This window comes from Kogia breviceps, chromosome 9 (assembly GCF_026419965.1).
Source record: "Kogia breviceps isolate mKogBre1 chromosome 9, mKogBre1 haplotype 1, whole genome shotgun sequence".
Lineage (NCBI taxonomy): Eukaryota > Metazoa > Chordata > Mammalia > Artiodactyla > Physeteridae > Kogia > Kogia breviceps.
In genome coordinates, this window is record NC_081318.1 from 15,404,918 (window position 1) to 15,661,556 (window position 256,639).

At 41.6% G+C, this 256,639-nt stretch overlaps 2 protein-coding genes across 4 annotated transcripts; one reads left to right on the forward strand and one right to left on the reverse strand.

Moving 5' to 3' along the window:
- Nucleotides 1-16,552: 16,552 nt before the first annotated feature.
- Nucleotides 16,553-54,590, reverse strand: AKR1D1 (aldo-keto reductase family 1 member D1). 3 transcript variants are annotated; one of them, XM_059074936.2, is made up of 9 exons: nucleotides 54,498-54,590; nucleotides 46,368-46,535; nucleotides 42,689-42,805; nucleotides 39,245-39,322; nucleotides 35,190-35,312; nucleotides 29,743-29,852; nucleotides 28,879-29,044; nucleotides 25,851-25,933; nucleotides 16,553-16,574 (listed from the first exon to the last, which is right to left on the reverse strand). In XM_059074936.2, the coding sequence occupies exons 1-9, from the start codon at nucleotides 54,588-54,590 to the stop codon at nucleotides 16,553-16,555; spliced, it is 960 nt and encodes a 319-aa protein (XP_058930919.1). The 3 variants fall into 3 exon arrangements, with proteins under 3 accessions (XP_058930919.1, XP_058930918.1, XP_058930920.1); XM_059074935.2 differs by lacking the exon at nucleotides 16,553-16,574 and adding an exon at nucleotides 23,487-23,529; XM_059074937.1 differs by lacking the exons at nucleotides 16,553-16,574; nucleotides 35,190-35,312 and adding an exon at nucleotides 23,487-23,529.
- A 55,656-nt stretch (nucleotides 54,591-110,246) lies between these two features.
- On the forward strand, nucleotides 110,247-236,910 carry CREB3L2 (cAMP responsive element binding protein 3 like 2). The gene is made up of 12 exons (XM_059074904.2): nucleotides 110,247-110,742; nucleotides 186,913-187,129; nucleotides 201,863-202,038; nucleotides 203,682-203,769; nucleotides 208,261-208,445; nucleotides 211,234-211,380; nucleotides 212,335-212,393; nucleotides 213,940-214,008; nucleotides 226,795-226,894; nucleotides 227,168-227,294; nucleotides 229,368-229,584; nucleotides 231,346-236,910. The coding sequence occupies exons 1-12, from the start codon at nucleotides 110,641-110,643 to the stop codon at nucleotides 231,419-231,421; spliced, it is 1,563 nt and encodes a 520-aa protein (XP_058930887.1). The 5' UTR covers nucleotides 110,247-110,640; the 3' UTR covers nucleotides 231,422-236,910.
- The last annotated feature ends 19,729 nt before the right edge of the window (nucleotides 236,911-256,639 follow it).

The following is a 256,639-nucleotide window of genomic DNA, read 5'->3' on the forward strand; positions in this document are numbered from 1 at the left end:
CTGATTCAGGGGATCTGGCAGATCTAGGAGAGAAAGAACAAATCTAGAGAAGGTATAATAAAATATAGTGTAGAGGAGGAAAAAAAATTTCCCTTCTAGCTTCTGTGACTGGTATAAGAATTAAATTGACATAAAACAGCTTAACAGGATGGAAAAAAAAAAAAGTAACTGCATATGTACGCACAGAAGCCCCACAAAAATATGAGATTTCAAATGTTGCCAGAGGATTGAGACTTATATAGCATCCTGAGCTAAGGAAAGGGACTGGGATGTGGTGCTTCTAAGTGGGGGAGGCAATTCATAGGATGGTGACAGGAGGAAATGTGTGGTGAATAAAGCTTGCCCTTTTATGCAAATAAGAATCTCAGGTGAAAAAAAGTTATCTCTGATAGTAGCTCTCTTCCTGGTACAGATATTCTTTCTAATGGAAGTTTCTTTTATTAATGTAGATTTTTTCCACAAATGGGGAAATTTATACTTTCTTTTAGGCAGTTATGAGTTTTTCCCGAATCTGCTGGTTCTTGATTGCCTAGCTCAAAGTAATCTACATGCCAAAGTGGCATAATTTGGGGTGGAAAATTCTGAACCCCTTCAAGAATAATAATAGTTTTTTCCTTATTGCAAAATTAACTCTACCTCTCAGTACATAAAAAAATACATTCTATATAAAAGAAATAGACATAGACACTTTTAAAAATCATAGAAGAAACTGATAATATTTTAATTCTCGGAAGCCTACCCAGAATCAAAAAAAGATGAGATTGAGAGACTTCATTAGATAAAAGCAAAACACTGAGGTAAGACAAAATATATCAGAAAAAATGTTAAAAGGCAACAATCCAGCAGAAAATACTTGCAATGTGTAAAAAAATCAGAAAATAATTACTTGCAATTGCACTAATTAAGTGATGACAGAGATGATGGTTCTTAATCACTTGGAGGGTGTGTCTATCTGTCATCGATCTGAATATCATAATTTTTCCTCACTTAATAACATAATTTGAATATATTTCCATATTATTAAGTGTGCTTCTAGACAAAATTGTTAACAGCCCCACAGAATTCCACTGTGCTGAGTATGGTGTACAAGTTGCAGTTACTGCAATGGCACTGTTGTGGAGGAAAGTGAGGTGGTCACTTGCCCAGAGACCTTCCGCCATCCTTCCCCCAGTCAGTGACACAGGCTCCTGCAAATAAACACTGGAGAAATATTTATGAAGTGGCGCCAAATTATTAGCCTGCATGGATGGTGAACCCCTGCTGCTTTTGGTTCAGTTTTATCAGTCTTTTTTCTTCTCATTAAGTAGAAGATGGAAAAACATGCAATAGTATGAAACCAGTAAATGCGTGAAAATCCCTATGACTGATTTCTCAAATTACAAGCAACTTTCTCAATAAATACATATATCATCTTTCTTATCAATATTTTCATAAAATAACAGGAAACAGAGTTTGACATATAATACATGTGTTAACTCCCCTCTTCTGATACCCTTAAATAATACTTTAATTCATAGAGAATACTAGATAAAAATTGTTTTAAGTATTTTTTATTTATAAATTTTGAAAAATTTTGTCTATTAGTGCAAATATATTAAAATTTATTTAACAATTAAAATGAATTAAAATGATTTTTTGGGGACGTTCATGATTTCAAATAATTTTTCAAATAAAATGTTAAAAGTTTTACATTTGTAACATGTTAAGTGAAAAACAATGAGATCGCTTTAATGAAATTAAAATGTGTTCTAAAGTTCATTTTAATGTTCTTATGTTTATGACATAGTAGTGAATTCTCTTGGTTAAAAAGTAGAAAATGCATGTGTGGAAAAAAAAATCCAGTCTCAAAACTGTTAATATTTATTGTATTTCTTTTCAGTCATTTTCTTAGCAGAGGTTCCTCTCTTCCACCCTTCATGATTATTTTTACATTACATATACAGTGTAAATTCTTCATTTTTCATGTGACATAAAATAATGTATTTTTAACAGGATTTTAATTCTATAAGAAGGATCTTTCATCCAAAGAATGCATACTTAAGATATGGCCCCTCTATCTAACAGCCAGAAACAACACCAGGCTGCAATAGATGTGTTTATAAATGAGTCCCTATTCAGTACAGAACCTTTTAGGAATTTAGAGAAGACATTTGGATAACATAACTCCTTTCGGCTCTGTTCCCAATGGCAAAGAGAATGGCTTTTGGCAGCCTGGCTTGTGATATACTGCCAATCACCAGAGGCAACGCCTGATGATTAACCTAGAAAATCTCATTACTTTTGACTGATAGAAAAGGAAAGGGATAGTCTCCAATTTATAAATATTTGGTTCATTATTGCATGACAGACACAAAACACATTTTGTGGGAAGATACTATTTATGTAAAATACATCCTTCCAGTAGGTTGGCAAACAGACATCTTCAGTCTATAGATCAGTGATAGTTACAGCAGACATCTTTTGTCCAGGCAGCTCTCAGGGTCATTGTACCTACAACGGATTCAAGCATTGAGCTGGGCATTTTTGTTTTAACCTCGGTCCAGAGAGGAGTCACTTACTCCATCATGCATTTCCCTTCAGTGAAGTCTAGCCTCCCTAGAGAAAGCCTGCTGTGAAAGGCGTGGCCTTCTCAAATATCAGTGCATAGTCTGGTTTATGCAGACACAATGAATAATGCACAGAAAATAAAATTAATGCAACTGACCCGAGGTATTTATCTATCTCTGGCACTGGAACTCCCTTCCCAGAAGTAGAAACCCTGACTCTGTGAAGAATGAAAAGCACATAGTACAACAATTTCAAAGCAAAACCCCCAGTGTGCACAAAACACTGCTTTGGATAAAAGATGGCAGCTGCCCAGAGCTGGAATGGTAGCTGGTTGCCATGGTTACCAAGGCTCTGATTCAGCCACCATATGCCACCTGGTGTTCTCAGCCTGAAAAAGCAGGTCTGTGGTGTCCTAGATTGGAGATGGAGCTATGGCCACAGTTCTTCAGAGAAATAGTACTAGCTTTGGATGTGAAGCAATATTTGCACTATTTTATCTATTGATAGATTTGGAGTCTACAGCCTTATCACTTAAGGCAGGGGTTCAGCTGGGGAGAGGAAACAAAAACGGCCCCTCCTCCTTTTAAAATAATTCTTTTACTGTCATGGAAACACTGCTATATGGACATTCATTCTCAAAGATCTTTGTCCTCTCTTCAGGGCAAATTTGCTCCCCAAATATGCTAGGTCATACAATATTGCAATAGCAACAAACTCAAACAATAATTGCAGAACACTAGATTATACCAATTCTAAGGCATCCAGAATCTTTAGTACCTTATTTCCTTCTAAAAGCGCTAATGGCAAATAATAGCCGTGTGACTTTATTTTAATGTTGAGTTGTGTCCAAATTTTATTTATATATATAAATTATTAATATATATTACAAATTATAATAATTTTTATCCTGTTCCACAATAGAATATAGAGGTTCTTAGTACTTGTCTTGGACTTCCTTGAGAATGTTCATAGTCACTGGGTAGTTGTCCTTATGCAGTAATAAATAAATATACAATATACTATATAATGATAATAGCATATAAAATTTTCAGCCTTTAAATTTTAGGGACTTCATGTTTGATTTTTGTATATTTATGACAAAGACACCAACTAGATTTAGCAATTGCCAGTGATTTAACTTTGAAATCAACATTTCATGTTGTATTACTTTCTAATTTCAAGAGCTATTAATGATTTGAGCATTGAAAATTGTATATATTATTTTGCTGTCATTTTTACCAGAGCTGAGGAAACAATTATCAATATAATAAATAAGGTGGGTAAAAAAAATAAGAAAAAAATAGTAATTGTTACTCTTTTCAACTATTACTATATTGTGTCAGGATTTTTAATACTATGCAATTAAAAAAAGGAAATTTGATCTAGAGATTGCTATAACATTTAATATCTTAAAATTTGGGGTTTTATCAAAACATCCTCATTATTCTAATTAATTGACTTTATAATAATAAATATTAAAAATTTGAATTTATAAATTGCATTATGTCAATTAAAAATAGCTTTTATTTCTCTTATATATTGGGGTCCCAAATTCAATTTTTTTTTTCCCCAAATGTGTTCTGCTGCTAAAAACAAATCTGAAAATCACTACACTTGATAATGTCAGGGCCCTAGTTAAATACCCTTTGGGAGAGGATTGACCCAATCTCACTAGACAAATCAGTTGAGGGAATTTCAGGGAATTTGGCTTCCCTTCTGGTCCAGGTAGAAGTGCCAGTAGTTTTAATCATCCCCCAAAGAAACTCCATTAACAGCCGTTCCCCATTTCCCCAAATCTCCCAAACCTAGGTAACCACTAATCTGCTTTCTGTCTTTATGGATTTGCCTATTCTGGACATTTTATATAAATGGAATCATATAATATATGACATTGAAAACAGAACGGATAAAATGTTGGTATCTGATCCAAAGTTAGAAAAGAAATATTACAATTCTCAAAAATACAGAAAAGAGGGCTTCCCTGGTGGCGCAGTGGTTGGGAGTCTGCCTGCCGATGCAGGGGACACGGGTTCGTGCCCCGGTCCGGGAGGATCCCACATGCCGCCGAGCGGCTGGGCCCGTGGGCCATGGCCGCTGGGCCTGCGCCTCCGGAGCCTGTGCTCCGCAGAGGGAGAGGCCACAATGGTGAGAAGCCCGCGTACCGCAAAAAAAAAAAAAAAAAAAAAAAAAAAAGAAGAAAAGATATTTGCTCTGTATCATAAATTAGGTGAGAAAAGGCAAAAGCTGTTCAAGCTACTCTTCGAGTTATTTTTACAAAGAAATAAAACACTTGAATTCTCAATGTTTCTTAAAATTTTAAATTATGGCATAGTGAATAAATATTAGTTCCAATTTTTTTCAATTTTACTCTACATTTATAATTAAGGATAAGAGAATTTTCAATGTTTTGACAAAAATTTTAAACATCACAGGCAATTTTAATTTTTCCTGTTGATTATTAAGATTGCTTTGCATAGCTTTAGCTTGCATGGGCCTTTTTTTTTTTTTTTTTTTTTTTTTTTTTGCTGTACGCGGGCCTCTCACTGCTGTGGCCTCTCCCGTTGCGGAGCACAGGCTCCGGACGCGCAGGCCCAGCGGCCATGGCTCACGGGCCCAGCCGCTCCGTGGCATGTGGGATCTTCCCGGACTGGGGCATGAACTCGCGTCCCCTGCATCGGCAGGCGGACTCCCAACCACTGCACCACCAGGGAAGCCCTGCATGGGCTTTTTAAATAGTCCTACATGCAAAGGGAGGATTGCCTGTAGTTGATATACTGTTGCTTATTGGTATAAATTTATGTACATTTATTATTTAAAATAATTTAATATTATTAATGCTTTTCTACATTAAACTTCAAGCTTCTGCGTTGTGCCTGGCCCACAGACGTTGCTTAATTTTATACATAAATAAATATTTTCTTTTTCTTGAATACCTCATTTCATTATGTTTATATTTGTTTATATTTACTTCTGGATACAGCCTTTACCTTATATATCGGTAAAGTAAATGCTTTAAAATTTTCTAATTTTTAAACAGTATTGTAAACGTTCTGCTCACCAGTATGTGTGTGTGTGTGTGTGTGTGTGTGTGTGTGTGTAAAATAAAAGAGAAATGGTTTTAATCTGAAATTTCTTTCCCCCCCCTGCTTACTCTGAACGGAAAGCAATTACCAATCACCTACTTTCTAAAAATTGAAACTTCAACATATTAAAAACTACTATGATATATAAGAAGATAATTTAGAACTATCTCTAGGTACAAAGTAAATAGTCAAAAATCAACAGCTTTTCTTTATAATAGCATTCCAGTTAGAAATGGAAATTTAAAAAAATTTATAGTAACAACAAATTATAAATTACCAAGTATAAGTTAAACAAGAAAGGTGGAACACTTATCTCAGGAAAACTATACAATTTTACTGAAGGACATAAAACAAAAGCTGGAATACAAAGACATACCATGTTCCTGGGTGGGAAGATATAATATAAAGCTGTCAGTATTTCTTAGAATAACATGTAAATTGTATGTGATTCCAAACAAAATCCCAATGGAGCATTTGGGGGGGATCTATTTTTGATCTGAAGGGAAAAAAATGTGATAATTACCAAGAAATTATTGAAAAAGAATAATAGGGAACACCTAACATATACTAAATATACTAAAATATAAAGCAACAGTAGTTAGTAGTTTGAGTAGAATAAACAAATAGATCAGAGGAATAAAAAAGAACCCAGAAATAGACTTGTGTACATATGGGAGTTAAGCGTATAATACATGGAGCATTTAAAATCAGTGAGGAAAGGACGGCTCCTTGAATATATATTGCATTGGGACAACTAGATTTCCATTAAAAATATGGTTATGACTATTCTGCATAGCAAATGCAAAAGTATTTTCAGATGAGTTAAAGATCTAAATGCAAACACAAAAAGCAACTAGAAATGATTAGAAAAATAGAGGTGATTTATATAATTTTAGGGTAGGGTAAAAATGTCAGAATGTCTAAAGGAAAATACTGACAGATTCAACTGTGACATTTTATGTTATATATGTTTTTCTTAGTCAGACTTTATGTACAGGGGGTTGAGTTAATCACAAGCCTCATTTTATGGCACATTAATATTATTAGGGAGTGTGAGGTGCCTCTTTTGTTTTTATATATGTACATATGTATTTGTGTATTGTTATTTATCCCTTTTCATTTTCTCCTCTCTCTACATAAGTAACCATTCTAATATTTGAAATGCATATTCTGTGTTTGCATTGCTCTAACACGGATAACATTGCTTAGAATACATGCCTCTAATTATGTAAATTGTATAATTACAGATCTCATCTTGTTTCTTATTCTTTTATATTTTTCTCTCTCAGCACTATGTTTTAAAGGATCCATATTGCTATGTTTACAGTTAGCCTGTTGCTTCTTCTGGCTGCATTAGTACTCTGTGCATTTACCGTATTTTTCTCATTCTCTTCCCTGCCATGGACATCCAGATTGCTTCTGACATCCAACTACAACAAACAATGCTTCCGTGAATATCCTTGTGTATGAAACCTTAGGGACATGGGTGGGGATTTCTTTGGGATAAATATTCAGGTGTGGAATAGCTGAACCACAGGGTATTACAGACTTAATCTGGCCAAGTGCCAGATTGCTCTCCAAAATGGCTGTACTGGTAGAATACACTTCCATCAGCAGTTCATTGAGGGCAATCTCCCCCAATTCTCCTAACAAGTATAAAATGATCTCATTAATTTGTTTACAAAGATATATTTAAAATGAGTGTCCTGTAGACAGCATATATAGTTGGGTCTTACACTTTTATCTACTCTGACAATATCTGCCTTTTATTTTGAATTCTCAAATTACATTAGATATAATTATGAATTTGATTGGGTTTGCATCTACCATCTTGCTATATGCTTTCTATTTGCTCCATCTGTTCTTTGATCCCTTTTTCTTTTTCTGCCTTTTGAATTTACTGAATATTTTTATTACATTTATCTCTACTGTTGACTTATTAGCTCTACACCTTTTTTTTTTAAACGGTTGCCTAGAGTTTTCCTCATGCATGTTTAACATAAAACAGACTATTGTCGGGCTTCCCTGGTGGCGCAGTGGTTGAGGGTCCGCCTGCCGATGCAGGGGACACGGGTTCGCGCCCCGGTGTGGGAAGATCCCACATGCCGCGGAGCGGCTGGGCCCGTGAGCCATGGCCGCTGAGCCTGTGCGTCCGGAGCCTGTGCTCCACAACGGGAGAGGCCACAGCAGTGAGAGGCCCTGGTACCGCAAAAACAAAAAAACCAGACTACTGTCAAATAACTTCATATTCAATATAAAAGCCTGTGTTGGAAGCCAACCTGGAACCTCTGTGCCATGACAGGGTCATGGAACAACACCAAGACAGAGCTGCAGGGCAGTGCTGCGCCCAGGAAGCTGACTACATGTCTTCTGATCTGTTTTGTAATTTTGTGCTTCTGCCTTAAAAAAGTACATGGGGGATTTGACACCCCCCCCCCCCCACCGTCCCAAGCTTAACCGTGTAAAACATCCTCTTCCCCCTCCCAAACCAAAACCTACGAATTGGGACTTTTTAACAACAGCCCCTGGCTGGTGGGAGAAAAAACAAACAACCTGGAAATGTAGGGTTGTTTCTATGGAAAACACCAATAATAAAAAACAATGGCCCCACTTGGGAGTAATAGATGGTTATGGGTATTGTTGGTTCTGATATAAGGACAAATTAATCATACAGAGTCGACTGCCAACATTGGAATTGTTGACTCGTCCATTCAGACAAAGCTCCTTGCCCAGAAAAACACAGTGATAGATTAAATTGTGAAAAATATTGTCGATGATTTAGGGGATACATTGTTAAAACCTGTCCATGCGGACCTCTGGGACACATAGGAAAGTTTAGGAAACTTTCTCCTTCATAGTTTCTTTTAATGGCTTGTTACATATTAGCTTAGCTTTGTTATTAGTATCGATTGAATCTACTCTAAGAAAAACCAATGATGTTTTGAGAACCTTTAGAATTATTTTAAGTACATATAGAAATATTAGGTACAATCTATTATAGATATCTTCTGAGGTTTTAGTTAAACACCTGATGATGTAATCACTTAGGGTATATAAACCTGAATGAGAAAATAAAGAGAGAGAGACCATGCTTGTACATACACAGTGTTATTGTTTTATTTAACCTCCCCTCGCCGACGCTGTCCATCCCTCGGGTATTCCTGGACCTGCAGGAGCTGGACTCCCGCAAGCCTGATTATAATATAGTTTGATTTCCCCACCAGGTAGCTAGTTGGCAGCTAGTATGGGGTCGGTCTGGATATTCTGTCCTTAAGAAGGCCAACTGTGGGTATCTAAGAACTTCATTGGTTTACGGATTCTCCAGAAGAATTTGAGAGTTTAGTCATGGAGTACACACAATAGCTGTCTCTGTGTAATGTCTGCCTGGGTCCTTTGCTTAGCACCACCCTTCGGCTGCACCACTTTCCTCACAGGAATTTCTCAGCTTCCCCCTTTTGGTCAAATGAGCTCCAAGAGAAACAGGTTTGTCCATACGGGGTTAGGCTCTTGACACAGTCTTATCAGTTGAGTGTCAGCTTGGGATAATGGGATGGCTGCACAGCAACATTTTCATACCTGGCTGTTTTCACACCTGGTGGATGAGGACACAAAGGGATGAGGACAGCCACAGATATTAACAGAAAATTGGGAACATAAAGCCTAGCAAGAAGAGTAGCTTCACTAGATTTAAATAAGCTGTTTTTGGTGTGCCTGTCTTGATGGAGTATTTTAACTGTTATTTGGTTTATCATCAAAACTAAATTATGGATCACACATTGTAGTTTTTGAGACTTCTTGCCAGAGTAGAATCCTCATAGAAATCAGTGAAATCAGGACTTCCCTCGTGGCGCAATGGTTAAAAATCCTCCTGCCAATGCAGGAGACATGGGTTCGAGCGCTAGTCTGGGAATATCCCACATGCCGCAGAGCAGCTAAGCCCGTGCGCCACAACTCCTGAGCCTGCGCTCTAGAGCCCGCGAGCCACAACTACTGAAGCCCACGCAGCTAGAGCCTATGCTCTGCAACAAGAGAAGCCACCACGACGCGAAGACCGTGCACCACAACAAAGAGTAGCCCCTGCTTGTCACAACTACAGAAAGCCCCAGTGCAGCAACAAAGACCCAACACAGCCAAACAAATAAATAAATAAAAATTTTTAAAAAAAGAAAAAAGAAATCAGTGATATCTAGTGTCTTAGATCCTTTTTGATAAGTTTTGATATCAGGCTTTGTTTTAAATACTTTGGAAGGTTGGACAACAAATTTAACAGCTGGAAATTGATAGTGTTGGCCACAGAAAAGATTAACGTGAAAGGAGTAAGGGAATGGAGGTGAGATGATTATTAAACCTAAGCTCAAATGTAAATCCTATATCCTGATTACGAGTCTTGATTTGAAGGCCTTGGCGGGACACTGTCTGCACCCAATGTCATCTTGAGTCAGAGAATCTTAATTACAGAATTCACAGGAAGCTGTCTGCTTTGGTTGTGGTCTGTTTCTGGAGCCTTTTAGTGGGTTTCAGGGTCAGGTCTCTAGCAGGTTTGTATGGCCAGGTTGTAGAATCTTAAGTTCTTCCCTCTCCTTCTCCTTTTCCTTCCTGTGGTATAGTAGATATAAAATGAATTTTATCATTTTAACCACTTTTTTTTTTTTTTTTTTTTTTTTGCGGTATGCGGGCCTCTCACTGTTGTGGCCTCTCCCGTTGTGGAGCACAGGCTCCGGAGGCGCAGGCCTAGCGGCCATGGCTCACGGGCCCAGCTGCTCCGCGGCATGTGGGATCCTCCCGGACCGGGGCACGAACCTGTGTCTCCTGCATCGGCAGGCGGATTCTCAACCACTGCGCCACCAGGGAAGCCCATTTTAACCACTTTTAAGTGTATAGTTCAGGGGCATTACTCACATTGTTGTGCAACCATCACCACTATCCATCTCCAGAGCTTTCATCTTCCCAAACTGAAACTCCATATCCATTAAACACTAACTCCTCATTCCGCCATCTCCCTCCCCGCCCCCCTGCCCCATCATCCCCTGGCAACCACCATTTTACTTTCTGTTTCTGTGAGTTGACTATTCTAGGTACCTCTTCTAAGTGGAGTCATTCAATGTTTGTCTTTGGTGACTGGCTTATTTTACTTAGCATAATGTCCTCAAGGTTCATCCATGTGGTAGTACTTCTAAACTAGTTAGTCTGTAGAGGTGTATTATTGGTTTCCCTTTTGGATGTGTGGCTGGCAGCTGCTGGGTATACAACTAAGCACATAAACGAGCTAAATAATAATAGTCAATGAGATCAGGATGCATTAAGGTAGAATCTGTCAGTAGAGAACTCAAGCCAAGTCTAAAGGTAATTTTAGTAACAATATAATATATTGAGAGTTCATGGAAATTTTTAAAATTATTTATTTATTTATTTTTGGCTGCCTTGGGTCTCTGTTGCTGCGTGTGGGCTTTCTCTAGTCGTGGCGAGTGGGGGCTACTCTTTGTTGCGGTGTGTGGGCTTGTCACTGCAGTGTCTTCTCTTGTTGCAGAGCATAGGCTCTAGGCATGCAGGCTTCAGTAGTTGTGGCACGTGGGCTCAGTAGTTGTGGCATGCAGGCTCTAGAGCGCAGGCTCAGGAGTTGTGGCGCACGGGTTTAGTTGCTCTGTGGCGTGTGGGATCTTCCCAGATGAGGTATAGAACCTGTGTCTCCTGTTTTGGCAGGCCGATTCTTAACCAGTGCACCACCAGGGAAGTCACCATGGAGATTTTGAGATAAGATCCCATTATCATTCGAGGGAGAGTAGGCTTCTTTGGAAGCTGGGCAGTATTGACTTTAAAATGTCATTAGCTTGCCTTTTTCTTCTTAGAGCTTTGAAAATGATGTGGACTTTTCAGTTAAATGTGAATACTTTGCATACATTTAAAAAATATTTTACCTGTAAAATGAGCTTTCACTGTTATTGATTATTGAAGATATTTCCAGGTGGGAAAATGAAATCTGTTTTTATATCAGCATGTTAGTCTTTTGGCAAAAGACTGCTTAAATTCAACCAAAATATTTATTTATAAGTAATAATTTAAAAATATATATCAAAGCTTGAAACAAAAAAATGAGATTCATTTGTAAATGTTCAAATGATTCACTAGGTAGGGGTTTCAGTTCTTGCCCTACAGCTTCAGTTTATTAGGGGTTTATAAAAATTACAAATAATGGAAGATTTTATCAATAAGTTTTTTTCCTTCTAGAAACTAGATTACATAACTATCTTTCTATTGACTGTAAATGTTTAGTCTCTTTTGGATGCAAACCAGTAAGAGTCACTAGTTTGCATAATAATAGAAAATGCATTTTCTTCATTGGTTTTAAGCTTAATAATGAGATTTATTTTATTTATTTTTTTTTTTTGCGGTATGCGGGCCTCTCACTGTTGTGGCCTCTCCCGTTGCGGAGCACAGGCTCCGGACGCACAGGCCTAGTGGCCATGGCTCACGGGCTTAGTTGCTCCACGGCATGTGGGATCTTCCCGGACCAGGGCACGAACCCGTGTCTCCTGCATCGGCAGGCGGATTCTCAACCACTGCGCCACCAGGGAAGCCCGAGATTTATTTTTGATGTTGGATAATCTCCAAAAATTTTCTTGGGCTTCACAAAGAAGTTAGAAAACTCCTTTATTTTTGTAGCATGGCAAATTCATAAGCAACTTTAAAGGCATAATATCTACTATTAAGTATATAGATGTTAATTCTTAAGCCTCTGGTAGTGTGGCATGCTTGGCTCAGTTATCTGAATGGGATGATTTGTTAGGAACATAATATTTTAAATAAAATATCTAGAAATTACCTAAGTATTCCTAATACCAAATAAAATCATATTAAGATTGTCATCAGGGCTTCCCTGGTGGCGCAGTGGTTGAGAATCCGCCTGCCGATGCAGGAGACACGGGTTCGTGCCCTGGTCCGGGAGGATCCCACGTGCCGCGGAGCAACTAAGCCCGTGAGCTATGGCCGCTGAGCCTGTGCGTCCGGAGCCTGTGCTCCGCAACGGGAGAGGCCACAACAGTGAGAGGCCCGCATACCGCAAAAAAAAAAAAAAAAAAAAAAAAAAAAAAAAAAAAAAAGATTGTCATCAGAGTTTAGTATCAAATTAGAATGAGAAAAGTTTAGGGTTTTAAATTGGAGTTACTACCCTAAAACATAAGCTTGACTTTTATAAATTAATAGTGAAAAGAGGCTTAGCATAGTTTGAAATGCCCAGAGATTGGGGGCTGTTGCTATAATACCCGTTAAGAAAGGAAGGTCTATTTAGGATCTGGCTTCCAAGAGAGGGCTTTTGAGATCTTTAACTATAGCAACCAAATTTTGTACCTAGTTAACAGAAAAATTAAAATGAGAAGAAACAAGGTCTACAGCTATGTTTGTCCATAAGTACTAATTATCTACTGTCAACTGAAAAAAAAAAAAAAAGCACAACGTGAGAGTTGTGAGTTAAGTTTTACTTGGGATAAAATGAGAACTATAGCCAGGGAGACAGCCTCTCAGTGCTGAGGAACTGTTCTTTCTTTCTTTTTTTTTTTTTTAACGTCTTTATTGGAGTATAATTGCTTTACAATGTTGTGTTAGTTTCTGCTGTATAACAAAGTGAATCAGCTCTACATATACATATAGCCCCATATCTCCTCCCTCTTGAGTCTCCCTCCCACCCCTCTAGGTGGTCACAGAGCACCGAGCTGATCTCCCTGTGCTATGCGGCTGCTTCCCACTAGCTATCTATTTTACGTTTGGTAGTGTATATATTGTCAGTGCCACTCTCTCCCTTCGTCCCATTCCCCCCCCCCCCCCCCGCCAACTCCGTGTCCTCTAGTCCATTCTCTAAGTCTGCATCTTTATTTGAGGAACTGTTCTGAAGAGGTAAAGAAGGAGGTCAATATATATAAGATTTTAGCGAAGGGGGAGACGTGCAATCGGGCACACATTTTGCTAGAAGTTTACTGCTATTCATGAGGAGCAGATGTCTCCGTTGATGATTTCAGTGCTTTTCTGGATATGAGAAGATGTAAGAAATTAGGCTCTTCAAACCTTCTCCTGAAAACATCTAACTATCTGAAGGCCTGTTCTGCCAGTTTTTCCCTGATCTCCGTCCTGAACCCCTTTCAGGGTGTGCTGAAGGACTGCAGTGGCTAGTGACCTAATCCCTGTAGAGGCAGATGGTGAGCAACAATTTTTCACCCACACTATCATCTTATCAAATTTTAAGTTGGCAAAAATATTCATGTATATTTTCATTTAAAGGCAAGTTCATCCTTTAATCTGCTGATTGCCGTTCTATAGTTTTTGTAAAAATAAGAGAGAGGGTAAATTAATATGTTTAGTGATCAACGTTTTGTGTCTTTATCTTACCTAGAAATTTTTCAGGTACCCAAATATAACTCAGTGATTAACACAATTTAATATTAGTTTAAGTACTTAAAAGTAAGGATTTGGATATTATAATTTATGCTGACACATTAGTCTGTATGATTTATAGCATTGTAAGAATCCCTCATAAAGAATTATCTATTATAATTCAATTTATTTTGACACATAATTTAAATATTTTATAATCTATTATGAATTGGCTTATTTGACCATTAAAATCAGTAGAGGAAATCTAGAAAACTCAAATTAATTAGCTTTTTTTATTAGAAAATAACCCCAAGAAAATATGCTAAATAGTATTATACTGGTAAAATCAGAGAAAAGAAAGCTATTTCTAAACCAAAAGATTAAACCAGTCTAATTTATCCAGGGTATCATCTTATTATATAAAACTTTTCCCTATATAACTATGTACCAGGTATTAAATTTTTAAAGTTTTTTAAAAACAATTTTTGCTCTTGACATATTTCCAAGTAACCAATTATCATAAGCTTCTCTTAAAACATTTTCTTCTGTTACTACCTTAGCAGGACATTTTTCCCCCTTAGAGACAGTACATATAAATCATAAAAAAGCAAAAAAACCCTAGCAATCTTTGCATTTTTCTTCAGATTTATATTAATATTTGATATATTAATGTTGTTTCACTGGATAATTGGAATAAAAACTTGCTCCATTAAATTTTAATAACTCTTATAATCTGAATGGTGACAAAGTAGGAGACTCTAACGTGGAAATGGTGTCACTACTGGGAATACTGATCAGTTAAAGAAACAAAGACATAATTATGTACCAGCAGGACCCTTGAGGGAGAATCATTACTGGAATCCAAGTAGTTTTATAATTTTTTTCCATAGTAGCATAATCTCGCTCTTTTTTTTTTTTTTTTTTTTTTTTCCCAGCTTCTATGTCCCTGTGATAATGGCAATCTCCTCCCTTTAGTCTCTGGAGTAGGGCAACCCCAAAACGAAAGGGTCCAGATGATTGCAACATGAATGATGGTCCATCCTGTTGCTGAAGGGCCACTGCTATGTTGCTGCTAAGGTACTTTATCGTCTGCAGCTGGACCCCAAGGGCCGAGTCAGAGGACTCAGGCCTCATCAAAACCTGGCAGAAGATGAGAAAGTGCCTCACTGTGGCCTCCTACTTGGCAGATAGGGAACCGAGTGAGAAACGGCCCGGTAGCAGCTCCTCACACGCCTCCAGCACACTCTTGTTTTCAGAGGATCCAGGATGTTCGGCCAAGACTCAGACCAGCTGCAGATCAAGCTTTGCCTAAGTGCCTCTGTGGATACGTGCAAGATCCTTAGGTATTAGCACAGAGCTGTTCTTTAACATTGCTCAGTTAAAAACCTGTGTTTAGGGGCTTACCCCAAAGGAAATATATGTGAGGCATTCCTGGCAGGGTCTACCACCTGGTCTAAATGCCGTTTCCAGTTTACAAAGCCTGGGAATTGAGGTGGAAATTGATGGTGCTAATAGTCAGGAGCAGCTGTGACTGATGACACCTGTGTATATGGGCCGTCCTTTACATGCCACACACCTTTGAAGAATGCTCCTGGAATTCTGAACATCAGCAGTGCATCTGGAGCCTCGTAGCTGTATGGTTCTGCCTCCTAAGACTACCAATTGCTCAAGGCCGTTTTAGGCAAAGCCCTGTTGCTGTCTTCTTTGGAGTTGGCTGGTGTACTGTGTTCTGCTCTTGTTCCTCAGTTTTCCATAGTTCACCTTAGAGTTTAACTTTTCTTGCAGAGGCTTCTTGCCCAGAAGGCAGGTGGAGTTGGCAAGAGGAGGCAACTGGTCTTATGGTTTCCATGATGATTGCTCATGTCATTGGCTTCTTTGCCTCCCTTGTTAAAAGGAAACTACGAGCTTCTACCTGACATAGTCTTATAGGTGAGGACGAATCTCTTCCTCTACCCATCTTATGTTCTCCAGCTGGATCCCTGTAGACTGGACTGACAAAAGACAGATTAAAAATAGAAGTTTACAAACATGTGTACTCATGCATGTTACACATGGGAGTTCCCAGAGATGAGTCACCCAAAGGCTTGGTTAGAACTAGGTCTTACATAACTTCTTAACAAAGGAGCAGTACATTTTTTGAGAAGTGACAAGACAAAAGAAAAGGACTTTGAGTCCAGGGGCAGCAAATTGTGGGAGGACAAATATATGGGAGACTAACAGAAGATAAGGTCTAGTTAGCAAAGTTTGTTATGTAAATTCCTGTGGTGCCATCTCCAGACTGATAAGGATCTAAAGTTGTCTCTAGCAGTTGAACTTTTGTCCTTCCTGGTAGAGAGGGAGGAGGGACACTTTGTAAGTTTATTTCCTCCTTTTAGGCAAATGGGGGAGGACAGAGATTTCTTATATCTGTTTCTTCTCAATTGTCTTCAGCACAAAATACTTCTTATGCCGATGTGGAGTATTTTGAGGTGGTAAAATCTGTTCTGCTTCAGTCGTAATACACTGGTTCACATACGGCCAAGGGTAGCCTTTAATCCTCCCGCTGTTGTCACTTCTCCGCCTCACCCACTCCATAGCTTTATCCTGGAAGTAAATGCCAAAATCAGCTTTGCTCTTTTCTTTTTTTAATCCTACCTTTTGTGTGTTTTTTTGAAGTTTCCCAGGTTGTGATCTGTTTCTCCAGTCTCAATATTGTGTTACCTGCTCTCTTCTGGAACAGTATTCACTTTGATTAGAAAGAAATAGGTTTCAGCCTGAAGAACAAACATGGTGGGCTTCGCTGGTGGCGCAGTGGTTAAGAATCTGCCTGCCAATGCAGGGGACACGGGTTCAAGCCCTGGTCCGGGAAGATCCCACATGCCACGGAGCAACTAAGCTGGTGTGCCACAACTACTGAGCCTGCGCTCTATAGCCCACAAGCCACAGCTACTGAGCCCACGTGCCACAACTACTGAAGCCTGCGCACCTAGAGCCCATGCTCCGCAACTAGAGAAGCCACGATAATGACAAGCCTGTGCACCGCAACGAAGACTAGCCCCTGCTCATGGCAACTAGAGAAAGCCCGCGCACAGCAACGAGGACCCAACATAGCCAAAAATAAATAAATAAATAAAACAAACAAACATGGCTTTTGGGAGCCCCTCAGAACTGTTTGTATGGAGGGGATAGTCCTGTCAGATGTGAGGTCATGGGAACTTCTACTCTTATTGTCTTATTCTAAACTTGAAGCATGTCTAAAATTGCTATTACCTTTGCAGCAGTTGTTTCCTGAAAGTACGTTAGGCTACTGTTGTCTACTCTTACTTCTTTGTCAATACAGTTACCTCGGCTTTCTTATCTTAAGGATTTGGGGTTCAGTGATGGTACCCTTTCTTTATTTTAGAGAGGTGCTATAGACTTAGTCTATTTAATTGGCTCTCTGCTTAGTTATTTCCAGAAATTTGGGGGGACTTCCCTGGTGGCACAGTGGTTAAGAATCTGCCTGCCAGTGCAGGGGACACAGGTTTGAGCCCTGGTCCGGGAAGATCCCACATGCCGCAGAGCAGCTAAGCCTGTGCGCCACAACTACTGAGCCTGCGCTCTAGAGCCCGTGAGCCACAACTATGGAGCCCATGTGCCACACCTACTGAAGCCCACGTGCCTGGAGCCTGTGCTGTGCAACAAGAGAAGCCACTGCAATGAGAAGCCCACGCACCGCAATGAAGAGTAGCTCCCGCTCGCTGCAACTAGAGAAAGCCCGCATGTAGCAACGAAGACCCAAGGCAGCCATAAATAAATAAATAAATAAATAAATAAATAAATTAAAAAAAAAGAAATTTGGGACAAGAAGGAAAGTAGATTACCAGCTTAATCTAATCTTTCAGATTACTTCTGTTTTTCAATGGCGGTCTGTTATTAGAGCAATTTTTCTCTTGACTCATACTGAAGAAATTATTTTTTTAAAATTTTATTTATTTATTTTTGGCTGCGTTGGGTCTTCTTTGCTGCACATGGGCTTTCTTTATTTGCGGCGAGCAGGGGCTACTCTTTCCTGCGGTGCGTGGGCTTCTCAATGCGGTGGCTTCTCTTGTTGCAGAATGCAGGCTCTAGGCATGCAGGCTTTAGTAGTTGTGGCTCACAGGCTTTAGAGTGTAGGCTCAGTAGTTGTGGTGCACAGGCTTAGTTGCTCTGCAGTATGTGGGATCTTCCTGGACCAGGGCTCGAACCTGTGTCCCCTTCATTGGCAGTGGATTCTTAACCACTGAGCCACCACGGAAGCCTGGTCTCCTGCATTAACTTATTTTCATTGGGGCTCGCTTGCCCATGTATTTTAAACTCAAATACTAAAAGCGTGGCATCCATTAGCAGTTTAATAATCTGAGAAAAGATAAAATACACAAGAAAAAACATAGCTGAATTATAAAAGATGGACAGTTTACTTCAATTACTATAAACATGAGGCTAAATGGATTAGTTTTCTGTTATATGCAGTAAATTGAAATTATGGCATTAGGAATCAGCACATTTTAACATCTATCAAAAAAGACTCTTCTGATAGCAGGGTTTCTCAATCTCAGCAAAAATTACATTTTGGCCCAGATAATTCTTTGTTGTGGGAGCTGTTCTGTGCATTGTAGGATGTTTAGCAGCATCCCTGGCCTCTTCCTACTAAATGCCAATATCACCTCTCCCCACCCCCACCAGTTGTAACAATCAAAAATGTCTCCAGACATTGCCAAATGTCTTAATGCCCAGTTTAGAATCACTGTTTAAAAGAAAGAACCACTCACTCAGATAGCTCTTCTAATACTAGATGATAAAAATGTATAACACAGGATTATATGTCCGTTATATCCAACTCAATACTTTAAAATAGAATGCATCTTGTCACAATTCCATGAAATGTTGAAAACATTGACTGATGATATCTGAGCTCAGCATGATTAAAAGTAGAATATAAAAGCTAGAAAAAAAAGCTCTAACACTAGAAATTAAAGTAAGACAGGAATTCTTGTAAACAACTATTGAAGAAGAAAGCAAATCCCAAACTCAGAATATCTGGAAAATTACAAAATCGACTTAAGAAATCTTAACTAAAACAGTACTCAATGGACAATTCATTATATTCAATGTTTATATTACTATACAAGAAAAACCAACAAAAATCAATGAAATAAATATTCAACCTAAGAAGTTAGAAGTCTATGGATGAGTTATAAAAAACAGACAAGAGATAAGTAAAAGAAAATGAGATATGAATGAATTAAGAAACAGAAAGACAGCAGAGGTAGTCAATGAATTTTCTTTCCTTTGGGAAATTTGGTCTAAATGAAATCCAGGAAAAATAAAAAATAGCTTGATAAACCATTAATTAATTACAAAACAAAACCATAGACATACAAAAGAAGAATTGGAAGAGGGAGGTGACCACATGTTTAGGAAAATTAAAGGAATTGGAAGAGTACAGGCGTGTATGAGAGCTCAGGGACTTCTGTTTACTGAAATATCCCAACTGCCGAGGAGAGAGCCTACCATAGTGGCACACAAAAAACTTGTTGACTAAATGAACAAATATATCTCCATATGCTAAGTACATGAATTGATAAATTATAGAAGAAGATAAATTTGCAAAATTGATTTGAGTTGAAATAGAAAATGCACAGGCTCTCTATTGACAGAGAGGCAGTTCTCAGGTGAATTCCACCAATACTTTAAGAAATAAATCATTTAAATTTAATTTGTTCTAGAGTGGAGAGTGTGAAAGAAAATCTCACTCCTTTTAACAATGAAAGGGGCACAATTTGATAACAGAAACTAAAGAGTACACACAAAACTACACTATAGTCTTATATACGAATGTCAATAAAAATGCTCAATAGTACATATCACATAGCAACACAGTTTAAAAACATATGTTCAGTCATTTCCACTAGCTGCTCCTCTCTGACCAACATGTGACCAACTTCAGCAGGACATAAAGTGAGGGCTACCCAGCTCCAAATTGTCCTTTGGCAATTTTATCTCTTCCCGACAACCCCCAAGACAGGATTAAAGGGGCCCTCATGCTCCTAAGGATGCCACATAGTCTTTGTAGGAAGATTTACCAATGGCCAGATTTAAGGGGGGGACCTGCAAAGTCCATGCACTTTTGTCAAGACCATATTCTGCATGTCAGCTCTCCATGTAGCTAAAATACCAGTGCCCAGAGGAGATTAAAAGTGATTATCTAGCCCTCCTCACCCCTTGCCCCCATCCAGAGAAGTGAGAACTTGGGGATTTGGTATCTGGAGGCAGAAACATGGTGGGTACAGTTCAGATCCCGGGAGGGTTCACATTCAAGGACCAGGGCTCCACAAGATATCATGATTTAGTTACTAGTTTGGAATGGTCAGAAATTGAAGTCACCAGTGAAAGCTTGAAATTTTAAGGGAGTTCCAGAGAAATACCAAGCCTGGGGAATATAATTTACCTCAACCTTTTAAATTTTCATAACTGTGGTCATGAAGTGTGCAGCACGTCGCAGTGTTGAAGCCTGCAGACTTGGGATTGGTGCCTATGTGTCTCTTGTGGCCTCTTCCAATAACCTCTGTGTCACTATCTATGGAAGACAGTGCCTGAGGGAGGTCTTCCAAGGAGAATAGACAGTGATGGGCAAACAAAAAACATTCTGCGGACTGGGGCAGAAAGTCCTTGCTGTTCTGGTCCATGTGTTTTTATGGATCAGTGGGTACGCTGTTGGCCTCCTCTCCTTTTCCAGGCAGGTTATGTAACTATTGATGTATCTTACTCCATATTCCATTAGAGGCCTCTGATTAGGAAAGAGATTGATTTGGGTTAACAAACATCTTTGGGGTTGCAAAAGTCCCCAAGAAGGTCAAAAATATTGGTCATCAATACCTGAGCTCAGCAAAGCATTGACTAAGTAAGGCCATTTTTACTGCTGGTGTCAGCTTGAGAGACTGGAAGTCTTGACTGAGAGATGGTATATTTGCTTGCTAGGGCTGCTTGAACAAAGTGCCACAAACTGGCCACGTACATAACAGAAATGTATTGTCTCACAGTTCTAGAGACCACAAGTCCGAGATAAAGGTGTTGGCAGGGTTGGTTCCTTCTGAGGGCTGTGAGGGAGAATCTGGTCCATGCCTCTCACCTAGCTTCTGGTGGTTTGCTGGACATCTTTGTAAAAGCATCACCCTGATCTCTGCCTCTATCTGCACATGGTGCTCTCCCTGTGTGTTGCCTGTGTCCAAGTTTCCCCTTTTTATAAGGATACCAATCATACTGGATTAGTGTCTACCATACTCCAGTATGACTTCATCTTAACCTAATCGCATATTCAATGACCCTATTTCCAAATAAGGTCATGTTCTGAGGTACTACGGGCTAGTACTTTCAACATATGAATTTTTGGGGCATACAGTTTATCCCAAAATAGTTGGGAAGCTTGAGAGGAATGAGAGTGAAGGGAGAAGTGACATGCAGAAACTCATGCAGACCATCACTCTTTCCTGACCTTCTGTTTTCTGTCTCCAATGCTTTTCCCTCCATCTCTGTTAAGACTAAGAGAGAATTCCCCTCTTCCAATCTTTAGAAATACATGTATACATTTCCCCTGACAAATAGTGGGACTGTTTTCCAATGCCTGTCTTTAAAAAATGGTTTGATAGGTGTGGTCCTTCTTCCCCACCAGCTCCCTGAAATATTTTGAAGAGTTTTGACAGTAGAGGTCAGGACTTGAGTTTCTGTTCTTTCATTATGGTACTCCCTTTTCTTCCTATCTTCCCTGTCTTCCCAGTGCTAAATGTACAGTAGGAATTCAACCAAAGTTCTCTAATTTAAATGAATTCAGATGATTCCCTCCACCCCAAGCAACAAAATGGAGATTCATGTGGTAGAATAAATCATCATTTTTATTATTGTGAATGAGATATTTTCCAGAGAATAGCATTATAAGTATTCATATCAGAATTATTGGAAACAATAAGTAGAGATCAATTTTTTAAAATGATAATTTCTCAGAAATGTATGTTTTCAGATCATGGAAGATTATAAGCAATTGATCTTGGACAAACATAAGTTTGTTTTGATGTTTTGAAGTTTTGAAGTGCTCTCTTGCCCTGTGAGAGTGACTTAACATAAATGAATAAAATATATTGCCCTGGGGGCTTCCCTGGTGGCGCAGTGGTTGAGAGTCTGCCTGCTGATGCAGGGGACATGAGTTCGTGCCCTGGTCCGGGAAGATCCCACATGCCGCGGAGCGGCTGGGCCCGTGAGCCATGGCCGCTGAGCCTGCGCGTCCGGAGCCTATGCTCCGCAACGGGAAAGGCCACAACAGTGAGACGCCCACGTACAGCAAAAAAAAAAAAAAAAAAAAAAAAAAAAAAAAAAAATATATATATATATATATATATATATATATATATATATATATATATATATATATATATATATATATATATTGCCCTGGCTGGATTGAAAATAGGTACATCTCTACTATGGAATTCTAATAATCTTTTTATTTGCTTTAAAAAATCTACATATAGTAAAATTATCAGTGTTCTTTTGAACTTGCTACTTTCTCAAAATTCAGTTATCCCAATAACTTTCAAAGTCTTAAGTCTAATGATTCTATAAAACCTCTTCTTTCAATATGTTTCCTAAAGCTTCCCTTTTATATGTCTGCTTTTGAAATAATGTTCTGTGGACTATTTTACAATACAGGGTATGCAGGTTGTCTCAAGCCACTTTGCATAACAGTGGTCGTATAATGAACGGGGTCAAGAGTGGCAGGCAGTGTTAGCATGGATCACTAGCTTACTGAAGCTCAGGCCATTTAAAGCATGCAAGAGAGAACAAGCAATTATCCATCTCTCAAGCTGGATAAAAGCTACACGAACACATTGGATGGAAACAAACAACAACCAAATCAGTATGGCTTTGTTGACCGCTGTGGTGTTTAATTAGCTCTATAGTAAGACTTTTCTATACTTAGCCCTCTCTCTCTACTCAAGGTGAAGCAAATCACTTTCCTGTTAATCATGCATGTGTGGATCTTACCTTGGCTGTGTCTGTATTACAGTCAATGGGCCAAACCATCAAGACCACTGCCAGCACACTGGCATGCTCCAGCTCTCCATCCTTGCTGTTGCCCTGTTAACTGCTAAAGAACTCAGACTACCCATGGCAGCAGTATCCGAATTCATGTGTGATTTATCTTCATATGTTGCCTTTGAAGTCTTTTCTAAAGCCTAATATTTTTCTTTCTGAAACCCAGAAGACATTGATTTAATAAAATATTCGCTGATAATTTTCAAGTTATTTCAACAGATTTAAACCTATTCCCCCCCACCCCCCATAGCTAAGTCAAAGTCACACTACACAAAAGTTAAGTGTGTCTCCATCACCATTTCATCTGAGAATAGTAAACTCCTTTGATTTCCATAGCTGGAGGAACCACCCAGCCCAAAGTCCTGGCACATATAGGAGGGAAAATATCTGTTGCGGAGCTCTCTGAAGTCAGTATTCATCATGAAATGGGTATTCAGGATGGTCACACCACCTGCCAAAACAATTCCCCCAAAGGGAAAAGGTTCACTTCAAATGCTGCACGGCTGTATGTGTTACTAGCATCCTTTGGTAACTTCACCGACCATACTCCCTCTTTTCTCTTACTCATTCCATTTGTTTCGTGCCCATTCTCCTCCCGTTTCCCCTCAAGCCAGCACCTCTTACTGAAGCCCCAGATAGCACCCTGGGTGTAAGTGTGGGGTGGGGAGACTGGGGGGGGAAGGCTAGTTGTCTCCACGTTAATGTTTTCGTAGAACAAAAGCACAGGAGGTGAGCAATACCTGCCTACTTACACTTTGTCCCAACTTCTTCCTTCTTCTGCTCTCTTGATATAAACTGCCTCCCATCTCAATAAACCACATAAGCATTTCTCTTCAAAACTCCGTTATGAATCAGTGTCAGTCTCTTCTCAGAGTTTTTACTTGGCCCTATCACTAGGCCTCCTGAGAGTTGAAAGTTTTAGATTTAGAAAGTTGACGACCAGCAAAGTAAGTTTCCACGATGATGATGATGGTGATGATAATGATGAATCTATCTCTTAAATTAAAATGGTGAAACAGTCTATAAAAGGACTGGAGTGTGTGCGTGCCTGTACTGAAGCACACCTAAGATTTAGTTCTCTGCAAGTACTATGAGCTTTAAATTAAAATATAAAACAAAACCAAAGAAGGCTCTCAAATAGAAAGGATCAGCCAGATGAAAAGCAGCAGAAAGTTGGCCCAGCAACCCTAAATGATAGATTTTTTTGATCAATGGGGCCTAATCTTTGTTTCTCCTTGCTGATTTTTCTAGTTATTTCTTGATGCGATGAGTTATTTTCCCAGTGTTGCTAGAATTAGGTATTAAAAATGTCAAATGTCAGCCTTCCCTGGTGGTGCAGTGGTTAAGAATCCGCCTGCTGATGCAGGGGACATGGGTTGGAGCCCTGGTCCAGGAAGATCTCACATGCCATGGAGCAACTAAGCCTGTGTGCCACAACTACTGAGCCTGTGCTCTAGAGCCTGTGAGCCACAATTTCTGAGCCTGCGTGCCACAACTACTGAAGCCCGTGCGCCTAGAGCCCGTGCTCCACAACAAGAAAAGCCACTGCAATGAGAAGCCTGCGCACTGCAACGAAGAGTAGCCTCTGCTCACCGCAACTAGAGAAAGCGCACGTGCAGCAGCGAGAACCCAACACAGCCATAAATAAATAAATAAATAAATAAAATGTCAAACCAAATAATGTCACCAACCTACTGTAAGAAGAAAACAAACAGCACATTGGGGGATTGGCTATCTCTTACTATTTCTTTTTAATTTAATGATATGTATTCAATAGAAATAGTTTATCTTCAAGAGCTGTTAATTAACGTTTAAGTGTTAGTTCTATGTTTGTGTTTACTTTTATGTTCTTGAGGCTAGGAGGTGCTTCTTGATTTCAAATAGTTTTCCCCTGGAAAATTCACATTAGAAAGCTGTTTATTAATTCAGAAATTGATTCAGAAATTCAGTGTTAGCATAGTCTGTGCTCTCTGACTCATGAAAAATAGTGGGACCAATAAGATAAGCGCCCAAACTATATGAACCATCTTAACGAGCATTTAAATGCTCACTTAAAGAGAAGATTGTAAAAAGAAGAATACTATCCAGGTGATTTCAAGAACTGGAAATACTAATAAAGAATGATTAAGAAGAAAAAATGTGGGTATGTATGTATACAAATATATACGTGTGTATATATACATGAACTATATTCTTTTTTTTAATTTTTAAGGCTATGTAATATTCAGAGAATAAAGGGTTACTTCAGTTGATAGTTAAATTCGGCAACATTTCGAAGGAATTTTGCTTGTGGGAAGTCAGACAATAGGTGAAGCCAGAAGCTCCAAATCTTATAGGCAAACATTTGTCTAAAACTCAACCTGGTGTTCTTTCTACTACACTCTAATGCCTCTCTCCCAGGAATTGTTCTTGTTGACAGCTTTGCTCTCATTTGTGCCCACTTTGATTTCTAAGGAAGACATAAGTATGTTGTTTGCATATCTGTGCTGCTGTTGCATTAACATATGAAAACTGTGATTTAATTCTCCTCAATGTTTTTATTAGCCTGTGATGCCTTAACCTAACCAATGGGAATGTCATAAATGTCAGAAATATTCTTTTAAACAAAAATGTAGGTTTGTAGGAAGTTTCCTAATTCAGAATATGCTGCCCACCGGCCTTTACCCTTGTGCCTTCCATGGACACGGTCCCGGTTCATGAGAGCCTGTTGGTTGACGCTTGACAATCCAACATCACCGCGCAGAACCTGATTAATGATCCCCCAGAACTCACGTGAGCATTTCCACGAAGCGGACATTTTTATTCAGGTCTTCAATGTCCTTCATTTCTTCTTCAGTGAGAGAAAAGTCAAAGATCTGAAATAACAGAAACAAAAGACAGACATTTATAATAGTAGAAGATGGGGAAAGCGTGAGATCAGGGATTGAGGCCAGCAGTGGGAGCCCTTCAAAGATTTATGAACATCTCTGCAAATGTCGTAGAGGAGCTGGGCTAGTGCAGGGGGGCCTCCCCACCCATGCGGAGGTGGAATTCTTTCTGCGCTTTGTCTTTAAGACAATCCTGCTGGGGACATCTTGCAAGAAATTTCAAATGTTCTGAAACAATACGCATTCAGAACATCTCCTAAAAATCTAAAAGTGAAGAATTCTTATTATTTTGGTATAAGATGCTGAACTTTTGATTCTGGACTATGGCCTTCGTGTACTTTTTTTTTTTTTTAACAAAAATATTCCCTAGTCTCTAAATTTGCTTATGTATTTTTTTTAACTTTTAATTTGCTTTGGTTCATCATCTTAATCCTTTCTCTTGTCATTTTTAATGTCTCTTTATCTACCTTTTAATTCTAGTTACTTTTTCATTGTTTTGTTTTCTTCTTAGCTTGTAGTTTGTACCTTGGTTTTATAATTGTCCTTTATGAACATTTTAATTGTTTATTTTAGCTTGTTTGTATTTTTAACAGTTGATTTGTTTATAATTTCTCTTATTATTTTATCTTTCTATCCCTTAACTTTTAATTTAATAATTTACATGAATAAATTTTAATTGTAAAAGTAATACATGAATATATGCTTTTTGTAAAGAAACACTACAGAAATACATGGACATTTATGGAGTAAAAAAAACCAAAAGTGCCTCTTGATACACACCACCCCAGTCCTATTCCCCTTCCCACAGATTCCTTCCAAACATTTAACACAGCAAGAGCAAAATGCAATAATTGTATCATATTTCTATTATTCTGCAACTTTATCTCATTCACATAATATGTCTTGGTGATCTTTTCTGTCAAAATATATAGACTGACTTTATTTATTTAACCACTATATCTGTAGTACAGATGTAATAAGATTTACTTAGTCATTCCCCCGAGGATTGTTTCCAAGTGGTCTTTGCAGAGCATTCTTTCCTTTGATTATTTAGTATCCAAGAATTGGAGTTATGAGATTGTAGAAGGAAATTTATTATAACATAAAAACACTCATGAATGAACCTGTCACTTATAAAAGAAATCCTTACAAGCTTCCTTTTTCTTTAACACCTTCCCGCACCTAGTAGGGCTATTTGTCACATGACCTCACCTCCTTAAGCATAAGAATAGGGAGGTAGCCCAGGGGACCAGTCAAGGTATCTTGTTCACTAGACACTGATTATTATGGGCGTGGCCAATGACCCATAAAGGGACAAGCAGGGATTGACAGAGACAGAAGCTTTTATCTGTGATCATCTTTACTAAATGTGGGTAACAGATTAACCCATATTAATCTGTGTGTGCCACCATGTGGAGAAAGGGGGTGGGGAGAACTCAATCCTTTTATAAATCATTTGAATACCAGTGTCCAGTCATGTCTGACCTACCCATGGACTTTCCAGTTACGAGAGCCAATAAATTATGTCTCTTTTTCTTTGGTAAGTTTGAATTCCATTCCTTCATGTGGTAGCAAAAAAGCTCTCAAGGTAATTGTCTAATATCATGGATGTCTTCCCATGTCAGTACTTATATTTTCACTTTATTATTTTAAAATGGATATAAAAGCACATATACTGTGTGAATTCATTTATATGCAATCCTAGGAAATGCAAACTAGCCTATAGGGATAGAAAGCAAATCAGTACTTGCTTGGGATTGGGGACCGGGAGGGATAGATTATAAAAGGGCATGAAGAGGCTATTGGAGGTGCTGGATATGTTCATTATCTTGATTGTGGTGATGGTTTCATGGGTGTGTACATATGTCAAAACTTTTCCAATTTTATACTTATGTTCAGTTCATTGCATTTCAATTACATCTCAGTAGAGTTCTGTTAAAAAAGAAAAATAAATAAAAATGCCTGTATACTATTTCATTGTACAAATATATCATAATTTGTTTTACAATATCCTATTGAAAATTGTTTCCAGTTGTTTTTAGCTGATAAAGTATCCTGTAATAAACATCTGTATATGTGTGCATGAATATGCAAATACATCTATGGGAAAAGATTGTTGGGTCAATGGACATGTATGTTTGAATTTTGATGGATCTGGAAAAATGACATCCTTCTTCAAATCTTACATCAATTTATGTTTCTAATAGTATTATATGAAACTGCCTGTTTCCCCACACACTGTTAACATTCTGATTATTTTCCTATCTGAGGGGATAAATACTATCTCATTTTTATCTTTAATTATGAGTAAGAAAAAACCAACTTACTTTTGAAATTTAAATTATTAATTGATGGGTAACTGATTAACTTTACGTGGTACTTTTCTATGGCTGCACTTACCTAGCAGTTTATTCTTTGGAAGTAGCACAGTAAACTAATCACTCCATTGTCTAATGGCCTCTTTTCTCACCTATAATTTATAATGTTGATTACAGATTACTTATAGAGGAAATAAAGGGGGTTGGCATTTATGAAGTCTAAATGATCCTTTTCAATAATTTCCAAAAGTTGTCCCCAACTTTTTCCAGAGCCATTAAGAAGGTGGAAAGTTGACTGTTATGAATTTCAAATTTTATACCTTCTATTCCTGCTGTGCTGGTGGGGAAGGGAGTAGGTAGTGTCCAGAGTCAATAGGTAAGGAAACAGAAGAAATAAGGGAGCTAGATAGCCTACAAGCAGCAAAGCAATCCCTGAATTACTAGGAATTGTCTCAAATTCAGCTAAAATTAAATCCAGGTATGGGCAGAGGGGGTTGGGAGCTGGTATAAAATAACATATGAAGGCATTGCAACTTTCTTATTAATGTGAACACAAAATTCTCTAAAAAAAAAAAAATACCCTACTTTTTACATTTCCAGAAGCAGTTCTCTTACTTGAAAGTTTTCTTTGATCCTTTCAGGGTTAAAGCTTTTAGGAATGACAACCACTCCTCGCTGGATGTTGAAACGCAAAACAACTTGAGCTGCTGTCTTATTGTATTTTTTCCCCAGTGAGTTTAGAAGTGTATCCTTTAACAAAGGTGGGGAAGACACATTCACCCTTTAAAAAAAAAAAAAAAATCAAAACATGCATCATATTTAGTCCGAGTGATGAGAACCAGTGGTTTACCAATCACCCTTCTCCTCTGACCCCCATTCACCTGGTAACCTATCCAGAACACTTCAGGTCACCTGTAACCAACTTCTCTGAGTGCAGAGTATCCAGAAGACTTGTTCTTAGTATGGGAAGATCAAGACAGGCAGATTCACAGAGCTGCCTCTTCCAGAGGGTAAATAATATTGCTTTGATGGATCTTATCGAGAGAATGGGGTTGGAAGTAGGCATACAGGGGAAGGCAAGAAGACTGAAGTAGAAGAAACAAAGGCACAACTCTTGGAATCATCTTACAGTAGAAACATTTCTACTTAAGTCTGTGGAATGCATCACAGTAGAAGTGTTGCCACTGAATACAGAGATTTAAAAAATTCAAAAATTTCAGAATATGGCCATAGAGATTCTTTGTCAAATAATAAGGTACTGGTAGGCACTTCCACAGGTAGAGTCTAATCAATGATTACAACACCTCAGTGAGGAAGGTTTTGTTAGCTCTAATTTGCATATGTGGAGAATGACTTGAAGAAATTACTTCCTTAAGATCACACACCTGAATAGAGTCATTTCAGTCAAGCAATTTACATTAGTCTCATACTCTACACCAATGAAATATATGTCCTGAGGAGACAGACAGCATTACTTACCAGGATGGATTCCTAGAGGTCCCCAAAGGGCTGTATGCAATAATGACAATGTCATGTTGTTGGCAAAATTTCAAGAGTTTTGGCTGGGTGAAATATGGATGGCATTCAACCTATGTGGTTGCATTGGAGAGCAGAGCACAAAATTAAAGGGCTTTTGGATGAATGCAATTTTATATAGTTTGTAAAAAGTTCTTCAATAAAATTGATCGCAAAGTATTCTGGATAGCAAGGCAAATCTTAAATATTTTTCCCAATAAGGAAGTTTACATTGTTTATATATGGGTGAGATGAATTAAAACAAGGTTAGTGAGGTCACCATCTGTGGGTTAATCCTAAAATAATTGGGGGACAGATTCAATTTTTACAGCTATCAGTTTAAAACTTTAAGTGAACAGACTCAATTATTTGTAGTAAATATTCTAGCAAATACAATTTTCCATAACCAACACACAGTCTCAAGGTTCACATTACAGTCTTGGTAAATAGAAGTGACATGTTGCAGAAGCTCTCTGTCCCTCACTGTCAAACATCTAAGAATATTTTCACAAGAGATAGAGTGTGTATAAAACTAAATTTACAGATGAATTTTGTCTTCTTGGTGGAGAGTTCTTTACACCGCCAAGTGTAGGCCTAGTTTCATTTTCTGTATCTTATTGACAGGATTCCTGCACTAAAAATACATGTGTCAACAAAAGTTCTTCTCAAAGTTTCTTCTTAAACACTATGGTAGTTTTTGACCTACGTGTTTGCTTTCTTTTTAATTAAAATCAACCAAATCTTAATTAAAATATTTTAAGTATATAATTATTATTTTCACTATCTAAAGTATTAAATACTTGACAAGTTACATTTCTAGAAGGTACAAGAAAATGCTATTGATGAAGCGGAAAGGTAAACTGGAGCTCGTAGAGGTGGGTCTTCTTTCCTTTTTCTAATTTGATAAACTTTTTTTTTCCCCCTTGTCAGTTTCTCCCATTTCTTCTTTTTCCCCTGCCCCCTCATAATCTTGATCCCTCCTTTTCCCTAAGACACTTTTGTTTTCTCCCCCACTTGGGAACGCTTCTTAATTCTAAAAAGTGACATACAGTGTCCATAGTACAGTAGTCCCTAAGTATTCACGTAGGATTGGTTCCAGGACACACACACCCCACCCCAGCAAACACCAAAATCTGCAGATGCTCAAGTCCATTCTATGAAATGGTGTAGTACAGTGGGCCCTCTGTAACTGCAGGTTCTGCATCCATGGATATGGAGGGTGGACTGTATTTCTTTCCCTTACCCTCTCCCACTCCTAGCATCACTCTCCCCCTTTGGTCTCTTTCTCATTTACCATCTTATTGGTACACTAATCTTTTCAAACACATTTTTTTATCATGTCACGTCATTGCTTAAAGACTAAGTGTGAATTCCTTACTTTCATGCCTGCCTGCTTGCTCCAAACACATTTAATTTTCCCCACAGGGACTCCTTTCTAATCAGTTGGGGTGCTGTTATGGTCTCTGGCCTAAATATGTATATGCACATGTGTATATAGCATGTGTATTTACCTATATACATATATATGTGTGTGTATTTGTGTGTGTGTGTGTGTATATATAACACAAAATGTATACATAATAAGGCTAATACAATTAAAAAATAAAACAAACAGGTATGTGAATATCCATTCTGTGAACAAATTCAGGAGTTTACAGAAAGTTGCATTGGGCAACATACTAGAAACCCGTACTCTATAAAAAATTTGAGTTAATGTAATATAAACTCAAATATATAATATAATATGTAATATAACAAAGATCTTTGCATAGATAGTTTTTTGTTAAAAAACTTGAGGGCATATCGCTAAAGGACCACTCAGTGAAGGAAATTCTAGGGATGGAGGTGAGGGTGTGGGTGGGAGTGGGTAGGCTGACATGACCCAAGTGCGTATGACCTCAGAGAGTCACATTCCTTCTCTTCAGAGCATCTGTCTCAGTTTCCAATTACATATAACTTTCCTGACTTCATTAATGTCTGATCCACGAGAGCAAGGACTATATCTGTCTTTGGTCACTTCTGCATGCCTAGAACCTAGCACAGTGCCTGGCATAAGGCAGGTGCGTGATGACCATTTGTTGAATGAGTGAAAACAAGAGTTATACAGAGAGGACAAAGCCAGAACCTTAGGAAACATCACTCTTGATGCTGCAGACTGTTGTAGGCTGGGCTTCATATGGGGTACAGCTGGTCATTTCTGGCTGGGGCCGGATGCTCAGTTTAAGGTAGAGGGTGGTGATGGTTCCTGATGTTGCAGGGCCTTGATGTCATCCTTATTTCTAAGGAGAAGGGTACCTAAGCACACTTGCCTTCCTTCTTTGCTAGGGACTGCTTAGAGCCCTTTGTGAATGAGCCAGTGGCGATGCAGTAGTTCCTTTTCCTTGTTTGCTATGTAAAACTGATGTAAGTTGTCAGCGTCTTGGTGTGTCCGGGGTTTTACAGCACCCTTTGGTATTGCTGTAGTTTTAGATGTCAAAAATCTCACAGGGTGAAGTTAAGAAGCTGGACAGAATCCATGAAGGAAAATAGCAAAAGTCGTTTTATGAATTAACCCAACCTCTTCTGTCTTTCCATGAAAAACTGCATTGAATTTTCATTTCATTAATGAAGTCACTCAACAAATATTTACTAATTTTTGTGTCAGGACGCCTGTGAGTTAGGCATGGTGAACAGGATCAGGAAAAACTGAAGAATGTGGGAAGTTTCCTTACTCCTTCCCTTCTTTCCTTCCTTCCGTCCCTTCTTTCCTTCGTTCCTAGAGTTAGGTGTTGGAACTTTGTATGAGATTAAATGGCTTGAGATAGATCCACAGTCCCCTTTCAACTGGGCTGGGAGAGCACTGTATGACGCTAGGAAGGCTTTCAGACAGTCTAAGCCAGGGGCGGAGGCTGGAGGGACATTGCTTCAGATGGACATCATAGGGAGTACTAAGGAATCTTGGATTGCTCAGGCTCTGAGAATGAGTATAGAGTGAGGTTATATTCTATGTCAATTTGTTCATGAAGTCAATGAAAAATACAAAAATTTGCAAATTTTATGTTAGATTTAGTCTACTGGGAAAATTAGTTTTGAAATACGTGAATTTTTGAATCAGGCAAGGCCTTCAGGTATGTATCCCTTGCACATGAAATGTGTCCACTCTAATGCCCCAAATATGCTCACCATATTCCTGGGTTGAAAGCTGCTCATTTGTATCTCTGGAGTAGAGATGGTCCTACCAGGGCATAGGGTCATGGCTGGTGGCTGGGAGACCTACACTTCGATCTGTGCCAGCTCTAGAATTTTGACATATTCTGCTTTCAGACACCACAGGACACCAACAAGCCTTGCTTCTCTTTCAGGGTATATTTGTGAAGCTGATCGACATTCTTGTGCCAACAGATCAGGGTATTTCCTCTTTGGCATGAGGGAACAGTCAAATTTTCACTTTTTCATTCTCAGGTCAAAAATCACCATCTGTCTCTGTGCATTTGTAAGAAGAAAGCTGCTTGTCACTTCAACATTTTTAGAACAAAATATTGTTCTTAGGGGTGCAGGAAGGAGACGTGAAGGATATGCTGGGTTTGGTTAGGAATAAAGGGATGGATTGAGATCATTGAGGAAGGCAAAGGTTGTTGCTCTCTGTTCCTGAGAGCATATGATATTAGCGCCAGCTGAGGTATCAGTTCGGAAGTGGTACTTCTAAATACGGCAACACTTCTATTTAGCTGTGGGCTACTGTCATGATGTAGGTAATTCATTTTTTCTGTTATGAATCCTTTTGAGTTTCTAATAACAATGAATGCAACAAGCAAGTCCACCATAATACAAGTTTGTGAATATTTACCAGTTCCAAGAGAATTTTTTAGTGCAGCTTCTTAATGTTTTATGAAGTAGGGGGAAGAGGATGTCATAGCCTCATTTAACAATAGTATTTTGTTGTGATTATAAGAGTAATAACTGCTCACTGCAGAAGACTTGAAATACAGAAAAGCATAAAGAAGAAAACAGAATTTACTTGTAAAATTCACAGCCAGAGATAGCCACGGTTAGCATTTTGATATATTTCTTTCCAATATTTGAACTTTTTAAATAATATAATCGCCTTCATACTGTATTACATTTTGTATCCTGGTCTTTCCACTTAATATCGTGGCCATTTCTCTTTTCCTCAAGAGTGATTCAAGAACATTTTTTGTTAAGATTTCACATATTATAAAAGTTTTAAAGTTTATGTAAACATTCCCTGAATTTTTCATATTTATGTTGTTTCCTTTTTGGTGTGTGTTTTGTTTTTTGTTTTTTGCCATGATAAACAGTGCTGCGACAAACACACACATAAAGTGCTGTGACAAACACACATATGGCTGTTCTGATTTTTTTCACAAGGAAGGATTCCTAGAAATCGAAAACTAAACACTTTTTAAGGCTCTTGCTACTTATTGCAAAATTGCTTTTCAGGAAGGTTGAACCAATTTGCATTTGCCAGCACTCCATCACTTGCTTACATGGAACACTATATTAAAAAGTAAAACAGAAACTTTGCTAATTTGATACACAATATAAAATTACACTTAAATTTCCGTAATTACTAGAGCAGCTAAATATTTTTCATATGTTTACCAGTCTTGCAATCTGTCTTCTGTGAATTTCTGTTCATTTCTTTTGAGCCTTAGTATTTTTCTCATTGATTTTTATTAGGCTTTTAATTCGTAAGGACATGATCCCCCTTTTCTGTTATATTTTTAAATATAATCATCTAACTTTGTTTGCTCTTTGTTTCTAATATTTTTAGGGTTTAACATTTTTATACTGTTACATGTATTGGTCTTCTTTATAATTTTCCCGTGGCTTCCCTTTCTTTCCATAGCTCCAGAAAACTAAAATTCTTTTGTAGTATTCGCAAAGAATTTCTTGTTTCTTCTTTAACTCCTGATCAAAGGGACACTTTGGAGTATAACATGAGGCAAAGATCTATATTTGTTACTATATAACTATCAATTTTCCCCACACTATTTACTGAAAAATCAATTCCTTTGTCATTAGTTTGTGCTATTTTATTTTACATTAAGTTTTTATTTTATTTGAGACTATTTCTAAGGTATTTCTTATTTTCTATTTGTATGTTGGTTCTTGTGCTAATCTTACATTATTTTAAATACTCTGTGTGTCAATATCTGGTAGGTTTTGTTCCCCTACATTATTATTTTTCTTCAGAAAAAGTTTGGGTTACTTTTTGGATTTGAACTTTCAAATCTTTTTTCTTAAGAGACATAAATTGACTTGCCCACGGTCTGATGATGAGATATACGTAAAGTGACCACAAGACTTCCTGACTCCTAGTCCAGGATTCTCTCTGTTAAGTAATGGATTCTCCCACATTCCCCAATCCCCACACTCCCCCTCACCTCCCTCCCCTTGTCAAGCTGTACCTGGTTGCTGACTGGCTTATGCTTAAGTCCTGGTTTGTTCAGAATGAGCTCCAGCTGCCTACGGTTAAAATTGGATACACCGAGGGATTTCACCAAGCCAGCATCTTTGCAAGCTTCTAAAGCCTGTAGGGTAAAAGCCAATGGGTCAAGAAAGAAACCTCAACACAAGCAAGAATAAATATTTATAAGGGTGACTGTGAATTCTTTAAAAAGTAAAGTCCCTGGGTATATTAGTAGGCATTCTGTGAACTAAAGAAAAGTGGAGGAGATAGGCAGGAATTCTATAATTGAATGATTTGGGGGAAATGTATATCATATCTTCCCCTTGTATTTTCATAATGTATACCAGCATGATAATAATGATTTTATTTCTTAAAATTTGTTGAGGTTTTCTTTATGGTATAGTACCTGAAAATTTTTATGTGTCTGGTATGTGTGGAAAATGTATATTCTCCTATTTTTGGATACAGATCTTCTTGTTTCTCTCTCTCACATACACATGCGATATATAGAAGATTAGGTCTAGCTTTTCCTGGCTTTTCAATATTTAGAGAAATATATCAGAAATCTCCCACTGTAACAGTGGATTTACCAGTGTCTTTCTGTATTCTATCAATTTTTGCTTTATATAGTTTGAAGATATTTTATTTGGTACATATGTATTTAAGATATAACTTCTCAGTAAATTAAATCTTTATCATTATGGTTTTTGTACTTCCCTATACATTTTAGAATCAGCTTTTCAATTTCCTTTGGGATAGTCATTGGGATTGCACTGAATCTATCCATGAATTAGGGGAGAATCAACAACTTATCTGTATTCAATCTTTCCATCAAAGAACATGATACAGCTCTCCATTTATTTAAATTAAAAAAAATCCTCTCAGTAAAATATTGTAGTTTTAACTATATAAGTCTTGCATAGATTTTGTTAAATTTATCTCTAAATATTTAACATTGTTTTTAAAAAATTCCATTTCCAATTGTGTGTTGCTAGCATATAGAGTACATATAGATTCAGATTTTGTTATTTTTTCTTTATCTTATGGGTTATTTACACGTATCTTCTTAGTTTCCAAATATATGTTGATTTTTCAGATATATTTTGTTATTGACTCAAATTTAATTCCAATGTCATCAGACAGCCTACTTTGCATGAAGAATATTTTTAAATGTATTGAGATCCATTTTATGTCTCAGAAAATGAACTATTTGTGAAATATTCCATGTGCACTTGAAAAATAGCATTCTGTTGTATTTTGGAAAAGTATTCTATAAATGTCAATTAGGTCAAGTTGTTTGATAATGTTTAAGTCTTCTATATTCTATAGACTTTCTGTCTACTTATTATCTCTATCGAGAGAGAGGTTTTGAAATCTCTGACTAGAATTGTGGATTATTCTTTTTCTCTTTTCAGTTCTCTTAGTTTTGCTTCATGTATTTTGGAGTTCTGTTATTAGGTACACAGATGTTTAGGATTGAACCCTTTATTATTATAAAACAAAATTCCTTATCCCTGGTAACACTCTTTGCTCTGAAATTTTTGTTGATATTAAAATGCTTACTCCAGTTCTCTTTTGATTACTGTCAGCCTAGTACATCTTATTCTAGCTTTTTACTTTTTTTTTTAACCTTGTACTTTCAACCTATTTGTGTCTTATTGTTTGTTTATTATTTTTTTAATTTTTGGCTGTGTTGAGTCTTTGTTGCTATGTGCAAGCTTTCTTTAGTTGTGGTGAGCAAGGGCTACTCTTCGTTGCAGTGTGCAGGCTTCTCATTGCGGTGGCTTTCTCTTGTTGCTGAGCACGGGCTCTAGGTATGCGGGCTTCAGTAGTTGCAGCACGCAGGCTCAGTAGTTGTGGCATGTGCGCTCTAGACTGCAGGCTCAGTAGTTGTGGCGCATGGGCTTAGTTGCATGTCTTATTATTTAAAATGAGTTTCTTGTATTTAATATATAATGGGGTTTTGCTTTTTATCCATTCTGACAACCTCTGAATTTTAACTGGGTTGTTTAGGCTCTTTACATACACTGTGATTATTGACACCACTGAATTTAAATCCCCCATCTTGCTATTTATTTTCTTTTTCCCATCTATTCATTTCCCCTTTTTTCTTATTTTCCTGCCTTCTCTTAGACTGATTATTTTTTATTATTTCATTTTGTCTCCTTTACTGGCTTGTTTGCTATACTCTGGAAGTTTTAACATTGTCTCTTTATGTTTGACATCCTGAAATTTCACTATAAAGCATCCAGGTATGGGTTTCTTTCTCTTTCCTCTTTGGTAATTCATGCCTTTTCAATATCTCTGGTTTTTTTCTTCGATTATTACTTCCTTTTCTTTTTTCTTCTTTCTTTTTTTCTAAGACTTCTATTGTGTGGATACTGGAAATTCTAATTTTATGATTTACATCTCTTAGCTTTTCATATTTCACATTTAAAAGTTTTTCTTGTCCTTTCCTTCTTCAATTGGGAGATTTCCTCATTCTGATTTTAAGCTGATCATCTTTTCCTTATCTGTATCCATTCTATTTTTATCCCATCTATTGCACTGTTTTTATTTTTCCTAATTATTATTTTTGCTTGTTTTTAAAAAATGTTTTCTTGTTCTTATTTCATATTGCTGATATCTTTTATGTCCTTGAATATATTAATTGGCTCATTAAAAACTTCTTGGTCCTCTGTTCTGTTTTTGTTGCAATATGTAATTGAGATATGTTGTTTCCTTGTGAAATAAATGCCTTGTTATTTTGGGCTCTGAGCTCATTTTCTCCTGAGGATATTAGGTACACTGTGAGGCAGTCCCTTAGAGGAGAATGCCAGACTCCAATCCTAGTCAGCTCCAATGAGGTCAGGAGTGAGTGTATGGTCCTTCGGGAGAGCCCCAGACGGCAGAAAACACAGTCAGTGCCTCCTCACCCCTCAAAACAAGCCACAGTTCAGATCCTCAGCTGTAACCTAAACAGGGGGAAGTCTATTAGAATGAGATGATCATTAGAGTATCATTTCCAGCCTTTGGAGTTTGAATTGGGAGAGGCAGGAAACTGCCAGAGGTCAGGCAGAGACTTATGTTTTTATCAGCTTGTCACAAGTGCAAGATTTCAGTACTGCTCTGACTTGATTCCTGAAGACATCTGAACACAAGTCCTAAGTGTCTACATGTGTGGAGTGTGTCCCAAGGCTATAGCAAGAGAGAAATAAGAGCAAAAATAACTCCGATAGTTCCTCTCCTATATTATCTTACTGGTTGCTGAGTTGCCTTTCACTCTAGGTAAAAGCTTCCGTTATTACCTCAAAAACAAACCAGTTCAAAATATCTGTACCTGACTCCCACCTAAATCCATAAGGGTTTTCTTATTATTTTCCCCTAGTTTCTCATTCTTATAATCTTGGGGAAAGAGCCAGACAGCAGCCTGCTCAGAAATGGAACCAGAATTATTTTTCAGTTTTTCATATATTATTTTACGTTTCTTTTAGACATCGTATTACTGATTTTTAAAAATTCAATTTGAGAAACAAAAAATTTATGATTTTATCTCATTTATATATTTTTATTTACTGTCACAGTAGAACTTATTTCCTTTACTTTCTTTGTCCTCCCACACGTCTCTCTTCCTTATCTTTGGCATTCTTCTCTTCCATCAAAGCAAAATCAAACATTTTTCAGCACCCAGAAGTGGAGATTTTATACATCTTTGCTCGTGGTTAGAAATAGCTGACTACCACTTTTCATTGGGAGTAAAAGTTGCAACTCTCCGTAAATCGAATAGGAATAATCAGATCACAATTTAAAAATGTAGTCTTTTAACATAAGAGGGCCACTTGAGGGCTTCCCTGGTGGCACAGTGGTTGAGAGTCCGCCTGCCGATGCAGGGAACACGGGTTTGTGCCCCGGTCTGGGAGGATCCCATGTGCCGCGGAACGCCTGGGCCCGTGAGCCATGGCCGCTGAGTCTGCGTGTCTGGAGCCTGTGCATCGCAACGGGAGAGGCCACGGCGGTGAGAGTCCCGCGTACGGCAAAAAAAAAAAAAAAAAAAAGAGGCCCACTTGAACTTACCTCCCAAGTGGCACACAGATTTGACTTGTGATATAACCATTTGCCATTTTCATCCTTAGGATAGAATTCATCTCCAGGCTGTTAAAAAAGAAAAAGAAAAAGAAAAAGTGTAGTTAACTTTATTTATATCTGTGGATTGAAATGATGGAATTTAAATTGTCAGTATTCCAATATACTCAGGCCCTGGGAAACCAATTCAAGATATATATATATATATATATATTTTTTTTTTTCCCCTCCCCCTGTGGAACTGTCCAGAAATTCATTTGTCCAAGATATATGATACATTAGTCTCATTCTCTCACTCCAGCATTCATTATTCTTTATTTATTGACAGATTATTGTTGTTCTTAAGCCATGAAGTTCTCTCTTAATGATAAAATTTCTCATTAAAGAAAAGTAAAAGTTGAGAATTAGGACTTTTAGACTCAGTGTTTGGATAGTCTATCCTGGCCAAAGTTGAGGACAGAAAATTTCTTACTCTTATAAGAAACCAGAGATCATCACTAAGGTTGAGAGGAGGAAATTCTTCAGCTAAGTACAGTTGATGAATGCAGTGTTCCTTAAGTATAAGGGAAATGCATAGCACATTACTTCTCAGGTCTGGCTAATCGCCCCGTGGTTCTTTTCTTTCCCTTTTTGGGCCCTTCAGGAGTTCAGCATCTTTTTTTCTACCTCATACACTATGTAAGTGTCAAACCTCCTCCTCTAACTTTTGGATGATACTTTCCAAGTGAAGATTGACTATGGTGTGGAAATTGTCTTTCAGATGTCTCCCTTTTTGCTATATTTAAAATGGGACCCATCTCTTATGGGCTTGGAAATGGGATAGAAATAAAAGATGATTTCTAGATTCCTTGAGTGGATGGTGATAATCATCTCCTGAGGCTGGACGAGGAATTGAGAGTTTTGTTTTGGATAGTTTGAGTTTGAAATGACTGTTAGACAGTCAAGTGGATATTTGAAGAGAACAGAGAAGTCTCAGAGAGTGGCTCAGATAGAGGTCATGGGTACAGATAAAATCTGGGAGTCCTCAGCATATAAAATGGTATTCAATCCATGCAACTGGATGAAATCACCTATAGAGAGAGTATGGCTCAGTAAGACAAGAATATTGAGGATTAAACACTGGGCAAAACATTTGGAGTTTAGCAGAGAAGAAGCTGTCAAAGAATCACCAGATGGTGATATCATAGAAGCCATGAGATGAAAATGTTTAAAGAAGGAGGCAGTAGTCAACTGTGCTGAAAGAGATCAAATAAAATATGAGGACAAAGTGTCTACTGGATTTGGTTTGTGGCATAGAAGTCTTTGTAGACCTTGATAATAGGAATTTTTGTTGAAAATCAAGCAATTGGATAAAATCCATTATATTCTTAAAATTTTTCCCTAATTTTTCACTCTGCCATCTCACCTGAATGAAACTTTCACCTGGTGATAACAATTTCTCCATGCCCTCTTTAGCAAAGATAAATTCACCTCAACTTTTTTTTCTATTTCACTGAGAGCAGGAAAAGGACTCCTTTCTCCTCAAAGCCATGTAATCATTCATATTAACTACCCTGGTTATCTCTGATTTCGAAGCCCTTTGACCTTCTCAACACTTATGAGGCTTATTTCCACTCCAGACTCCCTCTATATTTCTTGCTTTTTGCATTTCCTAATTTTACTTCTGACCTGAAATGGCTTTATATCTCCATTATGAACTCTGTCACTATTAATAATTTTAACTAAGTCCTCTCCAAGTCTGAACCCATGTTAGATATTTCTATGATGTTCCACTGTGCTTACTTTACTAATCCCTTCATTTGGATAAGCTCATTGTCTTTTTACTCCTTTCCTGCTCCTCCTGACTGTAAGGCATTATTAGAAGAATAACTCAACCCTCTAAAAATCCATGCTATTGACCCTCACTCCTGTTTAGCAAGAACTTCATCTTTTTAAAATGTCTTATCATGATTTTTCGTACTTTGTTGTTCTGAAATTGTGTCTGCTTATTAACTTTACATTTAAAAAATAACAAAGTGGTAAAATATTTTAGCGAGAAAGGTTTTTCTTTAAAAAGAATCATGAGATTCAAAAAGCAAGTGATATTTTGGCTTCAAAGACTGATTTCTCAATTACAGGAAGTACAGGTTCAGTTGGGAGGTAATGTCACTATACTGTGTAATTTCTCACTGTTAAAAGTTTACCTTCTCTGTGTCCTTGAGCCTTGATCCTATTTAAGAATAGAAATAGAATTTCTTTATTTACCTTCTCCAGAAAGATTTTACAAGTCATTAGTCAGCCACAGAGAAGTAAATTTCATTTTCTCACTTTTAAATACAGGTTCTTTCCAAATCTGTAAGACTCAGCTTAGAACTCTGCCATTTGAATAAGAATCCAAGTTAGTTGAGTGAGGAGAAGGGCTAAGGTCAAAATCCCAAGAGCCTGAAATTAAAAAAATCACTGTAGTCCACAGGACATTATTAGGCTTGTGAGGATAAGGCAGAGGGTAGTGTAGTATAAGGGAACACGTATGAGATTGGCATCAGGGGACCCAGGATCTGGTCCCAATTCTGATGGACTTTAATCCTAAGTAGTTCATTGCTTTTCTCTTCTGTGAAATGAGGTTTTGGGGATATATAATTGCTAAGGTCACATCTTGGATGTGACCACAGAGGAGAGTTAATAAGGAAGGTGCTTACAGAGGACAGAACGGGGCAGCCAGGTTGGCTGTGTAAGGAAATTCTGGCCACTGCAATGGCAGGGAGTCCTTGTCTTTCCTGTCCAGCAGGATCTGGTTTACCTCAGGGACAAGCGGTCAGTTTTGTTTTTCAATCTCTCCTTCCCTCAGAAAAATTTTAAAGCAGCTTCTGCTCTTCAGCAGTGTATACTGGGTGTGTTGGTGGTGGTTAAACTGAGTCCATATATTGAGAAAGTTCAAGGAAGGAGTGCATTTGAATGAGAGGAATAGATATCACCTAGAAGTCCTGATCTTGGAGATGGCTGCAAAAATCTGACTACTCTTTGGGTTATTTTCCTTTGGAGAGGGTGGAGTGTGAGTAGGTTTTCAGTTGTATTTATTAGTTTACATTATGTTGTGCAGGGATGTTTTCGTGACTGTGTGAATGGGAAGAAGGGTGTGTCTGGATGCTGGACATCTGCAATGGGTACTAAAGTTAGGAGACTACTTGTTGGTTTGATGGAGAGCGTTTATAGCTGCAAAGACATGATATAACAGACAGTGCCTTGGATTATGAATCTAGAAACTTGGGACCCAGGCCTGAGTTGGCTACACATCATCTTCCTTGGCATTTGTTGTGTTAGGTCAATACTATCTGATCTACGGTAACAAAACATGTTACATCTATGGTGCTAAGTAATGAATGAGCTTCCTGTACATAGATGTTGGCCCATGGTTGCCAAAGAGCAGAGGCCTTACCTTTGGGCATATGAACTTACCTTAAAAGCCATAGGTATTTCAATGATGTAAAGATCCACATAATCTAGCTGGAGGTCCTTGAGCGTCCTCTCCAGAGTTGGGCGGACCATCTGTGGGTCATGATGTGTAGCCCACAGCTGAAAGAAAAAAAGGCAGATAGTTAACTAATATCCTCCTCATTATTATTATTTTTAACAATAATGCAGCCCTTAAAAATTTTTTTTTACTGTTTCTTTTTTTTTGGCCGCACAGCACAGCATTCCAGGATCTTAGTTCCCCAGCACCCATGCCCCCTGCAGTGGAAGAGCAGAGTCCTACCCACTAGACCGCCAGGGAATTCCCCAGCCCTTTATTCTTTACAAACACTCATACACATTGTATTCACCCAATCCATTTCACAAAAATATGTTTACGTTGCAGTGTCATCTGAGTATAGGTTGAGCTTGACATCCAGAGTATAACTTTACCCAACTTTATCCGAATATAGTACCAGAGATTTAAAGATCCACCTGAACCACAGAGTACCTAATTCAGCAATAAAGTCTTCCTCTGCTCTGTGCTAATTGCCTAATCGACTCTTAGCACTTTCACTTTTCCTCATTGCGTAATTAGGGAACATGTATCTGACTAGTGGTTCTGACCTGGCTTGGCACTTTATTTTCTTTTCATTGATAAAAGGTGTGCTTCATCTGAGTAGAAATATGGTTGTGTACGTGTCTTCACCAGATCCTTCACATTGTGACGGGTGGTGCAGAAGCTGGTGAAATTTTAAATTATTGCACAAGTTTAGATCCCTTTTCACTGCTCCTTTGTTCTCATTTGGTTCACTTCCTCATTTCCCCAGGAAAATTCTGCCAATCCCTACTAAGATCTGAACCAATAATATCACCAAAATGGCGGCACGGGAGACCCCAGCCTCCAGTCCTCCAACAAAGATCAACAATTAAATAGCTATTCATGGGGCATCCCTGGTGGCGCAGTAGTTAAGAATCCGCCTGCCAATGCAGGAGACACGGGTTCGAGCCCTTGTCCAGGAAGATAACACATGCCGCGGAACAACTAAGCCCGTACGCCACAACTACTGAGCCTGCGCTCTAGAGCCCGCGAGGTACAACTACTGTGCCCATGTCCAACAACTACTGAAGCCCGCATGCCTAGAGCCTGTGCTCCCGAGAAGCCACCATAATGAGAAGCCTGCACACCACAACGAAGGGTAGCCCCTGCTCACCGCAACCAGAGAAAAGCCCGCATGTAGCAACGAAGACCCAACGCAGCTAAAAATAAATAAATTTATATTAAAAAACAATTAAATAGATATTCATGAAAAAACAAAACAAAACAGCTATTCATGAATACAAGTGGGGAGATGTTGGTCAAAGGGTACAAACTCCCTGTTATAAGATGAATAAGTTCTGGGGATCTAATGAACAGCATGGTGATTATAGTTAACAGTACTGTATTATATACTTGAAAGTTGCTAAAAGAATAAATCTTAAATGTTCTCATCACAGAAAATAAATGGTAATTACGTAATGTGGTGGAGGTGTTAGCTAACACTATGGTGGTAACCATTTTGCAATATATAATTGTATCAAATCAATGCATTGTACACTTTATACAAGGCCATATGTCAATTATATCTCAATAAAGCTGAAAAAGTAAATAAAAGGAATGTAGACAGCTTAAGATAAATAAGAAAAAAAGAAAAAGAAATTACTCGTTCTCGAAAGTGTTAGGTAATGAAAGATTAAGCCTTGGGTTGTCAAACTGGAGCATGTGTACCCTTGAGGTCTGTAAAACATGGGATACTGAAGGGTACCCAGAGCTTCAGGATAAATGAATACATCTTCTTGGAGCATCAAATTTGCTTACATATTTTTTGGAAAAAATTGTTTGGAATTTATGTACTTTTTTTGCCACAAGAGCAAGCAAAATTAGCAAAATTAGATTTTTTTCCTATGTTGGACAATAATTTCTTTTCTTGCCTTCAGAGCATAGAGAAGAGAAAACAATGTGAGAGTAGAGAAAAATGTGTGTTTGTTGTTACTGTGGGTCCTTTTGGTGTATTGTTGAAATCTCATCTAACTGAAAATTCTGATTTATGTTTTAATCTATTTTTATTCAACAAACACATGCAGTACTAGTTCTAGGTACTCTTTTAAGTGCTTTGTAAATGTTAACTCATATCAATCTTGAAATGAAATGAAATGGGTGATTTAATTCAGTTCAGTTTTTTCATCATGATAGGTATTCCAACAGCTTTAACAGTTTACAAGGAGATAAGAATGAAAGTTTGTTTTTAATAAATTCAAAAATATTTCCAGCTTTGGGCAGGCTTCTTTGGCTCAGGTCCTCAGGATATGAGTTCAAGTTTATTTTTCCCCGGAAACACTTGGTGAGTTGTAATGAGAGACTCTGTAATAACAAAATCTTTAGGAATCAGGTTGTAAAGTTATAATAAAGTGAAAAGCTTCAGGCTGATATTTTGGGACAGTGGCTCTACATGGACCCTTGACATCATAGCCCATAAGTGGCTGGTGACTTGGGGAACTGCAAACTCCTGGAGAGGCTGGAAAAGAGTCAGGAGGATGGGGTTCTGGGGAGTGAGTGAAGTCAGAAGCACCATTTTGTTCTCTTTAGAAAACTTAGGAGAATTGTATTACAAGTTCTCTAAAGTTATACAGTTTTATTCCTGCAAGGCTGCCTGTAAATATGTATCCTATATTTCCACTGGCTTTCATTTTATCATGATGCTTTATCTTTCTTTTGTTTTTTTTTTTTTTTTTTTTTTTTTTTTTTTTTTGATGCTTTATCTTTCTGATTGCTCTTCAATGGATAGTGATTTCTAACACTGGAGATTTCAATTTCTCAAAAGATAGTGATCGAAACAAAATGTGGTATATCCATACAATGGAATATTATTTGGCCACAAAAGGAAATGAAATTCTGATATGTGCTACAACATGGTTGAAAGTAGAATACATTATACTAAGTGAAAGAAGCCAGACAGAAAAGAACACATATTGTATGATTCCTTCTGTATGAAATGTCCAGAATAGGAAAACTAAAGAGACAGAAAGTAGATCAGTGTTTACCAGTGACTGGGGGAGAGGGATAAATGGGAAGTGATTACTAGTGGGTAAGAGGTTTCTTTCTGGAGTGATAAAAGTATTCTGGAAAAGGTAGTGGTCATGGTTGTACAACTTTGTGAATATACTAAAAATGGTGTTTATGATACATGAATTATATCTCAAAATATTAGTGATCTATGGACAAATAGGCATATACAGAAGAAAAAGCTGCCTCCTTTTAAAAGAAGTTTTGACAAATGCTTATTATAATATGAACCACCTCCTTACTTCCCTTCACTCCTCAAGTCGACTTTCTTTGTAGATTTGGCTCTTCCATATTGTCTTAAATCAATGCCCAAGTGTGAAGAAAGAACTTTTCCCTAACCTTCAAGGGGCTAATTAGTCCCTAACTTCTTGGCAAGATTGAGGAATTTGGCAGTTAAGAACTCCCTCCTCAGGACTTCCCTGGCAGTCCAGCGGTTAGGACTCTGCACTCCCACTGCAGGGGACACGGGGAACTAAGATCCTGCAAGCCTGCAGGGTTTGGTGAGTTCAACATTCTTCAGCAGAGAAAAGACGTCAGACCCACCATGAACATAAGTCGTGTAGGGTGAAGGGAAGACCTCACCTTTCCGCAGTAGAAGATATCCTGCCTCTGCACCTTTCCTTCTGCTATCTTCTCCCTGATGGCCTCCCCCACTTCGGGCTCGTTCTGGTAGAGGTAGGCGCCATCAATGTGCCGGTACCCCGTGTCAATGGCAATTTTCACTGATCTTGCACAGGTCCCCTTAGGGGTCTAAAATGATAGTGGGGGTTGGGTTGGGGGAGAAGAGAAATGTGTCTTTTCTTTAATCATTCTCAATCAGGACACTTGGCACATACACCGTTTTATAGCGAAAACGACAAATTCGGACACCTAAAAGGGCAAGAAAGACCCCTGCGTAACTGGGTAGGATGAAAGAAAGAAGGGAATAGGAAGAGGAGAGGAAGTTGGATGGGACCTGCACCCCTTGGGGGAGCTGAAGGTGAGGAGAGGTTCCTGCACCCGGGGAAGCCCCCTCACCAGCGAGGAGGTCAGTTGGGACAGAAGGGGAACTTTGGGGGCTATGGGAGGAGAGCCCAGCAACCTGTCTGGGGCAGGCAGGACAGAGTGAGAGCTACACAGATGGTCCTCGCCACAGCCCTGTGTGCCCCAGCCTGAGAGGTGTGTCGCCAGTGTGTATGGGGGCTGGGTGCTAAAATGTGGGGTTTGGAGAGCAGACCCGGGGAGAAGACTTCTGTTGACTGTGCGGAGACAGCCTGAGGGGGTGGAAGTGAGGAAATCCGCAGCTAGGAATGCTTGTAGAGGAAACCCCGACCGCCATAGAAGCGAAGCACCATTGTTAAGTGACTTGCAAGGGGCAGGACTGCCATTGCAGCCTCTCTCCCCACATGAGGCCCCTGCCTTCCTGGGCACGAGGAAGGGCTCCTGCTGGGGCAGGAGCTCTTGTGACCCCCGCCGCTGCTGCACCCACATCCCCCTCCTCCCTGGGGCGGACTTGAGTGCTCCAGGGCAGCCTCGGGCGCAGACCCCTGTGGGTGGCCCACATGCAGAGGTGGGGCTGAAACCACAGCTGAGCCCCAGGGGCTGTGCAACTAAGGAAGAAAAGCTGAAGTCTCTCCTCACAGCTGCACAAACTGCGAATTCACAACCCTGCGACCAGCTTTGTAAACCGAGTGCCTGCAGAACATCTAAATGGACAGCAAGTGCTTCTGCAGCCAAGATGGGCCTAGCTTTAGCAGCTGTAGACTTTGTGAGCACTTACACAGGGGGCTCGGGCCAGGCCAGAGTCTGAGCTGCCCCATAGTGCACACAGTGGGTCCAGATCCATGCTTACTGCAATCCTGGGACCTGACTTCAGTGGATCTGCGCTGGTGGCCTGGTGAAGACAACGTCTGAGCGACACTGTGGCCAACTGCAGGCATTCCCATGGTTAAGATGGGGACGAGAGCAGTACCAACAACAGTGCAATCTAAGAGCTTGTACAACAGGTGAAGGTGACACAACAGAGCATACCCATAGGTGAACAGCTCCAGAGGAGGAATGCTCCAGTCCCGCCTACCTCACACCGCAGATCAGAAACACAGCTCAGAAACAGATCTGGGGGACTCTACTCCGACAACTAGGGAGCAGACCCCACCCCTGACAGGGCAGTGACAACCAGAGAGCAAAGGGGAGGCCCTGCTCAATATCCAGTGCAGGTTCTGGTCACCACAACATCAGTCACACCTCCTATCAAGGGGATAACAGCTAGCATACACTGAGGAAAGAGGTGGCAGACATCTATACTAAAAAGAGCCCTCACACCAAAAAATATTAAACCCATGTAGGCTACACAGGGACGTGCCCACATAAAAATAGCCCTCCATGACAGTCTGAGGGTCTGGCATTGGGAGGAAGAACCCCCAGAGCATTTAGCCTTGAAGGCCAGTGGGGCTTGAGTGCAGGAGCTCCACAGGGCAGGGGAAACAGAGACTCTACTCTTGGAGGGTGCACACAAGGTCTCATGTGCACTGGGATCCAGCACACAGGAGTACTTCCATAGGAACCTGGGCCAGACCTACCTAGGGGTCTTGGTGGGTCTCCTGGGGAGGTGAAGGTAGACTATAGCTCACTGTGGGGGCAAGGACACTGGTAGCGGAAGCCCCAGGGAATATTGATTGGAGTGAGCTCTCCCAGAGGTCCACATTTCAGCACTAAGACCTGGCCCCACCCAATAACCTGTACACTCTAGTGCTGGAAAGCCTCACACCAAACAACCAACAAGATAGGAACACAGCCTCACCCATCAGAAGACAGGCTGCCTTAAGTTGTACTGAGCTCACAGCCACCTCAAAACACACCCCTTGACATGGACATGGCCCCGCCCATCAGAGAGACATGACCCAGCTCCACCCACCAGAGGGCAGGCACCAGTCTCTCCCAACAGGAAGCCTGCACAAGCCCCTGGACCAACCTCACCCACCAGGGGGCAGACACCAGAAGCAAGAGGAACTATGGTCCTGCAGACTGTGGACAGGAGACCATGAACACAGAAAGTCAGACAAAATGAGATGACGGAGAAATATGTTGCAAATGAAGGAACAACATAAAAACCCACAAGAACAACTAAATGAAGAGGAGGTAGGCAATCTACCTGAAAAAAGTTATATGACCTTTAGAAAAAAGCAAGAAAATAATTTCCATAAAAGTTAGAAGATAAATTACCTCTTGAGGGAGAGATGGTTTTGAATTGGGAAGGGCACACAGAGGGTTTCTGGGGGTTGGTATATTCTAATTTTGGATCTGTGTGGTGGTTACTCAGATGTTAGCTTTAAAAGTATTCACCCTTCTATATATTTCAAAATTTTAAATGTTAAAAAAATAAGGTAGTAGATCAAAAATAAAAGGTAAGTGACTCAAATAAATTCAAAACTTTAGATCCAAAGAATGTAGTAACCTGGGCATGAAACATCCATTTTTGGCCTTGGACCTACTATTTGTTCTCCTTTGGATCCAATTGATTGCCAAGCTTTGTAGAGTCTACCCCATGATGTGTATCCTTCAGCCAAGTTACTTCTTTTTTAGGCCCCAGCCAAATTATTTTCCTCACAGCCACCAACCAAGTTTAAGTCCTTATTATTTTTTGCCTGATTCATTAGAGAAGCCATCTCACTTGATCTCTGTGTATTTCGCCTCTTCTCATTTTAGTTCGTTTTAACGTTGGCAGGTTAATAGCTTTGAAATATGAATCTACTTTTTTCTCCCTGGTATTTTTTGGTTACCATCTACCCCCCGACACTCCGGCAAACCATTTTTTGCAGCTTGATGTGCAGCATTCATTGCCTCTGGAGAGGAATGACATAAAATGCAGAAGTCAGTTCTTGGTATTTGCTTTCTAAGAGCCAAGGCTTCTGTGGCAGGAGTGTGAGTGTGAAGGGGTCACAGGTACTGCAAAGAACTCAGGATACACACTGTACTAAAAGTAAAACCAAACACCAGCTGAATTATTTTCTTTGACTCTTAAAATACTAGCTCATATAGTGATTTACAAAAATATAAATGAGTTGCCATTACTTAAAAATTATTAATTACTTTACAATATTCTTCGAAAAATGTGAGAAGATCAGGCCACACTGGACTTTTGTTTATGCATGACAATTAGCTGTAGTGGAGAAATTACCATCTTCATTTAGAATGGTGAGTGGAATCCCTGGTACTCTATTTATTGTGTCTTGTACCATCAATCGTCTCCTAAGTGTTACTTGCACATGTTTTTTGTGTTTTTGTTTTTGTTTTGTAGCAAAGAAGAAGAAATCATTTCTTTCTTTTTTTTTTTTTAATCTCTTCCCTCTTGCATCACCCTCCCTCCCAAGAAATCATTTCTTGCACTTATATCTACTATCAAACTGGGAAAGCAGAACAAAACTGAGAAATAGACTTGGCTCTCTAGGACCACTTATTTATGGTTCCTGCCTTGGCCCTGGTCCCTTTAGGTAGAGGTTGTGGGAACATCCTCAACCCTGACAAAGATTCTTTCATGGACCAAACTCTCATCAGGTTCATACTCATCTCTGCTCTGTCCAAGCTTAGCAAGAATCCTGCTAAGTCAGTTTAACCACAACCTCTCACCCTCATATCTGATCACGCTTGATATCAAATCAGGTTCCTCCTTCTCCACCATGCCCCAGGAGATGTCTAGTCACCCCACTCTGTCTTCAGCAAGAATCCTGTTAGGTCAGATTAGCCAGAATGTCCCCTTATTCCTGACGTTTCCTCTTAGTAATTTTCTACCCACAGATCCCAACCCTGCACCTTGGTTATAACTTCTCAGTTGCCCATGTATTCAGAGTTGACACCAATCTCTCTTGCCTACTACAGCATTCCATCACAGTGGCCCCTTGATGTTTCAGGCTCCTCCCTGGTACTCAAGAGATTGGAATTCACCTCTCCTTTGCCCCATATACAAAGCCTTTGGCTCACTCTTCAGAGTGTGAAAACTGTTTACAGCTATAGAAATCTTAACCAGAGCCACCCAAGAAGGGATATTGGATCATTTACAACCCCAATCTAGGCTACTCCTTCCCTATAGCTTGGTGTTTCCTGATCTACCCCATAACTAGATTTGTTCACTGTTACTTTCATCTTTGAACAAGCATTTCAGCTTTTCTTTATATTTTATTTATAAGTGTATTTATTTTTCTGCCTTCAGTCACTCACGGATTTTAAATCCCTTGTTTCTAGTCCATTGTTTCGATCCCTGTGTTACCTAGAAAAATGCCTCATACATGGTAGGCACATGATAAATATTTATTGAACTGAATTATTGCCCATTTTCCAAAATATTTACCATTGGTCCTAGATTTGTGTCATTTGCACACTTGGTAACATTCTTGAGTTTTACTTGAAGTTTTTGATAAATATTGGTTATTAACTCATGGGTTGATACACATAAAAACCAAATTAATTTCTATCAAAGCAGAAAAAGGAACAAGATTCAAAACTCTTGCCTATCGGACTTTCTCAGACAGAGATATAGGGAGAGAGACAGGAAGAAGGGAGACTCGCTGGGAGGCTGTTATAGACTATTTCATCCCTGTATGAAAACATTCTGGGAATCTGTCCTAGGGAAATGGCGCATAGATAATTTGTACCGTTCAGTTTTCAATAGTTAGTGATCGTCAAGTGAGGAAATGCACAGAGTGCTTGGTGCTACTAAATGTGGTTCCATCTCAAATTCCCTGACTCCACAGGCATGAAACACCTTTATATGAAAGTTGGGCATATTAAGAGAAAAAAAAACTTTGTAAGTCAGGAGAAGCTAGGCTGGTTGGCCTCACACAGCGGCACAATAATGTTCCTCCGGGCTGCTGTTCTACAGTTCCTATCGCCACGTGTGTGACAATGGAGTCTCAAATGGGCAGATGTTGGAGGAGAGGGTGTTGTTAGTCTTCCTTATCTCAGCCTTTCATCTCTGCTCCTACCCCGACTCCCCCTGAAGACCAGCCTAAATCTTCCCCTGGCGCCTGCTAACTTCTGTATCAAAATGGAACAGGATCCCTGAACAAATATTGACTGACTTGATGATATACACGAAATGTGAAGCATTTCAGTTAATGAGTTACCTCAGCCTGTCATTCTCCTTCCATCTCTTGTGGAATGAAAGGTTTTGAAAAGCACCTCAGGCACACTGAGGGGAGAAGACTGAATTTCGGCATCAGATTTCATCTCTAGGACTAAGATTCTGACGTTAAATCTAATTCGGTACTTTTATCTCCTGGTGACCGACTTGGGCATGGGTGCTCCTAGTGTCTGTCTCATCAGCCCTGGGTAGATGGTGAGGGAGTTGTCAGTTGTATGGCTTTGAACAGAAACTGCTGAGTGTTCCAGCTCGGAGATACTCCACCCTCCCCACTCCCCGTCTCCGCCTCAACCTAGCTCTGCCTATCCCCCTCCCCCAAATCTTCCATGGTGGGCATTTTTCTTCACATTAGAGTCTCCAATTTTGTGAGACATACCTTTAGTTCTGTATTTCTCATCACAAATGTGGTTTGTGCATGCACAATCTTCATTTCTAATAATATTCCTTGAATGCCATATTCTCTAACTGCAGTATGTCTTATCTTCTGAAGTGAGTTACAGCTCTTTTTGGGAAATGACACATGAACGCTTTCGAATGTCTCCATCCTGTAGCACTTAATATTACTAGACACATAGCAGGCACTTAATAATATTTATTGGTAGATGCAGCACTTTGAGCCCTACTGAGTTTCAGGAGATAGACAGAGAGATAGAGGGATAGATAGAATGATAGATGTTCAAGCAAGGAGCCATATAATTGATAGTCATTGAAACGAGTAGAGGCATGACATAATTAGATTCATATCCTAGATGTATCATTCTATCTATCTATGTATCTATCTATCTATCTATCCATCCTAGGTACTTTCTGGATATATATTCCTAGATACTTTCATATATAGAAATACATATAGAAAGTCATAGAAATATGCAGCTGCATTGACATAACATACATTTATAACAGGTAATATAGTATAGGGACTCAGACGATAGGATCTGGGCCAAAACTACATTGGTTCAAATTCCAGTTCTCTTCCTCAGCATTATAAGTTTGGGACATTTTACTTTATCTTGCCATGCTTCAGTTTTCTCATCTGTAAAATGGGGTAAAATGGTATCTCTTTCATAACGTTGTAAGGATTAAATTAGAAAATGTATGTACTGTAAAGTACTACAAAGAGTTCCTGGCACATGGTTAAGTGTTAAAACAATTTTAGCTATTATTATTGTATGCATTTACATCTCCATATCCTCTGATGCACATATATATATACACACACATACATATATATACATATCTCCTTTCATTCACTTGACAAGGATGCCCTGAACACCCAGCATGCATACTATACTGGGAATATAGAGCTGAACAAGACATGGTCTCTTTCCTGATGGATTTTATATCTTACAGGGCAGATTGCACAGAAACAATGGTTACAATATAGTGTGATAAGTGCTACAACAGAGTTGAGTATGAGGGGCTATGTGAACACGCAGGAGGGGCAAGTTGTGGTGGCTGGGAGATGGGTTTCTATGGAGAGGTATCCTCCAGCTGAGTCTTGCAGGTTTAGTAAAAATTAGTCAGCTCAGGAGAAAGCGTGTTCCAGGTGGAGGGCAGCATGTTCAAGGTCATGGACATGGAAGAGTTGTTCAAGGAACTCAGGTAGCTATGTTTTACATGAGGGGGAGGTGGAAGAGTGGTGGTAGATGCTCCTGGACTGACAGGTCTTGACTAAACCATAAGGCACAATGTGCAAGTAAGGAGTATGGCCTCTACCCTATAATTGATAGGGAGCCATTGAAAAATTAGGCAGAGGCATGACATAATCAGATTCATATCCTTGCGCCTCTGTGCTTCTCTTTCTGCCTATAATGTCCTGCCTCAGCTCTGCTTCTCTGCCTAGCTAACTTATACTTAGTTTAACAGAGTTCATTCACACATGATCATTCAAATTTCAGTAGCATTTCTAGATATAACCACTGTTTATTCTGGTAATCAGCATTAAATGTGGAATTGCAATGTGGAAAGCAGAAAGATATTTTTCTTACAAGTAGAAGCTTTTCTGTGTTTTAATGGAAACCCACTTCAGTCCTCATGGTCAAATCTAACTATTTCCTTTCCTGTGTTTTCAGAGAGATACTGTTTACAATTCTCAGAGAGCATTTACTCTTCATTGTTCTATGATTAATTAGTTATTAGAGTCTGTCTCCTCTATTAGATTTTTTAATCCCTAGACAGCAGAGACACTATTCTCTTCATATCTGAAGCTTCTATAGCCTAGTGCTTCATACATGGTAGGTTTTCACTAAATGTTTTGTTGGACTGAACTAAAAATTCTCAAATATGAACTTAAAAAAATAATAAACCATAAACTCAGAAATTTTTTGTACTTCAGCTCAACCTCATAACCAGCATTCAGGCTGAATTCTAGTAAAGGAAGCACAAAGTTTCCATTCTTTAAGCCAAGATACTTTAAAATCATAAACTGATTTAGTTTAACCATTGGCTCAGTACTTATTCAGCCAAACAGGAGTCCTTAAAGGTTGCATTCATTATTACAAAAATTAAATCAATGAAACCCATTCAAAATGAATTACAGATTATCCTTTAGGAAAGTGTTAATTAAAAAAAAAAAAAACAGAGAGAGATAAGCTTACCAATCTAGGTTCTGAGTAGGTACCAAGTCCAATGATAGGAATGCTGTTTCCATCACTTAGAGGTATGCGGTGATACGCAGCACTGAGGTACATCGTAGAAAGTCTGAGGTTTCAATTTCTAGAAATGATTCTGAACACCACAGAAGAGCCTTTTTGAGAAGGTGTCCTAATGCCTGTTTAATCAAAGAAAGAGCCAGAGGGAGGAGCAGTGGGAGGGAAGAGAGATTTCTCAACCTGCTTTTTTTTTTCAGGTTGTTCTGGAAATCCTAACTGAGGTTGTCCTTTGAACTTATCAGAGGCATGTAAATAATAACCCATTTTGACTTTATGCTTACTTCCCTGCAAAGAAATGATTTTAAAAATAAAATGAAACAAATCTAACTGGCTTCTGTCAGGTAGGATGCTTTGGTTGGCAAGTAACAGACCTATCACAAATTCTCTGAAATAATAAAAGAAATTTATTGGTCTATATTCCTGAAAACTCCAACCTTAGGGCTAGCTCCAGGTGTGACTGAGTTTTCCTAGACTTCCCTAGAGATTTGGGCTAGCAGGACTGGGAAGGCGTCTGGAATTTTTATCACCTAGTTAAGTGGGAAACTGGACTGGAGGGGAAAATGATATGGCCAGGAACCTGTTTTTCACTCTCAGTTCATTTCTCTGCCTCCTTGCTCTCTCTGTGGATTTTCTCTTTATCACTGAAAGATGGTAACCAGTCCTTAGAGTGACATGGTTCCAGGCTCAAACCCAACAAAAAAAGGGGTTTTACGTCATAGCTCACACAGTAATCCAGAAATAGGGTCCAGTTGGCCTCAGTTGCCTTTCTTAGTTCCTGGAGCCAACCACTAAGTCAATCACAGGGGTCAAAGAAAATAAAAGACTGATAGCTTTAATGTAATTAGAAGCCATTTCTAAATTTGGAGTTGGGCTTAATCCCACCTGGGGAGATTCTGGAGATGTTAAAAGGAAAGGAGCAGCAGTTAGTGAAACAATTAACACATGTTTATTATAGTCTTCCTCCAAAGGATTGTGTTGTATATGAGAGTTTTGGACCTGGTGACCTTAAAGATAACTGTGTCCATGATGGTGAAAGTATCCTGAAGTTTGTCTCTAACTGACTTGTCTTCTCTCCAGGACAACCTCATTCTTGCTTACACACACATGATCAGCCAGTGGACAGAATAATTTCAACTATGTTGGGGCAGAGTGAAATATGGGCAGTAGTGATCTTCAACATTGTTTGTAATTGAATCCAACAAACATTTATTGTGCACCTTTGTGTGCTAAGATGTTGGCTATATATGCTTCTTTATTCTTCTTATTTTTCACTTTTTTGGCATTTAGCTCTATGAATTTTAGCACATGTACAGATTTGTGTAACTGCCATCACAATTGGGATACTGCAAAATTCTATAACCCAAATAACTCCTTCATGCTATTTGTTTGTAATCAAAAGCTCCCCCACCAGCAACTCATAAAAATCATTATCTGTTTTCCGTTGCTATAGTTTTATCTTTTAGGAATAGCATGTGAATTGAATCATATAGTATGTGACCTTTTGAGATTGGCTTCTTTCACTCAGCATAACACCTTTGAGATTCATCCAGGTTGTTGTTTGTATCAATAGCTTATTTGTTTTTAATTGCTGAGTAGTAATGTATATACACATTATGTGTGCCAGTTTGTTTCTCTATTCGAAGGGCATTGTTTTGTTTCCAGTTTTTGATGATTGTGAATACTGCCGCTATAAATATTTGTGTACAGATTTTTACATGAATATTAGTTTTCATTTCTCTTGGCTAAATACCCAGGAGTGGGATTGCTGAGTCATGTGATGTGTTTCACTTTGTAGGAAGCTGCCAAACTGCTTTTCAGAATGATTATATCATTTTGCATCCCCATTAGCAATGCACGCGAATTGCTTTTTTTCCGCATCTTTGACAGCACTTAGCATTGTCGGTATTTTATAATTTTAGTCATTCTGATAGGTTTGTCATGGTATCTCATTGTTAATTTTAATTTGCATTGTGGATAATGATGTTGAACACTTTTTCACATACTTATTTGCCATCTATATCTCCTCGTGGTGAAGTGCCTATTCAAACATGGGGGTTCAGTGCCCATTTTTTAGTGGAGTTGTCTTTGTAGTGTTGAGTTTTGAGATTTCTTAGTAAATCCTTGATACATGTTCTCTACTGAATACATGGTTTACAAATATTTTTTTTCTCAGTATGGAATTTGTCTTTTCATTCTCTTGACTGTGTCTTTCATGCAGCAAAAGATTTTAATTTTGATAACGTTCAATTTTTTTGTATTATTTTAGTTTCATGTGAAAGAAATTTTTTTGTCTAACCCTAGGTCACAGAAGTTTTATTCTATTTTTTTCTAAAAGTTTTATATAGTTTCATGTTTTCCATTTAGATCAATAATCCATTCTGAGTAAATTTTTGTATAATTTAGCATATTTAGGTAGAGGTGTTTTGTTTTGTTTTACGTAAGGGTATCCTATTGTTCCAGTTCCATTAGTTGGAAGAAATTATGCTTTCTTCACTGAATTTCTTTTGCACTACTGTTAAAAATCAAAGGTCATATTTGGGTAAATCTACTTTTGGACTTTCTACTTGGTTTCATTGATTTATGTGTCTCTTCCTTTACTGATACCACATTGTTTAAATTATTCTAACTTTATAAAAGGACTTAAAATCAAATGGTATAATTTCTCCAACTTTATTCTTCTTTTCCAAAAGTGTCTTAGCTATTCTTATTTATTAACTTTCTATATAAATGTTAGAATCAGCTTGTCTGTGTCTTCAAAAGTCCTGCTAGAATTATTTGAATTGAGATAAATCTGTAGATCAATTTCTTATCTTTACTCCTTTGAGTCTTTGAATCCATGAACACAGTATTTCTCTCCATTTATTTAGGTCTTCAGCATTTTGAAGTTTTCAGCCATACATATCCTATATTTGTTTTGTTAGATTTATACCTAAGTATAGGTATAAATATTTATTTTTTTAGAGCCATTGTAAATGGCATTTTAGAAATCCTGTTTCCAACTGTACATTGGTAATACATAGAAATGGGATTGATTTTTATGGCTTCCATCATTTAGTATTTATTGAGACTTGATTTGTTTTTGTTGCCTGACATACTGTCTATCATGGAGAATATTCCAGATGTGCTTGAGAAAAATATGCAATCTGCTGTTTTGGGTAGGGTCTTCTCTAGATGTCTTTTAGATATAGTTGGTTCATAGCATCATTCAAGTCCTCTATTTTTAAACTGATCTTCTGTCTTGTTGTTTTCTCTATTCTTTAGAGTGGGGTATTGAAGTTTCTAACTGTTACTGTAAAACTGTCTATTTCTCCTTTCAGTTATGTCAGCTTTTTTTTTTTTTTTTTTTTTTTTTTTTCCAGTATGCGGGCCTCTCACTGCTGTGGCCTCTCCCGTTGCGGAGCAAGGCTCCGGACGCGCAGGCTCAGCGGTCATGGCTCACGGGCCCAGCTGCTCCGCGGCATGTGGGATCTTCCCGGACCAGGGCATGAACCCGTATCCCCTGCATCGGCAGGCGGACTCTCAACCACTGCGCCACCAGGGAAGCCCTATGTCAGTTTTTTGCTTCGCATATTTTGTGGCTCTTTTGTTAGAGGCATATATGTTTATAATTGGTATATCTTGATATATTGACCCTTTTGTCAACATGTAATGTCCTTTTTGTCTCATCACGATTACTGACTTCAAGCCCATGTCGTCTGATATTAGTATATCCACCCCAGGTCTCTTTTGGAATTTTTTAATTGCATGGAATTTATTTTTTATCCTTTTACTTTTAATCTATTTATGACCTTGGATTTAAAGTTAGTCTCTTTTAGACAACATGTATTTGGATCATTTAAAAAAATCTATTCTTCCAATCTCTTCTTTTTAATTGGAGGGTTCAATCCATTTACAGTTCAAGTAATTCTCGATAAGAAAGGATTTACTTCTGCAATTTTGCTATTTGCTTTCTCTATGTCTTATTTTCTTTTTACTCCTCAATTTTCTTTTTATCCCTCCACTACTGCCTTGTTCTGTGAGTGATTTTTTTTTTTTCTAGTTTACTGTTCTGACTCCCATCTTGTTTCCTTTTCTGTATACTTAAAAAAAGGTTATTTCCTGGATGTTTTAGTCAGCTTGGCTGCTATAACAAAATATCATAGACTCTGTGGCTTCAGCAACAACCATTTATTTTTCACAGTTATGGAGACTGAAAAGTCCAAGGTCAAGGTCAAGATACTGGCAATGAGTTCCTGATGAGAGCTCTCTTCCTGGCTTGCAGATGGCCTACTTCTATTTATGTCTTCACATGGTGGGGAAAAGAGAGAGAGAGAGAGAGAGAGAGAGAGAGAGAGAACAAGCACACTCTGGTCTCTTCTTATAAGGGTATAAATCTCATCATGAAGACCTCACCCTCATGACCTCATCTAATTACCTCCCAAAGGCCCCATCTTCAAATACCATCCACATTCGGAGTTAGGGCTCCAACATATGAATTTTGGGGAGACACAATACAGTCCATAATACTAGGGTTACCCTGGGGTTACAGTTAGCATTTTAACTTTGTAAGAATCAAGTGTGAATTAGTACCAAGCTACTTTCAGTAGTATTGGGTTGGCCAAAAAGATCTTTCGGGTTTTTCCATAACATCTTACAGAAATCCCCAAATTAACTTTTTGGCCAACCCAATACATAAAAACTCTGATTCTTTAAAACTCCATCTCCCCCCTTTATGTGGTTATTTTTACCAATTACATGTTTATACATTGTGGGTCAATTAACATAAATATATAATTATTGCTTTATTTATCTTTTAATCACATAGGGAAAAAAAGGAGTTATAAACCAGACATACAATACTACTGGTTTTTATATTTATCTATGTAGCTACATTTACTGTTGTGGTTCTTTATCTCTTCATATGGCTTCAGTTACCCTTTTATTTCAGCCTGGAGGACTCTCTTTAGCATTTCTTGTAGCACAGGTCTACTAGTAATGAGCTCTTTCTGTTTTTGTTCATCTGGGAATGTGCTAATTTCTTGTTTTTTTAAAGGATAGTTTTGCCGGATATGCAACTATTGGTGGACAGTTCTTTTTTTTCAGCCCTTTAAATATGTCACCCCACTGTCTTCTGGCTTCCAGTTTCCAAAGAAAAATGGGCTATTAATTACACACAGTATCTCTTGTATGTGATGAATCACTTCTCTCTTGCTGCTTTCTAGATTCTCCCTTTGTCTTTGGGATTTGACAATTTGACTATAATGTGTTTTCCTGTGAATCTCTCTTGGTTTATGCTTCTTGGAGTTCATTGAGATTCTTGGATATTTAGATTTATGATTTTCATCTAATCTGGGGCATTTTTGGCCCTTATCTCTTCAAATAGTCTTTTTGTTTCTTTCTCTCTTCTCCTTCTGGGACTCCTGGTATGTATATGTCAGTATACTTGATGGTGTCTCATAGGTCTGTTAGGTTCGGATCATTTCTTTCCTTATTTTCTCTTTTCACTTCTTAAACTGGATGTCAATTGATCGATCTGTACTTTTCATCTCCAGAATTTCTATTTGTTTAATTTCTATAATTTCTACTAATATTCTGTATCTGGTGAGACATATTCTCCTGGTTCCTTTGTTCCTTCTCCATGATTTCCTTTAGCTCTTTGAGCATATTTAAGGGAGTTGATTTAATGTTTCTATCTAGTAAGTCTGAATGTCTAGGTGTCCTCATGGACAGTGTCTATTAATTTCTTTTCTTCCCCCCGTGAAGGAGTCATACTTCCCGGTTTATTTGCATGTGTTGTAATTTTTTTGTTTGTTTAAACGTGGAGATTTTTAATATTAAAATGTGACAACTCTGCAAATCAGATTTCCCCCCTCTTCAGGGTTTGGTTTTGCTGTTTGTTGTAGGCCGTTGCTGTTTGCTTGTTTTGTGATTTTGGTTAAGTCTGTATTGTTTGTTATGTGACGTCTGTGTTCCATTAACTTAGGGGTCACCTGGTGTTTTGACAGAGTTTCTTTCAATGGAAGAAGAAAAGGAAAGAAAAGAAGAAAATACTCTCCCAGTCTTTGCCGATTGGTTCTACGTTGGAGCACTCCTTCAATGCTTAGCCAGGCTGCTTACAATTCTGCCTTAGCCTTCACTCACAGCTTGCACAGAGCCTGAAGGCCAGTCAGAGGTTAAAAGCTTGGAGTCTTCTCAGGCCTTTTTTGAGCATGTACTCACCCCTGACACTATGTATACCTGATTCCCTGGTATGCATGGGAGCCTTTAAAGGCCCCTTTACCCCCACGTATCTCTCTCTGGGCCTGTTGTATCCCAGGATTTTCAGTCTGTTTGCTGCTTGTCCCAATTGTTATCCCTAGCCCGAGGCTGCCACAGCCAATATTTCTGCCTTTAAATGCATATAGCAAAAGCCTCCTAGGCTGTCACCTTAGCCCTAGAAATGCTTGAGTCAGGCAAAATAAAGGCAAGCCCTTCAGCGAGCCACCAGATGGGCTGGAACTTACAACCACAATTCTTCGAGAAATTCTGCATTGCTCCCTCTGGCACTAGCCTCCTGCACCAGGAATGTGGGTGCAGTCCTGGTGGCTGGCACCAAATAGGGCTATAGCACGTGGGACGTGGGCAATTTAAATCACCACAGCTGTGTCTTACTGCAAAGCAACTGCTTCTTCTTCATCAAGCTTTCCCCTGGTTGTAAGTTTTTTTTTGTTTTTTTTTTTTTGCGGTACGTGGGCCTCTCACTGTTGTGGCCTCTCCCGTTGCGGAGCACAGGCTCCGGACGCGCAGGCTCAGCAGGCATGGCTCACGGGCCCAGCCGCTCCGCGGCACGTGGGATCTTCCCGGACCTGGGCACGGGCCTGTGTCCCCTGCATCGGCAGGCGGACTCTCAATCACTGCGTCAACAGGGAAGCCCTGGTTGTAAGTTTTTGACTAGGCTCCAGAGTTCTGCAAAAAAATGATGCTGACAGCTTTTGCCAGCTCATCAGTTTTTTTGTAAAGGGACAGAGCCCTGGAGTTCCCTACTCTCCTATTTTCCTCTATTCATTAAAAAAAAAAATCTTTTAAAATTTCTCTGTTTTGAGATTGGATTATTTCTCTTGACTTATATTCAAGTTCACTTCATCTTTCCTCTGTCTTCTTTCTTCTCTACTCCATTCTGATACTGAACTCATCCACTGAGTTCCTTTTTTTTCTTAAATCGACTTTATTTTTTAGAGAAGTTTTAGGTTCACAGCAAAATCGAGCAGAAGCTACAAGAGTTCGCGTGTACTTTTTGCTCCTCCACGTGCCTCTCCCACCAGAGTGGTACACTTGTTACAACTGATGAACCTATACTGACACATCACTAGCCACCAAAGTCCATGCTTTACAGCAAAGTCCATGGTTTACATCAGGGTTGACTCTTGGTGTTATACATTCTATGGGTTTTGAAAAATGTATAATATCATGTGTCCACCATTACAGTATCATATAGAATAGTTTCCCTGCCCTAAAAATCCACTGTGGTCTGCTTACTCACTGCTCCTTCCTTCCTAATCCCTGGCTTCCACGGATCTTTTTACTGTGTCTGAAGTTTTGTCTTCTTCAGAGTGTCATATAGTTGGAATCATAGCTTTTCAGATTGGCTTCTTTCACTTAGTAATATGCATATAAGGTTGCTCCACGTCTCCCCCACCCTTCATGTCTGTTCATGGCTTGATAGCTCATTTCTTTTTAGCATTGAATTATATTCCTTTGTCTGGATGGACCACAGCTTTTTTTTAAAACTAAATTTATTTATATTTATTTTTGGCTGTGTTGGGTCTTTGTTACTGCCCGGGGGCTTTCTCTAGTTGCGGCGAGCGGGGGCTACTCGTTGTTGTGGTGTGCGGGCTTCTCATTGCGGTGGCTTCTCTTGTTGCGGAGCACGGGCCCTAGGTGCGCGGGCTTCAGTAGTTGTGGCATGTGGGCTTCAGTAGTTGTGGCCCACAGTCTTAGTTGCTCTGTGGCATGTGGGATCTTCCCGGACCAGGGCTCGAACCCATGTCCCCTGCATTGGCAGGCGGATTCTTAACCACTGCGCCACCAGGGAAGTCCCCACAGTTTCTTTTTCCATTCACCTACTGAGGACATCTTGGTTGAGCCCAAGTTTTGGCAATTAAGAATAAAGTTGCTATATACATTTGTGTGCAGGTTATTGTGTGGACATAAAATTTCAACTCCTTTGGTTAAACTCCAAGGAGCACGATTGCTGGATCATGCTGTAAGAACAATTGTTTAGTTTTGTTAGAATATTTGTTTAGTTTTGTAAGAAACTGCCAAACTGTCTTCCAAAGTGGCTATACCAAAGTGGCGTTCCCACCAATGATGAATGAAAGTTCTTGTTGCTCCACTTCAATAAGTTTTTTATTTAAGTTATGTTTTTCATTTCTAAAATTACTATTTGATCATTCTTTTTTTAAAAAAATTTCTTTGTTGAGACTTTCTATTTTTTCACTGGCTTCAAGACTGTTCTTGATTGTCGGTAAGGCACTTTTGTAATAGCTGCTTTAACATCTTTGCCAAATAATTACAATCTCTATGACATCTTGGCATTGACATCTTTGGTTTTATCCTACATAAATTTATATTTTCCTTGTTATTCACTTGCAATGTAAATTTAGATTATATTGAAGAGTTTTTGAATATTAGGTTTTAAGACATTGGGTCCTATTTATATCCTGTAAAATGCTGATATTTTTGTTTTAGAAGGCAGTCGACCTGGTTAGGTTTAAGCTACAAGGTTCCCCTGCCTCTGTGAACTATGGTTCATTTATCAGATTTTGCAGTGATCTTTGGATTTATCTTGCATGTATACTACCTGATGGCAAATCTGGGACTTAGGCAGTGGTGTATCTATATAGTTCATTTCTCAAAATATTTGATATAACGAATAGTATGTGATCCAAGCATACACAGTTTAGGGGTGAGCCTAGGGTAGTTCATAAATAACTTTATGGGGTCACTTTCCCAAATTCTTCCCTCAATCTCTTGGTTACATTCTAGTTCCTTAATGTTCTCTTCTTGGTCTTCTATCTAGAAAGCTTTGGTTACCCCGCTGCTCTGTTGTGTGCTTCCACAACTGCACCTGAATCTAGGGCCATGTGACAAGAGACTATAGAGACAGCATAAAGGCAAGAGAGGTTGGATCCACTCTCTTGGAACTGCAGCTCCACTGAAGAAAGAGGAAGCTTTCCCTTCTGCATAGTTTTGGAGCCTGCTGGCCTGTATTATCTGAGAATGCTACAACACCTACCATGGAATTTCTTGGGAACTAGGTCACAAGTTAATAGAGGGGAAAGAAAAATTTTCAAATTCTCTAAATATTATGAGTTTCTCTCTCAAGCCAGAACTAGAGGTCTTCTCCTGAAGTTCTATCTGCACTCTGGTGCCCACTATCTGGTTGGCAGGGTGATACTGAGAGAGCCCAGTGACACTTGAGTTTTGTTTTTCTTTCCTAATCCACCTGCTACTATTTACTTTTCAGAGTCCTGAAATAACTTCCTCACATACTATTTCATGTTTTATAGCTGTATTCAGTGGGAGAGTCAGGGTAGAATATGCTTACTTCATCTTACTGGAGCTAGAACCCTCCCTTATTCCTAAAATTAATTTTTAATTTATCACACATGCTGACTAAATTGATGTGAATTTACATATTGGATTGCTTTTCTTTTGAGAAATGGCTGGAGTTTCTCTTTATATATTGATACTCTCAAAATAAATTGACCTAACTTAAAATAACTCATTTTCATTCGGTAAAAGAATTGCTTATGAATTATTTCTTTGCTGATATAAATTCACTAATAATTTTATTGATTACAATAATGTGATTATTTTCGAGTATTTGCTATGCCCTTTACATGGATTTTCTCATTTAATTTTCACAATTTTATGTGATGGGTGTCCTGAGTTGTATGGAATCCCCCAAAAGCTCATGTTCACCCAAATCCTCAGTATGTGACCTTATTTGGAAACAGAATCTTTGCAGATATCATTAGTTAAGTCATAGTGATATAAAAATGATATAAATGAACTTATTTATAAAATATAAATAGACTCACAGGCATAGAAAACAAACTTATGGTTACCAGAGGGGCAGCGGGGGAGATAAATTAGGAGTTTGGAATTAATATATACACACTACTATGTATAAAATAGATAACCAACAAGGACTTGCTGTATAGCACTGAGAACTATATTCAATGTCTTGTAATAATCTATAATAGAACATATATATATATATTTAACTGAGTCACTTTGCTGTACACCTTAAGCTAACATTGTAACATTGTAAATTAACTATACTTCAATTTAAAAAATGGTAAAAAAAATAAGGTCATAATGGATTAGGTTGAACCCTAATCCAGTGATTGGTGTTATAAGAAAACAGATACAGACACTTGAGGAAGAATGTCCTTTGTTGATAGAGGCAGAGATTGGAGTATGCATCTACAAGTCAAAGAATACCAGAAATCATTGGCAAAAACCAGAAGCTAGGAAGAAAAAGAATAGGATTTCTATCTAAAGTCTTCAGAGGGAGTGTAGGCCTGCTGATACCTTGATTTTGGACTTTTAGATTCTAGAACTGTGAAAGAATACATTTCTTTTGTTTTAAGCTACCCAGTTTGTGGTAATCTGTTATGGCAGCCCACAGAAACTAATATAGTTGGTAATATTATTATGAAAGGGTCTTGAGGTCAAGAGAATTTGCTTGTCAAAAACTGCTCAGTAACAGGAAGAATTGTCAGTCTGTCTCAGTCCAGAGCTCATGTTTTTATCTAATGCCCTCTAGTAACCCTAATGGAACCGTATTGTTTACAAATCAGCCACAGAAAGTATTTTAAAGAGAGCGTGCAAATGACTATCTCAAACAAGTCTTAATTAGATGAAAATAGAGACCTCCATTTATATAATGTGCTTATAATGCCAACTAGAAAGTATTCTCTCTGTAGTCTGTTAATAGAAAAATCCTTACATTTGATCATATCAGAGATAGAAGTTGATCTCTTTACTGGATCGCTAATATCAATAATCACTGTAACAACAAAAATGGTAATAAAAAATTTCTTGAGGATATTCTATGTCAGGTGCTTTACATGGTCCCATTTAGTCAATCATTTAGTAGTGCTATTAGTCAAGGACCACTAGCAACATATCTATAAACAAATGAAGTTAGTTTTATAAGCTTCCTGCAGCAAGACTTGCAGTCTTCAGGGAAGCATGGGATGTCTTAGTAAGAAAGGGCTCATTGTAGAAATTGGGCATGTGTTAGGTGATCTGGGGGGCAGGCTTGAGGATGCAGGTATTTGTGTGTGTGTGTGTGTGTGTGTGTGTGTGTGTGTGCCCGCGCGCACTTTCATAAAGCAGGGGCAATACAGAGTGATTGGATACTTTAACAATTTTTATCTAGGAAGCAGAAGGAACAGAACATGGCTAGAGTTGCCCCTGGAGAGAAAGTAGCAGTCACTCATTAGATGAAGATGGGATATTTGGTAATTTTTGTGGTTGCCTAGTGTCTCCACTCAGGCATAATTATGGAATGGACTTAGTTTTTTCTTATTCCATTCTGGTCATGAAGAGTCCTCATTTGATTCTGATAATCTGTGAAATTATTTAGGTTTAGTAGGAGAATACTATTGCCTAGAGGTAGAAACTAGGCTGGCTGCCAACTGATAGGCATAGGGCTGCTTTTTTTTTTTTTTTTTCAGTCGCCACTTTTGGCCAAGGACAGACGAAGTCTGGCCATGGGATATTAATCTTTGATGTTCAGATCTTTCCCATTGTCAGGATTCTTCTGGTTAGACTGTCTGGGGAATGTCACTTCTAAGTTGGGCAAGAGTTAGTCCCTTCTGATTCTTCTATTGTAGAATGAACAGGATGCATTGACCAACTGCAATTCAGGCAATTATCAGAAAATTTTTTTATTAGCTTGTAAAAGACTATTCAATAAGGTGCCTAGATGACTAAACCCAGGTCTCAAAATGTGCTTTAAAATCTAGTTGGGTCTTTGCAGCATTTATGTATTTGCATCATGGTATGTTCATTCTGGCAAAAACTCCCTCTTGGTTAGTCAAGAAGAAATCAAGGGCTATGTGACTGTCTGAATACCTTGGCCAATGAATTTAAATGGGTGTGATGGGCCTCTAGTGGTAGTATCCACTGAGGAATTTGTACTGTTGGGGGGCACAGATTCTATGGAGAGTATAAATATTGCTTATTTTAACAGGAATGAACCAATCGCTGGGCCCTATAGGCAAACATAGGCTGAGCGAAGTAAAACAATTCCTGCAAAGCAGGATACAGGGACTCTGAAGAGAGCAAACTGACTATTGCAGTGAGGGTGGTTCCTGCTTCTCAGTAAACTAGGTTTGGTTGGCAGGGTTTAATGATCTTACAAGAAGCATTCTGTTGATGTGTATAGTCCAATTTTTACAAGGTTGAAGGTTGGGATTTATAATATGAGAGAACTTTTAGGACCAGAAGAAATCTGCATAAGGAAGTCTATTTTGAAAATGTTTTTAAAAACATCTATTAACTTTTTTCAGCAGGGTCAAGTGGGTATTGATCCACCAATTAGACTTATAGCAGTGACTATGGTCTGAGGAAAATGCATGAGAATATTTTGTCTCTCTTTAAATGGCACAAAAAGACCATAAGGGTTTAGAAGGAAGAAAATGAAATTGTAGAAAAGCATACTGAGAGCTCTTTCATCATTTACCAAGGAGTGTCAATGTAGAAGACAAACCCAAAGAAAAAGGGTGTTGAGTTCTCTGAAAAATGAATAGTGTTCCAGAGATTTGAGCAGAAACTGTCTACTTTGTGTAATTAGTTTCAGCTGAGGGTTTTGAGGCAACTGTTATTTGGGGGGACTGTCTACTTCTGGGAGATTTCAAAGAACTCTCAGCTTGAGGTCTACCAATGAAATGGAAGTCCGATGATTTAGAGAAAATGATGTATTGCTTTTAATTGAAAATATGAATCCAAGGATCACTACCCTAGAGTTTTATTACTGTGTTAATTATTAGCAGTACCTGATAAGGTCCTATTTGTTGGAGCCAAGGCAAATCTCCCTTTATTTTCTTTTCCAGAAGACTCAATCTTCAGATTTCAGGTCATTCAGAGATTGCTTCTGTGATTAATTTGGAAAAGCCACTCATACCTGTTTAATGATAAGATTACTAATATCAGCTTGCAGTAAGGCAAAGACTAGGATTAGAGTGAAACTTCTAAATGCACAGAGTGGGCTGTTATTTACTCATAAAGGGAGTTATAGCCCATGTCATTAAGACTAATGGGAGTACCTTGAGATGTGGAAATTCCAGTCTCTGAGACCTTTGACAATTTTCAGTTTTAGAATTCCTTGGCTTTCTCTACACATTTTTGTAAAGATTAAGGATAAGGATAATGAAGTTTTTGAGTAAAAGGTAAAATTCTTCAAAGTTCTTTAATAATAGTCTGGCAGAAAAAGTCTTAATCTACCTTAAAAATAAGCAAAGAATGATCAAAGCATAGTAGAAAATAGTGATTGGATCAATATTTGCTCTTTCATTTCATGTTAACTGGCAGGCTGGCCCAGGTAATTGTTATCTGAAGTGAATTTTCTTTTGGAAGAGGCCCATATGCTAAGAGTGAATTTGAATCCGGGTGCATAACTTGCTTGACGACCTCTAGTTTTTGTGTTTAAGTATGAACTATAAGTGAACAAAATTAAATTAGGGTTACCAAAAGGTGCACTATTACGTTTGACTGTTTAATTACTGAAAGGATTCACAGGACTCAATTTATGCTCATGTTACAGGCAACAAACATAATATAGCAATATTATAGCTATATATATTATATATTATAGCAATAATAGCAGGAGAAGAATATGCAGTGGGAGGGGCCTAGCGATCTCAGGTGCAGGTCTCCTTACCCCTCCACCACTGGGTTTTCCAGGATATACTTTGTCTTCAGGTTTTGAACCTCCACTGCCATGTGTGTGAAGCACCTTGGTGCCAAGAAACCCAAAGCCTGCTCCAGGTAAGCTGGTTGGTGGGCCAGGCACATTCCAGCCGTATGACCAGTCTGAACTGGCAACTCTGCCCGTCAGGTGCAAGTTAAATCCAATTATTACTACTGAACGTTGGGACAGACTGGTACCTCTGTCTCAAAATAACTCACAGATCTATGGTTACAGAACCTTTACTTCATATATCTCATAGAGTTTCCAAGGGTCACTATCATGCTCCAGGCAGTTCTGGAGATAAGCATTTGGCCAATTCAGATCAGCTGAGATTAGCCCAAAGGTCCAGATAAGGCACAAGCAATTTCCTAACCCATGTTAAACAATCAAGGGATTTTTCCTGGGAATTCCCTGGTGGTCCAGAGGTTAGGACTCTGCTCTTCCTGCTGAGGGCCTGGGTTCAATCCGTGGTTGGGGAACTAAGACCCCACAAGCCGTGTGGCATGGCCAGCAAAACAAACCAAAAAATAACAGTCAAGGGATTTTTCTCGCACATGTGTGGAAGGAGAATTGTTGGGTTCAAGGTGCTACAGCTATGGGTAGTGTGATATGTGAAGGAGAAGCAATGATGACAATAATTTGTCTCCAGGGCCTTTAATTTATCCCATAAATGTATTATAATTATTTCCAATTGACAAGGCATTTAAGTCTAAAGCCCAGGGGGAAAAATCTTTTAAAACAGACTTACTTTACCAGTCCTTTATTTAATAACAGATATGTTTCTTTTAACCTGAAAAGTATACAATTATTGATATGTACTTATATTAATACATTTTATTTAGACATAATTAACCTGGGAAGGTAAATTTTCATTTTGATTTATCAGGTCTGCTCCCCCTTTCAAGTTTTGTAAACAAAAGAGTTTGTACAGTTTTTCTAAATTAATGAAAATTTGGAGAATGCCAAGTAAACCTGATTATTTTTACCTTTTTTTTTTTTTTTTTTTTTTTTTTTGTGGTACGCGGGCCTCTCACTGCTGTGGTCTCTCCCGTTGCGGAGCACAGGCTCCGGACGCGCAGGTTCAGCGGCCACGGCTCACGGGCCCAGCCGCTCCGCGGCATGTGGGATCCTCCCGGACCGGGGCACGAACCCGCGTCCCCTGCATCGGCAGGCGGACTCTCAACCACTGCGCCACCAAGGAAGCCCTTTACCTATTTTTAAAATAAAATTTTGTGGTACCTAGTGGTCTTTCCAGTAAATTCAATGATAGGTTAGTCATCAAAAGACATCTTAACGGAAAAAATTTCCCAAGTTGGGACATTTGAAAGGACTCACGAGACCCCACAGAGTCAAGTCAGGTGATGCTTTGATTTACAGGTGAAGGAGAGAGCACAGCGAGAAGTACAGGCAAGAATGAGAGGTCGGAGAAGTGGCCTACCAGGCTCAAGCTTCCCAGGGGACACGTTCACACACACAGCACGTCCAGTGTCCTGGATGAACCACCACGATCTACGAGGCGTATCTTAGCCTCGGCTGGAACTCAAAACCGAAGCTCCCAGAATAGATGTTTATGACTCTGCCAGCTAACTTAACTGGTTGGGCCAGTTGCACACCATCAGTAAAAAAGTTGATCTTGGGGGTAGAACTGATTTCTAAGGGAGTTTCATTCTTTAACTCACAGACCATAAAACTGACCCTTTTTTGGCCAAGAGTCAAAAATGTCATCCAGGAGATCCAGAGATAGAGTTTTTCCATTCCATCTGTAAATCAACTCTATCGTCCATATAGTTTTATTTTTCTGAATTTGGGAAAGGCAAAATCAAGAATGTCTAGAGGATAAAAGTTATAAACATAAGACACAATTTTGTAGAGGCAGGCACAAGTTATAGGGAATGTTTTATTTTGTCCAGGCATTATTCTTAAAGCAAATCACAGCCAGAAACAATAATTAGTAGAAACTTTTAACTCTTTGAAGCAATAAGGACTTTTTGTTAAAATGATTTAAGAACATGTCAGAATTAATGAGGGCTAACAGAATACTGAGACAATAGAAAAGACATCTGATATTGAAAAAAAATTTATTTTGTACTATGGCACAAAATAATCGAGTCATTTTACAGAAAGACAACCTAAATTGTAATTTTCACCTTTGGGTCAATATTCATGTAATAACTTGTAATAATGGATTTATTAATATGTAAGTATTTATATGTAAGTATTAAGACATTCAAAGATATATAAATATACAAATAGATGATAAATGTAAAGGTTTTAATTTTAGTCTTAATGTATAATTAATTTATAAGCATGTTAAATAAATTATGTTTATCATATTGAGTTTATAATCTTAATCATGTGCAACAATTTCTTTGATAAATAGACAAATTATATTTACAATCCTGTCTTGATATTTGTATTTTTCTGTATATACTGCTAAGCCTGTAAGGATCTCCTCTACATCAAAGCCTAAGAAACAATAATAAGAACACTTGTCTGGGACTTCCCTGGTGGTCCAGTGGGTAAGGCTCCACACTCCCAATGTAGGATCAGGGAACTAGATCCTGCATGCATGCTGCAGCGAAGATCCCATGTGCTGCAACTAAGACCCAGCGCAGCCAAAATAAATAAGTAAAAATAAATAAATAATTATATTAAAAAACCTCTTGTCAATATTATGTGACTAATAAGGTTTGGTGGGCATCTACTGTCTGCCTAGCGCTCTTGCCATCTTTGGGAGGCAATCTTCCCTCCATCTTTTTGAAAATTGCTCCTTTACTTAGTCTAGTCACGTGGTTATTATAGAAGCTGCTAATCACTGTATCTTTCACACTTCCTGGCCAGTGTCATTTGGTCCAGAGGTAAGCACATAAAGTAGATGGGGTCAGTCAGAATCCCTGCCATGAAGAGGAGGATGATCTGAGAGAACGTAACTGACAAGAAAAGGAAAGCAGGGACAAGTGATGGGAGAATGTCCTGGTTGTGTTTGTATCCACCATTCAGGCCTTCCCAAGGTCCAGCCCTTCTCGCTACTACATGAACTAGAAGGAAGTGTGTAAGAGGACTGATAAGGAGAGAGATGTAAAATATAGGAAATGTATTTGGTAAAAAACAAATCAGGAGGGCTTCCCTGGTGGCGCAGTGGTTGAGAATCCGCCTGCCAATGCAGGGGACATGGGTTCGAGCCCTGGTCTGGGAAGATCCCACATGCCACGGAGCAACTGGGCCCGTGAGCCACAATTACTGAGCCTGCACGTCTGGAGCCCGTGCTCTGCAACAAGAGAGGCCGCGATAGTGAGAGGCCCCGCGCACAGCGATGAAGAGTGGCCCCCGCTTGCCACAACTAGAGAAAAAGCCCTTGCACAGAAACGAAGACCCAACACAGCCATAAATAAATAAATAAATAAAATTTAAAAAAAAACAAATCAGGATTTTTTTTTAGTAGACAGTATAAATGTGAACAAGGTTTGCAAGATTCAGAAAACATTTTTGCGTTATATATGATGTAACCCATTATGTATGATGTTACCCATACGCAAAAATTTCTTCCAGGTTTATTCCCAGGTATAGCAAGGGCAAAAAGTAATTCTACATGATTGTAAGAGCAATGTTTATGCAGCTGCATTCTGATACTGCAGTCTGACAATTTCACCAGGTATTGTTCAGAGAAGTTTCCTAAAACTTGGAAATCTTACAGGGGTATTGTTTAAAAAGTTCCTCCAAGAATTATTCAATTCTCTAGAACTCTTTACTACTTGATAAAAATCTAGGTATTGAATTTATAGGTTAACTTGTAGATTTCTGTTAGAAAAGATAGTCCCAAAAGTTATAGCTGTCTTGCTCTGTGGGACATGAACCAGTTTTGTACCTAACCCAGCATTTTTTTTCTAAATTTTTAAAATGTCTTTCCTGATGGATTACTTAAACTTTTGTTTTAAAAATTCTCTTGGAACCAGTTTTACCGTTTTATTTGTTCTCTTCTTAATAGGTGAAATAAACGTTTGACATTTGTTTATATTACATTTACATGAGTCATATTTTCAACGTTTTGAAAATTATAGTTTGACAGGATACTTGTGGAGAGTACGCCTGTCCTTAAATTGGGTGCCTAAATTTAGGGATAAAGGTAAATTTGTTTTGAGTGATACACTCAACAAGTGGTAACTCATCATGTAGTCCAGGGCTCTGGAAATTAGAAGGGCTTTTTTAGCCACTTTGCTCAAGATTTTATGGGAGACTTCCTGAAAGAGCAAGACTATGACGGCAGTATAGTGTTTGAGTCTCTCCAAATATACAAGAAAATTTTCCTATGTCCAAACTCTAGAGACAATAATAATAAAACTCTGTGTGTGTCACAAATTTAGGACATTAATTAGGGTTGATGTTCCTAACTAATGAACAGCTTCTAAAAAAAATGAAGAAGAGCAGCAACACAATAAGTTACTTAAAACATTGAATATTCTTCAAAAAAAATGATACAAATGAACTTATTTACAAAACAAAAACAGACTCACAGACTTAGAGAACGAACTTACAACTTATGGTTACCAGGGGAAAGGTGGTGGGAGCGACAGTTAGGGAGTTTGGGACTGACATGTACCCACTGCTATATTTAAAATGAATAATCCACAAGGACCTACAGTATAGCACAGGGAACTCTGCTCAGTATTATGTAACAACCTAAATGGGAAAAGAATTAGAAAAAGAATAGATACATTTGTATGTATAACTGAATCACTTTGCTGTACCCCTGAAACTAACACAACATTGTGAATCAACTATATACAATATAAAGTATTAAAAAATTGAATATTCATATTAAAAGAAATTAAAATGGCCCTTAAACATGTTAAAAGTTGTTCAACTTCTCTCACACACAAAATAACAGAAATGCAAATTAAAACTAAACTGAGATATTATTTTTTACATATCAGACCGGAAAAAATCTTCCCCATTGTGGAGGCTGTGTGGAAGCAGGCATGGTCACACTTTGATGAAGGGAATGCAAGATGGTACACCCCTATGTACCCCTATGGAGGGAAATTTGGCAATATCTAGAAAATCACATACACATTTACTCATTGATCTAGCAATCCCTGTCCTAGGAATCTAGCCATAGACACAATGGCTAAAACATAAAATTATGGGTGCACAAGTTTTTGCTACATAAATTATTCATGTTTGCAAGACAGTAGAAAAAAATCAAAAGAACTATGTGACAAGGACTATTTTGCTGGCACCATGGCTGAATCTTCAGTAGTCTATTCTAATTTTATTTAGCTAGCTGCTCTGGTTGATGATTAGACATCAACCAGAAGACCATGACTTGTATGAACATAAATCTATTGACATACTTTCTTTCCCAATAAATGTGATCTTTGGTCAGAGGCACTGTTGTGTGGTAAATAATTACAGTACATGAAGATTCTGTAAATATTTATATTCTGGAAGAAATGCTGTGAGCAAGGAATGCATATCTGAGCCAAAATGTCAAACTTCAGTGAGAACAAACACTGTCCCCTCTTTGATAGAAGGGATCTGGTGTAATCAATCCATCACAGTCTGTCAATGAAACCAACACAGTCCTCCAGGGAATAGGGCAATATCTGCTGTTGTCTTGTTGGGTAGTAACAAGAAGCAACAGGGTCATTCTCTGAGCATCTATCTATACAACTAGCTAGACACTCCCCATGAATTTGTGTTGATCTTTAGACAATTTCTCTTTTCACACAACGTGGGTAGCTAGAAATACCATGTGACATTCCACTCACTGGGAAGATTTTCTTTCACCTATATCTTCAGGGGTACTCTGGAGTAAGACCATAGTGTAGCAGTCATCCTGTTCTGTCGGAGTTGGCTGTAGTGCATGCCATCTAACTGTAAACCAGGCCTTTGGTTTTCTTCCTTTATTAACTAGTCACATGGAACTTCCCAAGAAGATGTATGTATAAGGAAATCACAGAATGTCAGGACTGGTGACAATGGTGACCATTACCCGCCTCAGCCTGAAAAGGCACGAATGGGGAGTAGTTCCTGAAACCAACAAAGTGATTGTGTTTCAAATTTTGTTTCCTTTAAAAATCATGTTTGGTAATCTGGAGAAAACTACAATTTGAAAAGATACAGGCACCCCAATGATCACTGCAGCATTATTTATAATAGCCAAGACATGGAAACAACCTATGTCCATGATAGATGAATAAATAAAGAAGATGTGGTACATATATACAATGGAATACTACTCAGCCACAAAAATCATGAAATAATGCCATTTGCAGCACCATGGATGGACCTAGAGTTTATCATACTAAGTGAAGTTAAGTCAGAAAGAGAATGACAAATGCCATATGCTATCACTTATATGTGGAATCTAAAATATGTCACAAGTGACTGGCATAGTTTCTATAAGATAATAGAGGCTGAAGAAAAGATTTGTTTGAATTCAGTTCACATGGATGGTCTAGCCTCTGGATAACGAAGCCTAGAATTTCAGAGTTGGAATAAACTTTGAAGAGACACTGCAATATTAACAGAGGAACACAGTATTAATGTCCAAATTGTTATTCTTAAAATTATTGGCCTCCTGAATTGTGACAATTTGTTGCCTATGCACAGTCAGTGCCTTTTGATTTTGAAAGAGTAAATCTAGCAAATTCATCTTTGGGTGTATGCTGAGATAGCTTCCCATATTAGGAAGATTCTGCCATAGAAACAGTAACCACCAGATAATATAAAAAGAACAACATACAACATGGATAAGTTCACAGATATGTTAAGTGAAAGACACTAAAACATTTAAGAGTACATACTGTATGACTTCACTTCAATGAAATTAAAAAACAGGCAAAACTAATCTATGGCAATAGAAACTGGACTAATGATTACTTTGGGTAGAGGTTTATTGACTGGGAGGGGTCACAAGGAGCCCTCTGGGTGGCTGAAAATGTTCCATATTTTCTGCCTGGGTTGTGGTTACAGGGATATATACATTTGTAACAATTTGCTTAGCCGTACACTTAAGATTTGTGCACTTGATAGCATGCATGTTAAACCACAATTTAAAAATTTAAGAAAAGAGTAATTAAGTATCTTGCATATAGGCACTTATGTTTGTTTACATATTATATTGTGAAGTGGCAGGTGTTATAATATTAGCTTTCGAAAGAGAGAGAGACTAGTGTAAAAGTCTGGGGTTTCCAGACATTTTCCCATTACAATCACCTATTTTCAGCTAAGATTTGAGGTATATGTGTTTCTTCTTGGCCTTAAATCACACAGATACTGACTACATACTTGTCCAGTGCCAGCACAATTCAGTCTAAGCATTAGGGTACTCTACCATCAAGCAAAGGGGCAGTGGAATGAATGGTACAAACATAGTATGCTTATTTGCTCCTTGCTTCTTTTTTTTTAAACATGATAGATTTATTTCTCATCTATGTGTGGTCTTTGTTTGTTGTTTTTGTTTTTGTTTTTTGATAGCACCATGCAGCTTGTGGGATCTTAGTTCCCCAACCAGGGATCAAACCTGTGCCCCCTGCAGTGAAAGTGTGGAATCCTAACCACTGAACCACCAGGGAATTCCCTGTTCCTTGCTTCTGTGTCTCTCATAAATAACTGGGTTTCTAAATGTAGGGTGACCCATTATTGCTGTGTCTCCTCAATGTTCTAAACAAAAGGTTGTTATATTCAAATATTACCGAACTGTCCAAAGTCTATAAATCTAGCCATGTAAATTGGAAAAGCACTAATGGTTTTCTATTTGTTCTGCAGTGGTGTAAATACAACAAAAATTTCACTTAAAATAACAGATATGGAAAAATCATGAGGTTTTCACTTGTACTATCTGTAAAGGAATCTAATATTACTATGTTTAAGAAATTGGTGCCTCTTTTTTTTCCAAAAAAATATTTTTTGATTGAAGGATAGTTGATTTACAATATTATATTAGTTTCAGGTGTACAGAATAGAGATTCGCTATTTTTGCAGATTCGACGCCATTATAGGTTATTAGAAGATAATGGCTATAGTTTCCTGTGTTGTACAACGTATCCTGTTGCTTATCTATTTTATACACAGTAGTTTGTATCTCTTAATCCCATAACCTTAATTTGTCCCTTCCCCTGCCCTCTCCCCTTTGGTAACCACACGTTTGTCTTCTACATCTGTGAGTCTGTTTCTGTTTTGCATACACATTCATTTGTATTATTTTTTAGATTCCACATATAAGTGATATTAGACAGCATTTGTCTTTGTCTGATTTCTTTCACTAATCATAATATTCTCTAAGTCCATCCACATTGCTGCAAATGGCAGAATTTCACTGTAATATTCCATAATGTGTGTGTGTGTGTGTGTGTGTGTGTATATATATATACATATATATCTCCAATCATCTGTTGATGGGCATTTGGGTTGCTTCCATGTCTTGGCTATTGTAAACAGTGCTGCTATGAACGTTGGGGTGCATGTGTCTTTTTGAATTAGTGTTTTTGTTTTTCTGAATATATACCCAGGAGTGGAATTGCTGGATCATAGGTAGCTCTATTTTTAGTTCTGTTAAAAAATTTTTTTCTTTTTTGGCTGCATTGGTTGTTTGTTGCTGCGTGTTGCAGTGAGCAGGGGCTACTCTTCATTGTGGTGCGTGGGCTTCTCACTTCTGTGGCTTCTCTTGTTGTGGAGCACTGGCTCTAGGCACACGAGCTTCAGTAATTGTGGCACTTGGGCTCAGTAGTTTTGGCTTGTGGGCTCTAGAGTGCAGGCTCAGTAGTTGTGGTACACGAGCTTAGTTGCTCCGCTGCACGTGGGATCTTCCCGGACCAGGGCTTGAACCTGTGTCCCCTGCATTGGCAGGCAGATTCTTAATCACTGCACCACCAGGGAAGCCCTATTTTTAGTTTTTTGAGGAAACCCAATAATGTTTTCCATAGAGACTACACCAATTTACATTCCCACTAACACTGTACAAGGATTTCCTTTTCCCCACATCCTCACTGACATCTATTATTTATAGACTTTTTGATGATGGCCGTTCTGACTGGTGTGAAGTGATATCTTATTCTTGTTTTGATTTGCATTTCTCTAATAATTAGCAATGTTGGGATTCCCTGGTGGCACAGTGGCTGAGAGTCCTCCTGCCGATGCAGGGGACACTGGTTCGTGCCCCAGTCCGGGAAGATCCCACATGCCGCGGAGCGGCTAGGCCTGTGAGCCATGGCTGCTGAGCCTGCGTGTCCGGAGCCTGTGCTCCACAACGGGAGACACCACAACAGTTAGAGGCCTGCATACCGAAAAAAAAAAAATTAGCAATGTTGAGCATCTTGTCATGTGCCTGTTAGCCATCTGTATGTCTCCTTTGGAAAAATGTCTATTCAGGTCTTCTATTTTTTATTGGTATTTTTTTGATATTGAGTACTATGACCTATTTATTTTGAATACTAACCTCTTGTTGGTCATATTATTTGCAAATATTTTCTCCCATTCCAAAGGCTGTCTTCATTTTGTTGATGGTTTCCTTTGCTGTGCAAAAGTATTTTTGCTTTTATTTCTCTTCCCTTAGGAGACAGATCCAAAAAAATATTGCTACGATTTGTCAAAGAGTATTCTGCCTATGTTCTCTTCTAGCATTTTTATGGATTCAAGTCTTACATTTAGGTCTTTAATCCATTTTGAGTTTATTTTTGTATACGGTGTGAGGGAATGTTCTAATCTCATTGTTTTACATATAGCTGTCCAGTTTCCCCAGCACCACTTGTCGAAGAGACTGTCTTTTCTCCATTGTATAGTCTTGCCTCCTCTTTCATGGATTAATTGACCATAGGTGTGTGGGTTTTTTTGTGGGCTCTCTATTCTGTTCCATTGATCTATGTGTCTGTTTTTGTGCCAGTACCATGCTGTTTTGATTATTGTAGAATTGTATTATAGTCTGAAGTCTGGGAGGTGATACTTCCAGCTTTCTTAGTTTTTCTCAAGAATGCTTTGGCAATTTGTTCTAATTCTGTGAAAAATGTCATGGGTATTTTGATAGGAACTGCATTAAATCTGTAGGTTGCTTTTATCAGTATGTCCATTTTAACAATATTAATTCTTCCAATCCGAGAGCACAGGCTATCTTTCCATTTCTTTGTATCATCTTCAATTTCCTTCATCAATGTTTTATAGTTTCAGAGTATAGGCCTTTTACCTCCTCGGTTAAGTTTATTCCCAGGTATTTTATTCTTTTTGATGCATTTTTAAATGAGATTTTTTTACTTTCTGCTTTCAATATTTCATTATTAGTGTAAAGAAACACAACAGATTTTTGTATATTAATCTTGTATCCTTCAACCTTGCTGCATTCATTTATTAGTTCTTATAGTTCTGGGTTGGAGACTTTAGGGGTCTCTATATAATGTATCATGTCATCTGCAAATAGTGCCAGTTTTACCTCTTCCCGTCCAGTTTGCATACGTTTGACTTCCTTTTCTTGTCTGATTGCTGTGGCTAGGACTTCCAATACTATATTAAATAGAAGTGGCAAGAGTGGGCATCTTTTCTTGTTCCTGAATTTAGTGGGAAGTCTTACAGCTTTTCACCATGAGTATGATGTTGGCTGTGGGTTTGTCCTAAATGGCCCTTATTATGTTGAGACATGTTCCCTCTATACCTACTTTGATTTTTATTATGAATGGATGTTGAATTTCGTCAAATGCTTTTTCTGCATCTATTATCAAGTGATTTTTTATCCTTCATTTTATTAATGGGGTGTATCACATTGAATGATTTGCTAATGTTGAACCATCCTTGTGACCCTGGATTGAAAAAACTTGATCATGGTGTATTATCCTTTTAATGTATTGTTGGATGCGGTTTGCTAATATCTTGTTGATGATTTTTGCATCTATGGTCATCAAAGATATTGGTTGTAATTTTTTTTTTTGTAGTGTCTCTGTCTGGCTTTGGTATCAGGGTAGTGGTGGCTTTATAGAATGAATTTGGGAGTGTTGCCTCCTCTTCAATTTTTTTTTTTCTTGAATAGTTTGAGAAGCATAGGTATTAGTTCTTCTTTATATGTTTGGTAGAATTCCCTTGTGAAGCTGTTCAGTCCCGGACTTTTGTTTGCTAGGTTTTTGTGGTTTTGTTTTGTTTTTGTTTGTTTGTTTATTTTACAGTTTCAATTTCATTTCTAGTGATCAGTCTGTTCAGATTGGCTGTTTCTTCTTGACTCAGTCTTGGCAGGTTTTATGTTTCTAGAAATTTGTCCATTTCTCCTAGGTTGTCCAATTTGTTGGCATATAACTGGTCATAGTATTCTCTTAAAAGAATATTGCTTGTTATTTCACCTCTTTCATTTCTTATCTTATTTATTTGGGTCCTCTCTCTTTTCTTCTTGGTGAGCCTGGCTAAATGTTTATCAATTTTATTTATCTTTTCAAAAAACCAGCTGGTTGGTTTGTTGATCTTTTCTATTGTTTTTTTAAATCTCTATTTTATTTATTTCCTCTTTGATCTTTATTATTTCCTTCCTTCTGTTGACTGGGCTTTGTTTGTTCTTCATTTTCTAATTCCTTTAGGTGGTAGATTAGGTCGTTTATGTGAGATTTTTCTTGTTTCTTGAGGAAGGCCTGTATTGCTATGAACTTCCCTCTTTGAACTGCTTTTGCTGTGTCCCACAGATTTTGGAAAGTTGTGTTTCTATATTCATTTGTCTAGAGGTATTTTCTGATTTCTTCTTTGATTTCATGACTGATCCATTGGTTTTTTAGTAGAGTATCGTTCAGTTGGCATGTAGTTGTTCTTTTCTCATTTTTCTTTCTGTAGCTGATTTCCAGTTTCATACTGTTGTGGTGAGAAAAAAATGCTTGATGTAATTTCTATTCTCTCAACTTTGTCAAGGCTTGTTTTGTGGCCTAATTGTGATCTATCCTGGAGAATGTTCCATGTGCACTTGAATGTGTATTCTGTTGTTTGGGGATGTAATGTCCTGTAGCTATCTATTAAGTCCAACTGGTCTATTGTGTCACTGTTGCCTTATTGATTTTTCATCTGGATGATCTGTCCATTGATATCAGTAGGGTGTTAACAACCCCTGCTATTATTGTATTATTGTCAATTTCTCCCTTTATGTCTGTTAGAATTTGCTTTATATATTTAGGTACCCCTATGTTGGGTGAGTATATGTTAATGAGTGTGCAGTATCATTTTCTTGTACTGATCTCTTTATTATTGTATAATTCCCTTTATTTGTCTTTCATTATAGCTTTTGTTTTAAAGTCTATTTTGTCTAATATGAGTATTGCCACCCCCACTTTCTTGTTGTTTCCATTTGCATGAAATATCTTTTCCATTCCCTCGCTTTCAGTCTCTGTATCTTTAGCCCTAAAGTGAGTCTCTTTAGGCAGCATATTGAAGGGTCTTGTTGTTTTAGTCAACCATATGTCTTTTGATCAGAGCATTTAATCCACTGAGTTTTAGAGTAATTATTGATAGCTTTGTACTTATTGCCTCTTTATTACTTGTTTTCCATTTGTTTTTGTATTTCTCTGTTCATTTCTTCTTCTTTTTATTCCTCCTGCTGTGGTTTGATGATTTTCTTTAGTAGTATGCTTGGGTTTCTTTTTGGTTTTTGTGTATCTATTGTAGGTTTTTGATTTGTGGTTACCATAGGGTTCATATATGTTGACCCATAATTATATCTACCTGATTTAAACTGATAGTTATTTAAGTTCAAACACATTTTAAAAGATCAACATTTACTTACTCCCCTCCCTCATGTTTTATGTTTTTGATGTCATATTTTACACATTTACTGCTTATTGTAGTCATAGTTGCTTTTAAAAATTTTTGTCTTTTAATCTACGTACTGGCTTATTCAAGTGATCTTCAATCTATACTATATATTTGCCTTTCTTATTGGGATTTCCCTTTCCTACAGATTCTTACTTCTTTTCCATTTAGAGAAGACCCTTCAACAATTCTTTTAGGGTAAGTTTAGTATTGCTGGATTCTTTTAGTTTTTCCTTGTCTGAGAAGTTCTTTATCTCTCCTATTCTAAATGATAATCTTGCTGGGTAGAGTATCCTAGGTTACAGGTTTTTCCCTTTCAGCACTTTGAATATATCATGCCACTCCCTTCTGGCCTGCAAAATTTCTGCAGAGAAAGCAGCTGATAGCCTTATGAGGATTCCCTTGTATATGACCCTTTGTTTTTCTCTTGCTGCCTTTAGAATTCTCTATTTTTAAAATTTATTTATTTATTTGCAGTACGCGGACCTCTCACTGTTGTGGCCTCTCCCGTTGCGGAGCACAGGCTCCAGATGCACAGGCTCAGCGGCCATGGCTCACAGGCCAAGCCTCTCCGTGGCATGTGGGATCCTCCCAGACCAGGGCACAAACCCGTATCCCCTGCATCGGCAGGCGGACTCTCAACTATTGCACCACCAGGGAAGCCCCTCTCTTTATTTTTAACTTTTGCCATTTTAATATGATATGTCTTGGTGTGGGTCTGTTTGGGTCATCTTGTTTGAGATCCTCTGTGCTTCCTGTACCTGGATATCTGTTTCCTTCTGTAGGTTTGGGAAATTTTCAGTCAACTTCTTCATATACATTTTCAATCCCCCTCTCTCTAACATGCAAATGTTGGCATGTTGGCATGTTTGATCCCAGAGATCTTGTTTGTTACACTTTTTTTCCCCATTTGTCTTCCTGTCTGCTGTTCTGAGTGATTTCATTATTCTATCTTCCAGATCACTTATGCATTCTTCTGTGTCATTTAGTCTGCTATTTATTGCTTCTAGAGTGTTCTTTTATGTGAGATATGGAATTATCTGTTTTTGAATGGGTTTTCAATAAATATTTTCTAGTTCCTTATTAAAACGATCTGTGTTTAGATCAATTCTCTTTCCTAATTCAGTTAACATTTTTATCACAAGTGTTTTGAATTATTTTTCTTGTAAATTGTTTAGTTTTTCAGGGGCTTTCTCTTTCTCAATTGAGAGTGGTTCCTCTGTCTTTTCATTTTACTTAACTTTCTTTGTCTCTATGAATTTAGGTGAAAGTTACCTAGTGTGGTTTTGAAGGGCTGTTCTTATGTGGGAGCATCACTGTGTACACCATGTGTGCTCAGTGCCTCTGGTGAGAGGTCTGGATTTGATGTGGAAACCAGTCACATCCTTCTTCAGGGTATTCTGGCAGCTATCACTTCAATAGGGGGTGTGGCTGCTGATGGAGGAGCTAGAGCCTGTGCAGGGTGTGAGGTGGAACTTCCTCTCCACTCAGTGGCCATTGTCATCCTGTCAGGGGCGGGTCTGCTTGCAAGTTGCTGGAGTAGAAACCTTGAGGGTCAGGCTTAAGCTGGCTCTGTTCCCTTTAAGTCTGTGTTTTTCCTTTTCTCAGCACTGGAACATTTGCCTCAAAGGAGGGGAGTGCTGAAGCAAGTGGGGCTTGTGCGCTTTCAGAGGTCTGATACTCTGCCTGTGTAGGCATCTGTGGGTCTGCTCATATATAGCTTACAGTCACATTGTTTCCCATGATGGGTGCCCCAGATCTAGTGCTACACTGTGGCATGGAGTGAGTGGGGCCAGAGTGTTTTCTTGGCTTGGGCTGGGGTGTGCAGCAAGGTGGTTGTGGGAATTCTGGCAGCCATGTTGCTATCAGAAGTCTGGGCCCCTTCTGCAGTGCCAACTGAGTAAGTGCTTACTCAGTGCCAATTGAGTAAGTGCAGAGCCAATTGAGTAACTAAACAATTTATAAGAAAAGAATTCAAAACACTCGTAATAAAAATGTTAACTGAATTAGGAAAGAGAATTGATCTAAACACAGATCATTTTAATAAGGAACTAGAAAATATTTTTTGAAAACCCATTCAAAAATAGATAATTCCATATCTCATATAAAAGAACACTCTAGAAGCAATGAATAGCAGACTAGAGTAAGTAACTGCTGCTGCCCCACCTAGGCTATGCTCTGGGCCTCTGGGTTGACTCTTTGTCCCTAGGTCGAGTCTTTTCCAAGGTCTTGGCTGCCCTAGATCTGGTGCCAGGCTGTGGTGTGGAGTGAGCATGGCCAAGGCATTCACTTGGCTTGGACTGGGAAGTGTGTCAAGGTGGTACCCACTAGGGCAGATCTCTCTCTGCCCTGCCTGGGGGGAGGCCAGCACCTGCACACTCCTCACGAGTGGAGTCTAGGTTTCTCTAGACTTTCTATCTGTCCCAGTGGTTCTCCAGCAGTCAATGGGGCCTCTCTCCTATGTGTAGGACCCCAGGACTGGGACACCCAATCTGTGGCTTGCCCTGCTCACCCCCCAGTGTGAGTGTCTGCCCATGCAATCTCCCTTTTTTTCTGAGTCCCCTATCAGGGGCACAGGTCCCAACACAATGCTTTTCTTCCTGTCCTACTAGATTACCTGTGTATCTTATTACAGCCTTATTTGTACAGGAGTCCTTCTGCCAGTTTCCAGTTAGTTTTCCATGAAAATTGTTTCATACATAGGTGTATTTTTGATGTATTTGTGGGGAGAGGTGAGCTCCATGTCGTCTTACTCCACCATCTTGATCTCCTAACCTCCCCAAAAATATTTTAGGAAAACCAATTACTCTTTATTTTTAAAAAAACAGCTTTATTGAGACATAATTTACATACCACACAATTATCCCATTTAAAGTGCACAATCCAATGGTTTTATGTGTATTCACAGATGTGTGCAGCAATCACCACATTCAATTTTAAAACATTTTCATCAACACAAAGAGAAACTTTCCCATCCCCCATGCCTCTCAGTCCTAAGCAGCAACTAATCTATTTTCCTTCCCCATCGATTTGCCTACTCAAGATATTTCGTATAAGTAGAATCATATAGTACATGCTCTTTTATGAGTGACTTCTTTCACTTAATGTTTTCAAGGTTCATCTGCATTGTAGCATGTATCAGTAATTCATTCATTTTTATGGCCAAATAATTTTCCATTGTATGGGTATATCACATTTTGTTTATCTATTCGTTTATTGATTGACATTTGAGTTGCTTCCACCTTTTGGCTCTTGTAAGTAGTAGTGTATGAATATTAATGAACGTGTTTGAACCACTGTTTTCAATTCTTTTGGTTATAAACTTAGGAGTGGCATTAAGTCTAATGGTAATTTTATGTTTAACTTGTTGAGGAACCACAAACTATTTTCCACAGTGGCTACACCATTTTACATTTCCAGCAATGTAGGAGGGTTTCAATTTCTCTACATTCTCATATTCCAGTTTCCTTTTTTATTATAGCCATCCTAGCAGTTATAAATTGGTACCTCATTGTGGTTTTGATTTGCATTTCTCTAATGACTAATGATGTTGAGCATCTTTTCCTGTGCTTGGCCATATGTATATATTTTTTGGAGAAATGTCCTTTCAAGGCCTTTGCCTGCTTAAGAATTTTTCTGTTTGTCTTTTGTTCTTGAGTTGTAAGAGTTCTTTGTATATTCTAATACTACACTCATATAAGATATGGTTTGCAAATATTTCCCCCAATTTTTAGTTTATATTTTCTTCTTAATCATGTCCTTTGATGCACAAAAATTTTAAATTTTGATGAAGTCCAATTTACCTATTTTTTTTCCTTTTGTTGCTTGTGCTTTTGGTGTCATATCCAAGAAACAACTGACAAATCTGAGTACACAAAAATTTACCTCATGTATTCTTCTAAGAGTTTTCAAAGTTTTGACTCTTACATTTAGATATTTGATCGATTTTGTGTTAATTTATGTATGTGGTGTGAGGTAATGGTCCAACTTCATTCTTTTGCATGGGGCTATCAAGTTGTCCCAGCACCATTTGTTGAAAAGACTATTTTCTCCCCATTGAATGGTTTTGGCACCCTTGTTGAAAATCAGTTGACCAAAGACATGAGTTTATTTCTGGACTCTTGATTCCATTCCATTGATCTTCAAGTTTATCTTTACGCTAATACCAAACTGTCTTGGTCACTTTGCTTCATAGTAGGTTTTGATATCTGGAACTGTGATTCTTCTTAATTTGTTCTTCTTTTTCAAATTTGTTTTGGTTATTCAGTGTCTCTTGCAATTGCATATGCATGTGGTGTCCAGTTGTTTCAGTATCATTAGTTGAAAGAATTTTCCTTTCTCCATTGAATTGCCTTTGCTCCTTTGTCAAAGATCAGTTGACTATGTTTGTGCAGGTCTATTTCTGGGATCTCTATTCTGTTCTATAGTCTATTTGTTCATTCATCAGTACCATGTTGTCTTAATTATCCATAGAGTTTTGATATGTAGTAATCTCTGCATTTGTGACTTATGAAGTGGTGGAACCAAAGAATTTTTATTGTTATGACATGGCCTTTACTAGCAATAACTCAGGAAAGAATCAATCATCAGAATAAACCTGAATTAACTCTGCCTTTGATTTTTAAATGTACTATTAGTTTATAAGGTCAGACAAAAATAGTTAGAATTAAGATGAATTAGATGTATGTGAATTAGAACAAGTTAATATTTTGAAATATGCATGTTAAGTGGCTACAGTTTTTTCAATTAATAGATTATAATTTTTAGAGCATTTTTATGTTTACAGAAAAATAAGCAGAAAGTACAGTGAGCTCCTTTGTATCCCCTTAATCCCTTCTCCCCAGTTTTCCCAGTACATTTGTTACAACTGATGAGACAATACTGATACATTATTATTAACCAAAGTCCATAGTTTACCTTAGGGTTCAATCTTTGAGTTGTATATTCTATGGGTTCCAACAAATGCCCTATGACATGTATCCACCATTACAGTATTACACACATTAGTTTCACTGTCATAAAAGTCCCCTGTGCTCCAACCACTTATCCCTGCCTCTCCTCCTGTGAACTCCTAGTAACGACTGATCTTTTTACTGGTGGTACAGCTTTGTCATTTCCAAAATTTCATATTGTTGGAATCATACAGATGTAGGTTTTTCAAACTGACTTGTTTCATTCAGCAATACTTATGTCTTTTTGTGGCTTGATAACCCATTTCTTTTTATCATTGAATATTATTTCATTGTATATACCAATTTGTATACCCATTCACTTATTGGAGAACATTCTGGTTGCTTCTAAGTTTTGGTAATTATAAATAAAGCTATTATAAACATTAATGTGCAGGTTTTTGTGTCCCCTTAAGTTTTCAACTCACTGGTTAAATACCAAGAAGCGCAACTTTTGGATTGTATGGTAAGAGTATGTTTAATTTTGTAAGAAATTGCCAAGCTGTCTTCCAAAGTGGCTTTATTTTTTTGAATTCCCACCAGGAGTGAATGAGAGTTCTTGTTGCTCTACATCCTTGCCAGTATTTGGTGGTGTCAGTGTTTTGCATTTTAGCCATTCTAATAGTGCAATGGTGTCTCATTGTTGTTTTAATATTCCTTTATGACATATGATATTGAGCATCTTTTTTAATGCTTATTTGCAATCTGTATACATTCTTCAGTTAAAGTCTATTCAGATATTTTGTCTTTTTAAAACCAGGTTGTTTATTTTATTATTGTTGAGTTCAGAGTTCTTTGTATATTTTGGATACAAGTTCTTTATCAGATATGTGTTTTGCAAATGTTTTCTCCTAGTCTGTGGCTTATCTTTTCTTTCTCTTAACAGTGTCTTTCTTGCAGCAGCAGTTTTAAATTTTAATTAAGTCCTAATTATCAACTTTTAAATTCATGGATTGTGCTTTTGGTGTTGTATGAAAAAACTCATTGACGAACCTAGGTGACCTATGTTATTAATCTAGAATTTTTATAGTTTCACAGTTTACATTTAAGTCCATGACCCATTTCAAGTTAATTTTTGTGAAAGGTGTAAGGTCTGTGTTTAGATTTTTTTTTTTTGCACCTGTAGCTCTCTTCTTGTTCCAGCACCACTTGTTGAGAAAAAAAAAAAAAAAAGTCTATATTGCCTTTGCGCCTTTCTCTATTGAGTTGCCTTTGTCAAACGTCAAAGATCAGTTGACTGAATTTATGTGGGTCTATTTTTGGGTTCTCCATTCTGTTCCATTGAATTATTTGTCTGTTCTTTTGCTGATAACATACTGTCATGATTACCATAGCTTTAGAGTAAGTCTTGAAGTGCCAGTCTTCTGATTTTGTTGTTTTCCTTCAATATTATGTTGGCTATTCTGGGTCTTTCCTCTGACTTTGCTCTTCTCTTTCAATATTTTGTTGGATATTCTTGATCTTTTGTCTTTCCATATAAAATTTAGAATCAGTTTGTTGATACCACAAAATAACTTGCTGGTATTTAGATTGGGATTGTGTTGGATCTACAGTTAACTTGGGAAGAACTGACATCTTGACAATATTGAGTCTTTCTGCTTATTTAGATCTTCTTTGGTTTCAGTAATCATTTTGTAGTTTTCCCTCATATAGATCTTATACATATTTTTAAATATATTTAAGTATTTCATTTTTTCTATGCTAGTGTAAATGTCATTGTGTTTTTAAAATCAAATTTCAATTGTTCACTGTATCTGAGTCTGTTTTGCTATATCCATTCATTTGTTTTCTTTTTTAGATTCCACATGTAAGTGAAATCATGCAGTATTTGTCTTTCTCTATTTGACTTATTTCACTAGGCATAATACTTTTCACTTATTCCTTCTCTAACAATCTTCATTTCTTTACATAGATCTGAGTTCCTGACCTATATAATTTTCCTTCTTTTTGAAGAATTTAAGATTTCTTGCAAAGCAGGTTCATTGGTGACAAATCCCCTCAATTTTTGTTTTTCTGAGAAAGTTTTATTTCACCTTCATTTCTGAAGGATAACTTCACTGGATACAGAATTCTAGGTTGGTGTTTTATTTCTTTCAACACTTTGAATTATTCACTTCACTCTCTTCTCATTTATATGGTTTCTGTAGAGAAGTCCAATTCTTATCCTTGCTTCTCTATAGGTAAGTTTCCTCTTTTCCCCCCGCTGATGGCTTCTTTCAAGATTTTCTATTTGTCTTTGATATTCTGCAGTTAGTATATGATATGACTAAGTATAGTTTCTTGGTATTTACCCTGCTTGAGCCTCCTGGATCTGTGATTTGTTGTCTATCATTAACTTTGAGAAATTCTTAGATATTACTGCTTTAAATATTCCTTCTGTTCCTTTATCCTTTCTCCTTCTGGTATTTTCATTATAGACATCATACTTTTTTTTTTTTTTTTTTGTGGTACGCAGGGCTCTCACTGTTGTGGCCTCTCCTGTTGCTGAGCGCAGGCTCCGGACACGCAGGCTCAGCGGCCATGGCTCACGGGCCTAGCTGCTCTGCGGCACGTGGGATCTTCCCAGACTGGGGCACGAACCCGTGTCCCCTGCATCGGCAGGCGGACTCTCAACCATTGCACCACCAGGGAAGCCTGACATCCCACTTTTTGTAACTGTTCCACAATTTGTGGATATTCAGTTCTTTTCCTCTCTCTTTTTTTCACTTCGCATTTTAGTTTTGAAAGTTTCTATTGACATTTCTCTGATCCCTGGTCAGAGAACTAAGATCCCATATACCCGCTGTGTGGCACGTGTGACCTTAGTTCTCTGACCAGGGATCAAACCCGTGCCCCCTGCAATGGAAGTGCAGAGTCTTAATCACTGGACCGCCAGGGAAGTCCTCTATTGACAGTTCTTGAAGCTCTCTGATTTTCTCTTTCCCTGTGTCTGGTCTACTGATGAACCCATCTAAGGCATTCTTCACTTCTGTTACAGTGTTTTTGAGTTCTAGCATTTCTTTTGATTCTTTTTTAGAGTTTCCACCTGTTGTGACTTTGTTACATTAACATTTGTTAAGTAGCGCCCCAGTGTGTCAGAGAGTGAGCCACAGTTCCACAAAAATAAATGCAAGGAAAAGTGAAACAGAGAAGCCTATTACTCACAAGTCCTGGAGGAGGAACATGGCACACCTCAACAGGGCACATCTCGGGGGGCTCCATGGGGAGCTCAAGGCAGGATGTGGGCCAAGAGGGCAGGTCAGGACCTGGAACACATGTTTTCATTAGGGTCTATGGGTGGAGTGCTTTGGGGTTCCCAGGCTAAAGCCAAATTTGTCAATTCAAACCCAAAAGAGTAAGGTTTTGGAAAGCTTCACAGGGATCTTATCTAAGTGGAGCCCAATGGGAAGGCGCTCGGAGGCAGAGGAAAGTGCTTAGCACAAGGGTAGTTGTGGAAGTCATATCAGGAATTTAATTTACTTTTGATTCTGCAGGTCTTTAAGGCATGCACCCACCGGAGGGGCTAGTGCCAGTTCAAAGCCCCTGCAGGCTGCTCAGCCACACAAAATGGATGCAGCAATATCATGGAGTAGTTTAGCTAAACTCTCAACACCCTCCCTCTGCTTACATTACCCATCTGTTCTTCATCTTTTCCACTTTTTCCTCTAAAGCCGTTGGCATGTTAATATAATTGTTTTAAACTCCTGGTTTGATCATTACAACATCTCTGCCAAGTCTGAGTCTGGTTCTGATGCTTGCTTTGTCTCTACAAAGTTTGGGGGTTTTTTTGTCTTTAGCATGCCTTGTAATTATTTGTTGAAAACTAGACAGGATATGTTGGGCTAAAGGAAAGGAAATAAATAGTTTATCTGGCTAGGAGTTAGACTGTATGTGCTATTTCTTGTACCTGTAGTTCTCAGATGCTAAATTTCCTTGGTGTCCTTGTTTTTATCTCACCTACTGTCTTTTGGGCTCCCTAGATATGTCTTCTTAAGTAAGGCCTGAGGCTTGCATTTGTAATTCGTTATTACACAGGAGCCTTACTGATGTGGAGGTAGGGTGTTGGGGGAGAGAAGCTTTCTATAGTCCTGTGATTAGGTCTCCATGTTTTAGGGAGCCTGTGCCCTTGGGGTGTGACCTTCACAAGTGTTTCTCAGTCTCCCCTCCTCCTTGGGTGAGATAGGAAGGCTAGAGGGGGCTGGAGTGGGGTATTTTCCTTTCCCCATGTCAGTTAGACTCTGGTTAAACCCTAGTCAGTTAGTCTCTGATAAGATAGTTTCTTTTGAGGTAGGCTTTGTTAAGAAGAACAGAATACTTTCCCCCTCACCTTGCCAGAAGCATGAGAGGATTTTTCTCTGATCTTCACTGTAAGAACCTGGTTGAGCTCCTGGAGGTAAAACTCACAAAAGTGTGGGGATTCCCCTAAGACTCCTCTCCTGCTCTGAGTTTTTAATTCTCAAACTTGTCCACACTGAGCCTCCAGCAATTCATTAGTTACAGTGTAGGGTTTCCTACCCCAGTACTGGTTCCTGAGGAAGTTTTTACTCTGATAATTTGTGGTTGTCTATATTTGCCTATCTCTCCAATTTGGAGGACGGCAGTTTGTCCTGTTACATCAATTCTTTGATGGATCTAAGAAGAGTTGTTGATTTTCAGTTTGTTAAGCTTTTTCTTTTTATCTTTTTTTTTAAAAAATTAAAGTACAGTTAATTTACAATGTTGTGTTAGCTTCAGGTGTACAGCAAAGTGATTCAGATATATATGAATATATAAATATATATATTTCAGATTCTTTTCCATTATAGGTTATTACAAGACATTGAATATGTTGAATATAGTTCCCTGTGCTATGTGTTACACTTCTTCTTGTGTGGGTAGGAATGATGACTTCTAAGCTCCTTACAAGCTGGACTAGAAACCATAAGTCTCTCCACAATTTTTACTAGAGTGGAACATTACATACTGTTCTCTTTAGCAATTCCATGTTGTTTAAATAGGTGTAAGTCTCACACATGTACTAGGAAACATGAATAAGAATATTCACAAGAGTATATACATAATAGGAAAACACCAGAAGCAATCAAATGCCAAGGACAGAAGGATAAATGACTTGTGGCATATCCACACAATGGAATAGCACATCTCAATGAAATTGAGTGAATAGCAGCTACACAGAGCAATATGCACAATTGTCAGTAATATAATAGAGTGGGGAAAAAAGAGCCTCAGAAAACAACAAACAGTAAAGATACCCTTTCTATGAAGTTCAAAAGCCTGCAGTACTAAAATGTACATGGCTAGGCACAGATATCCTACATTTCATTGATTGTAAGATGCAAACTGAGGAAAAAGTTTTGAAAGGGAAGCACTGGAACGACATAGTAGAAACAAATAAAAAAAAACAGTTCCCTCTAGTGGAGATAGTGGTAGTTTGGCATATGGTGAAAGGTTTTGGAATAGAAGCAAATCTTCTGTGAGTATCTATATATCTTTACACAATGCAAGCTTCTACACAAGAAGGCTCTTTCGGTACTAGAGCAATTGGATATCTATACGAAAAAAATCAATCTTGATTCCTACCTCACTTCATACATAAAATTTATTTTCAGATGGATTATAGACCTAAATTTGAAGGGTAGCATAATAAAGCTTCTGGAAGAAACAGGAGAATGACTTCATTACATACGGGTAAGCAAAGTGTTCTTAGAACACAAAAAGCACTAATCTTAAATGAAAATCGACAACTTGGACTTAACTTAAATTTTAAACTTCAACTCATCACAAGTCACCATTCAGTAAGTGAAAAGGCAAACCACACACTGGGAGAAAAAAATTATGCTACGTGTGTTGCAAATACATAAATGTAAATTCATACATACACGTTCTTGACAAAGAAGTTACATGTAGAATTTATGCAGAATTCCTATAAATCAGTAATACAAAAGATAAATATCGCAACTAAAAATGGACTAAGGACTCGAAAAAGTTCTTCACAAAGAAATATATCCAAATGGTCAGCAAGTGTATGAAAAGGTATGCAACATCATTAATCATTGGGTAAATGCAAATTAAAACCACCAGTACACGCCCACCTGTCTAAGGCAGGTGTTGGTGAGGATGTGGAGCAAGTGAAACTCCCAGATTGCTGATGAGCGTAGAAAATGGTAAAAACCACTTTGGAAAACTGAAACTTTCTAATAAAGCTGAACATCCACAGTAATTTCACAGTTAGGTATACATCTATCCAAGAGAAATGTGTGTGTATTTCTACAAAAGAGTTTGTACAAGAATGTTCATAAAAGCTTAATTCATACTAGCCTGGAATAGGAAACAATCCCAAATTCCATCTACAGGTGAAAAGATAAACAAATCAATAGTGCTGTATACATACAATAATTCTATGGCTCAGCAGTAGGAAAAAAAAAACAAAGTACAGATATAATCAACCCATGTTATTCATGAATTCTGTATTTGAGAATTTTCCTGTTTGCAAAAATTTATTTGTAAGTCCACAATCAATAGGCATTTTCATGGTCACTCATGCACCTGCAGAGTGGTGAAAAATCTGTGTCACGTGGTGTGCGTGTTTCCGGTGAGGCTGAACAAGGCCATGCTCCGACCTCTTGTTTCAGCTCTCATACTAGAAACGTACGTCACTTGTGTGGTCTATTTAATGTTACATTTTTCACACTTTTGTGCTATTTGATGTTGATTGCACTGTTTAAAATGGCCCCCCGAGTATAGTGCTGAAATGTTGCCTAGTGTTCCTACGTGCAAGAAGGCTGCGATGTGCTTTATAGAGAAAATCAGTGTGTTAGATAAGCTTCTTCCAGGTGTGAGGCGTGAGCTTCAGTGCTGTCAGCAATGAGTTCAATGTTAATGAATCAACAATATATATTAAGTAAGGCATCTTTAAACAGAAACACACATAAAACAAGGTACTTGTTTTGATTTTGCTTGTTTACGTGCATTGATCAGCTAATACACTTTTATATACATTGATATGTTTGTTGACACACATCGATCAGTTGATGAAACTGTCGTGAGTAGACTTGCAGGAGTAATGGTTCAGTATTTGCTAATTCAATGTTTGTGAAGAATTTATAGAATGCAACTACTGCAAATAACAAGAATTGACTGTACATGCAACATCATGGTTGAATCTCATAGACATTGTGAACCAGATACAAAAGAGTATGTTCCTTAGGACTGCGTTTAGATCATGATCAAGAACAGCAAATATTAGAAGTTGGAAAAGTGGTGATAGGAGAGTACTGCTTTGAAAATGGCACAAGGGCACTCTTTGGGTTGATGGTAATGTTCTACATGTTGATCTGTGAGGTGAAAATTAAGATAGAACATAAGAGATTGCTCTTTTTCTCTTTTTAAACATTTTACGTATGTACGTATGTATGTCTGCGTTGGGTCTCCGTTGCTGCGCACGAGCTTCTCTCTAGTTGCGGTAAGTGGGGGCTACTCTTCGTTGCAGTGTGTGGGCTTCTCACTGCAGTGGCTTCTCTTGTTGCAGAGCATGGGCTCTAGGTGCATGGGCTTCCCTAGTTGTGGCACACGGGCTCAGCAGTTGTGGCTCACGGGCTCTAGAGCACAGGCTCAATAGTTGTGGCGCATGGGCTTAGTTGCTCCACAGCACATGGGATCTTCCCGGACCAGGGCACGAACCCGTGTCTTCTGCATCGGCAGGCGGATTCTCAACCACTGCGCCACCAGGGAAGCCCGAAATCGTTCTTTTTAATGACTACTCAGCTCTTCCAACCCACAACTTCAGGTTTGCTAGCTGCAATGTTCCTCTATAGCCACTTGGTGGCAGTGTTGCAGAAATGAACAAAATTCTGGCTGAAACATAAGTTCCTGTCCTTCCTAGTTCAGATGTTTTCTTTCAGTTTGGTTGTGTCTTCCATCCTCCTTCTAGTAATCTCTGGCCTTCACCACCTTCTCTTGTGACATATCACGAACAATATCCTAAAGTGAGGGGCATACACTGGTTTGAGGCAAAAAATATGGCATGGCAAAATCTATCTTTGAGGCCTCTGTCTCTTTCCAGCCCTTCACGCCCTTTAATTTCCCTACTCCTTCCTGTCTTCCACTCCTGGAACCTCATTCTTGCTCTCTGGGCACCAGGTGCTCTGCAGGCTGTCAAATGCAACAATCGGAACCTAATCTACGATTACTAGGATAAGGTCACTTATAGGGAAATTCAAAAGAGAAAGGCGTATTAACCCATTTCATATAATTGATGTTTCTAGAAGTAAAATCCGGAAATGGAATAAATGCTTATCAATTGGGGAATAAAAAGTGCTTTATCCTGTTAAAATAAGACAACAGGCCCCAAATGGAGTCACTTATGCTAAGTGTCACCAAACTGAGACTTAACATAAATAGAGTTTCTGCTCTGCCAGAAATGGAATCTCCTTATCAGCATTAGGTAAACTGCCTGATAGACCCCTGTCATCTCCTAAAGGAAAATAACCTGGCCATAACCAACCTGATTTTTTTGGCCCACTGTTAACTTCCTTGTTCCTCCTCCCTTTTGTCTATAAGTCTTTCGTTTTGTACAGCTCCTTGGAGCTCCTTTCTATCTGCTAGATTCACTGCTGCCCGCTTCAAATCACTTTTTGCTTAGGCAAACTATTAAAATTTTAAGTATGTCTCAGTTATCTTTTAATAGTCCTTTTTTAGTCAGTCATTAACAAAAATGCATTAGATCTATATTGCAGGACTTGGTGGATTTTCAAGATCTACTGTTAAGTAAGAAAAGCAAAATGCAGGGAAGTGTGCATAATGTAACAATGACCAAGCTCCCCTATATGTGTGTGTATTTGTACAGAACTATATGAACATAAAGTTAAGTGTGGAAAGGTACATACCAGGCTGTTAACATTGTTTACATGAGATAGGATAGGAGTAGAGGGAGAAGCAATTAAAAAAAAGACCTTCACTAAAAATGATTCAGGTTAACAACAGCATGTATAACATTTTAATGATATTTATTTAAGTTACATATTCTGTGTGGATATATATATGTGTATATAAATATATATACATATATACATACATACACACATATATCTAGGTATACACAAATCTAGCTTTTCCTATATGTTTTCTGCATTTTATATTATGCCTAGATTGCTCTCAAACTAAAATTATAAGTGTTTTATCTCTATGCCGAACAGCTTCGTTTCCTTTTACACTCATATCCTTAGTCCATCTGAAGTTTATTTCCACATAAGTTGTAAGGTAGGGGTTATAAAATTTTATTTTCAAACAGCCAATGTTATTTTATTTATTTTTTATACAGCAGGTTCTTATTAGTTATCTATTTTATATATATTGGTGTATATATGTCAATCCAATCTCCCAATTCATCTCACCCCTGCTTTGCCCCCTTGGTGTCCATACGTTTGTTCGCTACATCTGCGTCTCTATTTCTGCCTTGCAAACTGGTTCATCTGTACCATTTTTCTAGATTACATATATGCGCTAATATATTTGTTTTTCTTTTTTCTGACTTACTTCACTCTGTATGACAGTCTCCAGGTCCATCCACATCCCTACAAACGACCCAATTTCATTCCTTTTTACGGCTGAGTAATATTCCATTGTATATAAATGTACATCATTTGTGTGGTCTATTTAATGTTACATTTTTCACACTTTTGTGCTGTTTCACACTTTTAATGCTATTTAATAAATTTTTTTAAAAAATAAAAATATTTATGCTGACTGAAATATATTTATGCTATTCTCTCAAAAGAGAGAACATAGTATATGATTCCAATTTATATAAAACTCTAGGAACTACAAGTTAATCTATAGTGACAGAAATCAGATAAATGAATGTCTGGCAGAAGGAGGTGGATAAAGAGCAGGAGGGAGGGATTATAAAGGAGCCATAGGAAATTATTATGGATGATGAATATGTTCATTATCTTCACTGTGGTGGTTTCATGGGTATATGTCAAAAGTTTTCAAATATGTGTCATCTTTAACATGTGTAGTTTATTACATGTAAATTATACCTTAATAAACCCATTGAAATAAAAAGCTAAGGAAAACACACACACACACACACACACACACACACACACCCCAGCCAGTTGGCTGAGAAAATGTTCTCTCACATTTTAAAAGAAGCTGTAGTGTATTAGCCAGCTCAGTCTCACTGGCAAATTAACGTGAGCACAGATTCAGAACGTGATTGGGAAGCTGTCTTGTGGCACTGGGAGGGTGTAGCCAAGATCTTCTGAGGGCAGCAAAGGTGCAGGAGGGCCAGCGACACGTGGCTGCAACTGCCCACACCTGCAGCAATTCCTGTTCCTCACAGCAGCTTCACAGTGGCTCCATGTTGGCTCTGCTATCTTTGATCTTGCCAGGATGGGAAGATTTTTTACAGATTTTTTATTAGATTTTCCAAGCTCTCTAGGCTTTCCTAGCCCCCTCTCAGAAATCAAGAGAGATATATTTCCTAGGCTTCAGGCAGAGTGGGACCACCCAGGACCCGCCTTAGGGGCTATTCTCTGTCAATAAGCAATTGTATCTAAAGCCAAGGCACTTGTGCCCTCCAGCCCTTTCCAGCTCACTGTCTCCTCAGGGCTGACTCCTCAGAGGTTGAGAGCATCTCCCTTCACCTCCTCCTTTTGTTTGATTCTTTATCTTGATGCTCAGCATTCTCGTACCATTTTTTTCAGGGTCCCTCAGGGTTAAAGGACTCCATAGCCAGTCCTGTAATCCCTCATTTTCTAGGGAGGAATTCTCCCAGACATCATCTCTCCTCTGTGTGCTATGTGCAGGAAATAATAATGACTGTGAAATAGAAAGACACCATTTCTAGTTAAGTAATGATAATGTAAAGAAATTCCTCAATGCTGGAAACTGTCTTTGTTAAACTGAATATGGTTAGAATAGGGAGAATTAAAAGAAGGAACATCAAGGAGCAGTAAAATTTTGCTCCCATTCCAAACTAGAGTTAAGGGATAGAATAAAGTAAAATAGAATGAAAACTCTCAAAGTATGCTAGAAAGCCAAGAGCGTTATAGAACAAAATAGATACTTGTGTCTTCAGAACCATTAAAGCAATGTTCAGAGACAAACCATTTATCTATCAAGAATAGACAGGGGATAAGATAATGTGCTAAGAATGCCCCTGCAATATCAGCAAACAAAGGGTATTGTGGACATCAAGCCATCAGCCACTACAGCCCCCTTCGGTGAACCCTGAGGGGAATCAGGATGGGAAAGAATAGGATACTGGCCTTAGATAAGGTCCATATCAAAGGAAGGATTTCAATGAGTGCAGACTCTTGCATCTTCCCATACACAGAAAAGTGCTAAATTCATTAACTTGACGTGTCTGGTTTTCTTTAATTCACAGTAATCTTTTGATGTCCTGACTACATGGTTTTTGTTGCAAAACCCCCTATATAGCTTGGCTCCTGCCTTACCTCTTCAGAGCAGTCCTTCATAACTATTAGAGAGGCTGCCTCTCAGGCTGCAGTCCTCAGAAATTTCACCAAATAAAGCATAATTCTCAACTTTTAGGTTGTGCTTTTTTTTTTAGTCAACAATAACAACATAGGAGAATCCCGAACTCACCTCCTCTCATGTACACACCAAATCTACAGCTATACATGGAACAGTTTCCTCTGAAAGAAACCCCTAAATGAGCTGAGTGACTCTTGCACAGCAAGCAAACAAGAAAAAAAACCACATCAAAGTGGGTAGGAGAGGCTGAGACACAATCTTACCATGAACCCACACCTGGTGCAGTGACCCACAATTGGGGGGGAACTCACAAACCCTGAGCTTCCCCCTGAGGAATGAAGGGTTTGAACCCTACACCTGCCACCCCAACTTTTAAGACCAGCACCTGAGAGATGAGCTCCCAAAACATCTGGCTTTGGAAGCCAAAGGGGCTTGTGTCCACAAGACCCACAAAATTATAGCGAACTGAGAAACAGTTATTAAAGGGCTATTATGGACTCCCCTGGCTGCCCTGCAGGGCCCAATGCTGAAGCACCCCACTGAAATGCATCTGGTCTTTCTGTGAAGTAGCCGTATTTGTTTATCTTAGAGCTTTGGAGTGAGGGCCAGGCATCTTATTTAACACACATATAGGGGCAAATGAAATACTTTCCAAAGACACTGGCCAGCAGGCACCATATATGAGTTTTCCCTCTGCCTCACTCCAGGTTGCCAGTATCTCCTGGAAAGGAGCTTGTGAACTTGTCTGATGCTTGTGGTTGCTGCCCAGAAGACACCTCTTGATCACCTGCCTCTGGTGGCTAGCAAGTCTTACACTAGTGGGTCTCACAAGACTGTGACAAATGGAGAAAGAGTTCTTAACCAGTTACCCTTTCCCCACTAGGGCACCGTGAAGAGACAGCAGACTGGAACGTATCCCCAGTCTTTCTGTGAAAGAGGTCTATTAGTTTACCTTGATAGCTGTGGCCTGAGGAGTAGGTTTCTAATTAAACACAACTAGGAACTGACTACAATCCTCTCCAGAGACTAGGAAGGCCAGTGGATACCACCTTCACACTCTTCCTCTGCCCCACCCCAGGTTGCTGGGTCTCTGAGAAAAGAGCTGTGTACACGTCTGGCTCACTGGCTTTTTGTGGCTGTGACGCAAAAAACACATCCCTTGATAGCCTGCCCGAGTGGCCAGTGGGGCTTGTGTTCTTGGGTTCAGTGAGACAGTACAGCTCTTAACTGGCTATCACCCAGGGCTCAGTGCAGAGGGACCAGACAGAAATGCCCATCTCCAGTCTTTCCCTGAAAGAGGTGTATTTGCATACTTTACAACCTGCTGCCTAAAGGTCTGACTTCCAATCAGCCTAAATCTCAGTGCTGACCGAGAGCCTTCCCTTTGGGATACTAACAGGTCTTGGCATAGTCTCAACCTCTGTGAACCACTAAGAATAAAGTATGTTGCTTGGATGGTCACAATGGTTTGAGAGATATCCAAGAGTTAAGGCAGGGTTGGACAATAACCTTTTACATGAGGCCACTCCTTCAAGACTGGGAGAAATGGCTATTCTAGCTAATGTATAGAAACCAGCAAAGAGAGTCAAAGAAAAAAATGAAGAAACAGAGTGACATGTTCCAAACAAAAGAACAAGAAAAAACCTCAGAAAAAGACCTTAATGAAACAGAGATAAGTGATTTGTCTGATAAAGAGTTCAAAATAATGGTCATAAAGAGTCTCACTGAGCTCAAGAGAAGAATGGATGAACTAAAGTGAGAATTTCAATAAAAAGAAAATATAACAAAGCACCAACTGAAGTCACAGAGCTGAAGAATACAACACCTGAACTGAAAAATACAATAAAGGGCTTCAACAGCAGGCTAGATGAAGTGGAAGAAAGATTAGTGAACTCAAAGACAGGGCAGTGGAACTCATCCAATCAGAGCAGAAAAAAAATAATAATAAAGAAGAGTAGTTTAAGGAACTTATGGGACAACAGCAAGGGGACCAACATTTGCATTATGGGGACCCAGAAAGAGAAGAGAGAGAGAAAGGGGCAGAGACATATGTGAAGAAATAATGGCTGAAAAATTCACTAACCTGGGAAAGAAACAGACACCCATATCCAGGAAGCCCAGAAAGTTCCAAATAAGATGAACTAAAAGAGACCCACATGAAGATACATTAAAATCAAAGTGTCAAAATTTAAAGACAAGGAAAGAATCTTAAAAGCAGTGAGAGAAAAACAATTTGTTATGTACAAGGGTAACTCCCATAAAACTAGCAGCAGAGTTTTCAGCAGCAACTTTGCAGGACAGAAGGGAGTGGCACAATATAGTCAAAATGTTGAAAGAAAAAAACTTCCAATCAAGAATATTCTACCTGGCAAAGGTGTCCTTCAGAATTGAAGGAGCGATAAAGAGTTTTCCAGAGAAGCAAAACAAAAGGGGTTCATCTGGCCTTAAAGTAAATGTTAAAGAGACTTCTTTAAGCTAAAACAAAAGGGCACTACAGGAGGAAAACATATGACAGTAAAAGCTCACTGGTAAATCAAGAAACTAGTATAAAGGTTAAAAGACAAAAGAGTATATAACTATAACTACAATAATATTTTTCTTTAATTTATTTAATGAGGGCTTCCCTGTTGGCGCAGTGGTTGAGGGTCTGCCTGCCAACGCAGGGGACACGGGTTTGTGCCCCGGTCCGGGAGGATCCTACATGCCATGGAGCGGCTGGGCCTGTGAGCCAATGCCGCTGGGCCTGCGGGTCTGGAGCCTGTGCTCCGCAACGGGAGAGGCCACAGCAGTGAGAGGCCCGCGTACCACAAACAAACAAACAAACAAACAAAAATTTATTTAATGAACATTATAAAATCCACAGAAAGTTGTATGTGACATTGTATCAGACATTGGAAAAGTTCTAAATACAAAACTAGATAATTCCTTGATTTATAGAACTTACAAAACTTACAGTTATAATAAGGTAATCAAATATATAATAAAGATCATATTTAATATTAAAATTATAGCTTTTTAATTATCCAGTTTATGGGATATGATTTATTATATATTCTTTATTATAGCACCCTTTTCTCCTTTGAACATTATACTGTATGGACATTTTATATGGACATTATAAGAGTGTAAATAAAATAATACAATTCTAACGTTAACTGGCCTGGGGAAATTGTTTTTTTTTTATTTGGTTTCCTATTTTTATTTTTTGGTATTTAAAAAAATTGTATTTTATATTGGAGTATAGTTGATTTACAATGTTGTGTTAGTTTCAGGTGTACAGCAAAGTTATTTAGTTATACATGTACTTATATCTATTCTTCTTCAGATTCTTTTCCCATATAGGTTATTACAGAGTACTGAGTAGAGTTCCCTGTGCTATACAGTAGGTCCTTGTTGATTACCTATTTTATATATAGTAGTGTGTCTATGTTAATCCCAAACTCCTAATTTATGCCTCCCCCTACCTTTCCCCTTTGGTAACCATAAATTTGTTTTCGATGTCTGACTTTGTTTCTATTTTATACATGAGTTCATTTGTATCATTTTTTTTAGATTCCACATATGAATGATATCATATGATATTTGTCTTTATCTTTCAGACTTACTTCACTTAGTATGATAATCTCTAGATCCATCCATGTTGCTGCAAATGGCATTATTTCATTCTTTTTTTATGGCTGAATGATATTCCATTGTATATATGTACAATATCTGCTTTATCCATTCCTCTGTTGATGGACATTTAACTTGTTTCCATGTCTTGGCTATTGTAAATAGTGTTGCAATAAACATTGGAGTACATGTATCTTTTTAAAGTATGGTTTTCTCCAGATATATGCCCAGGAGTGGGATGGCTGGATCATATGGTAGCTCTATTTTTAGTTTTTTAAGGAAGCGCCATACTATGTTCTCCTTAGTGGCTGTTATCAATTTACATTCCCACCAACATGTAGGAGGGTTCCCTTTTCTCCACACCTTCTCCAGCATTTATTGTTTGTAGTCTTCTTGATGATGGCCATTCTGACTGGTGTGAGGTGACACCTCATTGTAGTTTTGATTTTCATTTCTCTGATAATTAGTGATGTTGAGCATCTTTTTATGTGCTTTTTGGCCAAGTATGTCTTCTTTGGAGAAATGTCTATTTAGATCTTCTGCCCATTTTTTGATTGGGCTGTTTATTTTTTTGATATTGAGCTGCATGTGCTGTTTGTATATTTTGGAGGTTAATCCCTTGTTGGTTGCATCATGTGCAAATATTTTCTCCCATTCTGTAGGTTGTCTTTTCATTTTGTTTATGGTTTCCCTTGCTGTGCAGAAGCTTTTAAGTTTAACTAGGGTCCCATTTGTTTATTTATTTATTTTTTTTATTTATTTTTTTCTCTATGTGGGCCTCTCACTGTTGTGGCCTCTCCCGTTGCAGAGCACAGGCTCCGGACGCGCAGGCCCAGCGGCCATGGCTCACGGGCTTAGCTGCTCCGCGGCATGTGGGATCTTCCCGGACCAGGGCACGAACCCGTGTCTCCTGCATCAGCAGGCGGATTCTCAACCACTGCGCCACCAGGGAAGCCCCCATTTGTTTATTTTTGTTTTTATTTGCATTACTCTAGGAGACAGATCAAAAAATATATTGCTGTGATTTATGTCAAAGAGTGTTCTGCCTATGTTTTCCTCTAATAATTTTAGAGTATATGGTTTTACATTTAGGTCTTTAATCCATTTTGAGTTTATTTTTGTGTATGGTGTTAGATAATGTTCTAATTTCATTATTTTACATGCAGCTGTCCAGCTTTCCCAGTGCCACATATCGAAGAGACTGTCTTTTCTCCATTGTATATTCTTGCTTCCTTTGTCACAGATTATACACTAATTTTTAATGGATACACAAGATAAAAAGATGTAAATTGTGACATCAAAAACAAAATAGGGGGATAAAAGGTAGAGCTTCAGACTGCATTTGAACTTAAGTTATTATCAACTTAAAATAGATTATGATACATACAAGTTGTTTTCTGTAAGCCTCATGGTGACCACACAGCAAAAACCTATAGTAGATACACAAAATATAAAAAGAAAGATATCTAGAATTACCATTATAGCAAATCACTAAATCACAAAGGAAGAGACCAAGAGAAGAAGAAAGGAACAGAGGAATTATAAACCAGCTAGAAAACAATTAACAAAATGGAAACAATTATATACCTATTGATAATTCCTTTAAATGTAAATGGACTACATTTACTTATCAAAAGACAGAGTGGCTGAATGGATAAAAAGACAAGACACATTTATATGTTCCCTATAAGATACTCACTTCAGATATAAGGACACACACAGACTGAAAGTGAACAAATGGAAAAATATTTAATGCAAATGGAGACTAAAAGAAAGCTGGGATAGCTACACTTACATCAGACAAAATAGACTTTAAGAGAAAGACTGTAATAAGAGACAAAGAAGGTCATTATATAGTGATGAAGGGGTCAATCCAACAAGAGAATATAACATTTGTAAATATTTATGCACCCAAAATAGAAGCACCTAAATATATAAAGTAAATATTAACACATCTAAAGGGAGAAATAGACAGCAATACAATAATAGTAGTGACTTTTAATACCCCACTTTCATCAATGGATAGGTCATCCAGAAAGAAAATCAATAAGGCCTTAAATGACAGGTTAGACCACATCACTTTATACACACACACACACACACACACACACACACACACACACACACACACACTATTCCATCCAAAAGCAACAGAATACTCAGTCTTTTCAAGTGTACAGGATGGATCATGTTAGGCCACAAAACAAGTCTTAATACATTTAAGAAGATTGAAATCGTTATCAAGCATCTTTTCTAACCACAGTGGTATGAAACTAGAGATCAGTTACAAGAAGCAAATTAGAAAATCCAAATATATGTGAGGATTAAACAACATGCTACTGAATGACTAATGGGTCAAACAGGAAATCAAAAGAAAAATCAAAAATACCTCGAGACAAACGACAATGGAAATACAACATACTAAAACTTATGGGATGCAGCAAAAACACAGTGATAAATGCCTACATCAAGAAACAAGAAATATATCAACTAAACAACCTCAAGGAATTTAAAAAAGAAGAAAAAATGAAGCCCAAAGTTAGTAGAAGCAAGAAAATAACCAAGATCACAGCATATACAAACAAAATAGAAACTCAAAGACAATAGAAAAGATCAACAAAACTAAGATCTGTTTTTTTTTTTTTTTTTTTTTTTTTTGCGTTACGCAGCCCTCTCACTGTTGTGGCCTCTCTGGTTGCGGAGCACAGGCTCCAGACGCGCAGGCCCAGCGGCCATGGCTCATGGGCCCAGCCGCTCCGCAGCATGTGGGATCCTCCTGGACCAGGGTACGAACCTATGTCCCCTGCATCAGCAGGTGGACTCTCAACCACTGCGCCACCAGGGAAGCCCTAAGATCTGTTTTTTTGACAAGATAAACAAAGTTGACAAATCTTTAGCTAGACTCACCAAGAAGAAAAAGAAGAGAACACTAAAGTAAATGCAGAAATACAAAAGATCTTTTAAAAAAGTTATTTATTTTCGCTGCACGGGGTCTTAGTTGCAGCACATGGGATATTCGTTGTGGCATGCAGGATCTTTTAGTTGCGGCATGTGGGCTTCTTATTTGCAGCATGTGGACTTCTTAGTTGTGGCATGTGCATTAGTTGTGGCATGCAGACTCTTAGTTGCGGCAGGCATGTGGGATCTAGTTCCCCGCCCGATCAGTGATCAAACCCGGGTCCCCTACATTGGGAGTGAGGAGTCTAACCCACTGGACTACCAGGGAAGTCCCAAAATACAAAAGCTCTTAAGAGACTACTATGAACATACACCAACAAATTGGACAACCTAGAAGAAATAGATATATTCCTAGAAACATAAACCTACCAAGACTAAATTAGGAAGAAAGAAAATCTGAAAAGACTGATTACTAATAAGGAGATTGAATCAGTTGATTTTGAGTAAATCCTCCCAACAAACAAAAGTCAAGGACCAGATGGCTGCACTGCTGAATTCTACCAAACATTTAAAGAAGAATTAATACCAATCCTTCTCAAACTTTTCCAAAACATAAAAGAAAAGAGAATACTTCCAAACTCATTTTACCAAGCCAGCACTATTCTGATATGAAACCCAGACAAGGACACCACAAGCAAAGAAAAAGACAGACCAATATCGCTAATGAACACAGATGCAAAAATCCTCAACAAGATACTAGCAAAACAAATTCAACAATACATTAAAAGGATCATATACCATGATCAAGTGGGATTTATTCTAGGGATGCAAGGATGATTCAATATCCTCAAATCAATCAATGTGATATATTACATTAACAAAATGAAGGACAAAAATCACATGATCATCTTAAAAGGTGCAGAAAAGCATTTGACAAAATTCAGCACTCATCTATGATAAAAATCTCAGAAGTGAGTATAGAGGAAATGTACCTCAACATAATGAAGGCCATATATGGGAAGCCAACAGCTAACATCATATTCAATGGTGAAAATCTGAAAGCTTTTCCTCTAAGATTGGGGACAAGACAGGAATTCCCACCCTCACCACTTTTATTCAAAATAATATTGAAAGTCCTAGTCAGAGCAACAGGTACATGAAAAAGAAATAGAAGACATCCAGATAGGAAGAAGGAAACTGTCACTATTTGCAGATGACATGATATTATTATATGTAGTAAACCATAAAGATTCCAGCAAAAAACTCTAAGAACTGAAAAACAAATTCAGTAAAGTGGCAGTATACAAAAATCAGTATGTAAAAATCTGTTCCATTTCCATACACTAATAATGAACTATCAGAAAGATACATTAAGAAAATAATTTCATTTACAATTGCATGAAAAAGAATAAAATACCTTGGAATAAACTTAACCAAGGAGGTGAAAGACCTGCACACGGAAAACTGTAAGACACTTATGAAAGAAACTGAATAAGACACAAATAAATGGAAAGATATTCCATTTATGTATTGGAAGAATTAATGTTGTTAAATGTCCATACTACCCATAGTGATCTACAGTTTCAATGCTGTCACTACCAAAATTCCAAGGGCATTTTTCACAGAAGTAGAGCAAACAAATACTAAAATTTGTATGGAACCAGAAAAGATCCCAAATAGCCAAAGCAATCTTGAGAAAGAAGACCAAAGTTGAAGGCATCATGCTTCCCGATTCCAAACTACATTACAAAGCTATAATAATCAAAACATTGTAGTGGCATAAAAACAGACACACAGATCAATGTAACAGAATAGAAAGCCCAGAAATAAACCCATGCATACATGTTCAATTAATTTATGACAAAGGATCTGAGAATATACAATGAAAAAGGACAGTCTCTTCAACAAACGATGTTGGGAAAACTGAACAGTCACATGCAAAAGAGTGACACTTGGTTTTGTCACCAAGCAAAGGCAACAAAAGCAAAAATTAAAAATTGAGACTACATCAAACCAAAAGGCTTTTGTGCAGCAAAGGAAACCACCTGCAAAATGAAAAGGCAACCTATTAAATGGGAAAAAATATATGCAAGCCACATACCTGATAAGGGTTTAATATCTAAAAAATAAAAGATTTGTATAACTAAATAGCAAAAAACACACAAAAATCTGATTAAAAAGTGGACAGAGGGTCTGAATAGACATTTTTCTAAAGAAGATATACAGGGACTTCCCTGGTGGTGCAGTGGTTAAGAATCTGCCTGCCAATGCAGGGGACATGAGTTTGAGTACTGGTCTGGGAAGATCCCATAGGCCGTGGAGCAACTAAGCCCATGAGTCACAACTACTGAGCCTGCGTGCCACAACTACTGAATACCACACACCAGACCCCATGCTCCGCAACAAGGGAAGCCACCGCAATGAGAAGCCTGCACACCAAGAAGCCCCCGCTCGCCACAACTAGAGAAAGCCTGCGTGCGGCAACGAAGACCCAATGCAGCCAAATAAATAAATAAATAACTTAAAAAAAAGAAGATATACAGATGGCCAACAGGAATATGAAAAGGTGCTCAACATCATTAGTCATCAGGGAAATGCAAATCAAAACCACAATGAGGTATCACCTCACATTTGTTAGGATAGCTGTTAAATGACAAGAAAAAACAAGAGATGGCATGGATGTGGAGAAAAGGGAATCCTTGTACACTGTTGGTGCGAATGTAAATTGGTGCAGCCACTCTGGAAATCAGTATGGAGTTCCTCAAAAACTTAAAAATACAGTTATCCTATGATCTAGCAATTCCACTTCTGGCTATTTAACCAAAGGAAAATAAAACAATAACTCAAAAAGATATCCTGACCCCCACGTTCCTTGAAGCATTATTTACAATAGCCAAGACACAGAAGCAAGTGTCCATCAGTGGATGAATGGATAAAGAAAATGTGGTGTATGGATAAAGAAAATGTGGTGTATGTATAAATTGGAATATTATTCAGCCATTAAAAAGAAGAAAATCCTGGCATTTGCAACAGCATGGATGGACTGTGAGGGCATTATGGTAACTGAAATAAGCCAGACAAAGAAAGACAAATACTGTATAATCTCACTTGGGTGGAGTCTAAACAAACATACAAGCAAACTCATGGATACAAACAGACTGGTGATTCTCAGGCAGGAGTTGGAGGTGGGCAAAATGTGTGAAGGTAGTCAAAAGGCAATCTTCCAGTTATAAAATACATATACATAAGTCCTGGGGCTATAATATACAACATGGTGACTATAACTAGACATTGTGGTGATCATTTCACAATATTTATAAATATTGAATCATTATGTTATATACCTGAAACTAATAAGTGTGATATGTCAATTATATCTCAAAAATAACAAACCAAACCAAACCCAAAACCAGACAGGGGAGCAAGCACTGCTACTTTTTTTTGGTTTTTTGGTGGCACCGTGCAGCTTGCAGGATCTTGGTTCCCCCACCAGGGACTGAACCTGGGCCACCACAGTGGAAGCGTTGAGTATTAACCACTGGACTGCCAGGGAATTCCTGAGTGCTACTACTTTTTAAGGGATGCCAGAGAAGCTGGAAAAAAAGTCAGCTAAACTGTTAAGTCCTAATTATGTTAGGGGAAGGGACAAACTCTAGACTCAAGATGTAGAACAAGAAATGTGCTGGTGAGAAGTCTTCGTACCTTGAATGGGAGAAGCATACATGCAACAAACAAAGGAGGCTGAAAAAACCATTGAGGAATTGTGACATTGGTATATTACTATGGCAATACAGATAAATTTAATCAAGCATTTAGGAAACCAATTATTATATTACTGATTTTATGAAGGAAAAAGTCAGTGGCTTAAAACAATATAAACTTCTTACCTTTAGTTTGTGCGGGTCAGGAATCTGGGTATGACATAGCTGAGTCCTCTGACTCTGGGTCTCTTGCAAGGCTGCAGTCATCTCAAGGCTCAACTCGGGGAGGATCTCCTTCCACAGTCACTCAAGTGGTTATATTAACAGGATCCAGTTGCTCCTGGGTTATCGGATTGAGGGACTCGGTTCCTTGTTGGTTGTTAGTTGGACACCTTCCTCAGTTCCTTGCTATGTGGGCCTCTCCATAGGGCAGCTCACACATCAGAGCAAGCAAACGAGAGGAGGAGAGAACGAGCAAGACAGGAGCCGGAATATTTTTTGACATCCCACCACTTTTGCCACATTCTCTTTGTTAGAAGGAAGGCCCCGGGTCCAGCCCACACTCAAGGTGAGGCAGTTTCTGAGGGTGTGAACACCAGGAAGCAGGATCATCGGAGCCATCTTAGAAACTGCCAACCACATGGGGCAAAACCAGGGACTCACGTTGCCTAAGGCAGAAACGTTTGACAGGTACATGCTTGTATTCCAATTTAAGGAGGGTGTACATGTTTCTGACCTCACTTGCTCATGTTGAGCATTATGCTAAGAAAAATGGAAAAAGTTGCTAAAAATTGAAAAGGTGATCTATGAAAAGGATGTGGTGAAGGAGGTAGCAGACTGGAAAATAAAAACCAAGGACTAAGAGAAAAATGAGAAAACTATTATACAAGGAAGGTACGGGGCCCATAAACTAGAATTTCTACTTATGCATTAAAATATTCTCCAATGACCCAGGAGATAGGACCAGACAAATGGAACAGTTTCTACCATAAACTACCACTTAAAGACACCACAGTTCTAAGACAAAATTGGACTGACCCTATCCACCAAAAAAAAATACTTGGGAAGGGGACAAAGTAACACCTCCATACCGGAATGTGCCATTGTAAGAAACTTCTAGAGACAATTGGCAAAGACTCCCTTACAATTTAAAATGGGCAAACTACATATGCAAGCACTTTGTTTCCTTAAAAGGAGTCTGACGCAATATTGTAAAGCAATAAAAATTAATTTAAAAAAAGGTGTCTGAAAGGAGGAAAAAAAAAATCACAAGTTGAGGGAAAATAACTTAAAAGAGGCTATCTCTTTCCCAATCTACGCAGGCCTGGTGGTCTGTCCCCGGCCCATCTCTCAGGCCACCTCTCCCCTCACTCACTCCCTGGCACCTCAATCCGCAGCCACACTTGTCTCCTTGGCTGTCTGTAAAACACCAGCTTCTCCCCAAACCTCATTTCATTCAGGTCTGTTCCCAAACGTCACCTACCCAGAAAGAACCTCCCTGATTGCTCTCTAAAATAGCATCGATCTGCCCCATCCTCTTACCTTGCTTTGATTTTTCTTTATAGCAGTTACCAGTTTCTGACATTATACGTTTCTTTCTTTACCTGTTTATTGTCTGACTCTTCCACTGAGGTAAAATCTCTATGACCTGGAAAAGGAAGCCGTTGGCTCTTTTCAACAATGTCTGTTGGGTAAATAAAAGAAAAAAATAGAAAGGAGAGGCAATAAAAAACACGTCAGGAGAAGAGCCTGACAGAAAGCGGGAGAAAAACCTGAAGCACAAGCAATTACAATTTGCCAGATATGTGCTAACATGAATTCATGCATAATAGGGAATATTTATATTTGTGTGTAATATGTGACTTATTTTTAAAAAATCCTGAAAGACTCAAATGAGCTAAACTACTTGAAATTATTTAGGACGGTACGTAAATCAGCCCTCCCAGCAGCACTCTCTTCCTCTAGACGCGCGCGCTAATTTCTCTGGATTCTCAGGCGACTGAGCGCACCCTCCCTCTTATAAAATGTATTCTTGTCGCTATTTGATTGGCTGTCCCTCCCAGGCGCTCCTTCCTCATTGGTTGCGTCCCCAGTCCATCACTCTTGGGCTCAAGCGCTCCATTTGTCTGCTGCCTCAGACCTCGGCTGCCGGCGGTACTAAAACCGGAGTAGGTCCCCGGTGACGTCAAAGGCGCTGCCCGCCCACATTCCAAAGCCTGGGCGGAGACTTCTCGCTGCCCCTGCCTCTGGACGGAGAGCAAGACTTATGATTGGGTAGGGCGGGAGAAGTGACCATCCGATTGGTCCTCGCCCTTGAGGGAGGCGGAGTCATAGCTGTGTCCTGGAGCAGAGCTGAGGAGCCCTGTGGAAACTCAAAGTTTGTGTCTGGAGCAGTAGTGGAAAGTGAGCTTATTGAGAAGGGCTTTTCTTGGGATGAGTACTGATCTCCTGCCTTTATTTTGGATACACACCCTGCTCTATTCTCCTCAGCCTTCCGTCTGATCTCTAGACAGTCTGTCTCCTCTGGGGATTCTCAGATCTCCGAGGACGGTGGACCGGAGCCCTTGACAATTCTCTCTCAGGCAGAGGAGCGAACGTTTTCCTTCCTAAGTGCATAAGCTACACGCATACGCACACACACGCACACACACTCACGCAGAGGCGGATCACGCCCTCCGAGGCCGCCCTACCCGCTCCCCTCCTGCCCTCAGCATCCTCGGCCCAGCGCGCCTCGGACCACCATGGAGGTGCTGGAGAGCGGGGAGCAGAGCGTCCTGCAGTGGGACCGCAAGCTGAGCGAGCTGTCAGAGCCCGGGGAAACCGAGGCTCTCATGTATCACACGGTGAGGACTTGGCGGGGCGGCGAAGGGGCGGCTTGAGAGGGGGAAGTGTCATCAAAGGAACAGCTCGGGACAGGGAACTGGGAAGGAAGTATTTGGGAAGAGTATGCCCAGAATGGAGAGATCTGGGGAGAGGTGTGGTTTTTCTAGCCGAACAGTGAAGGTGGGCCGCTCTCTCTTTTAAACTTTTGATAATAGTAACGACGCTTTGTATTTCTTCAGCAACTTATACTCTTTTCCCCGAGGGCTTTTCACATATGCTATATCATTTCCTATTGCGCTGTAAAGCTGGAGAAGGGGTAGATGTTTTGATAATCTGCCTCTGTTTAGTTTGCTACTAATTTTTGTGGGAAGATTTTTTAAAAACTGGGCAAAATAAAGTAGCATTTTCTTTCCTTCGCTGTCATATTCGCTCTTTCTCTTCCTTTACTTTCTTATTTGAATTTTAGGAAGTATACCTGTGTGTGTGTGTGTGTGTGTGTGTGTGTGTGTGTGTGTGTGTGTTTTGAAAAAAGGTCCCTTCATATTAGGAAGAAGACTACTGTATTTGGCTCCTTTAACTGTTCAGCCAAGAAATCTGCTTCCTCCTTCTTCAGAGGAAAGATCAGCCAAGGAGAATGGAAAATCTGAGGCAGTGCATATTTCAGAAAGGCTTTGGAGAAGGTGGGACAGCTCGCCAGTTCCTTGCTCAGTCTTATGCCCCAGAGATCCCTTTGGGCATTAAACTGTCACGGAGCACACACATTTCTTATAAAGTTTTCAATTTCAAGTTTTTGGTATTAAATTTGCAAAATGAAATTTTGTTTCCAACAGCCAGCACTGATAATATGACTTTATTGTGAGATCTCTTTGTTTCTTTTTTACAAATGCGGAGTTTGTATAGAGAGAGACACTAATGAGAAAATGAGAGGCTTGGCTATTTCCCCTTCATGATTCTTTTAATGGAGTCAGTGCCAGGATATTTGAAACTTTTGCAAAATGGCCTGCAGGCTCCACCCCTTTGGCCTTTGCCTCTGGCTGACGTTATTTTGGGAAAAGGGATGAGGGCCTCCCTGTGATTCCCACCAAGGCATTTGTGGTGGCTGAGAATGGCTTGTTGAAAACATGCTGAGTGCAGGGCAGAGAGGTAGTGGAAGTTCATGCAGGGTCAAAAGCCAGATGTGTGGTGTGATCTTCTGAGCTTTGCTCACTGAGTCTGTCCCGAGGACACCACACGTGGGCTGCCTTTGGATTGGGGGCCCAGATGTGCTTCCCGTTGCCAGGACACAACTCAGAGAACGCTGGCCCTCAAATATCTTCTGATAGTATCTCCAGATATTTCTCCTGACATAGGCCACATTTTAACCATTGGCGAGGGGCAGCTCTTCTCTTTTGTTCTCACGAGTACTGTGAAAATGTCTCATCCCGCAGCTGTAATGCTTTGGGGTGTCTTTCAGCCGGTGGGATGAATTATGCACAGCATCCACATTCCCTTTCTCAGGCCTCATGACTTGCATTTGTGAGATCTTATGCCAGGGTTTGAGATGCTACCCGTGACTGTGACATTAACTTCAGGCAGGCCAGCTTGGACTGGCTCTAACTGCCATCTTTAAGCACAGTCTCAGGGGTAGAGACCTTACCTTCCTTTTGGTAGCAAGGACTTAGTTTTTCTATGTCATTGTAATGAAGCAGTGATGGGTGATTATTTTTCTTCTAATTTGATTTTTTAAAAATTACTTTTATGTATGCCACTTAGGGACGTGTTTCTCTTCTGGGCAGCTCACTCATATAAAATGCCACTTGTCACTGCTGCAAGCCATGGCCCGCAAACTGAGTATATGAATTAGTTTTGAAAGACGTATTGGATTTGGTAGCACAGACAACTGGGTTATATTCCTTCTAAACTCAGGGGAGTTTGGCAGAGATTTGAAAATAGATAACTTTCCCATCTGTTTCTTGAACTCTGTTGGGTATCCAGTTGCAGAGCTGGTTATCATTGCCATTTGTCCATAATGAGAAATGGCCTGACCTCCAAGTGGAAAAAGGATGGCCTGATGATGCCTTCACTCACAGATGTATTTGTTCTTTCAATGAATGGTTATTGAAGAGCTTCTATGTGCGAAACACTGTTCTAAGCAGTTGGGATACATCAGTGAACCAAAAAAAAAAACCTCAAAATTCTTGACCTTGAGAAGCTTACCCTCTAGGCCTGAAGTAGGGGAGAAGGTTATCTCAGCAGGATGAAAAGCCAGAGCAAACGCTCTAAGGTGGGAGTGTGTCTGGCATGAGCTTATGGTAACGTCACCTTTTGTTTTAGATTCCCCCATTTTTGTCAGTTTTTTTCTTGTAAAAATGCAGGTTACTTCTGAGGCAGAGTGCCTGCAGAGTGCCTGTTTTTGGAATGGCCCAGTGAAACTTTCCAAGCTGAGTGGATCAGGCATCACACAGGGAGTGGAGAGCCTGCAGGGAGGGTAAGGTACAAATGTAAGCTGGGAAATATAGCTACCATCTATTGTATGTTTATTATCTGAAAGGGAGGGCTGGCTTCATGGGCCTGCCACCTGTGCCATCCCACAGGGCCCCAGACTTCGATGCTCTGCTGTCGCCATCTTGAGATCCTCCATAATTTTTGAACAAGGGCACACATGTTTGCATTTTGTAGCAGGTCCCGTAGATTATGTAGCTGGTCCTCATGAAAGGCATTGTACTTAGTGCTTTACCAAAATGATGTACCAGTGGGACTTCCCTGGCGGTTCAGTGGTTAAGACTCGGAGCTTCCACTGCAGGGGGCACAGGTTCGATCCCTGATCCGAGAACTAAGATCCTTCATGCTGCAGGGCACAGCCAAAAAAAAGAGGATATCTCAATGATCCAGTGAAGGAGTCGTTTTACAGATGAGAAAACTGAGGCTTAATGAGTTTAAGTGACTTGGTAAAAGGTCGTTTAAACTCAAGTCTACCTGCCTCCAAAGCCCAAGCTCTTGACCACTATGCTGTATGAATGAAGGATCCAGACTTAAAAGGAACTGAATCAGAGGATGGGGAGTGAGAAATTGCTGAGTCTGAAGGCAGCTAATATTTAAAGAAGGGGGCAGTGCAGCCACCAACCCTTCCCATCATGGTCACTCTCTTGGCTCTAAATAGGGATTTAGCTACCACATGCGTGATTGTTAATGCTGCTTTAGCAAAACTGTCACCGACCTGATTTTAAAAATATAGAAGTTGCCCGAGGCTGGGATTGTCACATCTCCGCGGTGCCTTCTGTGAGCCATCAGGAGCAGTGTTTTTCTCATTTGGTTTGTTATGAAGAAAACTTCTGGGTCCAGAAGGACAAAGGCTTAGAGGAGACAGTTTCAAAGTCTATAAAATAATGAACCACACAGAGCGAATTTGGACTTGCTCATTAGATCCTGAATTATTAGAGCTTTGGGCTTCCTCTTGAAGCTGAAAAAATAGTTCCCATACAGATGATGAGATATAATTTTAAATCGGTGGGTAGTACATTTAGGAAAGCTATTGCTTCTAGAGTGGAGACAAGCTAAAACTGGTTTTAGAAAAGATGGCGGATATAAAAATGAGGAGTGTATATATTATGGTTTCAGATCATTGCAAGAAGCCTTGTCCCTTCCCCTAAACCTGCCAGGATGTTGGATGCTTCTAACATTCATGTTGTGTTTCCTGTAAGATTCTGTGCAAATTACATTTCTGGGAATTTACTGTGGGATTTTGCAATTTAAAGAGCAAAACAGTCTATAAGTCTTATCTATGTGTATTATTACATGCACTGACTATATCCGGGCAGATGCTCAAGAAACAGATGGTTGATGTTTTTCTGGTAAGGGGACTTGAGGGACTAGAGGTCAAGGGAAGGAGGGAGGGAGAGGGGGTTACTTACACACTATCCCTTTCGTACTGTTCAAACTTTTACCTCCTGAAAGTATTGAGGAAATGAAAAATGACAACTTAAAGGCACCACATAAAACTGGACTAGAGGTAACTTTAGCCTGCATTTCCTTGGGGAGAGAGGGGCTTCTGGTGCTCACTCAAGACCACCAGAGTTGGTAGAGGCCTTGGGTAATGAATAGAGGAAGCAGGAGTGCTTGCTGGAGAAGGGCTTTGAGGATGGAGGATTAACAGTGGGTTTGTGTATGATAAACTTCGTGCTCTTGGTAATTTTCTTATAGTGCAGTTTAGCAATCTGGAAAAGAGGGATTTTATCAATTTTTGCAGTGATTATTTTTTTTAAGGTATACAATAGGATACCTTTTCTTTGCAAAGATAATGACAGAGGTTCTGCTTGGTATTTCATTTTATTTTATTGAGGTATAGTTGATTTACAATATCATGTTAGTTTCAGGTGTACAGCACAGTGATTCGTTTATATATATATATATATATTTTTTTTTTTTTCTTTTTCCGATTCTTTTCCCTTATAGGTTATTACAAAATGTTAAGCATAGGGCTTCCCTGGTAGCACAGTGGTTGAGAGTCCGCCTGCCGATGCAGGCGACACGGGTTCGTGCCCCGGTCCGGGAAGATCCCACATGCCGCACGGAGTGTCTGGGTCCGTGAGCCATGGCCACTGAGCCTGCGTGTCCGGAGCCCGTGCTCCACAACGGGATAGGCCACAACAGTGAGAGGCCCGCGTACCACAAAAAAAAAAAAAAAAAAAAAAAGTTAAGTATAGCTTCCTGTGCTATAAGAAGGTCCTTGTTGGTTATCTATTTTATATATAGTAGTGTGTATCAGTTAATTCCAACCTCCTAATTTAGTTCTGCTTCTTTTAAATACTAAATTCATGTAAATCCAGTTTTTGTAGAATTATTAGTGGTTATGCGCTTAAATTTTATGTCCAGTTGGTTCTTAAAATGAAATGACTGAGCCCAGAGGGTGGTAGGTGGGGTGTTAAGGGTAGGTTCCACCTGCCTGGTGAGCGGATGTGAAGGCCATCTGGCTTCCACATCCATCGTGATTGCCGGAAGGTGGAGGGTTGGTCTGAGAGGCTGGAGGTTTCCCCTTCCTCTCCGCGGCCCAGAGACTTGATAGGGCTCCGGTGGGATATGGGAGCTTTTGGTTTGATGTCCGCCTCTTATTGTTGGCCTCTGGCCAGATTCTGAGTGGGACCTTGGGTCCTTGTGGCTTGAGAAATCATTACTTCTGGTCACCTGACCTACACCAATTGAATAAAGGTAATAAGTTCCAGTAGGATACAGAATTTTGAAGTCAGTATAATTTATCTTCAAGGCCCTACTTCACCTTTCTTCACCTTCACCCCTTTCATGTTTCCCTCGCTTCTTGGACCCCAAGTTGCTCGCTGTAATGTTGTTCTCTTTCCAACTTCTCCTCTTTAATTTTGTTCTCAGGAAAGATTTTTAAGCTTACACTAAAAATTTCAATATTAGTAAAGCTAAACATATGACCCCTACACGGGCATTTGTATTTAACAATAATTTCTTGAATCTCTAAATGGAGAACTTTAGGCAGTAGCCAGGTAGTAGGGGAGGAGTATTTGGGGAACTGGGGGGAGCTCTCACTACCCCTCTGCATGTGGCCCCTATTCATAAGGCGGCCTTGCATATATGTTGCTGATTTCGCTATGATCTAAAGAATTTTCATTGTTTTGGTGAAAAATCTTGGACTCAATTAGATTATTGTCTCTGAAATTGTTCTCATTGTGTTAACACGGGTTGGGGGAAGGTGGGCTTGGGCACAGTTCTGAAAGATGAGAGGGCAGTACTGAGTTTTGTACTTGCCCTCTTTCTTGAGTGATCCCTGAGTGATAATGTCCTATTGAGCTCTGCTGTGAAATTGCGCTGGCAGGAGAAATGAGGCACTGCATCTAGATTAATAATTGAATTAGATGACAGTGCTTGCCACTGCAAGTAACTGAAAACCGATTCCCATGGCTTACACAATAAGTGAATTATTCTGTCACGTTGCAAGATGCCCAAAAGTATAGCTACATGTTTGGCTGATTCAGCAGCCCCTCGGTTCATCATGGACCTAGATTCTATCCATCCATATGCAGGTTTCATCTTCAAGTTGGAGGCAACCAGAAGGCAACTCATAGCCATACGAAGTTTCAGGTGTTCAAATAAAACTGACAATATCGAAAGGGAGAAGAGAGGTTGTGTCTTCTCTATGTCCTTTTTTAAGATGGAAGAAACTTTTTTTAGATGCCTACCAGCTGATTTCTCTTCGAGCTTTATTGTCAAGGATTGGATCACATCATCATTTCTGAACCAATGGCTGGAAAGGGATTTACCTGATTGGCTTAGATTAGTCATGTGGGAATGGAGGAGCTATTGGAGCCTCAACCAGCATGACCATGTGTAATGATCACTAGTCAAATAGTCTGAGTTGGCAGACCTTTCCTTCACTAAAAGGTGTGTGCATTTAGCTAATGGCTGTTTTTCTCACAAAGGTGGGCTAGCAAATGGAAAATGTTTTACAACATTTAAGCATGGAATGTCTCTGCAGTGCATGCAAAGGCTATCATGGAGGGGGTACTGCTGTGTCCCAACTCACAAATGAGGAAATGTAGAATTAACTATATTATCTGAACTCTCTGCGTCAGGGTCAAATATCAGGGCTGGAGGTAACTAGCTGAGCCTGTAATCATGATCACGGTGCAAGACAAGAATGAGTTTTTCTGTGCCAGGTTCACACAACCTCATCTCCGCAGGCAGAGAGCTGAATGCCATTATTTATTTATTTTTTTTTTTTGCGGTACGCGGGCCTCTCACTGCCATGGCCTCTCCCGTTGCGGAGCACAGGCTCCAGACGCGCAGGCTCAGCGGCCATGGCTCACGGGCCCAGCCGCTCCGCGGCACGTGGGATCTTCCCGGACCGGGGCGCGAACCCGTGTCCCCTGCATCCGCAGGCGGATTCTCAACCACTGCGCCACCAGGGAAGCCCTGAATGCCATTTTTCAAAGAAGCTGTTTTTCCAGTTGCATGTGGCTATTCAGACACTGATAAGGTCAGAGTGTGCCTGTTTGCAGCTTGAACTGCCGGCCTCAGCCCTGCGGGGCTCTGACCTGCCTGTGGACTGTCTTGGGGCACATGGCCTTAGGCTTTGGCTGGGAGTTTGGTAGGACTGTGGGCCTAGGGCTGCAGAGTGTCTGAATTGCTTGTCAGTGATTTTATGAATGAGGGAGTAGTGTTTACATTCCCTACCTCAGTAGAGTCAAGCCTGAAATGAAATGGTGAGATTCACCATTGGTGTCAACCTTGAGTCTATTCCCCCTTCTCCCGGCTCACCACATGCTCTCCGGCTCTTCCAAGTGAAGCTCCAAGTGACCTCATTATTTTCCCTGAACGGAATTGTCTAGGTTACTGACAAGGCACATAGGAGGTGATGGCCCCTTTTATCTATGGAGAATCTGAGGCCTCGAGCAAAAAAGAGACCTCAGCTGGAACACAAGCTTCTTGAAGGCAGGGGACATGACTGTCTTTTCTATACTCCCACGCACAGGATGCCCAGAGATATGTAATACTTGCCTGATGCACAATTACGTAGAGCAAGGCAGTCTTGGAGAATGAATAAGCTCAGTGACCTTGGTCTCTTGTTAATGTATTTTTTTTTTAAAAACTCTGGATGCTTGGAAATGCCTCTGCAAGTCTCACAAGTTAATATGAAAGTGACTTGGGTAGTTTGATGTCAATAACTTTCCTTGTTTAGTTTTGAGACCCAGATAGGAGGGAGGATGATTCTATAATAGTCCCAGTTTCTGCTAGAGTAGAGTTGAAGGCAGCGTTGTGGAAAGGGTATGCCTCCGAGCCAGGCAGATTTGGAATCCAGGGCCACTGGTTCTCTGGTGACCTTGGCAAGTAACCTCTCCTCTTTGGGTCTCAGTTTCTTCACATGTTACTGCCTAGCCCATAGGGTACACACTTTTTCACCCTCTCCCCTGAGTCAAATGTCTTCTTTCTGGGGAAGAGGTATCCCCACCTCAGGAGTCTGATATCATTCAGGAAGCACAAGGGACCTGTAGTTATTCTCTCTCAGGCATCTTCATTTCCTCTCCTCCCCAGCTTCTGCCTTCTGCTGTAAACACAGGTCTCTGCCTTGAACACATGTTTGCCAGATGCTGTTGCCCCTTCTTGCTCTGCTTGTTTTTGCTCTCTTGTTTACTGCCAGGTTTTCTCAGACAAGCAGTCAATAGCTACAGCCTGCATTTCCTCAGTTTTTACTTCTGCCTCCTGTATGTTCTGGTTCCTACTGCTGCCTGAGGGTTCTCCAACTTCTCTCTAACCACTCCATCCACTAGTCTTCTCTCCATCCTTCCCTGCAAGGCCTCATGGAAACATTTGGCAATACTGACCGACCACGCATTCATCTCGTAACTCGCTCTTGCTTTGGCTCCCATGATACCCTGGGAGGCTTAGATTTTCCTCCTTTGCTGGCTGCATTACCACCTGTTCAATGTGAGCGTTTGGTACTTGGTCTTGTGTTCTCCCTGTACACTCTCCTGGGCTCCTCCATCAACTTCAATACAGCTGGTTCTCAGATCTTTACATCTGTTAGTTGTCTGTGGATGGAAACTGGGAGACCTTTGGAATATGACCCAAGATCTTCTGGGCCCTCATGAGCTGTAGAGTGGCTCTGGCTGGGTAACCTTTGAATCTTCCTGATGCTTTACTTTGAGAAGAGCTGAGAACACTTTGATTCCCTTATCACCGCACCCCTGTTATCTCAGGGGATGTTTTGTGACTCAGCTCTCCTGCAGTGTAAACCCAAGAGAGGCTCATGAGTCATTGCTGGGACACAGCTGTTTCTTGAGTCAGTGTCACTCATCAGATGCAGGCTGTGTTTTGACTGGGTTCATACTTATTCTTCAGCTTGGAAAGCACTTTTTTGGTGTTCTGCGGTGGTGTATCTAATTTTTTCCTAGGACTGAGTGGAAGGTCAGTGCAAAAGTCAGATATAAGTTCTTAGATCTTGTACCATTGATCCTTCTGGGGTGTGTAGCTGCTGTCGAGCTCAGTTACAGTTGCCTGATGTTGAATTGCCTGCCCTCGAGTTGCTCTGTTCTGGTGTAATTTATTTATCTAAACTTTATTGACATTACTGAAGAGCTTTTAAAGAATTGAGATGGGTGACGCTGAGCCACTCAAATTTGTATGCCTGCTTCTTGTTAGAAGTATCTTGGAAGAGAGTTTTTCTCTGGAAAAACTCATTGTAGTACAAGTTACTTCACATCCTCCATCTCAGTTTATCCTGCTGTAAAATGCTGCATTTGTGTTATGGTCCCAGAGGTTCCTTTTAACTCCAAAATTCTGTGCTGAGTATCATGCTGTCACCCTTGAAAGTCTCTGATCTTTAAAAAATGGGTGATTTAAAACAACAACAAAGGTCAGTTGATTACCTCTTTCCTTTGGGCACTCAGTTGGTGGGTATAGTTTTGCATTTTGTAGCCTCTGTTTTCTGACTTAAAAACCTTGCTTCAGTAAAACCCAGACAAAATAAAGAATGGAAAAACAGAGAGACACAGAGGTAGGAAACATTTTTTTTAAACATCACACACACACACACACACACACACACACACACACACACAGAGAGACACACACACCCCTCTTCAGACTTCTTGGCAAATTAGAGGAGTCTGGGGGAAAAAAATCTACAGTTTTCTAGTCGTCTGAGTGGAAAATCTTGGTTTTTTAACATTTCATATCTTGGAAATGTCTGAATAGTTTTTGTTTAAAGGGAAATTCCTTTTGGCTGAGAAAGAGCCTGCAGGATTCAAACTGATAGGGTGATTTTTTTAGGAAACTTGGAGGAAACAAGGATTTCTGATGAAAATGCTTTCTCACTAGCCAGTTGTGTCAAACAGACATTTAAATCCAAGGTTACCAGTCAGAGCATTTGAAAGATTCAGCCATTATCTCCTTCCTTCCCCTTGCTTCCTGTCTATACATCCTGGGGAAATATCTGTCATCATTGGTCCTTCCTCCAATTTGAGGAACTTAATGAACTGCTTTTCTAAACCTGTGCATGTTCCAGGCAGGAGGATATACATTCTTGACCTTGTGGTTCTCCCAGCAGAGTGGGAAGGGAGATATGTAAAGAAGTCATTAAATCACAAATTAAATATCTGGTGTACATCTTGCTTTAAAGCTGTGTTCAAAGTCTTTCTGGCACACAGAGGGTGGAACAAGAGATCTGAAGGAGATGAAGAGTTGGAGAGCCTCTCACTGAAAAGGTGATATTTGCATTGCGTCCTGAAGTATAAATAGGAGTTCTCCAGGCCATGGGAACAGCACATACAGAGTAGGAATGTATAAAATGTCATAGTTGATTCTGGGAATCCCAGTGGTTTTATGTAGTTTCGAGTAGGATGCTCTATGGGGAGTGTTGGGAGATATGATAAGATCATACAAGATTTGCATGCTTTGTTAACCATTTGGATATTCTTTTGTAGGCAGTAGTGTGGGAAGCTTTTAGGACTTTTACTAAAAAAGAGACAGGGAGAGAAGTGTGTTTTGGAAAGGAAACCCTAGTGTTTATGAAGCATGGATTGGGAGGGGAGAATTAATGGCAGCAAGATGATCTGCTGGCTGGCTATTTCATCCATGTAGTAGAGCAAGGCACCATGAGGGCCTTGAACCTGACAGGGAGCAGCACATGAATACAAGAAAGGGTTAGGAGCTGGGCGTGAAGACTTGGTGGCGGTGGGGCGTGCGAGGGATACGGGAGGCGTCATGGTTTCTGATGTGGCACATTGAGTTGATGGTACTGCCCTTTGTGCAGGAAGGTGAGGTTGCTGGGGAATATAATGAGTTCAGTCTTGGACATGGTGATTCTGATGTGTTCACGGCACATTCAGGAGAGGTACCTGAAAGGCATTTGGAAACATGGGTCTGGAGTTCCGGAGAAAGGTCTGGAAATGTAGATCTGGGTGTTATGAATCTCGTGGGGGAGAAGTGAAGCCAATAGTCCTAATAAGATAGTCCAGCGAGGTCAGGGGGAGAGGGAGGAGTGTGAGAGCAAAGCTGACAATGAAGCCCTGGGGGCACTTGAAGCCGTTAGCAGGGGAAGAGAAATCTGCAGATGGAACTCAGAAGGAATCAGCAGAAAAAGTGGAGAAAATCCAGGAAAATCCAGGATCCAAAGAGGGGAGGGTTGCTACGGAGTAGTCAAGATAAAGAAGGGCTGAGTATGCTCTTCAGCTGCCGGCCAAGCACTGTGTGCTGTTAGCTCAGGGCGGGACCGTGTCCTGGAGCCTCAGAGGTCCCCCGAGGGTCTGGACCTGTGGGCATGCTCTGTGGCTTTGTGCCTAGGGAGTGCAGGCCTTGCTTCCAGGCAAGAGCAGAAACTGCAGAAAGGCAGGTGCTGGGAGTAAATAATGCATTGGTAGATAATATGTACAATAGTACCGCTTTCTTTCCTTTTGTTTTTGTAAAATCAGTCCTCAAAATTGGCCTTGGAGACTGTCCCCATGCCCGTGCAGTATTATGAAGGTCCTTTCTTCATTCTTCTCTCCATGCTGAATCCACCTATTCCTGATGTCCTTCTCATGAGCGAGGAGTAGTTTGTGCGTGGGTCCCTTTGTGCGTGTGTCATTTAGGATGTCTTAGGCTTTGGGGCATGCAAAAGGAGGGTCTTTGGACTCATTACATCTGTATAAGACAGTTGGGATTTATCAAACGCCTAGAAGTCTTGAGCCTTTTCCTTTCTATATTTCTGCTGACTTCCCACTGAGAAAGTATCGAGTGGACCCAGTGGTTGCCAAAGATGAGTTTGATCACAGAGACATCAACGATATTCACATGTTAGGAAAATAGAAAAAAACAAATTGACCCCACTTTTAATGACATAATAATAGGGGCAGGTGAGGACAAATGGTTTTGTAAGAAGAATATGAGCCCGAGGGCTTTCCAGTGGAACGCTGAAGTAAATGATGCCGCTTCAAAGAAAATGTGCAGCTCCAAGCAGTGCCTGAGTTTCAGGCCGTACAGACGGGACTCCGGAGGGCACCCTCCAGTCCTCCCCGTACCTGCTGCATTATGGGGCTCGATTCTACCTTTGCTCTCTGCTTCCCTGTATCCAGGATGTTGCTTTCATGGCCCTCAGCCCTCCTGGGGAGATGAGGAACAGGAATGGGAGGAGAACTCTGACCCCAGGACTGAAGTTGGGCCCAGGAAACAAGGGGGTGTAGAATAAGGAGAATTCTGCTTTCCGACTGACTGCACAGGGAGGAAGCGGGTGGCCCTTCTCAGCCCAGAGCAGAACAGACTCCTGTGAGGTGACACCGAGTTAAGAATTCACCCAGCACAGTTCAGCTACAGTATGGGTTAAGTTGGTCTCTTGATTGACTGGGAACCGATTACTTTTTAAAAATATATACATTCTTTTCCTTTATGGTTTATCATAGGGTATTGAATATAGTTCCCTGTGCTATAGACGTAGGACCTTCTTGTTTACCCATCCTATTTAAAATAGTCTACATCTGCTAATCCCAAACTCCCAGGCCTTCCCTCCTCCACCCACTCTCCCTTGGCAACGGCAAGTCTATTTTCTACCTCTGTGAGTCTGTTTCTGTTTCATAGATAGGTTCATTTGTGTTGTATTTTAGATTCCGCATGTAAGTGGTATCATATTTGGTATTTGTCTTTCTCTTTCTGACTTACTTCACATAGTATGATCATCTCTAGTTGCATCCATGTTGCTGCAAATGGCATTATTTTGTTCTTTTTTATGGCTGAGTAGTATTCCATTGTATATATGCACTACATCTTCTTTATCCATTCATCTATTGATGGACATTTAGGTTGTTTCCTAAATGTGAATAGTGAATCGTGCTGCTATGAATATACAGATGCATGTATCTTTTGGAATTATAGTTTTGTATGAGTATATGCCCAGGAGTAGGATTGCTGGATCATATGGTAATTCTATGTTTCGTTTTCTGAGGATTCAACCTACCCCACCATCAACATCCTGCTGTTACAAACTTCTGGAATGTGGATTCATAAACTGGGGTTACCTGTGGCAGCTTTTGACTTTAACTTTGTTTTATGAAATTTGCCACAGCCAAGCTCCCTTTTGTAATCCAACAAGAAGCCAGCTTGGTCCGCAAGAGCCTCAAACATGTGTGTGTGTGTATAGGCTGTCCCTCCATGCGCCCCCTGCCCTAACCTCTGCCCGCTTCCATTTACAAATGGCTTAGGAACTGGACATTGTCCTTTGGAAAGGAGGGTGGGACTGAGTGGGGGGCATACTGTATTGTTTTGTAATCACAGAACCTGAAGCCGATCTTTGTAGCTATGACTTTTAACTTCCTACTCTGAGATAGTATTCATTTCTGAGGCACTGCCAGGAGTTGTTTTTCTGGTTCTGCCCTGGATTTGCAAGTTTTCTTTCCAGGGCTCTCCTGCAGCCCATGACCTACATTTGGGAGAAGCTGGAAGGCCTGGGGCTGTGGGCTGGAGAGGCCGAGGAGGTCAAGACCAAACCCAGATGGAGACTAACCTGACCTCCTTGGGTTCCAGGGCATCGTGCTCTAACTGAAGGTACCCAGTGACCCTGGCAATCTTAACGTACACATACGTTTTTGTGTTTGATGAGAAAGGGAGGCAGAGAAGTAGCAGCCAAAAAACCATTTGGTGTTTCAGCTGTGTTTACATATTAGGAACATGAGGTGGTTTTATTTTATTTTATTTTGTTTTTTTTTTAACTTCTTTATTGTAGTATAATTGCTTTACAATGGTGTGTTAGTTTCTGCTTTATAACAAAGTGAATCAGCTATACATATACATACATCCCCATATCCCCTCCCTCTTGCGTCTCCCTCCCTCCGCCCTCCCTATCCCAACGGAGCTGATCTCCCTGTGCTATGCGGCTGCTTCCCACTAGTTATCTATTTTACATTTGGTAGTGTATATATGTCCATGCCACTCTCTCACTTCTTCCCAGCTTACCCTTCCCCCTCCCCGTGTCCTCAAGTCCATTCTCTACGTCTGCGTCTTCATTCCTGTCCTGCCCATAGGTTCTTCAGAACCATTTTCTTTTAGATTCCATATATATGTGTTAGCATACGGTATTTGTTTTGCTCTTTCTGACTTACTTCACTCAGTATGACAGACACTAAGTCCATCCACCTCACTACAAATAACTCAATTTTGTTTCTTTTTATGGCTGAGTAATATTCCATTGTATATATGTGCCACATCTTCTTTATCCATTCATCTGTCGATGGACACTTAGGTTGCTTCCGTGTCCTGGCTATTGTAAATAGAGCTGCAATGAACATTGTGGTACATGACTCTTTTTTGAATTATGGTTTTCTCAGGGTATATGCCCAGTAGTGGGATTGCTGGGTCGTATGGTAGTTCTATTTTTAGTTTTTTAAGGAACCTCCATACTGTTCTCCATAGTGGCTGTATCAATTTAAATTCCCACCAACAGTGCAAGGGGGTTCCCTTTTCTCCACACCCTCTCCAGCATTTATCGTTTATAGATTTTTTGATTATGGCCATTCTGACGGGTGTGAGGTGATACTCATTGTAGTTTTGATTTGCATTTCTCTAATGATTAGTGATATTGAGCATTCTTTCATATGTTTGTTGGCAATCTGTTTATCTTTGGAGAAATGTCTATTTAGGTCTTCTGCCCATTGTTGCATTGGGTTGTTTGTTTTTTTGATATTGAGCTGCATGAGCTGCTTGTAAATTTTGGAGACTAATCCTTTGTCAGTTGCTTCATTTGCAAATATTTCCTCCCATTCTGAGAGTTGTCTTTTCTTCTTGTTTATGGTTTCCTTTGCTGTGCAAAAGCTTTTAAGTTTCATTAGGTCCCATTTGTTTATGTTTGTTTTTATTTCCATTTCTCTAGGAGGTGGGTCAAAAAGGATCTTGCTGTGATTTATGTCATAGAGTGTTCTGCCTATGTTTTCCTCTAAGAGTTTGATAGTGTCTGGCCTTACATTTAGGTCTTTAATCCATTTTGAGTTTTTTTTTGTGTATGGTGTTAGGGAGTGTTCTCATTTCATTCTTTTACATGTAGCTGTCCAGTTTTCCCAGCACCACTTATTGAAGAGGCTGTCTTTTCTCCATTGTATACATGAGGTGGTTTTAAATCAAAGGAACCCAGTGTTTCCTTTTGACTTAAATACAGACTTATAGGAGGAAACTGCAATTAAGCTTGGCCCAGCTGAGAGGTGAATGGTTGAGTGGATTGAACATGATGAGTTTTCAGCTTTCTTATTCCTACTCTTCCTATTTCTGTTGTGGATTTGGAATGTTCTGTTGTCTGCTGATTACTCAACCACTGGGGCAGAGGGTTGGTAGAAAAAACAGGGATTTTGGAGTCAGCACTGACTCCAAATTATTTATTCAGTGACAAATTATTTATTCAGTGTTTCCCAGCTCTGTCAACATGGCACTAAGAGGGCTTCGCTTCCCTGGTGGCGCAGTGGTTGAGAGTCCGCCTGCCGATGCAGGGGACGCGGGTTCGTGCCCCGGTCCGGGAAGATCCCACATGCCACGGAGCGGCTGGGCCCGTGAGCCACGGCCGCTGAGCCTGCGCGTCCGGAGCCTGTGCTCCGCAACGGGAAAGGCCGCAACAGTGAGAGGCCCGTGTACCGCAAAAAACAAAAACAAAAACAAAAACAAAACATGGCACTAAGAGAAAATGATGATATCTGCCCAGGGCATTGAAATAATGGATGAGGCTGATCACAGCCCAAGGGCTGTAGCCTCCAATCAGGGCATTCCGTAGGCATACTTGTTGAGAAGCTACCGGAACAGTGGTGAGCACATCATAGGGAACCAATGAAATATTTGCCAGGTGACTGGATGAGTGAATGATTCTGGGCTTACGACCTGGTTCTGGCACTCCCTACTCTGGGTACCTTTCTGAGGTTGTTTCACAAGGCCACGATAGAGGATGAGTGACATGATGTAAGTGAAGTGTCTGTCTCCATGTCGGGTACATGGCCTCTGCTTAGGAGATAGTAGGTTCCTGCCCTCCAGTTTTCTATTCCAATAATTTCAAGGAGGTGTAGGAAGAAATGCTTGCTGAATTCTAAACTGAAGGAAAAAAATTAGTAAATAGAATAAAGCTTCTCTAATGTGACCTAGTTATTTTGCTTGTTTATTTCTCTAGTTTTACTGAGATATAATTGACATAGAACATGTGAGTTTCAGATATACAACATGACTTGATATATGTATATATTGCAAAATGATGACAGTGAATTTAGTTAACGTTCATCATCTCACAGAGTTACAGTTTTTTTCCTTGTGATGAGAACTTTTAAGATCTACTGTCTTAGAGACTTTCCAATACACGATACAGTATTGTTAACTATAGTCACTAAGTTGTACATTACATCCCCAGGACTTACTTATCTTATAGCTGGAAGTTGGTACCTTTTGGCCACCTTCACCCTAATGTGGCCTAATGGTGATGACATTTGGGGGGGGGAAACCCGAAAAGTTTTTTCAGTTCCTACCTGAACGTTTTTAGGCTCAAGGCCTGGTATTCATTTGCATGACTGAGTTCACACTTCGATTTTTCAAGCACCTGCTTCTGCAGAACTGAAATTCTTTGTAGGTTTTGAGGGGGGTGGGGATTGGTGGCAGGTGTTAATTCTTCAAGTCACAGGAGGCAAGGCATGTAGGGGCCGGCCCATTCCCTAGTCCTGCCATCACCTGAAACAGCCATCTGTGACTGAGATGATTTACATTGCTTTTTTCATATAAATAGCGTTTCTGGGGCTGACTGTGATAAGCTCAAGAATTCATTAATAGGAGGAGAGTGGGCAAGAATGGTAAGTGTGGCGTGGAACAGCCCCTGGGGGCCCTGCCCACAGCATCAGGGGGTAGTGCTAAAGGGCTCTCCATCTTCTGTGGCACTGCCTGGCCCCTGGACCTCCCCAGCAGTGCAACTTTGAGTACTGTTGGTAAGCTGCAGCAAACGCGTTAAAGTCACAGGCTCTCCTTCTGACCCAGGGCCTGAACTGACCTTCCAAAGTAGTTGATGTAAGTAGAGTTCAGCAAGGCAACCTCCCCTCAGTCTACTTGCTCGGGAAGCAGAACTGTAAGTTGGTTTTCTCTGGCTGCCTTTTGTGGGGGCCAGCTAGCATTCTAACAGAAGGTCCATAGAGGTTCTGGCATGTGAATGGACCCACATCCATATGCCTTGTTATTATTTTGGCAGTTTCAGTAGGACTTTGAGAGGGAGATGTTAGAAACCTGTGTCCAAATCTTCATCCCCTCTGGAAGTTATAATTTTTATTTTAAACAAACATACAAAAAAACCCATTGCTGATAATGGGGTGAATGCCAAAGAGAGAAAAATCCTTAGCTGTAGAGGCTAACAAGTTTGAATGAGTGACCTGATGGTTCTTCTCTGTGGAGCTGCATCTTTGCAAAACAGCTGGCAATTTGGGAGACGTGTTAGCCCTTCATTGGTTTTTCATGAAATGCAGATGATTTTCATGAAGAAGTTTGTTGTGTTTTTTTTTTTTTCTTTTTTTTGCGGTACGCGGGGCCTCTCACTGCCGTGGCCTCTCCCGTTGCGGAGCACAGGCTCCGGACGCGCAGGCTCAGCGGCCATGGCTCGCGGGCCCAGCTGCTCCGCGGCATGTGGGACCCTCCCGAACCGGGGCACGAACCCGCGTCCCCTGCATCGGCAGGCATACTCTCAACCACTGCGCCACCAGGGAAGGCCCCGAGAAGTTTGTTCTTTGGTATTTTCCAACCAAAAGAAAAATATCCCGGTAGGTAGATTTTTTTTTTTTTCTTATTGCCCTTTTGAGAAACCACTGCCTGAGCCAAATTTAGAAAACAAAACAAAACAAAACAAAAGCAAACCAGAAACAAAAGTTTCAAGATTGCAAGTGTATATGACACTTGGCTTTAAAATACAGTAATTGAAACATGGAAGGGGGCCTACTTATGAACCAAGAAGTCTTGATCGAGGCCATCTAGGACTGGTATAGTGGTTGAACAGTGCCAGTGGGACCCGGGATTGTCCCATATTTTCATTCTGCCATCTTTTTTTTTCCTTTTTTTTTTTTTTTTTTTTTTTTTTGTGGTACACGGGCCTCTCACTGTTGTGGCCTCTCCCGTTGCGGAGCACAGGCTCCGGACGCGCAGGCTCAGCGGCCATGGCTCATGGGCCCAGCCGCTCCGCGGCATGTGGGATCTTCCCGGACCGGGGCACGAACCCGTGTCCCCTGCATTGGCAGGCGGACTCTCAACCACTGCGCCACCAGGGAAGCCCCATTGTGCCATCTTTAGCAGGTAGACCTTTATCTTCTTGGGCATTACCTCACGACTGCAAGATGACTGCTTTACCTCTGGCATAACATCAGCCTCCCCGGTAGGGAGAAAGTGGGAGGGCAGAGCAGAAGAGGGTAATACCTGTACTTGAAAAGCCAAGGCTTGCTCTGAGGTCCCCAGCAGAATTCCTCTTAGGTTTTGCTGGCCACCCCTCACCGAGGAGAAGCCAGGAAGGTGTTTTAGCTGGATACCTTGTTACCTTGAACAAGATTGGCGTGTCTGATTGTGAGTAGGGAGGGCAAGGTGGACATTGAGTGGTCTGCTGCACCACAAAAGAACATTTTCCCAAACTTACAGGATCCTAGGTCTGGTAGGGACTTCTGAGGTGGCCAAGCACAACCCCTTCCTGCCACAATAAGAGAATTGCTTTATTTCCTTTTACTTTGGCTCCACGTGCCCCAAATCCCAGTTGCGCCTTTGGGCACTCCTGGGCTGGGCTGCTCATCCCTGGATGTGTAAACTGCCCGGAATGTGAGTGGGCTATGAATAAGTCCCTCTCACAGGAGAGGAGAGTGGGAGGAATGCGGGCAGTGTGTGTGTATGGGAATCCAAAGGTCTGATTATACTTTCTCAGGAAAAGCAGCCAGTCAACAGTAATTACTGGGCTACCTCTGAGTGCAGAACCTGGAATCCAGTCTCCTGGAATGATCACAAAAGCCAAGGAAGACTCAGCCCTGCCCTTGAGAAGCAAAGCCTAGCAGGGCCCCCAGAGCAACGGCACATGTGTGATGCGTGCTGCCGGTGAGCAATGGCAATGGTAGACCAAGTAGCCAGGCCAGGAAGGCAACCTGGAGGCATTGGCTTTGAGCAGGAATTTGTAAAGATCTGTTATTTGGTGGAGAGTGATGGTGTGTAAAAACACTGATTTGAGAGTAAGCAGCTTTGCCTCGTTGGAGCCATTTAATAACACTGGCCTGTAGCCTGGTGTATTTGCTTTAGAAGAGCAGCCTTGAGTTGACAGTGTCTATGGATTCCTCCCTGCTTGCAGAGGGGGTGTTACGATGGGCAGATTTATTGGAACGTGTCAGAAAGACCACTGTCTCTGTACCAGCTTTCTCTGTGAATTTTCAGTTTTAATCCTCTCCTTTTCCTAGGACTGACTGGTAGCCCCGGCATTTCATTTCTCCTTTGCTTCTCCTGTTTGAGATTCCTTCTTTGGGGGGTGCAGCCAGTATCCTCAGTGCTGGATCTGTGTGCCCAATAGTGCTCTGGAGGGCATCCTCCAACCTTGCCTCTGGGCCATGTGGTAGAGGAGGCAAGAATGAGGGGATCAGTGTCTCAGCGGCTGTTATGCCCCACAGTGGACCAGGTGGATGGTGTTTGGCATTGAAAGTATCTGGTGTATTAGTCTGCTTGTGCTGCCTTCATAAAATATCATAGACTGGTTGGCTTGAACAACAGACATTTATTTCTCAGAGTCTGGAGGCTGGGAAGTCCAAGATCCGGGTGCCAGCAAATTCTGATGTTGGTGAGGGCCCTCTTCCTGGCTTTCTTCTCGCTGTGTCTTCACATGGTGGAGAGAGGGAGCAATCTCCGGTCTCCTGTCCACGTCTTCTAAGGGCACTAATCCCATTATTGGAGTCCCACCCTCATCACCTCATCTAACCCTAATTACCTCTCAAAGGCTCCATTTCCAAATACCATCACATTGGGGGTTAGGGCATCACTATATGAGTTCGGGAATGACACAATTCAGTCCATAGCACTGGGGATTCACTGGAGTTTCATGAGGCTCCTAATTAACAAGTAGGGGTGACCAGACAGTGTGCTTTCTACTGGATGAAACCTGTAACAGTTGAAAACCTGTAGAGTGGCAGTTGTTTAAAGCTGAGATCATGAATTCAAGTGGGTCTGGGAACCTCCTGGAATGCTCTCCAAGATTTGTAGGTATACTGCACGTGTGCATTTTTCATCACATTTTCAAAAGGTATTCATGACCCCAAAATGTTAAGAGTTACTGTCCTGGAGATTGTACTTCTAAAGTGGAGGCTGAAAGGGGTCAGGTCTGTGCACAGCCAGTGTCCACTGCCAGCATCCTGTGTACATGGATGAGACTACCCGCCCCCCCCACCCCCGTGCTACCCCCTCCCCCCCCCCAGCATTCCAGAGAAGCCCTGCCCCCTCTTGCTGCTGTGCACTAATTAGACTCTGACTGCTGACAGGTGAGCTTACCACCCAAGAACTAAAGGAGCTCTTTCCCTAGAAACTGCATTGTTTGTACCTTAAACCCTTTGTCTTTTGGGAAAAACACATTTTATTTTATTTTTTTGGAGAATGCATAAAAAAACGAGTGGCTTACATCATAAGCCAAAAAAAAAATTCTTGCCTATTAAAGACATTTCATAGTATTCTCAAGATACTGACTCAAAGTAGGCAAAAGTTGAAGCTGCCTTTTCTGACTGTAAGTGGAGGGGTCTGGCTCATATATTCATTCATCACAGCCAGGGCTAAACCCTAGTTCGCCCTTATTTTTTCTCCTTCTCTACTTCCTGGTCCTCCCACATCACGAATTCTTCTCTACATCCATTTTGAATTTTATTTGACTTCATATTATGTATTTCCTTTAAGCCATTTAAATCATTTTTGAAACATGGTAAACGTAAATACATTTTAAAAGCACAGACCTTCCTAGAATCTGGGCTTAGCCTAAGGCTGGCTCACTTCTGACCCAGGCACAGTCCCTAAAGGACGCTGGAGGCATTGGCCTGGGTTCCATCTCCCCATTCCCCACCCCGGCTTCCTTCTCATCTCCTTCCTATCCTTTTTCTCTTTTTGTGTCTTTTGCTCTCCTGGGCCTGTCCCTTCTTCTAGGACTGTGCCCTAATGCTGCCACTGTTTCTAGAGCTTTGCTCAGCCCTGATGGTACGAGGACCCCAACTCAGGGTTTGGAATCTGTTCTTAGATGCTCCTTCCTCATTGCCAGAACTTGTGGTCTGCAGCTGATGATGGCATTCTGGAGGTTGTCACCTTAATGGTGTGCATTGTTAAGGGGGGACTGGAAATTGCAGTAATTACTTTCCAAATCTATGCAGTAGCTAGAGACCCAGAAGGGGTCACATTGTGGAGTAACTGGGCCAACGTATAAATAAAGAGCAGGAGTAGCCAGGGGATGAGCTAGTCACTCTTAGAGGTCACTGAGGAATTTTTCTGGTTAACAGTGGAAAACTTCTTTCCTATTTTGCCTTTCTTGTTTTTTTTCCCCCTTCTGTTGAAATACTGGGGACCTCCAGGTCTAATGGTTCTGTCGCCTACACTGAGCAAGCCTGGTCCACTGGTTGGGGAAATCTGGGTCTAGTTTTGCTAGTTACTGGTGCCTGTAATGCTTGACTCTGGGCACCAGCAATCCTTTGCACCCCTTTCTCCAGTTGTGTTCGTCCAGGCCTAGGGGTGTGGCCCACGAGTCTAGGTTCTTCTAACTGGGCCTCTGGTCACCTCCTTGGCTGACCTCACCCACAAGTTGCCTTAGGGCCAGTGAACCCCCTGGAATAGTCAGGCTCCTGCTGTGACCACATCCATTTGACCACATCCATTGCCTATAGCAATGGTTCTTCGTCTTCGCTACACGTCATAATTACCTGGGACCTAGTGCCTGGGTCCCAGCCCACGCGATTCTGATCTAATTGGTTCTGGGACGAGGCCTGGCTGGCAAGTTTTTTTTTTAACAGCTTCCCTGGTGATTCCAAAATGCAACCAAGGTTGAGAACTGCTGGCTGGGGGCTTTGCTACTCGAAGTATGGTCTGTGGACTGGCGGTATCAACATCATCTGGGAGTTCCTCACTGATGCAGAATCTACTCCAGAGTTTCCAAATGATAATCTGAAGATCCACAGCTCCCAGCTGATTCCTGTGCACGTTCAAGTGCGAGAACCAGTGGTTACAATGTCCTGCTGCCCCTCCTGTGAGGGATGGAACCCCCAACCTGGAACACCGCACCAAGTACTGATGCCAGGTCAGGCTAGATGGACCCCAAGAAACTGACTTGCCCCCCATGAGCCCTTCTACACGTGGATTAGGCTCCCTCCCTTTCCTGACTAATCCCTTCTCTACCTGTCTCCTCAGAAGTCCCAACATGTTTCAGTGACAGGGATACAAGGTCTAGGCAGAAATCCTATTCTGAAATTGGAGGCCAGTGGAACTGGCTGCAGCCTGTGCTTTGGGATGTCTTGGCCTGATGGCCTGACCTCGTGGTGCTTTGCCTGGTCAACCTGGCAGAGTTTGCCCCATCCTGACCCTCGGGGGTGGAAGTAGGGAAATCAGACTAAAACAAAAGTTTCATGAAAGACAATGGAAAAAAAAAAAAAAACCCAACCATGCTAGAGGTGGGATAATTAGAACAGAGCTGACAGGTGCAAAGCCCAGGTGTGGCTCTTCCCTCCGCTCGCCTGCAGCAGGTGCCTCCTTTTGGATCCAGCTCTTTTACCTTCTGAGCTCACTCAAGACCCTAGTCCTACTTCCCTAGTTCCCACCCTGCAATAGGGCACTCCAGGCAGACACTGCCAATTCCTCGTGTTTTGCACGTAAGATAAAACTACTTTGAATTTTCTTTTTCCCAGAATAGCAGCATTTACGACTCATATGGTGATTCTCGGGTTTTTTTTAGCACAGCTTCTGAGTTCGAGTTCTCAAATACCCTCTGAGATGCCCTCAGCGCCCTTTGCCTCAATTTGCCGCTCTTGTACCTCTCGGCCCTCACAGGCAATTGGTAAAACGAATGCACGCGTCTCGGAGATCGTCATTCTTGTCTCCATCCCACAGATCTTTGTGGGGCAGTGCTCTGCACAGCGCCGCAGGGGGCTGGGACTTAAGGAAGCACACACTGAACAGGGACCGAGCCCCCTTCCTCATTGCCTCACCCCTGCTCAGTTCCTTTCATTCCTCATCACTTGGTGGGAATAACAGTGGATTTGGTCATTCAGCTTCCTGATCCTCAGTATCACTGGCTGACCAGGGTCCCCATCATTTGAACACAGTGTGACCTGCCTTACTAACCTTCATATACTGTCGGGGCTGTCCATTACTACCTTCCTGGACCATTGCTTTTATGTTGATTTGAGCTCAGGAGTCAGGCAGGTAAATGAGGGAAGCTGATCTGGGAGATTGTAGGGGTCAGCAGGGACTGGAGAGACTGGGAGAGCTTGGGACCTGTTCAGCAGAATCTGCAGCCCCTCATCTCCAACAGACGGTGCCAGACAGGAATTTGGACCCACTCTTGGCAGATGATCTAGCTTTCAAAGAAGCCAGAAACACAGATTTTTGTGTAAATCTCTTGCTTTTTAAAAGTCGCCCCCCCCCACGCCCCGCCACCAAATTAAAGAAAAGAAGACAAAGTAGAGATAAATCTTTACAGGCCATTCCGAGATAAATCTTGGGCTCTCAAAATTCACAGAAATTTAGCAAATGCTCTGACCTGTGTAAACTGAGCTGCCATCATCCCGACTCAGGCATGGCTCTCCCAGGTTGTAATTTATCTGTGTTTTACACAAAAAGTGTGCTGTTCCTGTACCCATAGGAGATGCTTCTGAAATTAGAACCAGAAATGGCATCAGGACATTTTATTTGCCTTGTACTGCCTGCCTGTCAAGCTCATCTTTTCCATTGTTAAAAGGCTGTTTTGAGAGAGATTGTTCTATCTGACCTTGATTTCAGTTCTTCTGTAAAGTGCTTTCAAGATTACAAAAATGTGGCCAGAAATCAGGTCATTTATATTATATTTTGGATTCATTAAGCTCAATAGTCTCTGATTTAGTTTTATTTATCTTGGCCTCATTTGCTCCATTTATAAAGTGGAATGACAATACCCACTGATTTCACAGAGTTGGCTTGAGGATTAAATGACATTATTTATGTGAAATCTTTTTTTTTTTTTTGCGGTACGCGGGCCTCTCACTGTTGTGGCCTCTCCCGCTGAGGAGCACAGGCTCCGGACGCGCAGGCCCAGCGGCCGTGGCTCACGCGCCCAGCTGCTGCGCGGCACGTGGGATCTTCCCGGACCGGGGCACGAACCCGAGTCCCCTGCATCGGCAGGCGGACTCTCAACCACTGCGCCACCAGGGAAGCCCTGTGAAATCATTTTAAAAAAGGTGGAGTCCTCCCTAATTGTGAAGTATCAAGTTCAAATTAAAAGGCACTGCTGGACACACTGCTTCTACATTTCTTTGGCAAAATAAAACAAAGTTTATTGGTGTTCTTACATATGATTGATCACCTATCTATCTACTGTCTTCAACATGAAAGCCATATTCAAGGTATTTCTGATACTACTACTGATTATTTGGTTAGATGCCCCGTGGGTTATACCAAGATTCTTCACATAGTCACTACTTGTCATTCCCTTCTCTGAACTCCTATAGGCATGATCTGTCCCCATACTTTTATTTTGAAACTGTCGTGTTGTTGCATAACCATTTCATATGCGTGCTCTGGGTCTCTGTGAGAACAAAAATGGAGATGCTGCTGCTTCAATGGTTTTGCTGCCACTGAAGCATTCTGCTCCTGGATCCTATGGGCTGAAAAACTTAGGCAGGGTTTATTGCTGACCCTCCATTCTCCCTGTTGCTAGATGTTGAGAATACGTGCAACCCCATCTCCATGTAGCCTTCCGTGTACATTGAGGGCAGAGCAAGGGTGAGAGGGAAGCTGTCAAGGATGGAGGGAGGAAGCAGGGCGGGGGCCATGGACCAGTGCATATGCTCAGGGAGTGTCTTTAGACCTGAACTTTCCCTACAGCAGCCTCAGTTCTAGAGGAATAAAGGCAAGTCATTCCAACACCGCCCCCCCGCCCCCGCATCCTTTGCCCATTGTGTTTGACTGCGGTTGGTTGTGTGTGTTCCTGAGCATCCATAAGAAGGCAGTGCTGACCCTGTGGCCTCTCCCACCCCCACCTGTCAGGGCTCATGGGAAGCATATGTATTCTCTCATCGATCCCTTTCCTACATGTTTGAATTACCTGGGGAGATTGAAAAAAAATACTGGTGTCTGATCCCCATCCAAGATTAACTAAATCAAAATGTCTGGACATGGGGCATAAGAATTTTTGTTTAGAGCAAAAACTTTGAGGTTTTTTTTGAAATGCATTTAGACTTACTGAGAAGTAGAAAAAATAGTGTAGAAATTAATGTTAACAACTCACATGACCATAGTATAATTATGGGAACTAGGAAATTAATATTGATACAAGATTATTAATTCATGTGCAGATATTTATTCAGATTTCACCAGCGTTTCTACTCATGTATTTTTTTGGGTCCAGGATCCAATCCAAAATCCCATATTGCATTTAGTGGTGATGTCTCTTTAGTTTCCTCCAATCTGTGACAATGTCACATTTTTTCATGATACTTTTCTTGACACTTTAAAAAAATTTTTTTGCGGTACGCGGGCCTCTCACTGTTGTGGCCTCTCCCGTTGCGGAGCACAGGCTCCGGATGCGCAGGCTCAGCGGCCATGGCTCACGGGCCCAGCCGCTCCGCGGCATGTGGGATCCTCCCGGACCGGGGCACGAACCCGTGTCCCCTGCATCGACAGGCGGACCCTCAACTACTGTGCCACCAGGGAAGCCCTCTTGACACTTTTGAAGATAACTGATAATTATTTGGTAGAACATTCTTCAATTTGGGCTTGTCTGATATTTTCTTAGGATTAGATTAAGGTTAGGGCATAAGAATTTTTTAAATAGTTCCCAGATCAGGTCTGTATTTATCGAGGAGGTCTGTGATTTACCATGTAACACATAAAAAAAAAAAATAAAATAGAGTCAGATGAATAGATTGGTGGGTAGATTTGTGGTCAAGCAGGAACAAGAAAATGTTAGTGGTAGAATGAAAGTGGTAGGCATACAGTATTCATCATAAAATTCTTTCAACTTTGCTCAGATTTACATTTTTCAAATTAGAATATTGGGGAAAAAAGTTCCCCCCTTCTCCAGATGATGAATTTGAGGCTGATGCCACCCAAGGCTTGATGGTGGAGATGAGTAGAAAGAAACCACATCTGTCCTCTGGGAAAAGAGTGTAGGGTCAGCAGGTTTTAGCACATTCCTGGTGGCTGGGTGGCCATTGTATATTTAGAAAAGTCACCCCAAGAAGGCCCCAGAGAGAAAGTAGGTGAGAGCAGACTCCTGGCTGAAAAAATATCCATGTTGAACTCCAAACTTGATTAATTGGAATTCTGAGTGCTATTGATTTATGTATGAGCAATAGAGAAAATAGATGTTTTTGAAAGATGCTGACTCTTGTAGAAGAACATCTGGTTCTTACATACGGGAGCAGAGTCTTGGAGCTGAAGAAACCATTGAGGGTCATCTGGTCCAGCCTCCCACTCAGTGTCTTTCCCACTGGCCCTGTGCTGAATTGCATTTGATTTATGCAGCTGGACAGAATAAGTCTAAGGTCACTGTTTTGAGGGCGAAATCATTTTTTAATTCCAGCAAATGAGTGCAGTTTCAAACAGCTTCCCTAGGAGAAAAATAAAAGCTGTTTTGTGCAAGGCTTGCTCGCCTCACTCCCCCCTGCTATTTTAAAATTGGGCGTCAGGAGATGAAGAGTGCCTTACGGAGAAGTGTGTTGTATGATGCTTGTGTTTTACTTCTCATTGAGTCATGGGTCCCGGTTCTCCCTGAAACAGGCAGAATGAAGTCTCTCTCTAATTTCTCTGCTCCCCAAACTTCATTCTGCTTTCAAGGGCTACAGAAGCAAAGGGCCTCTGTTCTGCCTGTGGGGCTGAGGAATAAGCGACAAAGGCCCTTTAAGAGAGAGAGAGAAGGGCGAGAGTCCTGCAGATGTGAGGTTACAGTGTGTCAGCCAGGCCCCTGGGAGCTGCAGCCAGCTTATTGCAGAGGCCTGAGTATGGGGCTCATTTGTGGGTTCTGGAAAAGAAATACCCTGCTGATTATGAGTAACTCTAAGCCTCCTTTCCAGAGCCTCTTGGGCTCACAGAGAACGCAGACAGTCTGCTCTCCTGGACTTATTGGAGCTTTGATATGGATTATACTCCAGCCCAGTCCTGTCTGTACAACTCCTGGCCTTGCTGAGCTTGATCGGTAACCTTTCTCTCAGTTTCTACACCTATAAAATGCAGAGGAATTCAGTGAGTCTCCAAGCTCTTTCAGGGTTTACAGTAACTAATTTTTCTATAGTGCTTTACAGTTTATAAAATCCATTCATAGATGTTCTTTCCTTTGAGTCACATAACCTAAAAGGGTTTGAGTACCTCAGAGCTCAATGCTGAAATGTTGTCTCTTCTCACTCTGTAACCATTCCTTGGGCAACTTCTGTTGTGTCGATTACCATCTACATTATGATAGGCCTATAATTTATATCTGTAGCCTGGATCTCTCTCCAAGAACTGATTATCCAGCTTGTCTCTCCACTGGGCTATCTATCTCAAAGTTTCCTCCACTAAATATGTTAAAGACTGAACTTATGATACCGCTTTTTCCGAGGGGCCACCCCAAACCTGTTTCCTATCCCAGCACATGGGACAGTCATCCACCCACTGGGACAGGCCAGACACCCAGGAGCCGTCCTTGATGTCATCCTCTCCCTAAACCCTCGAATCCAATCTGTCACTCAGTCCTATGGACTTTCCTCCTAAATGTCTTGACTCCAACCACTTCTTTCCATCTCCTGGGCTGCCTTATTAAGACAATGCAACCCCCATCTTTTACCAGGACTACTGCAGCAAACTATTAACAACTCTCCTCACCCTCTCTTTTGTCCTCTTTCCTTCCCATCATCCCCAAATTTGGAAGAAATCTTTACAAAAAGCAAATCGGAATAGGTCACTGTCATTCCTTAAGCCCCTCAATGGCTTTCTGTTGCTGTTATGATAAAAAGACAATTCCTTATAAGACCTACAGCTCTCTCTGTGGTTTGACTCCTGTAGAGCTCTGCCCTGGCAATTTATGCTCCTCTTTTTTTTTTTTTTTTTTTTTTTTTTTTGCGATATGCGGGCCTCTTACTGTTGTGGCCTCTCCCGCTGCGGAGCACAGGCTCCGGACACGCAGGCTCAGCGGCCATGGCTCACGGGCCCAGTCACTCCGCGGCACGTGGGATCTTCCCAGACCGGGGCACGAACCCGTTCCCCCTGCATCGGCAGGAGGACTCTCAACCACTGCACCACCAGGGAAGCCCTGTGCTCCTCTTTTTAAGTTCTTTAAATATACTCCTCCTGCCACAAGGACTTTGCACATGCTATTCCCTCTGTCTGGAACACTCTTCCTCCCCTCTCCCCTTTTCCCAGTTAACTCCTGCTTAGCCTTTAGATTGACCTCAAGCCTTAAAGAAACTCTCCTGGCTATTAGAGATCTGTTTCCTTCCTTTCAGAGGAGTTATAACATTTTATCTTTTATATTCGTTATTTTGATTGATTGACATCTTCTCTCTCATTAGTGTAAGTTCCAGGCAAGTAAGAATCTGTTTGCTTTTCACCACCGTTGTACCCCAGTCCCCATCACACAGAAATATTTCTTCAGTGAATGATCCCAGTGGGGTAGGTAGGACAAGCCTGTTCGTTCATATATATTTTTTTAACATGAGGAGATTGGTTTTTTTGAAAGGCAGACACTTGGTTTTATTTCTTTTATTTCTAATTTTATAATAGGGATGTTTCTGCCTCCAATTGGTTCCTTCTTCCATCATTTCTTCTTCCCAGCTGATTCCAGCTTCACCCCAACAGTCAGTAAGGAGCAATCACTGGTTTGGAAATAATACTCCTCAGAACATCAGTGCCAACTCATAAAATGTTTTTAGATTGCTAGAAACCTTGTGAAAACTTGCTTAATTAACTACTGGAGAATTTAACTGTGAATATGGATGGGAGAGTCGTTCATTAAAAGCTCTGGATGGGGCTTCCCTGGTGGCGCAGTGGTTGAGGGGTCCGCCTGCCGATGCAGGGGACACGGGTTCGTGTCCCGGTCCGGGAAGATCCCACGTGTCGTGGAGCGGCTGGGCCCGTGAGCCACGGCCGCTGAGCCTGTGCGTCCGGAGCCTGTGCTCCGCAACGGGAGAGGCCACAACAGTGAGAGGCCCGCGTATCACACACACACACACACACACACACACAAAAGCTCTGGATGGATAACTGCTTAAACAATAAAAGTAGGATTTTAAGAGGAGGGTTTTGAGACTCAATTGTGAAGCTCTGGCTGACTGAGACCCCTCTTGCCATTCTCGTGTTTTGCCTGCATGGCATTAGAGAAAATTCCCTGTCCCTTCCAGTGTCTCAGATCCTTCCTATTAGGTCTCTGAGCACAGCAGTATATCTTGTGCCAGACGGGCCCTCAGCTGCTGCTTTCTTGACTTTGAACATGTCCTATTATCTTTTGCTGCTGGACTCCTCTGGAGAACACGAGGAATAATTTACTCTAGCTGTGCCTTCTTCTGGCCCCCAAGTGCCATGCCGATCTCCACTGTGTTCAGAGAGAAGAGGCACCTGTGGGCCACTGTCTAGGAAGCTCTGTGTTTCTTGCTGTCATACTAAACTGACTTAGTAAAAGCTTATCAGTTTTGAGCGTCTCACAGCCACTGTGAGCTTCTGGATTCAGGGAACAGCCAGGACCTCCGCCCCTTAGGACCCAAGTTTTCTACACAAGAACATTTGGGAATAGGGCTCTTTATGACTGAGTTTGTCATTAGTTGAAGGATTTCAAACCATTTCAGTCCTTTTTACTAGCCTGTTTCTTCAGTCTTCTGCTGTGTGTGTGTTTTCTCATGTACAAATATGTTCACAAAGGCCCCTTGCATTGGCATTTGGGGACATTTCCTAAATCAAACAGGTGGACTCTGTTGCCAGGATGTCCATGTGGGAACTTGCTGGTGTGAAAATACTGTGTTGATTGATCCACGGTGTATTTATCAGTGACTGTTACGGATACCCGGTGTTTAGTTCCCTTAGATGACTGTGGAATTCAAAATAAGAAATTTGCCTTTATTCTAGATTCATTGTGTTGTTTTTTCTTTTCAAGAAAAACTGTTATTATTATTCACTGCAGAAAGAATATTATCCCATTACAGAAACTGAAAACTAAACAAAAAAGACGTCTCTCAAAAACTCAGCCTCCCTGTCACCTGCTGCTAACTTCTGTTGCATTAGCATTCAGAGGTATTTTTCTATGAATATTTCTCTTATATAGCTATGATTCATATTTTTCATATTACTTTTGTGCCATACTCTTTTTTTTGCCATACTCTTTTATATTCAATGACAAACATTAAAAAATTTTCATACTTCTTACCTATTACTAAAATTTTTAATGCCTATGTTTCATTCATTGTGTGTATATTTTATAGTTTCTTTTTTTTTTTTTTTTTTTTTTTGTGGTACGCGGGCCTCTCACTGTTGTGGCCTCTCCCGTTGCGGAGCACAGGCTCCGGACGCGCAGGCTCAGCGGCCATGGCTCACGGGCCCAGCCGCTCCGCGGCATATGGGATCTTCCCAGACTGGGGCATGAACCCGTGTCCTCTGCATGGCAGGCAGACTCTCAACCACTGCGCCACCAGGGAAGCCCCAATATAGTTTCTTAACTAATACCAAGTGTTAGAATTTTTTTCTCTTTTAAATAGGTTGGATTATTTTTTTATAATTTTAGAAAGGTGAAAAGAGCTGGAATATGCGTTCTATGGCTTTTGGTGACATTCCAGAGAAGTCCATGATTAAGGTCAGAAGAACATATGATAAGGTGGTTTGCAACTGGGAAAGGGACCCAAGGTGTTCTAACTGCAGGGAGTAAGGACTCAAGTTCTGCATGTACCCAAACGTCACAGAGTTGCCACCGAGACATCAAGTTCTGCCATGTCTGCAGCTTTCCTCAGTGTCCTGTGTAATAACTTGTATGTCATTCAAAACTTTAAAAAAATATACATAACTCAGATTCTGGGAATAAGTGGACAACTTTAGGCCCTGTGTAGACTTGATTATTTTCTTTTAAATTTGTGTGTCTCAGTATTTCTGCGGACCTAATTCAGGAACTCTGTTCATACCGATGTTGAAAGCGTTCCATACTCGAGGCTTTTAAAACAATACGGATATTCTGAAGTGTCTCACACTAGGGCCCTCAGTTTTAAAGCAAGTGCAGTATAGGTAGATGTGCGCTGCATAACAGTTCTTCTGTCAGTCGGAGAAATAGCTGGAGGAGAAGTCTGTTCTTAGAACAAGGCACAGGCTGTTGGTTCCAGACATTCTTTCTCACTGGAGGATACAAACGTGGTGTTTAACGGCTGCTGGCCCCATGCCCACTCTCCAGCCCTAAGGAATGTGCTCTGTCTGGGCCACACTCCCAGTCATCAAGGCAGTTACTCGGGGAAGGGAGAAGCCAGCCCTCCAAGTCCTCAGCCTGAGCTTTTCCTGCCAGAAGAAGGAATCTCTCTGTTTTGACTTTGGACTTCCCACCCAGCCCCTGCTCCTGCTCTATGAACTGTCCTGCTTACACGGGAAGCCTCATTTTTCTTTCTTACAGTTGCTATTTCTTCACTGCAAGTTCTTCACCTGAATGTAATGTTAAAAACAGAGTTTAGAAGAAATGTTATTTGGTAGAGAGGCGTCACCCTGTTCTTCTGTTAAGAGATATGATGAGTAGATCAATTCCAGTATCCGGTTTCTGGCACATGCCATCTTTCTGAGATTGCCTCTCTATGTTTTACGTAAGAGGAAGAGAGAGAAAGAAAACTCTAAAACAAAATAGCTTATCCTTGAGAATTCAATTTGGACAGTTTGAGTGGGGAAAATAACAATAATAATGATAACATTTTGTGAATTATCTCATTTAGCTCTCAAGTCAACTACTGGAGTTAGGTTTTATTTTTGGCCCCATTTTACAGATGAGGAAACTGAGGCTTGAAGGGGTTAGGTAACTTGTTCTGCTCGTTAGTGATAGATGTTGTCCCAGTGCAGGCAGCATGAATCCAGGGCTGGATGAGACTTTAATCCCCACAAAATAGTGCCTTCAGGGTCAGTAGGCGAGGCTTATGGAAGTTTTGCTTCTTAGGTTGGGGCTAATTGTAATTTTTTTCCCCTAAACTTTCTATCTTGAAAAATTTCAGGCCTGAGAAAAGTTGTAAAAACAGTACAATGAAGACATATATCCTTCAACTAAATTTACCAATTGTTAATATTTTACCATTATTAGCTTATTTGTCTTTCTGCCTGTGTGTGTGTGTGTGTCTGTTTTGTTTTGTTTTTGCTGACCCTTTAAAAGTTAACTGAGACATGACGTTTCATCTGTAAGTAAGTTAGCAGATATCTTTGAAGAACAAAGACCTACTCCTAAAAAAACCTCAAGGAAAATTCTATAGGTTCAAAAATTTAGCATTGATTCACTGCTGTTTTCTAATGTGTCCACGTTCAAATTATGCAGTTGTCCCCAAAATGTCCTTTATAGCTGGATTTGTAAAAAATCCAGTGTCCAGTGAAAGATCAGACATTGCTTTTATGGTTTGTAATCTTGATATCATGCACATTCTCGTCTCAGACTAGGAATGGTTTGCTTTGGCTTAACTAAAAGACCAGGGATTGTGCTACGATTCCAGATTTTCCTTTCCCTCCTGACTAAGCAGCCTCACAAATGTCCTTATTTGACACATGTTGTTTTACTGGGCACCCTCCCTTCTTTCTTCCTTTTCTCTTCTCTGCTCTGCTTTTTTCTTGATTCTTTATTCTCCTTCTTTTCTCTTTTTTCCTTCCAAATTTTCTTTTTTCCCTTCCTCTCCTTTTTCCCAACCCTTTCCCCCACTAATATACACAAGACTTGTTCTTATGCACTGGAATTATTTTATGCTTCTATCTGGAAACTGATGGTGTGGCAGGTGGGAGCTGCAAGATTAGATCTATTCCATATTTATGGGTTGGGATACAGACCAGGTGATGGGGTGGAAGAGGGTGCACTGGGGGACTGACCTCAGGTAGACCCTGTTGCAGAGGCTCACACAGCTTCCTGGCACCGGATGAGGCTAAGAGGATGTGGGAATGGCCATCTTCAGTCAAGGAAAGCGTCAGCAGTGGAAGTTAGGGAGAGGATGGGTTTCACCAAGATGGGAAGAAATGGCATGGTGCTGTGCTGGAAGAACTACAGACTTTGAAGTCAGACAGACAGCTTAAAATAGCAAGACTTTACTGACTAAAGTAAAGCTGTGTGATCTTAGGAAAATTATTTAACTTTCTAAGTCTCATGTTCTTTACCCACAAATGGGAAGAATAATATTTATCTTGCAGCGTTGTGTTGAAGGTTAGGGATAGTGCACGTTAAAGCCAAGATCCTAGTACAGAGTTGGTGCTCAATAAACAGCATTTGCATGGTGTTAGGTATTTACACGGTGTCCCAACAAGTGGATGGAGCACTGCAGTGAAGGGAATCCCTGGTAGGTGACGGTTGTAAGTTCATGCAGGTGGCCAATATGAGGATGACCTGTCAGTGGGTAGAAGAAGGTACTTTGGAATGGAGTTCAGGGCAGGCCTCCTGTGGCTGGGAGGGAAACTTGTAAGGCAGGTTCCAGGGGTCAGAAGCACAATTCCATGGGAATTGGGATCTGGAGGACAATCCAAGTACCAGAGCCAAACTGTCCCATTAGGTTCAAGTGAATGGCAAGGGCAATTTGCTGTTGAGCCATCTGGAGCATCTTTTATTTGAGGTTGGCATTAGGAGGAAGTGGGGGCTTGGGTGAGCCACTGTGGGGAGGGGGGCTGGCACTCAGACTAAGCCTGGGGTGTATTCTCTTTTTAGAACTGCTATTGATGTGATGACATTATTACATTAAAGAGGCTCTTTTCTTCCTGGGTACTTGGCCCAGATTGTCACTAGGTAGATGATGATACCTTGATAATGAGTCCAGAGCCCAAACTGTTGGGCTGATCGAGGTTTATTCCCCATCTGTCTTAGTCAGTGAGAGTTGCCATAACAAAACACCATAGACTGGGTTGGTTAAACAGCAGACATAACTTTTCCTAGTTGAGAGAGAGAGGGGGAGAGGGAGAGGGAAAGAGTGAAGGAGAGAGAGGGGGAGAGAGAGAGAGAGAGAGAGAGAGAGAGAGAGAGAGAGAGAGAGAGAGAACAGGCCAGCAAGCTCTCTGGTCTCTTCTTATAAGGGCACTAATCCCATCGTGAGGACCCCACCCTCATGACTTCATCTTAACCTAATTGCTTCCCAAAGGACCACTCTCCAAAAACATCACATTGAGGATTAGGGCTTCAACATAAGAATTTTAGGGGGACACAGATATTCAGTCCATAGCCCCCTCCTTCCATGCTCTCATTCCCAGACACTTGAGAATCTGTATGTAATGAGAGATGCTACTTTGAGGAGAGTGCTGCTCATATGTCTTACATGGAAGCAGAAAAATTATTCAGAACCACAGTTCTTGCAGCCTGTCAGTAAAAAGCCTTTAGAAGGGAGCTCCAATTAACTCTCATATTAGTTCTTCCTTTTTACCTCCAATTTTTCTGTTTATAATTTCCTTATTTTGATTATTTTTCACTCCAGAGTCATGAAAGTGCGGCAAAACACGTTATTGCTTGTTCTTTGTAAAACCTCCAGGTTAAACTTTCTATGGCCCAAGGTGAGTCATTCTCCACTTCTTTCCAAAAGATTAGTTTATTCCAAGCTTTCCCTCTTCTATTTGAGCCTGGCAAGAATTAACAAAAACTTCTTAAATATTTATATTTAACACCACAGATAAAGCCATGCCTTTCCCCTGAGCACAGGTGCATCCAGTTTGTTTGTTTGTTTGTTTGTTTGTTTTTTTGTGGTACGCAGGCCTCTCACTGTTGTGGCCTCTCCCGTTGCGGAGCACAGACTCCGGACGCGCAGGCCCAGCGGCCATGGCTCACGGGCCTAGTTGCTCCGCGGCATGTGGGATCTTCCCGGACCAGGGCACGAACCCGTGTCTCCTGCATCGGCAGGCGGATTCTCAACCACTGCGCCACCAGGGAAGCCCCCAGTTTTTTTTGGTTAACTAATTTGCTTTTGTTTTAACTTGCTTTCTGAAAGAGCAATAAATGACAGTCTAAGCTTATTAGGACATAGTTTTTTTTTAAGTATTTAAGCAAAATAACGTATAATCTATTTTACAAATTATAAAGTAATGTACATGAGGATATAACTTAAGAAGATGGGACTAGCCCTATGCTTCCACCTTTTGGGAGAATTTCATGGCTGTTCACATTTGTACCTGCTTCTTTGGTCTTGTGTCTTCTTTGACTCTCCTGCCTTGGTTGACTGGTACCCTTCCCACCCCCAGCTCCCTAAGTCCCTGAACCCATCAGTGAACATCAAGGCGCTTCCCTGGAGATCAGTGGTTCTTCACATGTGCCCCATGGACCAGCAACAGCATCTGATAACTGGTTAGAAATGCATATTCCTGGGTCCCATTCCAGATATGTTGAATTAGAAACTTCAGGAGTGAGACCCATCCATTTGTGTTCTAAAGACCCTTCAGATGATTTGACACGTACTTGACATGGACTGAATGTTTATGTCCCCCCAGAATTCTTCCATTGAAATCCTAATCCTCGATATAATGGTATTTGGAGATGGGGCCTTAAGGAGGTAAATGGGATTTAGGCTCATATAAAAGAGACCCCAGAGAGAACCCTGGCCTCTTCTGCCATGTGAGGACACAGTAAGAAGGCACCATCTATGAGGAAGCAGGCTCTCACCAGACACCGAATCTGCTAGTATCTTGATCTTGGACTTCCCAGCCTTAAGAACTATGAGAAATAAACAAATTTTTGTCATTTATAAGCCACCCAGTCTATGGTATTTTCTTTTTTTCTTCTTTCTTTTTTTTTTTTTTTTTTTTTTTTTGCGGTACGCGGGCCTCTCACTGCCGTGGCCTCTCCCATTGCGGAGCACAGGCTCCGGACGCGCAGGCTCAGCAGCCATGGCTCACGGGCCCAGCTGCTCCATGGCACGTGGGATCCTCCCGGTCAGGGGCAAGAACCCGCGTTCCCTACATCGGCAGGCGGACGCTCAACCACTGCGCCACCAGGGAAGCCCTATGGTATTTTCTTATAGCAAGCAGTCCCAAAGGACTAAGACGATGCTGAAGTTTAAGAATTCCTGGCCCAGGCTAGGAGGCTAGATTCAGTGGACTTGTCTCCCAGTTGCCAATTTTGGCATAGACAACAGTACTTTATTTTGCTCCTCTTCAGGTATAGAATCATTTTCAAGTGGAGTGAGATTTTAGGATTGCCCCGGTCAGTTCACTCTACCATAGAAGAGAGTCTGTGCCTGTACAAGGCTTTGCAGACAGTCAGTTGCATCATTCAGATGGGGACCCAGGCTCCTTGCTCCTGACATGGGCTGTTTCCTTCTCTAAGACTGTTTAATCTTTGCTTTGTGAGCCCAGGATTCTTTGTAAGGTGGCCTAAGAAAATATTCCAGAAGCATCTCAGGCATCAGCCTAATCACCTGTGAGTTCTCGTAACATTTTAATAACAGTATTCTAAGATTTCAGAAGTAGACTCCAAAACCTCAAAATCGAGTGGCATTTGTCATGGATTTCCATTGAAAAATTCTAGAGGAAAAAAGTCAAATGCTTAAACTAGCAGAATTCCACATTTTTCTATCCCTTTTGGCTTTTATTCTCCTATAAAATCGTATAAACAGGGCTTCCCTGGTGGTGCAGTGGTTGAGGGGTCCGCCTGCCGATGCAGGGGACACGGGTTCGTGCCCCGGTCCGGGAAGATCCCACGTGCCACGGAGCGGCTGGGCCCGTGAGCCACGGCCGCTGAGCCTGTGCGTCCGGAGCCTGTGCTCTGCAACGGGAGAGGCCACAACAGTGAGAGGCCCGCGTAACAACAACAACAACAACAAAAAATCGTATAAACATATGTGTGTGTTTGTGTGTGTGTGTGATGTGTGTTTGAGAGAGAGAGGGAAGAGAGCAAAATTTCTATTTGTGGGAAAACTGTTAGTTATCTGAAGAAGCAGTGATTCCTGGCGTGGCAGCAGGTAGAACAGTCTGTGGGGCACTGGCCACCCTGGTGTCCCTTGTCCGCACTGGTTTTGGAGAGACGTGTATTTCGAGTGTCTTCACTTTCGGCAGTTTCGTCCTCTGTTTTGTTTCCCCTATTGGATAATCTGCGGAGTGGATTTTATTCATTACTGGCTGTGATGCTCTGTAATCTGAAGGAAAGGGTAGAACTTGAAGCAGTTTGTCCAGATAATTCAATGTCTGACTACCTTGCACATCACACCTGTTCCTCTCCTTCCCTCCCTGGAGGCAGGGGAGGCCAAATAACGCCTTTACCTGCATGATCTGGTTTTCTGGATGGCTTGAAATTCTTGTGTCTGATGGGTCCATAGCCTCAGGTAATTGCGTATCTGTTCAGAGTGTGGGGAAAAGATAAAGACGTGAAGAAAACATTCCCCTGTCAGAATACGTGATTTTTGTTGTAGCAGGTGTTTTGGGTGCCAGGATACAGACACACTGGTAGATTAAGTACATGGGTTTCTTCATGGTTACTTTGAAGAAGATAAGGGGACTGTTTAGGCTTTCTAGGATTTGGTTCTGCTGGAAGTAGAAACAAGTAAGGGGTAAGTACTTATTTTGATTTTGTCATCATTTGTTCGTTTTTATTTTTTCTTTCTTTCTTCAACAAATATGCCAAACACCGAGCAAAATAGGCTAAAAAGACCCCCATCCCACCAAAACTTAGAGGGGAACGACCATTTCTAGTTTAAGATTATAAAAACGCATCGAGGAACACGTGCACATGATTATGCTTGTATCAGAAATTTAGGGAGGAGGATTCCAAACGATCCAGGGAAAAAATTAGGTAAGCTCCATGGCCAAAGACTCTAATATAGTTTGTAAAAGATGAAGTTAGAAGACAATTTAAATTTAATCTATAAAAAGCATGAACACTGAAACAAAGATAGGGAGTAATGACACCAGAGTGACTAGAGAGTTTTCTGGTAAGCTCGGATTTCAAAAGAATGCGTCCAGAAGATAGAAAGGTTGACCTTTATCTTAGGACAAATAGAAAAGTCCTGTGGACTGTTAAATTGTAATAAGGAATACTAAAGTGGAGTATGAGTTACCAGAGAACTAGAGAGAGAGAAGTCCAGTATAGATCTTTGAAAAGTGAAAAGCTTGACATTAATTGCTGGAAAACATCTAGAGCTGATGATTAAACAGGTTCTTGGGGAAGAGAAGAAAGCAGTGCTGGCTGAGTGGTAGCATGGATTTGCTAAGAGGTAGTCAAGAGAATGTGGATTCTGGCTTAAAGCCATAGGAGAGGGGGTTCTTGAGGAGGGCTATGTCTGTTCCTCTTTCATACCAGCAAGTTCGAAGATGACATAGATCATATACTTTTCATGACTTTCGTTGGGGTAGAAGGTTCTGGATCAGGAAGGGGAGTAAAGGAGGGGGCTGGTGTGAGGGAGGGAAAGAAGGAAGGGGAAGTGGAGGACGGAAGGCTGCAGGGACTCAAAACTGCTGGGGAGGGCTTCCCTGGTGGCGCAGTGGTTGAGAGTCCGCCTGCCGATGCAGGGGACGCGGGTTCGTGCCCCGGTCCGGGAAGATCCCACGTGCCGCGGAGCGGCTGGGCCCGTGAGCCACGGCCGCTGAGCCTGCGCGTCCGGAGCCTGTGCTCCGCAACGGGAAAGGCCACAACAGTGAGAGGCCCACATACCACAAAAAAAAAAAAAACAAAAACAAAAAAACTGCTGGGGACTGCTCATAGGCCAGAATCGGTATTCACAGTCTCCTTGATGGGTAGGCAGGCAGGCTATGCAGGCCAGTGGGAGAGAAAGCAAATATGTATGTGAGTGATGGGGAATGGTGAGGGTGAGGGGGTGGGGATTCATTTATTGAATAAATATTTACGGAGGACTTACTTTGTGCCAGGTGCTGTATTCTGGGCCCTGGGATGCAGCGGTGCAGCAAGCAATGGAGGTCTGGCCCTCGTGGAGCTGACATGCTAGTGAGGGAGAGAGTAAACAGGAGAAGTAAATGAGTACCTCATTTCTCAGGAGGTGCTAGTGTTGTGGAGAACAATGAAACGGAATGGGGGGTGGCTTGTTTCCATAGGGCGGTCGGGAAGGTCTCTCTGATGTAGTGGCATCTGAGCCAGAAGCCGTGAAGATGAAGGGACGTTAAACCCCAGTCCTGGGAACAGCGGTTCCTGAAGGTGTGTGGGCATCTGCGTAGAGGCACGAGGAGGCCTAGTGTGTCTGAGCAGAGACAGCAGAGGGGCTGGGGGAAGATGCCGGAAGAAGAGGGAGAGGGGAGGTGAGGAGGGTGGGCTTGGAGCTGGCTGCTTATCAAGTGAGAGTCAGGAATTTGCTCAGAGGAACAACAGGATCTGAGAACAAATACTCAGAGTACTTCTCTATGACAGTCTTCGGGTAAGTTCCAAAGTCCGGACTGTGCACAGCCAGCCAGCGAGAGTTACGAGGAGATGCCTTTCAGTTCAGTAGGTGACGGTGTGAGAAGTCACCCAGGCTGGCTCAGCCGTGGTCCACGCAGCTCTGAGAGGGCTTCGTCTTCAGGCTCTGCCTTGAGCCTGGGTTGACATTTGAAAACCTCCAAGGTCCCTTTTGACGTGAGCGTTCTCTGATTCTTCCCCGTTGGAGGACAAGAGTTTCTTGACTTTGGCCATGACTTTTGATGGGCTGGAGGACGGGGAGGCAGAGCAGGGGCGTGGAGGTGAGTGGGGGTAATGGAGGGCTGGAGACAGGTTCGTGGAGACACTGGGGGGCGGGTTGAGCCTCTGGGAAAGGGGCTGTGTGGTTCAGTTAAGTTAGGGCATCAGGCACAGAGGGGTGGGGGGGCTGAGCAGTGGGGACACGAGGAGGGTGTCATTGTCATCATAAGACCGGGTGAGAGAGGCCTGGACGGTGTGCTGGGCAGGGTGGGGGATGGGGGATGGGGGTCCTTCAGCAAAGGAGGAGGCGGTGAATTTCCAGGGACTGGAGTGCGGAGACAGCGGTCAAGGTGGTAATCCAGAGGTCTGTGAGAGGTGCCCCTGGGCGAGACGATTGGAGAGGGGCAGAATTGAGGCCTAGGGGCGGGTCCACAGAAGGACTGCTCTGAATGTCCTCATAAAGGACCTCCTCCAGAGAGGGCAAAGTGGGAAGGTGAGATTCCCCCAGCTTTGGGGCCCTTGGGTGTGGGCAGTGACAGCTGACTCAACCAGAGAGACTCAGACTCATCCTTGCTTTGGCTGTAGAGGGGGAGAGTCCCCAGGGGGTGTTTGGCGGCCGCATGGCCTGTGCAGAGTCCTAACCACTGGACCGCCAGGGAATTCCCTCTCTCCCTGGTTTTAATTCAGAGGATTTATATACTTTCCCCGAAACTGCGGCTTAATCATATACTGGCCTGATCGCAGGGGACTAATCAGTGGAGATTGGGAAAATCAGGGACAGTCAAACCTTTCAAACGTTTTCATCTTTCCCCTCCAGTTTATGAATAATTTGGAAGAAGGAAATGAATTTAATACAGAACATAAGATTCAATTTAAATATTTATTTCTCACCCAAGTGTCAGATCTCCTTTTTAAAGCCACCTTTCTTTTGGAGTAAAAGAGATAATTTACTTTTAAGTTTAAAATAAGTGATAAAGAAGATTATATTTATTTGTTAAATAAAATGTATGTTTGACTTTAGTAGTGGTTGTGTTATGCAAAACTGTTCACAAATATGCACAATTAGCTGTGTTTCTGTGAATTTTATATAGTTCCCCTCCTGATGTCTTCACACGAGTATGCTTCACGTTCAGAGATGATTGGTCCAACGATGTCTTTTATTGATGGTTCCGAACTGACATACCACAAATCCTAACCATCATGTATTCCTGCTTCTTTCTTTTTCTCTATGTCATGGAAAGTCTTTGGCCAAAGTCAAGAAAATTCCAGTTCTTTCGGTAGAATTGCAGTTTGCACAGCCACTTCTTACTCTCTTTTATTCTTTTTCACGCACTCTCTCTCCCCCTACATATATGTGTATTCATAAATACTTCTTTTTGATTTTAAGCTTCTTTTCTTGTGAGAAGTCTGTTAGGAGCTCAGCACTCATTGTCACGTGGACGCAGTGTTACATAATGGGAAATTCATGAGCTGTGTAATCACACAGATGGTGGTTTAAATTCTGGCTCCAGCACCTTCAAGCCATATGACGTTGGCAAGGTAATTAACCTCTTTGAGCCTCAGTTTACATCTCTGTAAAATGGGTCTAATCATGCTCACCTAATAGAGCCATCGTGAGAATTCACAATATAATGTGTTTGAAGCACCTGTTCAAGTGCCTCCCTAAGTGGAAGTTACTGCTGTTCCTTTTGTTTGTGTTAGGAAACTACAATGGGGATATGAAGTAATGGGAATTATGAAAACTAGGGAAGGGGAATACGGAAGGGTAGACTTCTGAGAAACAAAGGGAATGGAACGAAAGTGAAAAGTTATTGAGGTATTTTACCATTTGATTTTTCTGCTCTACTGGTAAATTCAGTAGTAAAATTACTTAAATTTTCTAAATATTGTACCCACTTCCCTCACTGGATGGTGAAGGAAGCATTTTACTTAGGATAATTTAATTCGATCTTTCTGACTTTGATTTTCTTTTTTTTTTTAAACGTTTATTACCAAGCTTCATTTCCTATAAATCCTACTTGATGCTTTTCTCCTGTTTCCCACCCTGTTTTAAATTTATTTATTTATTTATTTATGGCTGTGTTGGGTCTTAGTTTCTGTGCGAGGTCTTTCTCCAGTTGTGGCAAGTGGGACCCACTCTTCATTGCAGTGTGCAGGCCTCTCACTATTGCGGCCTCTCTTGTTGCGGAGCGCAGGCTCCAGACGCGTAGGCTCAGTAATTGTGGCTCACGGGCCCAGTTGCTCTGCAGCATGTGGGATCTTCCCAGACCAGGGCTCGAACCCGTGTCCCCTGCATTGGCAGGCGGATTCTCAACCACTGCGCCACCAGGGAAGCCCCTGACTTTGATTTTCATCATGATTTCATTCACCCAAGTTTGTAGACTATCTGAGAAATCATTGTTCTGGTTCCCTGTTTTCAAGGAGTTAAATGCCATTCAGACATATGTTCATCTCTTCCAAAAAGTTTTGGAGAATGGTGTATGAGTTTTTGCTACTAATAACTGAGTAACAAATTAGTGATTTAAAACATACAACCATTTATTTAGCCCACAGTTCTGTGGACCAGCTATTCGGACTCAACTCAGACGGATAGTTTGCTGCTCTTGGCCGGGCTCACTAGTGAGTCTGTGACCAGTTGTTGTTCAGCTGGGAAGGTCTCCTTCTGGAGCATGGCTGGTGATGAGCTGGAGGAAATAGGATGGGAGTGGTCGGGGTGCTGGACTGTGCGTCTCCCATCACCCAACAGGCTAGCCCTGGTTTGTCCATACAGTAGCTTGAGTTTCCAAGAGGGAGACTGGAGGTTCCAAAGATTCTTGAGTCAAGTTCTGTCCAGTTTCAGAAGTTGGACAATGTCACTTCTGCCACATGCTGTTGGCCAAAACAACTCAAAAGGCCATTCCAGAATCAATGAGCAGAGAAGTAGAGGCCATCTCTTAATGGGAGGAGCTGCACGGTATTGAGGACATTTTTGCAACCCACCCCAGGTAAGGACCCTACAGTCCTCATTGATAAGTCAGTTATAGTTCCTTGGAGTCAATATATTCTTCCTCAAGTCTACCACAGTATTTTCTGCTTTATTTTTTGTCCTTTTTGGTTTTTGCATGAAGTGGTATTCTGAAGACTGAAAAAAAGATGCTTAAGTTATTACTTCCGTCATATTGCGGCCAGAGCTCGAGTTTGTAAAATGCTGGCACCAGAAGGTTGACCTTGACCCCGGTTTGATTTCACCCCTGACAGATCCACTCACCCGTATCTAAGCAGTGGCCAGGCAGAGTGGGGAAAGTCAGCTGGATGACCTCACTGGAGGCTGCTCAGGTGACTCAGGTTCAAGAGCAGCTTCTTCATTGTCCTCTGATGCAGAATGTGTGTGGGAAAAAGAGCCTCCCCGCTTACTTAAACTGGCTTTCTTGGAACATTTAGACATTGCATTGCAGCAAATGCTAAGCAGATAAGTTGGTTCCTTAAATAAAGTTATTTTGAACTCTTTTAAATCCATCAGCTGATCTCAAGCTGCTGGGTGTGTTTTGAGTAGCCAAGGACTCATTTTCTGATCATTTTGAGGGAGTAGAAATTCCAGCCATTTTCTCCAGATACTAGACTTGAGAGCTCAGTGGTTTGTCTCTAAGTTCCAGGCTTAATGGGGTTCTTTTTCTTTTCTTTTTTTCTTTTTTAAATAACATGAATGCTCTTCTAACTTGTGTTAGACCATCAAGTTTGTTAGCTATAGCCTTGGCCTTGTATGCCTTGGGTAACTCAGACTCCCTGATTGTCATCTGACCTGTGAATTCTGAACTCCACTGTATTCCCACTGACTCCAGGGAATTGCATGAGCAAGGAAAGAAGAGGAAGGGTCACGGAGCTGCCTATTTCCCTTAGTGACCATGCAGGTCAGGTACAGTGATGACCTGGATTTAGGAGAAAACTAGGAAGTGATTGATTCGGTTGAACAGCTCCTCAAGATTTAAGTGGGTCAGGCCAAGTATAGAACATGCCAGCCATGGTACTTCCACCTTCTGGGAGGAAAGGCTATATTGTGATCTTTATTCCACCTTGTATTATAGCAAAAAGTAGTAAGAGCTCATCAGAAGCGTTTTTGCTTGTTGATCATTAATACCTTGGCCGAGGAAAGAGGTAACGGTCGTTGCATTCACACTCTTCTTTTATACCTAGTTGTCCTTTTACGGGTGTGTTCTTTGAAGAAGACTTATGAAGCAGGTACATTGAATGGAGTAGGAATTATTTGGATTAGAAAATATTCTTCACTTTCTAAAAACAAAGAAAAATTATCCATCATCATTTGAATTTAAGAGTTCTTCATTAGTTGAAGGGATGGCTTGGTTGTTTAGGTTGCAGTTGCTGTATTTTTTTCTGGCGGGAGGTAGTCAGGGCTGAGTTGAGGTTTCATGGTGAAGGGTGACCCCGACTTGTATAACTAGGCAGCCCCGTGGATGGTCAGGAGGTGGTATAGAAGGGCAGGGAAGGCAACAGGGCATGACTATCATTGGGTTTATCAAGAATTTATTTGGCTTCTGCCGTGTCGAGGCACTATGTCAGATCCTGTGGTCACATCCTCGAAGAGGGGGAAATAGTAAAAATGCACAAGTGATAAAGGTAGTAAGAGAAGTACACGTAAGGGGCTCTAGGTGCACTTTGGGTGCATGGTGACATGGGTGAGTGGGAAAAGGCTGGGTTATGAAGTTGGAGTTTTCTAGGAGGAGGAGAGAGGGCAATGCAGTTCTGGGCTGCAGAAATCTTGTATCGAAAGTCAGACAGATGTGAAGAGCACTGTGTAGGGGGAAATCCATGCCATTGTGGCTGGTTAGACCAGAGCAGGGCCCGTGTGAGTGGAGAGGCAGGAAGAAAGAAAGACAACGCATTTTGAGAATTTTAATATACATCGGGGCGAAACTGGATTAAATGCCCACACACAGTTTTTAGAAAGGCCTCTCTTTTATAAAATGAAATGCTATGCATCTTTAAAAGCAGCTCTTCAACAACTAGGTTAATTGAATTTGGCCCCTTTCCTGTAAGCAGAGGATTCCTTTTTCTAGACAAAGGTGAACAGATTCTTCCCACCCCGGGGAATGTTATTTCACCTGTTAGAATGGTCTGACTTTTCGGGTGCAACATTGTACTGTATGTACTGACTGTAACATTCAGAACCTGGATTGTGAAATATGAATTAAAATGAAATACTTCTCGTTGTTGTATTTTTTGCCGTTTCAATGTGGCATTTCTGGGTTTTTGGCTTCTCAAAAAATATTCAGCATGGCACTCTGTTTTGTGGCTTGTCAGGGCCCCCTAAATGGAAAATGTAGAGTGATATAGCAGTCTGCAGGGGGCTGGGGTGGGCTTAAGAGCTTTTGTGATTAAGAGAAAGCTCAGGTTTGTAGGGAGGAAATTTAAAAAATGGTTTATAATTTAAAATGTTCAATTACATTGAAATCGTACACTCCAAGGTATATCTTACTCTCTTTACACAATGACCGCTTTTAAATTTCATTTTCCGCTTATAAGCAAGCAACAACTGTTTGTAAGTGATTATAAGGCCTTTTGGGGCTTTTCTGACTCGAAATTTTAAGTTCCCGAGGTGAATTAACTGTTCAGTCTCACCACCAAATACCTGGCACCTGTTAGCACTTGGTGGCAGCAAAATCTGAGTCCTGGAATCACATGCTTTGGTTAGTGTTGTAAGCATCGAATTAGGAATGACTTCAAGTGAATTGAAAGGTACAGTGAGAGAAGAGAAATCATGCTTGTAGCGAGGACGCGAATGCTCACAGAGACCCTTCCTCTCTAGCTTTGGGAAATTATTTAATCTTTCTGAGCTGCAGTTTCCACCTTCCTATGGCATCTGCCTCTTTGAGTGGGGTTCTAGTGTTACCCACAACGTTTCAGTTCTTTTGTGAAAATCTGAGGCCAACATAGCAGACTGACATTTGAAAACTCTGGTGGTGGGTTTCAGGGGTATCTGTGACATTATTTTCGGAATTACTCTTTATTTCAAATTATTTCCTAATTAGAACAGAATTTTAATCAGAAATGGTAAGTGAAAGTACCAGGTGCCTTCCCCCATATATCTAGACTCAATGAGCATTTTTGAATCTGATGTTTGTGTTGCCTTGAGGGGCTTAAGGGGAGATAAATGAGGTGGCAGTGCTGAAGGACGAATCCTAAAGTTGTAATTGTCACACTTATCCTGTGGCTCTTAAGAAACTACAATGCGGCTTTGCTTCTATCCAACAGGCCTTTGCTGCTTGCCTCTTAAAGGAAATGTCTGTGAACGTGTGCTTTTTCTGTGCCTGTCCGATGGCTTCTGACTCTACGAAGATGGAAAATGGGCAAGGATTTCTAGAGAATTCCTAATGATGGCGTGGTAGTGTATGTGCTTAACCACTTACAGGAGGCTGGCCTGGTGAGAATTAGGGGTCAGGAAGGTAATTGGTTTATCATGGCCAATTGTTTACCTCTAAGTATAGGGTAAAATGGTAGAAGAATGGTGTCTTTACCAGTTGGCTCTGTGGGAGGAATGCTGTGCTTTATTTGATATTCAATAAGAACCCAGACGCCCAGTGCGGGGTACAGGGTGGGGAGGCCCCATCATCACAGATGCTGGTTCCCTGCAGTATTAGAGCAGGGACACCGTGGAACAGGCTTTCCTGAGTCTGGGTTCTCTGTGGCTAAGAGTGTTGGATGACTAAGTACATCTGTGCTTAGGCAAGATATGCAATTTTCCTTCCAGTCGTTTGTAGGTTGAGCCCTTGTCCCAGTTTGCCTGAGACCGAGGTGTTTTCTGAGATGCAGGATGTTCAATGCTAAGGCCAGGAAAGCCCTGGGCAACTCAGGGCAGTTGGCTACCCTGCCTTCCAGCGCCACTGCCCGTCTCCTCTCTCTTGCCTCCACTCACTGCCACACGATACAGTGAGCCTCCCACCCACCAACTCGGTTCACTGTTTCCAGGGACTTTGCGTGGTGGTGGGCGGGGGCCTGGGCAGCTTGGCAAAACAAGTGACCGGTTTTTAAAGATAGGGGCGCTCCTTAAGTAGTTCAGGCTTCAGTCTGACTGTCTTTGTAGAGGGTGACGCCACCCTGCGACGCTGTGGTTATTTCTTTGCAGTACTTTTCCTTTTGCTGAACATCTGTGAAAATAGAAAATGGGGGCTACTGCAGTTAGAGCAGGGAGCAAACAGGCCCCAAGTCTACAGCCCCCTCCTGATTCCCCTCCTGCTTCTCCTGGAGAGCTAGCTACTGTCCCCACCTGCAGGAGCAGGTGTAGTTGTAAACCGTGAATTATGTCCCTAGGACTGATGACTAGTCTTTTCTTTTCAGGAAAGATAATAGCAACTGGAACAAAATTAAGTAAACAACGAAAATCCTATGCTTTTGTCCCCAGTGAAAGTTAAATGCCACAGGTCATTTCACAATTTTAGGTGTCATTTTCGTTATCCCTCATGCCTAAGTAGAACAAATACAAACTGTATCTCAAGATCAAAGGGCAGAATTGTAGTTATGCTTTGTGAAACTTCAAAATCCCAGCCAGAAGCCCATGAGGGGCGCCTCTCAAGGGTTTGATCTTCTCTCTTTTGAGAGTGACTGGATTTTTTTCTCTGTATGATTCATCGGGAAAGTTCCATTTGTTCTTCTGTGTTTGCTGCTCACAAATCCCTGCTTCTTTTTTCCTCCTGGCAAAGTTACATGGCTGTGGGATCTTACTGGGCTGTGTGAAAACCCATGATCATATCAAGCATTAAGCAGTTGCCTAGAAACCATCACGCAAACAGGATTAAGTGAAGCACTTTCTTCTATATTACAGCTGCTTTCTGATTAAGACATGATGTCAGAAATAGCTCAGTGTATACCTCTTCATGGCCTTAAAACACAGATAAATGAGACAAAATCTTCAACAGAGATAAAATGACTGCTCCAATACTCACATCTCAAGATGGCCACCACCAACCCGAATCTCCCCTCCTCCACACCCCACAGACACCTTCCTTCGTGGAGAGTCATGCGTTGGGGCTTGTTGGCCCTTTTTAAAGAACATGAACATAAACCCACACAAATCTCAGACTTTTATTGGTCCATCGATCCCTTGGACCTCGGCCAGACTGGAGTGTGTGTAGAGAAGTTATGAGGCTGCTGCAGGGGTCTGGTCACGAGGAAGGAATGTGTTATGTGAAGCAGCTCAGTGATAAGCAGGTTTGCAGCAAAACGTCATCAGGAGCTAATCCCGCTTTAAATCAACTTCAGGGAGTTAGAGAGAACTAAATCTCTAACTCTGGACTCTGCTGTCTCCCAGGAAACAAATTGGGATGGAATCAAGGGATATGGAGAAGTATGAATTGAAAGGACTTACTGTAGGATTGAGGTATTCCTAAACTCCCTTTGGAATAAGATAGGTAAATAAATGATAATGGCTGGTTTGGGGTCAAAGGAGAAAAATGAATCAGGAAAACCTAGAAAACCTAAGAGTCAGTAAGTCAGCAAATATTTATTGAGCTCCTCCTATCTGCCTGTGGGCCCTTCTAGGTATGTGAGGGGGTGGGGTGGACAAGGTGACTGTCAACAATGAGTAAGATGAACAGTCGTGTATGTCCCAGCACGGGGTCAGGGGGCAGGAGATAAAAGCTGGAACAGATAAATAAATACAATAGTTTCAGATAATGGTAAATGCCAGGAAGATGGTAAAACAAGGTCTGTGACTACAGTTGGAGGTATGGGCACTGCCTTTCTGGGGTGACATTTGAGTTGAGGGGCTGAGAATCTGAGGGTCTTGGAGCGATGCCATATTGGCAATAGGGGGAAGTAGGGAAGGAGACTGAGTATATGGTAGCAAATAGTTTGTAGAAATCAAAACAGAAAAAGAACCTTCAATGTTGTTGGATAATAAATCAGATCCATACTAGGAACATCCTTTTCAGGATTCTCAGAAAAGTGAATCAAACCTCACCAGTCCTCCAGATGGTTTTAATTACCTTTTGGGGGTTGCCTAACATAGATTAGTCATAGAATTGACAATGAGAAGTTTTGTGTTTTTCTCACAGATGTTGATGGTGGGAGTTTTTTGCATTTAAAATTTTATTTTTAAACCATGAAAATAACATATTACCAAAGTTGGAGAAATAAGAAAACTCTTCTATAATTACACGAACCTAGAGGCACTTTTTATCTATTTTGTATATTCCCTCCCAGTCTTTTTCATGTTTCTGGTTTTAGATGGGTAGCCGTTTTAGTTGTAATGTACAACGTGATAAATATAAGTAACACTGGGGTATGTTACATATGAAAGTTATTAAGAGAGAAAACCCTGAGTTCTCATCACAAGAGAAATTTTTTTTCTATTTCTTTAATTTTGTATTTATATGAGATGATGAATATTCACTAAACTTATTGTGATAGTCACTTCATTATGTATGTAAATCAAATAATTATGCTGTGTACCTTATACTTATATCAGTTATACCTCAGTGAAACTGGAAGAAAAAATATGTAGCCCTTTAAATGCATAGCAGGCATTTTCCCACTCTTCTTCAAATTTATATTTACAAATTTTAATGACTAAATATAATCCATTCTTGTTTGGGAGGTAGTTATGTTCTATAAAGTCCCTGTGAATAGTGAATTAGTGAATACTGAATCATTGCTCCTAGGGGAAAAACTGGGTTAGGTTCCTGTGAGCCTCTGGTCACACATTTTCATCAGCTGATCAATACATTGCCTTGTTTTCTGTGTGTTTCAGTTTAAAAACACCTTATTTAATATACATATATTTTTGAACTCATGCCAAGAGAACTATAACTCATGCCTGAACGGAGCTTACCTAACACATGTAGTTTTTCCATAGGGCACATCACAGCTTTCTTCTGTTCAGAAACCCTAGCTAGCACTTCAGCACTGCACTTGGGGGCCATTTTAAACAGCAAAATCACCCAAAAGTGTGAAAATGTGGCACTAAATAGACCATGAAAAGGACACTTGTTTACAGTATGAGCTCAAAGAAGGCAGAGTGTAGCCTTGTTCGCCCTCAGCTGAGAATGTGCACTTCAAGAAACTCAAATTTCTACTGCCCTGTGCATATTTGTGAATGACCATGAAAGCACCACAAGTATTGATTTTGGGGTTACAAATAAATTTTAGCAAGTAGGCAAATATGGAATTTATGAGTAATGAGGGTCGGCTGTATGCTATTCTACTGACAGACTGTGCCATGATTAACTGGACCGTAAATGACTCACCTGGATGTATACACAGACGCGCTTATGCTCTGGTGTTTGTGGAGCCTCCTTAATTCCTCCTTACTCCCCACCCCAAAGAAACCAAATCCTGAAAAAGCCCTACTAGCTCAGAAGCACAGGGTAGGTGAGAAACAGCTCTCTGTCTCAGTAGGGGATAATGGTAATCATATCACCTTACATTTACAAGGGCTTTAGAATTTGTGAAGTTCTTTGATGTGGTCTACGTAATTTGATCTTTGTTACAAGGACCCAGTAAGGGAGATGGAACTGTTATCTTCATTTTCCCAGAAAAAGACACAAATGTGAATTGATGGTATGCATACCTGACCTGACCTGTCTCTCTGAAATGACTCAGGCATCTTGCCCTCTGCAGATGCCCAGAGAACATGATATCTCATTGGAAACCTGTCTCTCTCCTGTGGTCCACAAGTGCAGGACAACACCCACTTGCGTTTTCACCTTGGAGAGTTGAGAGGCGGTTGGTCCAGTGGAAAGAATGTAGCTTTCACAGTCAGAGGGAGTGATTTGATTTCCTGGCTCTGCCCCTTCTTTACCTGTGCAACGCCAGCCAAGTTGTCAAACCTCCATGAGCTTACATTTTTGCATCGGTAAAATGGGGGTAATAATATTACCTAACAAACGCATTTGTTGTGAAGATTTAATGAAATACTCTATTTAGCCACTTTCCTCATTATACCTCTGATGATAAGAACTGTGATGACAAGGAGCTTATTGATAGATCCTTAGAAAAAAATCAATAAGTAATCTTGACAGTGACCTCTGTTTCCTAGCAACTCTGCCTGGAGATTACCACCCCCAGTAGAACCATTAGCAAATAAACAGTGTGCATTGGCTTCTGCATCAATGAGTACCTAAACTAATGTCATTTCCATCACACGTTATTTTCCCCTCGTGTCAGAAACATAAATGTTTCAAAATAAATATTAATGAAGTCTCCCTTAGATTTTTTTTCTATTCTTGATTGGGATGTCGTTAAGCTTTATGTACATGTTGGCTGTTGAGAGAAGTGGTGGAAGAGGCTTGCGTCATATAACAGACCCAGGTCAAGTAAGTGGTATGGGAAGAGGTCTGTGCAACACCAGTACCTTTTCTGTTCGTGGAAAAGTGACATATAGGTAAGTGACTGGTGCAGCAAGATCCCCAAAGTAGATTAAGCCTGCCCAAGCAGCCAGCCTTTGAAATACTAGAGTGGGTTGAGCGGAGGAGTAGAAAAAGATTCTTTTCCTGATAGTTTTGCAATTAAATGAATATGTGTCCTTTATAAAATGTTTTGAGATCCATTTTACACCTACAACACAGTTTCTGGCATGTTCTTCTTTAAACATCTGTGCGGCATCAGTAGAAAATGAAACCCGTCCGTTAGAGCAGGGGTCCCCCCAACCTCTGGGCCGTTAGGAACGGGGCCGCGCAGCAGGAGGTGAGCGGCGGGTGAGGTGAGCGAGCGAAGCTGCATCTTCCACTCCCCATCGCTCTCATTACTGCCTCAACCATCCTCCCCCCAGCCCCTGCCTTGGAAAATTGTCTTTCACGAAACCGGTCCCTGGTGCCAAAAAAGGTTGGGGACCGCTGCGTTAGAGTGCGCTTAGAAGGTCACAGTAAACCTCACAGTGTCAGGGATGATGGGTGTCAGCAGTCTGAATGCTGAACTCCAGGTCCAAGTGGCTGTTTCTTTCTGAACTTTGATAGCTGGTGTCTGCCTGAGAGAAAACGACATTTGTTTTTGCTGGCTTGGCCTTTGAGATTACTCTGAGACCAGTGATCTCTGGACCCTGATGTGAGCTCTAGATTAGATACAGGAATGCTTCGTGTATAACTTGTTTGAGATTTTTCCCATTTTTGTGTGAACATCCTATTATATTTCCAATGACTCATACACAGCCATCCTTAAGCTTGGGGCAGCATGATAAAACTGACACGGGCAATTGCAGGGATCATACTGGCTTTCATTGTCGTTGCTAGAACTCATGAGGATGGCCACTTGCTTATTATGCCATTCAGTCACAGAACAAAGAGAACAAAATGCATCTGTTCTGCTTTCTGGGAGCTTGCAGTCTAGACAGCTACATGGGTGGGGGTGGTCAGCTTATTTTCATGAGGCTGTTTTTCAGTAAAACACTAATATTCACGCCTATGAATTCAATAGGAAAATTCACACTAGGGAATTCTTGTGTTGAGCTCAGCACACATTTGAGTAACTGAGAGGACCCTCTTAGAGGTTAATATTTACGTCTACTGATTCACGTTGGCCAAGGTGAGTCTCTTCTGTTACCTGCAATGGCTATCTGCAAGTAAACAGTCTAATAGTGAAAGTCTAGTAGGGAGATGGAACTTAGACATTGAAATTCTATTACATTTGTTTTCTTACAACTTAATAGAGTAAACTTATAGGTGATAGAGAAGCTGCAGGTAAGTTTTGGTCCTTACCATGGTGCTTAGATGCGACTTAGGCATCAGCTAAGAAACGTAGGTTGACCGTGAATCGATTTTTGGAATTGTATAGTACCGGTCTCCGTGATGGACTAGCGAGTGTGTTTTAGGCAGTTCTAGTAGGCCTTGGGCTACATGATAGCATCTGTGTAGCTCTGGAATTCAGCACGGTTGCCTGACACACAGTGAATTCTTAATATATCTTAGGTGAATTGAAGCCAAAGGGACAGAAAGTAAGAGCAAGACACAGGAACACAGAGGTCTGAAGACAGTGAGTAAAGCACAAGTGTCTTGTAAGGTCCCCAGCATGAGGCCTGGGAGAGGAATCATTGCAGTCAGATGGAGAAGTTCCTTCTTCATCCTTGGAGCCAGAAACCAGAGTGGGAGGACCTGGGAAGGAGGCTTCAGGGCTAGTAAGGTGCCAACTCAAACGCAGGTTGGGCCAGAGGGAGCCTGGCACCGTTGTAAACCTCCTGCAAAGACAGGGCTGGGGAGGGAAGCGGATGTGGACATGAACATTCCAGGAGCTACACCAGCCAAGCCAGGCTGTGGCCAGCCTTTAGTTAAGTTAGAGCAAGAAATGTGTCCTACGTGTGTCTACTTGCATTTCAAAAATTCCTTCTTCTTCCTTCCCTTAGTTTTCTTGTAAAAGTTTCTTTTTAAAAAAAAAAATCAACTTGACCTTGCCCAATCTATCAGGAAAAAGAGATTTATTCAGACCTAGATCTGTGATCTGGGAGGCCGGGTATTAAGCCGCAGCCACCATCTAAACCTGACTTGCCCAAAGAAGTGAACAGAGGGAGGGAGGCAAAGCATCAGGTTCAAGAAACAGGGGTGGAGTGCCTCAGCCAAGTCTTGCTGGGTGGGCCTCACTCCCCAGTTGGAGGCTGAGTCCAAGGGGCACAGAGGATTCTTTTTTCTTCCACGCAGACATCCTCAGAGGAGGTGGACAGGAAGAAGCGAGAGTGTGGGCGAGGGTGTGGACAGACGCTTGGCCAGTCAGCGGGTGTGTTCGTTTTCTATTGTCATGTAACAAATTATCACAAATTTCGTGGCTTAAAACAGCAACATGTATTATCTCACACTTTCCCTGGGTCAAGAGTCTGGGTCCAGCTTAGCTGGGTCCTCGGGGACTCACTCACCAAACTGCAGTCAGGTGTCAGCTGGGCTGCAGTCCCTCTGAGCTTGTGGTTGTTGGTAGAATTCAGTTTCTTGCATCTGTAGGACTCTTGGTGGCCTGCAGGAGAATCTCTCTCTGACGTCTAGACCTTCTTGGAAAAGGTTTGCCTGATTCGGGCAGACCCACTCAGGAGAATCTCCCTTCTGGGTAACTCAGAGTAAACTGATGTGGGACCTTAATTATGTCTGCAAAATTACCTTCCCCACAGTGTAACCTGGCACTCATAGGAGACCCATCCATCATATCCCTAGGCCATACAGGCCACACTCAAGGGGGATCTTATAGGGTGTGTCCACCAGGGAGCAGGAATCTTGGGGTCATCTTAGAATTCAGCCTCCTACAGAGGGCGAGAAAGTAAGCGACCAGTGCTTGTCCATTCTCTCCATTTAGCAGACTGTAATTTGGGAAGGGTTTGGAGAGCAGGACCAAAGATATTATTTTAGCTGTTTGTGGCTGGTGGTCCCAAGCCATGAGAGAACAGAAACTACCGCTAAGTACAATCTAAGGATAGAAACTTAATTGTAGTGGCTTAGGGTGGAAATTTTGATTTAGAAAAGAAAAAGTGTTATTGATCGGGCAATTGTTGGGAGCTGTTTCAGAGCCCACCCTGGTGAGGAGAGGGTGAACGAGAGGAGCTCTTTGCCCATGTTTGTAATTCTGCTGCAAGCGGAGTTCCTGATGGAAGCGGTTTTTAAAGACAAACCTTGCACATGACTTGGGGTTATAGCTGTAGCCGTGCTTGTTGGACAAAGGCCCAGTTGTTGTGGGTCCTAGCTGCTCTCAACATGGTTAGAGAGGAGGTTTCTGTCCATTTAACATGTAAAGTGTCAGGAAAAATGGGATATTACTGTCCTGCAGAGGGGTCTGTCTTTTAAGCCTGCACCTGCCAGTGAGTTATTTTTGATCAGGAACGAAATACAGAGTATCCGTCTTCTGGGTAGAAAACGTTGTCTCTAGTCAGGTGTCCTCACTGTTCTTTGTTCCCTGAGGACTATTTAAAGCAGGTCTCACTTAATTTGATTAAATGGAGTCTGTTTTTTAAAAAACAAATGCTTCCCCCCCACCATTATAAACTCATAGGTTTTCATTGTAGAAAATACATGTAAGAAGAACAAAAAAAAAAACACGTCTGTTACACTATGCAGAAGTACGGTCACCATTTGACTGCATATCCGTCCATACATTGCATTGCTACATTATGGCATTTACAGACAATTCTCTACTGTATAATTGAAAAATAGAGAATTCATTTTTTGTAATATATATTCACTTTGTTATATATTATGAACATTTAGAGGTTCATAATAGAAAGCTATTAACAAATAGCTTTCTACAATCATGTTTTTAATAACCACTTAGATATACTCTCACTTACTAAAACAATCTTATATGGGCTATTTGAAGTTTTAGGTGGATAGATGATAGCTATTAAGTCAGGGTTATCCATCTTTATCCGTAAATTTTTCTTAGTGGTTGTGATGCTGTTGTGTTCATCCAACACTTCCTTCATTTATCTTCATTTATTAGGAGCTCTGATGTCATTGATGCTGTGCTTGCCACTTGCAAAGGCGAAACTTGTGCTTTATGTTTACTTTCCCCCTGGTCTGTTCCCAAGGCTACGTGCAGAGTTTTTAAATACCTCTTTTGTGAGCTAGAAGCCCTAATAAACAAACCGCTTTGTTGAGACTGGAGTATTAGCACTGGCACAATTGACTAATTTTACTGCACGTTACAGACCTCACAGCGAGGTGGTCCAGCTGCACCTTCGTCCTTACACACAGGCTGTGTACAGCTTTGTGAGTTGCTGTTTTTCTTTCCCTTTCCCTTCCAAATGGACCGCTGGTGGCAAAAATCTGTTTAAACAAAGGTGAGGAAAGGATCAGTTTATTACAAGCCCAGACTAAAAGTTAGAGGTTTAACCTCTTAGAAACCTAAGCTTTGCAAATGTTGAAAGTAGTAGATGAACGGGGAAAGGGACACTAAAATCCTGGTGGGTCGTTAGGCAGTAGAGGGAAGGCAATTCAATGACCCAGACGGTTATCAAGAGAATGTTTTATTATAATGAAAGTAGACCCATGGAAAGAGCCTGAATCAACATAGAGATTCCTCATAATCCAGCCGAGCCTATATCTGGAAAGTCAGCTTCTTTTGCTTTTAGAAACACATGGTAGCATTTTTAATTGGCGTCATGATGGGGAGGGGAAGCTACTAGTATTTAGTGCCCAGGGGACCTGTGATGTTCAGGACAATGCCAATCAATGAAGAATCTTTTAACCTACAATTCCAACATGGTCTGGTTGAGAACCTCAAGCCCTTCAGAACTTTTGGTTTCTTGAAAGGAATGGAAAAGAAAACAAGAAATTAGGGCCATGAAGTTTTTCTGGAGCTTCCTAGAAATTGTCTAGTCCTCTCTCTCTCGCCACCATTTCTCACAGAGGGTCTGCAGAGCTAAGGTTAGAAGGATATTGGTCCATGTAAGGAGATGTCGGTCAGGAGAAAGCAGTACAGAACTTTTAAAGTCTACTTTTCTCCATCTATACTTGGCCTGTAAGAGTGGAGTCATTTTTTCTGACAAAAGCCTGTCTGCTTGTTTTTCTCATAGGCCAGCTGTTCAAAAGCAGAAATCAGCCAATACTGTCCAGCTGTTAACTCAGCCATCCTCAGGGGAACTAATTCCATGCAAAAAGAGTCTCGGAAAAGGCCAGAGAGTGGGAGTTGCAGGGAACACTGACTCAGGCTTAAAATTTGTTTTCAGGCTATTTTATGCCTTTAGGCACGTGGAAGCAGAGGCCACCTCCACCATAACTGATCTCAGGATTTCTGTCGGAGATGCAGGGGGCCTGGGATACCAGCTGGTCCTATTCTTTTATTTTACATTCTAAGAAAAGAGACCCAGAGAGGTTAAATGACTTGCCCAAGGTCACAGAGCCAGGTTGTGACAGAGCTGGATCTAAACCCAAGCTTTTTTTTTTTGTGGTACGCGGGCCTCTCACTGTTGTGGTCTGTCCCGTTGCGGAGCACAGGCTCCGGACGCACAGGCTCAGCGGCCATGGCTCACGGGCTCAGCTGCCCCGCGGCATGTGGGATCCCCCCAGACCAGGGCACGAACCCTTGTCCCCCGCGCTGGCAGGCGGACTCTCAACCACTGCGCCACCAGGGAAGCCCTAAACCCAAGCTTTTTGATTCCAAACAGAGTGTCCTTTCTACTGTACCAGCAGCTACCCTACTGACTTATTATATTGTTTATTAAAGAAGCTTTGCTGACTTTCTTTCCAAAATATTCCCCCACCCCTACTGAGGCATTGCATCATTGTTTCATTCAAACCTTATGTCATTTCTGAGACCATTGGCTTCATGGGCAACAGAAAAGAATCTTTTACAACCAGAAGGCAAAGACTCCCTATTCATGATGCAGTAAGCAGTTATCCGCTACTGTCCAGTCATGGGAAAAAAAAAAAAATGTAGAAGCATTGTTCTATATTCTCTATGGGAGAAAAGTATTCAGTTAAGCTATTTGGTAACAAGTTTTTTTGTTGTGGCCTCTCCCATTGCGGAGCGCAGGCTCCGGACGCGCAGGCTCCGGACGCACAGGCTCAGCGGCCACGGCTCACGGGCCCAGCTGCTCCGCGGCATGTGGGATCTTCCCGGACCGGGGCACGAACCCGTGTCCCCTGCATCGGCAGGCAGACTCTCAACCACTGTGCCACCAGGGAAGCCCCCTCATAATTTGTTATAGTGTTAATAGGCTGATAGATCAGAGAAATGCTTAATAATTTGTCCCAATTTCAGCAAGGCATGTAGTAATAACAGTAATAAAACAGCTATCATTTACTGAGCTCTTCTTAGTGAAGGGAACTGTTCTAAATGAGTAGAGAAACATCAAATTTTGCATCTGTTTTAGGGATAAGGGGGCAGGTGGTTTAGCATCTCTTAACTGCATCTTCTTGCTTTTAAACTAATGGAGCTTGGCTTTCGAATCCCTCTTGTTTCTATTGATGGGATTTGAGTTAATGGCTCAGCTTGGAGCAGGCAGTGTGGGTAACAGAGAGCCATCTGGTGCTTTTTCACTCCCAACTGTCCTATCCTGACCAGGATGTTGAGTTCCTAGATTCTAGTACCATTTGGAGAGAAAAGAGGATTCATTACCTCAGCTGGTTGAGTTTTGTAAGAGGAAGAAACACGCAGGAGCAGACAGCCAGTGGGTGCCATGCTCCCACTAATGGCCATTGCTAACTGGCTAGTCAAGGTGGCAGTAAGAAATAACTATTGTGGATGAGCATGAGGGAGCTTTCATGTTCATAGCCCACTAATGGTTCTCAGCTAATTTTCACTTACTATGGTACTATATTATATCTAGATCAGACTGTCTACGACTTCATTTTATCTTCACAACAATTTTGAATGGCAGAATGTATTCTTCCTGATTTCAAGTGGAACAGAAAGCATGAGCGACGTGCCCAAGGTTATTGCTGATAATTACAGAGCTGATCTAGCACATGTGTCCTCTGACGCATGACTCCCGTGCACAAAATACTCCTTCAGATGGTTAAGACTCTCTGGTATGTTTCAGCAGGCCGGCATTCCAGAGAGCTGGAGCGTGACTGTGAGATCTGACGGAGTGAGGATCTAAGTGGCTTTAAGCCAGAACTTGCCTGGGTCTCTCAGTTTGGTAACCTCTGGATTTTTTTCTTGCTTTTATCTGGAGGTGAAGGAGTACTTTCTGGCAGTGAGTCATCCCTGTGCACTTACAAAACAGGGCAGATAATTTCTTGTACGTCTGAAGCACTTTTCCCTTTACTCCTTCGTGCATTCTAGGGATGAGATTATCTCAGTAATTCTTACGACATATCTGGCTCACAAATAAAGGAGAGCTTTCGAGGGAGTATGCCATTTTTTTTTCATAAAAACTTTATGGGCTCCTTTAATTTTTCATATCTGACATCTTTGGCATTGGATCTTGACTTGGAGACAGAATTCTCTTATTGCAAAACATGTGTTCTGTTCAGAGAATTCCATGGAGGATGCCTATGGGACCCTCTTCAGTCACCCGTTTGGTGATGCTTAATGGTTAGTCACCATCTTTCTTATTACAGACTCTATAGTATAAAGAGGTCAACCTTCAACTCTTTGATTTCATGTACCACCCTAGATCTCAAATTAGAGGTCATTTCTCAAATTAGGATGACCAAGTAGACTCAGATGATTTCCAGCGTTTCTTCATGCTTCATCAGTCTATGATTTGGAGCCTGTTATCATAATCAGAAGTTTTTCTGGAATGGCAAAATACCAGATTTTAGTTGTTTTAGGGTCAGACCTAAGAGCACACAAACAATGAATGTCTTAGCTTGGGCCTCCACTGAAGGATATGAGGGAATGCCCTGGGTGTTTCCTGGTGGAGTAAAGACTGAAGTGTTGGTAATGGAAGGTGTGTGATGGAAGAGGGAAAATGGGAAGCTGTTTTCTGTTTGGGAGAGTGGAAAGAACCTGAGAGGAGCAGATCATGTTTGTAGAGGGGGCAAGAGACCCAATTAGAAGAGCCTGACCAAAACAGCCTCTGAATTTCCTCATATAATGAGAACATAAAAGGGTTGATACCTGCAAATTGAAGGTAAAGGACAGGAGGAGAATCAAACAAAGGATAAAACATCAATTAGGAAGAAACTCTTCAGGGCCCTTAACTGGGAAATAGTGAATAAGAAACTTAAATCAATTTTAAGTCTAACTGTGGGGAATTTGGGCTTTGAGTTACGTTGGAAAATTTTAAGTGTGGGAAGTTAAGAGCAAGCATTTTGTTGGCTTTGGCCTGTAGGGTAGATCAGGCAGAAAGCCCCACAGGGTCACCAGCCTCCCATTGAGAGTGTGGAGGTAGAAACTGGATGTAGGGGTCAAAGTGGAGTAGGCGGGAAGGAAGAATCGATCATCCTGATGGCTGCCTCTTACCATCCCAGGTACCTCTGGCTCTCCCACTGTGGATATAGAGAACAGAATGGCACATTCTCTACTGCCTCAGCCTTGAATGGTCGGCTTGATCATGGTTGTTTTTGTTTGTGTGTGTGGTTACGCGGGCCTCTCACTGCTGTGGCCTCTCCCGTCGCGGAGCACGGGCTCCGGACGCGCAGGCTCAGCGGCCACGGCTCACGGGCCCAGCCGCTCCGCGGCACGTGGGATCCTCCCGGACCGGGGCACGAACCCGTGTCCCCCGCATCGGCAGGCGGACTCTCAACCACTGCGCCACCAGGGAAGCCCTTGATCATGGTTTTGAAGGGCTTTTGTTTGTTGGGAGAATTCAGCTGTCTGTTTGACAGAAGGAAGAGGCCATAGAAGGACTCTGGAGAATGATTTGAGTTTCTCAAAACCAAGCAAAGAGGACTCCTCCATCTTATATGGACTATAATTTGTTTCTGGAATGGTTCTGACTGCTCTGAAACGACCCTAAGGATTTCCTCCCATAGTATGAGGAGATTGCCCAGATCTCAGGCCCATATTGCAATTCAAGAAGCATTTGACAGTCAGGAATCTGGTTGCTGAGGTCTCTGTGTTAGTGATCGGGAGGGAGCAGGCTGTGCTGAAAGTATACGGGCGTGGGAACCAGAAAGCAGGAATCCTGCTCTACTGCCCTCTGCTCCACAACCTCCAGCTGTACACTCTGGATAATCCTTGATCTTGTCACGATCAGATACAACAGTGATGTGGAAGTGTTTTGTCATATGTAAACCATTATGTGTTGAACATGGGAGATGATATTATTCTTATTATTCTTATTATATTTTCTTGACATTTTTATTCCTGTGGGGATTGGTTAGATACCGTTAAGCCAGGGAAGGAGAGGTCTTCCACCAGGCTAAGGCTAGTTTGGGTTCAGAAAGAACTAAGAAGTGCATTTTGGGGCATTTGCAGCTGTCTATGTAAGTGAGCCAAGAAGTAGGCACATTGAGTTTCTTTGTGCCAGCTAATGCTGAATCTCTTAGCTTTCCTTTGCCAGCAGAAGCCACCACTGGTGTTTTTCTCTTAATCTCATTAACTGATTTGTTTGTATAAAGTGAGGCAATGAATTTTTTTTCACATCGAATGTTAAGCTAAGAACTGCTGTAGACCATTCAGGATTGGACTGCATTCAGAGAAAGTGCATCATTACCTGATTTAATGATGAAGAATGATGTAGTTTAAAAAGGAATTAGTATTGGTGCATCTCCCTTCAAGCACATAGCATATGTAAAACTTTATATTTACATAATTAATAAATTAGGGGTGACTCTTTTTACAGAAAATAGAATATATCCTATCAATGGACTTATAGCAGGTTTCCTTTAAATAAGCATCCCTAGTACCTTTATAATTTGATTGACATATTTCACATACTTGTTTTACAAAGAAAGCCACATCTGGATATTAGAAACCAGAGTGTGCATGTTTTGGAATTGGGCTTTTTAAAAAACAATTTTTGCCACTGCTTGTAAAATTTCAGTAAAGCCAACATCACTTCATCAAAGAAGCAAAACCCCCCAAATTTCCAAACCTCTTGTGTAACAGAGTTCCAAGCCTCAGCTCCCAATTTTTTTTTTTTTTTAGAGAAATATGTAATGTATCTAAATTTTGGTACCAGAAAAAAAATTGGGTCCCCTTGAAATTTCACTGTAATAGGGTTTGACTTGTGAGCCTTTTTTTTTTTCTTGTAACTTTGACAAAGTGGCCTTTTCTTCTCCAGGTGGTCATCTGGCCCTTTTCTGTGTGGTATGTGCGCAGGACACGTATGCAGGGCAGGAATCCCCTCAGGTCTAACGTGCGGCTCCTTGAAGGTGGGCCCCTGGGAGAGTGGAGGGGGGAGGGTACCTCTTCCCCCCTCCCCCTCCCTCCCCCTCCCCCCTCCCCTCTCCCCCTCCCCTCCCTCCATCCTCCACTCTACAGGGGAACTGTGTTTTAGTGGAGGGAAACCTTGGTTTCCAAAGTGAATTTGAGGCGTGCCCTCCAAATTACTTCCCTGCGTTTCTTTGAGGCTTCGGGGGTTGTCAGCTTGCTCCCGCCGTGTCCACTGTATCTGTGACTGATGTCTGTGGAGCATTCTGTGCTCTGGGCAAGGCTCCTAGCTGCGATTTTTCAGTAAAAACCCTTCTTCCCCTGCCTGAGATGGAGCCTCCAGCCAGCAGCCGGTTTCCAGGCGGCGGGCGTGGAGAATAGGATCTTTGTGGGGTGCGGGCGGCGGAGCTCGAGCCTTGGACCCGGGCCTCCCGCAGGGAGCGGTCAAGTTCTGCTTTCGGAGCTTGCACCCCACCCATTTCACTGCCCCTGGGCAGGGTAACAGGGGCAAAGCTAAACAAACCCAAGAAGCAGAAAGAGGGCATTTTTCCTCGTTCTTTTCCTAAGTTGCAAAGCTTTTCCGTTTTAATATCGCCTGCCACATTTTAGAAAATTATAGTCTAGCAGAGCCTAATAGCTTGTCAGCAATGACTGATAACGCGTCGTGTGTTATTACTATCACCTCTGCTGGGAGTGTCTACCCGGAATCCACGGAATCCTCCTCTCCATGGAGAGACCCCGGGAGGGAGCGGTGGGGAGCCCCACAGAATCCTGCACTTGGCGTATAGTGCCCGTGGGCATTTTTCCAGCAGGAAGCTTTCATTAGATTCTCAAAAGGGTCTACATATCAAAAAAAGGTGAGAAACTACTGACCAAGTCCAAAGTCGGCTCCATCACTTCCCCTCACCTTCCAACACACACACACACACACACACACACACACACACACACACACACACACAGAGTTTTACAGATGAGGAGACAGAATCCAGAAGAGGTGGGGTGACAACCAGTGAGGTGTAGGCCTGAGACTAGAACTCCTGTCCCTACTCTGATGCAGCACAAAAGATGTTAGGCCCACATCAGGGGGACAAATTTGCTTTAGCTCCTGCTCTGTGAGCCCAGCAGTCATACGACATACTTCAGATGACTCATGTTGCACCTCAGGACAGTCATCTCTTTATACGATGACCTTTAATCATATTCTGTCCACCCCTTGCCCAGCCCAGGCTTTGCTCACAGTAGCTGCTCCCTCTGTTGAGTGAGTGAGCCCCTGTGACGAACAGCACAAGGAAGACAGCTTCATATCTTTATACAACCAGTTACTGGAGCTCAAGAATTACGAATCCTTCATTTTCCTCCTACTTTCCTCCCCTTCCTCACCCCCACGACCCTGGTTCTTGGGGCAGTTGTTAGCAGAAGGAGGCAGCCCAGACTTTAAACCACTCTTTCCTTGCAGGCTCCCTTGACAGCTAGTTAAGGACCTGCGAACACAAGTGTAGGTGCGTCAGAGCCAGGGTAACTTCTTATAAAGTTAGTAATTTATGTAAGGTTAACAACTTCTCTTAATTTATCTCATTTGTAAGTTTGGATATGTGTTGTGGTTTTTTTTTTTTTGTGGTACGCGGGCCTCTCACTGCTGTGGCCTCTCCCGTTGCAAACCATGGGCTCTGGACGCGCAGGCTCCGCGGCATGTGGGATCTTCCCGGACCGGGGCACGAACCCGTGTCCCCTGCGTCGGCAGGCGGACTCTCAACCACTGCGCCACCAGGGAAGCCCTGGATATGTGTTTTAAACATTGAATAGCATTTATTTATAATTGTTGGGGAGGCCTGGGCTCTAATTCAGATTTGTTTACTGCTCGACTGGGATATTATACAATAATAAGAGGTGGAAAGAAGAGAAAATTGGTGAGTACATATGATCTGTGATCTGTGCTGGGCTCAGAGGGGGGTAGGTAAAAGTGTTTACATCTGGGTCACAGAGTTGATAAGGCCTAATGACAAAAACTTGAAGTTGGCAATGAAAGGAACACCAAAGGAAAGTAAAAGAAAAAAAATGTCCAATTAAGAAATACTTATTTGAAGAGCTGTAGTTTGTCAGGGAAGTGAAAGATCAGTTCAAGCCATGTCTGTCTAGGACGACTTTGTAAAAGAAATAGATTTATTTTGTTTTAGGTAGATTCCTGATAGAAGAGGAAAATGAAAGGATATTCTAGGAAGAACAGTGGGGGAGCCAGTGTACAAGTAGAGAATGCCCACATTTTGTTTCAATTTTGATAGGGTTTTGTTTTTTAAAAAAGCTTTTTAGGGCTTCCCTGGTGGCACAGTGGTTGAGAATCCGCCTGCCGATGCAGGAGACACGGGTTCGTGCCCCGGTCCGGGAAGATCCCACATGCCGCGGAGCAGCTGGGCCCGTGAGCCATGGCCGCTGAGCCTGCGCATCGGAGCCTGTGCCCCGCAACAGGAGAGGCCACAACAGTGAGAGACCCGCGTACCGCAAAAAATAAATAAATAAAATAAAATAAAAAAGCTTTTTAAAAAATTGATTGCTTTGCCAGTGAAGCTTTAGGTGCAGTACATGCATTATTTAATTTAATCATCACAACAGGAAGCTGGTAGTATTATTATCCTCACTTTACAGTTGGAGCAAACTAGAGTTTGGAAAACTGAAGGGTCTTCTTCAGATTCGCACAGCTAGGAGCCAGGATTCAAATCCAGTCGTCTGGCTCCAAAGCTGTATTGCTCCAGTGTCCAATATGGACACTGTTAGGGCTGGAATGAAAGTGTCATGTATTAGAATAAAGGGAGTGACTTCCCTGGTGGTCCAGTGGTTAAAACTTCATCTTCCAGTGCAGGCGGTGTGAGTTCATTCCCTGGTCGGGGAGCTAAGATCCCACATGCCTCATGGCCAAAAAACCAAAACATAAAACAGAAGCAGTATTGTAACGAATTCCATAAAGACTTTAAAAATGGTCCACATCATGGGGGAGGAACCAAGATGGCGGAGTAGAAGGATGTGCTCTCACTCGCTCTTGCATGAGCCCCAGAATCACAGCTAGCTGCTAGACAATCATCGACAGGAAGACACTGGAACTCACCAAAAAAGATACCCCACATCCAAAAACAAAGGAGAAGCCACAATGAGATGGTAGGAGGGGCGCAATCACAGTAAAATCAAATCCCATAACTGCTGGGTGGGTGACTCACAGACTGGAGAACACTTATACCACAGAAGTCCACCCACTGGGGTGAAGGTTGTGAGCCCCACGTCAGGCTTCCCAACCTGGGGGTCCGGCAACAGGAGGAGGAATTCCTAGAGAATCAGACTTTGAAGCCTAGTGGGAATTGATTGCAGGACTTCGACAGGACTGGGGGAAACAGAGACTCCACTCTTGGAGGGCACACACAAAGTAATGTGTGCATTGGGACCCAGGGAAAGGAGCAGTGACCCTGGGAGAGACTGAACCAGACCTACCTGCTAGTGTTGGAAGGTCTCCTGCAGAGGCAGGGTGTGGCTCTGTTTCACCCTGTGGACAAGGACACTGGCAGCAGAAGTTCTGGGAAGCACTCCTTGGCGTGAGCCCTCCAGAGTCTGTCATTAGCCCCACCAAAGAGCCCATGTAGGCTCCAGTGTTGGGTTGCCTTAGGCCAAACAACCAACAGGGAGGGAACCCAGCCCCACCTGTCAACAGTCAAGTGGATTAAAGTTTTACTGAGCTCTGCCCACCAGACCAACAGTCAGCTCTACCCACCACCAGTCCTTCCCATCAAGCCTCTTAGACAGCCTCATCCACCAGAGGGCAGACAGCAGAAGCAAGAAGAACTGCAATCCTGCAGCCTGTGGAACAAAAACCACATTCACAGAAAGATAGACAAGATGAAAAGGCAGAGGGCTATATACCAGATGAAGGAACAAGATAAAACCCCAGATAAACAACTAAATGAAGTTGAGATAGGCAACGTTCTGGAAAAAGGATTCAGAATAATGATAGTGAAAATGATCCAGGACCTCGGAAAAAGAATGGAGGCAAAGATCTAGAAGATGCAAGAAATGTTTAACAGAGACCTAGAAGAATTAAAGAACAAACAGAGATGAACAATACAATAACTGAAATGAAAACTACACTAGAAGGAATCAATAGAAGACTAACTGAGGCAAAAGAACGGATAAGTGACCTGGAAGACAGAATGATGGAATTCACTGCTGCAGAACAGACAAAAGAAAAAAGAATGAAAAGAAATGAAGACAGCCTAAGAGACCTCTGGTACAACATTCACATTATAGGGGTCCCAGAAGGAGAAGAGAGAGAGAAAGGACCAGAGAAAATATTTGAAGAGATTATAGTCGAAAATTTCCCTAACATGGGAAAGGAAATAGCCACCCAAGTCCAGGAAGCGCAGCGAGTCCCATACAGGATAAAACCAAGGAGAAACATGCCGAGACACATAGTAATCAAATTGGCAAAAATTAAAGACAAAGAAAAATTATTGAAAGCAGCAAGGGAAAAACGACAAGTAACATACAAGATAACTCCCGTAAGGTTAACAGCTGATTTCTCAGCAGAAACTCTACAAGCCAGAAGGGATTGGCCTGATATACTTAACGTGATGAAAGGGAAGAACCTACAACCAACATTACTCTACCCTGCAAGGATCTCATTCAGATTCATTGGAGCAATCAAAAGCTTTATAGACAAGCAAAAGCTGAGAGAATTCAGCACCACCAAACCAGCTCTACAACAAATGCTAAAGGAACTTCTCTAAGTGAGAACCACAAGAGAAGAAAAGGACCTACAAAAACAAACCCAAAACAATTAAGAAAATGGTCATAGGAATATACATATCGATAATTACCTTAAACGTGAATGGATTAAATGCTCCAACCAAAAGACACAGGCTTGCTGAATGGATACAAAAACCAGACCCATATATATGCTATCTACAAGACACCCACTTCAGACCCTAGGGACACATACAGACTGAAAGCTAGGGGATGGAAAAAGATATTCCATGCAAATGGAAATCGAAAGAAAGCGAAGTAGCTATACTCATATCAGATAAAATAGACTTTAAAATAAAGAATGTTACAAGAGACAAGGAAGGACACTACATAATGATCAAGGGATCAATCCAAGAAGAAGATATAACAATTATAAATATATATGCACCCAACATAGGAGCACCTCAATACATAAGGCAACTGCTAACAGCTATAAAAGAGGAAATTGACAGTAACACAATAATAGTGGGGGACTTTAACACCTCACACCAATGGACAGATCATCCAAAATGAAAATAAATAAGGAAACAAAAGCTTTAAATGACACAATAGACCAGATAGGTTTAATTGATATTTATAGGACATTCTATCCAAAAACAGCAGATTACACATCTCGAGTGTGCATGGAACATTCTCCAGGATAGATCACATCTTGGGTTACAGATCAAGCCTGAGTAAATTTAAGAAAAATTGAAATCATATCAGGCATCTTTTCTGACCACAACGCTATGAGATTAGAAATGAATTACAGGGAAAAAAACGTAAAGAACACAAACACATGGAGGCTAAACAATATGTTACTAAATAACCAAGAGATCACTGAAGAAATCAAAGAGGAAATAAATAAATACCTAGAGACAAATGACAATGAAAACATGATGATCCAAAACCTATGGGATGCAGCAAAGCAGTTCTAAGAGGGAAGTTTATAGCTATACAAGCCTACTTCAAGAAACAAGAAAAATCTCAAGTAAACAATCTAACCTTACACCTAAAGTAACTAGAGAAAGAAGAACAAACAAAACCCAAAGTTAGCAGAAGGAAAGAAATCATAAAGATCAGAGCAGAAATAAATGAAGTAGAAACAAAGAAAACAATAGCAAAGATCAATAAAACTAAAAGCTGGTTCTTTGAGAAGATAAACAAAATTGATAAACCATTAGCCAGACTCATCAAGAAAAAGAGGGAGAGGACTCAAATCAATAAAATTAGAAATGAAAAAGGAGAAGTTACAACAGACACCGCAGAAATACAAAGCATCCTAAGAGACTACTACAAGCAATTGTATACCAATAAAATGGACAACCTGGAAGAAATGGACAAATTCTTAGAAAGGTATAACCTTCCAAGACTGAACCAGGAAAAAACAGAAAATATGAACAGACCAATTACAAGTCATGAAACTGAAACTGTGATTTAAAATCTTCCAACAAACGAAAGTCCAGGACAGATGGCTTCACAGGTGAATTTTATCAAACATTTAGAGAAGAGCTAACACCCATTCTTCTCAAACTCTTCCAAAAAATTGCAGAAGAAGGAACACTCCCAAACTCATTCTATGAGGCCACCATCACCCTGATACCAAAACCAGACAAAGATACTACAAAAAAAGAAAATTACAGACCAATATCACTGATGAATATTGATGCAAAAATCCTCAACAAAATACTAGCAAACAGAATCCAACAATACATTAAAAGGATCATACACCACGATCAAGTGGGATTTATCCCAGGGATGCAAGGATTCTTCAATATACACAAATCAATCAGTGTGACACACCATATTAACAAATTGAAGAATAAAAACCATATGATCATCTCAATAGATGCAGAAAAAGCTTTTGACAAAATTCAACACCAATTTATGATAAAAACTCTCCAGAAAGTGGGCATAGAAGGAACCTACCTCAACATAATAAAGGCCATAGATGACAAACCCACAGCAAACATTCTCAATGGTGAAAAACTGAAACCATTTCTTCTAAGATCAGGAATGAGACAAGGATGTCCACTCTTGCCACTATTATTCAATATAGTTTTGGAAGTCCTAGTCACAGCAATCAGAGAAGAAAAAGAAATAAAAGGAATCCAAATAGGAAAAGAAGAAGTAAAACTGTCACTATTTACAGATGACATGATACTATACATAGAGAATACTAAAAATGCCACCAGAAAACTACTAGAGCTAATCAATGAATTTGGTAAAGTTGCAGGATACAAAATTAATGCGCAGAAATCTCTTGCATTCCTATACACTAATGATGAAAAATCTGAAAGAGAAATTATGGAAACACTCCCATTTACCACTGCAACAAAAAGAATAAAATACCTAGGAATAAACCTACCTATGGAGACAAAAGACCTATATGCAGAAAACTATAAGACATTGATGAAAGAAATTAAAGATGATACCAACAAATGGAGAGATATAGCATGTCCTTGCATTGGAAGAATCAATATTGTGAAAATGACTATAGTACCCAAAACGATCTACAGATTCAATGCAATCCCTATGAAATTACCAATGGCATTTTTTATGGAACTAGAACAAATCATCTTAAAATTTGTATGGAGACACAAAAGACCCCAAATAGCCAAAGCAGTCTTTTTTTTTTTTTTTTTTGGTATGCAGGCCTCTCACTGTTGTGGTCTCTCCCATTGCGGAGCACAGGCTCCGGACGCACAGGCTCAGCAGCCATGGCTCACGGGCCCAGCCGCTCCGCGGCATGTGGGATCTTCCTGGACCAGGGCACGAACCCGTTTCCCCTGCATCAGCAGGTGGATTCTCAACCACTGCACCACTAGGGAAGCCCAGCCAAAGCAGTCTTGAGGGAAAAATATGGAGCTGGAGGAATCGGACTCCCTGACTTCAGACTATACTACAAAGCTACAGTAATCAAGACAATATGGTACTGGCACAAAAACAGAAACACAGGTGGAACAAGATAGAAAGCCCAGAGATAAACCCACACAACTATGGTCAACTAATCTATAACAAAGGAGGCAAAGATATACAATGGAGAAAAGACAGTCTCTTCAATAAGTGGTGCTGGGAAAACTGGACAGCTACATGTAAAAGAATGAAATTAGAACACTTCCTAACACCATACACAAAAATAAACTCAAAATGGATTCAAGACCTAAATGTAAGACCAGACACTATAAAACTCTTAGAGGAAAACATAGGAAGAACACTCTTTGACATAAATCACAGCAAGATCTTTTTTGATCCACTTCCTAGAGTAATGGAAATAAAAACAAAAATAAACAAATGGGACCTAATGAAAGTTCAAAGCTTTTGCACAGCAAAGGAAACCATAAACAAGACGAAAAGACAACCCTGAGAATGGGAGAAAATATTTGCAAATGAATCAACGGACAAAGGATTTATCTCCAAAATATATAAACAGCTCATGCAGCTCAATATTAAAGAAAGAAACAACCCAATCCAAAAATGGGCAGAAGACCTAAATAGACATTTCTCCAAAGAAGACATACAGATGACCAAGAAGCACATGAAAAGCTGCTCAACGTTACTAATTATTAAAGAAATGCAAATCAAAACTACAATGAGGTATCACCTCACACCAGTTAGAATGGGCATCATCAGAAAATCTGCAAACAACAAATGCTGGAGAGGGTGTGGAGAAAAGGGAGTCCTCTTGTACTGTTGGTGGGAAAGTAAATTGATACAGCCACTATGGAGAACAGTATGGAGTTTCCTTAAAAAACTAAAAGTAGAATTACCATATGATCCAGCAATCCCACTACTGGGCATATACCCAGAGAAAACCATAACTCAAAAAGACACATGCACCCCAATGTTCATTGCAGCAGTATTTACAATAGCCAGGTCATGGAAACAACCTAAATGTCCATTGACAGATGAATGGATAAAGAAGAAGTGGTACATATATACAATGGAATATTACTTAGCCATAAAAAGGAACAAAATTGGGTCATTTGTTGAGACGTGGATGGATCTAGAGACTGTCATAAAGAGTGAGGTAAGTCAGAAAGAGAAAAACAAGTATCGTATATTAACGCATGTATGTGGAAACTAGAAAAATGGTACAGATGAACCGGTTTGCAGGGCAGAAGTTGAGACACAGATGTAGAGAACGAAACTATGGACACCAAGGGGGGAAAACTGCAGTGGGGTGGGGATGGTGATGTGCTGAATTGGGCGATTGGGATTGACATATGTACACTGATGTGTATAAAATTGATGACTAATAAGAACCTGCAGTATAAAAAAGCAAACAAACAAAAACAACTAATACTAAACTTTCTTTGGGTTATTTGTATGGAAATATGTTAATATAAACATTTCTGGCATTACATGAAATTTCTAAAAATCTTATATGTTCTGGTATAATGTTATAAGTCATAATTCTAGTTATTACTTTAAAATGTATATCTCAGAAATAACTAAATTTCCTTATCAACTGCATTATTATGAAGTTTCAGCAAATCTTTAACCATGGTCATTTTTAAGTCTTTTGTCATTTACAGACAGTTGTGGGTGTACTCTGATGTTTTGGAAATACGTTCCTATAAAAGGGTTTCATCTTCAAGGAATTCATGGAAAAGACTGACAAGTACAGGTTTCTGGTAACTGGCTATACTGCTGAACTGAATGAATAAGCATTTTCAGAACTCTAGTGGAAAACTGATGAACCCATAAAAGTGGTAACAAAAGATCAAGATGAAAGAAAAATTAATTGCAGGGGACTGAGTGAACTGATGAGGATGATTATAATTTTTGTGACTTTCTGTTTGAATTAAAAAAAAATCCCACAAGGACTCAGAGGCAAAAAGTATACAAATCAATTTTCACTGCAAAGTAAAGGAGCTGTTGCAGTGGAGGATTACTGGACTGAATGTCAATATTATGACATAGTATGAGTGTGTTTCATGTTTGGTAATTGCAATCACTGTTGCTTCTGTTGTGGTCATCCATTTACAGTGGTTGGTGTCAGTCTATTTATCTCTTGTAAAAGTAAAATAGTGTGTGTGTGTGAAAAAAAAAAAAAAAAGACCCAGGAACTAGGAGGAGGAAAAAGGTTTATGATGCTTCTCTTTTAAAAAAAAAAAAAAAAAAAAAAATTTCTTTTGACTTATTAATAAACTATAGAGAAAATTGAAAAAAAAATAGAGAAAAGTACAATAGGATCTTCACATTCTTAAGGAATATTAAACAATAAAAACAAAAATAAATCATCAAAAAAAATGGTCCACATCAAAAAAAATCTTTAAAAAAAAAGAATAAAGGGGGCAAGACTTCACAGGACGGTTGGGGCCAGGTTGAAGGATGTTAAATGCCAGGTCTTCAGTAATGGGGAGACAGACCTTGAAAAGGGTTCATAAAGGAAGTTGCACGCATCTTCACTGAGGAGATGAGGAGTATTCATGTCATGAGATAGAGGTTTAACCTCGACAGGAGGTTTCTTCCAACCGGAGAGTCTGTGATGTGGCTTTGAACCCTTTGGCAGAACCACGCTCAAAGGGCGAGAAAATATTTCTGTTCTCATTGCTGATGCCCCGTGGAAGTGATACCAGGAGCCTCTCCATCTAACAAACCCCTGACACATTTCTACACTTCGAATGTGAAGACTGTGTGTTCATAATGGATGAGTGGATGGGCTGTCAGTGAGTCTGTCTTTTGTTTTTTAAAATCCAGTCTCTACTACGTGTCAGCTTTAGAGGCTGACTTAAATGATGGAGCATTCTGTAGTAGAAAGTGCATGGGCTTTGGAACTGGCTAGCCTTGGGATGGAATATTAATTCAGTTATGCATCTCCAACCTTAGGCAACGTACCCAACCACCCTGAGCCCCAGTTTTCTCATCTATACATGGAGACATGCCTACCTTATAGCAAAGCACTTAGCTCATTTTCTGAAAATCTAATATGTCAAGCACTAAGTCCATCAGATGAGCCTACCACCTGATCCTATCAACATCTTCGTTAATGATCAGCACCAGCATCGTGTTTTTATCCTGGTTAGAACTTCTCCAAGCCATTGGGTTGTAAAGCTCGGATACGTCTTTCCTAGGAGAAATAATGTGGGGAAAGTTCGGTCAATTTGCAATAAGAGGATCTGTGTTCAAGGCCAAGCTCAAACAGTAGGTGACTGAGACCTTGGACAGTGGGTGTAAAGCCAACTTCGCAGGGCTGATGTGAACATTGGCTGAGGGGAAAGCTGTGAAAGTATTATAAACCCAGAAAGCTTGATGAAACTCTTAGGCAGAACGATAAAATGCTATTACGCCATGGCTTTGAAAGAATTCAACTGACATTTCATAGCCCTTGAACTACTACACGAGTAGTCCTTTGCTAAAGTGTTTGTAGGCAGAAAGCCTTTCTCTTTGAGGCTCACTTTGCTCCTTTCTCTGGTCTTCGGCCTCCAAGACCATATGCCCCTCTCTCACTGGCATTATAGATGGTCTGATTCTGGCCTGGTTCCTGCACAGGCAGTAGAAGCTTGACCTGTCTGCTGAGGCCCAGAGCCCGTAGCTGCCAAGGAGACCCAGCTGGAGCTAATTTGCTGGGCTGAGTCACAGAGTCTGGTTGGGACAAGTTGGGCGTATCCTTGGGACCCCAGAGACACACAAGTGTCTCTCTGGGACCTTCTCAGTGCTTCACCACTTTGCTGGGTTCCTCGGTGTGGGTGGTGGTTAAGCACAGTTGCTCACTTCTTCTGAGGAGCTTCTTTTTCCAGAGGAAAGGTTGTCACAAAGCACTTTTTAACAGCCATGAATTCTTCAGGACTCCCTGTCATTTATTTCTCTTCTTGTTTCCTTCATTTTGGTCTTGAAAGGAATCCCATCAAACGCTTGCAGAATATTCACCCTCAGGTAACCAGTAAATTTGTCTTTGGGGAGGTGCTTAGGGAATCAGACCCTGGCTTCAGGTTATCAGAGGGTCAGGAAACCTGCATCCTAGTCTTAGCCTTGAAGCTGTTCCACTCCTTGCCATTCAAAGTCTGGTCCATGGGCCAGCAGCATTACCTGGGAGCTGATTAGTAATGCAGAATCTCGGGCCCACCTAGATTTGTGAATCAGCATCTATGCCTTAAGATCTCCAGGTGATTCATATGCACATAAAAGTTTGAAAAGCATGGATCTAGATGATCAGCTCAAGGAAGGCAGGGTTTTTTCTCTCTTCTTCTTTATTATTTTATATCCACAGGACCTATCTAAAGTTTAGCACATGATGGCTGCAAGATCCATGAATCTTTCTCTGACCTTGAGCATGTCCAAACTTCTAGAGGACTTTGTAAACTTCCAGTGACTTTGTAAATTCCCAGGGACTTAATTGTAAAGTGGTGTAGGGAGAGAGGTGGTGAGTGGAGATGGGGTCAACCTTTGATGTTGAAAAACTGATGTGAATATTAGAATCACAGGTGGTAGTGGTGGTTTTTATATGGTTGTCTTTGACCTACTAAGTCAAAAGCTCTGAAGATGGGTCATAGGATTTGTATGTTTTAAAATTTCCCTTTATGTTCAATAATGTTTATTACGATAGCATATATAAAAAAATCTTTAAATGTCCCTCAAGAGGAAATGGATAAGTACAATGTAATACAATTCAGAAATTTAACTGAAATAGAGCTACACATGTAAACATGAATAAGCCTAAAAAATTTTTTGCAAGAAGAAACTTGCAGAGGAAGTGTGAAGTATGGTGCTGTTTACTTAAAGTTTAAAAAGTCCATATGTTTGTAATAGAAACATACTTATGTAGTAAAAGTGTAAAGTCCTAGATGGGAAAAATAAACACCAAGTTCAGGGTAGTAGTTAACTCTGAGAGGAAAGAAGGGGATTGGATAGGAGCTTCATGTTTTATTTTTTAAAAAAGAAAGAAAAAAATTAGCAGTAACAATGTGGGAAAATAAGATTTTTTAAACAAAGGAATCAATACATAATTATTCATGGTTCTAGTCCCTCTAATTTTTCTGAATGCTTGAAATATTCCATTATAAAACAACTAAAACAAAATTCTTCTGGTGATTGTGATGCAGACAGTTGGCATCTGGGAATTCTTGCCTTAGATGCTTCTAAGGACCTTTCCGTTCTAAATATGTTTGTATACAGAGAATCCTCTCCCAACCACCCTGTCTTGTTCTCACGGGCGAGCCATGCCTATTAGGATGTGCCCAAGGCCTGTGGCTTCTCTGCATTCTGTCCTGATGAGATGCAGCCATTTCTCATGTTTGTGCTGTTGGTGAAACCCAGCAATCTAACTCTGCTTTAAGGACCTAGCCTGCAAGGCTTCCTCTCTGTTGTCTGCTTCTCTCCTTTACAAAAGCAGAAGTTCTGCCCTACAACTATCCTAATATTAGAGCTCTAACCTTAGGGTTACCACCTGCCCCCCCCTTCCCCAAGCTGCATTCATTTTTATAACACCTTCACTGACACTTCAGTTCAATGGTAGGACTTAGTTGCTCTGCAAATCCCAAGAGTTTACATTGTCTACCCCAAGTATCACCATTTGCAATCAGTTGTCTTATTGCTGTACCTGCTTTCCTAACTTCCTCTCTATAACAGAGGTGTCCCTAACGTTTAATCAATAAGGATGACACCTGTTGGTCTGTGACTCAGGGAACATTAAGAAGGTAGAAGTGGCTCTAACAGCTGGTATCAAGTGAAATTTTAAATTAAATTATATTATAATTATTTTTAATATACTCTACTGCAGTAGTTCTAAACCAAGGGTGATCTTCCCCTTACCCCCACCCCCAGCCCCCCACCCCAGCCAAGGACATTTGACAATGGCTGGAGACATTTTTGGCTTTCACAACTACGGGAGTGCTACTGGCATGTAGTGAGTAGAGGTCAGGAATGCTGCTAAACAACCTACAATGCACAGAACAACCCTGCCCCCCATAACAAAGAATCACCCATCTAAAATGTCAGTAGTGCTGAGGTTGAGAAACCCAGCTCTCCAGACCCTCATATCATGAACATTCCCCTATAGGTGAGGGAGAATAGATGGGGCTACAGTCCTTTAGTGTGGGACCATGGAACGAGGGATATAGGACTCCCTGTGAATATATGTATAGACCATTTCTGTATCATTGTCATGGCATGGTGGGGGGTGAGGGAGGTGGTGCTGTTGGAGATGGAAGATGAGAAGAGATTAAGGAAAAACTAGAAAGGGACAAAGTCCAGGTTGTTGGGAGAACAGAGGGAAGCTGCCTCCATGCCTTTGAACTTGGCACTTGGCAATAAATAACACTTTCATGTTTCAAAAGTACAAGCTAGCTTATTTTAAAATATTCCCAATGCAAAATGTGGTGGATAGTTCCAGTGATGGCCCCAAGTGAGTCATGCCATCCTGTTTACACTTGCCTGCGATGTGATTTTGCAGTTCCTGTGGTCAAGAGGTGATGTCTATTTTCCCACCCCATGAATCTGGGCTGGTGTTGTCACTTGCCTTGACCTGAGAGTGTGGAGGGAGTGATGATGTGTGACCTCTGAGGCCATGCATCTTTGGTTTTCTCCCTCTGGGAACATCTCTACCATCCTATGAGGACTCCCATCCTGCTAGAGCCTCTTTGAGAAAAAGGCCCAGGTGTCCAGTGTCCCAGCCCAGCCCCCACCTGCCTTCCAGCTCACTGTGCCTCTGTCAGTGAACCCAGGTGAAATCGGCACATCCACCCAGCCAACCCGCAGAGTGGTGAGAGATAATAACTCTTGGCTCTTGTAAGCCACTACTACTCTTTGGGGTGGTTTGCTACACAGCAACAGATAACTGGACATTGTGTATAAGGGACTTCATCTGAAGCAGTGGATGATATTTTTGCTTTAGAACATGTGTGTAAATGTCAGATCATGGTTAAGAGAAACTGAGTCCTTCCTCCTTTGTTTCTTGTAGCACTTCTCGGAGCTGCTGGATGAGTTTTCCCAGAACGTCTTGGGCCAGCTCCTGAACGACCCTTTCCTCTCGGAGAAGAGTGTGTCGATGGAGGTAGAGCCGTCCCCAACATCCCCGGCGCCTCTCATTCAGGCTGAGCACAGCTACTCCCTGTGTGAGGAGCCTCGGGCCCAGTCACCGTTTGCCCACGTCACCGCCAGTGACAGCTTCAATGATGGTAAACCCAGAGCAGGGGAAGCAGCTGGGACCTCGGCACCTTTGGCTCTGACCTCCTTGAGGGTGTGGAGTGTGTGTTATCATTAGCGCCCCCTTCAGCCACATACCTGCTGTGTGTGGCCTTGTGCTTGGGCCATGGGGAAATGCAAAGAGGCACAGAATACCTCTCTCTACCTGACACTGTGTGCTCTGGGTATTTGCTAGAGCTGAATGGTACTCATTGCTTTCTCTGACCCTGTGGACCGGGCAGCAAAGCATCCTTTTGCAAACCAGGTTGGCCTATCTGGTTGATAATTCCAGTACATCCACTGTTTCAGAGGTCATGCCATTTTTTTTTCTGAGAAATCATTTTTATGACCATTCTTTCTGTAAACACTTCTTAGGCATCCTCTTAACCTATTTTCAGCATGTTTCATTGACCCCATGTATAGGAGATCTTGGCTAGCATTCCTAAGACTTTTTTTCATTGGTTACCCTTTCATGTCCATTATCAATGCCATTAGTATGGTATGTGTTAAAGGTTTAGTTTTCCGGGCCTTAGAGATGTTCAGATATTTTGACTATTAATCCATAGGCCTTTAATTGGTATAGGCTGTATGTATACTTTTAAAATTTAATTTTCTATGTTTGTTTTCCTAGAAGTATAATCAGCTATTTTAGTATCTTGAGTTAAGTTTTGAAAACTATATTCTCTAACACTAGTTGGACATATGCTCTCTTCTTCCAGGAGGATGACAAGAGTGGGGGATGGTCACTAACTTGATGTCCTCTGGCTTGACCTGGGTGTCCCCCTCCCTTCCTATACCACTGTACACATGGCAACATCTTGTGAAGTAGCTACCTACAGAACAAGCTCCCTCCTGCTTCTTTGGGTCAAAGGCAATGCTTCCTATCAACTTCACGAATAGGCTGTTAGCTTTGTGGAGGAATCCCTCCTCCAGTTGGGGTTCTTAGGTCTACTACTGGCCTCTAAAAGAACCAACCCTGGGATCAGTAAAACATCATATCTTGGGACAGAGAATGCTCTAGGTTTTTTCTTTCCCATCTCAGATCTATTCTTCCTTTGATTAGAGGTTTGCTGACCAGCGGCCCAGGAAATCTAACCTTATATCCTCAGTGAAGGGAAGGCCCTGAACCTGTGGGTGGATTCTTTCTTGATTGGACCCTCTGGAGCCTTAAGTGTATTCTCAGATTTTTCCTGACAAGAGGTCAGATGCATGATGACTTAATCCTTCCTCTCTGTGGTTTGTCCACTTTCTCTACCTCAAATCTGGAGAACAGGGTGAGGGGAAGACTCCTGGGAAGGAAGGGAAGAAGTAGAGCTAAAATAATTTGAGGATGTGGAGCTGTTGTGAGGGTAAAATGAGATGATGTGTTTAAAGAACTTAGGACAGTGCCCACCACACAGCCTTTCAATAAATCAGTGGTTCCTCTTTCATCTTCTGTTGTTGTAGAGTTGTTATTGTTCTTCTTCCTGATCCCCTTCTTTTCCTCCTTCTCCTGCTTCTGTTTCTTCTGCTTCTCCTCCTTTTTGTCTTTCTTCTCCCCTCCTCTGTTCTCCATCTTCCTTCCCCCTCAATTTCTTATTAAATCACTTCCAGGAATGACCTCAGTTCAAATGCAGGAATATGGTCTCTGTTATGACTACATACTCCTCATTTTATCATTACACAGAGAACCACTGTAAGGAGTCAGCCTTCTTCTGGGTTTTAACTTAGATAAATTCATGCAGTCCCTGCCTTAGTTGTTTTATTTTTAAAGTAGACTCTAGCACTAGATGAGAGGTTGGACTAAATTGAACTTTAAGATTTATTTCCAATCCTGAGGTTCTGTGTGGGTATGGTTTCTGTTTAATATTTGTATCTGCCTTTGCTCATGGTTTTCCCTGTATTCTCTTTACTGCTTTGCCTCTGTTATTCCTACAATTCCTTTGACGTCTCTATTTCAAGCCCTACTTCCTTTGTGGAAGTCATTTCTAATACATCTTGTATTAGTTATCTACTGCTGTGTAACAGATCTCCCCAAATTCGTGGCTTAAAGCAGTAGTAATCATTCATTACCTCTCATGATTTCTGTGGATCAGGAATTCAGGACTGACTCACTTAGGTGGTTCTGTTTGTTGACTAAAAAAAAATGCACAACCTAAAAGTTGAGAATTATGTTTTTTTATTTGGCAGAATTTCTGAGGACTTAAGCCTGGGAAGCAGCTTCTCAGATAGCTCTGAGGGACTGCTCAGAAGAGGTGAGGGAGGAGCCAGGATATATAGGAGTTTTTGCAACAAAAACCAGGTAGTCAGAACATCAAAAGATTACTGTTAATTAAAAAAAAGCAGACATCTCAAGTTAGTGAATTTACCATTTTTCTCTGTATAGGAAGATGCAAGTGTCTGGGCTCATTGAAATCATTCCTCTGATATGCATCTTAACTATCTAAGGCCAGTATCTTGTTCTTTCCCATCCTGAATCCCCTCAGGGTGCACAGCTGGGGACAGATGCAGTGGCTGAGGGCTTGATGGCTACAACATCCTTTGTTTGCTGATATGGCAGGTGGCGTTCACATGGTTCAGGATCTCTCATGAGGTTGAAATCGGATGTTGGCTGAGGCTGCAGTTATCTGAAGACTTTAACAGGATTAGAAGATCTACTTCTAAGGTGGTTCCGTTACACAGCTGGCAAGTTGATGCTGGTGAATCAGTTCCTCTCCATGGCGCTGCTTGAGTATCACCACAGCATGGGAGCTGGCTTCCCAAAGAGTGAGGGATATGTTGGTGTTGTAGTGGTGAGCATAGGTGCCTTCCAAAGAGTGAGAGAGCCAAGACACCAAGGCAGGAGCTCAAATACTTTTTCTGACCCAGCTGTGGAAGTTATTCTGTCAGTCACACAGGGGAGTCCTGATTCCTTGTGTCTGGGGACCATACAAGGATGGGAATGCCAGAAAAACAGGATCACTTGGGGGGATGTCTTAGAAGCTGACCACCACACTTCTTCTCTTAGTGATGTCTATAAACTGGCCTCTTCCATGTCTGAACTCCTTTATCACATGTTATCAGTGCCTTACAGTGTAGCCATTCATTCTCCTAGTGGTTCTTGAGTTGTTAAGGGAGAAGATATAGGAGACTGAATGAAGCATGTTCCCAGCCTTTGGTGATACATCAGGGCAGACACCTGCTCTGTGTGCCCTGTCACTGTGCAGACACACTGGGCTTCAGGTATTTGATCAGGTTACAGTTTCCTGGCTTCTAGCAGTTGTCTTGTGCAGGATCAAGCACAGTGCCAAGTAGAGGTAAGTATTTTACAGGTGTTTTGTGATTCATTTAAAAAATTTATTCCTTAGCTATTCACTGAGCACCTACTTTGTGTTTAATCTGCCACCAACTATCCTAAGCATTGGGGGATGAAGTCTGAAGACAATTTATAAAGATCTCTGCTTCATGGAGTTTATATTCTAGGATGTGAGAGGGGAATAGGAAATAAGAAAAAGTAAAGAAGTAAACTATATATATGTATTTGATGGTGACCAGTGATATACAGAAAAATAAATCAGAAAAAGAATAGGGAGATGTTGGAGGAGGGGAGGGTTTCTTAATCCATTCAAGTTGCCATAACAAAATACCACAGACTGAGTGGCTTATAAACAGCAGAAATATATTTCTCACAGTTCTGGAGGCCAGAAGTCTGAGATCAGGGTGCCACCATGGTTGGGGGAGAGGCTTCTCTGGTTGCAGACTTCTCATTGTGTTCTCACATGGTGGAAGGGGCTGGGGAGCTCTGTGGGGTCTCTTTCATAAGGGCACTAATTTAATTACAGAGGGCTTCACCCTCATGACCTAATCACCTCTCCAAGGCCCCACCTCTATTACCATCACTTTGGGCATTCGGATTTCAGCATATGAATTTGGGAGGACACAAACATTCAAACCATAGCAGTGGGGGAGTTGAGATTTTAAATAGGATAGACAGGGAAGGCCTTTCTTTGAAGGCAGTATTTGAGAAAAGATCAGCAGATGAGGGAAAGAACTAGGTGTATGTCTAAGAGTCTTCTAGGCAGAGGAAACGGCAATTGCAGAGGCCCTGTGTCAGGAGTGTGATAACAATATAGCAATACCTATATTGTATTTAGTTATCATCTGTGGAGTTAGTCAGCTGTTCAGCAGCCTTGTTTCTAGACTATGGAATCTAAACAATCTGGGCGCTTTTCCCCTTCAATTCCGTGTTTGTTGAACACCTACTGTGTGTCAAGCACTGTCGTAGATACTTGTGAGACAACGATGGTAAAACTTACACCCGGGCTCTAGGGAAAATGCCTTGTACCCCAATACTTGATCAGACTGAATATGAGCAGTGTCTCAAGAGGGAAAGAAACTAGAAGTTCAGAAGACAGAGCATACGCCCAGTGAAAATCACAGGAAGAATTGCATGAACAAGGCAGAATTTCGGTTGGGCCCTAAAGTGTTGAGTAGAGTTCAAACAGTGGTGATGGTTTGGAGGAAAGCACATAGTGGGCAGAGGGCCAGGACATTGATTCTTCTAAACCAAGACCCCAACTAAAATGATGGCAAATAAGCAGGTTTCCAAAAGTTGAGGGTCCCTTTCTCTTCCCGATAACACTATTTCTTTGCTTTTTAATGCTAATCAGTATAAATGCAGCATGAAGGAACTCATGGGTGCCACCTATACTGATAGCTTAGTGTGGGGAGAAATGATCAGTCCATCTTTTCCAGGAAGCTTTCTTATCATTAGACCAAAGCACACACCATTCAGTTCCCCCATCTGGCCCCTCCTTCTGTTTAGAGGTGCTATACTGCTGTGTGCAAAGAATGTGTCACTTGCCATATCGTATCAATAAACAAAAGATGTTGTGGCCATCAAGCCGTCAGGCAGACTGTGCACCCCGAGGGGATTCAGTATGGAAAAATGCAGGATCCTGGCCCTAGATAGTTCTGGTGCATATCATAAGAATGATTTCAATGAGCCGAGACTCTTGTATCTTCCCAAACACAGAAAAATGCTAAATTCATTTCCTTGAGGTGTCCGGTTTTCTTTAATAAACAGTAATATTTTGATGTTCCGACTGCCTGGTTGTTGTTGCAAAAAGTCCTGTATATCCCGGCTCCTCCCTCACCTCTTCGGAGCAGTCCCTCAGAGCTATCGGAGAGGCTCTTTTCCAGGCTTAAGTCCTCAGAAAGTCCGCCGAATAAAAAATAATTCTCAACTTCTAGGTTGTGCAACTTTTTAAGTCAACACTGGAATAGGCCATGCTGGTAATTTGCTAAGAATAGGTACAGTGGGTCAGATAATTTTGCAAAGAGTTTCTGATCCACAGTTCATCTTTGTTAAGTACCAGTTTCTCTCTGAGTAAAAGCTTTCTATGCCAGCTTTTGTTTTTTTCTAGCCACACAGCGTGCAGGATCTTAGTTCCCCAACCAGGGATCTAACCCATGCCCGCTGCAGTGGAAGCACAGAGTCTTAACCACTTGACCGCCAGGGAAGTCCCAGCAAAAGCACTTTTATGAGTAGGGGATAATGAACATGGACAGGAACCATTTGGGATGTGTGAAATCAAAGGAAGGCAGTGTGCATGAATGGATGAGGAACTTGCCCAGGAAAGGTTTGTCGAGTTCCTGGCTTCAGTTGTTTTTCTGTGGATATACAAATATTTGGGAACAGAATTATTTGATTCATTTGAACCCCAATTTGCTTGCGCCTTAAGGGAGGATTAATTCACAAAGATCCCTCTGGAGTCAGTGCTCTCTTAAGCAGATTGCCTTCCTGATCGAGGAGGATGATAGTTCTTTAGGCAACCATAAATAGGCAGCATTTAAAAATTTCTGTTTGCATTAAATTTAATATTCTTCATCTTTTGCATTGTCTAAACAGCTTAAGCAAAACTAGGAATTCTTGTTTCTAGTGATGGATAGTATTTCATTATATCTTGGAAAGCCAATGATTCCAATCTTCTTGTCCAGTTTTACTGAGATTAAATGCAATTCTTCTGTAATTGCTTCCAAGCCTGAAACAAAGTGATAAGCTAAACAGTTCAAGTACAGACGCTCTCTCAGTTTATTGGATTTCTCTCTTTTTTTTCTCCCTCTTACTCCCTTTCCCCCTCTCTCTTTCTCTTTCCCACCATCATCCTTCTTTCTTTCCCTTCTTCCTTCCTTCCTTGTTCTTTCTTTGCTCACTCTTTCTTTTCCCTCTTCCTCCCTCCTTGAACCCCAGGCCAACTATATTGGGAAAATGTAGGTGTTCTTATCCTGTTACTGTATCATGTTCTTCAGATGGACTGTAGACCCCTAAAATTACATGCAAAATTTTGGGCTGTCAACATTTGTCAGTTTTTCTGCTGAGAACATTTATAACTTTTTTTAGATCCTCAAAAGAGTCTCTGACCAAAAGAAGGTTGAGAAACACTAGTCTAAGATTACATAGGAGTCATCTGTCTTCAGGGCTGAATTTGACTGTAGACTTCTCTGAAACACTTGAGTTAAAGAACTTCACATCGTTTGGCAACCACAGGAGCCAGTCCTAGGAACGTGGGCTCGACCTTCAGAACCACCAGAAAGACATCCTACATGCAGCTCATTCATTTCTGCCCATGATTAAGGCTGCTAAGCAGGGTTTTCTGTTCCTTAAAAAAAAAAAAAAAAGTAAAGAGGTTATAAAGAGATAAGCAGAAGCTTCCAAGTAGATTGAAGAATAAAAAGCTTATATGTGAATGACCAAGTCTTGGCACCTCACCACCTGGAGGGTATCTTCATGAGTTACTCTATTTTGGTCATGTTCCTTTGTAATTAAATTGGGATTCTAGGTATTCATTTGCTTTGCTAGTTAATTTCAGTCTTCTTCCTAAAGAAGAAACTTAGTAGTGCTGGATGAAGGCTGTTCAGAGAGAACAGCCTTCATCCATAGACATGGCCCCTATCCTCCAAGATGATGTAAGAACCAAGTTAGAAATATATAGAATATCAACAGACTTAGCATAAAATATGCTAATACAGAAGTGATCTATTGGCACCATGTACAAGTCAAGGTAACTTTATTTTGGGTGGAATAAAGGACTGTAACTGTGGCTCTGCCAGGTCTAGAGAGGGTGGGACCAGCACATAAATAATAATCATCTTCCTTCAGGTTAGCCTGGTTCGACTTCTAGAGTAAGTAGGGCACGTGATGGCTGGGTACATTGGCTTACTGTGGATATCCTAAGTTTAAGGAGCTGTTTTCATAGGTGGGAATGAAAGCAATAGTCTGTGAGCTAAACATGAACAGTTGCTGCTGGTATGAGGTAGCCTGATGGAAGGCGGAGACTCAGCATTTGATGGGAAACAAGGCCTTAGGAAAGTGTGATGGTGTTTTTTCTGGAGACTAGAAGAAGAAAATGATGTCTCGTGGCTGATGACGCCTGAGCAGGGAAGTTGTGCCTGGATATAGCAATGCAGGGAGAAATGCAAAGGCGTGTACCATCCATGGCAAAGAAAAAATGGATTTTGAAAGGATTACGTGAAACCCAGAGCAGGATTAGCATACCATCGGGTATGCTGAATAAAGGGTAGAGATGAGTCATGGGTGACTTAGGTTTTCCTGTTTGCAGTGGGAAGACCTCTTGATGTTGAAATATTCCAAGGCCGTGGGACCTGGGGAAGAAAGTCACAGAGAGATGATAAATAGCTGTATCTTCATCACATTTGATTAGAGCTGTGGGTCTGAGCTGACAAGAGCATGGGTCTGAGCTGTCTTAGAGGGGTAGATGCTAGGGTTAAAAAAAGGCAGATGTGTCTGTCATCTACCTACAGAGAGTAGCTGGGTCCCCTGACATGGATGCACTACAGAAAGAACCTGATGTGCTTGGGGTGGACAAACAGAGGAACAGCCTTCCTTTCCAAGTCTGAAGCCTGGGCTAGTGGTGTATGCGTTTTTTGCTATTCATCATCCTTTTGAGATTACCTTTTATTTTCTTTTTCTAACGGGTTAAGAAAATAATGACGCTTTTCCCCCTTTTAGAGGTGAAATAATGACTTCTTCATTTGCCTGGCCATTGCAACGCTAGAATGGTATAAGAAAGCAATATGTACAGCTATCTAGCATTAAACGTACTCTGTTCATGAGTCAGAGTCATTAATTTTCATGAAGGAAAAGAAATGTACACACAAGGGTTTTTTGCGTGTATATGCTAAGTAAATCTTTTGAAATCAGTCATTTGCTCCACAGATATTTATTCAATGAATACTTTAAACAGTATCCTATGGGAAGACCTGAGATGCCAAATGCAGAACATGGATGGAGTATAGCGATTCATCTCTGGAATCAATTTGCCTGAATTGGAATCTGGGCTCTGCCACTTACTAATGGTGTGATCTTGGGCAAGTGGCTCAACTCTTGTGTTTCTTTCCTGATCTTTAAAATGGGAATAATAGTAATAGTACTTAACCTTGTGCTGTTGTTGGGGGGAGTAAATGAGTTAGTATGTATTAAGCATTTATAACAGTGCCTGGCAATTAGTAAACACGAAATACATATTAGCTCTTGTTATTATTGCCCTATGTAAATTACCACATCATTAAATACATAGTTTATCAACTGGCCACAATATGAGCACCAGAGTAAGGAAAAGAGGTTCTGTAAGCACAAGCACAGAAAGCATGGAGTGAGGGAGGTGTCCGAGAGAAATTGCATCAATCACAGAAACCTGTGTAAATATGTGAAGACATTTAGAATGGTGCCTGGCACACAGTGAGCTCTCAGAACATTTTAGCTATTATTTCCTGGTGTTAAACGGGAATTCTTCACCTCAGGAACATTGGATTAGGAGTCCATATAAATGAAGGTGAGAAGTATAGAAAGAACCAATATTGTACCTTTTGTAGTGGCTAATTATGGACTCAAAATAACATTAATTGAAAAATACTCACTTTGGGCTAGAGATCTGTTTCATCACTGATCTCTTGCAAAGCAGTATGCTGGAGGGCCCAGGAGCAGGGCTGTGGGTCTGGTTTGCCTGCGTGTGGAACCCAGGTTGGCCGTATACCAGCTGGGTAACGTAGGGTGAGGGAGTTAATCTCTTAGTGTCCTTGTCTATAAAATGAGGGTAGTCATAGTACATGCCTTCCAGGTTCACTCTTAGGATTAAATTAATTAATATGTATCTAAAGCACTTGGAACAATGCTTAACCCATAGTAAACACTCACAGTTCAGTGTTTGCTATTTTTACTATTTTCAACATTTCTTCATGCCACTCACCACTGGAGGTGATTTCAGGGTCCAGGCGCTCAGGGAGGGGACCCTGGGAGGGCAGGCGCCTACCTTCTGTCTGAACATGCAGTGGGCTACAGCTTAAGATGATTCTGACATATTCAACTGCATTCCTGCCCCTCTCCCAGCCTCCAGAACCCAGCCTTAGCATTTTCCTTTAAGAGATGTTTACATCAAAAATCGACCAAGATTTTCCAGCTCCTTTGACGTTTTTCAAAGGGCAAACACAGTTATCAAATGCTGAAGGATTTAGATGAGGCATACTTCTTTAATTTACAAAAATTTCCTTTTTACTTTAGACATATTATATAAATAGCTAATGGGTACATATATGTATATATAAGTGGTATTTGTCGTATGTGAATTCTCTTTTTAAAAGTACACAGACACACCATATATACATATGTATATGTGTGTATATATATATATATATAACACACACACACATATATAAGACATATTTATAAAGATACTACCTACTCCCAATTTAGAGTTTAATCTCTTTTTTCCCCTTCTCAGGAATCAGTATCTATTCAGTGCCATTATTTACGCAGCACATCTGGAAATGATTGAGGACCTGCATTTTGGTGTTGCCTCTATGTTGGTTTTGGTTTGTGGGGTTTTTAGCTGCTATCTTGGTAATCTCAGCATCTAGCCCCGTTGCTCATAGCTGCTCCATTTCATCCTTGGATATGAAGGACTCATTGCCACGAGACAGTGGCTTGTTTTTATTTCCTTGCTGACAGCTAAGTGGTGATGCCGAGGAAATTTGCCAGTCGAGTTTGACCTTTGATAGGGAGCTCTTTATTTTATTTCATTTTTAATTTTTTTATAAAGTTATTTTATTTATTTACTTTTGGCTACGTTGGGTATTCGTTGCTGCGCACAGGCTTTCTCTCGTTGCGGCGAGCCGGGGCTACTCTTTGTTGCGGTGCGCGGGCTTCTCATTGCAGTGGCCTCTCCTGCTGCAGAGCATGAGCTCTATGTGCGCGGGCTTCAGTAGTTGTGGCTCGCAGGCTCTAGAGCGCAGGCTCAGTAGCTGTGGCGCGTGGGCCTAGTTGCTCCGCGGCATGTGGGATCCTCCCGGACGAGGGCTCCAACCCGTGTTCCCTGCATTGGCAGGTGGACTCTTAACGACTGCGCCACCAGGGAAGCCCAGGAAACTGTTTAAATAAAATCAGATGATACGGTGGTTGTGCTTCTTACTCCCCACAGTGCACTACTGACCTTATTAGGTGATGTTTTCCTTCTGAAATGAAACTTAAAAGGCATATAGACAATTTACAAAAAAAAAATTTTCGGGCTGCCCTGGTGGCGCAGTGGTTGTGAGTCCGCCTGCCGATGCAGGGAACAGAGGTTCGTGCCCCGGTCTGGGAAGATCCCACATGGGCCCGTGAGCCATGGCCGCTGGGCCTGCGCGTCCGGAGCCTGCGCTCCGCAACGGGAGAGGCCACAACAGTGAGAGGCCCGCGTACCGCAAAAAACAAAAAAACCCACCACCAACAAAAAAAATTTTTCACTCACTATCTAATCTTCAAGAATTAGAAATTGGACAGTATATAGAGTATATACTGAATCTTGGTTTTGTAGTTTTATCAATAACTCAACCATCTAAGTTCTAAGCCGTGGTGCTCTGCTGATCTTTTGCCATTGAAATAGAACTACAAAAATAAGGTCACGTCGAAAAATTGTAATACATATTCTGCTGATTCCCTTTCCCTTTATCCTTTGTTAAACCCCTACCTCACAGGTTACATTTGTCATTTTGTTTTCTCTAATTGGATCTTTATTTTCACTGAGGGACAGAGTACAAGCCAATACCTAGTAGTTCAGAATGAAAGCTTTTTTCTCTAATTTCAACCGCCACTGGAATGTTCTCACCTAACTTCTTACTGGCTAACTTTCTTCAACTGAAATCATTTATTTTATTATATAATTGGTAGATCAAATCAGTCAATCTACAAATATTTATTGATATGGTTCACAGTTGGTGGTTTAGAGGAATTATGGGAACAAGGTGTAACTATTTGTTACCATAGGTTCTGATGTAATGGATTTAATTTCTTGTATATACGTGCAGCTGTATTGTATCAGCCATCTGTATTCCTGCATAACATATCACTGCTAAACTCATTAGCTTTGACAACAATCATTTGTTATTAGAGTTCACATGTCTGTGCCTTGGCTGGAGGTTGGCTGATTTAGGCGTGGAGGGTCAGGGGCAGCTGGGTGATTTTGCTGATTTCAGCTGGATTCACTCACATGTCTAAGGCTGAGAGTTAGCTGATCTTGGCCAGGCTCATCTGGGAGCAACTCGGATTTATGTGTCTGTCCTCCTTCTGGGATCAGTAGATTGTCCTGGCACATCTTTCTCACAAGTGTGATGGCAAAGGTACAAGTGTGTAGGTTCAGTTGTACAAGTGCATTTCAAGACTTTACTTGCGTTACAAAGCTAACATCCTTTTGGCCAAAGCCAGTCATGTGGCCAATCCCAGGGTAGGGATTAGTCCCCAGTGGGAAGGCAGTGCAAAATTACATGGCAAAGGACAGGGATAGAGGGACAAATGAAGAACTGGAGCCAGTTATGCAATTTAACATATATTAAGTTACTCATTGACTCTTATTAAGTCAAGGGACTCTAAATGGGCCACTTGACCCACTAAGGCTTCTATCTAATAATTACCATCATAAAATATAAAGCAGAGAAGGCGAAGCAGGCCATGTCCATGTGTGATCATCCAGGGACAATATATTCCCAGTATAGGAAATTTAGAAATAGTATGAAACTAGAGAGAAAAAAAAAAAGTCACTCATGTTCTGAATTATTCTCCAGAGATATTTTTACTATTTTGACATATTTCCTTTCAGTCTTTTTTTCCTATCACTTTCTTCATTAATAGTACATAAATTTATATTCAGGTTTTTTCCTCAATATTCTATAGTAACTCTTTGCCTTGTTATTAAAAAGGGTTTAAACACGTAACATTACTGGCTGCATAATATTTCCATTGTATGGATGTACCCTAATTCATTCACTTTGCCCTTCCTTTTTACCCTTTTGGTTACTTTCAGTGTTTTGTGATTATAAATAATGCTGCAGTGAACATATTTGTGCTTTTCTCTTGGAAGAGTTCAGGGGAAGTTTTGTTTCATAGTTCACGTATCATTATTTGTCCTTCAGTCTCCATCTCTGATACAGCAAAGATTATATAAAAAATTTTAAAATAGGGCTGTAGGACACTGAGCATTAAGAATATAAGCTATCTTGACCTATTTTATGAATGTGTGTGCTTTGAGAATGGCTTAGCCAGATTGGAAGAACTAATTTCATTACCTGTCTCTATTCTGCTTGTAATTTTGTATTTGCTTTTTGTATTTATTTTTGCCTTTTGTGCCTTATGAATTATGATTCATCACAGTAATTGTAACCACACAACCATGGGGTCTGGCCTTAGCTCACCATTTCCTGGTAATTGTGTGTGACCTTTTCCTCAGGGATGCCTCCTTTACTGTTAATTTTAATATATACTGAGACTATATTTCATCTCACTATCTCTCTTCCAGTCTCTGCTAGGGGTACATATTGCTCAGTGTGGACAGGCTGTAAGTGTTGACAAGGCAGAGGTATGAACACATCATTGCTGGGTGGAGAAAATGTGATCTGTGCTCTCTCTGTCTCTCCAGCCCCTCCCTACATCTGTCCTAAGCGTGTTTTCTTTACAGGTGGCAGAGATGTCTCATGCCTAAGCTCATTCTGGGAGTGGCGTTAGGTACTTCGTTTGGTTCCTCATCCGGTTGCTTCCCCAAGCCCAGCAGGGTTCTGCATCAAGTACAGTGTGGTCTCCATCCTCTGGCTGCTTTCAAAAGGACCTTTGTTACCTGCCCCTCCCGCTCGGCCAGGATGTGGCGCACACCCCGGGAAGGATGGAAATCCTCCGTCAACCCTATAGCACTCAGCAGCTCCATAGAACCAGCTCTAAAAGCAAAACACCTTCAACCAACCTAAGTCTTGCCCATCTTTATTTTACCTCAGGAAATAAATTGGGGCTGGAATAATGAATTGAGTCAATTATAAATTGGATTTGGGGGAAAATTATTTTCCATGGTGCATGTGAATCTAACCTTTCCCTGTGTTTGGAGGAAGTTGCTTATGAAATACAACCTTAATCATTGCAAACTTTAGTTTTTAGCTTCCGTGGCCACTCTTCCACTGCCCTCTTGACCGTTCTGAATGATGTTCATGTACCTTCTCACAAGAAAAGTTGAGCCCAATTCTTGAGTGTAAAATAATTCATAATGTGAATGGCTTTGCTCCCCTGGACAGTAACAGTTCACGAAGCACCTGGTGTGTGTTTGTGTGTGTGTGTGTGTGTGTGTGTGTGTGTGTGTGTGTTTAAACGTTTTCATAAAGCAAGGGAGCATATCTTTGCTTTATTTTAGTCTCGTTTTAGTAAAACTGGTAACAGGTGAGGAGTGCTGACTTTGGGAATCTCTGACTTGTTTTCTCTTGTTCTGCACCATGTTTGCAGCCTTCTTGCTGTTGTTCCCTTTCCTGCCCTCCTCCCTCCTTTCCCAGGGCTATGCCGAGGTACCTGCTCTAATGTAACTTGGTAAGAAAGGCAGGGTACCATGCAGGCTTCCAGGAGAATGTCACTGAGTGATGGAGGTGCTTCTGTCTGTTCGGCGCTGTTGCTTTGTTGTGATTCCCAGGCCTGTGATTGTCATGAAAGCCAGAGGCAAGCCAAGACCAGACTTGGCAAGATGCCGCCCTTTCCTCTGGATGAGCATGTCATCCATTTCAGCAAGGGGCAGATGTCTGTTACAAACTCTGAAGTTTCCTAGAGCGCTAAATTCTGGAACTCTAGGTCAGGTGTAAGGCATAAGCGGTGTCGTAGAGAAGCAGACTAGGACCAATGATGGGGAGTGAGAAGAAAAAGAAGAAAACAAATAACCATCCACTGGAGAGAAGGACAGAGACCTGTCTCCAGTCCTGTCTCCTGAGACGCTGGTTGTCAACCATTCGCTTCTTTCCTTCTTATTTTTAAATGTATATCTTTCTTTCGTATTTTTAAATGCATTTCTTTCTTCTCTTTCTTTCCTTCTTTCTAGATAATATGTTAATTGCTTTGAAAACCAAAAAGTATAAAACCCTACACATTGCAATTCTCTCTCCCATCCTGTTCCCAATCCACCTAGTCTCCTTCCTGCTCTGCCCAGAGAGCCTAGTTTCTTTCTTTTATATGTATCCTTCCCCAGTTGCTTTAGGCAGCCTTACACTCAAGTGAACGCAAGTATAGAGTCTCACTTTGCCATTCATTTCTTCATCCATTTATCTCCTCTCTCACATCCTCATTTTATTTCCTTTTATTCCGCTCACAGTAATTCTTTGTTGGAGCTTTTCTTCGAGGAGAAAGGTGAGTGCCATTTGTTTCACTTATACCTGGTGCCCTGAACAGATTCACAGGTGTGCTTATCTTTTTCCCACAGATGAAGTGGAGAGTGAGAAATGGTACCTGTCTACAGACTTTCCATCAACAACCATCAAGACAGAGCCAATCACAGACGAGCCGCCCTCAGGACTAGTTCCTTCTGTCACCCTGACCATCACTGCCATCTCCACCCCTTTGGAAAAGGAGGAACCCCCTCTGGAAATGAACGCTGGGGTATACTCATATTTTCTCCCTATAAACGGACTGGATCAAAAGATACGGGTCCTCATTCTCCAATAAGGCATTTAATCTTTTTGGAGCTAGTGGTTGTGTATGTTTAAAGATATATAACTATATATGTATGGAAAAATGTATTTATGTCTATATCTAGGATATGTCGATTTGGTGCCAGCATTGCTTATATCACTTCCTTTAAAGGCATTTCCAGAAAAATTGGTAGCAAGTCTCATTTCATTTTTTCTATGATTGCTATTACAAAATTTAAAAAATACGTAGATATCCATGGGGGAAAAAAATTCTCCCTGGAACGGATTTTTAAGCCAGTGGAAAGGGAGTGGTTGTGATTATGATGCGATCCATGGCTTTCTGTGCCGTGGCAATAGGGAATGCTAGATCCTGTATAGTACTTTACTTCTCTAGTGTAGCGCTCAGTTGCCCTGACTTAACTCAGGGATCTCCCACCTACCAATTCCTAATGTATTCCCCGTGGAAAACCTAAGAAATCGGGAATTTCTTCCTTGCTCAGTTCCACACCTACAGCAAGTAGGATTTCGTTTTACTCCACCTTCTCTTTGGGTATTTCAGTGTCTGGTGATGGACCAGAGTCATACTTGTACATCTTCTTCCAGGCATTGGAATCCAGTCCTAACTTTCCTTAAGTTCAAAGTCACAGGTTACAAACAATGACCCCACTGACGGTCTTTAAGTCAGATCTCCTCTGAGCGAGGTATAGTGGTCCACCTGTTCAGGAAAAGGTAACACAGCAGTGGTGGGGCCACTAAGGCTTTGCTGCGTACTCACGCCTGTACTCTCTACCTTCCATCCGTGTGGAACGTGAGGGATTCTGGACAGAGCACCTCTGCACTGCCCTTTGGAATTCCCTGCTCAGTAGCTCCCTGAGTCTGTTAATCAGACTTGGCTTCTGGAGTCTGTATTAGTCTCCTTGCTCCAGGAGATTTGAGTTCAGTTCATTTTCAAGCATGTCACTAAGAAAGGGTAGGGTCATGGCCTTGCTCCCCATGCATGGGCCAGATACCTTTCATCCTTCCCGTGCTCAGTGTTTCATGGTTAGGTGCTGTCAGTTGTCAGGAACCTGGAGAGAATGGATGCAGCCGGGTTCACACAGTTCCTACCGCAGGACACATTGCTGGAGGCCATGACCCTTAAAAACGTACCAGACTATTTTGTGATAAAAGGCCTTTATAGTCCATAAAAACAATAGAAAGAAAGCACCGATAAGTGAGCCCTGGATTTTTTTTTTTTTTTTTTTTTTTTTGTGGCTGCGCCATGAGGCTTGTGGGATCTCAGTTCCCCAACCAAGGATTGAACCCAGGCCACGGCAGTGAAAGTGCTGAGTCCTAACCACTGGACCACCAGGGAACTCCCGAGCCCTGGGTTCTTAATTTTAGAATTCTGAGGGTCCCGTCACCTGTCCTGCCAGGTTTGGCAATGAGGGAAAGGTTAAGGACTAAAACACCTCCCTGTCCAAGCAGCAGCCTGCGCTCAGCCAGGCCTCGCCAGCCCCAGAGAAGCAGGGCTGCCCTGAGAGGAAGACACAGATGACAAATAACTCCCCGGGGTGTCTCCTCTGGTTTGTTATTGGTTTTTAAAAACTGTGTTTGAAATTCTTCCTTTAGGTTGATTCCTCGTGCCAGACAGTTATTCCTAAGATTAAGCTGGAGCCTCATGAAGTGGATCAGTTCCTAAACTTCTCTCCTAAAGAAGGTCTGTCCACTCTCTCCTTTGGGTTAACAGATGTGGGTGCACCGTCTAAAGAGATGGGGAATGTGCGAGACGGTGCTGGGCTTGACTGTACCAAAGGCATAACTTGCTTTAGGAAATAGCTCTGTTCTTGATTGTAAATACAAACTTTGAAAGCTAAGTTTTGCCAGCTAAATCTTTAACTTGTACTCCTAGGCAGGGTGACTTTTCGGCATGTTCATAGACTGCTGTGACTTGGGTGCTGACAAGGGGACAAGGGAACCTCTGCCCTCAAGCCATCCTGTGGATAAAACCCGGCTCCCTGTCCTGAAGTGATCATTAGGGGCAAATAGGCACATATCCACAAAGGCACCTGGCCTGCTTACAACAATTCTAGTTTAAACCCTTTGTGGATTCAGGGTCTATCTGTCTGACCAGTTCAATGTTTTTAAATGTTGATTTCAGATGACAGTTGTTGCAAGGAGCCTCCTTTGTTCCTGCATCCCATTGGGCTCCTTGCCATCCATTTAGAATTAAGTAGTGTCTCATTTGGGGTTATCACACTTTCACTTTCTTCTTTCTCTGTGTCAGTCTTTTTCTTGTCCTGTATGAAGCCCATAGTCAGGAATCCTGAATGCAGACCCCTAGGTCTCACGGAGTCTAGGAAGCTCTCTTGGCATTTTTTTAATCTTTTCTTTCTTCTTTGATTTATTTATTTTTTTGGCTGCATTGGGTCTTCGTTGCTGCGCGCGGGCTTCAGGAGTTGCGGTGAGCTGGGGCTACTCTTCGTTTCGGTGCGCGGGCTTCTCATTGCGGTGGCTTCTCTTGCTGGGGAGCATGGGCTCTAGGCGTGTGGGCTTCAGTAGTTGTGGCACTTGGGCTCAGTAGTTGTGGCGCACAGGCTTAGTTGCTCTGCGGCATGTGGGATCTTCCCAGACCCAGGCTTGGGAATCCCAGTGGATTCTTAACCACTGTGCCACCAGGGAAGTCCCTCTCAGCCTTTTTAATTGAGTTACTTTGCACAGATCCTGCTCTTAATCCTGTGCCTTCAGACATGCCATCCCCTCCCTTTTTATTTATACTTTTGGCACAAGGTTAGAAGGGTAGCTCATCGGTGTGGTCGACAAATAGGAAATTAGTATATGCACTTGTCATGGGAAGGGTATCCGTGCTACGGTGTAGATGTAATGTGCAGATGTTACATAGGAGCAGTGCTCACGGAAACAAAGTCTACCTTCAGTCCACCAGAAACGTACTCAGGATTTGATCCATGACAACTTAATCAAGGTTGGCATTTACGCTTTATCATCAGTAAAGAAAGGATTCTGTTTTTAAAATTAGAAATACTGACTAAAATCCGTATTGAGACAGTATTTCTTTTCATTGAGTGATATACGTTTTAGTGCCTTTCAGCTTTATATACTGCTCCAGAGTAATTCCTTTCACTTTTGTGACACCAGTTACAACTGGTGTCACATACACCTTGCTTTTTAAATCTATGTTGCAATAGGCTTCAGAAAATGTCACAACTGTACCAGTGAATCCCCTAGTGGCTTCGGAATCTGGGATCACTGGAGGAGAAACATTTAAAGGGTAAAGTAAATGGTCGTCCTTCCTCATTATCCTAGGTATACAGAGAGGAGGAAATTCAATATCCTTGAATGCAACAGGGCTTCTAGGCAAAGTAGCCAGTTGTCCCCGGCCCTGTCAGTAAGTAATCCAAGAACAACATTTCAAGTGATATTTAGAAATCTGATACCGAGGCACCTGTGGCCAGGGCAGTAGCTCTTAATAAGTAAGTAAGAGGAGATTCGAGTTTGCTTCACTTTTCTTGCCATGCCATTTTCATTTTTTGTGGAGCACCTTCTGCTTGGAAAGGAGAAAGGTATTAGAATAATTAGGGTTGTGCCTAGTGAAAGGGACAAGTGAGCTCTGGTATTCTTGGTTAGTTCTCCAGACTAACCGCAGCACGGCAGACAGCAGGAGCCCCTGTTAGGTTTGGCCGCTCCTGGGTTTGGTTTTGGTTTGCTTGTTTGTTTGTTTACCATGGTTAAAAGATAAACAATGTTAAAAGATAAACTCTAAAAAATTAAAAATTTTAAGAGCTTATATGAGCAAAAATTAATTACATTCTGCAGCGCCAAACCAGTTACAAGTTTCCACCAACAGGAGCTGGGGGGAGACTTTTATAAAGAAAAGGTGGAAGCAAAGTAAGGAAATTATTTTTTTAAATTAAATTTTTTATTTTATTTTTGGCTGCGTTGGGTCTGTTGCTGTGCGCAAGCTTTTCTCTAGTTACGGCGAGCGGGGGCTACTCTTCGTTGCTGTGCAGGCTTCTCACTGTGGTGGCTTCTCTTGTTACAGAGCATGTGTTCTAGGCGCACAGGCTTCAGTAGCTGTGGCACGCAGGCTCAGTAGTTGTGGCTCGCAGGCTCTAGAGCGCAGGCTCAGTCATTGTGGCGCACAGGCTTAGTTGCTCCGCGGCATGTGGGATCTTCCCAGACCAGGGCTCGAACCCATGTCCCCTGCATTGACAGGCGGATTCTTAACCACTGCACCACCAGGGAAGTCCAAAGTAAGGAAATTATTGATTGGATATAACTTAAAGCCAAGTTGGCTGTTTGTGACCAGTTGTCCTAGGTTTCAGTCTGGTAACCTCGAAGCACTTAGAGGCTTAGATTTTGGTTTGCCTACGTAGGGCCGCCAGAGCACTGGAGCCACCTTCCTTGCTTAATTCACCTGACACCACAGAGTGCCATAGGTGGTCATGGCATTGGGAAAAACTTGGTTAACACGCTTGGGACTCCTTCCTAGGTGAGCACATAAGTTTAAGGTGCATACCTACCCTCCTTAGCTGCCTGGAAGTGGTGGCAGAAGAGTTGGCCGTGGAGATGCATAGGATTGTTTTAGAATATTCTTTAGCTTCAAGAGTGCCCATGGACACTAAAAAACCAGGGAGCTCTTGGGCGGAGAAGCATCTAGTGAAAAGCAGTATGTTAGAAAGAGAAAAGAGATGGGTTAGAGAAAGAGGGAGCGAGAACGGAAGTGTTGTGTGAATGGGAGTGGGCGCGGGGCGTGGCAGAGAGAGACACATCACCTGTGGTTACCTAGGATATTCAGGTGTCTCAGTGGGCTAGAGAGCCGTCTGGTTGCAGCTTGTCACCTCCAAAGGCAGCTATGGGGGGGATCCTCTCTCTTAGGTGAGTAGCTGTGTGTCAGAAAGTCTCTTCCCATTCACAGTACATCAGGCAGGAGACCGGGGCCTTTCCATGGCCCCGAGCTGTTCTCTGGCCGAGGAAGGGCCAGGTGTGTATGAGGCCTCCAGGCTCCTTGCCCAGTTCAGAGCCGCTGCACTCGGGCCTCTGTTGTCCTGGGGGCTCCAGGAGGGGTGTGGAGTGAAAGGTTTACCCAAGGTCATGTTCCTTGGCTCAGTAACAGCAGCTGGCTGTCAAGGTATTTCAGCACAACGTGAAGGTTTGCAGGTCAGAAAAAGAGTGAGACCCCAAAGCTCGTTTGTCAGGTTGAACCCCAGAGTGGATTGCTCCCTCGGGAACCCATCCGCCCTGCCCTGGAGATGCAAGATTGGCACCGGCTAAGGCTCAAAGGCCCCGGCAGAGTGTGTGGGTGTCTCCCTGAGGAGAGGTGAAGGGTGCTTAGATGCTGGAGGACTTTGTGGGAGACACCCCTCCCCCAGTTTGTCTTCCAATGCCTACCTGTCTATCCACAGATGGATTGGGTATTATCTGAATCAAGAATGCCTGGCATCTGGCCTGTGGGCCCTACCATGCACATTCCTCCAGAAACAAATGAGCTTTTCTCAAACACTCATGGACTCCCTGCTTTTGCTATTAAAAAAAAAAAAAAAAAAAAAGATCCTAATACATTAACATGGTTTACAAGTCAAACTATGGAAACTATGAAATGAATAGAGGGAAGGTTATGCCAGCACCGTCCCTACTTACTGTAATTTCCCCTGCCCCCATTATGTCATAATTTTATTAGTTTCTTATATACCTTCCAGAGTTTCTTTACGAAGATACAAGCAAATGGGGGTCTGTATTCTCTTTCTCTCCTTTTTCATACAAAAGGAGGGCCACTTTATACACTGTTTTGCACCTTGATTTATTCCCCTCCTCTATAGGCTGAGACCAGCAGGCAGTAATGTCACATCTACTGAAACCCCCATGGAGCAAAGTAAGACTGAAAAACCCAATCCAAAAATGTATCCAAAATAAAGCCTGAAAATCAAGCCAAGAGCACCTGCCACGAGGCCGTATCAAGGACTGCGAACTTGGAACCCAATAATTCAACCTTTCAAATGTTTTGAAAGAAACACTCTTAAAATTTAACCTTAATAGTAATACATCTCGGAGGCCTTTCCATGTCCACAGACACAGATTCCTCATTGTTTTGTTCGGCTGTCCTGAGTTCTGCTGTAGGGATGTTGAGTGTTGAACTGCCCCAAGTCCTGCTCTGTTGCTCCCTGATGAATGCAATCCGTTCTTTTCCCCTCAGCCTCCGTCGACCACCTGCACTTACCGCCCACCCCTCCCAGCAGCCACAACAGCGACTCAGAGGGCAGCCTGAGCCCCAGCCCGCGCCTGCACCCCTTTGGCCTGACGCAGACTCACAGCCCCGCCAGGACCCCAGCGCGGGCCCCCTCAGCACTTGCCAGCTCCCCGCTCCTCACCGCACCGCACGTGAGTGTCCCCTGCGTCCCTGCACCCCCATCCCCCGTTCTGTCACTCGGACCCTCACCCAGCATGGGTACCATTCGGCGCCTGTAGAAAGTTTGCGGTCTAACTGCTGAAGCAGGGGGATGACAGTCTTTTTTTTTTTTTTTTTTTGCGGTACACGGGCCTCTCCCGTTGCGGAGCACAGGCTCCGGACGCACAGGCTCAACGGCCATGGCTCACGGGCCCAGCCGCTCCGTGGCATGTGGGATCCTCCCGGACCGGGGCACGAACCCGTGTGCCCTGCATCGGCAGGCGGATTCTCAACCACTGCGCCACCAGGGAAGCCCGGGGATGACAGTCTTAAAGAACATTTTCTAAGAACTGCCTGTGACCTCATCATGCTAACACGTTCTCTTCCTTTCCTGTGCGCACTTCCAGTTTTTATTCACATGTTTCTTTTTTATAGCTACAAACATGAGGAATAAAAATGTGTTGTTATTCTTCTCAAAATTGTATCACAAATATTTATCGTCAGTTTAGGCGGTCTTTATGACCTATGATAGGAAATAATTTATTTTTTAAATAAGCAATCTTTGATGAACTGAAAAATCACTCTGAGAGTAAATGCGTTGATGTCGAAAGCTAAAAAATATAATTTAACCCTTTTTGTCTGTGGTGCAACTCTTAACCCAGTGACTCAGGATAGAAATCATGAGTCAACATTCATCCCTCACATATATCATTTTTCCAAATAAAAATTAGGGGGAGGGCTTCCTTGGTGGCGCAGTGGTTAAGAATCCGCCTGCCAGGGCTTCCCTGGTGGCGCAGTGGTTGAGAATCCGCCTGCCGATGCAGGAGACACGGGTTCGTGCCCTGGTCCGGGAAGATCCCACATGCCGCGGAGCAACTAAGCCCGTGAGCCATGGCCGCTAGGCCTGCGCGTCCGGAGCCTGTGCTCCGCAACGGGAGAGGCCACAACAGTGAGAGGCCCGCATACCGCAAAACAAACAAACAAACAAACAAACAAACAAAAAAAAAAAAGAATCCGCCTGCCAATGCAGGGGTCACAGGTTCTAGCCCTGGTCCAGGAAGATCCCTCATGCCGCAGAGCAACTAAGCCCATGAGCCACAACTACTGAGCCTGTGTGCCAAAACTACTGAAGCCCACATGCGTAGAGCCTGTGCTCTGCAACAAGACAAGCCACCACAATGAGAAGCCCGCACACCGCAATGAAGAGTAGCCCCTGCTCACCGCAACTAGAGAAAGCCCGCATGCAGCAAAGAAGACCCAACACAGCCAAAAATAAAATTAACTAAATAAATTTAAAAAAATTAGGGTTAGATAATTAACTTCTCATTGTCCTGAATAGTCGATTGATTTCTATGAGGATTTAAAAATTAGCCAGCCTTATTGAATTTATAATATCACATAGAGCAAACTTGAATGAAATGAGTTATTTAAAAATTCTTAGAAGAATCATATATTAATCAAGATAATTTTGAAAATTTGAGTTCAGTCTGTGTCAGAAACTCAGAAAGTTCTAGATCTGTGGCCACGTTCTTATATATCACTATTACCGAGGGCCAGGGAATTAACTCTTTCCACTCCACCTTTGCCTTCTCTCCTCTAACCCTTCACTCCTTTGATTACTGAAATACTGTCCATCCTATGGATTTGTGCGTCCTACCACAATTAATCCATTCCACGTGGTCGTGGAGGAAACCCTTCCCATATCGTACCCTGGCTCAGCATCTGTGTTGTTTCCCTATTATCTGTTGGCATCAAACCCTCATACCTCTGCTGGGTACAAACACCCTCATCCGTGCCCAACCTGCTGCTGCTTCCAGAACTCCTCACCCCCTCTACGCAGAGTGGCTTCTTCAGTTACTTTTTACAATCCTGCCTTTGTTGTAATGCCCTCCTCTGTGTAAATCACCCCCTTTCTTTCAGGAAGCCCAATTCAAGCCGCCTTATCTGCTACCCTAAGCCTTCCCTTATCACACAGACTCACATAAGCGTTCTCCTTCTTCATATTTTTTAATGTACCTTGAGTGAATATTACAGTCTAGCATTTAAGTGCTCTCATTCTTTCACGTGTTTCAATTCAGTCTCGGTCTCGATCACTAGCTACTTAAGAGACGGGGTTCGTTTTGATTCTTCCGTGCATCTAACGTGGAGCTAATATGCAGTAGGAACTCCATTTATTTGACTAATTGTAAACACGTTGTCCTACTATGGGTGAAATGAGATGAGCTACAGTTCTCATCTCCACCGATGATGGACAGTCTGGGACTGTGCTGACCAGTGACTTGCATGGAACGTGCCTGCAGGTGTGTCCCTAGGAGCTCTGGCCCCTTAGCTGGAAGTAGAGGTCAGGAAGCAACTCCTAGTGTATAGAGAGCATTTTGCAAAATGGCATCTTTAGGAGAACGACAAAACTTTCCACGGACAGAGTTCCAAGTGAATCCTTCATCACTCCGAGGACAGGAAATCTCTAGGGACGTGGGAAATGAATTCTATCCTGTAATTTGGACGTTTTAGCCAGCAGGGTACTTTCTGGGAAATAATGGGTGGAGGTTTCTTTACCCCTTCCCTTATATTATAATCCTTGGGTTGTAACACTCACACGAGTGTCTTCTGCATTTTTGCTTCCACTTCAAAGTGCCTGTTTCTCACCAAAAGAGATGGGCCTCCTTTTCTCTTAGCCGTTGGCAAGACATCATAACAGACCCTCCTCACCCCTCAGGAGGTGTTTCTCCGGTGTGCCTGGCTTTTCCTCTTTGACCCTTTTCTGCTCCTTGGTCTGCACAGAAGCTGCAGGGATCAGGCCCCCTGGTCCTGACTGAGGAGGAGAAGAGGACCCTAATTGCTGAGGGCTACCCCATCCCCACCAAGTTGCCCCTGACAAAGTCAGAGGAGAAGGCCCTGAAGAAAATCCGGAGGAAAATCAAGAATAAGGTGAGCCCTTCAAATCCAGGTACTTCTGTGAGCAGAACCCAGCCAGCACACCCACCCTCCCTTCCCGGTGGCCAACACTGGCCCGTCCCGTGGTGGGGAACCGAGGCTTGCCCCTGTCTTCCCCCAGACCTCCCCATACATCTTCTGGTCAGCAGGCCTCCAGATCTGGCGTGCACGGTCTGTGGTGCCTAAGATGACCCATACAGGGGTGGGGAGAAAATATTAGAACTCCCATTTACATTTTGAAAAAAATCTCAGCCTTTAAAATTCGTTTTATGAGATACACAGTATTTCCCTCTAGTAGGCATGTATATAATTTATAAATGAATAAATAGAAATGTATTATGGGTGCTTGCTTAATTGTTTTTCTTGATAGAGGTTTTTGATAAAAAATTCTGCAGACCACTGTTCTGTACCTGGGTCCAGCAGTCTCCTAGTCCTAGACCCCCCTACAGTGGGGATCAGGGGTGCAGAGGCCCCGGGGCGTGGCTAGGGCGTGGGGAGAGCAGGAGGGAGGAGACAAAGAGAGAGGAAGGGAAAGAGCTTAGAGTGAAAATTCTTCGTCCATGTGCAGAACCGCCAGGGAATTTTTACACGACTAACCCCAACTGGCTTATATTATGTGTTATAGTTGAGCTAACTAGGTCCACACAATTGAAATCGCTTATCTAAGACCATACAGATGGTTCGTGACCCACATGTTCCGGTCGGACTCCCGGACCACTGTCTTTCTCACTGGAGGCCTAGTGTGTTGGAAAGTAGATGAGAACGTCAGCTCGTTGAAACCGGGGAGGACAGAAGAGGTGATTAGTAGATGAGCCAGTAGGTTAAACAAATGGGAAGTGGCCCCCAAAGTGAGCAGGGCTTTTGTGATTTCTTTGCTCCTGGCCTCTTGTCATACTGGTTTACTGAGGTGGCTGGAACAGAATCCTTTTTTCTCCCCTTCCATTGCAGATTTCTGCCCAGGAAAGTAGGAGGAAGAAGAAGGAATACATGGACAGCTTGGAGAAAAAGTAAGCCTCCTGCCAAACTGCTTGTGTGTATTGAGCAATTCATGTAGAGAAATGTAAGTGCGGGGGGGCCCCTGCTTTCTATGAGAAGGGGATTCAATTTCTCGGTCTGGACCCTAGCAAAGGCCATTGGTTTATCAGCTGTGTTTGGCCTGCCACCTAGTGGTTATTAGAGGGGAAAGCTTATAAATCTGGCAGGTGATAAAAAGTACATTCAATCTTAGCAGGCATTCGTACCCCACAGTTTCCAACCAAGGGTCCTTAAGTCCTTGAAGGCTTCCTTCCAAATGAGTACAAATACTAACCTTCATGCATATTCCTGGACTCCTCAGAGGAGAGGTGCTAATTAATCAATTCCTGTGGGCCGCACTCCCCCCCGCGCTAGAGAAAGCAACAGGGGATGAAGCAAGTAAGGCGGGCTGGCGTTCTTTTTTTCCTGTCCACTATAATTTGTGTTATAGGTGAGTGACTTTTCACAAAAACACTTGAAGGCAGCTTTTGCTCTTCTGAACAGCCTGGAATATCAGGAGGGCTGTTAGGAAAACGTAAATTAGATACAATTTTGTATTAGCCCTAGAAAATAGTTCCCATCTGACAAACTAATACCATTTTAAGATAGGAATGAGTCCTGGGACCTAGAAATGAATCTTTATGTGTGTCTGGTGAGAGGAGCGGTTGGTGGATCCTGGCTGGTTCTTGAAGTTCCTACTGAAAGTCAGTGTTTCTTCCTCCTGATTTAGGTGTTGGTAGTATAGCATTAAGCAGTCCCATTCTGTTTGTTACTGTCTGTAGGTATCCAGGGTCAAGATTTTTTTTTTTTTTTTTTTTTGCGGTACACGGGCCTCTCACTGTTGCGACCTCTCCCGCTGCGGAGCACAGGCTCCGGACGCGCAGGCTCCGCGGCCACGGCTCACGGGCCCAGCCGCTCCGCGGCTTGTGGGATCTTCCCGGACCGGGGCACGAACCCGCGTCCCCTGCATCGGCAGGCGGACTCTCAACCACTGCGCCACCAGGGAAGCCCATCCAGGGTCAAGATGTTTTGGTGAAAATCTCTTTATTGCCTCTTTGGGGCATGCCTGCTCCGGCACCTGGATTCCTTGTCTTGAGGTCCCTGGTTCTTGTCCTTCATTCTCGCCCTGCCCCACGCCCCTTGGCTTCCTGTCAGTCCTTCAGGCCAAGGGTACAGCCAGCAGCATCCAGACCCTGTAGCACAGAGGGAGACTTGTGATGGACATTGAGAACCATAGGGAAGAGTTGAGAGAAATCAAGGTTGGGACACCCTAAAAGAAGTTTATGTTCTGTACCATCCCTATTCATTTTCCATTACTGAGGCACTGGTTACCCATCTCTCTCTCTCTTTTTTCTTTTGTCTCCTCACCCTTTTCTCCAACTCAGGTTGGCCAAGTTCTCTCCCTCACCTCCCTAGAGTAGCTGCTTCCCTGTCTTTTTTCTCTGAACCCCACCTGTCTCCATCCTAGCTCCTGGCTTAGTGTTTGCTCCCCTGATAAAAAAAAACTAAGTTTTTTGTCTCTCTCTCTCTCCTCTGTAGGGTGGAGTCTTGTTCAACGGAGAACTCGGAGCTTCGGAAGAAGGTGGAGGTTTTGGAGAACACCAACAGGTGAGGGTCCCTGGAGTGAGGAACCGACACAACTGCCTGATGGAAGGTGGAGAAAGAGGGGGAGATCCAGGGCCAGAGCTGGGAGGAAAGGGGAGGAGATGACATTGAAAGGATAGTTGTGTCAGGATGCTCAGGACCGTAGCACTTCTCTCACCTGTTCCTCGTGTGTGTGTGTGTGTGTGTGTGTGCGTGCATACAAACACAACACACACACACACACACACACACACACGCATGTCCTTTACTTTTCCTAAAATACGTGGGATTGATGAAGAGGCTGATTCTGATAAGGGCTATGATGAGGGGGTTAAGGAAGAGGCTTGGAAAAGAATAAGGTCAATGAGTCCGATTCTCCTGAAAATGCCTTCAGACTTTAGAGGTGGACAAAGAGGGCCTGACCACTTTTTTGTCACCCAATTTGAGTAATAAATGTTGTTTTCTAGTAAAAAAAAAAAAATGGAGAGAAAACCAAGTTTGTTTTTTTTTAATTACTGCTTTTAAAAGTTAATTAATTAATTACATTTTAAGCCCATTTTGAAAAATAACTGTAGGATAGTTCCTCTAGCACCTCCTGTGCCAGGTACTGTTTTCAGCACTTTATAGATATTAATTCATTTAACCTTCTAATGACCGTATGAGCTGGTCCTATTACTATCCCCATTATATAAAGGAGGTTCTGAGACTCAGAAAGGTTAGGTGATTTGCCCAAGGTCACACAGTAAATGCTAGAAGGCTGCATTTGAAGGCAGGCAATCTGGTCCTGGAGCCTCGATGTAGGAGAAGCGTACTGAGCTTTACCCGGGGTCATACGCAAGAGAAAGGGGTTAAGGTATAGGGCTGAGAAATGGCGGTTGGGGAGTTTCATCGTGTGTGTGTGTGTGTGTGTGTGTGTGTGTACGCGCGCACGCTCACGGAGCCTGCCTATGTTTTGAAAATTAAAGTGTTCATTAGTCAAGGGATCCTGTTGCCCTTAATTGTTATAGATCTGACAGTCCAAGCAGAGAAAAAAATTGACTTTTAAGTAAGAAAAATTTTAATCCATCATTTTAAGGCTTAGCACTAATGCCTAGTAACAGTTTTGCAAATGTTAAGGGATCAGGGTGAATCTATTTGCATGTCATTTCATAATAACTTGAAATTTGCCTCCCATTTCCCAGATCTTCATGGTCTGTTGTTCAAACAGCAGGCTACTCTAGTCATAAGGTAAAAATACCATCAGTAGGAAAAGTGGACATCGTGACCCCGCTGGGTTCCCCTCTGCATTTCTGGGAATGTCTGCTCATATAGCAAGTCAAGGGCAATCACGTCTAGTGCTCTGTAGACAAACAACAGAAGTAAGTAAATGTCACCAGCTCCTTGTGGTATCACCTTGATCCCCTGAGGCAAAGGAGCTGGTTTCCAGTATGACTGCAGGTCTCCGGTGTCATCATTGCCTTTGGCCATTAGTCTCCCGAGGCTTCCTCTCTTCTTCTCTCCACCTTTACTCCTGCCAGAGTGGTTCTCAGGGTCCTGAGCCCCACCAGCGTCTGTATCCATCGTGTTAGCATCCTGAGCTGATAGTGTTTCCACCCCCCTGTCCTAGCACTTGCTGTTGCAGAGGTCCTGTGTTCATGAATGGGACAAATCCAGGTCATGAATTGGTTAAAAGGGGAAGAGGAGTCCATCCACGGTAACCGTGGAGTTTGGTCCAGGTTGGGTCTAGTCTAGGGGTTCTGGGTGTCAGGTCTATCCACAGCCACACGGGGGCAGCAGAGGCACAAAGAGCAGTGGGTGCTTGTGATGAGCCGGGGTCGCTGCCACCTTTCCTGGGAAAAAGGGTCTCTCCTCCCCTCTCCAGGCTGACCCTGCTCTATCATACTTTCCTAAACTTAAAAAGAAAAAAACCCACACATGTAATATATGCCCATTGTGTAAAAAATTAGAAAATACAGTTAAAAAAGGGAAAAAAAATTACAATCTTTTTACCTAGAGAGATATTTTATATATATGTATTTATATTGTACATCCTCCTCTGGTAAGAGCCTTTTCCATTTAACAAAAATCACTGGGTATATATTTTCATATCAGTAAATATATTTCTACAGAATCCTATTTCTTTCAGATTTTGATAAAGAGCTGTCCTCTGAGGAACACTGACATAAAGCACATCTGATTCTATGTAACAGCAGTCCGTGTTTTGCAATTGTTTTTTATGTTTTACAATAATGGCCACAGCCTTTTTATTATGATATTGGTTATTATGCAATATGAGTTATGGGAGCATATGCATATCTGAGCTTGGGGTCAGCATATCTGGCGTTCTTTCCTGAGAGCCAGTGGTGGTTTTCCTTCTGTTTTCTTCACCGACTGTGGAAGTTTTTCCCAGCCATTCGGCTTGCTGGAACCTCGGCTGAGAACGCCGTCTATCTTTTTGGTTTTTTTTTTTTTTTTTCTTTGCGGTACGCGGGCCTCTCACTGTCGCGGTCTCTCCCGTTGCGGAGCGCAGGCTCCGGACGCGCAGGCTCAGCGGCCATGGCTCACGGGCCCAGCCTCTCCGCGGCACGTGGGATCTTCCCGGACCGGGGCACGAACCCGCGTCCCCTGCATCGGCAGGCGGACTCTCAACCGCTGCGCCACCAGGGAAGCCCTGCACCGTCTGTCTTATGCTAGTGGTGCTCTGCTGGTCCCTGGACTGTCAGGGCCTCCACTGTGGTTCCCCCAGAGGCCCACGTGTGCTCTCTTCCATCTTCCAAACTTACCTCTCCTCGTAGACAACCTTTTATGTTGGAAGTGGTTGCTACTTGATTAACCTGCAATCTTCCCACAGGTAGCCTGATGAGGGAGTTCCTAGAGTCAAAATCTCTCAGTCCAGCAGCTTTTAATGTGCTTTGGCTTGAGAAGTCAGGGAACAAATGCAGAGCCGCTCTTGTTCACACAAGGAAGGGCCTTCCTTGCCCCTGGCTTCCTCTTCTCCCTTCTTCTTCTGTTCCTCACAAGGGCCTCCGCTCGCCAGAGGACACTGCAGTAGCCAGAGTGACTGTAACATGAACTGTGGCAAATCTCCTGCCCTAAACCAGTCACGAGGAGTTGGTGTTTTGGGTCCGTGGTAAGGACCCTTTATTCGTCACGCCGTGTGAGTGACCCAACATTTGAACTAAGTACAGGCTATGGCCCAGTGAACACACACCTGTGTTTGTGTCCTGTTCGTGCTTCTTGTATTAACATCCTTTGGAGGTAGCTGGGCAGAGGTGGAAATGGCTATGAGAAGTGGACAGGACCCTGGGTCATCAGAAATGCGGTGGGAGACTTTGTGTGCCGTTGTCTCATTTGGCAGGATGTGGCAGGAAAGGCGAGTGGGTACGTGGACCAAAGTAAAGACAAATTATACCTCTTTGCATTGTACCACTTCTGTGCTCCCCCCACGAGGGACTTTCCATCTATCCAGATGAGAATGAGAGCTCAGATTCCAAATCAATCCCGACTCTTCGGTTAGTACTTGCCTCAACAGCAGCCATTTAGCATGCTCTTGGCTTCTAGGCAAAGAAGCCCCTTTTATCTGAGCTCAGGAAGCTGGAGGAGGATGGAGACAGGAGAGGAGACTTCTGCAGCCTTACCCCAGGAGCCTAAGGGCAGCCGAAGCAGTGGGAAGGCACCTTCACACTTCTCTGCTAAGGCAATCCGCTAATCCCCCGCCACTGGGAAATGTGTGAGCTGACAGTGAGTTGCCTCCCTGGGTGGGGGGGGGCTGCTTCCTGTGATCAATCAGGATATACGTTAGCACTTGCAAAGTCCAGGCGAGGCCATATGTGGCGCTGGAGGGTCTTCCTGGCCTTCCTTGCTTATCATTCGCCTCTCCGAGCTGCCTGTCTCATTCTTTTTTTTTTTTTTTTTTTGCGGTACGCAGGCCTCTCACTGTTGTGGCCTCTTCCGTCGTGGAGCACAGGCTCCGGATGCGCAGGCTCAGCGGCCACGGCTCATGGGCCCAGCCGCTCCACGGCATGTGGGATCTTCCCGGACCGGGGCACAAACCCGTGACCCCTGCATCGGCAGGCGGATTCTCAACCACTGCGCCACCAGGGAAGCCCTGCCTGTCTCATTCTTGAGAGACCCTGTCTTTCCCCCACTTTCTAGCCTTTTCTTCTGCACAAGTGATGCACATCTACTGCCCAGCCAGTTTGCTCCATTCATTTTTAATTTTGCCCTCGTGCTGTTGGCTATAGGGCTGTGAGCCACTATCCCTCTCCGCAGCCCTGATTTGTAGACTCATAGGAGCTTAGACTTGAAATGTACTTTACACATCATCTCATTTAACTGTTAATCACTTCCTTTCACAGAAACGGAAACTGAGGGCTGATGAGGTTAAGATCATCCATTCAGAGGCAGGGCAGGGACTAGAACTCAGCCACTTACTTTCTCAACTGGACCTGACCTCGGTCTCTTTTGCCACTGCTGTGCTCTCTCTCCAAGGACCGCTGCCTTTTCCAGCACGGGGTCAACCGCAGTTCCAAACAAGAGGGCCCAGCTTGGGATCTGTGTTTTAGGGGGCCCTGCTCTGGCTTTCCCCTAGCCACGCCCCTCCCCATGGGATGAGGAGTCAGCAGGAGCAAGGCGATACGTCTCTCTGGAGCTCTAACCTGGCCTTGGAGGGAGCTCGACGGAGCAGGTGTCGGGGGTACCCACGGGCAGTGTTTGCCTGGCTTGGGGTAGGTGGGGTGAGGAGAAACCTTAGGATGTATGACATGTATGGGATGTGGACCTCACTGGTGTTCTTTCTCCGGACCTCGCAGAAGGTGAGGGATGTGCTTGTCCTGTCTGTGTTGTCATCAGAAACTAGAATTCATTAGTGTCCCTCTTTGACCTTCCTCTTAGCTATAGTCCTCCTCTCCATCTCTACTTTACTTGTTCTTTAAAATCTACACATGATTCCTGATGGAGGTCTTTCCAGCCAAGCCCACTGGGCTCTGACTGTGCTCTCCTCATTTGTTTGTTTAGCTGCACAGCTGCGTCCATTTGCACCATTTTTGTCTGTCGGCTTCCTCCTGACTGTTGCGTTTTCCACATGTGAAGTCTTCTCTTTGATTGAGTGTAATCAGCTGGTCCCACTCTCCTGCTGTGCCCGGAGAGGCCGTTAGATTGCTCATGAATGACCCACGTCCAGGAATGACCCTCTGTAGACCTTTATCTTGGTTTAAGTCACGTTTCATATCTCTGTTATCTCTAACTTCTGGTTGTGTGAAGAGTATAAGCTTTCTTTTCAGTTGAAAATGTTACAAACTTCAAAGGATTGTTGGATACTAGACTAAGTTTCCCAGAGAGTTTACAAAGGCATTTTAGTAGGATTCCATGGTCAAGTTAGACATTCCTCAGCCCCAGAAAACATTCTAGAACTCTCTCTTTCTTGTGTTCCTGGGTGAGTAGGTGATAGACTATTTCAGAAGTGCCCTCTGGTCCCAGAAAAATAAACCTCCTTATAATGTGGCAATTACACAGTAAGAGAAAGGAGATAATTTGTATTTTAAAAAATTTAGGCCAGAGCCCCATGAACAACTTTCAAAACTTAAGTGAAAGATCATAAATAAATGAGTATTTATTCAAAGTTTAGGATTTTAGCAGAATGCGATTATCTTTTGCATAAGAGTTTGCACTTTAGTATTTTAACGTCTTTGAGGTAGTTCGAGAGTCTCCTTAAATATTGTTATGCAATGTTCTGAATTATTATTAACATTATATCCTACCACCTCCCCACCCTCCGCCTGAGGATTTTGAGGTAGGTGTTTTAGCTTTTTTTTTTTTTTAAATAATTTTATTTTTTATTTGTTTATTTGGCTGCATTGGGTCTTTGTTGCTGCGCGCGGGCTTTCTCTAGTTGCGGTGAGCGGGAGCGACTCTTCGTTGCAGTGCACGGGCTTCTCATTGCGGTGGCTTCTCTTGTTGCGGAGCGCGGGCTCTAGGCGCACGGGCTTCAGTAGTTGTGGCTCACGGGCTTAGTTGCTCCGTGACATGCGGGATCTTCTCGGACCAGGGCTCAAACCCGTGTCCCCTGCATTGGCAGGTGGACCCTTAACAACTGCACCACCAGGGAAGTCCCAGTTTTTGCTTTTTGACACCTCCCTCCTAACCCTCCGATCTTGTACACTAATTCTAGAAGACTGGGGTGGGTGGGGAGGGATTCAGGTGAGGTTTTGCTTCGAAAGGACATGGATGCCTGCCTCTTCCATCATGAAGCCACCTAATGTTCACTCATATAATTTTTTTGCATGTGTGCACTAGATAAGGAGGACTTAGACTTTTTTGATCATATTGTTGTACACGTTGTGTAGTGACCCAGACACACCACACGTTCATATGTATCACATTCATAACTAATATGAAAGTTTCACAAATGAATACTTAGTTACTATGTGTGATGCCCTCAGATATTGTGTGTTCTATTTGATTCTGTTTCATTAAATACACCAGTCACACCCCAGCTGTTTTCACAACCCACGAATGGTTCATGATTTGGAATTTAGAATTTACTGCTCTAGTTCCATAAGTAAAAAAAAGTTCCTTCATTCCTGTGGGAGGCTGATTCACCCAGAGGGTGATTTACTTACGCACACAAATGTGCACACATGCATTATAGCCCAGCTAGTTCCATTTCTGAGTAAGGTGTGTTACAGGATTTGATGGAAATTGTGTTTATAGAGAGGACCTGGTTTGAAGCTCCTGGCACAGCAAGTTAATTGGGAACCACCAGTTTATTATTTTTCCTGGGTCCTAGTTTCTGACTCCAGTGGGAAATTAGGTACTAGAATGTTCCAAGTATAAGATGCAGTAACTTTATCACTAGCTCGTTCTCTCTCGCTCCCTCTCCACACCAACCCCTGCTGTTTCCCTTAAATAACAGAAACATAAGAAAACAAAATTAAACCAAATACAAGAAAACACATGAGGCTGTTGATGCATTTCCCAGTTTTTATAAGATTGTGTCTCACACTCTCGGCTACTTTTGAATGTTTTGCCCAATTTCCTTTGATATGCCTCCCAAGATACAGGGTGATGCTTTATTTTGGGCAAGGCTGGCAGCTGCCTTTAACTGCTCTTTTACTAGGAGCTGTGTGAGGACAGCCATAAGGTTTATTTTTACATCTCACCACAGGACAAAATCCACATTTTCAATCAAGTGTTGAACCCTTCAATTTAACAAATTGTGAAAAATGTCTTGGCCCAGATAAACATCTCTCTAAATTAAGACCTTGCTCCCGGAAGCCCAAGAATTCATTAAGCCATAATTAGCCATGATCACTGATGATTTAACATACAGTAATAAAGGAGAAGTTTAAACTGAGCTCTGAATGCACTGTTGGGAAGAGAGTCTGTCCTATGATTGACTTTTTATAGCTTTAGTTTTAAAATAATTCCTCCATTTCATCTGTTGACTGCCTTTTCTCCAGCCAGCCCTTTATGCAAGCAGGGTAACAGCTGTCATCCAAGCTCCCAATGCTTCAGGCCATGGCATCTATCCCAATGGCATCAGGGAAAGTACCACATCATCTCAGACCAACATATCAGTTGTGAGATTCCAGGCTTTCCTGTAAAGCGACTCATCTGTCATCAGTGGAAAGAAATAACAAGCACTATGCAAAGGTGTATTTGTTTCAGCAAACCCAGAGTACCCCAGAAGGGGATTCTCTCATGATTCTGTTAGCTGGTGAGGTCAAGAGAATTAACTTTGACTAAGTGCCTGAACTCAGGACTTAAGGAATGAGATTAAAAACTATGGTACTGCGCTTCCCTGGTGGCACAGTGGTTGAGAGTCCGCCTGCCGATGCGGGAGACACGGGTTCGTGCCCCGGTCCGGGAAGATCCCACATGCCGCAGAGCGGCTGGACCCGTGAGCCACGGCCGCTGAGCCTGCGCGTCCGGAGCCTGTGCTCCGCAGCGGGAGAGGCCGCAACAGTGAGAGGCCCGCGTACCGCAAACAAACAAACAAACAAAAACCATGGTACTGAGATCTAAATTCAGGTTTCTCTTGCTGGGAGCTTATCGCCGTGTTCTGGCGAATATTACTAATTTAGTAATCCTAAAGCCATCTATCTCATCAGCTCTGTTGGTGTCCAGTGGAGGGACAGGTCTTATAGCTTCCATTTTCTTAAACAAATCTCAGGTTTGACTTCCTGACACTTGATGTGGGCCAAGGAATACCTATTATTCTTTTATCCATCATTTGCATTTTATTTTGGTATATCCAGAGATCTGCCAGGAAATGTTTATTTTACCCTATTGCTTTTATTTGTGTCAGACCACTGAAACTTTGTTAGTATGTATCTCACTGCCATCAGATTCACTGTGGCCCTTCTGTCTGCAGTTTGGTCACTGTAATCTTTTCTTATTTAACGGTGGACACATCTCTTGGTTGTGCTGTTGTCAATGTGATGCTTTTTTTTTTTTTTCGGCTGCACTGCGCGGCTTGCAGGATCTTAGTTCCCCGACCAGGGCCTCGACAGTGAAAGCACCGAGTCCTAACCACTGGACCACCAGGGAGTTCCCTCAATATGATGTTAATGTTACTGGATTTAAGAAAAATCTACTTAACTAAGAAATCTTTTGATCATTAATTTTATTAGGTTATAGGTAAAGGTACCATGGTGTGCTGCATTGGAAAGTACGTGAGCTATGGAGTCAGATAGGTTTGGGTTTACATCTTAGGTCTTCTAGTTACTGGTTACATGTCTTTGAAACCTTTACATAGTATCTCAGTATATGAAGTTCTAGAACTCAGCCAGTGGACACTCAGTCACTAATAATTTTCTTTCCTTATGACAAAAATGAGTGTTTCTGTTGTATGAATGTCTATGAATTTCCCCAAAGTTATCATATCATGGAAACCTATTTGGATATTGGGGAATGGAGAAGCTAACCTGCTTTCCTTGGGTGAAACCTCTCTGTTGCTGATGGATGGGGCCTTCAGAGTGTCATCATTCCCACGAGTTCACCTTTGCTAATCCGAATAGGAGAAGCAGCAGCAAACAGCGCATTATAAATCACCGTTGCTTTCCACCAGAATTTCAAACTGAAAAATCTATTTTGAACTACACGTTCGCTCATCTTAAAGAGTTGGATTATAAGCTGTTAGAAATCAGGGGCCATTAAACAACCATTTTCATTTGCAGTGGATTCAGAATATAATTGTCTTTGAGTTTGGAAAGCATGTGCTGATGAACGCCAAGTAAAGCACCACACAACTAGTAAAGATACAGCCCTTCCTGCTCGCCCAGCCAGACTTAGATGCTCCTTCTTCCAAACTGATAGCACTTTACACCTATAGCCGGGGTTCCCAACTTGAGCCTAAGGCATTATACCATTGGGGTTTAGGTGTGTCTGGCCTGTCAGAGGTCTGTCTTCAGAGTAGACTGTGGAGCTTCCTGGGAGACTGTTCATCCTAGGGAAGGGGTCCCAGGCCTCGTGATCACAATCAGAAATTGGAAGGGAGGAGTGATTCCGAGTATTGTGTGGAATTGGTTTTCTCAGCGGTTCACGCTCTGAAGACAGGGATTGGGCAGGGAGGAGGTGCAGGAAGGTTGTGGGTAAATGGGGACTGTTGGTAAAAACGGAAATGGCGATTTTGCTTTAAAAACACCTTAAGAATTTGGAGCAAAAGTAAATGGCTGTGGTAACAGCTGGAAATCTGCTGTCTAACGGAAGCCTGGAGAGAGGAATGTCCACACCCATCTCCTCCATGCACAGAGCACAGCTGAGCTTCAACACCTTGGCGCTGCCAGCGCAGGCAGCAGGGTGCCCCGTAGGAGTTGAGGTGCCTGTTAGAAGTGGCAGCCGGCATTATACACGTGGATCTTCAGCAGGCCACCAAGGAAGCAGTGAGGCCCCTTTCTGTAGTTTAGCTGGTAACAAAGACCCTGTTGATTGGCACCACAGGAGGAGGACAGAATATGAGAGAGAAGGTTTGTGCCACCCGGTCAAGCATAGGTCTTATCTATGGCTCACCTGTGTATCTTCCCCACGAGTTCCAGAAATACAGCAGGGAGAACCCAAAGAGGGCCTTGGGGCTGGCATTACAGGATGTTGTCAATAAAATGTATGCCACCGCCCACTAGATCTCAGCTCTGCCGGAAGGAACGTTCACCCAGGAAGTGGGTGTGTCACTCAGCTCTTAGCTTTGCAAAGGCAGCCGCGCAAGCCACTAAGAATGGGGTGCTCTTGGGAGGTCCTGGGAGAAGAAAGTGTGATGAGGAAAAAAACTTGCTGCATCATACGATCATTTAACTGCAAACGTCTAATTTTTTTTCCGTCTTTACTGAGGTGTAATCAACAAGTAAAATCGTGAGATATTTAAAGTGTGCAACGTGGTGATTTGATACATGTGTATATACATTGTGAAACGATTCCTCACATCAAGTTAATGACCTATTTACCTTATTTTTACTTTTTGGTAAACACATTTAAGTTCTACTCTCTTGGCAAATTTCAATTATATGGTACAGTTTTATCACCTAGAGTCACCATATTTTACACTAGATCCTCAGACCTTATTCATCTTATAGCTGAAAGTTTGTACCCTTTTCCCAACCTCTCCATATTTCCCCACCCCCAGCCCCCAGCAACCACTTGTCTACTATTTCTATGAGTTCAACTTTTTTTTTTTTTTAAAGATTCCGCGTGTCAGCGATACCACGTGGTATTTATCTTTCTTTGTCTGGCTTATTTCACTTCGCATGATGCCCTCCAGGTTCATTCATGTTGTCACAAATGACACAATTTCCTAAAGTAGAATTTACAGTAATCACGCTATCGTTATTTCTCAGCCTTGAGTAACTCACAAAACTTTTACAGAACGTGTTGCTTGAATGTACAGAAACATAAACCAGTCTATACTACTTGTGATTATGCTTCTAGATAGCCATAAAGCAAGAAAACATACAACTAAGTACTAAAGAGACCTCCGTATTAATAGAAATTAACGATATGAAATAATGGGATGAATGATTTTCTTTTGCTTAAATTAAAACCACGGTACAAGGTAAAAGTACGGTGTAGATGGGACCACACGGGGTCACTGAGTTCAGAAAGCCTTCGCTGTACATGCTGTGGGCTCAGTTCTGCCTCCGCTCTTATCCATTGAACTGCTAAAAGCAATAGTCTTACTGCCAACCTGTCCTTAGTTGGTTTAAACCTAAGAGAACTTATTTCGCTGGTACTGGTCACAGGGGAAGCTGCAAACTTGGGAAAACCTGCCTGTCCTTCCAGCACTTGGAAGCTGTTCAGGAGATGGGCTATGGTGGAGGCAAGTTATCTGCCAAAGCCCAGAATTCTTCTGCAAAATGAGCGATTTGCTGATGTTCTTCAGTGAACCCGTCTGGCTTTCTAATGTTCCATCACAGCATGAATTTTCTGAAAATCTTTGAGACCCAAGAAGAAAGCTTGTAGAACCTCTCCACCTTGCCGAGTGCACTGGGCTTGGAGAAGAGGGGCGGCGGCGAGGAGCGGTCTCTGCTCTTTACGCTCTGCTCGCGCAGAATTCATCCCCGAGGCTCTAACGCAGGAGTGTGTGCTGTGAGATCCTTTTCTTACGGCTGCACTGTTCAGCATTTGCAAAGAAATTCACCGTCTGCTCCTCCTTTGACCTGTGTGGGGCGCGGCAAAGCGTTGCCGCAAAGCAGGGTAGAAAAAGCTGGGTCATCCATCCTGTAGCCAGTGCGCATGCGTTGAGATATGCTAACAAGGTTTTAGAGCAGTAACCAGTCCGAAGGCGACGTGTAATTATGCCTTCGATATGAACCTATCAGAGACTTGCACAGTATCCCGAATCTTATATAGGCAGCTGCCGTTACGGCTGCGGGGTCTTCCTTCCATCTTTCTCTAACCAAGCTGTACTCCAATAAAGTGTGATACGAGAAGAATCTAGCGTGTGGCGACTGTTATTCTGCTGGTCAGACGCAGCTCGCCATAGACCTGATGTCACCCAGAGCAGAACATACTATTCTCACCCTCCAACCCCACCCTTGTAAGGGTGTGCGCCGCTGTCCAATTTTAGGGATAGAACAACTCTTTTTTGCTCCTGCTTTCTTTCTTTCCCTTGAGAAACATCAGAGTCTGCAGCAGAGGATGGCCTCCAAGATCCTGGCTCTGAAGGTGCGTCCAGCTGAGCAGGCTTCTTTGCTCCCGATTCATATTTGGGCTTCATTTCTGCCTGTGGAGGTGCTGTGAGCCTTCCAGTACCACAGGCTTGAGGAGCTCATGGCTGTTTGCCTCCCCGCCATATTCTTGTTTTCCTCTCCATCTCTCTCCCTCTCTTCAGATCTGCCATCTGAGCACCTGCTGCCACTTCCGGTCACAGCCATCGCCTCTGGCCACCCCTCCACTTGTTCTCTGCCCGGCATCTTCTTCTTCATGCTTTTCTCCTTTCTTGCATCTTCTTCAACGTTTCTCTTCTCTTGGGTGAACGAATTCTCCTTGGTTCACCATCACCAGCCAATTTGGGCTTATTTTTTCCCTCAGTGGCTGACAAACAGATCCCGGGATTATCAGGGATGATTTGGGGCGTAGAGATGACTGTTACTCAGAACGGCACAGAATAGACAAGCTGCTCACGTGGGCGGATTCTGAGCCCCGTAAACTCGGCGACTCTGGTGCTGGAAGACAGTGGCGTATGTGTCTTCACCAGAGGAACCTTTTTCTTGGGTGTACTGTGTTCAAATTCAGATGCAAAGCCACGGCCACTTCCCTGGAGCCTGGAGCAGAGATCACCCACAAGCACTCTCTTGTCTCTCAGACGCCCTTCAGGGCTTTGATTTGTTGTGTTTGCAGAACTCTCCTGCAACAGCTGCAGAAGCTTCAGACTTTGGTGATGGGCAAGGTTTCTCGCACCTGCAAGCTGGCTGGCACGCAGACTGGTACCTGCCTCATGGTGAGTTTCCTGAGGGGACAGCGCCATCACTGCCCTGGCCCACTCCCCAGTCTCCAGTCTCTCCCCAGCTTGCCACGTCCAAGTGCTGGGGGGTTCAGGGAACCACACAGCTCCCTCCGAGGCTGTTTCTCCGCTCTGATGTGACAGTGATTGACTGCATGCGGTCTGCTGGCCTGATGGAGGGAGTTTTCTCCCTGGACCTCCCAGGTGTTGCAGGTTTGCTCTGTGGATCTCGGAATCGACGGCTCTCCACTTTCTCTCCTCGGCCTGCAGGTTGTTGTGTTATGCTTTGCCGTGGCATTCGGCACCTTCTTTCAGGGCTATGGGCCCTATCCTTCTGCCACCAAGATGGCCCTGCCCAACCAGCATTCCATGCAGGAGCCCTACACAGCCTCCATTGGTAAGACAGCGCTCAGCAACTTGGGAGGTGGCTTGTTTCTTTTCTCTTTCATTTCTCAAAGTTTAACTTTCTGAAAGAAGTCTTAGGTGAGAGTCTAATTTTTTTTTTTTTTTTTTTAGATGGGAGGACTTTACTAAACCACTTGGTTTAGAATAGCTGTATGATAAACCTCCCTGGGTACAGAGCAGTGGTCTCAAAGTCATTTATCCGTAAAAATGCATATATATCCATTCCTTGGGAGAAGGCAGTTCAATACCACTGTTCCCCCAGAAAAAACATTCATTGAATAGACCCACACAAGCATCTGCCCCCGAATTAGTTACTCTGTAGTTAACTGTCATTGCTGTGACCCCCAAGACATTGCAGGAAGTGTTCTTGGCTTCTGTTTACATATGAAAGTCTAATTTTTAAGAACTGGTAAAAGTGTAGTTTCTCCATTGCAGGGAGGAAGAGAGCCATGGGGGTGTCTGGCTCCCAGGCTGCTGGGTCTCCCCTTGTGGCAATCACCCACTGGGCTGAGACACCCCTCGGAATTCTCTAGAGCTCAGCAGAGCACAGTTTGCAAACTACTACTCTAGACTGTGTTCCCTGGCAAATTCTGATGTCTTCTTTTTGAGTTCTGATAAGGGGGAGGGATGCGCATTTGGAGGGAAGGAGTGGGGAGAGCATTAAGTTTTCCATGACGTTTTCAAGGAATTCAACTCATAGTAAGAATCTGTAAAATGAAATGAAAGAATCAGCCTGTCTTAACAAAATATTATGCCTAAGATTTAGAAAATTTGGAGAATCAGGTGTCAGAAGTGATATTCTCACCCAGATCAATGATCTCTTTTAAGTATGTAGGAAATAAAGAGGTGATATGTAGGGATCATAAAATAGATATACCGGGCTGCCCTGGTGGCGCAGTGGTTGAGAGTCCGCCTGCCCATGCAGGGGACACGGGTTCGTGCCCCGGTCCGGGAAGATCCCACATGCCGCGGAGCGGCTGGGCCCGTGAGCCGTGGCCGCTAAGCCTGTGCGTCCGGAGCCTGCGCTCCGCAACGGGAGAAGCCACAACAGCGAGAGGCCCGTGTACCGCAAAGATACACTAGTAAGAACAAGGGTGGAATTAGGGGGTACTGGATTTGGGGGGTAGGCATAATTTTGTGGTTCTGAAAGATCTGTGGTCTTTGTGAGGTAGGTGTATCCCTGCCAGGTATATGACAGAAAGTCTAGCATTTCAACCAAATAGTTTCAGTGGTCTCCCGGGAAATTCTTTTTTCCCTAAGGGAATTTATCTCTAAGTTTAATTGGAAGCCAATGGGAACATAGTTTCTCTGTTGTAGAAAATTGCTAGGAGCCATCTAGCTATGCAACTATCCTATAAAACAAAAGAGAATGTCTCCGTTGTTTGATTTATGACTTTGGCTGTGTGTCTTCTCTCCAGTTTTAAATGAAAACGCAGTTTTCTCCCCTTTTTACCTTCTCCCTATGCAAGACCTACTCACTGGTAATGTTTATTTTAGCTGCGTCTGGACATCTCCAAGTATTTGACTCCTATTCTCCATGAATTATTTCCCCCAGACGGTTGGGGGTGGGGCATGGAGGGGAGTTTTATTTTCAAAGCAGTGGGGTGGCCGTATGCTTCCTGTTTATTTGCTTTTCTATTGTTCTTCCAGACTTTTTTTTTTTTGGCAGTACGCGGGCCTCTCACTGTTGTGGCCTCTCCCGTTGCGGAGCACAGGCTCCGGACGCACAGGCTCAGCGGCACAGGCTCAGCGGGCCCAGCCGCTCCGCGGCACGTGGGATCCTCCCGGACCGGGGCACGAACCCGTGTCCCTTGCATTGGCAGGCGGATTCTCAACCACTGCACCACCAGGGAAGCCCCAGACTTTTTAATTGGTATCGTTTTTCAATGCACAGAACTCTGAAATCCTGAAGCCTTTATAGAAAGCCAACTCCAGTTGGCACCCCTTGTCCTGGGCAACAAGAACCCATGAATTGTCATCTGCCCCCAGCCCTGGGCATCGAGTGAGGGGACGTGATGTACCCTTGTGGTCTCTCGTAACACCTGTTACTTTGCTTTGTTCTCAGTGAGATCCAGGAACCTGCTGATCTATGAGGAACATTCTCCCCTGGAGGAGCCGTCCAGTTCGGCCTCGGCTGGGGAGCTTGGGCGCTGGGACGGAGGTTCCTCCCTGCTCAGGGCATCAGGGCTGGAGTCCAGGCCTGACGTGGATCTTCCCCATTTCATTATATCAAATGAGACCAGCCTGGAGAAGTCAGTGCTGTTGGAGCTGCAGCAGCACTTGTGAGTCAAATAGATACAGATCCACCTCCTCTAAGGCACCGATGATGGGTTATGCATCAGCAACGTGCAGTGTGGCGTGTAGACTTTCCCACTGGTCTAGTCCAACCCTCGGCTTTTTCAAGAACTATTTCCAGCACCCGCACTCTGGAAAGTCTGTTGCTTGTGAACAGCTGCCCCTTGCAGAGATTGGGCAAGAGACCTGGTGTGAGCTGGCCCCGTGTCTGCTGCACCACCGGGGAGCTGGCAGTGGCGGCTCCAAGAGTCGGGGGAAAGGGCTTGACTCCCTTCCTCCCTCAAAGCCTCACAAGTAAACATACAGTCCAGTAACAGCAGTGTATTTGCTATGCAAATGCAGCCTCAAGACAGTCCGCAGCTTCCTTCCAACTAGAGATACATATATGTCATGCTATATGTCAGTATGTAGTTTTATGATTTATATGTAAATAAACATGCATTAATTATAATTATATAGTTATAATTACATATTAATATTGAAGGACACTTCGAGAGGCACTGTGCATGTATGTGTTTCCATATTGAAAATAACATACGTTTGTCTCCAATTCTCCATGAGGTGTTTCCTTTAGGTAGTTATGAGGAACAGTCCTTACTTAAACACAAAGGCTTGTACACCTGCTGGGCATCGTTGTCATGCTGGGGAGATACCTGGCTACACCAAATGACACGGGAAGGAGCGTCTGCCTCCAATCCTGGTTATACATGGTGTGGTTTGTGGTCTAGCTGAACTCTGTCTCTGTGCCTCCCAGAAATGATGCTATTCCAATGCGAGTGGGAAAGGTTTTGTTTCAAATTCTTCAGTTTTCTTCCCCTAATGTTGCAGGGGAAAGTTTGTAATTGTATATACTATTATATGTTTACGTTATATTATACATGCATATAGTGCTTTATTATTTATTATTATTATTTATAGTGCTTATTATTTCAAGCACTATGTAAATACGACATAGACAGTAAATCCTTTGAAATACTTGAAGAGGTTAGACATTATTATTCTTCCTATTTTAGCAAATTGTAGAACTGCCACTAGGAGTAGAGAAGACTCAGCTGCTTGACTGCTTGACTCATGACACAAATCTTCTCTCCTCTTGTCTCAGCTAGTCAAGGCCCCAATGAAATCCCTGTGGTTCTGGTATGTCTTCCTGATACCAGAGCCCTCATAGCCCGCCTCTGAATGCCTAGAGACTTTCTAGGCTGTTACATAATTTAATAATGTATTTATTTTCGGTTATATATTTACTGTTATTTCAAGTTAGTTTGGGTGTTTTTTTTTTGTTTTTTTAGTCTTTATCTAGAATCTTTTAATCTTTATAAAGATTTGATCTTTATCTAGATTTTTAAAAACAATCTTTATTCTAGACCAGGGATCAGTCTTTATCCTTTTATTTTCTCCTTCACAGAGTTTAGCATAGGGGTAACTAACCATTCTCAATAAATACAATCAAATAAAGCAACGTACAACAAATCAGTAACAAACTGCCATGTTTCTCCTCTGGGCTGGAATGTCTCCTTTGTCGTGAGGCTAGAGGCAGGAATGTGGATGACGGATAGGCTGGTGGGGGGGGGGGGGACGGACACGGACGACGAAGACGGGTGGGGGGGGGACACTCCGGGCACAGGGGAGAGGACAAGAAGCACGCTTGGGCCAGCCCGCAGAGTCGCAGTCATGGAATGATTGTGTCATCCTACCGAGCACGCGGCAATTGGCAGTAAGACCTCTTTTTCCTTCTGATGCCTTCGCAGGGTCAGCACCAAACTGGAGGGGAATGAAACACTAAAAGTTGTAGAACTCGACAGAAGAGTGAACGCCACCTTTTAAAGAGACTGTCGCCACCTCCCTCTATCTCCTCACTCTACCTTTCTGTCTCCAAACCGCCTCTGTCATAAGCTTTTCCTTTTTGCCACCCTATCTTGACCGAAGACCTGGACGTGCAGTCATGGCTTTGGATGCGAGGACAGCCTGGGATTTCCACCCACGGTGAGAGAGAGCGCCTCCCCCGGTCCCCCGTCCCTCCCTGCGGAAGGGAGCCCGCTTCTCTCCCTCCCTGTTGCTTACTGCCATAGGAAATCACCTTAGGGTCAGGGGTGGCATGAGCGGGCTTGTTTCTACCGACGGTGCCAAAAAGATACTGCCTGCTTCTCAGCGGGGTGGGTGTGACCGCCTCTTTGAAGAAGAGCTGACTCTTGTTCATTCGAGACCCCATCTCGAGCCCCCAAAATACCAGGATGCCTGGTGGAATCTGGCACAGCACCGACTGACTGACGTCCTGCCTTGCTCAGCCTGGGTCTCTCCTGCCGCTCTGCGCTGAGCCCCCCGCTGACTTGGCCTCCGGCACTGGAGCTGGAGCGAGGCGTCCCCTTCGTACTCTCAGGCCGCAAGTGCAATGCCTGAAGGAATCAGGCTTTTCTACTCCAGGCAAACCTGCCCCATCATGTTGCTTGTAGGATTTCTCCACAGTCTGTGTCCCCACACACCCCTAGTTCGGCCTCCTTGGCTTCTCCTCCCCATTTGTAAATAGTATTTATTAGCTTGCTGAGGCTCCCCTGGGCAACCACACTGAAGACATCCGGATGCCTCCCTCCAAGCTAGCAAAGTCTTCTGTTGGCCTTTGGAGCGAGGAGGGCACCCTAGGCTCTGGGATCCCCAATCCTTCCAGGCCATGTTTTGCTCTCTTTTCTTCTTTTTTGCTGGAGCCCCATAATTATAGTTGGGAAATCTCCCTAAGCTTGTGTCCTCCTGTAGAATGAGCTCAGAGGGTAAGATGGGGCAGTGCCTTGCTCAGGTCTGGGGCTCAGTGGATAGATGCTTTTTCTGTCCCTTACCCGTAACAGGGAAGGGAAGCCCTGTCCCTGCCAGCAGGCGTTTCAGACAACCCTTCTAGCTTGTCTTTCTCCACCTCCCCTGACACTTCTGCTTTCCCCCTCCTCTTCTGCCTCAACACAGGAGGTGAGCCTGAGGCCTGTTTCTGGGGTCAGAGAAGGTGACATCTGTGTATCCACAGTCTTACCTTTTATAGTCAGGTTTGGCTACTTTGCAGCTCACCCAAAGAGACACGACCTAATCCGCCACCCCACTCTTATTTTTTTTAATGATTAAAAGTAACTTTTGTAGTTTTAAAAAAACTTTCCTCTTTCATACAAATAAGAAATGGAAATTGACTTTTTACTGTGTAATGTAGAAGACTCCCCTTAAATGTTTTTCCCTAGCTTGTAAAAGATCTCGTGTAAGAAATGTGCTCACGTTCTGTATTTTATTTTTAGTAGTAGCTGAAGCACCCTTAGCTTTAACTCTCTCTGTCTCCGTTTCTGTCTCTCATCTACATTGTCACTGGAACCTGTACTTAGGAGAGATTAAGCCACACCTGGGCCTTCTGTTCCATAGCAGACACAGAATTTGGTGTCATTAGCACTTGCCGTCAGACCTCATAAGCAGATCTGGTACCTTCGGGGCTCACCGTCAGTGATTCCTCTCTCCCTACCGTGATGGAGAGAGTTCTGGCTGGGAGACGGCCAGATCCGTCTTCTTAGCACTGATGTCAAGCGGGATCAGGATTGCAGGGGTCCTGGCAGCCCTCTCAGTCCTCTGCATGCCTCTCACTGCCCCTTCCATTGGCCAGGGAGGCCTGAGACCGGCTGGGTCGTGCAGGAGGAAGGTTGCTGGCATGCGGCCCGCTTCTGTTTCTCTCTACCTTCTCCACTCCTTCTCTTCTGCTCTAGACCCTCTTGGGCCTGGCTGGTGTCTGCTGACCCTGGGCCACTACTGACCCATCCCTCTCTTTAAAATGTCATGTAATTATCAGACACAGGCAGCCTGTGTGTGGGGGGGGGGGAAGGAGAGGGCAGCTAAGAAGGTAAGAATATAGAATTAACTCAAGTAGTATTTGGATGATAAGAAAGGCAAGCTTTTGTATGTCAGTGAGAAGGGGTCATCTTACCCCCCTGATGCACTGGAACCGGATCGGATTTTTAAGTCTCCTGGGTTAGCCTGAGTAGAAAACCAGCTCTTCTGACTAAGGAGGGAGAAGGAAAAGGGCAGCAAATTCCGAGCGCCTGTCTTTAGTGCCTTGAGGATTTTATTTCCTCCCTGACCTACCCTGGCTTGACATCCCTGTCTCCAGCCCTCCATGCAGCAGGGCTTGATCTCTGGGAAACCGTTCTTCCCACACCCGAATCTGTGTCTAGAGACTAGGGACATCAGCCTGAGAGCTCAAATGGCCATCGTAAGGGGATCCAAGGACCAATTGCTGCTATTATTGGGCAGTGGAGACCTCCGCCCTCCACTCCTTGGTTGGGCGAGTAAGGGGAACTAAACAGTTATCCCTTTAGGAGGATGTAATGGAGTCAAGAGGATGCAGAAGAGTTGGATAATGCCAGATTGGTTCCAAATAGTTCATGGGTGTGTGCACCTTTTCTGTTCCAGGGTTAAGCCCGCAATGTCAGTGGATTTGTTTCCCTCCCCAGAGCCATCCCATGGGTGAGTCAGTAATACCTGGTTAGCTCTGAAGACGTCAAATAGGGGCAGCCTTTTGGCTTCGGAACCTCAGTTTTGGAAAATGAGAGACTGTTAGCACAACCCTCAATCGTAAACAATCAATGTTAATGATAAACATATTCATATATGTTTCATTATGTCAACAGCTTTTCCTCTTTCCTTTCTTTGATTAGCTTAGTAGAGGAGGTGTCTTGCAAAAGTTCAGAGAACAGGTACTTTTTTACTGGATGAGACCTGAGTAACCGAGACCCCCCCAGTGAGGTTTTATTCAGAGCTCTTGACTTTGCACTTAGAAATGGATACTGTAAATGAAAGGCCTCAGTGCCAGGTTTAAGAAAGAATCTCTGTGAAGTGTTAGGACTCTGGAGCCTAGCTCACATAAAGGGAGTGTTACATAAGAATCTGACAGCTGAACTAGGTTGCTCCGTTTGGGCAGGAGGTGGGGATGAGGTTTGACACCAGTACAGGCAAAATTAGATAACCTTTTTATGAATATAAATTATTTTAATTTAAAGACCTAATTTGTAGATTGTGAAAGCAGCTTTTAGCTCAACTTATTGACAAACCAACTGTAAATACCATGTTTTTTTCTTCCTAAATCTCTCGGTTTAGCCTGAATGCCGAGAGAGGGCTGTGGATCTCGTGTGCCCTTGGAGCAGGAGTCTTGAATTGGTTCACCTTTATTCTGGCAGTGAGTCAGTGTCCAGAATTTTTGACAGAGGTGTTTTATTAAAATTTTTGTAGCACTTTGTGCCTCCTTCCCCCTATGTCCTCACACCAAGCAAAAGACAAGGATCAGAGGCCCTTCAGGGGCAGCTCCTCCGAACACACGTGTCACGGGAGCACGTTGCACACCCAGAGACCTCCCTCTCCCCGTCGAGGAGATGGGGCATCCGTGCCGGCCCTGCTCACGTGGGGAGATGGGAGACGGAGGAGAAGGCATTAGTCTCCCCCTTCTCTGCCGAGAGCTCTTGTCACTAATTCGGTTCTGTTGAATCCAGTCTTTGAGAAACCTTTATTACAGACACCAGCTCTCCTGCTTGAGGCGCAGGCAGGACCTGTGAGACGGACCAGTAGCAGGTAGTGCCCTGGTTGGAGTCATTGTCTTTGAACGCTTTTCAGCTGAGACAATTAGGAGACGTGATCGCATAAGCCCCTCTGGGAGGGCAGCTACAGGAGAGAGTAGGGGGCTGTGAAGCAGCCAGAGACAGAGTTCAGATTTTTCATTCATTCATTCATTCATTCATTGAGTCAGTCATTCACTCCCAAGGAAGAGTGTTGCAGAAGGCCCTAGTGAATATTGGGGAATAAGGGGGCTGAGGAAGCTTCATTAATCAATAGCTCTTCAAAAGACCCATGTGTCAGCTCTCTCTCTCTCTCTCTCTCTCTTCTTTTTCTCCCTCTCTCCCTCTCCCTCTTCCTTTTGCGCAGGCACGCGCACACATGCACACTCGCACACTCGCACACACATTCCTCCCTCATCTCGCACACTCGTTTGTGCCTTACATGTGCCTTATATTTGGCTCCAGCATGACTGAGAACTACCTAGGGGCTGGGCGATTTTATATACAGCTTTGTGGTACTAGACTGAGGTGGACGTGGGAAAAGGAACTTTTTCCAAAGGCTCAAAAATGGTTTCCTGAAAGTGAGCCGTGATCAGATTTGCACATCAGGAGAAAAGGAACAGAGTTGTGTCCATTAGGAAAATCCCATCCTGCAGAGGTGCAATCACATCAAAAAATGGCCAGCCGGGATTAAAGGTATTATAAATCCTCCGAGCAGAACATTTTCTCAGCTCAGAGGAACCTGACGCATTTGAGGATTAAGGCTCCGTGTCTCCGTGGACAAAGCGTCAGCACCTACCACAGGACAAGACTAGGTATTGTTTCGTTTCATCCTTTTGGGCAACATAAAATCTGGGGATGCTTTATTTTGCCTTGGTTTCTAGAAGGAAGGGAAATAATAATTCTTGAGCACCTACTAGATGCTGGGTGCTGTGCTAAATAAGTCTTAATTTTATAGAAAGAGGAAACAAGGGCAACTAATTACTATGAGCTGGATAAACAGCTAAGTGATGTGGAAAGTGCAGCCATTTGTGGATTAGGTTGAGCGGATCCCTTTCTGCGTGAACATGCTGTAAACTTTGAAGGTCCTCTGGGCAGAGAATGCAGTGCCTGCCTCCTAGGCTAGCCCTGCTGTGCAAAGTTCAGGTTTTTGCCTCATGCTGGAGATGTCCATCTCCTGTCCGGTTCATCCAATCCTCTGTGAGCTCCAGCTAGCAGCCTTTGCATCCTGGAAAAGCAACACCAGCGGTTTTAGCTGTTTCTCTGCTCCTCTTCCTTACTCACCAGCTGGCTGAGAACGATGAACTTTTTGCACCATGGACCCATGGCCTATGCTGTTCAGCAAATCTCCCTTGCAGATGAAACACTTTCTGAATCTATGAAAAACACCAGCCCTCTTTGACAAATTGTGAGCGACCCTTTTTAAACAATGCTGAGCAGACTCTGGGCTATAAGCAACCATGAGCTTTAATGTCTCTGCTGACAGGCTGGGCTTTCCTCCCTTTGGTAACACGTTATACAGACCAGCAGTGTTTAAGTCCGAATGCATTGTGAGTCTATTATCTGTCATATCATGCCGTTTTTTATGGCTTTTTATTCTTTATCATAGCTAAGTAAATACCAAAAACAGTAAATGCTTCGTAGGATACTTGTATTTAGTTTGGAAAAAAAATGAATTGAAATTGTTATGCTTTTGTATTTCTATTTCTTGCAAATAAAATATTTTTTTTCTTAAATAGTGAAAGTTGAAAACCCTGATACTCTGTTTTTAAAAGCTTTTCGTATAAGCATGGATCTGCATATGTGTGCCTAACCATTCCTTCCTGATTATCTAGTCCAACTGAAAGAAGAGCCTCAAACCAGCAATTTCTATGTTATATAGCACTGAATCCAAATCTCGGTTGGAGGAGTATTGAGAAATGTAATTGTTTGTTTCAGTCAGTCACAGGAAGAAAAACAGTATTCTCTGGAGATTTATGCTGCTTGACTACTATTTTCGTTGTCTCCTACAACTATTTTCTAACTAGATTTCAGAACTCCATGGATTTGGTTTTGCTTTCCCCATCTCGGGATGCTTGAGGATGATGGCTTGGACCTGAGCCAGAAGAGCAGGATCCTTCCTCATGGGAACAGTTGCAGAGGACACCTAACACATATTCATGCTCCAGAAATTCTGATGAAATGGTTGATAAAGGTCAACGCACTCGAGCAGAATCATCTTTATTCCATTGCAATCTCTGTATTCAGATTAATTTTCTCTACTCAGAGACAGTGGGGCTTCATTTAGCCTTAGAAAGAGTATCCAAGATGTTAGAGACGAAGGCCATGGACCGTGTTTACCTGGACCTCCACCCTCCTTGCCAACTTTTTCCTATCCCAGCAGAATGCCGAACCCTTCCTTGAGCTCATGGGTGCTTTAATCTCCTGCTGCCTTTCTTCTCTGAGCACCTTGACCTTTCTCTTCTTCTGTGCCTCTATGCAAATGTCCTTTCCCAGTGGAGGATTTTAGTCATACACCCTCCCTCTTTCTTCTTCTGTGAGCCTCTAATGGAAACCTCCTCCTTGACATTCTGATATCTTTCCAGGGGTGTGTGGAGGGGGCAGATACTCACTGGTTTGAAAATACTCTGTATTAATCGTGCCTTTGTATTTTCCGTATTTCCAGTGCTTTGACATCTGGGACCTTGCTGACCCAGGAGAGACTGCTCCTCACAGGGGTAGCCAATCACGAGACAAAGTAAAGGACTTGTCTATAAGGACAACTTTCATATGCAAGCCAACCAATCCACAGCCCATTCCCCAACCACTTCCTTTATGGGCTCTCAGGACCTCACTATCCCCCGCGCCCTAATCACCTAATCACCACGGCGAGGTACCAGACAACTAGAAACAATCGCTATACCTCAGAGCCCACTGAAATTGTTCACACTAGCCACCCTTAAACCCACTTTCCTTGCCTTGCTTGTTCCTTTCTGCAGAAACTACAGTAAAGCCTCTTGCCTAATTTTTCTAATTGGTTGCCTCCCAACCAACCCTGGTGCTTCCCTGTGTGGCCCTGCGTGGTGTACCAAGCTCCCTCCCCTTGGGGACTCTGAGTAACAAACTACATTTTCTTTTTAAAAAAAAATTCGACAGCTTTAATTAAAATTAATAATCATTATCACATATTTAGTAAGTACCCATTGTGTATTGAAATCTGTTAACTGATATAGGACAAATTGCAACAACAGCATAAAGCTTGTCTACTTTGGAGAAGCTAGGAAATTATAAGACATTAACTTAAAAAAAATTAACTTAAAAAATACTCAGTGTTTATTAGTAAATATGTTGATAATGTTCCATATTCTTTCAACTTGATTCACCTCTCTGCTGATTGATAGGTAGTCTAAATCTTCTTATAGATCACTTTTTGGATAAAGATGAACATTTTTTAAGCTTTTGTTTTATTTCTTTACAAACAAACTATCTTTTCAATGGCAATTGTCTCCTGATCTGTTGGCCTCACCACATCTAAATAATAATAAAACCTACATTTTAAAACACATTCCTTAGGCATCAGAATGTCAGGTCAGAGGCTGATCCCAGGCTCACAGGCATTTGGGTTTCACGGATGGGCCTACTATGATTTAGAGCAATGTAACACAGATTTATTGTCTCATTTTACAGTGGTTGTCACCTTTGTTCCAGAGAAAATAAATGAGACCTACACAGGTTGATGGGGCTTGTTCATGGGAAAAGAAGTAAATCAGAAAGCAGGTGTCTAGAGCGCTAATCCTGTGTTCAGTTTCCAGGGTGAATCATATCTCATGTCTCTGAGAAGGAGAGCTTTCCAGGTAAGGGAACCAAGAGCTTTCCAGTGGGGGGGAAAAAGCAGGTTGGATTCAGGAGATAAAGGTTACAGGTTCTTGCCTCTTAATACCATTAACTTGTTGACCTTGAGGGAAAAGGAGACACTGGGTGCCTATTATGTACCAGGTGAATTTCATGTATTATCTGTGATCTTGTTTATTTCCTCTAGAACATTTATGGAGGATATGTAATTATCCCCTTTCACAGTTGAGGCAATTGGGGTTCAAAAAATTAAAACTCTTACTCAAATTACCATATGACAGATTAGGTGCTGATGAGAGAGTTAAGCCCTGGTCTTTGCTGACTCCAAGTACATAGTCTTTGAACCACACTATGCTGTTTTTTAGGGCTTGAGAATTTGTACTTGTACAAATACAGGAGTTAGCCTAGATCAAAGGTTGCAAACCTTCAGCTCATGCACAAATGCTTCTGGTTTGGCCCTATGATGATTCAAACATTTAAATATTGCTGGTTAACTTTCAACCTTCAAAGATTTCTCACACAACTCCAGATTTCCATATTGTCTTGAAAGACTTGAAGACGTGGCAATTTCAGGAGCCGAATAATGGTGGCCCTTAGATGGTGTAGGTCATCTCTGCCTGGTCACATTTTCCACGCCCAGGCTGGTTCACTCATTTATGTCACTTACCTGGTCCTTCCGTCGTCTGAATTGACAGCCTCTGGACTAGTCAGAGGCTGTCAATTCAGTCACACTAGTCACCATCTGGTGGCTGACTTTCTGGGAGTCATGAGAGAGGGAATAAAGGAAAAGATACTGTATTGGTGGTGGGACTAGGAGGTGAGGAAGGTGGTTAGTTTCACCCTGAGGGACAGGAAGTGAGAGGCCTGAGTAGGGAAGCAGTTGGGCTGTGAGTGGGGGAGGAGTCTACCCAGTGATTGCCCTTATATGCACTACAGGAATAAAAGAATTTGCAATCTGGGCTCTGTTCTCCTTAGTCCCAGAGATAAATCTTCATTCATCTCAAATTGTATATTAAAAATCTTTTTAATGAGCCCCCTTGCATAAGACCCTGTGCTTTCCATGAAGTGCTTCCTCATGCCTTCTAATGTAACTTGCTGATCGTCCACGAGGAAGGTGGAGCAATTGTTATTGTCCCTGTCGCTCAGCTGAGGAAGTGGAGGCTGTTAGAGACGCAAATGGCTCCACGTCAAGTTACACAGTGAATGAGTGCAGAGGAGAATCACAAACCAGCTGTCCTGATTTCCAGCCTAGTACTAGTTCCTTTAACCATGCCTGATCTGGGGCAGGTGACGCTCTAGCTATCATCCATTACCTCTCTAATGGAATCACTTAGCAAGGTGGCACTGCCATATTCTTTTGCCTGGAATTCTCAGGATTGATTTTTAACCCAGGATTTGGGACATTCCCGAAGGCTTCTGTTTCTACAGGGAGGGGAAAAGAAGGCAGATGGCTCATTTCAGTTCTTTCCTGCAAAATAATTCAAGCCACCATTTGCGAGACTGCTTACAACTTGATTCCCTCCCCAGTCGCACAAGTTGATGTTGTCTTCCAATGGGCACAGCTGTTGCTAGATCTTCTGGCCGTGTTAAAGAAGAGTTCTCACCCCAGGAGGAGCCCATGTGTTCCCCCTCATCCCTCTATGCTGTCATTTTTCGATGGAGGAGCAAAAATAACCATTGAGGGGTACCGTGAAAGCTGCTGGAGGGGCTGCTGTGCTGTTCTCCAAGAAGTCTGTTTCAAAATGTTTATTGTTTCTTAAGTGAAAAGCATTCAGGAATCGGGGCTGCCAGCGTGTTCGTAACTGATGTCCTCCCCAATATTACTGCAAGACAGATGGCAAGTTGAGTTTCCTGATGGGTACGTGAGAGGTCCATGTGCTTGGGCTGGTTCAAAGAAAACAACTTCCCCCCAAAGAAGAAATGTAAATTTATAATCGCCTACATATTTAGAGACCACCAGATGGAAAAGGCGCCTCTAATCCCCCCAATATTTTCTTTCTTGGCTTCATTATCATTTAAATGCTTTCAATGGATGATACAACTTTTTATCCTGGTTTGAGATAGTTTAAATTGTAAATGAATGCAGAAAAGAAAATACAGTTGAAATGGTATGTGCAATTTTGCATGCATAATTCCATGCAATCCTACCCCAGGGGCAGTACTTGACAGAGGATATAGGTTGAACAAGGAGGGGTGCTTTAGAAAAGGTCAATGAGAGTCAGGGTCTGCATGTATAGTGTAACACGGAAAAGAGAGAGGTGGAAATAGTGCTATTGAAACCCACGACAAAATTTTCCTGCAATACAACTAAATTTTGAAATATGTAATATTCAGAATTAAATGATATTGTCAGTGATATTGTTCATAGCTAAAAAAATGAGAGTACTAAAAAGCTTTATTGAAAAATAGCAGTCCACTTTTCTATATCTTTTCCATCCACCAGTCCTACTTCTTGGAAGTAACCAAATTAAATTTCTTCTTGCATTTATTTCTATATTTGTAAATAATGTGGTTATGTTCTAATATTTTATGTATCAATTTTAGATTCTTACTATTGTTCTTTTCATGGTATATAAGAATTTTACCACCATCACACACACACACACACACACACACATTTCTCTCCCCATTTGGCCTCTCTTTCATATTACCAGCTTTCCTCAAAGATCTGAATGGCTATTGTCCATTCTCATGCATAAAACAACATTGACAATGTATAATGATTAGTTATAAATTTGAGAGTCAGGGTAAGCGAATGTTCATTTTCGTTTAACCTAGTGTTCTTCAAACTGAGGGCCAAAGGGCTGGGAAATCAATTTCATGTATTTGTAACCAACAATTTACAAAAGAGAAACAATGGAATGGAATAGAATGGGGTTGGGACGGAATGGGATAGAATGGAATTTCACTGAATAAAATAGAAAATATCAGAATGCATTTAGTAGAGATTAACACTGTTTCATGTAACGTTAATTTCAGTTCTGTTTGTGCGTATGTAAGCATTGTTCTGGGTCACAGCTTAAAAGTTATATCTTTCTGAGGGTCCCAATAAGAATGTTTTAAATTCTCAAAAAAAGAGCATTCATGTAGAGCACATAGAGTATAACAAATATTTTATAATAACTTTACATGGAGTATAATCTATAAAAATATCGAATCACTATGTTGTACACCTGAACAACACCTGACTATTGTAGATCAACTGTACTTCAATTAAAAAAACTGACTGAATTCTCTCTCTTTAAGGAGATAGGATGATAAGTTAGTGTTTTCTTGTTAGGGTTCCCAAAGGGTAGTATTTGAATACCTGGGACCATTCAAGTTTCTTAAGAGGAAAATATTTCTATGTCCTGACAGGGGAATGTGACTGTACAAGTATTCTGGGATCATGGTGGGGAATGGCACCGGGGAGAGTCTAATTGTTCAGTATATGCTTTACTTCATCCTCTTGTTTTCGTCCCATGCCTCCCCTCTGTTTTCTTCTGTCTCTGGTGGCTTAAGCTGTGTTCTATTTAGATTATCTCCATCAAAGAACCTCCAAGAATCTTCTAGATGATTTAGCACTTGCTCTCACCCACCATTGCCTAACTGATGTTGTAAAGGCTGGTACCAAAGACTGGCCGTGAGTGAGTTTTTCTCTTCTCTGCCCAAACTCCATCCCCTTCTGATGCTGTTTTCATTGCTCTAGAGGTGCCTGAGTTTTTGCACGAAACAAGGTCATGTAGATCTGCACGTCTGAAAGGGTAGGTGTTGTTAACAAGAGTCAGAACTTTGGACCCAAATTTTAAAACAATTTCTAATCTGGGATTAAAAATATATTAGAAGTCCCACTTTCACGTCCTGGGTGAAAAGTGGGAGAGGATGACATAGCAAAGAGGAGACCTCCCATCAGGACCGCGTGGCATTTCACACACGTAAGTTTTGTTCCCTTTGCCTTTCCTGGATACCTGATCACAGGAGCCGTGGAGGCAAAATTAAGAGGATGAAGTAGCTGGTAGCAGATAGAGGCAGACCACTTGGTATAACGGAATGCCTATTTTTAGGTCTAAAACCCTGCCTTTCCAATCATAGATTGAGGAAGCTCTCGCTTGGCAATATATCTAAAAGTTTCTGTTGACACTTTGGAATGTGACTGTCATGAAGTGAGTGCAAAATTAGAATCTGCCTCAAGTCATAGGAAGCAAGAGTACACTCTGCCCTGAGTTAATTGATTCGCGTGTGGAGTAGTCCATTCCGTTCTGGGTACCGCATTTCAAAATACATATCATAAGCCTTCTTAGGTATTGACAAACTTCATCAAAATGGTTGTGTCAGTTTACACTTCCACCAGCAATATATATGTTCCTCTTTGCCAATACTCTCACCAATGCTTGATGTGATCTGATTTTAATTTTTGCTGCTCTGATGGGTATAAAATGACATCTTGTGGTTATGACTGAACTAAAACACACTTTTTATTCTTTTGAAACATAATGGTTTTATTCTTTTCATGAACATTTAACTTAAACATTAAAAATTAATCAGTATGTTTCCTCCTCCTGAGCAACCTAAGAACCTCAGCACGCCTTAGTTCTGAGCAGTTCTCCAATTGTCATGAAATTTTTGTGCAATATTTTAGCTGTACAGTTGGTCCTCATGTTTTACAGAGAGCTTATTTGTGAATTTGTCTACTCATTAGAATTTACTTGTATCCCTGAAATCAGTCCTCACAGCAATTTCATGATAATTCATGAACTTGGGCAGGACAGTGAAAAATGTGAGTTGCCTGATCCATGTGAACCCGGTGAAGGTTGAACAAGGTGACACTCTGCCTTCTTATTTCAGCGCTCATATTGTATACAAGTGTCCTTTTTGTGATCTATTTAGTGTCATGTTTTCTGCATTTTTGTGCTTTTTGGAGTGATTTTGCTGTTTAAAATGGCCCCCAAGCATAGTGCTGAAATTCTGTCTGTGTTACTAAGTGAAAAAAAGCTGTGATTTGCCTTATGGAGAAAGTATGTGTTAGAGAAGGTTCATTCAGTCATGAGTTACAGTGCTGTTGGCTATAAGGTCAATGCTAATAAATCAACAATGCAGTACATTCAGAAAAAGGAAGAGGAAATCCTGACCTGGACATGAGTCTACTCGGAAAAGTGCTAAAGTAACATCTATGAGTGATGAAGCTATGGAAAAGGGGGAAGAGCAGCTAAGTTTCTGGATTCATGAGATGAGGATTGATTTTTAAAAAGCACAGTAGACATCATTGTTATGAAGCTGGAAGCCAAAGAAATGTATGGTCGCATTATCCAGGGTTAGGATAATGTTAAACCCCTCTCAGCTAGTGCAGGCTGGCTCACACATTTCCAAAAGCTATAGTGTGGCTGGCTCACACATTTCAAAAAGCCATAAGGTGTAGAAAAAATTTTAAGTTGCAGGAGAGGCAGGTACTACAGATCAGGCAGCTATGAAATAATTTTTTAAATACCTGCCAAGGGTTATACAGGAAAAGGGTTAGATGAGGGTCTTGTTCTAAGATTTAATTTGTCTGTAATTGTCTTTTATTTTTCATAAATCTTAAAAGAGAGTTTTACTGGGTATACAATTTCATTTTCTTTTAAGTGAGGTATAATTGTCACATAACATTATGTAAACATTACAGTGTACAATGTATTGTTTTGATACATTTATATATTGCAATATGATTACCATGTTGGCTAACACCTTCATCATGTCACATAGTTACCATTTCTTTGACACTTTTATTTTTTTTAAATTATTTTAAAAAATATTTATTTATTTATTTTTGCTGTGCTGGGTCTTAGTTGCAGCATGCAGGATCTTCATTGCAGCATGCAGGATCTTTTGTTGCGGCATGCGGACTTCTTAGTTGCGGCATGCAAACTGTTAGTTGTGGCATGAGAACTCTTAGTTGCCCATGCATGGGGGATCTAGCTCCCCGATCAGGTATCGAACCAGGTCTCCCTGCATTGGGAGCGCAGAGTCCTACCCACTGGACCACCAGGGAAGTCCCTCTTTGACACTTTTAGATTGACGGTTATTCTCTCTCAATATTTTGATTCCACTGTCTTTAGGGTTCCTACCTTGCTGTTGAGAAATCAGTTCTTGATTATCTGAAGGTAATCTGGCCTTTTCTCCTGGCTGCTTTATGATCTTTTCTTTGTCTAGTAATAAACTCAGTGCTTTATTTATTGATCTTACTTGAGATTCATTGTATTTCCTTAATCTGAGGACTGGTATGTTTCATCAATTTTTGGAAATTCTCTGCCAAAATTCTCTGCCATTGTCTTCTCAAATATTGCCTCTTCCCTTTTCCCTCTATTAACTCCTATGGAATTCTGACTACTCTTGTTCCAGACCTTATTCTATCTGCAGTATCTTAACCCTCATATTTGTCTTCCTGTGGGCTATCACTTCATATTTATTTTCCAAGTTAATGAGTCTCCTTACAATTGTGTCTAATCTGCTGTGCCACACGTTGTGTTTCCTGGAAGCAGATGCTAGAATTGAGTTTGAGGTATGAGCTGTTTCTTAGGGACCAAACCTGTGAAAGGAAGGAGAAAGAAGAAGGACTGGGTGGAGAGAAAAAGCAAACTTCAGTGAAGTCCAAAAATATCCTTGGCTAATCCATCAGGGAGCTCAGAAGTGAATATTTCCTGTCAGAGCTGTCCTGCACTGGGATGGAACCAAGAGGGTCTTTGTATCCTTCATCACTTAGCCACTGGATACAGGCTGCTCCAGTGACCTTGGCAAAGGCAGCTTTCCAAATCTGAGGCAAACTCTGAAGGAGGTGGCAGCTGGAGGCCGACTGATGACCGTACTCCTTGCAGTTGATAAGTGCTTCCTTGAAGGGGAATCTGACGGCTCATCTTTGAGTCTATCACATGTTGCTTAATCTGTCTACAACATTTCTAATTTCAATTATTTTTTTCCTGAAACTCTATTGGGTTTTTTAGAAAATGCCTAGTTGTTTTGTCATTTGTTCTTACATCACACTTTCAAAATCTTCTTTTGGTTTTTAAACATATTAAACAATTATTTTATATTCTGTATTAATAGTTCCCAGATCTGAATTTTTGGCAGGATGATTCTGCAGTTTGTTTTTCTGTGGACTCTTGCTTATGGTGCCTTGCCTTTTTATGGGTTTTGTGAAATTTGATTGTGAATTCATCTTTTGTGAAACTTCTGTGGGAATGCAGTGAGACCTAGATTTAAACTGTGTTCCTCCAAAGAAAATCTGCTTTTATCTTAGCAGGTACCAAGACTCTACCTACATGCCACTACTTTAAACTAAATCTCCAGTTTGTGTTCAGATAATTAGCAGTGTTCATTTAATTAGTATGAATTCTGACCCTAAAGCTACACCAATGTGATGAGAAATTTTCTGAGGAGATTTTCTTCTTCTTCTTCCTCATCTTCCTCCTCTACCACCTTCTCTTCCTCTTCCTGCCTCTCCTCCTCCCCTTTCTGTATTGTATTTAACTGCTCACCAAGCATCCACGCTGCAGTCAACCCTATCAACTTCCTCTGTGGTGTGGGCTTTTTCTAGATCTCCCACTGTAGATGCAGTGTTTCAGGGATTTTGGCTGTGTGGGGGTCTTCATTCCAACTTATCACCATATTTAGGTGTAGTCTCCTGTTCCCCACCTCCACAGTTCATTAAACATCCATTCTAGTTAACAAGGGTTCCGCTTAATGAACGATTTTAATGAATAAATCAGACATTCATTAAAAAAATGTTACCTATCTTTTAACCAGAACTGTAGGTGGTCTATACCAAGGGAAAAGTCTTTGGACAGCTAGTCCACCATATTGCCAGAAGTTAAGTTGATGAGCCGTGTAGCCTTGGAAGTATCTCAAACATTCTAGCCCTCAGTTTTGCCATCCATAAAATGCAGGGGTGACACTGATTGTGTTGATTTATGAGGTCTTTCCAGCCCTAATCCTAGATTATATATAATCCTGTAATCCTATATATCTAATACCTTTATTACAGGCATACCTCAGAGATATTGTAGGTTCAGTTCCAGACCATAGCAATAAAGTGAATATTATGATAAAGCAAGTCATACAAACTTTTTGGTTTCCCAGTGCATATGAAAGTTATGTTTACACTATTCCTTATACTATTAAGAGTGCAATAGCATTATGTCTAAAAAACAGTCCATGCCTTAATTAAAAAATACTTTATTGCTAGAAAATGCTAACCATCATCTGAGCCTTCGGTGAGTCATAGTAGTAATATAACTTCAAAGATCACTGATGACAGATCACCATAACAAATATAATAATACTGAAAAAGTTTGAAATATTATGAGAATTTCCAGAATGTGACACAGAGACACCAAGTGAGCAAATGCTGTTGGAAAAATAGCACTAAGAGTCTGGCTCCACAAGCCTTCAATTTGTGAAAGACGCCATATCTGTGAAGCACAACAAAATAAAGCGTGCCTGTATGTGAAACAGATTTGTCTTCAAACAGCAATATTAGAACCCATAAATAGAGTTGGAAAACAGGAAATGTTTAGCCCAGCTTAAGGGATCACAGATGAATCAAATGGTTCTATAATGGGATTTGGCCCCAGAGATATACTCCTAGCTAGAGTAATTGGGTGGGCCAAAAAGTTCATTCGGGCTTTTCTGTAAGATGGGAAAACCCGAATGAACTTTTTGGCCAACTTAGGGCAGCGATCCTGGAGACAGACAGTCAGGGTTCAAAATCCTGACTCTGCAGTGCACTACTTTAGTGTCTCAGGCAAGTCCCTTAGCCTCTCTGCTTCAGTTCCTTCATGTGCAAAATGGGGATAAAAATACTACCTACCTTACAGGTTATTGTGAATATAGAGTGAGTTAACAGAAGTAATATGTTAATAATTATTGCATAGTATTCACCATGTAAGAGTTCGTTATAGTTATAATTATTGTGTGTACAAGGTTTCTAGACAGAGATTCCTCATAGAGTAGAACTATACCTGTAATTTTAAACTTTCTATGAATTGCCACTGCTGCAACAAAACATTCCTTAATGACCCTACCCACCCCCAAGCTCTCCCCTCTGGAAACTACTGGAACACTGTTGGTTTATGCTGCAAGAGTATTGGGGAACTATGTTACTTTATCAGGTACCAACATTCACTTCATGGGCACTGCCCAGATTGTGGCGCCCAGGAGAAACCAAGCTTCCAGATCAATGGTTCTCACACCTGACTATGTGTTAGATTTGCCTAGAAAGTTTTTCTCAAAATATTGATGCCTGGGCTTCATTCCAAGAGAGTCTGAGTAATTTGGTCTGAGGTGACGTTCAGCCATCAGTATTTCTCACATGCTTCCACTGAGATACTCACATTTTGAAATTTGTAAACATTCCTATCCACCTTAATGGCTATCTACATGCAAAAGAATAGGCAGGTAGGGAGGAGGAAAGAATTTGTGGGGTTTTCTTGTTTTCTTTTCTTTTCTTTTTCTTTTTTTTTGGGGGGGGGGCATGGAAAAATGTAAGTGGCCAAGACAAGCACGAGGAAATGAAAATAGGTACATGAAATTGTGGGTGGAACAGAAAATGAAAGAAATCAGTAAATTACTTAGGGCTACCAAGAATTCCTCAAAATCCATGTAACATTTCCCCATCATTTTCTCAAGCTCTAGGTTAGATGAATGGGTTTGGAGAACATGATGACTTGAGTACAGATTTCAGACTCCCTAATATTTCTGCTTTTTGCGTGGGCAACTCAGCTGCTAAAGTAACTGGGGCCAAAGATTGGAACTTGGTAGACAGTCCATATAGGACCATCCCCCAAATTAGGAAGCTGGTGGACAGATCAGATAACTATACCAGACAGGATGGACCCTACAACAGAAAGCTGCAGAGGAGGCCTGTCGTCTGCTTAGCTGCCTTGGGTAACCAACTGGCTGAGCCAATGGACCTTTCTGGAGCTGGCTGGGAGAGAGGCTGCCTGTTCCTACTTACTCTGGCAGGGTCCCTCTGCACCAGAGGGGTGCTCATGATACTCCCTTCTTGACCAGCCTTTTTGCTGCAGGCCTCCTGGAGGGAGAAATGATACCCTCCTTACCTTTCACTTCTTGACTACTTCTACCTAAGAGGCCCAACAGCCTGACTACACTGGTGTTAAGGACACCACAGGCTGGCTGGCACAAGTAAGGCAAAGAAACATCACCAGCCATTTATCCCTAGCCATTGAAGGAGATAGAGATGTTTGAAAAGGGGACTTCAGGCTGAATCATCAGATTAGGTTCTTTCTATGGAAGAACTGAAGACAATGTCAATAAAAAAATAGAATGAGGGCTATTAAGGTTATTTCCTTAAAGAACAAATTAGAATTTTTGGAATCAAAAGAAATTCTGAATTTAAAAATTTGTTAGAGGGATACAGAAAGTTTGTTTTCTTTAGCTTTGTCCCCTGGCAACCATACCAACGTTCCCACAAGATAGTAGCTGAGTTAGCCATCAGCTTCATCCTTTTCAAACTCATAAAACATCTCCATTTCATTTCATTTCATTTCCCCCATTTTTTTTTAGTAGTCTTCTTTACTTGCTTCTGAACTCTCTTAAATCTCACCATATCTTCTCTTAGAGTAAAGTCAATTTAACCAGCACAGTGGAGCTAGTGTGTTCAATGTGATTACATATCCCTACGGAAGGGAAGAAGTTTCCACCTCATCACCTGCCAGAGTAACACTCAAAGCAAATCACAAAGTCCTTTCGGGCTGTAGGGAACAAATGCATCTCCTTTTGTATGAGTTACAGCTTTCTGCATAATGTGTTTTCTCCTCTTCCTTCCTACTTCCTCCCATCTCAAAGAATTCTTCCAGAGTGGTTTTAATAGTAGTGTTTCTGTTGTTGTTATTTAATGCTTATTGAGTAATGGAACAGGAAACACATCAATGAGCTCTTGACTATCAGACACAGTTACCCATTAGCTTTGATGAAGTGATGTTTTGGAAAACGTTCAACATTCAGATTGGCAAACCGCATGAAATTACTTTCGGAGACAGAAAAACATCAAAAGAGCCATATCTATTCCTGAGAGAAGGGGAACCCTTGCGTATGTTTAAGGTGGTCTGCAGTTATACCCTTCGAAAGTGTTCTTGATGCCGTTCCTCTTTCTTCCCTGAGGCTGATCACCATCTGGAAGGGAAGGAAGGAAGAGGAGAAGGAAGGGAAAGATAGAGAAAGAGAGAGACGGGAGAGAAAAATGAAACAATGCAGTAGTAAGGGCATTCATTATTCAGTCGGCTCTAGGACAGCAAAATATACGATAAGGTGGCAGCCTACCTCAACTCTCCAGTTGCCCCCTCATTCATAGTTATTATATTGTTGGAGTGAGAAAGAATCTTCGAGAATTTCTATTTCAACTCTTTCATTTTGTAAATAAGATAACTAAATATTAGAGGAGCTAGGTGACTTGCTTGAGGTCACACAATTACTTGTGATAAAGATGGAGCAAGCAGGGCTCTGGCTTTCTCATCCAGCATCAGCATCCTTTCCACTACATAGTCCTTCTGCAAAGGGCTTTGACAACAGAAGGTTTGGTATAGGTTTCATAGTTGTCATTCTTGTCCAGTTCCCATTTTCCAACTGTAAGGAAGTCACCAGGTTTGAGAGCTCAGGTGGTGTGGTCTGAATGCACGTGATCAATGGAACACCATCCATGGTGAGCCAGAAGAACTTCTCTTCATGTCTCAAAATGGCCTACACGTGGACTGAATGCATTTCCTGGTCCCAATAATAATATCTTCTTTAACTCAATAAATTGGTACCTATTGTAAACCTTAAACTTAGACAATGTTATATGTCAGTTGTATCTCAATAAAACTGGAAAAAATAAATTGACTGATACAGACTCCAAAGGAGTAAACATTCAGGAAACCTTAATCAATCAGTTCAGCAACCTCTGACGCAAATAGCTGGTCAATTATAATTTGTGGCAATGGGCATAGTTTTATTGGGTTCTATAGGAGAAGCCGTAGAACCAATGAACTTATTGCCTTTAAGCTGCTGTCACTTTAACTTGGTGGAGATACACAGGAAACAATGAAATACTTTAAGTATTAAGTGCTAAGGGAAGTGTACTATAATGTTCTTCAACTGATTCCAAGAAACTAAATCTTCTGTCATTTATCTTCAAAGTTAATTTTTTTGTTTTAATTTGTACGGTTGTCTAAAAAATTAGTATATGTCAATTCTGCATGATTTGGATTACCTCTCATTACTAAATGACCTGTAATTTCAGGAGCCCCATTTACACCGATCACCAAGTAGCACTGTTTTGTGACTGTGGGCTAATGAGTAAAGAATAGAGGTGGAATTATTATGTATACGATGCCTTTGTGCTAAGTAAGGCCAAGTGGCATCAGAATGGGCTGTATGAGCAAAGGCTTAATAGTAATTTCAGTATAGAAATATGACCAGATAGCTGGGTAGTCACAAAGCACCCATCTCAAGAGCCTGCTCTGGAGCAAACACGACCACAAAGTGGTGATTCAGTTTGAGGAAAACAGTGTTATTCATCACACGTAAATATTGTGATTTTGAATATTTGGGTGGTGTGCTTTTGTATTGTATTTGAAATTTTTTGAGGGGGGTTCTTTATAACTAATATAAAGACTTTTGCCTTGTTTTGCCAAACATAATTAAAGTTATAATAGAAAGAATTTAAATGAATCTGTGGGAGTCTATAAGAATCTTTTTTCCTTTAAGAGAGTTCAGTGTATGGGGGAAGACTGAGAAACAGTAGTATAAACTATGAGTCAGATAGGAGTTCAAAGAAATGTAACAGGAGCTGCTTTCACACCCCTTGGATAGCAATGTTGGACAAGGAAATTTACATTACCGCGATCCAATTAAAGACCTGAGTCGCTTGAAAGAAAAGGGGAAATGCCCATGCTCTCACGTGAAGCTCCCTATTGGCGGATTGGCCTGGAGGAGTATTGCTGACATTACTCGGCCCACCAAAGGGACTGTGAGTGATAAGAAAACCAGACCTCTGAGCGCTCTGTTTTCGCTGCAAGCAAACTCTGGTCCTAAGAGCACAGAGCATTTGTCCTCAGGGAACTTTTCTCGTTCCAGTCAGCAGCATCTGAGGGAGGGAGACGGAAAATGAAAAACTCTTTGGCAAGTAATTCCACCCTGTAATTCTTCATTATCTTTGATTAATGAAGAAGAAAGAGCAAGCTCCAGCATCCTGGAATCTGGTACAGGGATGGCATCTTAGTGTAGAAGCTCCATCAAGAAATTATGTCTTCCCTTGCCTTGCAATTGCCCCTACCTGACTCCTACTCATTTGAACTCATCTTCTTAGGAGAATTTATTTTCCTTGCTCAAGGTCTGAGACTTAAAGGCAAAGACAGATTTAATAATTTGTGGTCTCAGCATAAATTTATTTTAATTTTTTTCCCCTCAAACATGGTTTTTAACCCCTTGTTTCAGAGGATTTCCACAAGCAGTTTTTAAAAAAATTTTTATTGTGGTAAAAAAGAATAACATAAAATCTAACATCTTAATCTTTTATATGTTTCAGTCGTGTTAAGTATATTTACATTGTTGTGCAGTGAATCTCCAGAACTTTTTCATCTTGCAAAACTAAAACTCTGTATTCATTAACATTCAAATAACTCCTCATTTCCCCCTTCTCCTAGCCCCTGGCAACCACCATTCTATTTTCTGTTTCTGTGAATTTGACTATTCTGGGTATCTCAAGTAAGTGGAATCATACAGTATTTGTCTTTTAGTGACTGGTTTATTTCATTTAACGTAATGGCCTTAAGGCTCATTTATGTTGTAGCATATATCAGGATTTCCTTCCTTTTTAAGGGTGAATAATATTCCATTGTATGTATAGACCATATTTTGTTTTTCCATTCATCCACTTGGGTTACTTTCAACTCTTGGCTATTGTGAATAGTGCTGCTATGAATGTGGGTGTGTAAATATCTCTTTGAGATCCTGTTTCAATTCTTTTTGGATATATACCCAGCAGTGGAATTGCTGGGTCATATTATAATTTTATTTTTAATTTTTTGAGGAATTGCTGCAGTATTTTCCATAGTGACTATACCATTTCACTTTCCCACCAACAGCGGACAAGGGTTCCAATTTTTCCATATTCTTACCAACAGCTTGTTATTTTCTGGGTTTAAAAAATTTTTTTTAATAGTAGCCATTCTAATGCGTATGAGATGAAATCTTATTGTGGTTTTGATTTGCATTCCTCTAATGATTAGTGATAGTGAGCATCTTTTTATATGCTAGTTGGACATTTGTATATCATCTTTGGAGAAATGTTCATTTAGGTCCTTTGCCCATTTTTTAATAAGTTATTTGTTGTTTTGTTGTTGAGTTGTATAAGTTCTTTATATATGCTGGATATTAGCCCCTTATCAGATATATGATTTGCAAATATTTTCTCTTATTCTATAGGTTGCCTTTTCACTTTGCTGATTCAGTCCTTTGATATACAGAAGTTTTAAATTTTGATATAGTCCAATTTATCTATTTTTACTTTGTTACCTGTACTTTTGGTGTCAAAGCTAGGGCATATTTGCCAAATCCAATGGTATGAAACTTATCCCCTGTGTTTCTTTCTAAGAGTTTTATAGTTTTAGGTCTTTCTTACATTTTTGGTCTTTGAACCATTTTTAGTTAATTTTTCTATAAGTGTAAGTGTTATGGATTGAATGTTTGTGTCCTCCCCAAATTTATATATTGAAACCCTAACCACCAATGTAGAAGGTGGGACCTTTGGGAGGTAATTAGTTTTATACGAGGTCATGGGGGTGGAACCTCCATGATGAGATTAGTGTTCTTATAAGAAGAGGAAGAGACATCAGAGCTCCCTCTCTCTGCCATGTAAGAATACAGGCAGAAGGAGGATATTTACAAACCAGGAAGAGGGCTGTCACGAAGAACCGAATTGCTGATACCTTGATCTTGGACTTCCCAGCCTCTAGAACTGTTAGAAATAAATGTCTGTTATTTAATCCACTAAGCCTATGATATTTTGTTACAACTAGGGCTGACTAAGCAAGTTCAAATTCATTCTTTTGCAAGTGGATAGACAGTTTTTTCCAATGACCTTTGTTGAAGAGATTATCCTTTATCCATTGAATGATATTAGCACCCTTGTTGAAAATCATTTGATCATATATGTGAAGGTCTAATTCTGAGCATTTTTTTCCGTTCCATTGTGTTATATGTCTGCCTTTATGCCAGTACTACACTCTTTTGGTTACTATAGCGTTGTAACGAACTTGAAATCAGGAAGTGTGAGACCTCCAACTTTGTTTTTCTCTTGCAAACTTGTTTTGGCTATTCAGGGTTCTTTGAAATTCCACAGTACATTTTAAGGTAAATTTTTCTATTTCTGCAAAAAGTGTCCCTGGAATTTTGATAGGGATTGCATTAAATCTGTAGATTGCTTTTGGTAGTATTGACATCTTAACAATATTAAGTCTTCCAGTTTGTGAACACAAGATGTCTTTCCATTTATTTGTGTCTTCTTTAATTTCCTTCGAAAACATCATGTAGTTTTCAGTGTATAAGTCTTTCACCTCCTTGGTTAAATTTATTCCTAAGTATTTTATACTTTTTGATGCTATTGTAAATAAAATTGTTTTCTTACTTTTATTTTCCGATTGTTCATTGCTGGTGTGTAGAAATGCAACTGATTTTTGCATGTTGAATTTTTATCCTGAAACTTTGCTGAATTGATTGATTAATTCTAACAATTTTTTTTTTTGTATGTGGAATCTGCTGGATTTTGTACACATAAGATCATGTTGTATGCAAACAGAGATAATTTTACTTCTTCCTTTTCAATTTGGACACCTTTTACTTCTTTTTCTTGCCTAACTGCTCTGGCTAGAATTTCCAATACTATGTGGAATACAAGTGGCAAAAGCAGGCATCCTTGTCTTTTTCCTGATTGTAAAGAAAAAGCTTTTAATCTTTTGCCACTGAGTATTATGTTAGCTCTGTTTTTTGTTTGTTTGTTTTAATATGTGAGCTTTGTCATGTTGAGGTTTCCTTCTATCTCTAGTTTCTTGAGTGTTTTTAAAAAATCATCAAAAGGTGTTCAATCTTATAAGATACCTTTTCTATACCAATTGAGGTAATCAGGTTTTCCCCCCTTCATACTGTTAATGTGATGTATTACATTTATTTCCATATGTTGAACCATCCTTACATTCCAGGAATAAATCCCACTTGGTCATGGAGAATAATTCTTTTAATGTGTTGCTGAATTATGTTTCCTAGTATTTTGTTGAGGATTTTTGCATCAATATTCATCACGGATATTGACCTGTAACCTTCTTATAGTATCTTTGTCTGACTTTGACTCAGGGTAATGCTGGCCCTATAGAATGAATTTGGAAATGTACCCTCCTCTTCAATTTTTTGGAAGTATTTGAGGAGAATTGGTATTAATTCTTCTTTAAATGTTTGATAGAATTCACCAATGAAGCCCTCTGGTCCTGGGCTTTTCTTTGCTGAGAGTGTTGTTTGTTTGTTTGTTTTGCTGATAGTATTTTGATTACCAATGCATCTCATTACTAGCTATAGGTCTGGTCTTTTCAGATTTTCTATTTCTTCATAATTCAGTCTTGGTAAACATAACAAGTATTCTTTTTTTTTTTTTTTTTTTTTTGCGGTATGCGGGCCTCTCACTATTGTGGCCTCTCCCATTGCGGAGCACAGGCTGCGGACGCGCAGGCTCAGCGGCCATGGTTCACAGGCCCAGCCGCTCCGCGGCATGTGGGATCTTCCCGGACCAGGGCACGAACCCGTGTCTCCTGCATCGGCAGGCGGATTCTCAACCACTGCGCCACCAGGGAAGCCCCTACAAGTATTCTTGATTTAACCTCTCCCTTGCATAACTTGTGTTTGATTAGCAGGAATTTCATATACTAGATATGGAAGTTTTGAGCAACAATTTATGACATATAGATAAGACCATGTTAAATTCCATTAGGTTCTTTGTGTTATGAGAATTTGCCTAAAATTTCTAGAACTATTTGTTTGTTTCAATTTTGATTCTACCATTTCCCTCAATATCTATAATTAGTTTGTTAAATACTTTTGGTTCTATCTCAGTAATATCTCTCAGATATTTATTCCTCTTTCTAGACCACTGCCACTGCCTTAGTTCAAGCCTTTAGCATTTCTTGCACAAACTATTTCGATGACCTCATAATTTGTCTTTCTGCCTCTTCCTGTTCAGTTTTGTCCTTCACACCTCTATAGATTTCTGAAACAAATCTAATTATACTATTTTTCCTACCTAGGAATAATCTGCACTTTTTATTTGCTTATTCCACAAAGTTCAAAATCCTCAGAGAATAGAAGGATTTCTCAAAGCGTCTGTAACTTAGCCCCCAGCCTCATCTACCTCCACTTCTCCCTTGCTCCTCCATTCCAAGTCTATGCCATATCAAAGTATTTGGCATTTTTCAGCACACCTCGTTCTTTTTATTATTCTGCACTTTTGCAATGCACTATTTCTGGATAGTGAAATTCCACTCAAATCTTCAGAAGTAAGGCAAAAGTCTCTTCTTCCATGGGCTCCTCAGACATCATCTGTTAGGTCCTCCAAGATCATACTCCAAGACATTTGGAATCTAGTAGAATGTAAAGCACT

Coding starts and splice junctions, on each gene's coding strand:
- AKR1D1 (XM_059074935.2), bottom strand. CDS start 54,590: ATGTACCTCAGTGCTGCGTATCACCGCATACCTCTAAGTGATGGAAAC. Junction 39,323..42,688: donor AAATACCTATGGCTTTTAAG/GTAAGTTCATAT, acceptor CTTTTTTAACAG/CCTGGAGATGAATTCTATCC. Junction 29,853..35,189: donor ATAAGCCAGTCAGCAACCAG/GTACAGCTTGAC, acceptor GCAACCACATAG/GTTGAATGCCATCCATATTT.
- CREB3L2 (XM_059074904.2), top strand. CDS start 110,641: ATGGAGGTGCTGGAGAGCGGGGAGCAGAGCGTCCTGCAGTGGGACCGC. Junction 202,039..203,681: donor CTCTGGAAATGAACGCTGGG/GTATACTCATAT, acceptor TTCTTCCTTTAG/GTTGATTCCTCGTGCCAGAC. Junction 212,394..213,939: donor ATGGACAGCTTGGAGAAAAA/GTAAGCCTCCTG, acceptor TCTCCTCTGTAG/GGTGGAGTCTTGTTCAACGG.